Source organism: Semicossyphus pulcher, unplaced genomic scaffold, assembly GCF_022749685.1.
Source record: "Semicossyphus pulcher isolate SPU_LCO1_2020_fin unplaced genomic scaffold, fSemPul1.0.p SCAF_5, whole genome shotgun sequence".
Lineage (NCBI taxonomy): Eukaryota > Metazoa > Chordata > Actinopteri > Labriformes > Labridae > Semicossyphus > Semicossyphus pulcher.
This window is the reverse complement of record NW_027211726.1, coordinates 9,069,513-9,357,870: the sequence shown is the minus strand read 5'-3', so window position 1 is coordinate 9,357,870 and position 288,358 is coordinate 9,069,513. Positions and strand designations below refer to the sequence as shown.

Genomic DNA, 288,358 nt, shown 5'->3' with positions numbered 1-288,358 from the left:
ATTTTAACTTTATTTTAATGAAGCTGGAGCAAATATTTTCTGGTTTTCCACTTTGCTCTGCCCAACTCATTTTTCATTTTCATTTTTGTCATTGACAGATAGCTTTGCCAAAGTAATTGAAGCTAAGCTGTAACTGCCGTTAGCAAGTTAGCCCAGCTAGCTTATAGTAATAGCTCAATAATCTGGGTATTTTCTTTCATCAGGGGAGTCTTGTTGTTGTTAACACCAAACTAGTTTTTTATGTTACAATGGCTCTGACCAAGTTATGACTAAGGAAAGGCATGTCGGGTTGTTATGGACCGGAGAGGTGTGAGGGGGTGGTCAAGCATTAGCCGTTAGGGTGCTGATAAGAGCAAAGAAAAACCACCTTTGTACTTTACTTCCTGTAGTCATACTCGCCTCAAAAATAGCCGGCTTCTTCACCAGTAAGGTACAGCTACCTTTAGTCAGGAGAATGAGTCATATCAAAAATGTCATTTTTTGAGTCGGCCTCAGCCCAGGTGGAACTCTGCTCAAGTATCTCTGTAGTAAACCGTGGATCAGACTGAAAGCAGTGTCTGTCTGCTCTGTGGCCTCTGACACACACGCACATGCAGGGGCCGACCTACGACCTCCTGTCTGTCGCGTGCCTGGAAACTGATAATTAAGAGGTCCTGGACTTGGTAGGCTTGGTGAGCTCTTCACTTGCATTCTGGTACCTGCATCCATTGCTACTCAAGTCCACCCACCATACACACACTTCATCTCCACTGTATTGTGTGTGATAGTTTGGTCCTGTAACCATTACATCATTTATAACAGAAATTACTTCTCCTCCTCTCTAATCAGTGATCTCTGGAGGGAGGGAAATGTGTCTTTAATCAGAATCACAAAGCTAACATACTACAACATTTGATGTGCTGCCTCCTCAAATCCCACAGCTGCTTCCAATTGAAAAGCAAGTGTGAACAAATTGGACCTGCTGACTCTATGTAAACCCACTCCACCACAGAGTTCAAGTTAGCTTGAACTGAAAATAATTTAATTGAAAGTATCTAAACCAAACCTTATCACAAATTATTTTCAAGCTAGCCTGTGCTAACAGAATAGTTTAGAAATGTGATGCGCTCTTGCAGCAGATATATTAAGCTATATTAAGCTAAGGAAGAGCGATGTTAGCTTAGCTTAGCATGAATACTTGAGAAAGGGGGAAACAGCTTGCCTGGCTCTATTCAAGGATAAAAATATTCTGCTGACAATTCTTAAGCTTGCTAGCAAATAAATAATATCTAATTTGTGTATTTTTAAGGCCTTTTTGGGTTTCAGTTTAGCTGTAACCTAAGCGAAGCTACTGGCTCCTAGCTTAAGCTTTATACATCATATTTAGAAACATGACACCTTTCTTGCAGAGAATTTGACGAGAAGATCAAAGCCACTCTTGTATGCTGAATGTGACACTACAGCTAGGAGACATTAGCTTAGCTTAGCATGAAGACCAGATACTGGGGTGAAACAGCTAGCCTGGCTCTGTCCAAGGGTAAATAGAATCTACAGACAACTGTTTAGCTTATAAAAATAAGTGTAACTTTTACTCAAGCTTCTGTTGCTAGTTTTTAAGCTAAGCTAAGCTACTAGCTCCTTACCAACTATGTGTAAGAAAGCACATTAGCGTAATTACCATTATGTCTAACTTTGCATATCAATTTGTCAGTTAAATAATGCCGTATATTTCTTTATCTTACTTTTTAGAAGCAATGAATTAGCAAACATAAGTCAGAAGCGCATTATAATCCTGCCTTTTTAGTATCTTTTCCCTTTACTGAACAGATATGAATTTTCCATACCTGGATAATGGATGTAACAGCCATGTATATGTAACATGTAAACTCAATCTCCAGAGTTGAGGTTGGTCTGGTTCGGTGGTATTTTTGGATGCTGTGTTTTACAGCTGCTATGTTTCTATCGTTGATGACAGAACTTGAGTCTATGATTGAATGAGCATGAAACCTCTCTCGCCTTTTTGAAAGCACACAAGACATGGAACCAAATTTTCCATGTTAATTTAACACAAGTGTTAAAAATCTGCGATATGCCAATGTTTCTGTTAGTTCACACCCATTGAGGGCGATTTAACACAGTTGCTAGTTTTGAACCGCTGCCCAGGACCCCCCTCAGCGATGCAAGTGGACAAACAATCTTCAAGTCAGCACTTGAAATAATTGTCCCTAAAAATCAACACTTATTAAAAGTAGAAAAATTACTGCGCGCGGACTGTTTTACACATGCTTAGACTGCACTTTACAAATCATAATCAGCTGTTGAAATTATTCAGTAATATAGTCAGACACTCAGGTTGGTCAAAGAAGCTTAGACAGCAATTTGCTCAGCCCTATTAAGTCGTGCTGTTCAGTAAAAGGTATCCCTCCTTTGCCCGAGGAAAAATGACTCTCTCTCCATCTTGTTCTTATCGGGACTCTGGGCAGCATTGTCTACAGGTGTGTTATCTTGATGGAGCTATTACAGTGTCAAGTGGTGGCAGAGCTCCTGTAAAGCACACTGTTGATCCATCTTTCTGTCTGCTTCAGCATTCCTGTCACAAAACTGAAAGTGAAGTTTTAGGTTGAATAGAGCTGTGTGCTGTGGGGCTTCCTTCAGTAGTCAACTTGTTTGTGTGAGCTTTTTTTCCAATGTGTTTTTTGATATAACGTGACTAGGTCTTTTGACGTGGTTGCTGATGTTTGGAGAAATGGCCAGGCTATGGAAGTTACTTTTTTTTATGTATATATTGCAGTTCAACTTTTCTTATTATTGACAGCCTTTTCTGCATTAGGTTAGCTGCTCCCTAGCTTAGCTGTTAGCCCTAGTGGCTTCTAGACACTGACAGTAAAGTTGCTTAGCAACCATTTTGCTGTTGCCTCACATCTAAAATCAGTTTGATTTGAAGTATATGTTACAATTTGAAGGTAGCATTTGTTCATACCATTGTTGAATTCTCTTATAGGCCCCTTATAGTGTATGGATTTACACACTTAGAATTTGGACACAGTGGAATTAAAATAGCAGACATGAATGGAATTGCACTACGAGGCAGAGATTGAGGAATTTTGTTCAAAAAGCCTTAGTTTTTCCATCCATCATCTTCCGCTTATCCGGGGCTGGGCCGCGGTAATTTTTCAGCAATCAGTTTTCTGCTAGCCTAGCATGCTATTACACTACCTGTACTGTATGTGCCTAATGTGTTCTCTTTAAGAAGCTGTTGGGCTAATGCTAATTAAATTTGTCATCCGATATTTTTTTTTTCAGTATACTTCATTAAACTCTTCAAATCCTGTTGTCCTTGGAGGTCTGGTTAGCTTGCTGCATAGCAACGCACCCACTGCCACAGTGAGGCCAGATGACAGATAGTGTGCAAACATGCATACACACACAGAACAGCCTCAACAAACAGAAGGTGATGGAGACAAACAGCAGGACTCACAGGACTAAAGCTGCTGGTGCTGACTGCTTTCTTGTTCAATATTTAATCTTGTGTTATATAACAGCGACTGTGGGGCCAGGATCCAGGGAGCTTCAGAGGGCATGTCCTCAACCTTGTGTTCCCACAGAGGGAAACACTGCGTCTTCAGTGACCTTAGAAAACGCTGCTAAAAAGTTTCAATGCAACACAATTTACATTTTTGAAGTCTTAGGGGAGCACTTCAGACTAAACATGAACTCCTCAGCTGCATGTGCAACATAGACAACAGATATTAATTGATAAAAAAAGAATACTACAGTAGAACTCCAGTTCAGATTGTGTCAATTAATTCCTTTTATGATCTGACAGTCATTTACAGTTGTACTATTAGCTCCATGGCCTGTTCCGTACTGACTCTGAGCTCTTTGTTTGGAAGCTTAAATGCAAGTTAAGATGTGCTAATAGGGCTGAAATTGCCGTCAGTTTGGCTGCCAGTGCTGAATTAGAGTATAAGAAAGTTTAATGTCTTGATGAAAGCTGAACATTTCGCTATTAAATGAAGCTGAATTCCCAAAGCGGTGTTATAATATGTAATATAATGAACTCAAGAGGCTCTTTAAGTGACACGCTCCACAAGCTTTGCATTACGGAAAACATTTCTTACTGTTATTATTGCAAACCATCCGATGTAAACCCAAGCGAGCATAATGAAAATGTAATTTCCCCAGTCTTCAGTGCTCACAGCGTGAGTCACAGTGACAATATTTTAAAAACATGATGCCAGAATTTAAAAGTGGCCTTCAAAGGGATGACAAATCACCTACAAGATCTAAGATAGCACACTTTTTCCTCTTTTCCCTCCCACAAGTCTGGAACTCATTTCTGTCCGTTTTCAGATAAGGACATGAGTAGCACTTTTCGTGACACACTGCAGAACGCAGGTTTAAACCGGTCGCACAAAGAGCCCATTCAACGAGCGGGGCAGAAATATCCTTTCAGCGCAGATGCCATCTCTCCAGCTGCGCAGGACACTCAGAGGGACGTGGCAGTAACAAGCGTGGAAACATTTTGGCAGCTCACAGCCAGACATAGCTCAGGTATGTGTGGTTAAACGAAGAGGGAATTAAACAAAACACTGGAATGAAATGAAGCAGCTCTCTGGGCTAAAACCGCTAAATTGAGGTCAGATTTATTAAGGGACACGCTAGGGAGCGTGTCGGTTTGCAGATTAATCACATTCACTCATGGTTACATGCGCCGACACACACCATGTTGGCGGAGTCACGAAACTGTTCCGCAATTAGCGAGAAAATCTTTTTGCTGAACCACTTTTCATCGATCACGGTGACGCTGACCGAGCTTATTGGCGCGAGTTCAGCTTTTCCTGTCACATTAGAGACGTCAAGCAGACAGTTGCGTGCATCCTGATGCCAAATCAAATACATCACTGCATAGGTGGAGTGTGGCATAGTACAGTGGGCTCATATCACGGCTTGTGCAACAGATTGACCGTAATATCAAGCAGCTGTATAAGCAATTAAATAATGACAGATAAACTCTGGATCTCCCAAAGCAACACACCCAGAAGGGTGGACTGTTAGCACGACGTGACTTCCGAGATCAATTATGATACAAATGGTCATTGAGGTCCATAATTTGGGAAATAAAAAGGAAGCCCAACCTAATAAAACATGACGGCTGATGGTGTGATTTTTATTGACTTTATTTTCACTGTAACCACTGAGAAATTAGTTTTAAATCCCTGCAGATCGTTTCAAACTGATGAGGACGTTGTGGAGGAGCTCTCAGTTTTCCACGAAGCATAATACCAGGACTACATCAACATTTGAGAATCAATTAATCCACAGTGGTGGGATCACAGTGGAAAGGGCTCTGGCATCCGGTTGTTTCCAACCTGTCGAAATGGGTTCCATGTGCCCGCTCAGATCTGCTGCACTGTACAGCTGTCAGTAGGTGGTAAAAATAGAGGGTGTAAGACTGTCGTGCTGCTCTGTCCTGACACCTTTCAGCAGATATGAAACAATTATTAGAGCGGTTCTTCCGTACACTCGGAGTGTGTCGGTTTAATCTTCTGTCACCTCCATGACACTAGGCCTACAGAAGGGCCTGACAGTGGAAGAAGCCAAACCCCTTTAACTAGCCAAGTGCATGCATGTACTCACGCACGCATGTTATTTTTACATCTTGCATACAAAAAACTCGATTTACAAAACAATATATCAAGTTGGTCAGCCTTAAAGGGGCCATGTCTTTTGAATGGATATTCTCATATTTTGCATGGGTTTCACGTTTGAGTCTTTTTTGTTCACAGTGAAAAGGTCCAGAATTCCATGTTTAAAAAGGTCGCTTCAGAACAGCTGCAGGTTTCTACGTAGAACCTTGCTTTCACGAAATCGACCAATCGTCATTCGCCCTCATTCACCTCCGCTGCCGTCTTGCACTAGCTTGTAGTCAAGTCGTTGTGAAGATTTCAATTGGCCATTCCGAGACCTCCTGGCGATTCTGGCTCGTACATATATGGCCTAATAACCGATCCAAGAGCGGCCATGTTTTCTACAACTTTGGAGTGACAGTTCGGTGTGGCCACTCCCCCACGTGGGATCGCACACGTGGGGGAGGAGCTAAAGGTCTAACTTTTGAATGGCTAAACGGCTTGTTCGTTTTAGAAGGAAGGAGAGCTCCGAGAAATCATTAGATTTAAATATGTATCCAAATTTTTAACGAAACAAACTTTACCAACATGATTCAGAAACACATTAGAATAATAGAAAATTGACTGCATATCAAAAATATGTCCTCTTTAACTTATTAGCCTCAAACAGCTTCAACACATTGCTCGTGTTTTATATCATTAGTATAATTTTTAATGCAAGACTTTCACTTTTACTCCAGAAAATGTTCTAAGTACTATAAAAAGAATGACCCAGCAAATCATGCTGAGTTGTCCCGTTATCTGAGACGTTTATTTAGCTTCTGAGATAAAGTTAGTTCTCTGAATAATCACACGGTTTGCCCACAGCGCCACAGAGGCTGCATGTTATCACCATCACAAACACTAAATAGCTTGGCAGCAGTGCCAGCGCTGGATCACAGTGCTCAGTTTCCAGGCAGAAGCTGGATTGCATCTGGTCGTCTATGCAGCTCAAAGGTGACAGCGAGGCTGTGGTGAAATCACAAGAGGGTGCTAGTGCCCACACACACCACATCAGTAACACACTGGCCGCCCTTACAGGGAGATTATTTCTACACACACATACTGTTGGACAAAATTCAGTAGCAAGACGAGAATATTTAATGCATCACCATCTACCTTTGTAAATGACACTTTCCGATTGATCCCAGGGTAAACTGTCCTTGACATGATGAAAAGCAGTGCACTTGCTGTTGCTAATCAGTGGTTCTGTAACTATTTCCTGCTGGAACACATCCCATCGGCTGAGAGTCCAGCGCAGCTCGTTTCACAAAGATAAAGATCTTGTTGCGGTTGTTAATGTGAGTCAACATTAGCTTGCGTTAGTCGTTTCTTTGCCAGAAACTTGCTAACATCTGCCAATTTTCTTTACATTATTTGAGGAATATTGTTGTTGTTGTTCTGCAGGAATGACTGGGAATTCATCATTTTCAAACTCAAGATGATTATTTCAACAAACCATGATGCTCTAATGTTTAACTTCAGGTTTACAGGATTATGTAAGTGATGTTTTTAACACATGCAGAATGGGAAATGAATTTCACATCTTTATTTTTAGACTTCTTTCCTCTCCGTGTCATTGATCACCATTTGGGAAAGTATTTTGGATTGGCGTTTCAAGTTCCAACCTGAAAGCTTGCCCTCACACCTCAAGCCTTCTGTTGCACGGCCAAATGTGAGTGCAGATCTAACACACACATAATCCCTTTCCCTTCCTTTACCACTCAATCCTGAAGGCTTGTGTATTTGTTCTCAGTAGCTAACAGCACAATAAGCTAATAAATGTAATTCATTACACTAATCTGCAGATAAAAACAGCAGCAGTATACACAGCCGTCAATTACTGATATTGTTTGCTTTTTGCTAACTTCAGTATGAAAACATTTCCACATCAACAATGCTGACATGTTTACATTTAATGTGTAACTAATGTGTATGTTTAATGTGTAACATGTTAGCTTACTTACATTAGAAAATTAGCACTGATAGCAAACTACAGCTGACACTAATACATATTTTGTCAACAAAGTGTTGGACATAAAAAGTTTGATATGATGATGGCACTTAATAAAGTTACAAGATTACCAAAGTTATTACAATTTAAATTGAGGAAATCATGAATGTGAGTACCAAATTTTATCATTAGTCATTTGTCTAATAGTCGCTGAAAAATGTCACTTAAAACGCGGGATAGACCGATTATCGGCCGGGCCGATTATCGCCTTTTTTTTTTTTTTTTTTAAATTTAAAAAACTTATTATTATTATTATCTTTTTTAATCCGACTGCCGATAATAGTTCATTTCTTTGCAAATTTTATTTAACTTTGTTTTATTTACTTTATAAAACTTCAGGAAGTTATTTATTTATTTATTTAAATTTTCAGTTAACTTTATAAGAAATGCTGCTGACCCTGGGAACTCCCTGCGCTTTTTGTTTGTTTGTTTAATAGACATATGCTTAAAGGCATTTAAACAGAGTTATGTGTTGGAGTTTGTATTATTCAAAATTTTGACGCCAATATTTTCACTTTTACTGCAAATGAATATCGGCTCCAAATATCAGTTATCGGCCTCCTTGACTACTAATAATCGGTATCGGCCCTGAAAAAACCATATCGGTCTATCTCTACTTAAAACCACAAATATAAAGCTAGAGGAAAGTAAGGGGATCACCAAAGTTACAAGGATTCCTCCTCTGGGGACCATGAATATCTTTACCGAATTTCATGGCAATCCATCAAATAATAAATATAATAATAAACCAACTGACCTACGGGCCGACGTTGGGATCCACACCAGTGGCCACGAGACGAGCACGCTAAAGGGTCGTCAGGGGGAAACTTATTCTATCTAGACTCTAATGTTAATGGGTCCCACATGGGATGGACATATGTAAACTTTAACAGCTTAATATACGACAACAATATAACACTCATATTACCTCAGCCACAGGATAAGATTCAATGATGTACCAATTAGAGAAATAGTAGGAAAACATGATGTACTTCCCAATATTTCTTTTTGCATAGTGTTGCGAGCTGCTAGTAGGTATTTGTGGCAGGGAACAGAGGATTTTCCATTAAGGGAAAACCATTTCTAATGAGGTAAAACGCTATAAAATCTGATAGGGAATGGCCAAAGCCACAAAACCGAGACAGATTTATGTTCTCACAAGAGAGGACACTGAACAGAAACAGAACAGTTTGATTGAATAGGATTTAAGGTTGGACCTAAGTAGCAGTAACAGGGAAAGGTGAGCAGTCATTGTTGGTTATGGCTACGATTATAAAATATAACAACCTAAAAATACCAACAAGCAGCACGACATGTGCAGAGAAACCACAGAATTTCCACGGAATATACTAGAAGTCAGACATAGAAATTCCTGTTTTTACACAATATCCGTAGCTTTTCACCTCTTTCTGTGTGAAGAATGTTTTGCCGTTAGTCATTTGAGCTGTTGCTGTAACTCTGACAACAGAAACCAAAGGCCAACTTCCCAGAAACCGACTAAAGCTTTTAGACTGAAAAGTTGCATTCTGAGCTTGAGAAGTGTAAATGGAGAGAGCAAGGGTCTGTTGGGCGTTTATCTTTTCATTTTCTGCAAGTTCATGCTTGTGCTCTTTTTAAATTACACTGACAACCACTGAGTTGCTCAGAGGTCAAGAGCTTCATTGTAAGTACATCTCTATCCATATTTCCCCTGGCCTGCATGATTAAATCTCACAATGGTACACATTCACAAGACAATGAGTCATTTATTCTGACAGTTAGCGCTGCAATAAAATTATTATTGTATGCTTTAATCCCCAGAAGAACATTACACACTATTACTGAAATGAAAGTATATTCTGTATCAAAGGTAGGACGGACGGCTGATTTATGATCGTTGAGATGTTGCTGGTGTGGTTTTGCCAAAGAGCTGGGTCATCATGCTCTCAAATTGGCCCTCCTAGCCGCAGAATGCTATTGAGCATATTCACACAGCAGCCATTTTCCTTTTGAGGTCATGCTCAGTTTGGGAAGCTCAATTGCTGGTATCATATGGTTTTGAGGTTATAAAAGATGCTGTTTTACTTTGCAATATAGCAGGACATCCCTGTGGATCTTCACTGTTCATTGACTCTCCAGTTTCTGGTTAATAAAGAGGCAGTTAAACGATTGTTCTTCAGTTTCCCTAAATGTATACTGTAAGACAACAAAAAACCCTGAGAATTCAATCATCGTGTTACACAATAAAATGTGGCGTCATTTCTTAGCTAATGTATTGCTAGCTCCTTTCCTTCTACCTAACGTCGTCAGGGACATTGTAGTAAAACAACATATTTGATAACCTAAGGCTCGTGTTAGACAACAGTTAATGTTAGCATTTGACCACTTTCTAGCTAACATTATGTTAGCTAGAAAAAAAGTCTTTACTTGCATTACATTAGCTAAGCATGTACTCCTTTCCAGTTTAGGAGTGTAACACTACATAGCAGTAATGTTAGTTTTTAGCCACTTTCTAGCTAACGATAAGATTAGCTAAGTGGTTGAATGCTAGCTTATCAAGATGTTGTTTTCCTTTGAAAAACGACCCAATGTCCCTCTGGATTTTCACTATCAATAATCTCTACAGTAGTTGCTCATTAATCGGGAGGCAGTTGAATGATAACCACAGTCGGACACCCTACGTTTATGACCTGGAACACAGCAGAACTACATCCTACCAGTCACTGTTAAGTCACTATCTATCGCCGGATGAGGTAACACAATGGTGACTGAGCCTATGGCCCACTGATGACAGCCTTTGCATTTGCAGTATGACAGACGAGGTGTCTGTGGCGACTTTTGTGGAAAAAATCACAAGCGGCGCCCAGTTAGTGACACGTTTTCCATCACCCAGCAGTGGTTGGTCTGCCAGAGAGGGTAGGCAGAGCTAGCGCAACAAACACACACATAGGTGCTGCCTCTAAGAACTAAACTGAGATCTTTGAGATTAGCACTTTAAGCTTACCTTAGTTTAAGGTCAGAAGAAAATGGCTGCCATGTAAATATGGTAAATATTCAAAACTAGTTACACCCATCTACCTCCTCCTCATTTGTTTGGACATCCAGCAGAGGGATGTCAGACCTGATGATTGGCATTGGCAGTCCTACTCCGAACTTTCTAATACGACCTGGAAAGGCCATCGTTGTGGGCTGATCTCCATGCGTGGAGAGCTTTTCTGGCAACCAGAACGCAGCATATGAAGGTGTTTAGTACAGAACGTCTCCATCACCGTGGCAGGGGAAGAGGTTTGGAGGAAGAAAGACAAAATGATCTAGCATGTTAAGAGCAGTGATGGTTGGATGTAGTGTTGAAAGAGTGTGTGGCGTCATGTGATAGACAAGTTACGGATGATATAAAAGGTTCTGCCCCCCGACATTCGTTGTTAATCATCTCTTTGGAGGGTCCGGGTGGATGCATTTGCGTTCTCACAGAAATCGTGAACTCTGGCATCATTATTAAGAATTATTACAAACGTTGAATGGCCAAATAACGTGATTCTATAAGTGCAAGTGTTTTTCTGTTTCACAATGTTTTATCAGAAAATGGTGACATCCCAGCTCGTTATAGGTTTTCTTTTTGTTCTTAGGTATCTGACGCTTGTGATGTGAAAAGGAACAGATATTAAATTTTGGACAAAAGGTTGTTAGGCTTTAAAAGAAATATAAGCAGACATAGTGAAGCGTTATGAAAAGAAGTAAGGAACTTTGCATCAGGTAGAACTTTGTGCCGCCAAATCGCAGGCAGAATTTTTAGAACATTTTTACCCCAAACATGACACCAGTTTGTTGATTTATTCTTTAAAATATATAATCCATGCTCGTTTAAAACTGACTCATGTAAGGGAGGAAAAACTCTACGTCTTCAAAGAGACAACGCCGCAATTTTCTTTGAAGAGCAGCAGCACAGAAGAGACACTTTCCCATGCACACCCGAGAACCCGGGGTGTGGTAAGTCAAAGTCTTCTAATGAAACATCTTCAACTCATTTTTACCGCTTTGTATTGAATCATCTTTATCTTTCTACCAAAAGTGATGTTCTTTTGATCATTGTTTTGGCCTCATACCATCGGCCACCTCCCAGCAGAGGTCTGAGAGACCAAATAGACCACACTATTAATCACAAATACATCAGACGTATTTAGAGATTCAACCCATGTCTTAATTGTCCTAGGTCTTTACCAATTTATGTATGCGTTTGTTATAACTTTTTAAAATGTATCTTGTTTTTTGGAATTGTGGACCCTGGTTTTGAAATGGAAAGTCCTTTTATGTTCTGTAAGGAAAGAGAGCAACATGAGGAGTTTAAGAGCCTGGGTTAGTTTGGATAACTATTACAATAAAACAGAAAGCTCGTCAGTCATACATTTATAATGTGTCTGATATTTACGGGAATGTGGTGGGAGGAGAGGACATCAAAAATAATACATGCCCTGGAGGAGCTCTTGGCCGTCAGTTCCGAGGGATGGGTGTGAGAGAAAGGAGAAGAAAACATGACCTAAAATAACACACAAATACTGAGCCGGAGAAGAGGATAGATTCTCTGAAAATCAGCTCAGAATTTCAGAGATTAAAGTCGTAAATTTAGAACAGAAAAATTTTGATGTTCTCTGAGAAAAAACATACAAATCTACAAGAAAATAAGTTAGATTTTCTTTGAGATTATAAAACTGTAAGTCATGAATTTACAAGAAGAAAACTTGAAATACAAAATGTAATTCGCTTCCCTGCTGTGCATTTGCCGGAAAACGAATCGCGTTAAAATAAATTATCTGAATAATATGCTGCGTTTTTCCGACCTCCGACTAGAAAAATTGCTCTGGAACGCCATTCACAGTCAGAGTTCGTACTTGTGAACTCGGAGCAGATTCATCTACCCCGACTTCACGATGCGGCCATTGTTGTGTGACGTCACACAACAATGGCCGCACCCATGGAGAGGCACATCATTAATGATAAACTATCAACTAAAAAGCAACGTAATGTATATTTGGCTGCGTTTAATTGCAATAACTACTACTATCATATGTAGTAACGTGTTCTTCATGAAAATGCTAATGTGATAAGGTAGCTGGTTACTATAAATAATCTCTGAAAGAAAGAAACATCTCTTTGTCAATGTCGGCCATGTTTTTTATTTACGTTTGGCGTTGTGCACCTGGAACGCTCTCAGGTCGGAAGTGTATTTCTAATGGCCTTAATGTGCCATGTTAGTCCAGATATTGTTATTGCTAAACTTTATAAAATCTTTAGAAGTGCAGAACTTGTGACGTCAAAGAAGAACTTCACTCTAACAGGGACACTGTAGTGATACCAGAGAACGTGCCTCGGCTGTCTGCTGATCTGAGAACAGTGTGAAGCTCTGCGCACCTCCAGGCCTCATTTCTGCCAACTGTTGGACCACTAGGAGCAACAAACACAACCAGAGAGATCGGCAACTTGGTCAAACCCCGGGGTCGCGGGGGTCACGTACCATGTGGTGGTGCTTTCGCTCCCCATTTGCTAAATTAGTTTCCATTTATTTTTCCTTGGTAATAGCTGCTTTAGTGCGTGACAAGTTCACAGACACATACTCAAATAAGCGCTCAGGACCCTCGCTGCTGTGTCCTGGAGGCGAGGCGATAGGGCGAAGTCATTGATTGTGTTTAGTGTTGGCCTGCTGACCCGTACAATAAAGTGACGTGATGTAAACCATTGGTGCGCTTCTGGCTTTATTTGATGTGACAGACCTCCAGTAAACATATATATAACAGGGCCAGGTTTACACCACTTCTCCACCTTTGTACTCATTTCCTGACATGAAATTGATCAGGTCAAATTATCAGTCGTGTGAGCACAAATTACTCTGATTTAAAGGGATCAATTCATCAATGGTGACACTTTCATGGGACATTTGTTTCTGATCAAGAGCTGAGGAATTCACCTCCATGAAGCAGCTCAAGTGTTTCCCGGTGCAAAGTGCGTAGGGGGGGGGGCGACGTGAAGGTCTGGTTTGTAGCACAGTCAATGTTTCTGACAGATCACTGAAACAAACCCGCCCAAATCGCCAGGTGAATAACTGCCAGTTTGCAATGAGACATGTTAGACACGCTCTCTTGCTATTTGAGCTCTAATAGGGAGCTAATAGGCCTGCTTTCTGCGAGGTGTTTAAGGTCCGTGCCACACTCTGTCACTCACTCTCTTGACCTCATTGTGTTTCTAATGGTCGAGGCAAGCGTCGCCAGACACTGACGCAATGATGCCTCGCAGGCCGTTTCCAAACTCAGAGAACGTGAAGAAAAAGCTGCTCTGTGTTGAAATTCATATTTCACATGTGTCCTTTTTTTTTGTCCTCCTTGTCTTCATAATTCATGTCTATAAAAGTGTCCCGTTATCAGAGGGTCTTGTCAGACTATTAACAATAGAGATATGTGTTGTCTATTTGTTCATATCCCTTTGACATTACGCACTTGCTAAATCTGCGTAAGATCAAACCTGCGGCAGGAGACTAAAATGAATTGCTTTGGCTCATGGATATTTAACTTTATGAGATGTGGTCATATCTGTTGGGTGCTGTTTCCCATATGGTTGTCATAAAAATATGGTTTTATAAGCTCAAAACATCCTTTCAGATTGTATTAAGTCAAATTTTGGCACAGTAGCGGGTTTGGCAACAGTCAGCAGAAAATCACAGCATGGATGTGTGGTCACCAGCTGATGCTGCAAAAAGAAGATAACAACTCTAAATGGTTAAGGCACTTCATATATATTAGGTTGATGTTTTGGTGTCAAATGTCCCTTTTGAGGTGGATCAGCTTGTGACTTGAGACAGACTATGACGTTTGATGACAGTCCCAAGTTCAGTTGAGATGTGGTTGAATTTAGTTTAGCAGCAATGTACCAAAATTACAAAAAGGAAACTTTCGTGTGGAGTGGCCATCAAAGTGGTGAAAGGCGATGAGAAAACAAAAACAAAACAACCCAGATTCCTGCAGGAATGCACGACTTAATGTGAAAATGAGCAGGAGGTCAAAAGCAGCAATCACTACACTGACAACAGACTGTTTTTAACCCACTTTGTTTTAGCTCCAGTCTGTTTCTGTGTGCCGACATTTCTTCATCCTGTGAACCAAAACATACTCAGAAACTCGAGGAGACTTCCACATATATAAAAATATGAAAATGCATATTTCATATGAAAATATTTTCACAGTGCATTGCATTCATCAAAATCAGTGTAACCTAAGGTAAGTCAATGAGTCTGAGGTGATGACGGTACGTTGTGCAGAAGTTCACCTGGCCAGGTGATGACATATAAGCTTCATTTTGATGAAAAATTGTTGTGCAACAAGTTTCTTTTGTCACGTTAAAGACATTGATAGAAGTTCTCTTATATGAACTCAGTAAAGTAAATATGAAATAATGTGTAGAAAAAATGCAGCGTACATAACTGTTGTCGTTCTCAGTTAGCAAGGCCGCTACATGCTGTACATTTCTTGGCAGCAAAGACCAAGACAATTTTGAAAGCAGTAACTTGACGACCAAAACGTTTCATATTCGATCAAGTAAACTGGTGAACCAAATAGATGACTACACTTGGAACACAACACTGAGTGGTATCGCCATCTACCATCAACACGGAAAAAGCTGCAGATTACTGTCACGGCCGCAAAGGGAAAAACTGAGTCACTTTGTGTTGCCATCAGGTGACTCAGATAAAGATTTGTAGAGGATGAAATTGCAAACAGAATTTGTGGGTTTTTAAAAAAACAGTATAAGAATGAGACAGAAAAAAAAAGAATCAATTGAAATATTTAATATTTCAAAGATGAACTTTTCTCACAGTTAAAATAAGTTAGTGCATCGTGTTTTACCGTACATTAAACAGAAAAACAAACAAAAAGTAGCACTTACAGATTGTTTTGTGCATAATGTCAGCAATGTTTTTTTGTTTCCTGTTTGATTTTATTACACACCCTGTCTTCCTGTTTCTAAAGCTTTACTTCCTGCCATCATGCTTTGTGAATCTGTGCCCCGCCCTAATTATTTTCACCTGTGCCTGATTCGCCTCACCTTCCCTGTGTATTAGGTTCCCTGTGTCTTTCCCTTTCTCATTGCCAGTTTGTCTTCATACCAAGTGCAAAGTGTTCCAGAACAAATGAGTGTTTATTCCAAGTGTTTTTGGACATATTTTCTCCTGGACCTTGCTTGTTGTTGGACTGATGTGTTGCATGCATTGGACCAATTTCCTGGTTTCAAGCCATGCCTTCCTAATTTTCCGTAACTTATTTCTTCTTTTTGTAATAAAATAACTTATGCTGTACCAGCTGCATTGTAGCTCCATTGTTGGGTGTTTCTGTTTTTACTGGCACCATAGGTGATAGCAACCCTAGGCATTCCCATAGTGGTCATTCTAAAGCTGTAAAAAAGCATAATTCACTCTACGGTTAAATACATTTGCAGTAAGATGGCAGCAGATTTCTTCCTGAGGGCCCCAGTATGCTTATAGTCTGGTATGGGGAGGACAACTCTATTGATCCGGGTACTTTTTGGTGATAATGAAGAAAATCTGAAAAATAGATACACGATCTTTTGCTTAAAGCAGCGTTTTATTTACAGATATTTGAGACTGCTACACATTTAACCAAATGGGACTTATCAGTATGGCTGTTGGGATTCACAGAGATGGACATTGCAGTGTCATCAGCGTAACTATGAAATGTAATGACTTGCCAAAGAGAAGCATTAAGAAGAAATGACTGGTCCCAGAATTGTGCCCTGAGGCACTCCGTATTTCACAGGGGACAAGCCATCTGAATGTTGCTTGACCAGAAACAGATGAAGGGAGATGGTAAACAGATGCAGATGCTTCTGTTTGTGTCCAAGACCATGAAATATGATTAACCTCAACATGATGGGTCCCATGGGAGTTGATGGCCATATGCAGTTGATTTTCATATCTTTTTAGTTTTACAGTTTATTTATGAGTCTTTCTTATAGCAGTCAACAAATGTTTCCTACTGCCCCGCTACACCAACTGATAAATCACAATGTTAAAAAACAAAGAAGGCAAAAAGTCAAGCATTTTGATGCTAACAGTGTGTCCTACTCACTAATGCTATGTTAAAAGGTAAAAAGTCCATAGCACGTATTATTTTCTTGAACTGAAGGCCCACTTGCACTTTATGACTTCCTGTAGCATGCTGGCTAACATAAATTTCCCACCATGCATGTTACTTCATGAACGTTCTTTAAACAATTTGTGATTGATTTCGCAGACCTTAAGCTGCATTTAGTCACACAGTTTAAGGAAACCTTTAACCATTTTGCTGGAATCTAATAAATCAATTCTCTGTGTTAGCTGCAAGAAAGCTGCATTAAGTTTTTATCACGTCATCACTCCTAGATAACACCAGTCTGAAGATGGATGTTACATCAAGAACAGTATCGTAGCCATCCATCTTCTCTCAAGAGTCCATACATTATGTATGTCCTGACACTGCAAAGACTTTGTGAACATTCTTTGGTTCTCAGCAAACCAACCTTCTGTCCATTAAAGGATTACCATTGTGACAGAATCGACACAACCCTGCTCTGCCTGGTGTTGGTTGTATCGTACTTCATAATGTTCACAAGCAGAGCTTTGAGAAGGTGTAGGTGGGTGGACAGTGAAGCACACAGACCTACCCTTGTTCAGTAGGCCTTTCATCATTCCTTACCCTCCATCCTTCATACAGTACGTTACAAGTTAGCTGAGGGGAGTGGGCTCTGAATGGTTCGGAGGTTTAAGCAGCCCCTTCCCCATTCATCTTGGTTTGATAGAACGTCATGCATCATCCAAAAAGAAAGAAAGAGGCAAAGACACAGAGGACTATTAAACAAAGGAAGTATATGTGCGGCAAATTGTGTGCGACATCCATTTTCAACACGGCTGTACTTCCTATGTGCATGACTCATTGAATGTGATAGGCAACATGTAATTGAAAAGACCAAAGGCACGGAGTCTTAGGTGGATGTATTTATTGCTCTCACATGTATGATCTCATACAACACACACCTACACACTGACTCAATATGTGTTGTTGATTCCACAGGCAGGTTAAGTCCAGAAAATAACCATGTGCTGATGTCATGCTCTTTTCCCATGTCAGGAGGACCGACCGGCCCCATTACCACAGGAGAAAATACAACATGACAAATGGCAGCAAGCTGGCTGCACGTTAAGATGAAGAGCGCAAACAACGCTTGCCAGCGGGGAAATTAGCAGAGCAAGTAAGAAGATACAGCTCGGCTTACTGTGTCTCCTCTGATGTATGACACTGGACAATGTAAGCTATTTGAGGCCTACAAAAAGGTCCTCCAGCAGCATCGTGATTAATGTCAAACAGTGGTCCAAGTAGTCAGGCTAAATTAGTTATCGCTAATTAATGCTGCGGATCAGGTTCCAATGTTGGATAATGCTACGGAGCGATGACAAACGCCACGGTGGGACAGCTGTAGTGTGATCGCCTTTAAATTCAAAGAACATGTTTCTGTTTATGATCGATATCTGATTGTGAAACGCCACACTAATTGTGAAGGAAACATGGTGATATCAGCAGTCATCGGCTTGTATCAGGTGTCAGCCGCTGTTGTCTACAATACTAAACCTAACTTTATCTGATGTGGCAGAAGGGGATGGAGAATATACGCAGAAAATATTAGCTAAAGGCTGAGGAATGTGATGGGCGAGGGCCCTATAGTTACTGACAAAAGCTGGGAACAGATCGTGAGATTATTAAAACATGCGGACAACCAATACAAAATGATTTATTTCCAAAAAGCGTTAACGGATCGTTAAGTCCAGGGATTTTAGAATGAGCACATTTTGTACAACTAGGTCAATACATACAGTAAGACAGCATACAAAATGGCCTGTAGACGATGATTAGAGTTGCCTTCCTCGGTGTTAATTAAAGTAAAATTCAAGAAAATTTCACCCTAGTGCGTTTCCAATAAATGCTGCCGTTGTGAAAGCTAATGTAGCACTTGTCGTTTTAGAGAGTTGGGAAAATAAGGACTTGTACAAGCCAGTAAGTTGACCTGGATGCCCATTCCATAATACCATAATGACTAACCTTGGAACCAGACAAAACTGCACACTCATGTTTGATGTGCTCGAGCAGAACCCACAGACAGATTCCATCTGACCTTGTCTTTGGTTGGGCCAATTAAAAACCTGCAGTGGGTTTTATACAATGATTATTCACAGTTGAAGAATTTTTGTAAACGACCAAGTTGGTGGCTGATGTAGAATGTGCTGCCTGAATGTCCCGAGGCTGCAAGCTGTTCTGGAGGGTTCAGGTTGGTTCTGTAAACCGCTCGCATTAACGGATAATCTGTCCCGAACACTGGTACCGACCAAGGTCCCAAATGGTTTTTCTCTACCAATAGACCAGAGGGGTGTAAATCGGCCTTCCTGTAGTCTGAGCCTAGCCTTGGGTTTGTTTTCCATAGCTTTCAGTTGCATCTTATGACCTTTCTTCAGCAGGTGGAGCTGTAAGGGTTAGCTGCCATCCCACAACATAAGTTAATTTGATTGATTATTTAACATAATGCCAACAGTGGGCAGCGGCTGAGCAGGAGGCAAAGGATTATAATCATTTAAAGTAACACATCGTTTGATGGCATCTTGCAACTCTGTAAATCTTTGGGTTGGGTTGATCAGCAATAATGTCCATTATTGATATGATATGCTCAACAAACTGTACTTTCTTTCAGAATTGTACCTGACCAATGGGAATGGATGTGTCTATTGTTATGGTGTTTGAGTATCATTTACAAATATTGAACAATAAGTGACCTATAATTGTGAGGTCATGTCTACTGAACCTCTACACGCATTGTGTGTTTGTACAGCACCACAGTGTTTTGATGTCTTTTGACTGTAGTTGTTTTTACATGTCTCTGTTTTTGTGTTCTTCAGACCTACTCTGTTGAGTGTTTACTCAGCTCACTAGATTAGTAGCAGAACAGAGAGAACCATTCCCAGAGTAACATAGCAGATACCTAAAGTCCAGCCAAACCCTTTACTGACCTCTACAACAAGAAAAACATGGCACAAGCGAAGGTCAATTTTGTTTGTGCATCAAAATTACATCAAATTACTTTTGAGAATTGAAAGCTGGGTTCAAGTGACATCATGTAAACTTGATACCTACAAATTTGATCTCAATGATTTGCAGGAAATTATTTAACTGTTCTGAATAGAGACAAAGTGAAGTGCATGATATGTCTTTAATAGCGTGGGGGGCTGAGAAGCTGGAAAAGGCCACATCAGATGGGATCGATTCAGTGCTGTACACAGTAACACACAGGTTGTCTTAAGAAATACACACATCATCCAGAACTTTGAAATTGATTATGATATAATGATAAATAGAATGGAGGCAATACAAATGTGGGGTCTAAACCGCAAAGGTTGTTGGAGGCCTAACCTTATAAAGGACCCAAATCACTCATACGTCTTCTTTATTTCTCTTTCCCTTGGTCTGTTTCTATTGTTTGTGGGTGTGTTGACATTATTTTGTAGTGCAACCATGGTTCCATTCCTCCAACTGTTTGATCAACAAAAGAGCGGTTACCTTGACCATGAACGCCCCCCCTTTTCTCCTTTAACTTCTTGTCCCCTTTCTGTTGCTCACATTGTTGGGCAAGTAGTGCGAACCCTTAGACGTGAGAAGTGGGATAGAAGATTTAACATCATACCGACAGACAGAAACCTCTTTACTTTTCCGTTCACCTCTGCATGAACTTGGCCTCATGAGTCGAGGATGGGAGAGATCGAGTTGGGACGAGGCTTGAGCATGGCTGCTTTGACAGGAGATAGAGGCCATTGCCTGTGGTGAACACAGACTAGGGAGCTTGGAGGGATAATGAGGAATGACAGCCACCTTGTGCTAATGGCTCCGCGGTGTCACTCTTCGAGTGTTCTCACCCTCATGACATCATTGCTCCAGTCAGGCAAGTGTCAGAGTAGGTCGTTAAGAGAATCCATCAAATCATCTGCTGCTGCAGCAAAAATTCAGTCCCAGCCACTATTGGTGGCAATTAAACATACACTGCATTTTGTGCTTTTTGAGCTAACAGAGGCTAACAAGACAAAGAGGCTACAGCAGTTTTACCACGTCTGTAAAGCTTCTCCTTAGGTAGTGTTTCTTTGTGCTCAATGCTAATTCCAGGATTCTAAAATGCTCATGATGACAATGCTAACATGCTGATGCAGCAGGTTAAGTGTTTACAGTGTTAATCATATTAGATGCTAACATTAGGGACTTTGCACTGAGCAATAAGTACATTGGAAACGGATAAGAATTAGTTAGAATTAGAATTATTCGAGCTGAAAAAATTAAAGGTATAAAAAGTAGGATTTTCCTAGAAAAATAAAATGTATAGTTTTACAAATATAATATAAATCATCACTTATGGGCCTCTATACATGTGTGGTGGTGAGTGTGTGTGCAGACCCTTCCCTCTGCATCTATTCTGTTGTTTTGCTTTGCACAGGACTTTTTCAGGAGGGGCGCTGTTGTGGTTCCCTGAGCCAATCACAGCGTATAGGTGAGTGTGGGAGTGGTTCAAATTAGCAACTGGTCCCATTCAGACCGGCGAACATGGCGAAAGAGCGATGCAGAGTTGGCCTTCTTTCAATTAGACAGGTAGGTGCCTCAAACTGGGTAGGACAAGCTAACTGGCGGTAAGCATGCTAGCGCGAAGCTAACTGGCGTTTAACATGCTAGCGCAACGGTAACCGACGGTTAGCGTGCTAGCTTAAAGGTAACCGTGATGCTGTTGGTGTTAGCTCGTCGGGGTGGGCGTGTTCTCGCAAGAGAGTGAGAGTGAGCTTCTAGTGACAAAGAGCCCAGGAGGAGGAGCCAAGTTTAAATGTGTTGTTGACAAAATGCAAGGAAAAATCCTACTTATTATACCTTTAAGGTGTCACAGATTTGATCATAAGGGGGAAATGAATGGGTGTACCAAATTTTGTTACAGTCCATCCAATATTTGTTGATAAAACTCTGGACCAAAGTGGTGAACTGACCAACAGATTAACATTGTTCCTAGAGCCAAGCAAAGCTAGCACAGAACCAAAGCTGCCATTTCAGCTGAATAACTGGAGATACTGTAGGTCTCTGATGAATGGAGTTCGAAGTTAAATCCTTAATTCCTCAGAGGAAGTAGCAAAGCAAAACTTGTGTTCTTAGTGGGCCTCTTTTTTTACTCTATACTCAGCTGAGTGTCCACTTTTCACCCTAATCCTTTAAGTTTGTCTCTACAGGGGAACTCCTTGGAGGTTCAGCCGCACTTTCACTTTCAAAAAGGATTTCTGTAAGCAGGCTTTAAAAATGGCTCTATAGGCTTATTACGAAGTTGTTGAAGTGGCTTCAGAGAGTAGGCCACCTGTGTAACTTTCCTCCCTACACATCCACTCAGTGCTTCACAGATCTGAAATCCACCCAGAGCACATAGAAACGCATAATTCCTCCGCTCTCACCTTTGAGCCGTTGAGTGTGAACAGTGAAGTCATCACTCCACGAAATGCTAACAAGGCTATTGTGCATGAGATTAACGTTCCCTGGAGGCCCCGGCAGACTGGACTGTGGATCTTTCAGAGGGGACTCAGAATATGACAGGTCCACCCTGAACTCAAAACAGGAGAATAATACACTGCAGTGACCTGCATTAACACTTGCAAATAGGTCTCTTCACTGATGACTCAATGGTATAGATGCTGGCAGTGGTTCAGTATTACCATGACACTGTGTTTGAGTGGGTGTGTGTGTGTGCACACTTTAATCACCATCACCATGACAAACAGTGAAGCTCTGGGGCAAAAGAAAAGGTGCCATCAGTGTTTTGGCAAGGTTATGCAACCGTTTAATCAAATTCAAATTTCCCAGTTAAAAGGAACGGACAAACAGCGAGAGTGCTGAAGCTATTCAGACGTGTTTGAATGAGTTGCTGAGGTTTGTCTTTGGAGTCGAACGGAACGCTTTTGCCTTTTACATCCAGTGGCAACTGCATTTTTAAACTAGGGTGTGTTTCTTTGTATACTTGCCAATGATAGAAAATGACTGAGCCAAATTGAAATACTCTTGGTCCTCCTATAAAGTGGGGGAAAATTACACAATGGACAGGCTACTCCAAGGCTGGCTTGGATGTAATCAGTGGTCCTGTGCATTGGGGGTTACAGGCAGTTACTTCAGAAGGTTGGAAGCTAATTAGCTGGACAGGCTAACCTTTGCTGCTGCAACCACATAAACACTATATTTAGTCTATTATTCACACCCATGTGGTTTGGAAAGTACAACGGAGTATTAGGGCCACATTGAGGGGGAAACAAAATCTCTAAGATTACGAGAATTAAACCTGAATATTATGAGAATAAAGTCGTAATTTTATGAGAAAAAAAGTCATAATATTACGAGAATACAGTCGTAATTTTACGAGAAAAAAAGTCATAATATTACGAGAATAAAGTCGTAATTTTACAAGAAACAAAGTCATAATATTACGAGAATAAAGTCGTAATTTTACAAGAAAAAAGTCATATTACGAGAATAAAGTCGTAATTTTACGAGAATAAACTCGTAATTTTACGAGAAAAAAAGTCATAATATTACGAGAATAAACTCGTAATTTTACGAGAATAAAGTCGTAATTTTACAAGAATAAAGTCGTAATTTTACGAGAAAAAAAGTCATAATATTATGAGATTAAAGTCCAGCTTAAATTACTAAAATCACGAGTCATTTTCAAATAAGATCCTGATAGTTATGACAAAGTGGTGCTGATGTTCCAAAAGATTAAGTATTTCATAGTTGTGAAACCTATGCTAATGTATTGATATATAGCCGTTTAGTGTGCTTGTGCAGTACTAGGCAGGAGATCTCGCATGTTCTCGCGAGGTACGTGTATGCTAAGCTTCCATGCTGCCGGGTGTGTTCAATAAATACAGCTCCTGCTCAAGCTGTGTTAAGCAATCATTTACACGCATAACGTCACAAGATGTTCACTAAAATTATGACTTTATTCTAATAAAATAACGACTTTATTCTTGTGATAGTACAACTTTATTCTCGTAATATTACGACTTTATTGTCCCATGACTTTATTCTCGTAATGTTACGTCTTTTTTAGTAGTAGTTTTTGGGAGAGGGTTAAGCAAGCATCAAATCATTGTTCCGGGAAGGCTACCACCTGCTGTTCTGATTTACTTTCTACATTAGTTGTGTTTCTGTGTAGCTGTTCATAGAAATGATGTGTAGTTTTAATTTCGCACACTCAAGGTTTGCCCGGATCGAGGTAGCGTTTATCTCCCGCTTAGTTTCCCTTGGACACAGTAACTGGCGCCCAAATTTTAAGACACCGTCATAGTACGTCAACCAAAGACAAGCGCTCCAAGAGATATTTGCACATGCTTTGTGTCTTGGCCAGTCTGAGTTATTCAAGGGGTTTGTTATCTTGGGTCTCCTTCATGCACTCGTTCACACCGCCCCTCTGCTCCCACACAGAGGGCCCAACTTTTTGTAGCCCCCTGCTATCTTTGAATACACACACTATCACACACACGCATACAGGATCATGCATACATTTACAGTAAAACATGCAGGCATGAGCGGGCCGTTATGGAAAAGCATGTGCAAAATGCTGCTCATGCACACCACGCATAAAGGCAAGGACATGCACTTAAGCACATGCACCATCGCACAGATTTGGATGTTTGGGACTAAAGAGGAATGTTGAAGCCCGGCCAGAATTCAGACAGCTGTGTCTCCCTGAATCAGACATTTTAAAATGGACTGTCCATAACAAGGACTTGACCTCTGACCCAGAGCCTTTCAGCACTGTGTTTCCTCACTCTGCTCTTTCTTCAGGCCTAATGATGAAGACACATTCCTTCTTCCCATGCTCATTCTTGGATATCACTTTTGTTTTCTTGAAGACTTAACAGTACAGGGTGTGTGTGATAGAGACATACTGTACATGTAGTGGAGATGTAGTGCGTGGATGAAAGACGGAAAATAAATCGTACTTTTTGCACCCTTTGCAGAATCACTCAGATCGGTTCTGCTTTTTCTGGGCTGCAGTGATGGAACGTTACTATAAATGTGATTCAGTCCAGCGCGACACTGACGTTTAAAGCCTCAGAGTGAAAAATACTTTCCAACAGTCAAGTTATAATCCTAAATCTGTTCTACATATGTGAAGAATAGATGTGTAACACCGTGTGCGCCTTCAGATGGAGCTGTGTGAAATGACAGTGGCCTTAAGTGATGTCATTTGAGTCATTCATCTCTGATTGAGGTTAGCTTCTCAAGGCAGCACTAGCCGATGCTGCATAACACAACGTAAAATCTAACTGTTGCTAGTTGAGATGCATTATTAGTAAAGCAGGCACTTGTCTCGGTTGGGTCTACGAACTACAAGTTTGCGAATGAATAAAATCTGGATGTGTGCAATTTACTAGAACTTTGTAGCCTGCTCCTAATCTCTGCTTTAGGCTAGCTGCACAAAGCTAAATTAGACTATAGTTGAGATGCATTGTGGACAATCTTGGATCCCATCGGCTATAGTCTGACAACGATATAGCCTCTGGGCACAAAGGTGAACATGCCGGTTAGCCATAAACGACATCTTTTTTTGCTTGCTGCATTGTTTACAGATAAATAACCCGTTTTGATTTACTTTAACGGGTCATACCTTTGCTGAAATTTAAACATCACGATGCATATTAGTAAAAAGCAAAACTGAAGCTTCGTCAAGTCTGTCCTCAAGAGGAGAAGAAAACTACTTTTAAAATGCTCGTTTATTGAACGGAGGTCGGATCGATCGTTTCTGATGCATTCGAGGAAGTCGGGAAATCTAAACGCTGAGCAGCTTTCGTGACAAAGCGTTAAGGGAATTTATGTCAAGTTGAATTTTAGATCTAGAATGGATTGCTAGCTGTTAGCATGCAGATGTCTGTTTATAGAGATTAATAAGAAGCTAAATCGTTGCTGCTGATGGGAGCAGGGATGTCATTACGACAGGATTACGTTCTGCCTGCTTTTGCTCTTCTCACGGACTGTTTTTCCTGCATACGCCACAGCCTGCTGATACGTGATTGGTCAATATTACTCGGACTACAAGCGCGCTACATTTCTATGTAGAATCTGTCAATAGAGATTGCATTGTGGACGATGGCGCTGGATTTCTGGAATAAATAACACGATATTGCTGCTTTTTTTTTTTTTTTAATCAGTCTATTGTGAGTTTAATGTTAATACAATAGTAAATTGGGGCACTGGTTTAGCTCAGTGGGTAGAGCCCATGTATAGAGGCTACAGTCCTCGTCGCACTGATCGCAGGTTACTGGTTTGCGTTGCGTTGCCACGTTTCCTGTCTCTCTTCAGCCGTCCTATAAATAAAGGCAAAAGCAAAAAAATTTAAAAAAATTTAAAAATACAATTCTAAATTGGTGGACTCTTTTGTTAATTGAAATGACAAATGTATCAATCACTGGTACTTGTTCTGTCAGAGATACAGCAAGCAACTTGTGCATTTTCTCAGTTGTGTTCATTATGAAAACATGCATGTAAACTGATGTAGCTCTACTGTATCTGTACGTACTCTAAAAGACAAGAATCCATGAAGGCATCTTTTACTTTGAATCTCATATCGTTTGAATCAAATGGAAGACGCCACCACTGATAATGCACACTGCTGCATGGAGAGGAAACAAATAAATGTTATTATATTCAACAGCTGTAAGAGAAAATAATATCCAACCTTGGGAAAATATGAAGAGGACACTCCAACTGAAAGAGGGTGAAAACAGTACCTCTATAAAGACCTCACTTGCCACAATGATTGTCTTCTATTTATAGACAGAATAAGTTGAGAAATACACTATAACACTTGGAAGTAAACCTCCCTCGTGCCTACTCGTAATATAGCACCTGCCTTAACACGATACAAAAGGGAGTATCTAGAGTAGTATCTGGAACAGCACACACGTTTAGCTTTTTGTGTTGACACACAGGCAGAAAGGCAGGTCAACCACATGATCCTGCAGCCAGAGTGGCTGTAAAACGATCCTCATAGTCTAAGCACATCCTCTGTGCTGGGGTCCCTTTTCTGCCAGGCTCCCACACACAAACACACACACACACACACACACACACTCGTCCGTGCACACATTCCTCTGCAGGCTCTGCGAGGGGCAGGCGCAAGAGTGTGCTGGAAGCTTGGATCTTGTTCTTCAGAGTGAGTGTCTCTCTCTCGCTCTCTCCCAAGTCGTTAAGTCTGAGAGCGGAGGAGGAAAAGAAGGCAGAGAGACCGGGGGAGGTCTGACGACACCATCACAGCTCGCCCGGCTTCACCTATTTTAAATGCAGAGATTGATAAATGCAAGCACACAGTCTGCTCCTGGCTGTGGTCTACTGGAGGGACATCAGCATTTAGAACCCAAGCTGTCACTCTGCAAGGGATGTGTGCAACTTCTCCTGCCAGGACGAGACCTTTGGATACTTTGGAAGCCTTGCATGTGTATCTGTCCATGGTGGGAGTAGATTTCAATGCTGGAGGTCCTCTGTAAGAATGGATTACGCATGCTCCAGGATAACGGTGTCTGATCCAGCTTTAAAGGGAAGAAGAAGCAGCTAAGAATCCAAGACCTAACCAGACTTCACCTGCAGCTTCTACCCCAGGCTGATATGATGCTTTGGTGCAACTTTGGCCACCACTTGCTCTCTTTAGCAGCACTTCTGGTGATTGTGAGCTGCGGAGGAGGGGAGCAGAGGAGAGGGGCTGCGGATAGCAGCAGCACAGGTGGCAGCAGCAGTAGCAGCAGCAGCAGTAGTAGTAGTAGTAGTAGCAATAATTACAGCAGCAGCAGGCGCTTTCACAAGATCCAGCATGGCCAGTGCACCTACACCTTCATCCTACCTGAGGGAGACGGAGGCAGAGGAGGCTCCTGCAGGGAGGCCAAAGCCGGGGGCCCGCAGCAACAGAACTCTCTCCAGAGGGACGCTCCGCCACCTGAGCCGGACTTTCCCAGCCAGAAGATCCAGCAGCTCGAGCACATTATGGAGAATTACACCCAGTGGCTGCAGAAGGTAAGGAGGGGCTCAGGTGGTGTGTGGCGTCAGTGCTTTAAGTGCAGAGTCCTTTAAGAAATCACTACCAAAATATTTCTGCAAGGATTATTTTGGTTGTGACTTTAAGATTTAAACAGGAATACAGCTGATTTGTTCTTCATGAAAACATACTAAATATTCTCTGTTTTAAAATGTTCTTCATGAAGGATTTATCATCATTTATAACGCATCTACAACATCTCTGCATGTGACTGGATCTGTGCCCTTTGAAGCGGTCACGCCGTCTTATATCTGTCGGGGTATTTGTGTTTCCGCGGGTGTGTGTGGTCCCTGCCGAGTGTATGTTTGTGGCTTCGCGAGAGATAACTTGTTTTGGTTTCTGGATGAGGCTCTCAGACTCAAACCGAGGCTGTGTTTGCTGTTTTCCCCGCAGCCCCGACACGTTGTTTGTCACGGTGTTTGTCAGGAGCAGAGTTTGTGTGCTTTAGGAGCTGAGAATGTTCTTCTCTTCTGTGTGGCTGCTTTCAAACTGAAATGTCCCAGAGAAACACAAATGATCACAGGAGAAGTATGTCCTCGATTATCGCAGCGTGCAGCCTTACGAGTCTCGTTTAAATCGCTCAAATTATTGGATTAACTTTGTGGTCAGTTTGAAGCGCAGCTGTACTTCTTGGTTTCTGAGAATTTTGAGTAACAACGCTTCTATGTAGAAGCCTCATTTAGCACCACAATGTATGTTTACCCTGCTCTGCTGTTATGTAACAGTGTACATTTTATTGAACTTTTTGTTCTGGATGTCACACAGCTGTCACATTTTCTAACCCTCATAGATACCTCTGACTAATCAGTCCCTGTTTTTCTATCTGTCCTTTTCTGAGTAAACCACCCTTTGAGTAAATTCCACACATGTCCAGTTGAGCTGCGCGGAGCGTCGGTCATAGAGCAGAGGTAGTTACATGTCAGTCACCCCCTGTTCTCCAGTGGGCTGTCTCTTTAATGGCAGGAAGTCAGAGAGAGCCCCCCAGAGACCCTCAGAGGAGGAACAGACAGAGACGGAGAATGCTCCCTTTATTTATTCTAGTCAAGGACGTGTGAGTTTAAAAATCCAGACTCAAAACAGAGAAATCCTATAACCTGTTGGAGTTCTCTGTTAAGTTAAACAAACATTTTTATTGAGCTGATATAAAATAACTCCCTTTTTAATTGGTCTAGAACAGCAAAATGACAATTTATTTATAGAGCCAGCGAGGTGTTTACTATGTTCAAATATGGTTCCACTGTAGTGTTAATGATGGCTGATATGCTTTGGCAGGCTCTCTGCTTTTCTAAGCTTTGAGACTCCGTGTCTCCACAGTGAGCCAGACTATCTCTCCGAAATGAACACATGAATCAAATAAACAAACGTCCAAATTCGGCTTTGCTGCCCCTCGACTCTCCACAATATTGTGCTTCTAAAATAAGATTAGCAGCTCCGATCTGTGATGGATCGGTCAAAGCTTGTGGTTTGTTTTCGTCTGCATGTAAAATGCGTGTACAGATAACACCTGAGGGATTTGATGGATTACAGTGGAACCGGGGGGATTAATCAACCTGAACTTCATCAATACCCCCTGAGTCTATTCATTAGCGTGTCTCCCCAAACCGCCTGGGCTGCACCGCCGCGTGCCTGCTTCTCATTTACAGCCCGAAAGTAAACGTTTCACTCCTCAGGTTGGAGGAAATGGTCATTCCTCATCATTTAAGCAGGCGTTGGTCACAGTGTGTTACAGCGAGATGTTGATTGAGTTTGTAATTAGGGAGGTGTAGGGTTCAGGACCACTCCACCCTGCTGCAGATTCAGATTCTCTGTCTTAACCAATGTTTAGATACAGCAATGTACGAAACAGGGCTGTGACTAACGATTCATTTTGCTTAGCGTTTAATCTTTGAGCCTATAAAATGTCAAAATAAAAGCTCATCACAACTTCTGAGATCCCAAAATGACCGTTTTCTGTCCAACATACATATACAACCTACAATTGTTTCATTTACTGTCATAAATGACAAAGAAAAGCGGCAATTCTCGCATATCTTGAACCACAATCTGTTTCTGCTCTAAAAATGAGAGGTTTAAATTGATTCTTTTCCTTCCATCGGTTAATCGTTGCAGCTTACTGGACAGAATCTGTGAAATATCAGTTTACCCATAGACTGTACGTGTATCACTAAATCTTTAGAGGAGGAATTTACCGTACATGGTGTACACCAAGGATTAGGACGAGGTCCACTACACATTTTATATTGGTATGTGTAGATTCACCTTTAAACTGCATAAAACATAAATGAGCCAGCAAAAAAAACAGCACCTTTTCACCTTAGATGAAATACATTAATGTAATTAAAGAAAGATGGACCTTAAATCTTTATTGATGAGCTTCTTTCACTGCCAGTTCAATATTTAAGTCACAAGTCTGTAAACCTGCGAGTGTTTCTGTTAGCCTCCCAAAAGCGATCCGTGTGTCAAGAAAGGCCAGGGGTGAAATAACACCGGCTTTATCTTTGCTCAGTGGACCTCATCCGTCTGTGATAGTACAAGTGATACTATGAAAACAGTGCGGCAGCGTCCGCAGACTGAAGGTTTGACTAATGAGAGCTCTAGAATAACTTTCTCCTCAGATGTAGAACGGGGAACTCGTGCAAACGTCTGCCATCACCACTGATAGTATCGGGGTTTTCTTCTGGCATGTTTTACATTTTCAGTTCAAATAGAAAGGATCCAAAACCCAATATCAACAAGATCATTTATGTGAGGGTCAGTGGATGATTTTCTAACAAGGTTGTGAAAAAATTAAGTCCAATTGGACACAGGCCATTGAAAATTAGACGACAGAAAAATGGAGGAAGGAGGAGGAGGAAGAAAAAGATCAGCACAAGAAAGGAATTGGTGTAGTCATTTCAGAGGGGACACTTAAACACACAGTGGTAATTCAGCCTAATTACACAGCATGGGGGGGAACATCAGGATGCAGTTAACATTTTTCATTGGACAGAAGATTAAGTGTTCTGGCGAGTCTATCTATCTTAATCACGCCAGCGTTTTTTACTGCTTGTCTAAGCGAGCGCTCGCTCTGATGAAAGAGACGCACGGAGCAGACTGAACCAGATAGCAGAACGGTGCTTTAGAGCTCGGCCTACTGTGGGGGGTGGACAGAGAGTGATGCAGCAAACAGCTGTTGGGGAAGAATTTCAAGTCGGAGATCTTTCCTTGCTCGACCCAGGGTAGAGTATATGGACCCTGATAACATTCCTGACCAGTCAAAGGTGGCTTGTGTTTGTCCAAGGATTACTTCCGTGGCCTGCATGCAAGGCCAGGAGCCTCGGAAGAGCTTGTCTCTGATCTCAATGCAGCCGGAAGCAAGCTAATTTACACATAAAACATTATCAACAATTTACCTCACCTTTAGCTGAAAACAGGAAGAGGAGAAGCAGAAAAATCACCAATACTGTCTGAGTTTGGGCTGTCCCTGAAAAACTTGTCAACCATCTGAGAAAAAGATTGGTGTCCATTGGACGGTCTTAGTTGATCAATGTTCTGGCAGTGTCAAAACTGCAATGTGACTTCTGCTACAACCCACATTTACAAACCAATCAATCCAAATACGGCATGAAATGACCAAGAATCCACTAGCTAGCTTTAGCAACAACTCACAAGGCATTTAATGCCTTGTCTCTGGCTCCCTGTTGTATGTGAGTTCCAAAATTCCTTCTCTGTTGGCTCTGTTTTTGGTCTCCTCCAACTCCAGAGGGAAATATCTGCCTCTTATGTCGCTATTTGCCTCGTTCAGCATCTAGTTGCTAACTTTGTCTGCCAACTGTTTCTGGAAGTTAGTAGCCTTTTCTAATTGAAGCAACACTATTGATGATCCATAACCTTTAAAGTTGTGGGTTGTAAAACCACAACAATCACCATCTGAAAAGTCTCAAAATCCACACTGAACAGCCTGGAGCAGATTGTAACCACAGCTCTATTAGACCCATTAAGCTCAGTGTGACATGCAATAAACTTGGAAGGTTGTTGTTGGCTCCCAGTCCAAATGGGACTGTAGGTAGGTTCTTCCAAAGCCCTCATGGAAGGATCTGAACGGTTGGGTCATCTTTGGTCTTTCAGACAAACCAGAATAGTTTTATCTCAACTATCGAGGGGAGCTGTCTCCTGCTTTGGTATTCCCATGAATGTCAAACAGTTCCTTTTAAGGCCTTATATCTTAAAATGATAATTTTAAAACTCAGTGGTTGGGAACCTAATTGATCAGAGTTTTTCTATTCCATTTCCACCATTCAGAATTGTCACCAATTCTGACACCAGAACCAGGTCCATTGGCTGTTGGACTTTTGGTAAGCTGCAGGCCAATGAAGATTAGTCTCTCATTGGAAATATATGAATGGGTTGGTCATTTAAGAAAAAGATAAGGTTGCATTAAGTAAAAAGCAGATGAAGTATGTATCTGAGAATATTCCTTCTACTTTTCTAATATTTCAAGGACAATAAAAATTTGGCACAGACCGACGTTTAGCAAGCCAAATTGTATTTCTGCTCTTGGGAGTGAAAGTAATAGATCTCAGTTCCTTCTTGGTGGAGACAGTGGAGAGTGGTTTAGAGCAGTGTTCCCTGAGAAGGATGGCCTGTGCCAAACTAAGCTGTTGAACAAAGGGGAGGAGGAGAAATTATCCGCGTTTTCTTATCCCTGTGAAATTCCCATCATTCTGCCTCTCTCTGAACATTACTGCGCTGCGTAAACAGTGGTATAAAGGGATACACGGACATGTGGGTAGCAGCTTGTTTCCTTTACATTCTGGGAGTTCATACGAGAGGGCAGAATATGTTTCTCTACTTAATGCTATCAGAGGGCCACACAGCATGCATGCAGATCCAAGGAAACCTATCTATTTTAGGGGTGACCGCCTCTATGAGAGTTTATTTTCACTGATAACGTGGGCCAAAACTAACAATCGGATGATGCAGAAAGGCTAAGAAATGCTCAGAGGAATAAAAAGCGCTTCCTTCCTGACCCCAGAACTTGTAAAAAGGAAACCATGGAAATTACTAAAGGACGCTACAATAACAGCTTCCAGAAGGGTTGTCTTGGTAGCACTTTCACTCCGGCTGAAGTGAAAAGGAAACAGAGCTTTCTACGTAGCATGTCATGGGAATAAAGCAAAACATTACAGCTGTGCCACAATATTTCCACATGGATGTGAAAAAAAAATGGATCCCAACGTTGTAAATGTTTCTGATTTTCAGGAAATGGGGCATTTAGTAGTTTTGTCACACTCAATATGGAAAGCCACTTTGTTGGAGACCGCCCTTTTTCCAGAACTCATATTTCAGTGCAGCCAGTGGCCCCAACTGTGTTTGAAGTTTTGATATTGGCCAGACAGATCTTGTACACCTTTGTATCTTTTATAGCTCAATAAATTGAGATGTAGGTCTTGGTTATTTCAGTGTGTGTCTTGAATCCATCTAGTTTACCTTATTCAGCTATAACGCAAGTATCTGTTTCCTTTTCCATCACTCATTTAAGTAAATCACTCTCTGGTGGGCACTGTAAAGTGGATTTATTTTGTTTTAATTACAAAGTTATTCACTTGGCTAAATGCATCAGGATTTATGATATTCCTTATGAAAACATCGTAGCTTGGCACCACCTGATGCATCTGTGGAACAAATTGAGAGCTTCCTATGATGTTTGTGTTTCCATGTGCCCTTAAGTATATTCACTCACATAATGGTGCAAATTTTTCTTCATTTGGTTGTCGGAGGTTTTATGAATGAGTGCTCTGCAACGTGTCACTCGGGCAGGGAAGTAATCTGTTAAAACCAACGTAAATGGTTTTATTTGAGCTACTTGGAGGCAAAGAAACGAGCAAAATTTACATCATAGTTTCCCAATTATCATATAAAACAGGGGTTCCCAACCCCTGGTCCGCGGACCGGTACCGGGCCGTACGTCGTTTAGTACCGGGCGAAACCCAACAGATGTGACATTCCAAACACGCAAAGTCAGAACTGTCGCATGGGCTGTGTGAAGTGTGCAACTGCACAGGGCCTTGCGCCTCTAAAGACAAAAGTAGCCCAACTCAGCTGGAAAAAGTGCGGACCTGGCAACCCTGACGCATCCCATCAAACTTTGATCATGAAGCCTGATGCCCCTCTGAAGCTCTGTGTTTATCAGTGAAATATATGAACTACACAGCATATGGGCATATGACAGCCTGTGACTGCGACGTTTATACTTTAATTGTGTGCAGAAATACGGACAGATCACAAACGTTATTGATTCAGGTATGAGCATCAAAACACACACAGGTCTGCGTCATATCTGCTCCTCTCCGCGCGGCATGATAACTCTGATAAACTACGCGTGGATCACCCTCGGCTCATCTCAATCACAGCGTGTGAAGACGTATTTTATGCTTTATAGAGGGTTGTCACGGAAATACGGGACTGATAGCAACCCTAACCCCTGTGCGTGTGACCGTGATTTATGCGCATGCATGTCACACACACACACACACACCCCCGGTCCGTCAAAAATATTATTGCGACTGTCTGGTCCGTGTAGTCAAAAAGGTTGGGAACCCCTGATATTAAAAAGACCAAAATTCACTCTTTTTCGCTCTTTTTTTGGTCTCCACCATCTCCAGAATTACTCTTTTGCTGCTTTGGACCATTTTCTCTTTTCTTTGTTGTTTTAATCAGACGGCTGGTCAGCACCACAGTCATAAGAACAGTGACATTTAAGTTGCAGGTTGTAAAACCAAAACAATCACCTGAAAGAGGCTAAAATGCTCAGTCGAGCTGAGGGTCCCTGCAGAGTTAGCTTATGTGTTTTTGTGGGCTCATCGTTGGAGCCACTCCGTTCACCCTTATATGGTCATTTGATCCATTGTTATTATAAAAATATTGATTATAGCAGCTTTAATGTATTATGAACATGAGTGGCCCGCAGTGTGTTACTCAGGTGCTGAGGTGTAATTTAAATATGTTTTTCTACTGTGGATTTAAACATGTTCCATTTATAATGGCTGAAACAAGAGCTTAAGCTGCTTAAAGAAATAAGAAGTATAAATATTACTTTGGGCAATGCGTGTGGAAGTCATTAGTATTCAAGAGTGTAAGTTATGGTCATGAGAGTTGCCAAAAGCCCAAGGTTCAGGGCTGTATCTCTGCCACTGTTAAGGCTGAGTGATTATGAGCCAAATATGAGATAGTAATAGCTTAGATAGAGCCAAACATTGGACATTACAGTCACTCCGACTGCGCGGTTAACAGGAAAGTAATGTACTGTTATCATAGCCCGCAGCAGATCACCACTGTGTTTGAACAGTCGTAGAATCGGCTGTTATCTCTGCTGTATTTTTGTTTTATAATGACTCTTGATAAACAGAGCAGATGATAATATTACTCACCCGTATCTGCCGCTATTTATTTTCCTGCAGATTTCAGGTTCACGTAGGCTGTGTGCTGTAAATCAACATTTGATGGAGGTCAAGGGAACTGAAACCGTACAAAACACAACTGTGTTAAAGCAGCTTGAAGAGGACACCGCAGGACGTCCACACAGTGCGAATTTACAATAATGTGTCAGTCACTCTTTTACAACTGCTTTATTTCCAGGAAAAGATAACAGTGAGGAAACATGCATGTCTTGTAGTGCTGATTCTGGCAGGGCACGGGAGAATGAAAAATCGGAATACAAAGCAGGTTTTACAGCTCTTGCTACACCTCATTTTACGTTCCTCCGATTAAGATTAGTTGTTTGATCCCCTCACATCTGACAAGTATTAATCCCAAAGTTAATTCTGTAAAGTGTGAGAGATGGGGCTTAAAATGCCTGAAGCCCGACATCCCCACATGCCGCCTCGGAGGCCGACTCTCCCCTGCAGATGTTGCTCTCTGGGAGGATGTCTTTATTCTGTCAACGCCGGATAGCCTTCCAGAGGTTCAGGAGGACAGAGCTGTTTCACCTTTTCTAGAGTTCAGCCCGGCGGATTGAGTGTTCCTATGGTTTCAGATTGAAGAAACACAGAGAATCAAAGTCAGATGGTTAGATGGATTTATAAAGGAAGGCTTGTATAGTCATTAAAATGTGGAAAAAAGAGAGACAGGAGATAAAGACAGAGCGCTTTTCTAGTCTTCGGACCACTCAAAGTGCTTTTACACTACATGTCACATTCACCCTTTTACACACTGACAGTGAAGGCTTCTATGCTAAGTGCCAATCTCCAATCAGGAACTCGCGACATTCAATTGGGCTTCGGTGTCTTGCCCGAGGACACTTCAACATGTAGACTGTAGCAGTCAGGGACCGACCCGCCAACCTTCTTATTGGGAGACAACTGGCTCTCCCGACCTGAGCCACAGCCTCACAGGAAGATGCAGGGCGGAAGATAAACCGTTTCAAGCCCTCGCAGTGTGGGCCAAATAGAGCTTCAGATGAGTAATAGTTGGCTCCATTGTTTTTGTTTTGCTTTCGTGGCGGCGTTATGGGAGCCACTTGCTCTTAAAACCTCCGCAGCACGTCCAGGAATTACCTCACTTATTTATTCAATCTTTTTTTTTCATCAGTTAGTGTGGGCGCATATCGTGTGATGCATTAACTTTCAATTAAAATCCACCCACAACTTAGTGGTAGGCAGGCTGATAATATCCTGTCTCTGATTTATGTGGGTGTGGGAGTGTGTAGGTCTCAGTTAAGTGCTGTGACTGGTGTGGTGTGATCAAATTCACACACACAAAGAAAAAAAGATATAGATACACCTTCATACACATATACGGTACACTCACAAATCTGCATTCATGTTTTAAAAAACAATAGTGGCCAGAGCTGTGTTCGCCTGGTCTGGGATCAGAGCCAGGCTTCTCACATCCCACATAATACCCGGCCTGGACTTGGCACGCGGACTACAGACGTGATGGGGACATACAGTGAGGTGATAAAAACTATAACACCAATAAAACATGGTACAGTAAAGGTCAAACGTGCTCATAAAATCATTCATGCTGTTGACCTTTCACCACTTTTATATTTGCAGTTGGTAACACCTGTCAGTGATGTCAGAGCAGCTGATGGGTAACACCTGCTGTACACAGCTTGTTTATCGTGGCGCAACATGGAATGTATGGAGGAGGACCTAAAGAGTTTATTATAATGAAACAAAAGCACAATGATGATTTTCTTTTTGAAAGATGTTACAATCCGATAAAAAACTCTACACATAGGTATTAAGTATTGTTTAAGAAGATGTACTCTACGGCAAGATCGCATTTCTTATTATGACTGACATTTCATCAACTTTGACAAGAAAGTTGGAGAATATATTAGCAACTGTTGCTTATTTAGACATCCTACATTTAATGTTGCAGCAACACTTTATTTGTGCCTCCTGTTGAATGTAAATCCAGTAGCTTTGCTCTGTTTTGGTCTCCACCACCTCCAGGGAAACATGCCCGTCCCTTTAAATGCTGAACACTGCATTATGTTCTTTAACTTGTTCTATCCTCTGTTGGTTTCTGGACAAGTAACGTATGTCGGTTTATTCGACTGCTTTTGCTGAAATAAGCCGCTGCCCTCGGGATGCTGAAAACAGCTAATGAGAGCCGTAAAGTTGAGGACTCTTAAACCAAAACAGTGATCCAAAGATGCTCCATACAGCTGAGGGTTAACTGTGGGTTGAGTAATAATTGTGATAAGTTTGTCATAAACAACCCATTTCAACACCTGATCATTGGATCCATAGGGTCAGTATTGGAGCCGAATCTGTTCTCTGTATTGGACCAGTATATCACCAACTTGAACTGCAAATGTGACTTTGAATATAAAAACTGTAAGAACATTAGTTTCCTTGATATAGCGTCAGATTTCTGTTTCACATGCCTACATTTAAACTTGTTTTTTAACCATTTGGTTATAAGGTTTAGCAATAAATGTTGATATTATTGTGGTTGGCCTTCATGGCTGTTCTCTGTAGGGGCACACTGCGCACTATAAATGACAGAACCAGTTACACGTGACTGCTGCAGATATTCTTTGGCAAATATAAGTATTTTTTTTACTGTTATTTCACCCTTATGGGAGTAATCTGTGTGACCTTGACTAACACACAAGTGAGACCAACAAAGAAAGACATCCGAAGTTGTGAGAGCAATTCTTATGTCAGGCTGTTAAGTGTAATGTAAGATGAGTTCTCACTACTGTAGGTTCAAAGTTTGGCTTTAAAATGTGTTTGTTTTGGGAATTGATCTTCAAGGTGTCTGGGCTCAGCCTTAGAGATAGGGTAAGGAGCTCAGACATCCAGAGGGAGCTCGGAGTAGAGCCGCTACTCTTTCGCATCAAAAGGAGACAGTTGAGGTGGTTCGGGCATGTGACGAGGATGCCTCCTGGGCGCCTCCCTGTTGTGTGCCAAGCACGTCCAACTAGGACCCAGAACCCGCTGGAGGGATTATAGTACAAGCCTCTGGTCTCAGCCTTAGAGATAGGGTAAGGAGCTCAGACGACCAGAGGGAGCTTGGAGTAGAGCCGCTACTCTTTCGCATCAAAAGGAGACAGTTGAGGTGGTTCGGGCATGTGATGAGGATGCCTCCTGGGCGCCTCCCTGTTGTGTTCCAGGCACGTCCAACTGGGACCCAGAACCCGTTTGAGGGATTGTAGTATATCCCACCTGGCCTTGGAACGCCTCGGGATCTCTCAGGAGGCGCTGGAAAATGTTGCTAGGGTGAGGAACGTCTGGGCTAACTTGCTTAGCCTGCTGCGACCGCGACACAACCCTGGATAAGTGGAGGAAAATGGATGGATGGATGGATCTTCACTGATCTGAGGTCACCATGCTTTTGAAAATGAGAGTATTGCATTCTTACAGCTCTTTCACAACATAAGCATTTCACAGTCTAGACCTAAAATGTCCTGCTGTACTGTGACCTAACAGGACCTCACTCATAAATCTGTCATTGTCAAACAGATGGATGTGCTTCTTGGTCTGGGTTTACAACCAAAGTACAAATGGTTCTTGATGTTTATTTAAAATGATGTGTTTGCAGCGGTCCTCAGACAGAAGGGTAATCCTTCAGAGAGGCGAGCGTGTGAATCTGTGTCACACTAATGTCCATTTCTGTCTATGGTTTTGTGTATGACATTGTTTGACGTACACGAGTCTGTGTTTGGATGAAATGACCTCCAGCCTAACTGACGGCCTGTAAAGGATCAGATGGGATGGACAGGAAAGAGACTCTCGCGTATTTCCAGAGACTGTCAAACAGCACCACTAAAGAGGGCTGCAGAATGATGTATTTTGTGGGCGACCCAGACGTTGGCACCATCCCGGTTCCCTCAGCAAAAATCCAATGGGAATTTTCAGTTGGATTTTGGATTGTTGCAGAAAATAAGCCACTTTTATGAGTTTAGAAGTGTAAATGGTGCCACCAGAAGTGAAAAGGCAACATAAGGCAAAAACACCACGATCAAATATCTTCGCAACCACTCAGCTTCCAACTTGTCCGTGTATGTGATGACCTCTGGAGTCTCATGTAGCCACTTGTTAGCAACCGCTACTCTTTTAAGACCAGAGAAAGCTTTAAAATTCCAATTTATTTAATGTCCTTGAACAAAAAGTTAAAAAGCTCGACAGGTTTTGTTAACCAGACCTTTTTCAAAGCATCAAACACGATTGAACCATTGAAAAAAACCCACTGCGTTCAAGACGAGGGAACTGGGAATGCAAAAATGCTGACTAATTTCCGGGTTTTGGGACTCTTACCTGCAGAACTCTATTATAAACCCAGAAAGGGTAATACGTGATATATAGAATAGAACAAGACGTACCATCAATTATATCAACCCAGAGAAACCCTCTTTGTACAATGTCCAGCTAAATGTTGGACAAAGACGTCCCTCCTTAAACGGCTGAAGTAATCTTATGTTGGATAAAGCAGTGTCCCTTACATATCAGAGTAAACAGTTGAAGTCCCTGCAGTGTGAGGAACTGTTGACTAGTTAATTAAACAGTCTCGTCTGAAGGTCCGTTTAGAAGCTGTCATTGAAGTGCAAATATTCACATCTCCATGTTTCTGGGCGTTTTGAGCACTTTTTGTTCATATTGGCGCAACGGTTGTCTCTCAACACTCATTCTTATTCTTGGAAGCAGCTGTTGCCTAATAAAAAAAATCTCACCCCAAGGTCCATTTGTACATAACTTTTAAGCTTACAAAGCAGACAATGAAAGACGAGGAAAATAACTTTATTTAACCAAAGTGTGCTTAATGAAATGAATGAAAGAATGGAAATGATTATAATGATCTCATACTACTTGCCGTACTCTCACAGTGTTCTACCCCCTGACGTGCACTGGACTACAGGATGACACTGTGAGGCTGTTTGTCTTCGGTGGAGACGACTTTGATCTTAAGTGTGTTGGATCTTGCGGTTGAAATTCCTGCGTAATGTGCTAAGATGTTTTGCTTTGTCGTCTGAACATAATGATCCCAGTTTACTTGCACTGGTTTTGATTTTTTTGATCCATCCTCCCTCCCCTTTGACTGTGTTTATACACACATCTTGTGCACTTCAGCCTAAATGATGCAAAAATAAACAGAAACCTGGGCACATGAAAGGAGACAGTGTAGTGTACGTACAGTTCACTGTGTGTCCTCCACGGTTGTCTAAATGATTCTCCTCCTTCCTTGTGTCTCATTGGTGGAAATCGGATGCTATATACTACATACTGTGTTCGCGGTAGTATGTAGTACGGAGCAATTTATTTTGCAGTATGCCAGGTGCCAGTTTCCAGTTTTGGAAAGCGTAAGCAAACAATAGCCCGCCAATAGCAAAAAGCTGCTTCTTTGGCTATAGCGCCCCCTTCTGCTGCCGTCTGCCATTTCAATTGCCGTTGTGACGCTCCAGCGCTTTGCATTGTGGGATACAGTAGGCGAGGCAGACTGGTCCGATACATACTGGAGATGTTTTCCAAATCACTACGACATCCGGGTATTTTTGGCAAACTGCACATTTTGCTTTTGTTTGCATACTACATATTACATTTTGGCCAAATCAGTACATACTGCTAGTGTAGTATAGCAGCAATATTCTTTACTCAAGTAGAAGTACACATACGTCTGTTAAAGACTAAGTAGAGGCGCTGATTCAACTTTTTGGAAGTAAAAGTAAAAAACTACAGGCAAAAAATTTACTCCCTGAGGGACATTTTTACCGGCTGTTTCTGCGCAAAACTAATTAATCTCACATAAAATGGGTCAATTGAACTTAAATCATTCCATCCTCGAATAAATAATATCAATATAATGAAGCTAATGAACATTAACTTTGCTCCAATGTGCAAAGCAGATGGATGGGGAATGTCTTGTTGCTCTGAATGTGCTTCAACAAATTTGCTGGTTCTCTTTTTTTAAATGTTGCTCCAAGTTCTCCCTGCCGGTCGAGGTCTTTACATTTACGAGATTTAAGTGTTTTTGTTTTTCCACCTCTGAATATTTGGCATCGTGTCCCAAAAGAAATATGATATAAATGAGCTAAAAAAATTAGCCGTCTGTCACATTGCAACTAATTTCAGACTCACAGCAAGCAACAAAACAGACACAAACATGCACATTATAAGAAAATGTTTCTACTGTTGCAGCAGAAAAGTGATATAATAAATTAGATTTAATGAACACAAACCTCTCTCCTCCTCTCCAACAGCCACAGTAAGCTGCAGGTCAAACTTAAACAGCTTCTTGTTGGGATGTTAGTCAGGCTACTGCACCTCGTCTTCCTGCCCATCTCCTGTGTTTAGATTAAGTGCCTGTTAAGGATCACTCAGGGGAAATTTAGGCCCACATGCATACACTCCATACTGCCTTAATATATCACCGCACTTAAAAGTGCCTCACACAGTCAACTGTTTTGATAAATGGCTAACTTTGTGTTAGCCACTAGCAAAAGCAACAGTGGGAGAGCTGAAAAAGGACTCAGTAACATAATCCGGACCTGATGCGATAGCGCCAGTCCGTCTTTGGTGATAGAAGCAAAGCAAAGCAGAGATTGTCGGAAAGAAGGGGGGGAGAGAAAAAACACAGCGAGATATAGAGATAAAAAGGGCGGCAAGTGGGAAAAACTACGCCGTGTGGTGATAGTAACCCAGGACGACTACAGCGATGGTTTATAAACTCTGGAGCCCTCGCTTAATGGGATGTTAGGATGAAAGATAAACACCAACGTGACGTTGAGGGAAACAGCCTCTGTCATTAAATGCCCATTCATTTTGATTAGAAGAGACACCCGGCCTGAGAGATAGTGGAGCTGGCACACCAACGGGAACACTGGAGCCGTTTTCTTTCTCTGCTCGGAGGTTTAACATACAACGGTCATGGCTGAGCTTAAAACAACACACGTCCTGTTGCATCTATTTCTCCAGCTTTCTGGTAGAGGCGTCCTCCTGCTGTGAGGTTTAAAGGGCACACTGGAGTGGTATCTGAAATATTTAAATGTAAACGCCTCCTTCGTGGTGTGCTGGGTTTGCGGTGTCCCTGTTTGCCTCCATAAAAGGGGCGCACTGACATCACTTTTAACATCGACATAAAAAAAGCCATCATAAGGGACAGTTCAGCCTTTCTGTGTCCTCACATTGGACAGGTTTATTACTACAGACTGCCCCTCTGCTGGTACTCGCAGTATAAGGCCTCTTCATGAACAAGCAGGTCCGAGTTTGTTTGGTTGTTTGGTTTTCGTTACGCATTCCCATGTCTTGGGTGAATGCAAGTACTTCCTCTCCCACACGACCAGATACGCATAATTAATTGGTAATTTTTGGGCTCATTTTGGCATTAGAGAACAGGGTTGTAACCGGAGGACTTGTGAAAATATACATTCATGAGTAAGTTGTACTTTACTGTATTTATTTTCATTTTACATGGAAGGAAACCACACGAGGTTGTGACTGTTGAAGCTGCTCGAGGTAGGAGTCAAACTTGAAGTAAAGTGTTCGAGCCAGGACTGTCTGGGACGGGGTCAAACGGGTTCTTTAATATGTTTGTAGAGGGGTACTGCTCCATCCAAGGAGGAAAGGTGACAATACAGTGAAAGCTGTACATCGTACAAAACAATATTAAAATAATCCAAGCTCATGTTGGTCATATACCTGTATATTACACTAATACTAAGGCAATACTCCCTTTTTATCAAGACTAACTACTGACTAATAACTCATCAGCACTTAACTTGAAGTCCAATATAAAGTGTCTGTATTTTGAAACCAAAGCAATGTATGTAGTCCACATTTAGCTATGATACAACCTACTGGAAAAACTTAAATGACTTTTTTGTTATTCAAATCATTACAAAAGAGCTGTTATATTTAGTGATGACTGCAATGAAGCTTTCTACATGTAGGCATTAAAAGCTGAATATGTTTTAAATTGATCCAGCGAGCAGCTCTCAGTCTCACCTTTAGCTTGCGCGTCACTAGCTAACGGAAGTTAGCCGACAGATCAAGCTGCTTCTAAATGAAGACCCAGGTTAAGGTAATTTACATATATTTATGTACATAGAGTTTTAATTGTACTAGATTAAAGTGATAAAACATTAAAGTTCTGTCAAGTAGAGTAAAGCAGTTGGTACACTAATGTAATTATTATCTACTAGCATTAGCTGCTTGTTAGCGCAGTCAGTGTTTCACTGCTATCTAGCTACAACATACAGGGCAGGAAAATAGTGTGTGCAGGTAGCTAAAGCAAGATTATTGACCCACAGACTTGTCACTTTGGTGGTCTTTGTGAACAGCAACATGCAGTCCTTGCTTAATTATCAAAACACTACAGATTTTTTTTTTTACCACTTTCACATGTTTCAAAACAGTAACTAGAAAAAAGACCTTCCACATGCATGCAGTCATTGACTGGAGCGGTAAGTGGTGCTTCTGTAATATGGTACAGGGAAAGCCGAATTCTCCCCGTCTAGACAAAACTCTGAAAATTAATTTCCGGAATGAATTTTGATCGTAAAAACAAACAAGTGCCCGCACCACTGTACCAACATCTATTAAAGAAAAGCAAACATTTCTTTTGGACTTGCTCGCTCCAGAGTGCTTAAGAACTCGAACTCTAGGCAAAACATTTTTTGTCCATATCTTTTTAATACTAAGCGAACCTTTACGACCGTTACCATGTCATAACTTCTGAATATGCCCTTTAAATTTTGAGAGGAATTGCCTTTTATCTTACATATTACAGATAACCAGAAAACGTTCTCTCGTATATCATGCTCTGAGGCTTGAGGATCATTTCTTGTAGACATAACACTGTCAAACTGTTGATTTAAAAGTCTTATGACGTTAGAAGCTACGTTTATATAGTGGGATATTACTGGTGATGGTACGTTAGTCACGTACGTTAGAAAAGGAATCATTATAACAGTGAAAGTTAATTGCCATATCAATGTTTTCTAATAGGGTATTTATATTCCCAAAGGAAAGTAGGAAAAACATTACATCCAGTCTCATTTTAATTCTCAGGGCTTTTGGATTTCTGGATATTTGACCTCTTCATGAAATCTCTTTTTTTTGCCCCAACTAAAGCCACACTTCTGCCAATTTGTGTTTCAAAATCATGAACCAGGCCTTGTTATTTCAGTGTGGTTTACTATTGTTGTACCCTGGAGTAAATTGGCCAGCTACAAAGCTCATTAGTCATTTGAAAATTCAACACATCAGAATATTATCATCACATTTTCCACTCTGTTTTCACAATTTGTGGTTTATTTTACTACTTCACACTGAATAACGATTTACCGGTCGCACGTATTTGACAGAAGGAATACGGAAAATCAATTTAGGTTTAAATATATCGCACGAAGGTTAGACGTTCTGATTTGTTTTTCCAAAGAAACAACCAACATATCAACCAAGTTTAAACTCAACCATCAGTGAAATATTCTCACTTTGTCTTTGTCTGCCTTGTTAACAACCATTTTGAAAGATAGCCTTTGAAGGGTTTTAAATGTTATGCCTCAGAACCTGCCAAAACGATTTTGGACACCTTCAAGTGAGCACAATGATTTTTCCAGTGATTTATTCAGAGGAACGGCTGGTTTGTTTTCAGATAGAGAGATAATGGCATCTTGACAAAGAGATTAAGGGGGTGAAAAGGAGAGTGTGATGCAAAAGAAGAGAAAAAAACTGGTGCTAGCAGTAGCTGGGTTGTTTTAGTATTCGAGATTTGACCAATTGCAACGCTAACTGTCAAACGGTGATAAAAAAAATTGGTTCCTTGAATTTCAGACAGCTTCACAAGATCTTTCTTTTCATTCTAGCTGGCAACCATTGCCTTACTTAACTTAATCAGCTAGCTAGATCGCTAGTTTGGCTAACGGTTTCTTCATGATTAGCTGTAAACACTGAATACTTGACTTCGTAGGCTACTGTGTAGGCTATAAGGTACAATGTGAGATCAAACAGTTTTGTCATTCCCTTGCTTTGCTGTTTACATACTTCGTATTTCAGCTGAGTATGTTTAGTGTTCCACAAATCCAGTAAACAGGCTAACGTTAGCTATAACTCTGATAGCAGGAGGTGTTTCCTCACAGTGGGTCAATGCTACACAGTAAATGATTAACCCTTCAAACTAATGTTATATAGTTAGTTTTCCTTTAAAGAGCCATTTAGTTGACGTAGGGATAGGCTAGTTAGCTATTAAGCTAAACGTGCTCATGATGGCAGCTTACATGAGACCAGATAAACACATTGTTTAATCTGTGCCTTACAATTTGCCTCCTGCACTACCGGTTTTGGAAACTTGTTAATGGCAGGTCACCCCTGAAGTGCTTCATTACGACAGCTAAGCTATGATTAGAAAATTCATGTTTGGGGGTGTTTGTCACTTGATCATATGCTAACATTTCAGACTCAAGTGTACGTGCTATTTTGTCTTCGAAGGCATTGGGGGCTCTTTTTTTTTTTTGTATCTGTCTTTTACTTTCTCTGTTTTGACATTCAGTGAGAAGAAAGAAATGTGGCAGCAATTGAGTAAACGCCTGGATGTTGGCCACCGGGGCTAAGGTCACAGAGGTCAACTGTGGGTTCAGCCTGAGTTGTTACTCACCTCATCTTGACAGAGGGCTTTAAAACTGTTTCAAGGTGGATTTAAAAACAAACAAGCCAGTGACTGAGTAAGACAGCCTTCTAACATACAGAGATTCCTCATCTCTATCTTACACAATGCTGGAGAGTGACGGGGCAGTGAGTCTGGATAACACCTCCTAAAGCCCTACTAGAGGGATTTATAGGAACAGGTTTCAAAGAGGGGGTGTCAAATTCACCTTTCATTGTTGGTGGGCGATAAGAAGGTGTAAGTGTATTAGCTGGTGTCGGTCCCAAGGCTTTTTATACACCAGGAGGTGCTGATATCAGGGGGTGGGTCACGGTGGGTAACAGCCTCCCGTGCTCTAGTCCATTAAAGTGGACTGAAATGGATCCTGAGCGTAAGGGATGCATCCCAGAAGCCAGACTGCCCTGCAATACCTTCACCATCGCCTCCCCACAGACACACACAGTAAGAGATAAGCAGAGATGTGACAGAGCTTCAGCAGTAAGCGTTTTATACAGTCCAGACCCACCGTTTTCTAACCCTAACCGTGTCTCTTAGCGGAGCTACTGCTGCTGTTTGGAAAAGATCAAGACCCCCCTTTGGAATGGCTAAAAGGGAAATGTCAGAAAAGTGGTAAACATTTTCAGTAATCTGTAACAATGATAGCAGGGAGTATCATTTTGAAGGATTATCCTGTTTCTGGCTCTCAAGTGATGGCGATTTAGCAGCTTCAGCATGAGAATGTACAGGATCGTTCTCGGCTGATGGATTTTGGGCCTTTTGGGATGCTTTCCATGAATAGGAGTTCATTCAGTAACACTCCCCCCTTACAGTCTGCTTTATGTTGTCCAGCTTGTCACTAGACAACACTTGTTCTCTAGACAGCCTAAAGCAGTCGTGATTATTAGCCAATTGTACCTCATAAACAGTCTCATCTGACAAGTCTGTACATGCAGTGTGCTGCCTTTTGGGTGTGCAGCTAAGGTTATAATGTCGGCATCATTCGGCTGTCCACATGAAGCCATACTGTGCTAAAAGCACCACCTTTTAAAACCTTTACGTCTCGGTGTAAAGTGGCACGTAGGGCAACATAAACTTGTGTTTATGTGATTCTCACATTGCAAACAGTGATTTTGTCAAACCAGAGGCAACGTTTAGCACGTTCTGAGAGCAGGTATAATTGCACTTTCTGGAATGTCCCTGAAAAGAGATACAAGGTAAATGTTTGAAAAGGCATGACACACTTTCTTTTTCAAATGAAAAGTCAAATTTAGAAGCAATAAAACTCAGCATCCCTCTCTGGTACACTCTCAGGGTTTTGCAACTGTACAGCCTTAAATGGTCTGGTATGACTCGTGGCTAATGGTGGCTAATGTTAGCAAACTTCCGGTAAATACTGTAAAAGACATAATGATTCTTTCTCTTTAGTATTTTAATGATTTTCACTTTTGTCTGCAGTAGCTACACTTCAGCGTAGTTACATACTCTCACTTTAAAGATGCCATGTGACCCCTTTAAGTCTGAAACCAGGTTTATCGAGTTTACTCTGTATTGTTTGAATTGTTGAAAAATATCCCTTGTGCTTAGATGGTTACACATTACCATACTCATGGGTGACCCCCATTCTTTTGGTTTAACCCTGAGTTGGTGGGCTCCACGCAGAGGCCCACCCAAGCATTTTTTAAGCCAAGTTTACTGGTCTGAAACCTGTTTCTCATCAAATTCCCATTGGAGAGAGGGTTTTACAAGTATCAGACAAATGACCACTTGGTTCTGTCATTTCATTGGCTCTGTGACTATCTGTTGATGAAAGTGAAAACAGCCTCGTGAACTGAAGCTTCAGGTCAGCTAAAAATGTAGGAAATAAGACCCTCACATCTTAGCAGAGAACAAAGCCCCATAGCCTTTGCATTCTCATTATGCACTTAAATTTATTTCAACATCCCGATCCCACTCCCAAGTGACACACATTTACATTTCTGGCATCGAAACAGAGTATTTGTTTTCATTGCTGACAATAGTTACCGACTGCAGCATTTAGCTGGAGTCGAGGTTAGAAACCATCGAAATAACCCGACACCCACGTAGACCTATTTTACTGCTTCCCGAGTGGTGATTTTACATGATTGGGCGTGTTTGTGTAATCTTGTTTCTCCTTGGTACTTTCCGTTTATGACCCCCACCAGATCCAGGTCTGAGTCAGCCACATTCCCTAAGAGACGAACCATGGAGTGATTGCTGGGCTTGGGTTTCCTTCAGCCATCTGTCCCTTTGCTCTCAAGGTGACTTACACCTTACAAAACGCTGGCCAATATTCAAAGCGGAGATATCTGAAGTTTTCTACCAACACCTCAATGGATGTAAAAACCGCATACACCACCCGCAGAGTTGATAGATTTCATATTTCTAGATGGACTGAAACACATTAATATTCTATGCTTCATTATCAGGCAGAGTAATCCATCATTATTGAGCTCTTTGGATTCCAGAGTCGCTGTTTTCTTTCCAATTCTTCGGGCCAGACCATTGGAGGTTGTGTGGAAAGTGACACTTATATCAGCCTTATGTAGTTCGCAGTCAGGGGAAGCTGTATTATGCCTGAAATGCCGCCCAAAGAAATGATGAATTTCACTTTAATATTGTTGCCAAGAAAGGATATTGCAATAAAAAACTAATTGAACTTGGCAGACCTGCGCAGATGGCTGAAAACGGGCTGTTTCTGCTGAAGAGCAAAACAGTCCATCTACGCTCTGAGTTTTCATTATCTGTCACTGTTGGATCAATTGAAGTCTTGATTTTCACTTAATCTTTACAGAAGCAAGAGTTTTGAAGGTAATGTATCCAGTATACATATTTAAACATGCCAACAGACACAGATAGATCATTCTGAAACTCTATGGTTGCAAATACAAGTCCAAGACCAATATATCGGCTGAACAGAGTCGGCAGGAGGTCTTAGACAGCGATAACTGGCCTGTGGCGGCCAAATGATCAATCTTTCTGCAATTTTGAAACAGCATTCCTAAAGCCTTGGGATTGGTCACTTACATGTAACAGTAACAATAACAATAACTTTATTGGTCCCCAAAGGGAAATTCACTAAAATCCTTAGCATCTCTGTCAGACCGTACGAGAGTGAAGCCAGGTAGATCCACGCTGGAGTCTGAGATGTTCCAACATCCAACCAGGTTTCAGCAAAACACAGAAAACTGCCCTCACGGTATACGGTATTGACACCTCCCATGATGACTGATGGCAGAAAGGGCTTACATCTCCATTTCCAAGCCTTCACCTCTACACCAGCACGGCAACCACGAAAACACCTCTCAGCTTGAATAGGGCGGTATCCTCCAGATTTGCTGCTCTCTTGAAGAAGCTCTTCTCCCCACAGAAACATCCATCAGTAGTTGACAAAACATGATAAAAATACAACAAAAATAAAGTAAAGATTCAGAGAAATCCGTAGGTACCAGACTTTGCTGCTACTAGTTGAAGCGCATGTTCTAGAAGGACTATAAGGAGAACTGATTAATTTTCTGATCTAATTGATGAAAAGTGAATGGAAGCACTCCAATATACAACTTTCAAGACTGAGCCATAATGGAAACCCTGAAAACCGTACCAACCCTTTACTGACCTGTGGAAATTGATCAAATAAAAAAATATTGAAACCATATAAAAACGATCTAGGTTATGGCTAGTGGTAATAGTCCTGCCTATAATTTGTCCTTGCATTTTTTTCAAAGTCTTGTTCTATAAACAGCCTGAAGCAATTAATTTCCACTGTTTCCGCAAGTTTGAGACTCACAGTCCAAGTCTGCTTTCATACAAATATGTATAATATTGTCCCTTTGTCTGGACCCTCAGTGGGAGAAAGTAACCGTGCAATGGGGCTCAGAGTCCTGCACCGGATCGGGTACCTACAGGAGACCATAACCCAATTAGCGTTGGAATTTGTACGCTAAAACGTTTCCGAACCTGGCACGGATTGCACGGAATCTGGTCGCCATCCCGGCATCAAGCGAAGCAAGTGAAAGAGACCTTTCCTCCGCTGCATTTGAGATTCAGGAACGGAGAACCCAGCTCAAACCAGGGACTGTGGACGATATTCTTTTTTTTGCACAGCAACCTCCAAGGCAATTAAATGTCCAGCACAGTGCGTAGCAACATGTAGTTGGTGATCGTTTCTGGCAAATGATTTGCCTATGATTTGTTTAATGTTTCTACGTGTACCAATTGTGCACGCACTTGAAAGTGAGTGACTGTAGCCTGTGTGTTTAAATTAATCACGTGTCGGGTTGCGGGTCTTATATTAACGGGTCCGGTCGGGTACAGATTTGAATCGGAGATAAATGCGGGTAACAGGTCGGTTCCGTTGTTATACTTTGCCTGTATGGGTGGATGCGGGTTTGCAGAACTGGACCCGTGCAGGACTCTGGTGGGGCTAACAAGATAATGGCAGCAATTTGTCACTAAAGACTAAAGGACAGATGCATTGAGACAACAAGTGCACTGTCTTGTTACTCACAACAAAGTATTTTCCTCAACAAGCTCAGTCTGTCTTAGCGTCTTAGTAGGATTCTGCCCCTCAGTTTCAGTTCGGGACGAGAACCGTTGCCAAGGACACCAACACATGTGATGTTGTGCTGTTTGACACGGATTTGTCTTGGCGGATCGGTTCCTGAAACATGGCTGTCACAGTCCATTGATGAGCCAAAGCGAAACTCAAACAAACTCTTTTAAAGATCAAGTGGATGGAAACCTCCCCAATGGCCGATTATTGAATCATCTCAGTGTGTGTTCAGACTGACAACAACCAGATGAACAAGTGGACTCTTCAAATCCAATTGAGTCGGATTTATTTATAAAATAAAAGCATGTCTGTGACAATACACAGACAAGCCCTTCTACATGTAATAAGTCAACGAGCAAGGGGACAGAAATGACAGAAAGGAAACAGCACAGGAACCCGCCTGAGCCTCAGTAAGGAAATGGAAAAAGCTCCTAAATTGACATTTTACTTGGGAGGGAAAATGAAAGCACAATACACACATGTTCCATATAGTTAATCCATAAGATGTTATCTTATCAGACATACGCCTCTATCTGCATCTTGTCATTTGTTTGTAGATTAGAATGAAAGAGTTCTTTCCGGACAAGCTTCAGTGAATATCTGTCCATCTCTGCCTCTTCCATCCCAAGCTAACCACCTACATCTGGCTCTGCCTACGTTGACTGAACCCATTCTTCACTTGAGTGCCACTCAAATGATGTTTTTTTATGCTTTTCCTCTGCTGTTACATATGAACCCCCTTTACAGCGTGTGGTCAAAGAAATGTTACTATGAATCTTTAATATTATGGGATATCCTTAAACTCTACTTTTACCATGAATGTGTAAGAGAATAGTTTTCTTAAAAAGTATGTTGCCCCCAAATAAGTTCAAAACTCATCTGGAACTTTTAAACCAAATCCAATGTTTTACCATTCAGTGATTGCAGAAAGAAGGTTTAATATCTGTTTAATGCAGTACCAGATTTTTACATTAGCATCAGATGCTATAAATGAATGAATGTTATCTCATAGTTTGATGTTAACTAAGGCTGCAACAACCAATCGTTTAAATTGATTAATTTCATCATCGATTAGTTGGGTCTGTGTTATGATGCACAGTATGCGCTGTGAAAACGTCACTGGGGGCAGCCAGCCAATGCCGCGGCTTGTGTAGCTCATGTGATGAATTACAGGAAGTTACAACATCTCCGGGCTCCTTTGGGATAAACATTAATTATTTTTCAATGAGTAGTGTCAGTTTGTTGTGCAGTGCTGATGATGTGTCCGCCTCCGGTAGATTAGCATCTGTTAACACGGAGAAACGCACGATTACGGCTTCTCACGTTCATTTCAAAACAAACGTAACGGACTTAAATTCCGTCTATTTTCTCTTCTCTCTGTTTTGTGATGGGCCCATAGCCGGGCCGCTGACAAAGCAGCGGAGGACAGTGTACCGTGGTAGTAAAGCTGTTGATAAGCTAATGCCACTGGTAAAGCTAGTTTAACGGTAATTCTTGATAAAGCTAATGTCTGGCTTCATTAAACCATCACAAAATGGAGAGAAAACTGATGGAAAGTATTTCTGTCCGTCACGTTGTGTTTAAATTAACTTGTAATCGTGCGTTTGTCCGTCAGAACGGACACTAATCTGCCGGAGACAGCAGATTTAGCTAATGCTAATTAGCTAAACTTCAGTCGGAGAGACACTGGAGTAAAACATAACGTTATGGTTATGGTAATATTTCATGCCATTAGTCAGAGACAGACCAAAGTAAATCTTTTATTTGTTCACATCAGAAACTTGAGCAATATCTGATTAATCTTGGTTGCTTTCCCTATAAAATTGTACATTGTACAAGAACAGAAGATATAATCATTTTTGTGTTTTGAATAATATGCTGGAAATACTAAAATTGAGCTTTTTTTGTTTTTATCCCAATATTAATCGATTAATCGAATTAATAATTGACAGATTAGTCGATTATCAAAATAGTTCTCCTCTTGGTTCTAACCCCTGTCTACTGCATCATTTAGAGTCGGCATTTTCTAATCATTTCTCTGTAACCTTGTTTTTGCAGATTGAGAACTACATCAAAGAGAGCATGAAGACAGAGATGGCTCAACTGCAGCAGAGCGCAGTCCACAACCACACGGCAGCCATGTTGGAAATGGGCACCAACCTTCTCTCTCAGACGGCTGCACAGACGCGCAAGCTAACGGACGTCGAGACACAGGTAACACCTCATTAAACATGAACAACGAAAGCTGCGTCCCATTCACTTCTCAAGCACACACACTCGCTCTGAGAGGATCCATCCAATGGGCCGTTAACCAAACTATTCCACCTTCAACTTCCCCTAAAAGGTTCTGGACAACTTGCCAAAGACAATACGGATGCTATATAAATGCCTGTCCCTTCTTTGAGTTTTTTGGCTCAGCTCCCTTTTAGTGTTTATATGGCGATGTTTGAGGAGGAGGTGATGGAAGTTAGTGGTGGGTAATTTTTGCTAAAGCAGTATAAAGATAAGTGTTTGCAAAGTTAAAAAAAGATAATCATAGCAGAGATTAATATCTCCTAAGTATTAACATGTGTTGGGTGTACACTTGACGAAATGAAAACAAAGTTGATGGTTTATATATGCTTCCAATGTTCCCCGTGTTACTTCCTCTTTGAGTCTAGAAAGGCCTAAATGCAGCTCTGTGTTTTTGGCTTCCCAACAGGGTTGGGTGCACATGTTCATGATATTAGATGTATTGTACGCATGTGTGTATGTACCAAAGCTAAAATAGAGACATAATATCATCTTTACTATTCTTGTTCTCTGTTTATTTCTTCCGATGACAGGTTCTAAATCAGACATCCCGGCTGGAGATCCAGCTGCTGGAAAATTCTCTTTCCACTAACAAGTTGGAGAAGGAGTTAATGGTCCAGACCAATGAGATCAGCAAGCTGCATGACAAGAACAGGTAAACAGACAACACTTGAAGCAAACAAAACCAGAAACACACTCGACAGTAAACATACTGGGGAATATCGCACAAAGAGAAGAAGAAGGAAATAAAGATGATTCCAATCTTTGCAAACAATAGTTTTCACTCTAAGTACTGCTAATCTCTGTGGGAATGCGTAAACAAAACACAAACTCGCTACCAGCTTTCATTGACTACTATGTAGTTTGTCCATTTTCCAAAACAAGAATTAGTTGTGTACACAACAGCATAAAAGGAAGCTCGTATTTTCTTTCACGTTCATGAATCAGTCAGAAAATACATGAGATTATGTTTCCCTGTTGGACCACGCTGCATTGGTTGCAACATCAGTGAATTAAAATGTGGCTTTTGATTACATTTTCATGTCTCCAAATAATGTAATTAACTGTGATTGGTCCGGTGGGGTTGAATTAGATGATGTAGTGTTTAAAATTGTTTGGTCTCTCATTGCAGTTTCCATCGGGACGCCGTGCAATCACTGAAAAAATGACCATTTGAAAGCGTAATCTCTTCTTAGAAATTCATCAGGCTCATGAAGAGGGAAGAGAGTTTTCCCTACTGAATCTGTAATAGGGGGAATCACACGATTAGTTAATGAATTTGATGTCAGCTCATTTTTCATGACATTGAACAGTCTAAATGTTTATATAAGGAAAGGGTTGTGATATAGTTGTGAAGGTAAGAATATTACCACTTATAAATTCTTTGCAGTGTCCATCTCCAAGTAACAGCAAGGAGTATTTGTAAACTAGATTTAATAATCGCAACCCTAACCGTGATGCCAGTACAAAAATGAGAAAGATAAACATCATATAACCAGTAAATCATGTGTAACTTTATTACTAACATTTCTGAGAATATTAAACAATATTCAATCCATTCAAATCCATGAAAACAAGTCTTCTTCCAACGGATTTGGATGCCCTGTAGGAAGATAAAGCAATAAGTATAAACTTCTCCATCTTCCATAACAAACTTTTTTGACCTTCTTCCCCTCAGCCTCCTGGAGCAGAAGATGTTAGAAATGGAGATGCGGCACCGTGAGGAGCTGGAGACTCTAAAGCAGGAGAAGGGGAGTCTGCAGGCCCTGGTGGGGAGCCAGAGCGGGGTTATCAGGGAGCTGGAGACTCAGCTAAGCCGAGCTACGGGAAACAGCACGGCCCTGCAGAGACAGCAGCAGGAGATGATGGATACCGTCCATAACCTGTTAAACCTCTGCTCCAAAGATGGAGGTCAGTTACCAGAATAAAAGTCTGACATGCGGGGAGATTTGGACGATTCTAACTGTAAACATGGTCTTACACAACAGCCTAGGAGCACTTTCTGGCAGTTGTTTGGTGCTTATGATGGAAGAAGTCCCAACATATTAGAAGAGTGAGCAAATGTATAACCACGAAAACAAGTTTAATTACCTATTAAAGCCGCTGAGAAATGATAGAGTTGGACCAATCAGTGAAAAACTAGGAACTGTTTAGATGATGGCAAAGATAAGCAACACAGTGTTTGTGTTAACAGGAAGTACATAAAGCATGACTTACCAACTGCATGTTACCTAACCTAATCTGTGTTTGATCACAGTGGATAATTTAGTTGTAACTTGACATTGCCAAATTATTGGTTGTTTGTAGCCTTGCTAGCGACACGGCTCGTTGGTCCATTGGTTTGGCCTTTGAAAGTCTGTGCAGACATTCGTGGTCCCCAGTGGATTCAGGATTCTGCCTTTCGTGATGCGTGACTTTTCCTCTCAAGCCAGTGTAGTGTTTCATCATGTTGTAGCTAGTTGAGATATAATGACATTTGGAAGAAATTTTTGAGCCCCATCAGGGTGAATTTCTTAATCTCCTGACTTATGACTTAGTCCCATTATTACGTGAAAATGACATCAGCCTCAGCTGTGCTTTGTGCAAAGTGCAAATTTGCTAACATAAGCATGCTAACGTTTGCTAAAGTAAGATAAAAATAGGTGGTGAACGTGATAAGCATTATACTTTTCCAAGCATTATCAGAGGGGCAGTGGTAGAGCTGTTGTCTCTCAATCGGAAGGTTGGGGGTTCGATCCCTGACTGCTACAGTCACATGCCGAAGTATCCTTGGGCAAGACACTGAACCCCAAATTCTAGCATAGCCATCGGATATGAATGCATAGACCATTAACTTTCAGGACAAAAGCGTCTGCTAAATCATGCTTGTAACATTGTAACATTACCATGTTAGCATTGCCACCGTGAGCCGGCTGTTTAGCCTTGTATAATGCTGAACAGCCTCTCAGAGCTGCTAGCATAGCCTTAACTCTTAGCCTGGTTTCATATTGAAACTCAAGATCATATACCGTGTGCTGGCTTGGCTCATCCATGCGGGTTGGAGGGTTTTGTTTATGTGTCAGTGGAGGAGAGCACACGCTATAGACTGATCCAAATTTTGTCGACCCCCACTGGTGATGAACCTTACCCAAGAAAAAAGCCCACTGACCCTCGCCAGACCACAACGTGCAAAAGAGAGTTTGTGGATTGGCTGTGCGCGGTTTGAACCATGAGGCAGCACTCAACTTGGATTACCTGCTTCCTGTGGTCTATTGTTACAGATACAAAATCTTTTATTTTACAATCCTCATGAAATTATGATGACACCAGTTCTATAAACTTTACCCCATGCTGAGAGACACGGGGATGCACTGGCTATTCAGCTCTGCATCAATGAGAGCAGCATGAAGAAGGAAACATGGTTCTTATTGTAACCCGGTGTGCTCTTGTTAAAGACGTTTGGTGCCTCATAAACCAGCATGGTGCTCTTCTTTCAGCAACAACTGTTTTTCATATTTTGACGTTTCATCGAAGCTGTGTGCTCTGGCTATGAAGTTATAGGCTTATTTTATTCCCCGGAGTCTACCCCTTAGGGGGGAGGGATTTTACTTCTGGCCCTACCTTTGACCCGACAGCAATGCAACAGAGTGAACTTATTTACCCCCTTCTGCACCAAATGCACTTTCCTTCCTTTCATTTGCCTTCAATCCCATTGGTCACAGTAGATTTGCAACCTCACATTTCCATTTGTGGATTTCCTGCAGAGATGTTTAGAGACCCCACAGGGGTTCCCTGAGGTTTCCCATCAGGCAGGAAACAACAAGGATATGACAGGATGTAGGAGTCACGAGTGAAAAACGGCTGCACATGATTAACACAAGCTCAGTATTTATCATGCTGCTCTCTTTTGTATTTTTAATGTTGCATGCAGTGAAGGTCACGGGCGGCCTCTGCTTGCACTCTGTCTGTTTAGTCTAGATTTGTGTGTGTTGCATTTAATTACCGGAGGTCTTTCGAGACCATTTTGGCCTGACTGGTCATTGTGTATCATCTTTGCGTTCTTCACGTTGAGATGTAAGTGTGTCCTGATGTAACATTTCTGGCTCTCTCTTTCATTGGATTTGTAATTTGCCAGGTTTGATTAAGTTCCCTGTATATTATACTTTTCTCGGCTTTATTTTGCCACCATTTCGGCTGTTTTCAGTGTCAGTAAGGTCAGCGGATCAGGGTACAAAACCCCCATACTCCCAATCCGTGATTGGTGGCTGCCTTAATGAGAGGTGATAGAAATGGAACGTGGCCGCTTCTGCTCTGTGGTTGGTCCTTTCCTCTTCCACGGTGGCTCCGAAGGTTGAGGCTGGCGTGCGGGTCAAGAGGTCAGCCCTTTTCTTCACCCCAGCCTGAATAAGTCAAACTGTAATAGCTCCTGGGGGAGACCCCGTCCAGAGGAGGTGAGGGAGTGTGTAGATCTCACTGATCATGTGACGCACTTCCCCCTTGTTTTCAACAAGATTTAAAAAAAACAAGGAGAAGCACTAGAGCCTTTTTCGGGGGAGGACTTTTGTTTGTTTGAGATTATTTTTTTATTTTAGCAAGCACTTCATGCCAAGTGGTGTCTGCTTACGTTTTTGAAATGTGAGCATTTCCTTTTAAAGCGTGGACTCAAACCACCTTTGGCGTTGCTTTGGAGAAAATGACGGATACTTAGAAAAGGGAGTTTTAACACTAAATCTCCCCTAAGATACATTTTTTCCCATTTGTCCATGTATGGCTTTTCCTCAAATTAAGGTTTCCAGTGTGTCTTCAAGTACACTGGGGGGATTGTTTTGATGTGGCCAGATGCAGCAGTGGAGCCCTTGTTTAGCTTGTAATCATTACCCAATCCTCATTAGGGTGCAATGAGCCACGCACTGTTATTACGGTAATTGACCTCAGCTTTGGATGACTGTTAAAAAATTTCTGGCTGTAAAATATGATTTTCTTTTTGTATTTACAGTCTTTTATTATCTCACTAAATCAATGACATTCATCATTATTACAGCTGCTGCTTACTCCGAGACAAAGAGAGAGGAATTATATGAAGGTTACATGCGAAGCTGCAAAAATAAAGTCATTAGTAGGTTGTACTGCCCCGACAAGAAGAAAGGTAAACCACTTCATTAGACATTAATACACGATCCAGACCCAATTCTTAAGTGCTGCACACGATTATTTTTACGCTTCACCGACCTGGGGAATGAGTCGACACCTATTGTTGCAGCGACCCTGTGAAGTTTGCAGTTATTGCGAGTCACCCCAGTGACCCTCCCGAAACTATGGGTACCCCTCCCCTTTATTTTCACAGAGGGAACATGACTATTTGATAATACGAAGCTTTGCACACAGCTGTTTAATGGAGCAATATGTTTTAGAGGCTTTAACTAGGGCAAGCTGTTAGTTAATTAATTGCAGTCACTTTGCCTTACAGGCCTAAATCAATCCATGAAGACTTATGAGGCTGTAGACTGTAGAGAGTGTGATAGCTCTGGTGAACTACAACAACATGTGTATTCAAACTTCCTTTAAATGCTATCTAAATTATGTCTTACTTTCTTTTAACACACAGAAGTCATAGGATTAAGGTTGGGATGTACGGTTGGGTGTAAAAAGCACCAGATTATATGTTTAACAATTCTTCAGCTTGGTTAAGTAAAGGGAAAGCTCATGGCTCTAGCTGATAAAATCTGTGCACCCCTTTTCAAGGGCGCACATTTCTCTTTCTGTATCATTATTGTGTTTTAAATTCATGCTTATTCCAGCTCTGCTTACAAACTCTTACAAACCCACATCATTACAAGTAGTGTTTACTTCCAATGTGAACCAAAGCTATTCACTTAAAGTTATCATGAGTAGGATTTTTAGGCTCTTCGTCGCCAGAAGCTCACTCTCACTCTCTCGTGCGAGAACACGCTAACACCGACAGCATCACGGCTACCTTTGCGCTAGCATGCTAACTGGCGGTTAGCTTGTCCTACCAGGTTTGAGGCACCTACCTGTCCAACAGAAAGAAGGCCAACTCTGCATCGCTCTTTCAGCATGTTCGCCGGTCTGAATGGGGCCCAGTTGCTAATTTGAACCACTCCCACACTCACCTATACGCTGTGATTGGCTCAGGGAACCAGAATGGCGCCCCTTCTCAGAACGTCCCATGCAAAGCAAAACAACAGAATAGATGCAGAGGGAAGGGTCTCAGTAGGGTCTGCACACACACTCACCACCATCACATGTATAGAGGCCCATAAGTGATGATTTGTATTATATTTGTGAAAGTCTATATATTTTATTTTTCTGCTTTTATACCTTTAACATTAATCTTGTTGCCTGAACATGACAATAAAAATTTTACAAGGAGCAGTCACTGTCATACAGTGCAGTGAGGGTTTCACAGATGTTTTTAACTAGAGATAGACCGATATGGTTTTTTCAGGGCCGATACCGATACCGATAAATAGTAGTCAAGGAGGCCGATAACCGATATTTGGAGCCGATATTCATTTGCAGTAAAAGTTAAAATATTGGCATCAAAATTTTGAATAATACAAACTCCAACACTTAACTTTGTTTAAATGCCTTTAAGCATATGTTTATTAAACAAACAAACCAGGGTCAGCAGCATCTCTTATAAAGTTAACTGAAAATTTAAATAAATAAATAAATAACTTCCTGAAGTTTTATTAAGTAAATAAAACGCAGTTAAATAAAATTTGCAAAGAAATTAACTTTTTCTCCTCTCCGCCGTGTGTGTGAGCACTCCGCACTCTTATCGGCCGTCGGATTAAAAAAAATAATAAATAAATAAAAATAATAGGCCCGGCCGATAATCGGTCGATCCCTATTTTTAACACACATGTTTCGTATGCTAATAAAAATAAAGAATCAGGCGGACGTGTGATTCCTAAATAATGTTTAAAATATCCGTTCTTTACTCAGCAGTATATAACAGACATTGGCTTTCAATAATCTTGGGACACATAACTCTGAAATTTTCACACAACCCTAATCCTCTTCACATGTTAAGCACGGCCTTCACATCACTGTGGTAAAATATACTGTGGGAATGATTGTATGGAGCTTTGCATCCTTCATAAATGAAAAGAGCAGAGAAATTCATTGGATCTTGTATGGAATCACTTAAACTCTCAGCGGCATTTACACAGCGATTATAGTCACATGGGAGCAGTGATGTCTATGGCAGTCCATTTAGGTCCATTACTCACTCTCTGTAGTTCCACTATTTGGGCTCATTTGGCAAGGGTACTGATTTATGCAAACACCCAGGCCCTGCTGATCTTTTCACATGAACCCCCTACTGAATACGAGTCCCCGCTGAACCACAAAATATTTTTCTGTAAATAAATATTGGGACATAAATAATATTTGTAGAGCTGGGCAGCAAGCTGTTCGAGAGAGCCGCTCCTACACTGGAGTCTCTCGGCAGATCGTCTTCTTCCACCAGTAGGGATCCTACGGGCGATTGTGAAATAATCCTCCACACTTTTTACAGATTGAATACCAGAAGGTTCCCCTCTGACAATGATCTCCTTGGCCTCTAAAATGTGCCCCGCTGTCTGCCGGCTTGGGGTAAATTACCGCCTGACAGGCCCGCTCTTTGTTGCATTAGAGTCTGGAGTGCGAGGGCCCACTCTGTCAACCTGTCACAGCAGGAGATTCTTGTCGCTGACACTCAATACTTTGTCAAAATGCTCAGAAAGTACACCCAAATAAGCAGCCTGCTTCCACCGGGAAGTCCTGCGCTCACGGAGGAGGGGATCAAAGCGAAGGGCTAAGGATCGCTGACACATTTCACTTCTCCCTGACATCTTCTTTGACTCAACAATTCCAACAATAAAAACAATGGTGTGAAAACCGAGATGAAGCTCTCGGGAAAGGGAGGACGAAAAAAAAGAGAGAGGGGAAAAAAACGGAAGGAATTTCCATCAATATAACAAGGGCATGGAAGGTAAATAAAACCACTTGTTATAACAGGAACTTGAAATTTATAGCTTGTAGTATTTTGTCCTTAGCCCCTTGCTTGGTTTCAAAATAGTGCCGCCATAATTATCTACAGATGGAGATGGATGCAGCTGGTCCGTCAAAGTCTGAAAGCTGTGTGTCTCAGAGCGAGAGATCATCCAGTCCGTGAACTGCTTCTCTCCTGATAATAAGTTAGTCGCCCTCAGATCTGTATCTGGCCGTTACAAGATACTCGCAGTGAGACCTCACCGATCAGCTTCTGCCTCAGAGTCCTTTCATATTTTCCCCTCGGAGATGTTCAGATCTGAAATATGATAAATTGACGGACTGATGGAATGGTTATTTCCATATATGTCCGACACTAGAGGTTGCACGAGGGGTAACACTTTATTATAGCATGGAGGTTTTTTTTACAGTTATACTCTTGTGACTATCTGGTGTATCAAGTGTTTATTTGATCTCATCCTTCATCAGGAAATATTGTAGCTTCCACACCTGGGCTTTGGCATCCTCAGCCAAAATTGTCAGTTGCATATGTATGTGTCAACGCAACCTAGGGTGTGTGTGTAGAGCAGGCACGTGCACAGATAGGACCCAAGGTGGGCTTGAGCCCCTGCCCTTGTGCCTGTCGAAAAGTACCCTTAAAAAAAAAAAGATAAATTTAGGATGTACTCCGTATCACAATCCATCCAAATGATTTTGTCTCAATCAATTAACTTTTCAACGTGTCTTGACTTATGAAAAGCATGCATCACTCCAGCTCCACCTCAGTTCAGTTACAGTCAATGACATCACTTAGGTAGGCACTGATTAAATAATGACCAAAACAACACTTTTAATGTTATCCATTAAAAATTAAACAATTAAGAAGGTCAGGGTGACAAGGCTGTAGTTTCCTCATTATTAGCCTCTGTAGTCTGTACTAGCTAGCAATCAAGCTAGTCTAATCTTCATTAAAGCGCTGTTCTCTGCGTCATGCAGGGCAACAAATATCTAAATAATAATAAAATACAAATATGCAGTTCATTTCTGAGGCAGGTTGTTTCATTTTGCATGCTTTTGATAGTTTTAGTCACCCCCTCTCTTTATAGCCAGTTTTTAAATAGTTGCAGTTGCACTGCAGTGTGTTTTTCCTGTTTAAATAAACGTTTCAGTCAGTAAATACATTTTGATTGGGGAATAAGAAGCAGCATGAACACTGCTGGAAGAGGCAAATACACCTTTATCCAATAAAACACAATCCTTCTCACCTCCCTGACCCTGGATTAGTAAAACATATGCACAGATGTAACAAAAGTTCCCATGTTATCAACAGAAGGTGCCTTTCACAGGAACCATTTAGTTCCCTTCGAGGAACTAAATGGTTCCTGTCGCCCATTGTTGTCTGCGTTTCCACAGCGGCCTAAAGTCCCGGGAAGATCAGGCCAATGACGTATGAAGAAACTGTAAAAGTAACTTACACCGCCAGTCCAGTAGGTGGCAGTAATGCACCTTTAAGCTGGTTTGCCAACCGCCGTTAAATCTCAAAGAAGAAGAAGGTATTATCATTTGTGCGACTCTACAGTTAGCCTGTTAGCATGGAGGAGATTCAAGTTGTGCTGTGGTTGATCAAGCTTTATTGCATTGCGAATGGATTGAGCACGACAGCTCGCGTCTCCAACTTCCTGTCGGCACACAACCTCACGACGTGCGTGTGCGCGGGAGTAAACACTCTGCGGCACGTCCACTCCGTGAACTACATAATCGGTTCACGGAGAGGACGTGCCGCAGAGTGTTCACAGTTACGTCCGCAGCACACACACGGCGGGAGGTTGTGTGCCGACAGGAAGTAAGAGACGTGAGTTTTCTTTTCAGAAAGTTATTGTCAAAGTGCAGATCACGAGTTCCTGAAAAGGTTCCTAGTTCCGGGGTAAAGTTCCACACTGTTGTGATGTGTGACAACATCAGGGTGGGAATTAGTGCATGTTGGTGGGGCAAGTGCCCTTTTTTTTGCTTGAGCCCCTGCCTCAAAAAATGTCTGTGCACGTTTGTGGTGTAGAATTTCAAATCTAGAAAAATGGCAGCTCGGCATATATTTGAGCTTTGGAGAGAGCAACACTAGCTGTTTCCACATACTTCAAGTCTTTATGCTAAGCTATGCTAATCCCCTGCTGGACCTTAAAACAACTCAGTCGCTCAATGGCTGTACATGTGTGTACTTGTGCCTGATTGGTCTTGTTAAACTTTATTCTAAAATAGCGTTGTAAAGTTTCCATTATGTCTTTTGTACCCACAGTTGTGCCGAACAGTACAAAGGTCGTCGACGAAGAGAAGAAGTTCCGTGACTGTGCCGACCTCTACCAGGCCGGCATCCAAAAGAACGGAGTCTACACCATCCAGATCAACCCGCAGGAGACCAAAAAGGTGAGAAGCCGCAACATCATATGTCAAAATATGTGCGTTTTCATCACTTCCATGCGGCTCTTTATAGAGTTTCTACAAGGAATCTTTCAGTGAACGCGAGACTTGCCAAGTGTGCTCAAAGGCCCTGACCCGCCGCTGGACGTTACACAGTGATGAGTGTGAATGACGGGTGCTAGCTGCTGCTGGAATATTGATAGCTGAAAATACACTTGGCAGCTTTGTGAGTGCTTTAGTTTAGCAGGGGGGATTATGTGTGAAACAGGACGCTGAGCCGAACAGGATGGCGACAAAGTGTGTTTGAGTGTGTGGATGTGTGTTCCTAACCTCTGCACTACATATACAACTCTTGATTCATGATGAGTGTGATGATTTTAGAAGTTAGGACGTCAGCAGGTTTGTGTGTGTTGATTTGTTACATTATATTTTATTAGCAGGAATTATGTTTAATGTCACATTAACCTCAAAGGTCAGTGTGGGTCTGTGTGTGTGTGTGTGTGTGTGTCTGTGCGTGTACACCATGAGTGATGAGCTGGTCTTGGGGAGAACGATTCTGTCAGGGGGTGCTTCCTTAATCATACCCAGGTTGCGCTCGTGTGTGTTCAGCTGTGTGGGCTCGCTGAGGTGAGAGACCTTCCCCGCTCCACCCTGGGGTCTCCTCCTCAAAACAAAGACATGCAGATAGAACACCAGCCTCGCGTTATCAGCTTACGCACACTGAGGTCCAAGGTTAAGGGCCACATTACACCCAGGGCCTCCACTTTGATCGTGCAGAATCGAGGGGCGTCTGACGAGGGACATCTCCCGGGAGTTGTTGAGGGATAAGGAGACGCTGATTAAGTTCGAAGAGGACGCAGATATGTCGCATTCCGAGCGATGATTCATCATAAAAGCTGGGAAAAGGAGTGTCTGAAACTGAACAATTGTCCGAATGACCTTTCATTGTTTCTTAATGCCTTGAGAGTCGCAATGAATCTTGGAATCTTTTTGTCTTCTAGTTAAATTACATCTACTGAATCCTTCAAAAATGTACAAAGACCTGTGGGTGCTATCAGTATTCCATTACCTTCACACATGTGTTCTCCCACCCTCCTTTCGCTCTCTTGTTACAATCGTGTAGGTGTATTGCAACATGGAAACAGCCGGCGGCGGGTGGACAGTGATTCAGCGCAGAGAGGACGGCAGCGTGGACTTCCAGAGAACATGGAAGGAGTACAAGATGGTGAGACACTAAATATGTGTGCTCAGACACTTGCCCGGCATGCAGACACTCATCTGTCTTCATTAAAAGAAAGGAGATAATGCTGGTCGACACAGAGACAGAAAGGGAGGGAATACACTCATCTGTATCCATTAAGCATCAATTACAAAACAGTGCAGTGAGTGAAACATGCTGTTTTAAAAATACACTTCCGTCTGGGAATCTTGACTAACGACTTGCACTTTTTGGCCTTCACTGAACATCCTGAAAACTAAGAGGCAGGATCCACTGATCCAAAAACCATTTGGAACACTTCAGCCAAATATTATTCCTCCTGTGCTACAGCTCCTCTGTCGTTTGTATTAGTACTATCGTCAAGGGTGTGCGAGACCTTCTCCGCTCCTCAGCTGAGCCTTTGTGACATGCAGTTCTAGTTACTTCTTGTTTCCTACAGGAAATGATTACCTAAATGTAACACAACACGTTTGTTTAGTCTCTTCTGCACTGTGCCAGGTGCTGCATCTGTTTGACATCAAGGAGAGATCTATGCATATTTGCGTTGGGAGTGTTAACATTTTCAGCCTGAGCTGTGTTTAGGCCGTAAATTGGATGTATTATTGCTGGCAGTTGCACTGCGTGCGTTTGCTGTGAAAGTCACCTGTGTGTACCTTTCCACTGCTGTCAGTTTATTGTCAAATGGACTCTGTTTGTGTGTAATCTGCTTTCTGTTACCAGTTTAATTATTTCCCCTCTTTCCGCTGCTCTTGATGTGTCAATGGGAAAGGATGTAAAAGACAACTCCCAAGACAGAATAAATAAAAGCACAAACAAAAAAGAAGCATAAAAAGTTACCACCAATGAGACAGCTTTGAACAGGTGTTCTAGAGAGCATGGAGTACATTACAGTACATGAGGGCACACTTGGACCTTGGCCGACCTTTACTCTGCTGCTGAACAGCTTAGTGTTACTGTTCCTCTCCTTGGAAAGACTAGAGATCAATTGCTTTATTAGTTAGCTGACTCTTGGTCTTCAGAGGCTCGTGCTGACAGATTTAAAACACTTATAAATCTTTCAGTGTAAATTAAGATGCGGCATCTATGAAAGACAATATTGTAATCTTAAGACCATGTAAAAATGGCACTTGTAGATTGGTTTGGAAATGACTTACAGTTTGCATTTGCAGGGGGGTTAGTGGAAAGTCACTGTAACACATGAACATCACATGTTGCGGTGCTTGGAAACAAGTTAGCTAAATATGTTAAAATAGTTGGCTTAAAGTAGTTGCCAGAGTAATACTTAAATATTCCATATGTATTTGAAAAATAGTCAGATCTGCTGAAATAATATGTAAAAAATGAAAGAACAGTAAAAACTCAAATTTGACCTAATTTTGAGCTAGCTTGTGATCGTTAGCTAAAGGTAATGAAAAAACGTATTAAAAGTTTTCATAGTTACGAAAACTAAATCTCAGTTAACCTTTGTTGAAAGTAATGAACAATATGTCCAAATAGTTAGTTAAAAGTAATACGTAAACAGTTTACATGGCAAGCTAAAAGTAAAGAACAGGAGTTGAAAAGTTATCTTAAAGTAACGGACACACTTTGTAATTGTTAGCTTGTGTTAAGAAGTTAGCTCAAAGTAATTGGTTGTAACAGTTGAATTAGCTGGATAAAAGTACAATAAAAGTTGACATAGCCATCTAGAAAACAGTTAAAATAGTCGGCTAAAGGTAACAACATAAATAGTTAGCTTGAGCTAGGTAGTTAGCTCAAAGTACAAATTGATAAACAGTTGAAATTGTTAGCTTGAGTTAAGATAGTTAGCTCAAAGTACAAATTGATAAACAGTTGAAGTTGTTAGCTTGAGCTAAGTAGTTAGCTGAGAGTAATTGGAAATGGTTCAATGAATTAAACTAATTAGCTCAGAGTAATGGATAAACAGTTGAATTAGTTGGATTAAAGTATAAAAAATAGCCATCTAGCAAACAGTTGAAATAATTGGCTAAAGGTAACAGCATAAATAGTTAGCTAAACGTTTTTGATAAACTGTTGAAATAGTTAGCTTGTAGTAGAATGGTTGAAACCACCAGTTCTGCCACGTCAAGGTATATGATTGCAACCTTGACCAAAACTGACAATTCAATCAATTATAAATAAATTACTAGGATTAGCTTTTTTACAATTCATTTTGCGGCGGCTTGAGTTGTGATGAAGGATGCTGATTAGTTCATCTGATATGGCTGTGACGGTTTAGACAGAACCACTTTTGTAGTTTATCTTTGTATGTGCAACAGTTTGTTATGTACCACTTCAGGTTTACTATTACTTTATTTTATCAGACAAAGTGGTTTAAGCAAGTGTAACTGAAAAGCAAACCAAGTGGTCCTTCCAGAAATATGACTAACAATCTCCTCATCTCTTCTGAGCTTAGATGTAGATCAGGTTTGCGTGTGAAGCATCGCGAAGAACCGGAACTATACAAAGAAAACCCGTCAACAGAGTTCGACTCCAAGCTTTTTTAATCCAGCCGCAGTGCATGAGATAAACTGCGGTCACAGTAGGAGGCAGTGGACTAAGCTGAAAGTTAGTCAGAGGGGAACATCTCATCGGGAGAGAGATCGATTGTAGGGAAAGAGAGAAATAAGGAGAGAAAGCGGTAAAGGGGCCACAGTCACTTTCTCTTCCACCCACTCAGCAGGACATGCCTCAGGCCCGAGGAATGCCCCATATTTACTTTCCCTCCTTCCCATTTCTCATCACCACACACGCTCAGCCCAAACACAGACTTCTCCCTAGCCCCCTCCTCCCCCGTCTTCCCCGATGTTTAATGGACCGATGCAGACTATCCTGTCAGAGCTGTAATGTCATCCCGCTTTGTGATATTACCCTCTCCAGTCCGCTGCTCTTGCCGCTGTCAGAAGCACTTTGCCTGTGACCGGGAGCCACTCTGATCAAATGCAAACTTTTGCAGTTGTTTGAAGGAGTGTCCGTGCGTGCAGTGCTTATTTTGGAAAAGAAGTCTTTAAGTAATAATGAGTTTAACATGTGGGATTTCTGAGGTTTAAGGTGTGTGACTCTTTCAGCTGGTACCAATTGAAGCACTTTTATAGATAGGTAAGTTTATCCGTGTGGAGGATCAAGCCACACAAATGCTTTAAAAAGTGTTTATTTATTATCGGGAACTGTGTGTCCTGATCTTTTTTCTGATAGACAAAAAATAAATCAATAAATAAATTAGAAAATTCTTTCCAGTTCATTCCACAATCCTCTAGTGTTGAGATTTTATCATTCTATGAAAAAAGAGAAGATAGCCATGAATAATCTGCAGTTTATTAATACCAACAATGATTTTCAGGGCTGTTTCCACACTGTTTATTGTGTTGTCTCTCTTCCTCGCAGGGTTTTGGGAGCGTGTCTGCAGAGCACTGGCTGGGGAACGAGTATGTTTACCAGCTGACCAGCCAGAGGCATTACGCCCTCCGTGTCGTGCTGACAGATTGGGACGGACACCAGGCCTTCTCACTGTATGACCGCTTCCAGATTGGCAGTGAGAAACAAAACTACAGGTACGAATGCTCATTTTGGTACAAAAGAGGGGGATAATTGTTTTTTCAGGCCAAGGAACATACTGACAGCTTTTCATATTGGCAGGAGTGCATCTGCTTTTGCAGAATACAATGGAAAAGTTTAATTACATTAGCATATCTCCAAGGCAAGGCTGCTTTAGTATAAAACATTTCAAACACAGAGGCAATTCAAAGTGCTTTACGGAGACATTCAAAACAATGAGTAACAAAAAAACTGGATAAAATCATTTACGTGGCAATATTCTGTCACCTACTGTCGTCAGAGGCTACCCGATAAATTAGCCACTCAAGCCTCAATCAACAAGAATTACACTAACCCTGTTGAAAAATACAACATTCCCATCACGCTAATACACTAATAAGCTTCTTTATTAATCACCGTGCCCAATTCCGCTTGCTAACATTTTCATTGTGCCCTGATAAACAAGATACCATTTACTCTTCACTCCAGCTCTAACACATTGCTTCACATTGCCAATAGTAAGCTGTAGTATTTTACACATTATCAAAACAGCATGTGCAGTGAAAGCAGCAGAAGATTCAGGCCATGTCTACACGTACACGGGTATTATTGAAAACAGAGTTTTTGCCTCCTCCGTTTCCAGGGGCGGATCCAGACTTTTATGAACGGGGTGGCCCAGCTGGGGCACTGACTTCCACACACACACACACACACACACACACACACAGACGCGAATGAATAACATTTAATTAAACCTTTCTTCGAAGCTTAATTCTTTAAGGATGAAGGAAGATGTATGACCAGAGTAACAATTTAAAGCACTAAAGGAAACGTGCCACATTGAAATACAAAGAAAGCTACACAGCCCACATAGTTGATTTTTTTTTTCTTTTTAGATTATTTTTGTGGCATTTTGCCTTTTTTTATATAGGAAAGCTGAAGAGAGACAGGAAATGTGGGGAGTAGAGAGTGGGGGAAGACATGCACCAAATGGATCGGCAAACCGGGAGTCGAACCTACGATCGGTGCGTCGAGGACTGTAGCCTCTAGACATTGGGGGCCCGCTCTACCAACTAAGCTATACTAGCGCCCCCAAATATTTGATTTTAACAGAAGTCCTGCCTCTGACCAGGCAAATAGCTAATCATAGTTTAGGATTTTGGGGTGGCCAATCACCTCTGGATACACCCATGTTCGTTTCCCCCCAAAAAAAACATCCACGCAAGCACGGTTATAAAAAATCCCCGTCCAAATGAAAATGCAAAAAACACAACAGAAACGCTGTCCTGAGAATGCCACACCAACAGGCGGAAATATAACCCAGTCATGCAAAGAAGAAGAAGAATCCCAGCCACACGTCTCCATGGAAACAGAGTTTATAAAAGTCTTTACCCTGGTTGGAGTTTTAAAAAAGATCTGTTTTCAGTGACCTAAAACACCGTTTGTGTGTGGACGAAAGGCCAAAACGCAGAGACAAAGCTACGTTTTGAAAAAATACCTGTGTTCGTGTAGACATGGCCTCAGTCCTCAGTCTGCGGAGGACGGGATGTTTCCAGACCAAGTATCAAGTTTGGGTCACGTTTTGGCAGCTGTCAGAGCGCACGAGACAATCACTGAAGTTACATGCGTGAAACAGAAGAAAATTGAGATGAATATAAATATGCTTCAGGTTGTGGTGACATGCGTTTTACACATTATATTACATGAACTGTTAAGCAGCCTTTGTGGAAAGCTGTATCGATTACAGTAGAAGCACATTTGTTCCATCAGACGTGCTGGAGATGTAGGGAACGAGGCTGAAATACCTTTTGTCTCTCTCTCATCCTTATTGTTAAACATCAGAACATTCTGTAACTGTCTCTGAAGCATATTGATGGGAAGGAAGGAGGAAAGAGAGTGCGTAAGGAAATAAATCTTCTATCGAAAGACAAAATGTTTAAAAGAGTGAGTCACAAACACGACCGTGACTGAGAACCTTCCAGACGCATCAATCCTGTCTATCTGGTCTATCTGCAAGTCTGTGGCGAGGTTTGGCTCATTACAAATTCCTTCCAAACCGAACGCATCGCTTGTCATCGTCTCCTCTCTGCCTTGATCGACACTTTGTCCTTGTGTCTTGCGGGGGCGAAGGTTTCTATTTTCTTTTTTGAGGGGGTTAATGATAACAGGCTTCAAACTATGGCAGATGCTTGGCCCTCTCAGATGTGGAAACTACTGCAAATTCCACAGACTTCCAAGCAATCGCTGGCTTCAGAGGAGAAGGTCTGACATCTCCAATTCCGCAGTTTTCACTTGATGACTGGTTCTTTCTGATAAGGGGTCCCTGCAGTTGCGAAACGTCTTGTGTTTAGCTTTGAATGACGAAATAAGGAAGGAGAATCTGAGGCTTAAAAGCATTTATCTCAACCTTTCCATTCCTTACACCAAAGTCCAGAGGAGAAACACAAGTGTCAAGTGTTCCCCTGCAGCGGGGGGGCATTAGGCTTGTTGCCATATCTCATTTTCAGAATTGTCTTGCGATGACAGAGGTTTCACTTTACAGGTTTTTAAGTCTTGGGGCGCTTTGTACCTGGAGTGGGCTTTTGTGGTTTCCTCAGAGGACTTGAGAAATGGATTTCAATCAAGCGGGATCAAGCTGGATTTTGTTGAAGACAGATTGAACCTCCTTCTCTGGTTACCTTTCCTCTTTACTTCTGGCTCTGGTTTTAATGCAAAGGCACTGACTCTTTTGGCCACAAACTCTCTTTCACACATGCACTTATAATCGCTTTTATATCATCTCCATCTCACATATTTCGACCATCCCACGCCTGACTTTTTGTTCTTCTGAATTAGAGAAACAATAACAGTTTTTGTCCCGCTGAGGCAGACAAAAGGGCATCCCCGACCACTCCAGCCTGCGTCTGATGCATGCTCGTACCGTTTCAGCCTCCAGTCGAAGCACTGATCTCTATAAATAGATTTGTTCTTGAAAAATAGTTGTGGTATGATAATCACACGCTGCTCCTCTGACTCACGAGCCAGAACAAACCAGATGGCCGGGCCTCGAACAAACCGACACTGCCACGTTCTCTGCTGTTTCTGCTTTGGCACCTCCCGGCTTTTAAATGTCAAACAATCTGAGATAAGTTCTGCAAATCGCACATATTGCACTGCAAACACAAGAGATACGGCTTGTCTTTGAGTTGGTTTTGGATTGTTTTTTGTGGTTTCCTGCATTTCAGCCTGCGTCAGAGTGAGTCAAACATTTTTAAAGACCTCATATGGTATAGTCGATGTTCTCTCACACACACGCTGTAAAACAACAAGGCCTCAAACAGAAAAGAACCGCTTGGACACCGGGTCGAATGAGTCCAATAATGCACACGGCTCGCCATTTATCATAAACAACACTGAGCATTACAAGCCAGAAAATGTTTGTCCTGCTGCCAGGTTCTCGGTTTCATATACACCGTGAAGCGGAAATTACTCAACTTGCAGAGAGGGAGGGAGGTGTGCAATTATTCCTGTGTGAAATATAGAGTCCTAATCCTGCAGAAATGAAATCCTGCAGACAGAATAAAGTCATATTTATTACCAGCACTCCAAGAGTTTGGACCTACCATTCATCTTCAGTCATTTGGTCGTCCAAGTCTTGTTGGCTTCGTCCGACATAATAACGCTGTTGTATCAGAACATTCATCAGACGATTAAATCGTTAAACTTATATTTTGAAAGTAAGGTGACATGTCGGTACTCAGGTTACATTTGGTTGATGTTTTAACAAAAAATATTAGAATGGAAACATTTTGAGGCTATAGCTGTGCGGTGGTGTCTGACAGTGTAAAAAAGAAGAATAAGAAGAATAATGTAAATTGTAATGCACCTTTATTTCTGTTTTTACGGTATGTGAAACATTATTATCAATGGATGGAATTACTGTGGATCCATTTGGGGCAAAACTCTATTCTTGATAACTGAAGTCAATGTGGTAATGTTTGGGTTTTGGACAGTTGGTCAAAACAGCCATTTGCCAGTTGAATGTCTCAGCTTGGGCTTTGTAAAATAGTGATGGCATTTTTTAATACATCCATCCATCTATTATCTATCGCTTATCATGTTCAGGGTTGCAGGAGGGCTGGAGCCAATCCCAGCTGTCATTGGGCGGTAAACCCTGAACTGATCGCCAGTCAATCAGAGTCACAAACGCGCCGGAGACAGGGTTAGTAAACAGTGAAGATGTTACGCTGGTTAGGTCTTCATTGTATCTATTACTCATTCAGTCTGTGTGTCAAACTCGGCGCCGACAAATTTGGAATGATGTTCGAGCGCTGCTCAGACAGGGACGGCAGAATTTGTAGCTGAGATGACAAGGAGTCACGCCTTCGTCGGAGTTGATGGCGATTGACCTCTTTTGTTGTTTTGGTAGTTGGATGTGTTGACTTATCACAGAGGAACCCCGGGATGATTCTTTCAAATCAAACTAAAAGCTAAATAATTACATGATCACTGAAATTCAATATGGCAAACATTTTAACTCTCTTATACCCCTTATACCACACCAAAATTAGCATCCTGTCGGTCTCTTTTCTTCTGCGTCACCGTCTGACGTCACAAATGCGCCTGAGACAGGGTTAGTAAACAGTGAAGATGTTACGGTGCTTAGCTCTTTATTGTATCTATTACTCATTCAGTCTGTTTATCAAACTTGGCGCCGACAAATTTGGAATGATGTTCGAGCGCTGCTCAGACAGGGACGGCAGAATTTGTAGCGTGTCGACCCAAGTTTTGTGTTCGGAGCCGAGGCGATAATTACCCGGGTTTACTGCAGAGTCATTTGACCCGGGTCTGAATGCCGATTGTAAACTTTCCCATTTAGCAAAAAAAAGTCGGGTGTTTGCAGGTTTTTTGAGAGTGTGTAGAACCATACCTCTGTCATGCACGGTATCTACCATGCATTGGTCTTGAACTTACAGTGAAAAACTCCTAGAAAGAGCACCGAAGCAGATCAGACGGCCTGCAGCAATGCAATGCAGCCAAATAAACAGTGAAATCTACACTGGCTGCATCTGCACAGTGTAAGCCGACATCACAAATGTTGTTTTAGTGTAGAATCTTGTGGACAACACTTTGAGGGATAAATGTGGATTGACCAGAGCTGCAAAACTCCCTCTGAGCCACAACCTCATAATGTTGTGAAATGTGCTTTTTTTTTTTTCTTCATTGTGAGTGAGGTCACCATAATTGCAGAGGTTACTGTCTTTGTAAACAGCAGAAAAAGTCCCCTATCATCAGAGCTAATTTGCTTGCTGGGATTCAGAAAGAAAAATAATAGAATCAAATATAATTGGTTGACCTGCACATATTATTGTAATGATAGCCATCAGATCAACACATTCAGTTAATCACCATCATTTATCAAAGTTTCTTTGCTCTGACAATGGGCGTTTTACCACACATCACTATGAACAAAGTAAAAATATAACTGTTGAGTACAGAAAGCAAAATAGTAAGGAGACACAAAAAAGCTAAGAGGTTGATTAGCTGAAATACAGATGGAATGAAGAGAGTGAAATAATGCTGAGTCAGGGTAAATCATGCTTCAGAAAGAAGAAAATTGCATGATGTACATAACTCAATTATGTAACAAGAACAAACAGAGCCACAAACTAAAATGGATCGACAATGGGGGCTCGGGTAAACAGTGTTAGGCAGATAAACAGTCATGATTGAGTATGCTCTTGAGGTTTGTATTAGTATATCAACTTATACTGTGGCTGCCTTTGTTCAATTTTAGTGAGTATAGTGAAAGAGAGGACAACAAGGCATTCCACTAAGGCAGAGTTGTAACTTTTCATTGGCTTATTGGACAGACTTATGGTTAGTCTAAGGTATTAAACAGTATCGTCTGCATATTGTCGTATTTTACATTCATGGAGGAAAAAGAAACTGTTTAATAAAACATCACAGGCAGGTTGTTAATGGCCAGGATGCTTCAAGTAGGAGGCATTTAAAGTAACTGAATGTTGGCAAGCCTCCAGGGGGTTACTTACTGTGACTGGACGAGAACCCCTGTCCTCCACCCCTCTTAAGAGCAATAGAATAAATGTGTGTAATCATTTTTTAATGGCAGACTGGGGCATAGAGGGGGGGAAAACTAAAGTGGCATTTAGTGAAATTACGCTCCTTAATAATGTTCCTGGTTGTTGAGTTGAAGTAGCTTTGAAATATAACATTAGTATTATTGCAGTCCTGGGATTATAAAACCTAAGAGGTTTCTTTGTCTCATGAGAGAGAAATAAAACAAAAGGTGAAAGAGACATTGTAAGTTAAAATTTCAATATACACAAGATTATTTGAAGCCGGCAGATATTCTGGACTTAATTCACAATGAAATATTAAAGCCATGGCCAAGTAGACGGTGATTAATACATTTTATTTATTTTAATTATTCTCTGTAATGCGGGATGCCATGTCCAATTAATTTTGCAACCAATGGAATCTAACGTTCATCTAATATCATATTTACCATTGATTTTCAATATTTTTTTTACATTTAAGATAGTATACAATCTGAGTTTTAATCTGAAGTGATCATCTCGAAGATCACTATCTATCGCTGAATGAGGTAACACAATGGTGATTGAGCCGATGGCCCAATGATAAAAGTCTTTGTATTATAAAGTATTATTATGGACTGGGTCTCTGGTCCGACTTTCACAGAAAAAAATCACAAGCGGCGCCCAGTTAGTGACACGTTTTCCATCACCCAGCAGTGGTTGGTCTGCCAGAGAGGGTAGGCGGAGTTAAACGGCTGCTTCTCCGGTCTCTGCAAGTGTTGCGAGTAAACAGTAATCTACTATGGCTGAACAAACAAAGAAAAGATGGATGACTACAGATACAACTTCAAAAATAAGTGAAAATCCAAAGAAAAATAAACAAATTGGACGCTCAGATGAAGGCAAACAGTTTAAAAAGGAAAGCGACCGTCAGGGAGGAAAATCAAGAGTTACAACCGGAGCCAACCGTGGACGTCACACATGCGACACTGTCTGGATATCTGGGAAGTGTGCTCCCGCAATTACCTACGTGCAACGACTTCAGATAAAAGAAACGTGGGTCACTGAATGTCTGAGTATGTTTAATCCACTTTAAAATGCTAGCGTTCAAAAGAAGATGTATTCTAAAGTAAATAATCTAAACACCAAAGAGAAACACTATTTCCAAAGTTTTCTGTAGCACAGCTGTTAAATCTCTGCACAAAAAACAATATGAACCTTACAGGAAAAATGTTTTCATATTTTCATAGCTTCAAACTGGAAGCAAAATACTTACATGTTTATTTTTGAACGAGCCATTACATCTTTGTTCAATATTCATCCTTGTTCGCACAGCCAAGCTCTTAAACCCAGTGATTTCTCTTTATGCTAATGGCCCGAGGTTCCCCAGGGAAAGCTCTTGTTTGAATGTTTTTCATGTGAGGATTTTGGAAAGTAAGATTGGGCCTTTTAAAAACATTGTGACCTTCTCTTTCCAAGAATTACACTGGGATAATCGTAGATATCTCGAGTTATGTCTTGAGCCCCGGCCCTGGAAGCGTCGTGTTCCACAGTTTCAAATGATACGGAGATGAAACATCAGAGCTGCAGATCTCAACACTTATGTTGGACAGAAAAACAGGATCAGCAGAAGGATTTGTTGGAAATCTGTTGCATATTCAAACTTTATCCGTAATCAAAGTTGAGTTGTGTTATGGGATGTTTCTTTCTGACAGTGTCAAATTGATTTTTTCGGCTATCCATGGCCACTTCCACGTTAAGTGCTTAACATCCCAAAGGTTTGACTTAAATCAAGATAAGTTACTGATCACGCAAACGTATCTGAACACCAGGTCCAACAACTATCTTTTTCCAGAGCTTTTAACCTTATTACACGGTGCTGATCTGTGAATGGAGTTTACTCCATTGAAGATCCATTTGTGGACTAATAGGGGTTTTCAACAGCTACATCCATGGCAATCTCGGATCCCATCAGCTATAGTCTGACAACGATACAGCCTCCGGGGACAACGGTGGTGTAGCCAGCAGTTAGCGATAAACAACTTCCAGTCAAGACTTCCTTTTTCTTTTGATTGACTTTAATTAACGGGTCTGACCTTTGCTGAAGTTTCAACATCTTTGCCAGGTCTGTCCTCAAGAGGAGAAGAAAACTACTTTTAAAGGCTTGTTTGTTGAACAGAGGTCGGATCATTTCTGATGCATTCGAGGAAGTCGGGAAATCTGAAAGGTGAACAGCTTTCATGACACAGCGCCAAGGGAATTTATCTCAAGTTAAATTTTAGATCTAGAAGGGATTGTTAGCATGCAGATGTCTGTTTATAGAGATTAATAAGAATCATCGTCAGATAGCCGCTGATTGGAGCCGGGAATCTGATCAGTGATTGGTCAATATTAGAAATGTAGAATCTGTAGGCATGGACGTGGATTTTAAAAGAAAATAGAATAGAGATTGTATCCACGGCAACTTCAGAACATCATCTGCTAATGAAGTCCTGCAATATGATTGAAGACTTGGGAAAACGGCCAAATCCGAAACTAAAAACAATGTACAGATTAACATTTGAACATTGCAATAAGAGCTGTTGCTCTTTTTCTGCTAGTAAATTGACTTCTTAATGTACATGAGGCATACAGGAGACGGCTGTGCTGTTGGAAACCTTATTCCCATGCCAGAAACTTTACTGCAGAGAGCATTAAGAATATATTATGTGCACTATAGCTAACCTATATGTATCTGCACATAATGTTCACATCAGTGTACTCGTGTCTCTATGGAGCTATATGACACCCGGTGGCAAGAGAGCAGCCAAGCAGGTCTCAGCCAGCCAGACACCTCTGCAGACCTTCAGTAGGAAGCGAACCACCGGTCAGGGTGATTAACCTCTGCAATGGGCCAATCAGACGGCGGTTCAGGAGGCTAATGACTGCCAGGTGTGACACAGCACGTGCTGGACCCTCTGCTGGTTCGGTTGTCGCCCCTTCGTGTATGAAGATGAAAGAAAACAAGCAGCCGACGCTTTGGTGTGTCAGTCACAAGATGAAAAGTGACAGATTTTTTAAAAAGCGCTTCAACCACTTTCAGCTGAAGCTCAAGGAGCATTTTGCGAACATAATTGTGATCGTTCACAACATTTCAGTATTTCATTTCCACTGTATTCAGCAAAGAATCACTTGAACTTTGTACAGGATAACATACATTCCTTTAGACACTTTGTTTCAGGGCTTTTCCCCCCAAACCTCTCCGGGGAAGTTCTTTCATAAAGTTATTGTATGACAGCAATATCCTCCGTTCGGAGGAACGTAGTGTGATGTGAAATGGGAAGTGTCGGTTAAAAGACTGCAAACAGGCGACATTATTACTAGATCCAGGGCCCAACGCCGGTCCCAGCGTGCTAATCCAACACTTCTCTCCTCTGTGTGGGGACGAAGGGACACATCACCTCTGTCTTTTAATTAACCACATTTCTGCATACATGAAGGCAGATTTATGCCTGCTTGGCTTTTTAACATGCTTTAATAGCATGATTTGGCAGGCCCAACAAGATTGAACCTTTTTAATTCATTTTTCTAAGACCATGATACGTAAGTAAATATGTGCTTTAACATTAACAAACGTCCTCTTTGACATTGTGAGCAAGGTGTAAGTCTGATGCCTCATCTGACCCTGCTACAACTCGTTTCTCACGTCCACAGTTTGCAGCTGTAATCCTCCAGAGCTCATTCTAACTGAAACCGAAGCCGCATCAAACCTTTAAGGCGTCCATCCATAAATTCTCACTTACCTTTGATGGTGTTTGCTCAGGCAAATACTTTGACTTTTATTCAGCCAAGTTTTGATCTTTCTCCATTCAAGGTATTTGTGTCCTTCCCGTCAGTCAGTACGGCTGTGCGGTGCTAAACGCGTTGGATGATTACCTTTGAAAGACTCAACAGCAGAAACATTGTCCAAGCTATTTACCATCAAATGAACTGTGTGAATCAGTGTATGTCTTTTTTGCCTTGAACACAGTTTCTTTAAAAATATGCGTTTGCTGAATTTGGACTTTTCCTCTCCCGCTGTGAAACCACAACCTCTCTGGCTTATTTGACACCACCATGAATAAATGGAAATGCGCTCTCGCTGCCTTGACTTTCTAAATAGCTTGAAACATCAAAAACAAGGCCGCATCCCTGGTGGATATTAGAAGAATTAGATGGAAGGACACCAACCTCCCTCCCCTGAGGTGTCATCGAGTCCAATGATTCCTCTCACAGCTCAATGTTTTGATTACAAATGAGCCTTGACCGATCGCATGACTAAGTCACTCTAACGGGAACAATCAGATTAGCATACATTACCGGTTAAATCCCCGATCTGGCTGATGAGCAGATGTCTGTCCCCTGATGCATTTCATTAACATCCATTACTAGACGCCATCTTTCTGTCAATCTGTCTGTTTTTTTCCCAGCCTCTAATTCTTTGAAAACAGGCCTCTCTTACTTTGGTCTGTCTTTGGATTACCGCACTTATTATTTGAGTGCATAATGGATCCTAACAGGGAAAAGTGCATGTCGCTTGAGTTTGGAATTACACTGGTAAATAAACACAGACGCAGGCTACTTTGGACAATTCGTCAGCGCAGCAGAGAAGCTTCGGAGAGTGGATGTGCGGCGGAGTCTGTTGTTTGTCAGAAGAGTAGCAGACCTCTTCCCTGACACTGCATGTTTTATTTCCCAGAATTAGGAATAAGCTGATAGAAGTCAAGCTTGCCGGTAAGCGGAGCAGGATGTGAGCTGCTTTTTGCTGGAAAATATCAGAAGACAGTGGACTTAAACGCTACATTTATACGCAAGCAAGTGCTCAAAATATACTCAGAAGTGTTCGTCCCAACTCGCCGGGTCCAGTGCTCATTAGGAGACCTCGCACAGCTGTCCAAATACAGAAGTCTTTCACGTTAAATTACCTTCTTTCCCGGGGAGTCTTTCTCTTTGAGGTATTCAACCTGGTGCTTCACAGCTACAAGCTCGCCGTTCAACATCGCCTAAAATATTGTATCATTTGTAACTTTCTCATCGGAAAACTCCAACTAGGTGCAAGGTTCACGACACGCCCATGGTCCCCTGTTGTCGAGAACTTAACTCAGGAAATTGCTTCCACTGAGAGCGGACTGTGTGTACACACAAAAAAAAGCGACCTGATTGGCTCGGTGCTCGAGTCCTGCTCTTTGAATATGCGATCTCTTCTATTGGGAGAAAGTGAAAGTGAGGGAGCGTGAGAGAAACAGAGACATAAAGAGAAGGGAGGCGTGTGATCAGAAGATGAGAGGAAGGTGTGTTCAGCTGCTTTTGATAGAGCTGTCAGAGAGATGAAGGGATTGTCAGATCCGCCGTGCAGCTCTTCCCCAGGACACCGTGAGCGAGTTCACTGTGGGAGCCAACCCGGAGAAATCTGCGTCCAAGATGCATATCGGTTTTAAATTGTATGTAAAGTGTGGGAAGGAATTCAGCTTGAGAGTGACAGCTCATCAGACACACAGACGTGCTGTCCTCTGAGGCTGAGTGTAAGTGTAACACTATCCTCCTGTTGCTTCTTTTAAATTGTGCCATGAATTACAAGGATGATTAGCGTCAGTTGACTGCAACTATTGTCTAGATGCTGACATTTTAACCCATGCTTTTATTACTCTCCGTATAGAGTATCTATTTTACCGGACTACCCAAAAAGTCTGAGGAAACTGCAGCTCGTTCAGAATGCTGCTGCCGGGGTCTTAATGCGAAAACACATAACCCTGCTGCTTCAGACGCTGCTCTGGCTCCCTGTTTCTTTTAGAATCGATTTTATAGTACTTGTTTATAAAGCTTTAAATCACCTCCCTACATCAGAGATCTTTTTCTGTGCCAGCCAGATCACTGAGGTCCTCCAATGCTTCTCTTTTAAACGTCCCTAATGTGTCTCACACAAGCACTGACGAGAGAGCTTTTTGTTTTCACGCCCCCTGAAGTCACTGCCTCTCGAAACAAAACGGCAAGCTCTGTGCCTGTTTTTAAAAGCAAATTAAAGACCGTTCTTTTTAATCTGGCTTTTAATTTCATAGTTTTATACAAAGTTTTATCTCTGGTATTTATTTTGTCCTAAACTTTTTACTGTTTTTAATCTGTTTTGATAGTTTTTACTTTCTACTTCCTTTTCCTCTTTTAGAATTTGTTGTGTTCTATTTTTTCTGTCTGTTCTTTTCGGAAGCACTTTGGGTTGCATCTTTGTTTGTATGAAAGGTGCTATATAAATAAAGTTGAGTTGAGTCTCTTGCAAAATATAAACCACCAACATGACTGTAAGCTAAGGAAATTTGAGAAAGTTGTTCCACATTGAGGAGCTGCAGCTCTGCAGAGGGAAGATCTGTCAGATCTAGCACGTGAGACCGGCTGTACACGTTTTCAGGGGTGTTAAACTTGCGTCACTCGCACAGTATCCTCTCTAATTAAATGTTCTCTAGGTCTTGTGCTTGGTATAAATGGTAATGGTATGAAAACAGCAATGTGACAGCCTGGTGGAGATTAAAAAACTGGTTATTCCACCACATACTGATTTGTGAACTCTTCCTAAGTTAAAACATTATTATTCTGTTGTTTAAACATGAACATGAACGTGTTTTATTGGCTTTATTCCAGTTCTAAAAAAACATTAACTTAACCAGTCGTCATGTAAAAGACCTAAATAAGAATATTTGATTTGGAAGTAGTCAGAAATGTAGTTTACAATAAAACTAGCACCAGAGAGAACATATTTTGCAGTGGTCTCTTCATTTTTTCAGAAGCTGTGTGTTCTATTAACGGCTAAAATCAAACATTGACTACAGTGCGTATTTAAAATAAAATAAGGACCCACAGTGGTCGATGGGACAGCAGCAGGAAGTGAGTACTTATTACAATAAGACAGAGAAATATCGCATACTTCCTTACTAAAGACCTGAGTATATATCCTACCCGTCGAGCTATGGATGGCTAATAGGTTAAACAGGTTGCTTATTGCTCTTTTACTGTATATAACTGGTACATCGTCGGTATTTAATGATTTAGCCTGTTGATGTTGTGTAAATTACTGCGGCCCTGCAGATGGAAATGTGATTCACAGACATTCCTTACACTCCTGCTCCTTCCTCCCTCTCTCGCTTCCATCTGTAATACCTTCATATTCTCCCCTCTTCTCTCCTTTAATGTTGTTCCAGGTGTCTTACGTGCACTCAATCAAAACAAAAATAAATCCCCGGAGACGTTTCTTGCGGCTTGTTATGTCTTCTTTCTGTCTTTATTGCTTACACTGCTCACTCCACCACACGCCTCTCTCTGTTTCCTCCTCCTGATGTGTTTCCCTGTCCTGACTCCCCTCCTCTCTCTGCTGCTGATGTCTTTCAGGCTGTTCCTGAAAAGCCACAGTGGGACCGCAGGCAGACAGAGCAGTCTGGTAATCCACGGAGCAGACTTCAGCACCAAGGACATGGACAATGACAACTGCATGTGCAAGTGTGCCTTAATGCTCACTGGCGGTAAGTGCAGCCAAATGGAGCATTTCAGAAAGGATCATACATTCATTGTAAAAGAGAAGACCTGTAAGACCAGCGTCTCCATATTTAAGACGCGCTCTTGTTTGTAAGAACTTTAGTAAAAGTTTAGACGACGTTTCTAGCATCGTTATCAGGGATCATGGCAAGATGGCTACATTGAAGTTCATCGGGTTTGTTGACGTTTAGACAATCAGAGCAGTTGTAAACGAGCTAACAATTTAGCTAGTTTATCTGAAACACATTATAGGGGGTAAAGCTAAACTATAGCTGATCACCCCACATTGCACAGGATCACTATGGGAAGTAGAGTAGATGAAATTTGAGACATTAAACTGATACTGGTGTTTCATGTCAGTTTAAAGCTGCTTTCTATAGTTTTTGGCCACTTGGGGGCAGCACCACTAACCATAAACACAAAATTAACATATTAAAGAGCTCGCACATATTTCAGACATAACGACATATGCAACAAGCAAATACAAATAACCAGTAGCATCCATTTGCAGTAGTGTTTTTTGGTCATCTGATATATGTAAGCCCCACTTTTATCCTGCTTTTGGTCTCCTCCAACTCTGAGGGAAAGATCAGGCTCTGTTGCTGCTAAATGCTCCACTTATTTCACCATCAGCTCACTTACTCCGTCCATCTGCGTCTGAGTGAAGTATATTTAGTCTCAGTTTGGTGAAATATAGCTTTCAACACTGACAAGAGAATAGTTAAGTTATTAAATGACTACAGATACATCTTAAAAAATAAGTGAAAATCCAAAGAAAAAGAAACAAATTCGACGCTCAGATGAAAGCAAACAGTCTAAAAGGAAAGCGACCGTCAGTGGACGTCACACATGCAACACTGTCTGGAGATGTAGGAAGTGTGCGCACACAATTGCCGCCAAAGAGAATGAAAGTGAGATCTTCGAGATTACAACTTTAACATATTATCACATATTAAGTGTTCAAACATATTTCCAACATAACATCTTACACAACAACCAAACACGAAGTAGCATTTCTGGTCAACTGATATGTGTAAGGCCCACTTTTATCTCTGCGTTTGGTCTCCTCCACCTCCTAAGGGCACTTTTAGGCCTTTGAGCTGCTAAATGGTAGATTGAGCTATTCAATGTGATATAACCATTAAAAAGGTAAAAGTACCAAAAGAAGAGCCAAAATGTTATAAAACTATACTGACCCTTCCAAGCATTGTGTCTGTATGGCAACAGCCAGGCAACACAGTAATGTACATAAAATTGCCTTTATGAGAAAACAACGGCATGATGTCACCAGTCCAACATCAATTTTCTCTGATTGGCCTTGTGTCCAACCCCACCATGTTCATTGCCCAGTCGTTAGTTCAGGTCATTATGATCACAGCCTGCTCTTGCGAGACATGCAATGGGGCTAACGTGGCCGCTTATACATCTATCTGCACCTATTAGGGCATATTCTGAATCCCCTCCCAGTTGCACTGTGGTTGGGAACTGGCACATTGTAAAATTCCCTGGGCGCGGCACCAAGTGTCAGAGAGATTTAAAATGACTCTGCTTCTCCTGCTGTGTAAGTGGAGCCCGGTGACCCTCGCTGTCACCTTGTGGCAGCTCGATCGCTGCCGAGGCCTGACCTGGTACTAATCAAGCATCGCTAAGTGCAGATTTAAGATCAGCATTACCTCTGAGGTCATTGTGAATGCAGATGGGTTAAAGGGAACTGGCATCCAATCACTGATCAACAGCCCCTTTCTCTTGATTCATAGCCTGCCTATGGCCAGCAACAAAGTGCAGGCATGACAATATGTTGCCTAAATCGAGGCTGGTCCGAACCCAGCATTGTGCAGCTATAATGTATACAGTATATCATTTGATTTATTCCAAGCAGGGCTAACATCAAATGATGTAAGTGTCTGGAATATACAAGAGCGAAATACTTCTCTGCTACATTTATGAGGACGACTGCAGCATGCCGTGTAAGGAGTATGGAGGAGGACACACACATCCTGTAATGTATATATTTACCCAGCAACAGAACATACGGTAGGGATGAGGCACTGACAGCAGCAGGTAAGGGGAGGGATTCCTCTATCATGAGAACAAACTGCACTGGCAGAGACCGATTTAAAGGAAGACATCCCCGCTGTTTTTACAAGTCACGTTAAAATCTCTGGCCTGGAAACAGAGAGTATAGCGGTCGTAAATCCCAAAGGATAGCTGCTGTGCACTCTGAATGTTTATGTGTGTTTCAGCGGTTGTGTGGTCTGCAGTTTATCAACAAGTAAGAGATGGGGGATCGGACACATTCGCTGAATTCTGCCACGTGGTTGAAGAGAAAGTACTGTCTCTATTTACTAAAACAGCAGGTTGTACTTAGATGCTTTCAGCAGACCATATCCCATAAAATTATCAACTACGGCACCTTACAACCAGCCATCTGTATCATTCTAATTGTGGCTGGTAATGTAAACTGCCTGCTTAATACAGAGTGTGAACCTTGTGTCATTTCCACTCCTGTTTTAGCTCTGATTTGCTCTCTACGGATGCTTGAGGGTAAAGTCAGACGCTTCTAAATTCACGATTGTGAACAGCTGCTAGCTGCTAACTGTCTGTCCTTTGATGCTGGAAAACTCATGAAAAATAGTTGTTTTTTTTAAAGTAGAGTGGTTCCGATACGATACCAGTACTGGAAACCTGACATACAGCCTTAGATGCAGCATCAGTAGCCAATGCGGCAGCTAATCGCAACTTAAGTTGTTTTAGAGCAGCAAAGATTTCAGTTGAATTATCATGTGGCAGTAGCAAACAGCAACAGTGCTTTGCTAGTGGAGAGGGCAAAATTAGGCTAAGCTAGCTAATGTGAGCAACAATGATAGCAATCAAATCTATACAGGGTCAGTAGTATACAGCTGTTAGAATACAATAATAATATGCATTCTTTTTTATTGGACTAACATCAGAGGGGTACTTGGTATTGGCCAGAACCCCAAAAAATCTCAATTTACCCGTCGATTTACCTTCCAACCCTGACCTGTGGTCATGACCTTTGGGTCGTGACCGAAAGAATGATAGGAGGAGCTGGAAAATGTTGCTGGACTAACTTGTTTCTTCAAATTTTGCACAACTGTTCACTTGGACTCAAGGATGAACTGCATAGATTTTGGTGGTTGAAGGTCAAAGGTCAAGGTCACTGTGACCTCAGATACATTGTTTTGAGTATAACTCAAGAATTCCTACGCTAATTATAATACAAGTTGGCACAAATGTCCTCTTAGACTCAAGAATGATCTGACTGAATTTTAGTTGGCAAAGGTCAAGGTCACTGTGACCTCAGGCCCATTCGATTCTTGTGAATGCGATATCTTGGGAGCGCCTTGAAGGAATTTCTTCAAATTTGCCACAAACGTCCATATCGACTCAAGGATGAACTGATTAGAATTTGATGGTCAAAGGTCAAAGGTCACTGTGACTACACATAACATGTTTTTGGCTGTAAGAATTCATACGCTAGTTACTGTATGACAAAATAGGATAAGATGATAAAGTGATGACATTTTATACCCAAAAGGTCAAAGGTCAACTTCACTGTGACAACATAATGTTCTGCTAAAACACTTTTCTGGCCATTATTCAACACCATAACTCAGGAACAGAAGGGGACATTGTGACCATATTTCATATTCGGTCAGATACTGAATTAGTGACACTAATCTTTGTTACCCGCCTTGAAACTGGGGTGATTGTATAGATCTGATGTGTGAAGATGTGTGTACGGCATCCACGTTTCGCCTAGAAATATACTTAATACCTTTTATTAGATTTCTTCAGAGTCTTCACTACATGAGTCTGGACAGACATGGTTGTAAACTGCAACTTGACTGGTTGGCGGAGGTATACAACGCGAGGCGGCAATTGTCATTATTTTAGAATTATTGAGTAAAGCAGCTTTAACCTTTGGTCCATCTCAATAGAGGGGCAGGTGCAGAGCTCCCCAGATTAAGGACCCTCTCTTAATGAATTTCACGCCAAAAAATGCACATTAAAAAGTGGGCCAAGTGCAATATCAAATTCGATTTCCACTGGCGCCAGCATCCTGAAATTATATTATGGATTGGTGGGAACGCAAAGAGGTCAGCTTCCATGCCATGTTGCGTATGTGACTTATGATGAAGCAGCAATCAATGTGAAATACATACATGTGATCCATGCCAGCAACAAGGGCAGAACATCGCTCCTGATTACTGACGGGTCTCGTGAAATGTCATACGGTACGACTCGGCGGTGTTCCGGTGGAGGAGCGAGCGAGAGGAGAGCTGCCATGTGTCACTGTGAGAGTGACACATGCCATGCCTCGCATATGTTCTATATCGGAGTGTATCGGCAAGGCCGTGTTTACTCGTTCAGATATGAGACTTGACACATTACGAGGATGAAGCAGATGTTATGCTAAGTACACCGTGGTCATTTGAAAGTATTTAGTACTAATATTAATTCTAAAAATAAAAGCACTATATTTGTACTGCAGCTCAAAGTGCTTCTATGGAAGCCAATTGCTGCCATCCTAGTAAAAAAAAGAATCATGTTATAAAACATCTTGATACTGATTTTTTTCTGGGTGTGGCAGATATATGCTTCTGTACTTTACATTAAATAGTATACATTTTAAAAACATTGTTAAAGTGGCAAACAAAACATTTTTCAATATTCGATAAAACAAAGTAAAACTTTACATTTGAAATAAAAACCTGTTGTAAACTTTCATTTAGGTTCAATAACGGTGCGATCAGACTGCTGTCTGAATGTACAGAAGTTTCATTGTGGATATTTATGGACAACTTGTTCCACAGTGTTTCCACACTGCTTGTACCTTTAACGTTATAGTCAACGATGACATAGGGCAGCAGGTTAGAAGTAAAGGGGAAAAAACTCAGTATAAAGGTGCTAAAGACCCTTTTAAACTGGCAAAACCATTTTAAAATCGATCGATGACAAATACATTACAATACACTTTACGTTACATGTACTTAAAAACTTGTAGAATCCTTTTTTAATGACACCAGGGTTGGAAATTAAGTACCTGCCAGTCCGAAGTATAACTATGACTATGAGCGGACAGCCGTACTTCCGTATGACGACGACATCACTGTCTAATCCTTTAGCAGATGCCTGCTGCTGCGGACAGCTCGCGAGTTTACTTCACGGAGGAACACTCACTCAAGATGATTTCTAGTGAATAAGCCAACGCAACCAACCCCTACTAAGTTCACTATAATCAGTGTAGTCTGCAAGCACCAGTTAGCAACTTATCAACAGCTAGCCACAGAACATAGATTAAGCTACATTCATGAAACACCCATCATTTCTTTCTGGGAGTGATGGAGAGAAACACACAGGAGAAGGGCTTAGTAATATTGAGGCCTGCATATATCTGTCTTGGTTTGCAAAGATGTTGAATGAGATTTCTGGAATATTGTTACGGTTAGAAAAGATCTTTTAAAAATAAGTGAAAGTTAGCCAGTTTGGAGAATGCATGGTAAGATTTTGGAACAGAGAATTTAATTTAATTGGAATATGATTTCTGAATGTCTTCGTCTTATCTTGTGTTACGTGTTTTTTACTTTCTTCTTCTTCTTTCTTCTTCTTAATGAAGTAGTTATTTCTATAGCTACTTTTACTCCTACTTGAGTAAATATAATTATAAAGTAACAGTGCTTTTACTTGAGTACCGTTTTTTGGTTACTCTACCCACCACTGCTCTGATTCCAAGTACATCTCCCTTTCTCTAAACACTAGCTATATGTCAGGGAAGTTATGCAATGTGTCACCTTGAGAGGAGAATAAAAGTTTCCCATGCCATTCAAAGTTCTCGTTAAAGCTTGTGCGCATGCACACTTTGCTTTAAATAGAAAGAGGTATTGAAAGTGTTCAGCAACAGGTACCGGCATGCCAATGAACCCAGTGACTGTAACACATTGAGCAGATAGCAGAGAAATGGTGTCTGAACCGGTGCCACGGCCCTGTTGGAGAGGCCATGGGAAACTTTCAACCTTTACCAAAGGACAAAACGTGTCATCGAGGTTACCTTAACAAAAAACAAACTCAAAAAAAAATCCTTCCTGCTAAAATGATTTCACCTTTTAATCTTAATATTTCATCTGTGTTTATTCTCTTTTCAGGTTGGTGGTTTGATGCCTGCGGCCCGTCCAACCTCAACGGCATGTACTTCACTCAAGGACAACACGTAGGGAAGTTGAACGGTATCAAGTGGCACTACTTCAAGGGTCCGAGCTACTCGCTACGAGCCACCGTCATGATGATCCGCCCCTTGGACTTCTCCTAGTCCTTTTGAACCTGTGAACTGCTTTGGCTTCCAAAGGGCTATCTAGCACATTAGAGGGACGCTTCCCATTTTATCCTCGTGTCTCATCTCATTTCGCTGGCCACGGGAGTCGACCTATAAATCATTTGTTCAACGTTGTTCTTCCCCAGAGCAACTGCTTCTGCCTCATAACCTTTCCCCTCGATATACTGAATATCACTCAGGAGGGGGAGGGGGGGAGAGGGAGCAGGGACGTGATTCAAATGAGCTGACTTTTGTCGACAAGCAGATTCACAAGCTTGACCTTGTTTGAGGACAAATGTGTTCAGGTGTGTTTTCTCACACCTGGGATTTGATCATGTTAAGCTTCCTATGAGGTCAAACAACATATTTCCATTTTCCTGGGGACCTGCGCTGTGATATATGGAGGACTTGAACTCTTCTGAGAGGACAGCAGCTACCACAGGGCAGCACTGACTCTGAAACTGCAGGACAGAACTGATCTGGAACGCTCTTAGAAGAAGACATGTTGCTTTTTTAAATACATTTCTGCTCGCAGAACGCAGCCCATAAATATTCTGGTGTATTAAATGTGTTTTTAGTATTATTTTCGTTATCCAAACTGTATATCCAAAGTGATTTGAATGTGTCTTTTGTACTGTACAGCGTGTACTGAATTTGTCTCTGCATTATGTTTGAAACACACACTCTGTTTAAAGGTGACCTTCTAACGGCAGTGATTTGTTATAGTTTAAGGGTCACTTGCAGTATTTGCTGGCAATTACACACTAGCTGTCTTGACAGAGTGTGATTATATTTAGAGTTCAAGATGTGAGGTTGTTATTGGATTAGAAGTCTTTTTGCCTTTGTTGTTGGCTGACGAACGGCTCACACCTGCCAAGGTTCCGTTTGTGAGTGATCACCTTACTTCTGCTGAGTATGAAAAACAAGGACATTAATTCAGATGCAATTAGTGATACATCACAGTTACAGTTGTGCGCACATGGGGGAAGAGTATGCATATTTTCAACTACATACATATACAATATAATCCTGAGTGTGGTGATAAAGTACAATGTCATGATCCTTCCATATTCAGAAAGATGTTTATTTCTATTTGCAGATTCTACACAGAAATGTAGAATTTTCCGTTTGTAGTACGCTTGTAGTCAGAGTAGTGTTGACCAATCAGAAGGCTGCGGCGTATGCAGGAAAAACAGTCCGTGTGGAGAGCAAAAGCAGGCGGAACGCTCCCATCAGCATGATCCGACAATGATTACCGTTCTTCTTATTAATCTCTATAAACAGACATCTGCATGCTAACAGCTAACGATCCATTCTAGATCTAACATTCAACTTGAGATAAATTCCCTTCACGATGTGTCAAGAAAGCTGATTTCCCGACTTCCTCGAATGCGTCAGAAACGATCGATCCGACCTCCGTTCAACAAACGAGCATTTTAAAAGTTTTCTTCTCCTCTCGAGGACAGACCTGACAAAGCTTCATTTTGACTTTTCTACAAATCTGCATCATGATGTTGGAATTTTGGCAAAGGTAAGACTTGCAGCAACAATGCAGCATGCGGAAAAGGAAGTCTTGACTGGAAGTCGTTTATCGTTAACTGCTGGCTCCACGCCCGCCGGCATGTTCACCGTCCTCCCCAGAGGCTATATCGTCGTCAGACTATAGCCGATGGGATCCGAGATTGGAAAGATGTAAATGCTCATGTTAAGCTGGTGTCCCACGTGTACAAATCTACAGTGGCCAGCAAGGGCAAATGCACTGCAACGGCCAAAAAGATTTTCCTTTAGAGAAACGGACTGCAAATTCAAAAACACATACAAACATCCTAAACAGGCGCCCCCTACAGGCCTGGGGTGCTTCTGTTGTGCTGACTGGATATGCAGCGTTTTTCTGTTGCATTTGTTTTCTGGGTTTTTGTGTTTCTGATTATCTGTTTGCTGTTCATGTGTTTGTGTTGGCTTTCTGCATCATGTTTTTTTTCCACATTGTTTCTGTTTTATTTGTTTTGAAATTTGAATCTTTTCTGAATTTGCAGCCCTGTTTCTCCAAAAAAAAAAAAATCTTTTGGGCCATTGCAGCGCATTTGGCCTTCTAGGGCCTCCGTACAAAACTCACAAAGAACAGGGTTAAAGTTAGTATTTCTGAATCTTATCTGTACCTTTTATAAAACCCCTCCCTGTGAGTTTTGATCACATTCTGACCTCTTGCCTTCGTACAAAGAGCAGATCATTAAGACGGATTTCTTCCAAACTATTTTTCACAGACATCAACATGACACAGCGTAAGAACCCAGCCAGTTTCTGTTTCCCATCACTGCAGCTTTGAGTAAAAAAAAAATGGAGCTGGGATTTGATATGAAGCATGAAATTAATGATTCTTCAAGTGATCCGTGTGAACACATATTTCATAACTTCCAGCTTACAACAACAGAATCTACAGTGGAGTATTTACTGAGGGTACACGAAGCAGGAAGATAAAGTGTATCTGGAACTTGTAAAACTGCAACTGACATGTTTATTAGCATACTAAAAATGTATAATTTAAATTGTGTGCATGTAACGCAGCTTTCCTGAGGAAGGCTCTTCTGTTTTTACTCTGCCAGAAGTACAGTGGTGTTTGAAGTTGAGCATAAAACATGGATGTTAAGATAATAACCCTGGAGAAATGTGCCTTTGATAACTCTGCTTTTACCTCATTAAATTCCAGATTTGCAGATTTATTTAAACATCATTTTGTAACATGTGGTCAGTGTTGTGTTGCTAGATTAAATAAAGGAGCATGTGATGCACTAATGTTTTCAGTCTGCGTTTAGGCTGCACTTTTTGGGCCAAATCTATGTGATGATAGATGAAGGTTTAAAGTCAGGCTTTACGTCTTTCTATAAGCTGACATGCTTAAACTATAAAACGCTTCCTTTCGTGATCGTATCTCCAACATTGTATGTAGTGTATGTCATGCAAAGCAGCTTATAGCACAGAAAGACATGAGATAAAACCGACAGATAAACAGCTTTCTTCTGCCTTCTTTACGACCAAACCAGATGGTGCAAACATAAAAACTCCCTCCCCGTCCAGGCAGTGGAGTGGCCATTGTCTCGAGTGGTGACTCTCTTGCTTGCTTGCTTGTGGCAATGACAGATTGCTAAAGTGTCAAACGATGCTGTCGGGACCCGTAGTGTCTCTCCATAGTTGACATTCCTGGGCCTAATCAGAGGTTAAACAAATTACTGCAGCCTGCAAACCGCTGCGCGTCCTTCAGCGCCCGCACTGACCCGACACCCCGGCTGGAATGTGTTCTTTAGAGAGTCTGAAGCAGCCGAGTGTGAAGACAGTCTGCACAAACTGGCAAACACCTATGTGGGTCTTAAGAGTTGTCCTTTGTTGGTGTGAGGACAGGATGTGCCGAGAACCACTTCTAAACTCGGGGGTAAGTTTTGTCTCCAGTGGACGTTCAGGATGTCGAGCAAAGTGGCGTTTCACTTGTCGTCTCCACATGTGCACGTACGCACACATGCCACGAGCTCTTCTCATCCACAGCCAGGCCTCTGTGCTGAAAACAGATCCTTTCCTGTTAAGTGAGGAAGAGCTGAGGGAAGGCACGATGATGAAACCCCCTGCCCCCAGACAGATACTGTTGGACTCCAACCAGATCAGATAATTCAGAGTACAGGACCTGCAGTATGAACACTCAGGGCCATTGAATCCCCTGAAGAGACCACCTGCTCACACTGAAATGAATAAAAACATAGAGAGAGGAAGTCAAAGTAAAAATAGAACATCTAGCTCTCGTCTTGACTCGTTTGATTTAAATCTGGTTGCTTTTTTCAGAAAAGAAAAATACATTTCCAGTATTTTCAATTCAATACAAAGAGATTTGCAATGGCACAAGCCATTATTACATTTTATCTTACTCATTACTTTTACTCCACTACATTTGAAAGACAAATATTGACCTAACTTTTGAATCAACATTATTAAAACTAACTGTTTGTCATATTTGTTCAAACTGTCACTTTAAACCAAGCGGCAACCTCTGGTGTTGAAAAATGAAGCCAATGCGGAAGTGCAAAAAACTGCAGTTCCTCGAGTGGCCACTTGAGGCTGGCTCCAGAAAACAAGAAATAACATTACAGCAGGTGGGAAAATGCTGATTTTTACAGCAGAAATAAACATGTTTACAGCCTGTTTTGTTGTAAATAGCTCATTTTATCGTTCAAGATAACTGTACAGGGGGTGAATTTTTTTTATAACACACCCGTTTTAATTATATTAAGCCTTAAATCATAGGGGCCGGATCACTTGATTGACAGGTGGATCCTGATGGCTGTCTGCTAGACGTCAACACAGACACAGACACTGAGCTAAACTTCACCTGTTAGTGTTGTTGGTGTCTTTTGGGGATTTTTTCATTCAAAGTTTGGACAAATAATCTCTCTCTGTGGGATTTATGGAATTTTATGGCTGTGCAAGAAGTCTGAGCTCCTGCTTTTCGGTGAGTTAAATGTTAATCATCGGCCAGTAAATGGGAGTCAGGAGTTGTTGGCTTTTCCCCGGAGAGATTACAGCGGTCTGTAGTGTTGAGCAGAGCAGTTATTTAAAGTTTCCCGTTACATGTCGTGCCGCTCACTCACCAGGCGAGCGAGTCACCGACAGAACCTCCTCCTGGCAAAGTCAAACTAGCTCATTCATTATTTATACAGTCTATGGCTAATAACCGCTAGCTACGCTGAGGAGCATATAGCCTAACTTCATAGCTGTAGCTGGCTGATTCATGCGGCCCGCCCATAGAGCTCAGCCATAGGCTTCAGCTCGGTTGTGCTCCGCTTCTTTGCCCATCTCTGGATTAGCCGGTTCTAGCATTTCCAATATGGCGACCCCCAGCGGCGTGGCGCAATTTGGGCTTCAAAACGCTTCTTCAGAAACCAATGGGTGTCGCCACTGAGACTACGGCCATAATTTATACAGTCTATGCTTTAAACATGCAGTGGTGCCTGAGAGAGATGTTCCTCTGGCTCCTCCTACTGCACCTAATGGCATTTGCAAGAATCCACCGCTCCCCGAACCAAATCAACCAATCAGAGCCGAGCAGTCTCTCAGGCTGCTGTCAATCACACGCTGCGCAGCGCCACTCTTCTGCGCATGCTCACACGGTCAAGCTCAATTTCTTTGGTGTGCGCAGCCTCAGTCGGTTTGTATCCACAACGGCTAAAAAACAACCACCGAATCAAAAAAAACTGCCCGTCCATCCAGTGCCAGCTATGGCTTACACTACAGGACCGTTAATCTGAAGAAGACAAATGAGGAAAAGCAAGCTGAAAAGAAAGAGTTGGACCGAGACAGAAACAAAACCAGAGTACATCAGAGCGGCATGTGCGAGGTGGAGAGAGCTACGGGAGCGATGCTGAGTCAGACAGTTCTGCTTGACAGGTAATTCCCCTAGCTTAATTTCTGCTGTTTTTGCTTTCAGAAAATGTTTCCACATTGCTAAAATGTCTGCGCTTACTGTGACATTGTGTTACATTGGTGTTGCAGTCGGGCTAACGTTAGCTTGCTCCCGCTGCGGCTGCTGTTGAGCGTTGTTTCATGGCGGAGTGGCTGAAAATATCTTTGAAATGTCCAGGCAGTGTTACCGTTTCGGACTCTCTCCTGATAGTTGTGTGCCTGTGCTTTCACGGCTAAATGTTCACAACATCAGTGTGTTACTGCTTAGTTGGCTCTGTTTTTTCCACAGTCTCCGTTAGCCAACTAACTGGTGGTTTCGTCAAGTAGAATTTGCTGTAGATTACCGTTAACAGCTGGTTTGATGTTTATCTGCTTAGATTTTGTTGGTGGTGCGGCTGCGGTTGTGGTAATTTCACGTTTCTACCGGCGTGTCCGCCATATCTGGCTTCTTCAGTTGCTGTAGTTACTAGCCTGCGCGCGCTTGACAGACTCCTCTGCGGGGAGGACTGAGCGCCGCGGAGAGAGAGGGGAAGGGACCTGGAGGTTGTAAGCTTTCAAATTTTGAAGCCAAGACCACTCTCTTCTCCGTCTTACCTACTGCAGCATGTTTGAGGTTTTTGAAATTAATGATTCATATCGTTTAATGTTCGCTCTCTTTACCGAGCATAAACGTCACGGCCTATTATTTTAGAGCTTCAAATCAGGAATTCTGTTGCATGTGAGTTTAAAGATGTAAATAATGTTTTCTAAATAAACATAACGTAGCTGCATGTACGCCCATTTATTCTTGGCTGCTCCCATGCATTGTGAAAATACAACTATGTTTTGAGATTTTTTTTAAAAAGTACTTTGAATACTTAAGTATTTTTAAAAGCAAGTTCTCCAGTACTTTAACTCAAGTAATAATTTGACTGAGCAACTCTCACTTTTATTGGAGTAATATTTGACCAGGAGTATCTATACTTTGACTCAAGTCAAATGAGTCGTGCATTTATTTGTGTATATATTAGTTGTGTATGTTTTGCTTGTACTACTTTCAACTTACCTCTCAGCTAACTTATGTCTTTTATATTTTACACTTGTGGACACAATGAGTAAGTTTATTAGTTTAAAGTCTTTCACCAATAATAAGTGCCTGTTTCATTGCTAACCAACCTGCCAGAATAACCAAGGCAGCCAAAGTAAAGTTAAATAGCGTGTCTACAAAGCTAGCAGAAACAACCTTAAAAGTACTGCATTCAGAATAACAGGATGTTTTCTGTGCTCTCTCATTCTGCTAACATTTCCTATAGCTTACTTTTGTTAATCTAGTTTTTGTCTTGTTGGGTATCTTGTGTTTTTTTTTAACTTTGTAACCACCCACCCATTCATTATCTTAACCGCTTATCACGTTCAGGGTTGAGGGGGAGGGGGGCTGGAGCCTATTCCAGCTGTCATTGGGCGAGAGGCGGGGTACATCCTGGACCAGTCAATCACAGAGCTGACACATAGAGACAGACAACTTTTCATGCTAACATTCACACCTACACGCAATTTAGAGTCACCAATGAACCTAACGAGCATGTCTTTGGACTGTGGGAGGAAGCTGTAGTACCTGGAGGGAACCCATGCATGCACGGGGAGAACATGCAAACATTTCCAGTCATTGAAATTGTACTATTGAACTATTTTCAGTCTGAAAATTGTCCCAACAGTAAAGACAAAGGTCAACTGCCCTGTTCAACACTTATTGAAGGGGCGTTTCGCTAGCTGCATTGAGTGACATCATTTTGCTTGTGTTTAAATTAATTACTTGGTTTTGATGGTATTTATATTACAAAGGAGACTCACCAAATCCAGCATCCATTCAGCAACAAAACTGGCACAAAGTCGACCACTGATGAAGCAAACAAAGGACGTGGCACTAAAAGGGGCACAGGGGAATTAACTCATACATTTTATTACAGTAAATGATGAAATCAGTACTTTCAACTTTAAGTCATTCTTTCTTCCTGCAGTGTACTCTGTAATCCCAGAACAACTGTGTGGTCTCTGCAGAATTGTTGAGGCTTTGTCCGTCATTTTTCTTATTCATATTCACAGCATTGGATCAAACTGAGACAATATCCCATTCCAGGGTAGACTTTCAAATCTAAAGCAACAATTTATCCAATGTCTGATTTTTGAAGACAACTAAAATCCATCTTCTCTGTGTTGTTGTCTTCACTCTGCACCAAGAATCGCTGCTGTTGGTGCATATCGGTTTTCAAAGAAACCAATATTATGTCCAACTGTTGAGAGAAAAGCTGCAAGATTTTCAGGGTGGTAATTATAAAGCAATTCAGGATTGTGTAATGCTGGTTTTAAACAGACAGGTCTGTGGTGTAGGAAAACAAATGCACGAATAAGAATGTAAACGTGACTTTAGACGAGGGACTCCCTCATCTCCAGAAATTGAAAAGCAGCTTGATGTGATTGATGGTCTGTGGGAGTAAGAATGACACTCAGTGTACACAGAGGGTGTGAAGCAAAGACAGGCTGCAGGTCCCGGCAGGAGCCATTCAAGCTGATTTGAACATGAAGGCTTCTAAGTTGGATGCAAAGGGTTTAAACGTGTCAGCTGAAAATTTACCGTCTCCATCGGATGTTAGAAAGAGCCCAAATTTGCTAATATGGATCCCAGAGAGACTTTAAATCACGTTTAGACGTCCTGGGAAGAGAGCTTTTATTTGTTTAATACATACAATGAAGTGTTATTTTATTGGTCGATTCCAGTGACATTTTCTCGATTGGAAAAATCACCAAAAAAAATGCCCTGATAGGTTGGATGAAAAATGAATGGAAGAATTAAAACACTGGTCTTATTTTGGGCTCTTGATTTCAGTGTCTGTAACTTTATAAAAGCTGATGTAACAAGTGAGAAGTGTGTGGCCAATTATTGCTCCAGAGGCTGCAGCGGTCAGAAGTAATGAAGTGTGATTTCTGACTGACGCCGTGCGAGCCAAAAGCAACATGTTTTTATAAAATCTCTGGTAACAAGATCAGGTCTCAAAACAGACGGTCCAAGTGTTTCACTAACACATTTAATATCACTACAACACAGGCGATAAAGCATGTAAATCATGAAGAATGCTATGGAAATTAACTTCCTTTAATTTACTCATTTTATAAAAGTGAAAGTCATCCAATCAGAAACATTGTTTATTCTGTTCTTTGTTCTGTTTCTGCTCTATTTAGAGTTTTATTTTCCTGTGTATTGTTTTGCATGTTGGCCATACCACCCTGGAGGTGAGCAGGGTCGAGCCGGGTTAGTACTTGGATTAGAGACTGCCTGGGAAAACAAGGTGCTATAAGCTTGAAAGAGTACCTGGTGGTGCAGTGGTTTGCCCCAGTGCCTCACAGCAAGAAGGATCTGAGTCTGAACCTGCCGTCTGGTTTGTACTTTCTCCCTGCTCCTGCGTTGGGTTTTCAGCAGGTACTCTGGCATCCTCCCACAGACCAAAGACATTTAGACTCTGAACTACTCATAGGTATGACTGTGGGTGTCAATGACTGTCTGTCTCTTTTAATTGACTTGCAACCCATCAACGGTGTACCCAGCCTTTCGCCCAATGAGTGTTCCCTATAACAAAAATCAATATCAAACCGTTGTCTATTACTTGTTCAAAAACTACGACTACTTTCATATTCATCGGACGAACAGAAGCAAACTTGGCTTTAACGACATTGTTAACGATTCACACTAAAATACTTGTTGTCAAGTTACTTTCAGAATGCTAGCAACACTACAGAGAGCAAAGATTGAGCATATCACATAATCAAATCATCTTAGCATGACTGCTAGCTAGCTAGTTTGCCAGTATTTCACATTGTATGACCAAATTAAGCCCCATAAAATATGTAGCATTTCAGTCAAGTCACCTATGATTCAAAATCATAGATCATAGCCATGATTGAGTGCTGAAAATACCCTACTGTGGTATCTTTCCTGAGCTGTTAAAAGTACAGGGCTAACAACAGAGCTACTGAAAGAGGGTACCCATGAGCCACTCTTTACACAAATAAGTGCCAAACTAATGCCCAAATGTGTCATTTTTGTCAAAGGAGCAATTCGCCCTGGAAAAAGCCACTGTCACTCAAAGCTGCCGCCATAGCTGTGGAAAAAGTTGTACAAACAGCTCGTGGTTTCAGTCATTCTACATTCCTACAACACCCAGCGTACATTGCGCCTCTCCCTCTGAAAGTAGCAGCCCAGCGAGAGATGCTGGAGTGAAATACTACAGTGGCTCAGAGCGGTACAGAATCCGAAATACGACGAGAGTATACCGGTGGATCGTCTTATAAATCTACCTTTCAAACCTGGCGATTTTGAACGAGACATTACATCGGAGGCGGGCGTCCTAGATTGAGGAAGTGTAGTTTAGCAAGCTCCCTGGGCCCACTGGAGAAGTGGATAGTGTCCTCCAAAGGCACAGAGCGAAATTGCATTTTATTTCCCTTCCATAATGGCATCAGCTCCCCATAACAGCATGACCGGACTGAGGTTGAAAATTGGCAAACTGACCCTTTAAGTACTTCTTAGAAAGTGTATGCATGCTAACACATGAAACTAACATGGTCCACATTAAACGTACTAAAGATTAGCATTGCTTTTGTGAGCATGTTAGCAGTAGCTAATGTTTGCATTTAGCAGAAAGCACAGCTGTGCCTCAGTACAGCCCCACAGATCCTGTAGCATACTGCAGACTCTTGAGGTCACTTAAAGCCATTAGCAGTTATCTGTGACAGAACAAAAAAACATGTTTAACATTAAACAGTCACGTTTGAAGCTTCTACATCTGTAAACACATGCCACTCCAAAGATGCTCTGCTTTATCTTTTATCATATTCCTTCCTCTTCTGCTTCCATCCTCTTCATCATGTTAAACATTGTCATGAGACCTGTCACATAAATCCAAACCAGGGACCTTCGGTTCTCCCTTTAGCCTGAGTCTGTCTGGCCTCAGCAGTGCTCTCCTTCATCCTGTCGGTTCCTCTGCAGGGGACGGAGCTTCCTCTCCGGCCTTCCCTGACCCCTGTATTGAGCTCGCTTTAATTTACTGTCTTTCACGTCTTTATTTATCAGGGCCAAGTAGCACGACAAAACAATAACATACAGCCTCCTCGGAAGGAAGTATTAGTGGCTTACATCGTGGTTTACTCTTCCCAGGCCAGGACAGATTTGTGCGGCTGGCTTCTTTGTCGAGGTCAGCGTTGTTTAAAAGAAATTGGATCAAAAGTGCGTTTTTCTGTAGTTATTTTAGATGACTTGTCAAGAGCCATATGCTTGGCAGTTACTGATGTTGTTGTAAATTAGTGTGGAAATGAACAGACACTAAATCCATCAAACTCCAGAGACAAGAAGTGAAAAACATCCTCTGAATCCTGGTCACAGATGTTTCATTTAATCTGTTTTATTGTCCTGCAAATAAACTTTGACCGAATTTAAGCTACTGCTGCGCTCAAGATGTTACTTATGAACATCTCTTACATGCCGCGATCTTGATCTCATCAGCGCGACAACAGAATTCCAATTATGCGCAGGATCACCCCAAGCGTAACACAAGTCAGCGTGACATACAGAGAGGTCAGAGACACAGCTCGAGAGATCCTCACTGATGCATTCCTGCACAATTAATGTGCAATAATACGAGAGGCCAAATAAAACAATGTTAGGGGAAGCGGTGGAAGGTAAACAGAGCCGCAGTAACAGCAGATGATGATAAGCAGCAGGACACACAGGTGCATTGTCTCCAGATCTGGACCTCCTCTGACTTAAGTGGGCTCGACCACACGCTCTATTTAGCTCGAATCACAAGAGCAACCTCTAAATTAGGAAATGCACAGATTCCCACCTGCAGTATGCACACTTATAGAAGCCAAAATTGTTCCATTGCAATCATGACTGCTTTGGTAATAGAAAGAAGCAGATGGTTAACGGCATTTTTATGGATGTAATCATCACTTTTAGCATCTATGGATCCAGTTTTATCTGTTTATTTTTGGATGATTGTTGGTATTTTGTGCCATTTCTTATTCTGTGTACCATAAAATGCATCTCCGAGCCCAGTAATCGCTCTGTTTTTGACTCTATAAGATGCATTTTAAATGACATGGGGTATATATTAAAGTTCTTTATTTATATAAATGTTAAAAAAACTGTAGTTCCAGTGGGTTGTAAGTTAAAGAAACATATCTGTGTCCTTGTGGGAGTAGCTATGGTTCAACAATGAAATTACAGCAGCCTCTGCTGGTAGACTGTCACCCTCACACTTACCATACCAATCTCTATAAATACAATCTGACTCTTTTATTGGCTCAGTGTATTTAGCGGAGTGCATAAAGACATATAGTGGGAAGATCCAGATTTACATGAACCAGACCCATTAAAACTCATTAAAACAAAACATAAACATTAATACTTTTATAAAAAATCACCATATATGGTTTCATACTAAAATAACATAAATAGAAAGAGAGAATATGACGAAGACTGCATAACACCGAATTAAACCCTGATATAATAACACACCACATATAACGAGAACACAACAAAGAAACAAACTTTTTTGCTACTTAAATAGTTTAAGGGAAAGCGTGTGGGTATGCATGAAAACAAAAACTCTCTAGCTGTGACATTATTCTGTGAAGGAAAGATAAATGATCCTTCTTTTGCTAAAGTCCTAAGTGATAAGAACTGCCATCAAAGTAGTCCCAAGTGTTTCCAGTTCTGCTGTCACATGAATCTACAATCAGCCTCTGAGGTTATATCGTTGCTTGGAAAAGCCAAATTTATGAACAGCCCCAGGTCACGCCGCACAAAGGAAACAAGGTACGAGGGTGACAGATGGAAAGTGTCCATAACAAACCACAAACTAAAACTATATTTAACCCAGATCATTAAAAAAGTCAGTTTCCTAAAAAGAAATTACCAGAACCTCAATTAATGAAGTAATAATCAAAGATTTTCATGTAAATAAATGTCTGTTAAGTCACTATTCATCGTCGAATGAGGTAACACAATGGTGACTGAGCCGATGGCCCACTGATGAAAGCCTTTGCATTTGCAGTATTACAGACTGGGCGTCTGTGGCGACTTTCACAGAAAAAATCACAAGCAGCGCCCAGTTAGTGACGCGTTTTCCATCACCCAGCAGTGGTTGGTCTGCCAGAGAGGGTAGGCGGAGCTAAGCGGCTGCTTTTTCGGTCTCTGCAAGTGTTGTTAGTAAACAGTAATCTACTATGGCTGAACAAACAGAAGAAAAAGATCGATGACTACAGATACAACTTCAAAAATAAGTGAAAATCCAAAGAAAAGGAAACAAACTCGACGCTCAGATGAAGCAAACAGTCTAAAAAGGAAAGCGACCGTCAGCGAAGAAAATCAAGAGTTACAACCGTGACAAAGGGAGCCATCCATAGACGTCTGGTTAAATGGGGAAGTGCTCAGTGAGCGTACATGCCATTAGGGGACGCCCAAGAGAACGAGATTGTCAACAATGAAATCAACAGAGGCTACATTTTAGATTCTTCAGGTGCATTATATGTGCGTGGGAAACTTAATCCTACATCTTCAAACGTTGTGCTGACACTGAATGGGAGAGGTTTGTTTTTGTAACCCTCACTGACACACTAACAATGAGACCCGTTCAACAAAAACAAAACTAAAGATTCTTTGCAGTTTCTTGTTTGTTATGAGCAATATTTTTCTTAACTGGTCTGACATGGTTGTCATTGCTTAAGCTAACGAAGACAGATGATGGGCATTTATTTAGTTTGGCAGCAGTGGCAACATGCTTTAACAACAAGGAGTATCTATCCATATTATCAATATTTATCAAATATATCCCCGTCTAATTTTTTATTTAACAAACTGAACATGGGCCTGCATCAGAAAAAAAAACAGCTTTATCCATGTATTATATTTTCATGCTGAACTGAAAGCGTAATGTGCCTGTTTGACCTTGTGGGGGCGGCTTCACTGACTCCGTCTGAAGACGCGTCCTGCGCTGATGCCTGATGAGTCACTTCCTCCCTCTCTGACAGACAGCCAACAGCTGCAACTTCATGTGTGTGTGCCAAGTTCTATTTATAACTACCCTCCTCTGCTAACACTGACATGAAAAATCAACACACATAAAACTACATTAGGGAAATTCAAATAAAACACAGCTGTTAAAACTGCAGTAAACACCTCCATCAGAGGTCAGTTTTGGCAAAGCATGAAGTCTTGATGTTTATAGTGATAATGTCAGGAGAGCATGCTGCTCTCTGCTCTCTGAGTGAGTGGGTGAAGTGTGATCTCACTAGCAGCTGCATTGCAAGGCTAACACTCTTGATGCATAAGCAGTAGATCCGCGTCTCCTGCAGGTATCGCATACTCTTCTGGAGCTCCCCGTTTCCCCTCTCACCTCAGATTAAGTGTCTCCTTGCATATGTGAAACTCTCTGTGCAATCTGTCCAAGATCATTCAAGCTGATGGCAACAGTCACACTAGAGTTCTCACTTTTCTTGTTTTGGTGTAAATTGTAAAATTATGTACGTTTTTTTTGTCTCTTTAAAATATCTGTAGGTGCATTTTCATTGAGCGTTGTTTGGAAATATCACCCGAGGTTGTCCTACTTTTCTGTCACCTCACACAACACCTAATGTTATGACAGCAAAGTGTACCTACCTCACACAACACTTGGCGCGTTGTAAGAGGTAGGTACATTTTTAAATGTCATATTGTTGCTTGGAAAGTATCTGAGGTCGCCCTACTTTTCTTTTGTGAGGTGACAGAAAAGTATTACGACAAGCGTTGCATGAGGTGAGGTGAGGTTGCAGATCGCAATCAACTGATCACTTCTCCGCTCGCCTGTTTTCAAGCATGTAGAGAAACTACAGAGAAACTCAAAAATCTTGATCGGCGCTCTCTAGAGCCAGTGTTTGGTCCGTCTGTAATGGTTTACTGTTCAAACATGGCAATGAAACAAGTGCGTGGAAGTGGACCTGCTCCTTTTGTAGAAATAAAGAGCGAGGAAGGAAGATGAGGAAATGCAAACAATAATTCTATACACAAATGAAAAGATACGTGTGAAAATTATATTCCTGCAGCTCACACATGGGCTCTCTAAGTAAGGACCCGAATGGGAAGTTAATCAGGGATATCATGTATCAAGTGGAATGTCTTTGATGGTCTTTAATTCTCCACACTTGCTAATTGAGCTTAGCACTGGCTGCTCTAGCGCCCTGTTTACCTCCAGTTACAAGCTCCACAGTCTGTGATGAAACACGAGTCCAGAAGGGTGACCAGTGTCAGGGAAAGACGATCAGCCCGGGATGACTCGAATACTTTCCAAGTCATGTTAGGGTTTGCTCTCTTTATTTTAGGGGTGCAGCAGCAGCTAGCGGGAGGGCAGGAAGCAGTAGAAGGAAAAAAAGATACTGAAAACAAAGATTTGTTTTGGGAGAAGCTCAATATGTTCAAGCTGATGTGATAGCTGTGGAGGAAGATCACTGAGCGGGATTAATCGTGGAAAAATTGAGACATCAATACTTGGCAAAATGTCTGACAAACAGTCTAGCCAAGCGTCCCAAAGGAAACCATCAACCAATAAGAACATCAAGAAGCTTCGTACCATTAGCATGGTGTGCAGCCTGACAAGTGGTTGGCAGCAGTGGGTGACAGAGAATGAGAAGAAGCAGGCCAGTGAACCAAGCGGCTGGGCTCCATCTTCACAGGGAGGTCCGACAGAGGCACCCAGAAAGACGTGGGTCCCAAAAAAACCTCCGACCCAGCCAACAGAAACCTCTCAAAATCAAGTCATCAGTCCTGGGGAGGCTCAAAAGACAGTTATTCCCCAGAAGGAGAGACAGGTTGCATCCAAATCTGAGGAGAGTTCTGCTGAGCTCCCAGTTGCACCCTGCATCAAGGTAAAGCAAGTGGTAAAGACGGTGACCAGCGGGGTGCAGGAGAAAAGCGCGGGCATTGGGCTCTTAACTGAGAAGATCACAAAGGAGTCCCTGCCGTCAGATGAGGAGATCGATAGACTTCTGAAGAAGAAAAACTCACCAACACGCCACAGAAAATGCTCAAACATGGTATCATCCCTGACTAAAAGCTGGAAGCAGGTGGAGAAAGAGCAAAAGACTGGTGGTAAAGACGACATTGGAGAACCTGAGGCAGAGAAGGACAGACTGGACGTAGAGGATGATCAAACACACAGGACAAGCTTTTTGAAAGAAGATTCGGAGGACGAGTCTGAATCAGCCGTTAAGATTAAAAGACCGTCAGCCCCAACGTAAGTACGATCTGTCTGCTAAATTTTGTATATCGTTATAGACTTATTTCTGAACAAAGGTGGATTTAAATGGCTCCTAAAGCAGGTAAACATACTGTTCAGATGTTAATGGTATAACTTTAGCCATGTTTGTCAGCCCTAGCTAGCTAACAGTGCTAGGAACTTTTTGTCTGAGTGTAAACGCATCCTCTCTGTAGAGCCTTTAGATTCAACAAACCATACTCTTTTCCGAAGACAACCAACATTTGCAACTCCCCTGACCAGTTCAAAGAGATCGCCAGTGTATTGTACATTTGTGTCGATTTGTTGATTTATCTGGTATCCATCCCAGGTACAAGAAGGAAGCTGAGGACGCCAACAAGATCAACACGCTCTCCAAGAAACACAGCGCTGTAGGAAACCTCAAAAGCCGCTGGCAGACCTGGGCCTCAGAGCACACCGTCAACCAGAAACTAAACCCCTTCAGTGAATATTTCGACTACGACTACTCCATGTCGCTCCGCCTCCAGAAGGGTCAAGAGGGTTACGGGCGGCCCAAGGAGGGAACCCAAACAGCGGAGAGAGCCAAACGAGCTGAACAGCACATCCACCGGGAGATAGACGACATGTGTTATGTGATCAGGACGATGGCTGATCCGGGCCGAGATGGAAAGACCCGCATCACATTCGGACAGCTGTTTGACAGATATGTTCGGATCTCTGATAAGGTGGTGGGGATCCTGATGAGAGCCAGGAAACACGGGAAGGTGGCATTTGAAGGAGAGATGCTGTGGCAAGGCCAGGATGATGGAGTGATCATTACTCTGCTGGTGTGATGTTAACACCTGGGTCAAAGCTGCTCAGGAAATCCTCGTACAGCTACTTTGCTGGCACAATGGAACTTGAGAGATAACCTCAGTGATTATCCAGCAGGGCTAACAGGGGGATTTAAAATACAGCTTGACCTGGGTCTCTCAGTGGACACCTGCAGAATGATATCAAAGGAATATGGATACCATGGAAGAGTCAGTGTGGGTTATCCAAAGAGTATTTTGTGGAGGAAAAGATGGTCCGATTTTTTTATTGTATTTATTGGAAATGCTAAAAACATACTAAGAGCTGCATACAAAACAAACAAAAATAATTAAGCATAACTAGCGTACTCAATTAAACTTGGTTAGCAGAAGTTATATTTTTTTTATACTTTTAGGGGAATTTAATATTGCCAGACACTAAGTATGACAACCTGAACCCGTAAGTGGCAAAAACAAGCACTTATGGAGTTGTGTTGCTCGCCTGTAATTGCCCCAAAGGATTACATTGTAACCATTACAGCCAAGTCAGGCCTTCTTGCTGAAGCAATCTACAATAGTTTCAAACAGTTTGAAGTTGACCCGCTATCATTTACATGCTTTAATGTATAAAAATAGGACCCAGGTAAAAAACAAAACAAAGTAATTAACCTTTAAGACTAAAACAATGACGATATATAACAATATCCCTGCCAAAATAACCTTGTGACTCTTTGGGAGGTGCTAATACATAAAGCACTACACTCCTTGAGTCATGGGCTTGGTTGTCATTTCTCTGTTCATCCTTGCTGATGTTAAGATCAATTGGAACCCATCGTACGAGGTTCATTTCAAAATAAAAGCCTCTCCGATTAAAAGAGGAAATTACTATGACTGCTTATAGTGGTGAAAAAAGAAAAATGAAAGCATCAAGAATAATACTTTTTGGGACTATTTCTTCTCTATGGCTCAAACGTGAATTTAGCTTTTCTATTTTTATAGATACTTTAAATTATTTTCTGTCAGCGTTGTGGATATCTTAGTCCTAGCTGCCATGCACATGTTTTAAGAAATCTGCCAAAGTTTTAATTCAGTAGATCTGAAATGAAGATCAATGAGTTTATAGCTTTTGGCTGCCTGCGTTTTCATTCAGAGTTGCTGATTCTCATACATCTTTTGCACTTTCTTTATGGCTTATATTAATGAGATACTTGATTATGTGTTAATGTAGCAAATAACCACCAGCTATGCAGTAAAGTTGAGCACAGCAATTCTAATACGGATCGGGTTTCATTGCCTGAATACCTGCAGCTCAGCACTCATTATACTGTAGCCGGCACAATGCAGAGGAACAGAGCAGACCACAGCACTTTTAACTCTCACGGCCTTTTATGATTCATGTGAAGAGTGAGTATGACTGTCTCGGGACAAAGAAAACTTTCCCTTCTCACACACAGTTTTTGTGCGTTGGTACAATTTATCTGGGTTGTAACAATAATACAGAAGCAATGCTAGCAGATTTTTTTAGTGTTTAGTCACAAATAGGGCAAACTGAAGATGCCAGTCATCTTGAGGCATGCACTGTACATGCTAGCAGTCATTAACATGCAGTAAAGCTCTTATGTATGTACAGTATAAATTGTAATATAGCATTCACTTAATCAAAACACAATTACAGAGTCAAACTTCAGACATCTGCTGATAGTGCAGATAACAAATGACTCATGTCTCCGCTCCAACGTCAGACTGTAAACAATACCAGCAAGGAAAAGGAAGCTTTCTTTTATTGCAAGGCGAAATAAAATACGCTTTATCTTCATTCAAAGAAAGCTAATGCTTGAGATGTGCATGAGATTGTTATAGCCCTGGCCATATGATGATTCCTTGCATTCTGTTTTTGTACTTTTGCCGACATTAATAAACAAGGATGTTCTGGCTGCTTTTTGCAGGTCACAGTGGGTTTAAGAAAAAGATGCAGGGTGTAGTTTCCCTTTCTACTTAAAACAACAAAGCATTCTTCCCCTGGGGCTCCAGTCCTCGAACGCACTGATCGCAGGTTCGACTACCGGTCTGCCGATCCATTTGGTGCATGTCTTCCACCACTCTCTACTCCCCACATTTTCGGTCTCTCTTCAGCTTTCCTATATAATGAAGGCAAAAAAAAGCAACAATTTACAATCAGTTTACTGCACTGTTGAGTACAGAATACGTCAGATCAGCAATTATAAGGAGCAATATGCTGTTTGATGTCCGTGTATTGTTGTCACTGCTATATTTGTCTGAAGTGCTACTGACCCAAAGGAATCTCCATAAACTAACGCTGAAGGTTCACGAATTAAGCACAAACTTTGATTATCAAGTAGGTGCATTTTTAATTGTTTTATTGAACGTGTGCAAATCTAATGTTGACAATCTCAGTGCAGACAAAGCCTCGCGCACCCCCAGCGATCTTTGGTCGCTGATCTATTAGAACTGTGTAATTTGCCCAATGCAGCATCAGCGAATGCTCTGGTGCCAGGGGAAAATAGAGCAGATTCTTTTAGACCAGTCAGACTGGTACAACTGGAGTGAACAATGAGGTCATTTCCCGAGATTGCTGCTGTGTGTTTACATTTACAGTAAGTGACTGATCCCATTTTCCAATTTGACAACCTTTTATTTCCTTGTTTCTTCCGTGTTTTTCATCATATTTTTACCGCGGAGAGTTTCAGATTGAAGAGTTGAACTCATAATTTTGTATTGTATAAATGTGTTTTTTGTATAACAGCTGGTTAAAAATGCATTTGATGAGTTTCCCTCTTAAGAATTGGTTAAGGGATGGAATATTTCACATGCTAAACAATATCAGAGATGACACGAATCTATCACTGAAGAATTTATGAGAATTTTCTTCCTTAATTAGACACATCTTGTTTCATGATGATGACCCTCCCACTGATCAGTAAACACCAAAAACAAATTATATAAGCAATTTGCATGTACTTTAATTACTATTACTAACTATAATTTGCACTAATTATAACCTTGGTGGAGACAAAAACTTGTTTACCGTTTCACAACTCATCAGTTTAACACAAAGTCGGATCATAAAATTGGAGTGACACAAAATTTGAATTACATATTTTTTGTTATTAGAGGGGACATATTTTAGCTGTGCAATTAATTTTCACGTTGGTCAGGTTTGTTTCGTTTTAAAAAATTGTAAACATATTTTAATTTAATTATTTTTCAGAGCCTCTCCTTCCTCCTGAAACAAACAAGCCGTTTTGCCATTCAAAGGTTAGACCTTAGTCACGATTGGCTGACAGTATTTGGAGTGACCGTGTAGCCCCTCCCCCACACGTGCGATCCCACGTGGGGTAGCGGCTGCACTGCACTCCAAAGTTGTAGAAAACATGGCCGCTCTAGTTCAGTTATTCGGCCTTATATGTACGAGCCCCCGGCCCCGTCTCTGAGAGGGAGTCTGTCAAACCATGCTCATTTTCAGATATATCCTGATTGAGTCACATCATTCACTAGAGTTTACACTATTTTTGCTAGCACATTGTACATTAGCCTTCTAGCTAACATTACGTTACCACTCTAGACTATAGACTGCGTCCGTTCTCGGTTCCGAAAGCTCTGGCTTCAGGCATTAGTGGGGCTGGAGCCCACGGCTTGTACTGATACGGCTCGGGACCACTCTGGGTGCTCTTCAGGGGACTCGGGCATGTGTGCCTTGTGACTCTGTTTCGCTCTCCATTTTTCTGTGGCCAGGGGAGGGGACGTCACTGAACTGCCGGAAACACCCACCCCCCTCCACCCCTCTCTCAGCCCCTTGTCCACTTTGAGCATTTTTCAAAATTGTGCAGTGGGTGGAGTTATGGTCAGACCTGTGGGTGCAGTTACACTTTAAAAAGAATTTCCCAATGGTTTAAGATGTAGGCAATGCATTTTACATGCACACATTTTGGGTTTTCAAAAGTTCAAAGAATAAGCCATGAGATATACTTACCAAGACTAGCCTTGTTTTTTGCTGTCATAGAAGCATGATTGCCTGATGGTGTCACGCCCTTTAACCTCTTCATTAAACACATTCTCTGGCATCATAGGAAATTACCACAGTAATTGTTGACGGTATGTCCTAGACTTATCCAACAGGTAAATCTGCGTGCGGGAAACACACAAGGAAATATACCTGCGCACCATGAATGTGCTCAGGAATGCGCGGCGGTGCTATAAAGACACCTGCTGTTTAAGGTCAAACAGAGAGCTGAAGCGGCACACAGCGATAGAGAAGCTTGGAGAGCATCACTGCACACTTTGTAACTTGATCTGAAAGTAAATGTGTTTATTTTGATGTTGTCACTGCTGTGATTTAATAGATATTTTTATTGGCTGTTGAATAATTACCTGCAATATATGAAAAGCATTAATATTAGATTTTCTATATGTCAGACAAAAGTAGATTAGATATTGTTGTTGTTGATACACTTTTTTACTCTTATCAAATAATACATATTAATAGAAAATAATGATAATTCTTATAATAATACATATACTATTACTACTACTACAACTACTAGCAATAATAATTACACATTTAAATTGCTACATTCATATATTAATAAATACTTCTCATCCTATTACTACTACTGCAATAAAAATAAAAAATTATGTCGCATTAAAAACACTTTCTTTCGTCCACAGGTGTCTCTTGATCAGTGTACAACACAAAAAAAACAAGTAAGCATGCATCCTCTTTATCACTCCATGATCCATTCTGCCTGCAGGAATAACTCACTAAATTATTGCTGGGAAAAATAATAATTCTTCTTGCTTATCTTATTTGTTTCACAGAATGCATTACGTCGTCCTTGTCGCTCTGCTCTCAGCCTGCGTCCTGGCTGATGGTAAGTACGATTTATGAGTCGAATGTGTGTTAAAGGCTTACGTGTGTTGGAAAACCATAAAAAATAATTAATTGTTATTAAAAGTAAATATTGTTTATGAATTTCTGTATCAGTCAAAGATACAGTTTCCTTTAAGTGTGTCAACGTGATCATGCTGACTCATGTTTACCTCTCTTGTGTTTGCAGTGCAGCCTCAGTATTACTCCTTCTCTCCGGCCGTGGGTTCAGGAAGTGGCACCTCGTACAGTCTGACTGGAGAGGGCAGAATCACCGCTGTCAGAGTGTGGGAGCTCAACAGCAACTATATCTATGGGTAAATATCAAACATATTAAATATATATATATATATATACATATATAAATATTATATCCCCTAATAGTAACCAGACTATTTCAATACTATTTATAGTAATGTTGAGGCGATGGCAGCTCTTGGTTAAGGCTTTTTTTATTATAATAACAAGTATTAAAGTGACACACACTGTGTTTGAATGTTAAATGTGTCACATGAAAAAAACGTTTCCTACCAAACACAAAGATGAAATGAGTCATAAATACCTCCCTGTGTTTATAGTGTATATCTTCATGTATTATTTTATTATAGTTTAGTAGGCTGTAGTATCTGAGGTAAATGTTTAATATAGTAGAATTTCTTATGTACAATTTTATCTTCTAGTGTCAGGGTAAATTTAAGATAAAAGTACAAGTATCTTTACTTTATATTTCTATTTGTTTTCTTGGCACTATATTTCTTCTTTGATAGCTTGCTGCTGTGACAACACAATTTTTAAGGTTGGGATCAATAAAGTACATCTTTCTATCTGGAGTATTTTTAGTTGCGGATTTAAATGCTCTTGTATGTTTTCACTCTAGCGGTCGTGTTTATGTTGCATTGACTTTAAATCAACTACAGTACCCATGATGACAGTGATTCAGTGATCTAGTCTGACTCACTGGTGTGATTTTAATATGTTTGGGACAACAATAAAGCTTCTTGTATAGAGGAAAACATAATTGGCTTTGGCCACATACGTGTAAGTAAATCAATATTGGTTTTGGCTTTTTATTAGAATTTATACATAATTAGAAAAATAAAGAATCATCTAACTCATCTAAATTTAGAGATGATGTCTATCTTAAAAAATAATGTTTCATTTTACACAATAAGATATTTCTTTTCTTTCTCCTGTTTTAAAAATGCACCTGCAGTTTTTAATAACCTGACTTCCCTTCTCTTCCTCAGCGTTCAGTTCAGGTACGGCAACATCTGGTCTCCTATTGTCGGTCGCCAATCAGGCATTCCCCAGGAGATAGAGTTGCATGAGGATGAAGCCATCGTCCAGATCTCTGGGAAGTATGCCTCCTACATACAGTCGGTGGTGTTCACCACCAACGAGGGCCGCACGCTGCAAGCAGGCCAACCTTCAGGCAGATCCTTCAACATGTATCCCGACAACAGCAAGGCCGAGCTGCGCTTCATCAGCGGGCGCTACAACAGAGCCTTCACCTCCCTCGGAGCTCACTGGGCCGTCGTTAATCAGCCCTACGTTAATCAGCAGTCCAACCACACAGCCTTGGCCTGAGGAGGAGAGGAGAGTTTTAGCCTCAGAAATTGTACGAGAATCAGAGAATTATTGTTAATTTAAAGTTATTTTCTCTATTTTCTGAATTTTTACTGGACATTTTTCTGACCTTTAATGCAATTTGTTGAAATCCTCTTTCTTTGTGAAATTATTCTTCTTTCTTCTAGGTTCTATTTTATGTATGAGTTGGGAGAACTATAGAACCCTTTGTTACTTCCTGAGGAAAAATGTTAAACTACTTATTTGATTGACCAAATGAAGGCATTAATTACTTTCTGATTTAACATTCAAACATCAGCCGACCTTACTCCTGTCCTGTTGATGTTAATGTATGTTTGAGCATTAACAAACAAATGCACCATATTATTGTTTATGATATAAACTTTGAACCAAACCTTTTTTTATCCCATGCTCTTATATTTCTTTAAAATGTGTAAGAGCTAAGAAGTGAAATAAAAAAAATCATCTTTTGCACATCAAACCTGCTCAAGTTCTCAATGTGTTTTATAGTAATCATTATTTTCACTTTGGATACATGCAGACCTTTTCCCCTACACTTAATCCTGCTGTCACACATTATCAACTCTTCACTGTCAACGGTTGTGTTCCCCACTGCATTTAAGCAAGCTCAGGTCACCCCACTGCTCAAAAAACCCACCCTCTACCACACCCAGGTTGAAAACTACACAACAGTTTCACTTCTACCCTTCCTGTCAAAAATACTTGAGTGCACAGTCTTAACTCAAATCTCTGAATTCCTGTCCAAGAACAATCTGTTCGACCCAAATCAGTCTGGTTTTAAACAGGGCCACTCTACCGAAACTGCACTACTGTCGGTAACAGAATCACTGCCTCTTGCTAAAGCTGCTGGACAGTCCTCAGCTCTATTGCTGCTAGATCTCTGACACAGTGAACCACCAAGTCCTCCTCTCTCTCTGAGCTTGGTATCTCAGGATCTGGTTCCACTGGTCATGAACCTGGATCTCCTCTCAGGGAGATCTTTTAGAATATCTTGGAAGGGGGCAGTTTCCAAACCCCACAGCTTATCCACAGGGGTGCCTCAAGAGTCAGTGCTCGGTCCCCTTCTCTTCTCAATATAAAACACTTCACTTGGTGCAATCATTACTCCCATGGTTTCTCATACCATTGCTATGAGGACGATGCCCAGCTCTTCCTGTCATTCCCACCATATGACACTCTCAGCACGGATCTCGTCATGCCTTGCCGATATCTCAAAATGTTTGAAATGTCTTGAAGAGGAAAGTTAATTTCCCAGACACAATGGTTGTTTTCGTTTAGCACTAATGACAAAAGATAAGGGATTTAAATAAAAACACGTAATACATAATTAAAAAAACATGAAAGGGAATAAAAACAGTCGATAAAAAAGGATTACCCAATGGTTTATGATGTAGGCAATGCATTTTACATGCTTGTAGGACACACATTTTGAGTTTTCAAAAGTTCAAAGAATAAGCCACAAGGTATGTCAGGGCTGGACAAGCACTGGCCCAGTGGCCCAACGGTATGTTTGTAACCCCCCGGGCCAGTAGATAAAGCATTTAACTGGCCCAGTGTGCCAGTAGGATCCACAAGCCCACAATGTACACAATATAGTAGCCCTCCCGAGATTCACAGTCCCGATGAACTGGACTGATTACTTTCTACACAGAATCCCGCTGTAATCTCCGTTCGATGTCAGCATCACTGCAGGCACTTTGGCTACTGCTGTCAACAACACATTACACGCTAGTTGCTGTACCTGCGACAGAGCAACTGTCTTTCTAGAACACACTAATGGACGTTAGCAAGCTACCTCTGTCCAATTTTATCAGTTTATAATAGTTCCACAATTGAACACATATTCAGTAATAAGAACCCTGACATAAGGAGAAACAAAACATGACGTTAAAATAATACCAAAATTATTTATTAAATTATTAATTATTCAAGTTACTGGCCGGAGTGCCAGTGGAAAATTGTGCTCATTGTCAACCCCTGTATACTTAAGACTGCCCTTGTTTTTTGCTTTCACGTTGTGCCTGATGGTGTCACGCCTTTTAACCTCTTAATTAATTACATTCTCTGGCACAACAGCAAAGTGCCACGGTAATTGTTGTCGGTATTTCCCGAACTCATCCAGCAGGTAAATCTAGGTGCGGCGAACACTCAAAATGTGCTCAGGAATGCCCTGTGGTGCTATAAAGACATCTGCGGCTGCTTAAGGTCAAACAGAGCTGGAGAGAGGAGAAGCTGCACGCAGCGAGAGAGAAGCCCGAAGAGCATCACGGCACACTTTGAAACTTGATCTGTGAGTATTTCTGCTTATTTTGATATTGTCATTGCTGTGATTTAAAAGATAATTTATTGGTATTTAAATAATTACCTGCAATTTATGGAAAACATTAATAGATTTTTTAAATGATTAGATATTGATGTTTTTATTGATCAAACACTTTTTTACAGTTAATAATAATAAAAATAATAATGTCACATTAAAAGCTCATTTTCTTTCGTCCACAGGTGTCTCTTGATCATTGTACAACACAAAAAAAACAAGTAAGCATGCATCCTCTTTATCGCTCCATGATCCATTCTGCCTGCAGGAATAACTCACTAAATTATTGCTGGGAAAAATAATAATTGTTCCCTCTTATCTTATTTGTTTCACAGAATGCATTACGTCGTCCTTGTCGCTCTGCTCTCAGCCTGCGTCCTGGCTGATGGTAAGTACGATTTATGAGTCGAATGTGTGTTAAAGGCTTACGTGTGTTGGAAAACCATCCAAAATAATTAATTGTTATTAAAAGTAAATATTGTTTATGAATTTCTGTATCAGTCAAAGATACAGTTTCCTTTAAGTGTGTCAGCGTGATCATGCTGACTCATGTTTACCTCTCTTGTGTTTGCAGTGCAGCCTCAGTATTACTCCTTCTCCCCGGCCGTGGGTTCAGGAAGTGGCACCTCGTACGTTCTGAGTGGAGAGGGCAGAATCACTACTGTCAGAGTGTGGGAGGCCAACGGCAACTTTATCTATGGGTAAATATCAAACATATTAAATATATAAATATCATATCCCCTAATAGTAACCAGACTATTTTAATACTATTTATAGTAATGTTGAGGCGATGGCAGCTCTTGGTTAAGGCTTTTTTTATTATAATAACAAGTATTAAAGTGACACACACTGTGTTTGAATGTTAAATGTGTCACATGAAAAAAACGTTTCCTACCAAACACAAAGATGAAATGAGTCATAAATACCTCCCTGTGTTTATAGTGTATATCTTCATGTATTATTTTATTATAGCTTAGTAGGCTATAGTATCTGAGGTAAATGTTTTTTTTGCATAGAGGAAGCCTATTTGTCCATTCCCATGTTGATAAGACGTTTAAACACACAAATATCTCTCTAGGGTACATTTACAACAGGTAAAGAATGTGCGATTAATCACGAGTTAACTATGGACAACAATGCCATTAATCGCGATTAAAGTATGACGGAGAGCGTGCATCAGAATGAGCGTGCATGACTAAGAGCAAAAAATTATATTTAATACCTATCAGTTAACGGTTAATGACTGTTGAACAGGGGTCGGTTATCGGTCACAAAAACAATTCTAAATTAGCATCCCTAGTCACGAACATTCATGCTGTATGTTTATGACATTTTTTGAAATGTATTCAAACTAAGTTTTAAGTGAGAACGAGGCTGTTATTATAACTGAGCTATCTGTACTTACGTTCGAGGGAGAGGCACAGTGGAGGCGCGTCGCAAAGTGATTGGCAGGCAGAACATTATGATGCATTGTGACTGACGGGGCCCGCTTTTAGCCTTGCATTGGGGCCCGGAGCTGACACGTTACGCCACTGTTTAAGGGTATATTTACAATAAAAGTTTATTTATCTTTATTGTATATTTCTATTTTTCTGGATCAATAAAGTACATCTATCTCTCTCTATCTTTCTATCTGTACTATTTTTAGTTACAGTGTATTATGGGCTTGTATGTTTTCACTGTAGCCGTCGGGTTTATGTGGCATTGACTCAAAATAAACTACAGTACCCATGATCACAGTGATCCAGTGTGACAGTCTGACTCACTGGTGTGATTTTGATATGTTTGACGTATTTATGCCTACATTTAGAGATGATGTCTATATTAAAATGAATGTTTACTTTTACGCTCCTTTGTCTTAACAATGCACCTGCAGTTATAATAACCTGACTTCCCTTCCTTCCACAGCTTCCAGTTCAAGTACGGCAACATCTGGTCTCCTATTGTCGGTCACCGAATTGGATTACTCCAGGAGATGGTGTTGCATGAGAATGAAGCCATCGTCCAGATCTCTGGGAAGTTTGCCCACTACATACAGTCGGTGGTGTTCACCACTAACAAGGGCCGCACACTGCGAGCAGGCCAACCTTCAGGCAGATCCTTCAACATGTATCCCGACAACAGAGAGGCCGAGCTGCGCTTCATCAGCGGACGCTACAGTGGAGGCATCACCTCCCTCGGAGCTCACTGGGCCTGCCTTAATCAGCCCTACGTTAATCAGCAGTCCAACCACACAGCTTTGCTCTGAGGAGGAGAGGAGAGTTTAAGCCTCAGCAATTGTACGAGAATCAGAGAATTATTGTTGTTTTAAAGTTCTTTTCTGTATTTTCTGAATTTTTAAGCATGTTCACGTCACAAACTGAACATTTTCCTGACCTTTAATGCAATTCGTTGAAAACCTCTTTCTTTGCGAAATTATGGTTCTTTGTTCTAAGCTCCAGTGTTTGTATGAGTTGGGAGAACTATTGAAACCTCTGTTACTTTCTGAGGAAAAATGAAAAACTACTTATTTGATGGACCAAATGAAGTAACAGATTATTTACTTTCTTATAAAATATTCAAACATCAGCCGACCTTAATCCTGTCCTGTTGGTGTGAATGTATGTTTGAGCATTAACGAACAAATGCACCATATTATTGTTTATGATATAAACTTTGAACCAAACCTTTTTTTATCCCATGCTCTTGTATTTCTTTAAAACATGTAAGGAATAAGAAGTGAAATAAAAAAAGCATCTTGTGCACATCAAACCTGCTTCTGCTGAAATAAGAAGTGCTTTACACAGTTAAAAACTGAGCATTATGACAGGCCTGAAATACAGAATACAAAATACAGTAAAATATAAAAACAGGTATATGCCTCTACTTAATTATGACTCATCAGTTATATTATATTATATATGTTTTTCTCATGGGTCCAAAACCCTGGAGTCCCAGATCCCTACTGCTGCAATGTTTGATCTTCCATTATATTTTAAAAATGTTCAAATAAGAAATAAGATGTAGAAATAAAAAGACTGACTCGACTATTAAGTATGGAGGTGGAGCCAGGAGATGATAAGCCTAGCTTAGCATGGTAAGACGCCTGGTAACAAGTCGTAGTTTTGAGGGGAATCATGGGCAGAATTACAGAATTATTTCCAGGTTCAGGAAGTCTTGTTGTCGTACTAAAAGCTTCAGCAGAAACTGCAGGAAGTCACTGCAAACATAAAGAGCAGGCAAAGCAATAAACTCCATTGGTGTTGGCAAAACTTGTAGTTTTACAATTCATGAAACAGCATATGCATCATCATTTTAACACAAAGTCATGAATAAAATTGGATAGACACAAAATTAAGCCTGGAAAATGGCTGAAAAATAGAATGAGATATTGTGTCGTAATGAGAAATGACAAAAGAACACATTCCAAGCTTCACAGACGAAAGAAAAGGGATTTTTAAAAGCACCTATGTGATGGTGTAATGGTAAGACAACAACAAAAAGTGAAAACAGTATTTTCCAATGGGTTATAACACAGGTAAGGCATTTTACATGCTTGAAAGACACAAATTTCGGGTTTTTCTTACTCAATAAAAAAGCCACAAGGTCCTTAACATAAATGTCCACATCTACTTCATTTTAGCTTAAAATAAAAACACACTTGAGAAAATGTTGGACAGCGAGACATGCACACAGGAGGACAATGGCAGACTGGTCATATCTCATGTTCAACTGATTCACAGATTAAAAGAAGTTTGAAACCTGAAATGTGTCCAACACTTAAACTTTCCGTCTGATACCATCAATAACAATCAGCTACAACATCGGCTTTTAGGAAAGAAAAAAGAAATATAGTTCTCTTGTTTTCTTATAAACAAACTAAAAGGAGAGTGTAGCTACACACACTGATTTCAATGGATCATTACATTTTAAGTTTAAAGTGATAATCTTGAAGATCTCAGTTTCGTTCTCTTTGGCGGCACCTGTGGCGATAAACGGTAATTGCGGGAGCACACTTCCCAGATATCCAGACAGTGTCGCATGTGTGACGTCCACGGTTGGCTCCGGTTGTAACTCTTGATTTTCCTCGGTCGCTTTCCTTTTCAGACTGTTTGCTTCATCTGAGCGTCAAATTTGTTTCTTTTTCTTTGGATTTTCACTTATTTTTGAAGTTGTATCTGTAATCATCCATCTTTTCTTTGTTTGTTCAGCCATAGTAGATTACTGTTTACTTGCAACGCTTGCAGAGAGCGGAAAAGCAGCCGCTTAGCTCAGCCTACCCTCTCTGGCAGACCAACCACTGCTGGGTGATGGAAAACGCGTCACTAACTGGGCGCCACTTGGGATTTTTTTCTGCCAAAGTCACACCAGACAGCCAGTCTGTAATACTGCAAATGCAAAGGCTTTCATCACCATTGTGTTACCTCATTTGGCGATAGATAGTGACCTAACAGACATTTATTTAAGTGAAAATCTTCCAGATTATTACTTTAATTTTGTTTACACTGATTTGTCAGGCTGCCCGTTGTTGGACGTCAGCTTGTGTAAAAGACGCGGTGTACTGGCCCGTACATATATGGCCGAATAACCGATCCTAGAGCAGCCATGTTTTCTACAACTTTAGAGTGACAGCGCAGTGCGGCCGCTACCCCACGTGGGATCGCACACGTGGGGGAGGGGCTATGTGGTCACTCCAAATACTGTCAAATAAGATCTAACCTTTGAACGGCAAAACGGCTTGTCGGTTTCAGGAGGAAGGAGAGCCTCTGGAAAACAATTAGATTAAAATATGTATAATATAGTTTTATAATATAGTTTTAAAATGAAACAAACTTTAACAACGTGATTCAAAAACACATTAGAATAATAGAAAATTGATTGCGTAGCGGAAATATGTCTTCTTTAAGAGTAGTTTTCTTCTCCTCTTGAGGACAGACCTGACGAAGCTTCATTTTTACTTTTTACTAATCTGCATCATGATGTTGAAATTTCAAAGACAAGACCTTTTAATTAAAGTCAATCACAAGAAAAAACAGGTTCTTTTTCTGTCAGCAAAGCAGCACGCGGAAAAGGAAGTCTTGACTGGAAGTCATTTCTCGTTAACCGCTGGCTACACGCCCGGCATGTTCACCGTTGTCCCCTGAGGCTGTATTCTTGTCAGACTATAGCTGATGGGATCTGTACGGAAGAGGATTAGGGCAACTGGAAAAAAAAAAATTAAAGTCCAATAATTTTATTTTTTTTTTATTCGGAGAAAAAAAGTCAGAATTTTGAGAAAAAGGTCAGAATTCTGGCTTTAATCTCAGAATTCTGACTTTTTTTCTAAGGTCCAATTAAATTTTTTTTTTTTTTTATTCGGAGAAAAAAAGTCAGAATTCTGGCTTTAATCTCAGAATTCTGACTTTTTTTCTAAGGTCCAATTAAATTTTTTTTTTTTTTTTATTCGGAGAAAAAAAGTCTGAATTCTGACTTTAATCTCAGAATTCTGACTTTTTTCTCCCAATAAAAACAAAAATATTTTTTTATTGGACCTTATTTTTTATTTTTTTTCAGTGGCCCTAATCCTCTTCCGTAGATCTGAGATTGATTCAATGTTAACTTTCTCAAAATATCCTTATAGAGAAGACATTTTTCCAACACAGATTGTTTTTTAACAACAGTATTACAAACCTGTTGTGTGATTCATCTTAGCTTGTTTAACTGCATTTTTCTTTCAATTTTGTGCTTTTGCGCAGGTAATATGGTGCTGAGAGCTTCATTTGTACCAAAAGTTTAACTCTGATGAAATTGCATTTGTCATAAATCTATAACTCTACTTTTATTATATATAAAAATATTCTTCTGTTTCCTTCTCAAGACCGTTTTAAGAACATTCTTTACTCCTATTGTCGTCTCAGTGTGATTGACTGATAGTGTCTTACATGTCATGAAACACATTCTCTGACATAAAAGGAAAGTACGACAATTACGTATTACAGTAATTCCCGATCCCACCTCATCCAGCAGGTAAATCTGCTTGCGGGAAACACTCAAAAATGTGCTCAGGAATCCACGGTGGTGCTATAAAGACACCTGCTGCTGCTCAATGCAAACAGAGCTGGAGAGAGGAGAAGCTGCACGCAGCGAGAGAGAAGCCCGGAGAGCATCACTGCACACTTTGAAACTTCATCTGTGAGTAAATGTGTTTATTTTGATATTGCTATGATTTAATAGAATATTTATTGGTTGTCAAATTATAACCTGTAATATATATGGAAAGAAATATAATATTTTAAACAATTAAAGATGAACACAACATAAATATATTATCATAATTAATACAATTTTTGTTGCATTAATATAGTAACAAATACTCTTCCTACTACTACTACTGCAGTGATAATAATATTAATAGATATAAAAAATAAATATTGATGTTATTATTGATAAAATGCTTTTTTACAGTTAATAATAACGATAATTAAAATAATAATGTCACATTAAAAACACTACTTCTTTCGTCCACAGGTGTCTCTTGATTATTATATAACACACAAAAAAACCAAGTAAGCATGCATCCTCTTTATCGCTCCATGATCCATTCTGCCTGCAGGAATAACTCACTAAATTATTGCTGGAAAAAAAAAAAAAATTGTTCCCTCTTATCTTATTTGTTTCACAGAATGCATTACGTCGTCCTTGTCGCTCTGCTCTCAGCCTGCGTCCTGGCTGATGGTAAGTACGATTTATAAGTCGTATGTGTGTTAAAGGCTTACGTGTGTTGGAAAATGAATTGTCACTCATGTGAACACCATACAAAATAATTAATTGTGATTAAAAGTAAATATTGTTTATGAATTTCTGTGTCAGACAAAAATACAGACAGTTTCCTTTAAGTGTGTCAACGTGACCATGTTTACCTCTTGTGTTTGCAGTGCAGCCTCCGTATTACTCCTACTCCCCGTCCGTGGGTTCAGGAGGTGGTTCCTCGTACAGTCTGACTGGAGAGGGCAGGATCACCGCTGTCAGAGTGTGGGAGCTCACCAGCAAATATATCTATGGGTAAATATCAAACATTTGGCATCTTGTCTTAAACTTTTTATCACACATATATTGAACAGAACCATGTCTCCCAGAAATTACATTTATATATTTTTCTGGTGCAAACATTTTTATTTGATAACTTGCTCCTGTAACAGCACAAAATCCCAGTTTGGGATCAATACATCAATACATATCTCTCTCTCTCTGTTTAAACAATGCACCTGCAGTTTTTATTAACATGACTTCCCTTCCTTCCACAGCATCCAGCTGCGGTATGGATCCAATTGGTCTCGCATTGTTGGTATCAAATACGGAATTCCCCAGGAGATAGAGTTGTATGAGGATGAAGCCATCATCCAGATCTCTGGAAAGTATGCCACCTACATACAGTCGGTGGTGTTCACCACTAACAGGGGCCGCACGCTGCAAGCGGGCCAGCCTTTAGGCAGATCCTTCAACATGTATCCCGACAACAGCAAGGCCGAGCTGATCATCATCAGCGGACGCTACAGCAAAATCATCACCTCCATCGGAGCTCACTGGGCCGCCGTTTATCAGCCCTACAACAGCACAGCTTTGGTCTGAGGAGGAGAGGAGAGTTTCAGCCTCAGAAATTGTACGAGAATCAGAGAATTGTTGTTGTTTTAAAGTTCTTTTCTGTATTTTCTAAATTTTTAACATTTTCACGTCACAAACGGAACATTTTCCTGACCTTTAATGCAATTTGTTGAAAACCTCTTTCTTTGTTAAATTGTTCTTCGTTCTAAGCTCCAGTGTGTGTATAAGTTGGGAGAACTATTGAACCCTTTGTTACTTCCTGAGGAAAAATGAAAAACTACTTAATTGATGGACCAAATAAAGTAACAGATTATTTACTTTCTTATAAAATATTCAAACATCAGCCGACCTTACTCCTGTCCTGTTGGTGTGAATGTATGTTTGAGCATTAACAAACAAATGCACCATATTATTGTTTATGATATAAACTTTGAACCAAACCTTTTTTTTCCCATGCTCTTGTAGATCTTTAAAACATGTAAGGAATAAGAAGTGAAATAAAAAAAGCATCTTTTGCACATCAAACCTGCTAAAGTTCTCAATGTGTTTTATAATAATCATTATTTTCACTTTGGATACATGCAGACCTTTTCCCCTACACTTAATCCTGCTGTCACACATTATCAACTCTTCACTGTCAACAGGTGTGTTCCCCACTGCATTTAAGCAAGCTCAGGTCACCCCACTGCTCAAAAAACCCACCCTCTACCCAATCCAGGATGAAAGCTCACACCAGTGTCACTTCTACCCTTCCTGTCAATTTCCCAATGGTTTAAGATGTAGGCAATGCATTTTACATGCTTGTAGGACACATTTGGGGTTTTCAAAAGTTCAAAGAATAAGCCATGAGGTATACTTACCAAGGCTGCCTTTGTTTTTTGCTGTCAAGTTTTGCTGTTACATAAGTATGACTGACTGATGGTGTCGCCCCTCTTGATTACATACATTCTCAATGTAGACAGAATTTACCGAAGTCATCCAGCAGGTAAATCTACTTGCGGGGAACACTCAAAAATGTGCTCAGGAATGCCTGGTGGTTCTATAAAGACACCTGCTGATACTCAAGGTCAAACAGAGCTGGAGACAGCTGGAGCCCGGGGAGCTTCACTGCACACTTTAACACTTGATCTGTGAGTATTTCTCCTTATTTTGATTGTGTGATTAAGTAGATCATTTATTGTTTTGTTGGCTGACCGCCGGAGTCAGCCCTGCACATGGGTCTGTATGTGACTGAGTGAGTGAGTGAGGGACGGTACTTTCACAGGTGTAGAGAGAGAGAGTTGCGACATCGCAATGGTGGATCATGGAGCATGTTGGACCTCCACTGACGCGACTCTCTGTCTATACGGCTCTGGATACTTTTTTCGGGGGAAGTAAGCATGACTGCTCATCTGCTGTCCTGACCTACGTTTGCAGCGTGCACCTGTGTTCAAACAAGTTGTCATCGGCCTCATAAGGACAGTCTTTGTAACACATTGCCCATAAAAGCGGACATTGACCTGATGCGGTCAGCCATCTAGTCTAGTTAAATTCTTACCTGCAATAAATGGAAAGCATTCATATTATATTTTTGAAAATGTTATTTTTTCTATTTTTTACAGTTAGCAAATATTAATAGATAGGCCTTATAATAATTATAATAATAATAATAATAATACGTATACTAATAATGAATATAATAATACTAAAACTTCTAATACTACTGCTAATAATAATCAGAATAATTATTATGATTAATATTATACATTTTATTTGCTTCATTCATATAGTAATAAATACTCCTTCTCCTGCTACTGCAATAATAATAATAATAATGTCACATTAAAAACTCTTAAAATTTCTTTCGTCCACAGGTGTCTCTTGGTCATTGGGCAACTAATAAAAAAAAGTAGTAGGCATGCATCCTCTTTATCTCTCCATGATCCATTCTGTCAGCAGGAATATCTCACTAAATTATTGCTGGGAAAAATAATAATTCTTCCCTCTTATCTTATTTGTTTCACAGAATGCATTACATCGTCCTTGTCGCTCTGCTCTCAGCCTGCTTTCTGGCTGTTGGTAAGTACGATATATGAGTCAAATGTGTGTTCAAGGCTTACGTGTGTTGGAAAATCAATTGTCACTCAAGTGAACACCATACAAAATAATTTCTTGTGGATAAAAGTAAATTTTGTTTATGAATATCTGTATCAGAAAAAAAGTTTCCTCTAAGTGTCTCAGCGTGATCATGTTTGCCTCTCTTGTGTTTGCAGTGCAGCCTCAGTATTACTCCTTCTCCCCGTCCGTGGGTTCAGGAAGTGGTTCCTCGTACGTTCTGAGTGGAGAGGGCAGAATCACCGCCGTCAGAGTGTGGGAGGCCAACAACAACTATATCTATGGGTAAATATCAAACATTTGGCATCTGGTTCGAAAGTTTTTATTATAGACAATTAATGTGCAACAGCAAATACTTTGAGGGAAATGCGATGCAGATAGTTTGAACCACATTAGGAAAATGTTAAGTATTATGATTATTATTATTACATTTCTTGCAATTATATCCCCTCATAGTAACCACACCATTTTTAAACTTTTAACAGGAATGTTGATGCACTGGTAGCTCTTTTTGAGGCTGGGGAAAGAGCCTGGTCTTTATTTGATACAATAAAAAGGATTAAAGGACACACACTGTGTCCATCCATCCATCCATTATCTTCCGAATATCCGGAGCCGGGTCACGGTGACAGCCTACTCAGCAAGGTGACCAAAGCGTCCCTTTCCCCAGCAACATTTTCCAGTTCCTCCTGGGGGATTCCGAGGTGTTCCCAGGCCAGACAGGATATATAATCCCTCCAGCGAGCTCTGGGTCTGCCCCGGGGTCTCCTCCCAGTTGGACGTGCCACGAAAACCTCCAAAGGGAGGCGCCCAGGAGGCATCCTAACCATATGCCGGAACCACCTCAACTGGCTCCTTTCGACGCGAAGGAGAAGCGGCTCTACTCCGAGCTCCCCCCGGATCTCCGAGCTCCTGACCCTATCTCTAAGGCTGAGCCCAGACACCCTCCGAAGGAAACTCATTTTGGCCGCTTGTATCCGCGATCTCATTCTTTCGGTCACTACCCAAAGCTTGTGACCATAGGTGAGGGTTGGAACGTAGATCCACTGGTAAATCGAAAGCTTTGCCTTCAGGCTCAGCTCCCTCTTCACCACCACAGTCCGGTACAACGCCTGCATTACTGCTGATGCTGCACCGATCCGCCTGTCAATCTCACGATCCATTTTACCCTCACTTGTGAACAAGACCCCGAGATACTTGAACTCCTTCGCTTGAGGCAAAGACTCACTCCCCACCCGGAGGGGGCAATCTACCGGTTTCCGGCAGAGAACCATGGACTCAGACTTGGAGGTGCTGACTCTCATCCCAACCGGGTCACACTCGGCTGCAAACCGCCCCAACGCCTGCTGGAAGTCCCAGCTTGATGAAGCCAACAGGACAACATCATCTGCAAAAAGCAGAGATGAAATCCTGAGGTCCCTAAACTGGAAACCCTCCCCCCACCGGCTGCGCCTTGAGATCCTGTCCATGAAAATCATAAACAGCATCGGTGACAAGGGACAGCCCTGGCGGAGGCCAACCCGCACTGGGAACGTGTTTGACTTTGTGCCGAGGATGCGGACACAGCTCTTACTTTGGTTATACAGCGACCGGATGGCTTGTATCAACGGCCCCGGTACCCCATACTCCCGCAGTACCCCCCACAGGACACACGGGGGACACGATCATGAGCCTTTTCCAAGTCCACAAAGCACATGTAGACTGGATGAGCAAACTCCCATGCCCCCCTAAGCAGCCCTGCCAGGGTAAAGAGTTGGTCCACTGTTCCACGGCCAGGTCGGAATCCGCATTGTTCCTCCTGTATCCGAGGTTCGACAATTGGCCGGAGCCTCCTTTCAAGCACCCTGGAATAAACTTTACCCGGGAGGCTGAGTAGTGTTATACCCCGATAGTTGGGACACACCCTCCGGTCCCCCTTTTTAAAATTGGGAACCACCACCCCAGTCGGCCATTCCACAGGTACTGTCCCAGACCTCCACGCGACATTCAAGAGGCGTGCCAGCCACGACAGCCCAACAATGTCCAGAGCCTTTAGCATCTCAGGGCGAATCTCATCTACACCTGGCGCCTTGCCACTGAGGAGCTTCTTGACTACCTCAGCGACCTCTGCCTCAGATATAGATAAGGCTTCCCCTGGAACTTCAGACTCTGCCTCCTCATCAGAGGACGTTTTGGCTGGGTTCAGGAGTTCCTCAAAGTGTTCCTTCCACCGCTCGACAATATCCTTAGTCCGGGTAAGCAGTTCTCCACCCCTGCTAAAAACAGCTTGAGCCAATCCCTGCTTCCCCTTCCTGAGTCGTCTAACGGTTTGCCAAAACTTCTTTGAGGTCAACCGAAAGTCCTTCTCCATAGCCTCCCCGAACTCCTCCCACACCTGGGTTTTTGCTTCCGCAACCACAGAAGCTGCAGCCCTTCTGGCCACTCGGTACCCATCTGCTGCCTCTGGAGACCCCTGGGCTAACCAAGTCCGAAAGGCCTCCTTCTTCAGCCTGACGGCTTCCCTCACCGTCAGTGTCCACCAACGGGTTCTCAGGTTGCCACCACAACAGGCACCGACAGCCTTCTGGTCACAACTCCTTGTAGCCGCTTCCACAATGGAGGCTTTGAACACGGCCCATTTGGATTCCATGTCCCCAACCTCCCCCAGGATGCTAGAGAAATTCTCCGGAGGTGGGAGTTGAAGACCGCGCGAACAGGGGCCTCCGCCAGACGTTCCCAGTTCACCCTCACTACACGTTTAGGTTTACCAGGTCTGTCCCGCAGCCTCCCCTGCCATCTGATCCAACTCACCACCAGGTGGTGATCAGTTGACAGCTCTGCTCCTCTCTTCACCCAAGTGAGGCCGCAGATCTGATGAAATGACCACATAGTCGATCATTGATCTACGGCCTAGGGTGTTCTGGTTCCAGGTACACTTATGAGCAACCCTATGTTCAAACATGGTGTTTGTTATGGCCAATCCCTGACGAGCACAGAAGTCCAATAACAAGACACCACTCGAGTTCAGATCGGGGAGGCCGTTTCTCCCAATCACCCCCTTCCAGGTTTCTCCATCATTGCCCACATGAGCGTTAAAGTCCCCCAGTAAAACTATGGAGTCCCCAGATGGGATCCCTTCCAGGACCCCATCCAGTGACTCCAAGAAGGCCGCGTACTCCGAATTGCTGTTCGGTGCCCACAAGGCGGCGGCTTCACGTTGCTCGTTCAGGCTGAGCCCGGCCGGGCCCCATGGACAAAAGCCCGGCCACCAGACGCTCGCCAACGAGCATCCCCCCCAGGTCTGGCTCCAGGAGGTATCCCCGGTCTCCCTGATCCGGGCGAGGTAGCTTTTTTATGTCGTCGCCTCTTCATAGGGGTTTTTGAACACTGTGTTTGAATGTTAAATGTGTCACATGAAAAAAACGTTTCCTACCAAACACAAAGATGAAAATTATTCATAAAGACCTCCCTGTGTAGTATGTTCATATATTTTTATGTATTATCTTATTATAGTTTAGTAGGTTATAGTAGCTGAGGTAAATGTTTAGTATAGTAGAATTTCTTATGTACAATTTTATCGTCTAGTGTCAGGGTATATTTACAATAAAAGTACATGTATATTTTTCTGGTGCGATATTTCTTCAGTAGCAGTCGGGTTAATGTGGCATTGACTCAAAATAAACTACAGTACCCATGATCACAGTGATCCAGTGCAACAGTCCGACTCACTGGTTTTGATGTGTTTATGCCTACATTTAGAGATTATGTCTATATTTAAATGAATGTTTCATTTTACACAATTAGACACTTCTTTCTTTCTCCTGTTTTAACAATGCACCTGCAGTTTTTAATAACATGACTTCCCTTCCTTCCACAGCTTCCAGTTCAAGTACGGCGCACTCTGGTCTTCTGTTGTTGGTATCAAATCCGGAATTCCCCAGGAGATAGAGTTGTATGAGGATGAAGCCATCGTCCAGATCTCCGGGAAGTATGCGCACTATGTGCAGTCGGTGGTGTTCACCACTAACAGGGGCCGCACGCTGCAGGTGGGCCAACCTTCAGGCAGATCCTTCAACATGTATCCCATCAACAGCAAGGCCGAGCTGATCATCATCAGCGGACGCTACAGCGGAGGCATCACCTCCATCGGAGCTCACTGGGCCGTCGTTAATCAGCCCTCCAACTGGGCAGGTTTAGCGTGAGGGGGAGAGGAGGGCTTTAGCCTCAGAAATTGTACGAGAATCTGAGAATTATTGTTGTTTAAAAATGTTTTGTGTATTTTCAAAATCTGTAACCATTTTGACCTCACAGACAGAACATTTTTCTAACCTTTGATGCAATTTGTTGAAAACCTCTTTTGTAACTGCATCCACAGGTCTGCCCACCTTGTGATTGACAGGCGTCAACATTTTTTTTTTTTTTTTTTCAAATAAATTTCATGATGTAATTTTGTCCCAAATGGTCGTCTCTATGTCACCATCGGCTGGCAAGGTCCAGGGCTGATTTAAAACTGTAGATGGCATGTTGAGCCATCTCCAACCCATGAAAGGCCGATTTTTATAAAGTTGGTAAGAATTGTCAGTACACGCACTGATGCATTTCATCACAGCACAGCGATGTGATTTAGATTACAGCTCAAAAAACATGTTTAAGTGTGCAGTTACTCTTTTAATTATCGTTCTTTGTTCTAAGCTCTATGTCATGTGTGAGTTGGGAGAACTATTCAACCCTGTGTTACTTCCTGAGAAAAATTAGTGATGGACCAAATAAAGTGCCAGAGGGCATTATTTACTTTCTTTTTTAATATTCAAACATCAGCCGACCTTACTCCTGTCCTGTTGATGTTCATGTATGTTTGAGCATTAACAAACAAATGCACCATTTTATTGTTTATGATATAAACTTTGAACCAAAACTTTTTTATTCCATGCTCTTGTAGTTCTTTAAAATATGTAAGGGCTAAGAAGTGAAATATACAAAAATATATATAACATATATAACATTTTCCCCGCAGATTGTTTTTTAAGCACAGTATTACAGAACTGCTGTGTTGTTCATCTGAACATGTTTCAGAGCATTTAAACTTTCAGCTATGTGCAGGTAATATCGTGCTGAGAGCTTCATTTGTACCAAAAGTTTTTCTCATGTCTCATAATTCTGTAACTCTACTTTCATTGTATATAAAAATAATCCCCAGTTTCCTTCTTTGAAATTACTCAAGGTGTTTTTTAAGGACATTCTTTAAACCTGTTGTCGTCTCAGTGTGATTAACTGATAGTGTTGCAAGTATTACATTTCATTAGGCACATTCTCTGACCAAACAGGAAAGTACTTTTTACAGTATTTACTGAACCCACATCATCCAGGTAAATGCAAGCAGGAAACACTCAGGAATGTGCTCAGGAATGCAAAGTGGTGCTATAAAGACACCTGCGGCTGCTTACAGTCAAACAGAGCTGGAGAGAGGAGAGGCTGCACGCAGCGAGAGAGAAGCCCGGAGAGCATCACTGCACACTTTGAAACTTGATCTGTGAGTAAATGTGTTTATTTTGATGTTACCTGTAACATATATGGAAAGTAATATTATATTTTAATCAATTAAAGATGAAGATGAGAATTTAATTAATATAACTGTTGCTACATTAATATAGTAATGAACACTCCAACTACTACTACTGCAGTGATGATAATAATAATTATGTCACATTAAAAACACTTGCTTTGGTCCACAGGTGTCTCTTGGTCATTGTGTAACACATTAAAAAAAGCAAGGTAAGCATGCATCCTCTTTATCTCTCCATGATCCATTCTGCCTGCAGGAATAACTCACTAAATTATTGCTGGGAAAAAAAATAATTGTTTCCTGTTATCATTTGTTTCACAGAATGCATTACGTCGTCCTTGTCGCTCTGCTCTCAGCCTGCGTCCTGGCTGATGGTAAGTACGATTTATGAGTCGAATGTGTGTTAAAGGCTTACGTGTGTTGGAAAATCAATTGTCACTCAAGTGAACACCATACAAAATAATTCATTGTTGTTAAAGTAAATATTGTTTATGTATTTCTGTATCAGAAGAAAAGTTTCCTTTAAGTGTCTCAGCGTGATCATGTTTGCCTCTCTTGTGTTTGCAGTGCAGCCTCAGTATTACTCCTTCTCTCCAGCCGTGGGTTCAGGAAGTGGCACCTCGTACAGTCTGAGTGGAGAGGGCAGAATCACCGCCGTCAGAGTGTGGGAGGCCAACAACAACTATATCTATGGGTAAATATCAAACATATTCAATCTGGTTTTACATTATACTTGTTTATCATTTCTCATAGAAATTCCACTTATAGACAACTCGACTGCAAATACTGTTTTGAGGGAAATGCGATGCAGATAGTTTAAAGCACATGAGGAAAATGTTAAATAACATTTCTGGCATGCTGCTGTGGAAACAGAATTTATGGCTTTAATTCTGTATTTGTTAACATCTTAAATAATTATGGTTTTCTTCACAATTCGTTCCACCTTTCTACTTTTAGTTAAATTGTCTCAACAAATTGTAATTTCAGAGCTGAACAACATCAGAGTGTATTCTTTTTTCTTTCCTGCTATCACATCAGTGTTAATCAAGGTTTTGATGTTTCCAAAGGAACCCCTGTGATTAAATTCCTTCTATACATTTGTTTAGCCATCAGGCTGTGAGTTGTTCACCCCTAAGGCCACTGTATGAGCCTCGAGAAGCTAGCTTGAACCCTCTTGTTAGTTTGGTCCCCCAGACACCCCCCTCTGAGAATGACACCGTAGCTTCTTTCATCTTGGTTGTGTATTGCCCTTTGTTGCTCGATCTCAATAAGCATAGCCCTTTTGGTTAGCCCTTTGTTTACTGTGACCCAAGATGTATAATCTGGCTAGAGTGGACTCTAGTCAGACAGGTTTTCTACAACTTGCTGTTGATCATGGTCTCAATTTGATACGATAAAAAGTACCAAAATGATTTGAGACATGTCTTTGAATGTTCAATGTGTTATCCCAAAAGCATGTTTCCTACCAAACACAAAGAGCGTTAGAAATGTGTCACAAATGTTTATCTTAAATTATGAAAAACAAGTGTGAGAAAATAGCTGGGAGTATTTTGTTTCTTTCCTGGTAAAGGTTACTGAAAGGAGGAAATGCTGGACTACTTGCAGGTGTGGATGGTATGCTTTCACTTTAGCAGTAGCTACAGTTTGTGGTATGACTCAAAATAAACTACAGTACCCATGATCACAGTGATCCAGTGCAACAGTCTGACTCACTGGTGTGATTTTAATATGTTTTGGACAACAATAGAGCGTATTAAAGAGCTTTGACTTAACCAGTGATGTTTTTATTCATAAAAATGTTATTTATATATTATTTTTATTTATAAATAATTAGAAAAATCTAAAATCACCCAACTCAAAGTTTGTTGTTTATTTAAACTAAGAGTCAGTAAGTAAGACAGTAAGTATGCCGCCATTTCTTTCTCTCGCTTCACAATGCACCAACAGTTTTTATCAAACAAACGTTTTATAATTTAAACTACGTTAATACTTACTGTTGGCTTCTCTTCCTCAGCTTTCAGTTCAGGTACGGCAACATCTGGTCTGCTGTTGTTGGTATCCAATCAGGCATTCCCCAGGAGATAGAGTTGTATGAGGATGAAGCAATCATCCAGATCTCTGGGAAGTATGCGCACTACGTGCAGTCGGTGGTGTTCACCACTAATAGGGGCCGCACGCTGCAAGCGGGCCAACCTTCAGGGCAATCCTTCAACATGTATCCCAACAACACAGAGGCCGAGCTGCGCTTCATCAGCGGACGCTACCACGGAGGCATCACCTCCATCGGAGCTCACTGGGCCGCCGTTTATCAGCCCTCCGTTAATCATCACTCCAAACACCCAGCCTTGGCCTGAGGAGGAGAGGAGAGTTTTAGCCTCAGCAATTGTACGAGAATCAGAGAATTGTTGTTGTTTTAAAGTTCTTTTCTGTATTTTCTAAATTTTTAACATTTTCACGTCACAAACTGAACATTTTCCTGACCTTTAATGCAATTTGTTGAAAACCTCTTTCTTTGTTAAATTGTTCTTTGTTCTAAGCTCCAATGTGTGTATGAATTGGGTGAACTACAGAACCCTCTGTTACTTCCTGAGGAAAGATTTTAAACTACTTAATTGATGGACCAAATAAAGTGTATTATTGTTTATGATACAAACTTTGAATCAAACCTTTTTTTTCCCATGCTCTTGTAGATCTTTAAAATATGTAAGGAATAAGAAGTGAAATAAAAAAAGCATCTTTTGAACATCAAACCTGCTCAAGTTCTCAATGTGTTTTATAATAATCATTATTTTCACTTTGGATACATGCAGACCTTTTCCCCTACACTTAATCCTGCTGTCAAACATTATCAGCCCTTCACTGTCAACAGGTGTGTTCCCCACTGCATTTAAGCAAGCTCAGGTCACCCCACTGCTCAAAAAACCCACCCTCTACCCAACCCAGGATGAAAGCTCACACCAGTGTCACTTCTACCCTTCCTGTCAATTTCCCAATGGTTTAAGATGTAGGCAATGCATTTTACACGCTTGTAGGACACATTTGGGGTTTTCAAAAGTTCAAAGAATAAGCCATGAGGTATACTTACCAAGGCTGCCTTTGTTTTTTTCCTGTCAAGTTTTGCTGTTACATAAGTATGACTGACTGATGGTGTCGCCCCTCTTGATTACATACATTCTCAATGTAGACAGAATTTACCGAAGTCATCCAGCAGGTAAATCTACTTGCGGGGAACACTCAAAAATGTGCTCAGGAATGCCTGGTGGTTCTATAAAGACACCTGCTGATACTCAAGGTCAAACAGAGCTGGAGACAGCTGGAGCCCGGGGAGCTTCACTGCACACTTTAACACTTGATCTGTGAGTATTTCTCCTTATTTTGATTGTGTGATTAAGTAGATCATTTATTGTTTTGTTGGCTGACTGCCGGAGTCAGCCCTGCACATGGGTCTGTATGTGACTGAGTGAGTGAGTGAGGGACGGTACTTTCACAGGTGTAGAGAGAGAGAGTTGCGACATCGCAATGGTGGATCATGGAGCATGTTGGACCTCCACTGACGCGACTCTCTGTCTATACGGCTCTGGATACTTTGTTCGGGAGTAAGCATGACTGCTCATCTGCTGTCCTGACCTACGTTTGCAGCGTGCACCTGTGTTCAAACAAATTGTCATCGGCCTCATAAGGACAGTCTTTGTAACACATTGCCCATAAAAGCGCACATTGACCCGATGCGGTCAGCCATCTAGTCTTGTTAAATTCTTACCTGCAATATATGGAAAGCATTCATATTATATTTTTGAAAATGTCAGATAAATATATATCGTTGTCAATGATACACTTTTTTTTCTTTCTTTTTTTTTACAGTTAACAAATATTAATAGATAGGCCTTATAATAATGATAATAATAATAATAATACGTATAATAATAATAAATATAATAATACTAAAACTACTACTACTACTGCTAAGAATAATCAGAATAATTATTATGATTAATATTAAACATTTTATTTGCTTCATTCATATAGTAATAAATATTCCTTCTCCTGCTACTGCAATAATAACAAAAATAATAATGTCACATTAAAAACTCAATTTCTTTCGTCCACAGGTGTCTCTTGGTCATTATGTAACACATTCAAAAAATCCACCGGTTTCCGGCAGAGAACCATGGCCTCACACTTGGAGGTGCTGACTCTCATCCCAACCTTGTCACACTCGGCTGCAAACCGCCCCAATGCCTGCTGGAGGTCCCAGGTTGATGAAGCCAACAGGATAACATCATCTGCAAAAAGCAGAGATGAAATCTTGAGGTCCCCAAACTGGAAACCCTCCTCCCCCCAGCTGCACCTTGAGATCCTGTCCATAAAAAATCACAAACAGCATCGGTGACAAGGGACAGCCCTGGCTGAGGCCAACACGTACTGGGAACGTGTTTGACTTTGTGCCGAGGATGCGGACACAGCTCTCACTTTGGTTATACAGCGACCGGATGGCTTGTATCAACGGCCCCGGTACCCCATACTCCTGCAGTACCCCCCACAGGACCACCCAGGGGACACGATCATAAGCCTTTTCCAAGTCCACAAAGCACATGTAGACTGGATGAGCAAACTCCCATGCCCCCCTATGCAGCCCTGCCAGGGTAAAGAGTTGGTTCACTGTTCCACGGCCAGGTCGGAATCCGCATTGTTCCTCCTGTATCCGAGGTTCGACAATCGGCCGGAGCCTCCTTTCAAGCACCCTGGAATAAACTTTACCCGGGAGGCTGAGTAGTGTTATACCCCGATAGTTGGGACACACCCTCCGGTCCCCCTTTTTAAAAATGGGAACCACCACCCCGGTGTCCCATTCCACAGGTACTGTCCCAGACCTCCACGCGACATTGAAGAGGTGTGCCAGCCACGACAGCCCAACAATGTCCAGAGCCTTTACCATCTCAGGGCGAATCTCATCTACACCTGGCGCCTTGCCACTGAGGAGCTTCTTGACTACCTCAGCGACCTCTGCCTCGGATATAGATAAGGCTTCCCCTGGAACTTCAGACTCTGCCTCCTCATCAGAGGACGTTTTGGCTGGGTTCAGGAGTTCCTCAAAGTGTTCCTTCTACCGCTCAACAATATCCTCAGTCCGGGTCAGCAGTTCTCCACTCCTGCTAAAAACAACCAACGGGTTCTCAGGTTGCCGCCACGACAGGCACCGACAGCCTTCTGGCCACAACTCCTTGTAGCCGCTTCCACAATGGAGGCTTTGAACACGGCCCATTCGGATTCCATGTCCCCAACCTCCCCCAGGATGCAAGAGAAATTCTTCCGGAGGTGGGAGTGGAAGACCGCGTGGGCAGGGGCCTCCGCCAGACGTTCCCAGTTCACTCTCACTACACGTTTAGGTTTACCAGGTCTGTCCCGCAGCCTCCCCCGCAATCTGATCCAACTCACCACCAGGTGGTGATCAGTTGACAGCTCTGCTCCTTTCTTCACCCTAGTGTCCAAAACATGCGGCCGCAGATCTGATGAAATGACCACAAAGTTGATCATTGATCTACGGCCTAGGGTGCTCTGGTACCAGGTACACTTATGAGCAACCCTATGTTCGAACATGGTGTTTGTTATGGCCAATCCCTGACGAGCACTGAAGTCCAATAACAAGACGCCCACAAGGCGGCGGCTCCATGTTGCTCGTTCAGGCTGAGCCCGGCCGGGCCCCATGGACAAAAGCCCAGCCACCAGAAATAAACTACAGTACCCATGAACCCCAACAGTCCGACTCACTGGTTTGATGTATTTATGCCTACATTTAGAGATTATGTCTATATTTAAATGAATGTTTCATTTTACACAATTAGACCCTTCTTTCTTTCTCCTGTTTTAACAATGCACCTGCAGTTTTTAATAACATGACTTCCCTTCCTTCCACAGCTTCCAGTTCAAGTACGGCGCACTCTGGTCTTCTGTTGTTGGTATCAAATCCGGAATTCCCCAGGAGATAGAGTTGTATGAGGATGAAGCCATCGTCCAGATCTCTGGGAAGTATGCGCACTACATGCAGTCGGTGATGTTCACTACTAACAGGGGCCGCACGCTGCAAGTGGGCCAACCTTCAGGCAGATCCTTCAACATGTATCAGCGGAGGCATCACCTCCATCGGAGATCACTGGGCCGTCGTTAATCAGCCCTCCAACTGGGCAGGTTTGGCGTGAGGAGGAGAGGAGGGCTTCAGCCTCAGAAATTGTACGAGAATCTGAGAATTATTGTTGTTTAAAAATGTTTTCTGTATTTTCAAAATCTGTAACCATTTTGACCTCACAGACAGAACATTTTTCTAACCTTTGATGCAATTTGTTGAAAACCTCTTTGTAACTGCATCCACAGGTCCGCCCACCTTGTGATTGACAGGCGTCAACATCCTTCCTTCCATCCATCCTTTTTTTTTTTTTCAAATAAATTTCATGATCCAAATGGTCGTCTCTATGTCACCATCGGCTGGCAGTAGATGGCATGTTGAGCCATCTCCAACATTTTATTGTTAATGATATAAACTTTGAACCAAACCTTTTTTATCCCATGCTCTTGTAGTTCTTTAAAATATGTAACGGCTAAGAAGTGAAATATACAAAAATATATATAACATATATAACATTTTCCCCGCCGATTGTTTTTTAACCACAGTATTACAGAACTGCTCTGTTGTTCATCTTAACATGTTTCAGAGCATTTAACTTTCAGCTATGTGCAGGTAATATCGTGCTGAGAGCTTCATTTGTACCAAAAGTTTTTCTCATGTCTCATAAATCTGTAACTCTACTTTCATTGTATATAAAAATAATCCTCAGTTTCCTTCTTTGAAATTACTCAAGGTGTTTTTTAAGGACATTCTTTACACCTGTTGTCGTCTCAGTGTGATTTACTGATAGTGTCACAAGTATTACATTTCATGAAGCACATTCTCTGACCAAACAGGAAAGTACAACAGTACTTTTTACATTATTTCCTGAACCCACATCATCCAGGTAAATGCAAGCAGGAAACACTCAGGAATGCAAAGTGGTGCTATAAAGACACCTGCGGCTGCTTAAGGTCCAACAGAGCTGGAGAGAGGAGAAGCTGCACGCAGCGAGAGAGAAGCCCGGAGAGCATCACTGCACACTTTGAAACTTGATCTGTGAGTAAATGTGTTTATTTTGATATTACCTGTAACATATACGGAAAGTAATATTATATTTTAATCAATTAAAGATGAAGATGAGAATTTAATTAATATAACTGTTGCTACATTAATATAGTAATAAACACTCCAACTACTACTACTGCAGCGATGATAATAATAATTATGTCACATTAAAAACACTTGCTTTGGTCCACAGGTGTCTCTTGGTCATTGTGTAACACATTAAAAAAAGCAAGGTAAGCATGCATCCTCTTTATCTCTCCATGATCCATTCTGCCTGCAGGAATAACTCACTAAATTATTGCTGGGAAAAAAAATAATTGTTTCCTGTTATCATTTGTTTCACAGAATGCATTACGTCGTCCTTGTCGCTCTGCTCTCAGCCTGCGTCCTGGCTGATGGTAAGTACGATTTATGAGTCGAATGTGTGTTCAAGGCTTACGTGTGTTGGAAAATCAATTGTCACTCAAGTGAACACCATACAAAATAATTCATTGTTGTTAAAGTAAATATTGTTTATGTATTTCTGTATCAGAAAAAAAGTTTCCTTTAAGTGTCTCAGCGTGATCATGTTTGCCTCTCTTGCGTTTGCAGTGCAGCCTCAGTATTACTCCTTCTCTCCGGCCGTGGGTTCAGGAAGTGGCACCTCGTACAATCTGAGTGGAGAGGGCAGAATCACCGCTGTCAGAGTGTGGGAGGCCAACAACAACTATATCTATGGGTAAATATCAAACATATTCAATCTGGTTTTACATTATACTTTACTATAGACAACTCGACTGCAAATACTGTTTTGTGGGAAATGCGATGCAGATAGTTTAAAGCACATGAGGAAAATGTTTAATAACATTTCTGGGATGCTGCAAAGAAGTTGATCATGGTCTTAATTTGATACGATAAAAAGTACCAAAATGATTTGAGACATGTCTTTGAAAGTTCAATGGCAATCCCAAAAGCATGTTTCCTACCAAACACAAAGAGCGTTAGAAATGTGTCACAAATGTTTCACAAAATCTTAAATTATGAAAAACAAGTGTGAGAAAATAGCTGGGAGTATTTTGTTTCTTTCCTGGTAAAGGTTACTGAAAGGAGGAAATGCTGGACTACTTGCAGGTGCGGATGGTATGCTTTCACTTGAGCAGTAGCTACAGTTTGTGGCATTGACTCAAAATAAACTACACTACCCATGATCACAGGGATCTAGTGCAACAGTCTGACTCACTGGTGTGATTTTAATATGTTTTGGACAACAATAGAGCGTATTAAAAGGCTTTGACTTAACCAGTGATGTTTTTATTCATAAAAATGTTATTTATATATTATTTTTATTTATAAATAATTAGAAAAATCTAAAATCACCCAACTCAAAGTTTGTTGTTTATTTAAACTAAGAGTCAGTAAGTAAGACAGTAAGTATGCCGCCATTTCTTTCTCTCGCTTCACAATGCACCAACAGTTTTTATCAAACAGACGTGTTATAATTTAAACTACGTTAATACTTACTGTTGGCTTCTCTTCCTCAGCTTTCAGTTCAGGTACGGCAACATCTGGTCTGCTGTTGTTGGTATCCAATCAGGCATTCCCCAGGAGATAGAGTTGTATGAGGATGAAGCCATCATCCAGATCTCTGGGAAGTATGGCCACGAGGTGCAGTCGGTGGTGTTCACCACTAACAGGGGCCGCACATTGCGAGCGGGCCAACCTTCAGGCAGATCCTTCAACATGTATCCCAACAACACAGAGGCCGAGCTGCGCTTCATCAGCGGGCGCTTCAGCGGACGCATCACCTCCCTCGGAGCTCACTGGGCCGCCGTTTATCAGCCCTCCGTTAATCATCACTCCAAACACCCAGCCTTGGCCTGAGGAGGAGAGGAGAGTTTTAGCCTCAGCAATTGTACGAGAATCAGAGAATTGTTGTTGTTTTAAAGTTCTTTTCTGTATTTTCTGAATTTTTAACATTTTCACGTCACAAACTGAACATTTTCCTGACCTTTAATGCAATTTGTTGAAAACCTCTTTCTTTGTTAAATTGTTCTTTGTTCTAAGCTCAAGTGTGTGTATAAGTTGGGAGAACTACAGAACCCTCTGTTACTTCCTGAGGAAAGATTTTAAACTACTTAATTGATGGACCAAATAAAGTGTATTATTGTTTATGATACAAACTTTGAATCAAACCTTTTTTTTCCCATGCTCTTGTAGATCTTTAAAATATGTAAGGAATAAGAAGTGAAATTAAAAAAGCATCTTTTGAACATCAAACCTGCTCAAGTTCTCAATGTGTTTTATAATAATCATTATTTTCACTTTGGATACATGCAGACCTTTTCCCCTACACTTAATCCTGCTGTCAAACATTATCAGCCCTTCACTGTCAACAGGTGTGTTCCCCACTGCATTTAAGCAAGCTCAGGTCACCCCACTGCTCAAAAAACCCACCCTCTACCCAACCCAGGATGAAAGCTCACACCAGTGTCACTTCTACCCTTCCTGTCAATTTCCCAATGGTTTAAGATGTAGGCAATGCATTTTACACGCTTGTAGGACACATTTGGGGTTTTCAAAAGTTCAAAGAATAAGCCATGAGGTATACTTACCAAGGCTGCCTTTGTTTTTTGCTGTCAAGTTTTGCTGTTACATAAGTATGACTGACTGATGGTGTCGCCCCTCTTGATTACATACATTCTCAATGTAGACAGAATTTACCGAAGTCATCCAGCAGGTAAATCTACTTGTGGGGAACACTCAAAAATGTGCTCAGGAATGCCTGGTGGTGCTATAAAGACACCTGCTGATACTCAAAGGCGTGTTAAAGGCTTACGTGTGTTGGAAAACCATACAAAATAATTAATTGTTATTAAAAGTAAGATACAGTTTCCTTTAAGTGTGTCAACGTGATCATGCTGACTCATGTTTACCTCTCTTGTGTTTGTAGTGCAGCCTCAGTATTACTCCTTCTCCCCGGCCGTGGGTTCAGGAAGTGGCACCAATTTATGAGTCAAATGTGTGTTCAAGGCTTACGTGTGTTGGAAAATCAATTGTCACTCAAGTGAACGCCATACAAAATAATTCTCTATTTGAGGCTGGGGAAAGAGCCTGGTCTTTATTTGATACAATAAAAAGTATTAAAGGACACACACTGTGTCCATCCATCCATCCATCATCTTCCACTTATCCGGAGCCGGGTCGCGGTGGCAGCCTACTCAGCAAGGTGACCCAAGCGTCCCTTTTCCCAGCAACATTTTCCAGTTCCTCCTGGGGGATTCCGAGGCGTTCCCAGGCCAGACACCCTAGTGTCCAAAACATGCGGCCGCAGATCTGATGAAACAACCACAAAGTCGATCATTGATCTACGGCCTAGGGTGCTCTGGTACCAGGTACACTTATGAGCAACCCTATGTTCGAACATGGTGTTTGTTATGGCCAATCCCTGACGAGCACAGAAGTCCAATAACAAGACACCACTCGAGTTCAGATCGGGGAGGCCGTTCCTCCCAATAACCCCCCTTCAGGTTTCTCCATCATTGCCCACATGAGCGTTAAAGTCCCCCAGTAAAACTATGGAGTCCCCAGATGGGATCCCTTCCAGGACCCCACCCAGTGACTCCAAGAAGGCCGCGTACTCCGAACTGCTGTTCGGTGCATAGGCACAAACAACAATCCGAGCCTTCCTCTCCGCAACTTGCAGTCGCAGAGAGGCGACCCTCTCATTCACCAGGGAAAAGTCCAACACAGCGGAGCTCAGCCGGGGGCTTGCTCCTGTAACAGCCCAATTTTCCAGTTTGGGATCAATGAAGTGCATCTATCTCTATCTATGTGGACTATCTTTAGTTACAGCTTAATATGGGCTTGTATGTTTTCACAGTAGAAGTCGGATTCATGTGGCATTGACTAAAAATAAACTACAGTACCCATGATCACAGTGATCCAATGCAACAGTCCGACTCACTGGTTTGACGTATTTTTGCCTACATTTAGAGATGATGTCTATATAATAACATGACTTCCCTTCCTTCCACAGCTTCCAGTTCAAGTACGACGCACTCTGGTCTTCTGTTGCTGGTATCAAATCCGGAATTCCCCAGGAGATAGAGTTGTATGAGGATGAAGCCATCGTCCAGATCTCTGGGAAGTATGCGCACTACGTGCAGTCGGTGGTGTTCACTACTAACAGGGGCCGCACGCTGCAAGTGGGCCAACCTTCAGGCAGATCCTTCAACATGTATCCCGACAACAGCAAGGCCGAGCTGCGCTTCATCAGCGGACGCTACAGCGGAGGCATCACCTCCATCGGAGCTCACTGGGCCGTCGTTAATCAGCCCTCCAACTGGGCAGGTTTAGCGTGAGGAGGAGAGGAGGGCTTTAGCCTCAGAAATTGTACGAGAATCTGAGAATTATTGTTGTTTAAAAATGTTTTGTGTATTTTCAAAATCTGTAACCATTTTGACCTCACAGACAGAACATTTTTCTAACCTTTGATGCAATTTGTTGAAAACCTCTTTTGTAACTGCATCCACAGGTCCGCCCACCTTGTGATTGACAGGCGTCAACATTTTTTTTTTTTTTTCAAATAAATGTCATGATGTCATTTTGTCCCAAATGGTCGTCTCTATGTCACCATCGGCTGGCAAGGTCCAGGGCTGATTTAAAACTGTAGATGGCATGTTGAGCCATCTCCAACATTTTATTGTTAATGATATAAACTTTGAACCAAACCTTTTTTATCCCATGCTCTTGTAGTTCTTTAAAATATGTAACGGCTAAGAAGTGAAATATACAACAATATATATAATATATATAACATTTTCCCCGCAGATTGTTTTTTAACCACAGTATTACAGAACTGCTGTGTTGTTCATCTTAACATGTTTCAGAGCATTTAACTTTCAGCTATGTGCAGGTAATATCGTGCTGAGAGCTTCATTTGTACCAAAAGTTTTTCTCATGTCTCATAAATCTGTAACTCTACTTTCATTGTATATAAAAATAATCCTCAGTTTCCTTCTTTGAAATTACTCAAGGTGTTTTTTAAGGACATTCTTTACACCTGTTGTCGTCTCAGTGTGATTTACTGATAGTGTCACAAGTATTACATTTCATGAAGCACATTCTCTGACCAAACAGGAAAGTACAACAGTACTTTTTACATTATTTCCTGAACCCACATCATCCAGGTAAATGCAAGCAGGAAACACTCAGGAATGCAAAGTGGTGCTATAAAGACACCTGCAGCTGCTTAAGGTCCAACAGAGCTGGAGAGAGGAGAGGCTGCACGCAGCGAGAGAGAAGCCCGGAGAGCATCACTGCACACTTTGAAACTTGATCTGTGAGTAAATGTGTTTATTTTGATATTACCTGTAACATATATGGAAAGTAATATTATATTTTAATCAATTAAAGATGAAGATGAGAATTTAATTAATATAACTGTTGCTACATTAATATAGTAATAAACACTCCAACTACTACTACTGCAGCGATGATAATAATAATTATGTCACATTAAAAACACTTTCTTTGGTCCACAGGTGTCTCTTGGTCATCGTGTAACACATTAAAAAAAACAAGTAAGCATGCATCCTCTTTATCTCTCCATGATCCATTCTGCCTGCAGGAATAACTCACTAAATTATTGCTGGGAAAAATAATAATTGTTTCCTGTTATCATTTGTTTCACAGAATGCATTACGTCGTCCTTGTCGCTCTGCTCTCAGCCTGCGTCCTGGCTGATGGTAAGTACGATTTATGAGTCGAATGTGTGTTCAAGGCTTACGTGTGTTGGAAAATGAATCGTCACTCAAGTGAACACCATACAAAATAATTAATTGTTGTTAAAGTAAATATTGTTTATGTATTTCTGTATCAGAAGAAAAGTTTCCTTTAAGTGTCTCAGCGTGATCATGTTTGCCTCTCTTGCGTTTGCAGTGCAGCCTCAGTATTACTCCTTCTCTCCGGCCGTGGGTTCAGGAAGTGGCACCTCGTACAATCTGAGTGGAGAGGGCAGAATCACCGCTGTCAGAGTGTGGGAGCTCAAAAACAACTATATCTATGGGTACATATCAAACATATTCAATCTGGTTTTACATTATACTTACAGTTGCAAGAAAAAGTATGTGAACCCTTGGATTTAATAACTGGTTGACCCTCCTTTGGCAGCAATAACCTCAACCAAACGTTTCCTATAGTTGCATATCAGACCTGCACAATGGTCAGGAGGAATTTGAGAACATTCCTCTTTACAAACCTGTTTCAGTTCAGCAATATTCTTGGGATGTCTGGTGTGAATCGCTCTCTTGAGGTCATGCCACAGTGCAGGGTGGAAAAAGTCATTAGTCTAGGGGTTCACATACTTTTTCCACCCTGCACTGTGAATGTTTACATGGTGTGTTCAATAAAAACATGAAAACATATAATTGTTTGTGTGGTGTAAGTTTAAGCAGACTGTGTTTGTCTATTGTTGTGACTTAGATGAAGATCAGAACACATTTTATGACCAATTTATGCAGAAATCCAGGTAATTCCAAAGGGTTCACATACTTTTTCTTGCAACTGTATAGATCATTCCTCATAGAAATTCCACTTATAGACAACTCGACTGCAAATACTGTTTTGTGGGAAATGCGATGCAGATAGTTTAAAGCACATGAGGAAAATGTTTAATAACATTTCTGGGATGCTGCAAAGAAGTTGATCATGGTCTTAATTTGATACGATAAAAAGAACCAAAATGATTTGAGACATGTCTTTGAATGTTCAATGGCAATCCCAAAAGCATGTTTACTACCAAACACAAAGAGCGTTAGAAATGTGTCACAAATGTTTCACAAAATCTTAAATTATGAAAAACAAGTGTGAGAAAATAGCTGGGAGTATTTTGTTTCTTTCCTGGTAAAGGTTACTGAAAGGAGGAAATGCTGGACTACTTGCAAGTGCAGATGGTATGCTTTCACTTGAGCAGTAGCTACAGTTTGTGGCATTGACTCAAAATAAACTACACTACCCATGATCACAGGGATCCAGTGCAACAGTCTGACTCACTGGTGTGATTTGTTTTGGACAACAATAGAGCATATTAAAAGGCTTTGACTTAACCAGTGATGTTTTTATTCATAAAAATTTTATTTATATATTATTTCTATTTATAAATAATTAGAAAAATCTAAAATCACCCAACTCAAAGTTTGTTGTTTATTTAAACTAAGAGTCAGTAAGTAAGACAGTAAGTATGCCGCCATTTCTTTCTCCTTTAGCTTCACAATGCACCAACAGTTTTTATCAAACAGACGTGTTATAATTTAAACTACGTTAATACTTACTGTTGGCTTCTCTTCCTCAGCTTTCAGTTCAGGTACGGCAACATCTGGTCTTCTGTTGTTGGTATCGAATCCGGAATTCCCCAGGAGATAGAGTTGTATGAGGATGAAGCCATCATCCAGATCTCTGGGAAGTATGCCACCTACATACAGTCGGTGGTGTTCACCACTAACAGGGGCCGCACATTGCGAGCGGGCCAACCTTCAGGGCAATCCTTCAACATGTATCCCGACAACAGAGAGGCCGAGCTGCGCTTCATCAGCGGGCGCTTCAGCGGACGCATCACCTCCCTCGGAGCTCACTGGGCCGTCGTTTATCAGCCCTCCGTTAATCATCACTCCAAACACCCAGCCTTGGCCTGAGGAGGAGAGGAGAGTTTTAGCCTCAGCAATTGTACAAGAATCAGAGAATTGTTGTTGTTTTAAAGTTCTTTTCTGTATTTTCTAAATTTTTAACATTTTCACGTCACAAACTGAACATTTTCCTGACCTTTAATGCAATTTGTTGAAAACCTATTTCTTTGGTAAATTGTTCTTTGTTCTAAGCTCAAGTGTGTGTATAAGTTGGGAGAACTATAGAACCCTCTGTTACTTCCTGAGGAAAGATTTTAAACTACTTAATTGATGGACCAAATAAAGTGTATTATTGTTTATGATACAAACATTGAATCAAACCTTTTTTATCCCATGCTCTTGTAGTTCTTTAAAATATGTAAGGAATAAGAAGTGAAATTAAAAAATCATCTTTTGCATCTCAAACCTGCTCAAGTTCTCAATGTGTTTTATAATACTCACTGTGGACACGTGCAGTTAGAGCACCCTCAGTCTGCCTGCTTCAGACAAGGAAACACTTCTGATGTCTCTTAGAGGCATTAACTGGAAGTCTATACTGGTTAAAGGAAATGTGTAACATTAAGGGAAACAGGCTTACTAACCTCATTGTCATGTGGAAGAAAGAAATAAAAAGATTGATTCTACTATTATGTCAGTATGGAGGTGGAGAAAGGAGACAAGATTAGCATAGCAAGACTGAAGGAACAGGGAAACTATAATTATAGACATTTTTTCAGGTTCAGGAAGTCTTGCCGTCATATTACAAGCTTCAGCAGACACTACAGGAAGTCACTGCAAACATACATAAGCTGTCAAATTAATTAATTAATTTAAAAAATTATCTTTTGGGCATTATTAATGGGACAGTTGAATAGAGACAGCAGCAAGAGAGTGAGGGGTGTCATGCAGCAAAGGGCAGAGGGCAAGCTTCTTTAACTGTTGCCACTTATTTGTAAAAGTGTTCCTCATTCCCTTTCCACCCCTTGTTTTGTTGGGTGTAAAGTGCTTGAACTTATGACTCTTCCCGATTTCCCCCTTCAAAGGCTCATTATGACAAGCAGGAAGTTCAACCACACACACATTCTTAGTGTATGTACTCATTCAACTTACGGGGCGGTAAGTCAGAGAAACTCCACGGACAGGCTGAACAGAGCTTGGAGCAAAAAAGAACAAGGAACCAGACAGAGAAACTACTGAAAGGTTCACACCGTCAGCCACACCTGTGTTAGCTGATACTTAGCTGGGAATGAAAACACCACGCGCAAATACCTTACGCACATTTATAATTCTTCTCTACATGCGATACCTGTGCTGCATGTCTTTCTTTAAAGATGGTGTTGGCAACTAGCTTCTTTCCTCATTCCTTCCTTTTGTTCAGCTTCTCTTTCATGCAATGACATCATGCGAGATAAGTTGTTTCATATTTTTGTTCACTTCCAACTTACAGACTGAGTTGCTCGTTCATTTAACACATTTAATAAGTCATAAAATGCTGTATAAAACACAGTATTTGTCCTTTCTAGGGAGTAGTGGTGACGAGTTGAATTCCATCTGTTAGCATGCCAAAGAGGATTAACAAGTCTTTACTGTAACTGTCAGTTTAAAGACTTGATAGTTATGGCACGCACATTTAGACTCAGAGATTCTAAAAACAAGCCTTTGTGTTATTGCTCGCACCAGTGAAGCGCAGAAAGAATTAACACGCACAAACCTGACGTTTGCATGTGAGGAATCTCAAGTTGTTGGAAGACTTACAGCTTCGCATTCTGCCCCGTGGACACAGACAGAGCAGCAACTAGCATTGATTTCACCTTGTCTTTAACTCAGTGACGAGTGAGTAGCTTGTTAAAATGATAAGTGCTTGATAGCTTGCTAGGCTATCACAGCACCGCCAGCGGGCCAACATAGTTTTTGCCTTGGTTATAACCCAGTGAGGAGTGAGACGCCTGTTAATGTACCCCGTATGTGCGTTTTGTTTTGGTAGTGAATGATGGTTCAGGAGACGGTATGTGGGTTCTGGTTCTCTTTCCTTTCAGCTGTGTAACAGACAGAAATACAGTCAGTCATGAGCTGTGTGTGTCGTGACTCTCCCCTCCGGCCATGTTGAAATTGGCTTGTTTTCCGTCTTATTAACTTCAATTTACAAAATGAATCAAAACTTAGCAATAAAATAAACAATATTTAACAATAGCCACAATTATATATAAATAAAATGCACTGGTCCTTTAAAACAGAAAACTAAATAAAACAAATACAGCTTGGAAATTTTTTTTTTTTAAAAAATAAATGATTAAATCAGGCATTCAGACAGCAAATACTACAATTTAAAGCCAAAAAATTTGTAATCTCTTCTTAACAAGATTAAAACACAGTTTAACATAAAATGTATAAAATGCAACTATCAATATAACCATTTATAAAACACAGCTGCCAACTTTACACGGTAAAACTCAACAATTAACACTTGAATATAAGTATATATATAATATATACGGACGGAAATACAGTCAGTCATGAGCTGTGTGTGTCGTGAGTCTGCAACAAAAAAACAAACGCGCACCATTAACGAGGGATGACAGAGCGTGCTGCCTAGCAGTTAAGCTAACTAAGTGCGCTAGCATTAGCTTTTTTATCTTCGAAACTCATTAAAAACTTAAATCAGCTAACTCAAATCTCTGCAGCACTGACACAGGACGTGTCCAAATCACAAATAACAACTTTTATACACATTAACCAGCGGAGTCTCGCTTAATGGTTACCTACCTCCGCACATCGTGCACGCACGTAGCTGCACTTTCACGCCTGCGCACACACAGACTCCAAAACACAGACAGGAGAGATATAAAAAAGAAAGAAAGGAAGAATTATAATGAAAAAACAAGTGTTTTGGTGAAATTCATAAGATGTGTCTATTTCAAACTACTACATTTAGCTAATAACAGCTTGCTAGCTTGCTAGGCTATCAAAACACCACCAGCTAGCTAGCAGCCTACCAAACAGTGACACCTGTGGGTAATTCATCTCCAACTCACCTTAAATATGCCTCTACTTTGCTCTCATACTTAATGCTTGGGTTCAGCTAACACAAAAAGGGGAATTAGAAAGATGTATGCTGCATTAAATCCTGGAAAATGAGACGCTCTGTTACTGCTGCCCTTGCTAGCTTTAATATGAAAAGATGTGGCAGGAGAGCAGACTAATAACAAAGGAACACTGGTCTGAACTTTAAAAGTTAGGTTTCTCTTCCTGAAAAAAACCAAAACAAATAACTGAAAGCAAATAAATTAAGAGAGTTCTGGAGCCATTAAAAGGGGTCAAAGAAACATAACGACTGAAAAGTGAGATTAACAAAAGGAGATGTTAACTCAACTAACAGACCTTACAGACTACGACATGGGGGAAACATATATACTGGCTGGTCAAACCATTAAACACACAAAGGAAGACAGGCTCAATATTCATGAAAACTCAACAAAAAAGAGACCCTGGATCCCCTGCAGCTGTCCGAGCTCTTGGTACAGTCCATAGCTTGGCCCTCTGCATAATGACAGGCTCCACCCTCACCACCATGTTTGTCGGACCAGGAAGAAGAACCCAGCAGCCAGGTAACTGAAAGGCAAAAGAGAAATCGACTACTAAAACTAAATTAACCGAACTAGCATTATTACATGTCAGTGTAAGCTAAATGTGAGTGCTTCTACAGAAAACAGCTCATCGTCTAAGCTCCTAAAACACAAGTTTAAAGCCAAACGAACGGATTGCATTTTAAGTAATTTTAAGTGACCGTAAATTAAAGGCCTACCTGGAAATAAACTGTGGCCATTGCCACTAAAGGTGGCGTCATAGTTTTAAATGAAGCAAATGACACTACAACTGTATTGCAGTTACATTAACGCACACTGGACTCTTATATTGTCTGCTGCTATTGTTAACTTTAACTTTATACTGTAAGCTTTTAGCACTTACCAATATATAGGGTTTTTATTTACACCTGTTGTACATATTTTGTATTATACTTACTAACTTATTGCCTATTTTTTCATCTTATTCTATTTAAGTCTTTTACTTATTTTCATTCTAGTTCTGTGTTAATTGTTCTGCGCCAAAATCACCAAAACAAATCCCTTGTATGTGTAAACCTACGTGGCAATAAACCCAGATTCTGAGTCTAATAGACTCCCTTTAGCTCATCCTTGTGCTATTAAGCTCCCTCACTTAAATGTTCTTTATGACTTTATTTAATAATAATAATTATGGGTGACTTGAACTTAAGTTAGCTTACTGATTTATCTAACCCTAAGTAAATGATGTGTAAGTAGCTCAGCTTGTTTCAGCTAACCACTGATTCTTTTTGGCAAAACATTAAAAAAACACCCTCATAAATTTGATTCTGTCCAGTAGAAATTATTCATTTCCCTGGAGTATTTGACCGGGTTATTACTGATCTTTGTCCAGTATCTTGAACAAACTGAATGATCTGTGCTATGATCTGTGCATAGATTTGGCTTTAAGACATTTCCAAGGCCGTCTTTGCCATAGCAAATAAACATCTACCTGTGTGAAAGCTCTGAAGCAAACATGGACCCCTCTTATACTCCTGACTGGGAAGCTCTTTTATAGGGAGAGAATTTCTGTCTGCAAGCCAGACCCACACACAGGACCATAGCTTTTAGGAAGAAATGCTGCTGTCGGATTGATCCTGATAGTAGACCTTCTTGCTAACTCTTATTCCTTACCCCGGCAAGATTATGAAATGCATTCAATTTCATTTAAAAAAATGTCACACATTAATATTGATGTTCATGTACCATTAAGTCACAGTGATTTATGTTCAGCGCTGCTCTGTCGGTGGCTTTTTAAAGGGACATAGCAGCCGCACAGAGATGCTGTTCTGAAGGCCTTACCCGCTCTAGATTTTAGGAGGTCTACGGTTAAGGTCCTTCCTTTCTTTACCTGTCTGCATGAATCATTGCAGCACACAATCAGTACCATAGCTTTGACTTCTGTGTTTTGTCATGCACAGTCCGTCACGTCTGGTCATTGGCTCGTGTCATTGCATAAAGGAGGAGAAGGAATTTACCATCTTTTCATTCCTTAGTTGTCTTGCATTTCAATTATGTGATTACAGGTTTTTACAACAGGAAACACTGCACTTTCTTTGCTTGAAAAAGGTTATCCAATGTCGGTGTATTATTTTGTTTCCTGTTTTTTCTAACACATAATTGTGTCATGGAATGCCTGGATCCGAATTCCTGTCTGGTAACAAAGGGTGTGCCACAGGGGTCAATTTTGGGTCCTGTCTTATTTGCCATCATTTATGAGATTATCTCTACTCTGTCTGACTGACACCCTTTTATTCTGTGTTGCGACCTCTGTTCTTTCAGTTTAAAGCTAAAAATTAAATTTCTGCAAAATATTATCAGTTTTTAATGACTAATTCATCTTAATAAAACTAAATCTGGGCCATTTTTCTGTTTTTCGGTTGTAGAAAACATGTGTCTTCGCATCTATCTTGAAGAGAAACTGGCTGCTTTAATATCACATAAAAATTCTTGAAAATTAACTATGACAACCTTTTAGAGTTTTCTCTCATATGTACATCAAGAAGATTGCTGAAGCAGTTTTCCACTCGTTTCTAGATTACAGAGAAACCATATCTAAGCTGCATCCTCTACTCTCGGTGCATTAGACTCCATCTATCATTTTTTCGTCACGTTTATTACACGAGATCATAACACTCACCATTGCATTATGTAGGATGCTTGGACTTCCCTATTGGAGCGACGTTATCACCATTGGTATTTATTTACAACGTCCTTATTGGTAAATTGCCATCCTCTATCTCATCTCTGCTGCTCTGGCACTGCAGCCCGTAATAAACACGCTCCAGTGATTGGTTGATGCTCCAGAACCCCCGAGCCAGAACTGAGTTAGGAAATACTGCCTTGGCTTTTTAGTGCAGCGATCTCATGGAATAGTCTGCAATGTCAAATAAAACTCCAAACACTTGTACCTCTCTCTAACTTCAAGGAGGCGATCATGAACTGCTCTCTACCTTCTTAGAACTGCTTACGCTGCGCCCGGGCGTTGCTCACAGTCTGGTTACTATTATTGTGTCTGACCGGCTGTACTTTTAATTAAAGGGAAACAGTGAGTTGCTGCAAAAGGGCACATATCTTCAGCCTGCCAGCCTGTATAAATGAAAGTTATCGGATAAATAATAGATCACAACTCATTACACACATACATTATTGATACTACCCAATACTACTGGTACAATATACGGTTCATACACTCAATGTGGGCTAGTTGGGGGGCCAGTTTTGGCTGTTCGTCTTCTGTCAGTCTGTCATTATAATACGCTTCCTTTGTGCACTTTATTGGTTGCTGTGTGTATTTTAAAGGAATAGTTTGACATTTTGGAAAATATACCAACTTGCTTTCCTGACAAAAGTTTGATGCCAATATTGAAACCACTCTTGTGTCTATTTGATGGAGTCTCTGCTGGTTGCCCTTTTGCAGCCGTATGGTGACGCAACGACTCCAGGAAGTAACCGCTTGTAACGACGGTGCGCCGTTACCATACTGTGTAGCAAATTATACGAGAACGCGGTAAAGATATACACAATGTTTAACTGAGGTACAGTCATTATGTACGTGTAGATATTAAAGTGAGTACACGGCAAAGGAATGAGCACACGGATTGTGAGCATTTAAAATGTTTATTTGATTAATTGTTTATGATAATATGTTGACAGAGTCGGGTGGTTCGCAGCGGGATGCGGGGCTGTCCACCTTGTCGTCCGCTGCAAACAGATGAGTATCGATGCACATTGATTAATGATTCAATTGTAGCATAGGGTAATTGTGCAGAATATATTTTCCGACTCACAAATAATGAATTGTAAGTGTGTATATATTTATATAGTATTTATTTAAGGAACTGAGGTGTGTCAATATATAGGGGTATATTTTTAGAGGTATTTTGATTTAGGTCGGTAATTGGGTGAATGGTATGATCCAGCCAATGAGAGGGTGTATATAAGTCAGACATTTTGGGTTGATGCGTTTGTTGACTGGAGGAAGATAAATAAAAGTTTCCCATGATGAAACTGCCAACAGGACTGTGCTTCTCCTCATTTTCCTCCTAGACCGTTCGGGCATTTGTAACACCGCTCCTGGCCAAGACATATGCTGTGTTTGAAATCAGATATTACATACTGCATACTGCGTCCGGCTGTAGCACAGAGCTGTTCTAATTTATTTTGCAGTATGCAACGACAGGCGCCAGTTTTGGAAAGCGGAAGTGAACAATAGCCCACCAAAGTCCAACCGCCGCTTCTTTAGCTATAGCGCCCCCTTCTGCTGGAGTGCTGCCGCTGTCCGCTCTTTTCACTGGTGTTGTGACGTTCCAGCACTTTGCATTGTGGGATACAGTAGGCGAGGCAGACTGGTCCGATGCATTCTGGAGATTTTTTTCAAATCAGATTGACATCCGGGTATTTTTGGCAAACTGCACATTTTGCTTTTGTTTACATACTGCATACTACATTTAGGCCAAATCAGTACGTACTGCTAGTGTAGTACTAAACACTTCCATAGTCCCTTTAAGACCACTACTTTCAAATGGTATACTTTAATTACATATATCATGCAAAAGAGTTGGTATAAGAGATGTTGGTTGGTACATTTTGCTACCTTAGAACTGAGCTGGGAAAGCTGTTTCTCTCTGCTCAAGTGTGTCGTGCAAAGCTAAGCTAATTAGCTGTGAGCTCCTGGTTCACACTGAAAAAAGAGCAAAAAACTGTTTATTAAACATGTCCTCCCAGTAGTTGTTTCTTACTTTACCTTGAATTTGTTCTATACTTTAGGCGACTTTGCCCTGCTTCCCTTTACATTTCTGTCTTCTCTGTTTGTTGCATATTTACTGTCATTCATTACTTTCCTCTGCAGGCTACGGGGCGCTCTCAAACTGCCTTTTCTGCAAAACTGATGAACCTCGCCTTCTGCCTTCCTTCATGTTCCAGAAAGCGCTGAGCCTACACTTCCCAGCATCCTTTGAGGCTCGGCAGCAGCTGTGCGCTCCGGCTTGCCCGCAGCAAAGTGATGATAACACGCCAAACAAGGTACAATGAGAGCGCGTTGAGTTTTTACATTTCGCCTGCTCCCTTTCGCGAGTGATGCCCAAATCTGAGGAGTAGCACGATGGCTGTCGAAGGTAAGACGCTTCATTTCCCCCTGACCTGTTTGCGATGCCATTTCCGTTTATGTCTCAATGTAAGGTAACAGACCATGTACTTATATGATGTAAGGAGGTGTTTGGTGTGCATGGCTCAACCCAGACACAGTCGGGTCAGATGTGAGTGCCTGTGATTGGGTGATGTTGCAGCCTGTGCTCTCTCCGCATTACGTGCACTGTCCTGGTCATCTCCTATTATGGCACTTGACAATTGAAATGGCACACCGCTGCCTTGGTAGCCTACAAGCTCACACACCATAAAGAGTCGTGTTAACGCGCAGCCTCTCTCTGTATATTTATTGTTTCCGTGCGCGCGCGCGGGCGCTTGGTCGTGAGCTCTGCGCTTGGAGACAAGACTGGTTAACAGGTCTGCGACTTCTTTTGCATAATCATCTCCGGTATGTCAGACTCTTTGTGTTCTCTAGAGGAAGCTGGAGCTCTTAGGCACTGAGATTTACATCAGGGACTATTGTCTGAGACATTAATTAATCTTTTGGCGATTTTGCGCCTGGTTCTTTTGTTTTGTGGCGCAACAGTGCGCCGTTTGTGCGCACAGCTTGTTCCGTCAGACCTGCCTGGTTTTGGCTGCTCATCTGGCAGCAGGTGTTGTGACATGTGGACCGGAGAAGTCACCCACATCTCCCCGTGATTGTCAGTAAACAGTCAGTTAAGTAGCTCCCTCCGGACGTGTCAGTGGCAGGCAGTGACTCGGGATGCTCGGCCAATCTCCTCACCTTATCGGAGGCATCCTGTGGATCCAGAACCCAATGAGAGGTATGTTTAAGGAAGAGGAGTACAAGGAGGAGGGGGCGTCACATCATGCGTGCAGTGGCACTTGCTGTCTTTCTCCTTCAAAGGTTTTTCCAGTTCAGTCCAGTTCAATGTGTGTTTGGCCGTGCAGGTATGACTGGTATGACGCTGTGGCGCTCCTTCATACCGACCTTAGATCAGCTGATTTATCTCTGACAGCCTTTACACGACTGTTTTCTGCCATTGAGCTGCTCTTTGACCTCCCCTGTTCCTCCTCTGAGATTTGAAGTGGGCGTTTATTGTGGAGGGCATCATCATCATTGTGTTTGCAATTCAATAAGTTGTGTCATTGATAGCACTGATTAAATGACAGGAAGAGCTGCACACAGAGCGGTTGTTCTGCAGCATGACTTCTCATATTTTCCCATGTTACAGACCCAAAAATAGACTCGTGTGAAACTGCATTCTCCTGGTTTGCAAAAATTCTTCCCAGGGTCCCCTCTCTTGGTATTTTACTGAGAATAGTGTCACAACAGCTGAGGCTTGAACCATTTGTTGTAGCTGTTATTCCTCCTCTCAGCAGGTTAGAAGTCATCAGTAAAGTAAGGTAAGAAAAACCACAAAATTGAAGTCTCCAGCCCCTGCTCTGACATCAGATGCTCCATTTCTGCTGTTTGAGCTCTAGAGGTGTCTTGTACAAGTTGTTCCCTTCTTTATGTCAGCTGACCTACAGGTGTTAAAATGTAACGGCACCTGTTTCCAAAGCTTCTGAACACGTATTAAATGATATACATCCTCCAGCCTCCCAGCACGGCCGCCTGTGTAGTTTCATTCATGCATCTCTTGAGATTCGTCTCTCAGAGCAGTAAATTTGAAGGCGAGTGCTGACGCTGCATGCAGATGCACACTTTGTCCCAGAGCTGAATGCTTTTTACCCTTTTCCCAGTTTGATTCATTTTCTTCTTCCCTTCTTTCTGCCTTTTTGCACAAGAATTAAAAAACGGGGGGTCATTATTTTATCAGCATCTCTTTGTTAGATATAATAGTTTTGTGTCCTCATCACAAAAAAAGCCTAATTATGACACTTCATCATTTTTATCTGACAGTTTTATTGAGATACAGAACGATCGCCTCCCACAACTATAGATATAAGATACTACAGAGAGTGTGATGCATCTTTGTGTCATTGTGTCATTTTTTAAAAACATGTGTTTGTTTGTTTTGTAGGGACAGAGCACGCTAATGATCATCAGTATAAAAATAGCCAGGATGTAAACATGGCGAGTTAGCAAGAATGCTAGTTTACAGCTGTATTCCCTAAGCAAGTAAGCTAACTAACTAAGCAAGACCCCTCCAGTGAAGATCCAGTGTTTAACCTTGTAAACATCTCCATGTGGTGTTCTTCATGTGCTACAAGACATATCAGGGACAACATCAGCAGTCATCTCCATGGCTGGGCTTGTCTGCTTTTAAACTGCAGTGTACCAAGGACAGGCTGAACACGTTTTCAGATTGGCAGGTTTGTGATGTCACAAACCTAAGGAGCCAATCCCGTTAATGGACGAGGTGACGCTATGCATATCATTATGTGTAACCTATGGCAACCACTCGGGCGATGAGTGAGCCAGCTGTAAGCGTCATTGTAATGTTTGCAAACTCACTACTGACGACTAACGTTAACGTTACTACTAATTACTACATTTCAAGCTAGCTAAGTTTCAACAAGTTGCCACGAAACGACGGCAGAGACCTGTTTTGTTTGGCGGCAAGACATTTGCATAGTGGGCGGGGCCTATGCACATTCTGAATTTTTTAATGAGGAAGAAGAAGGAGATGCCTTTGGAGGATTTTTAGGTAATCACATGTATTTTGCAGAAAAAAACTCAGACAATTTATTACTTCAAGCAGATCATTTTATATGTCTTAAAACGTGACTGGAGCTGGTCTTTAAACAGAAATACCACAGATAACACTAAACAAATACAAATATACAATAAACTAGTAGAAAAAACAAAATAACTGCAGAATTTAGCCTTAAAATGATGCTGCAAAAAAACCAGCATGAGTATAATCTGAGAGTTGAGCGGCTCGAGCAGCTATAAGACTGCTCAGCGCACTCGATCGTGATTCACTGACTTGTGTCATTGAGAGACATGAGTTATGAGTCACGGCCCTCTCCACTGAAGCCGCTATAACTAATACGTCTGCCAGAATTAAGGAGAAAACTTAAAAAGAACCTGCAAGTCGAACACTCAAGGTCAGATGAGGTTTTGCCGGAGCAGCCGAAACATCCTGTACAGCTTGATACTGTGAGTGAAATACAATATTTGAAATAGTGTCTCCTTGAAGAGAGCGATGATAGCGCTCTGTGTCTGGGAGAAAAGTAGAATGAAGTCAGATGAGATTCAGTGATAGAAAGTTACTGAATTCATTTACTGAAGGACTGTAGAAACACGGTTCTGGTCCTTGGACTGAACTTAAGTGTTTCCCTTTCTGCTACTGGAAAAGTTTATTTTTAGATTCTGGGATGAAAAAACAACAATGAGCTTATTACATTTACTACACGAGCATGTTTTCTTACCCTTAAAGTGATAATCTCAAAGATTGTCATGTAATTAATTCTCTTGATAAGTCACTTTCTATCGCCGAATGAGGTAACACAACGGTGATTGAGCCTATGGCCCACTGATGAAAGCCTTTGTATTTGCAGTATCACAGACGGGGTGTCTGTGGCGACTTTCACGGGAAAAAAATCCCAAGCAGTCAGTGACGTGTTTTCCATCACCCAGCAGTGGTTGGTCTGCCAGAGAGGGTAGGCGGAGCTAAGCAGCTGCTTTTCCGGTCTCTGCAAGTGTTGCGACTAAACAGTAATCTACTATGGCTGAACAAACAAAGAAAAGATCGATGACTACAGATACAGCTTCAACAATAAGTGAAAATCCAAAGAAAAAGAAACAAACTCGACGCTCAGATGAAGCAAACAGTCTAAAAAGGAAAGCGACCGTCAGCGAGGAAAATCAAGAGTTACAACCGGAGCCAACCCTGGACGTCACACAATTACCCGGGTCTTCTTTAGTCATTTGCCCCGGGTCTGAGTGCCGATTGTAACCTTTCCCATTAAGCGGGTGTTATCTGGTTTTTTGACCAGTGAGAAAGCGTCTTTAGAAGCAGCTTCACCAAAGAAACAGTTCCACTCTAAACTTCTCAGATTCAGACCCAAAATAAAAAATAATAAATAATAAAATAGATAAAAAATCAGTGTAAACTTGTAGCAGAACTTTGTTTTATCCGTTCTATCCCATCAGTCGTCTCACGACCTCTTAGATGTAGCAACACTTAACTCTATGTTAGACTGGTCACACTGATGCAGGACATTTCTTCACAGAATAGATATTGTTACTTTTTATACATGAAATCAATTTTACTTCAAATGTTTTTACTTTAATGGAATTTTGAAGACTTTTAATAGTAATGACTGATATGGTTACTATGGTTACTTTTACTTGGGTAATGTCATTTTATTTTGGAACAGCTTCTCAGATGCAAACATGACATTCATCATGATACAGTTTCTCATTATAAGCCGAACACTCGAATGGTTTCTGATGTTTTTATGAACATAAAGCTCTAATATTTGTTAGTTTTAGACGTGTTAGAAATAAAAAAAACAGACTAAATAAAAGTAACAGTTACATGCAGCTCTGTTAATTTGCCATGTAAGCATGTCAAATATCCTTTTTCTGCTTTGTTTCCATCAGCTTGCCTCGAAGATATCACCCTCTAATTGCTTTGCATGCTGCATGTTATCACCATTCTTAACTTTGCCACAGTTAGCTAAAAAGTCCTGCATCTAATTAAGTCTGCTGTTGTTTATTCTCCCCGCGGCTCAGGCGAAGCTGTCCCCCCGCGGCTCGGACGAAGCTCTCCGCAGCTCCTTCGCGTCTTGTTTTCAGATGTGACGTTTGAAAGGAATCACAACAGCCCTGCAGTGTCACTGTTTTCTGTTCCACTGCTCCGGCAACCCCTCTAAGACACAGAATATAGGTCAAGTATTTAAGAATTTATAACACATGAGAAGACAATAAGCTCTTTGAGAAAGTAGCACTTTGGAGTGTGCCTCGCTGCAGTTGAGCTGTCTTTTTGGAAGGCACTCTCTTTAAGCCGTGTTTGGCAAAAGCACTCAACACATCTCTGCAACTTATACCTGGCAAGTGGTTTAATATATACTGTAGAGAATCAGCTTCTATCGCTGCTTATAGTTTAAATTCTACAACATGATGTGATTGTTTGTGCAAGCATCAAAACTTCTGTACCTGCGAGAGGAAGAAGGGAGGATAGTTACATCATGAGCATGTCGGACAGTAAACCTGGCGCCCTCTTAGAGCCAGAAACCCCCTTAAAACTCATGTGCACGTTAGTTGTTCACATGCACTAATGCTTAGAAATCACAACTAATCACAGATACAATTACAGATTCATATCGCCTTTAATGGTGCTAATTAGGCACAGTGGTTGCACTCGGTGCTTGACAAAGACTCCTGTTGATGAAGCCTTACATCACTCTGCCTTAAGGCTTAAGCGCGGTTGGAGACGTTGTTGTTTTCTCTTAAGAGCTCATGTGGACAAAATAATGTCAAGGATCATACTAGAAAAGAAACTGGTTTCATGAAGTCAAAAGAGAAGGTGAAGCAAAGAGCCAGCGTTCATAGAGGGAGGCTGCAAAATCATTTAATAATGGGGATCAGCTCAGTTTTGTAGAGCAGGCGCCCTGTGTACAGAGGCTACAGTCCTCGACGCACTGATCGCAGGCTCGACTCTCGGTCTGCCGATCATTTGGTGCACGTCATCCCCTCACTCTCTCCTCCCCATGTTTCGCTGTCCTATAAAATAAAGCCAAAAATTCATAATAAAATAATAATGGGGATAAGGGAGGGCACTTTCAGACATCATTTATGGAGCAGAATTTAAGCTTTTATACATCTGAATGTGAAGATGGACCGAATGCCACAAATGCTTCATCCTGGTCAACATACTGAAAGTTGTAACCTTGAAGATCTCAGTTTCGTTCTCTTTGGCGGCACCTATAGCAATAAACGGTAATTGTGGGAGCACACTTCCCAGATATCGAGACAGTGTTGCATGTGTGACGTCCACGGATGGCTCCAGATTTTCCTCGCTGACGGTGGCTTTCCTTTTTAGACTGCTTGCCTTCATCTGAGCGTCCAATTGCTTCTTTTTCTTTGGATTTTCACTTATTTTTGAAGTTGTATCTGTAGTCATCGATCTTTTCTTTGTTTGTTCAGCCATAGTAGATTACTGTTTACTCGCAACACTTGCAGAGATCGGAAAAGCAGCCGCTTAGCTCCGCCTAAGGCAGACCAACCACTGCTGGCTGATGGAAGACACGTCACTAGCTGGGCGCCGCTTGGGATTTTTTCCACAGACACCCTGTGTGTAATTCTGCAAATGCCAAGGCTTTCATCAGTGGGCCATAGGCTCATTCACCATCGTGTTACCTCATTGGGCGACAGTTAGTGACTTAACAGACATTTATTTAAATGAAAATCTTCAAGATTATTACTTCAACATGCACTCTGATACACCAGTGTAGGTTACTAACTTCATGGGTATCATATAGAGCATTTAACATGGCCACTAAGTAAACGAACACGGTGTCTATGAAGAAAAGTGTTTTCAGTTGCACTTCCGTCTGAAACAAGAGGTGGTACAGTGTCCAAAAGATGTTGCTGCGTATGAACCGGAGCTTTGTCGTACTCGTTGCTATCGTTGTTTTGTGCAGAAGTGAATCCAAAAGGAAGTGGTCACCTTTTCTCTTTGTTTAATGCGATAATGCTCAGACCACTGCTGACACTCGTGTGAGGATTTTTTGGTTACATACTCGAACATGTATCAACATGTGAAATGAAATCCGTAGCGTGAAGTACCTGATGACCTGTGTGGACCTACTGAGGTAGGAAAGGTGCGACAAGAGGGGAGGTTTAGGGCCCACTTTAGCCTGCATTCAGACCAACAAGCTTCCTCATCAGCTTAAATATGTACCATCACGTTGGCACTACATGGATTCTGACATGGGTGGAATGTTCACGAGGCCTTGTTTAATTTCTCCCAACGGCACAATCCAGAGTCATCCGTCAGCGCGCTGCAAGGGAACACAATGCAAGCGGATAACCTTGCTGCATAAAGAGTGTAGCATTATGTTAATTCTTGTGTTTACTCTGAAAATGTCAGGACGCAGGGAGCACATTATTCCTGCTGTGATAACTTCCCAGAGTTGCCTCACAGGCAAATTAACTGTGGTGCTTTATTTTTGCACCTGAGCCACCTTCAAACCGGACTAATCCGTTCATTTTTCACCCGCCTATTGGTACTTGTAGCAACATACCCCCTATAACAGGCCCCCTTTTTTTATAACACAGTCCTTTTGTAGATTCTGTCTTGGATGGACAGTTGAAGAGAGAAACTAAAGAGAGATGCAACAAAGATCTCTTATGGAGTCAGACAGGACAGTTGTGGCTATATGGCGTCTTAGCCACCGGTCACCAGCTCTAAGTCGTGTCATATTAGGCTGAATATGGAAGGCCACATGACTTCAGGACAATAAAGACGAGCTAGCTTTCATAAAAGCCCTCATAAACATTGTGTATATGCGTGTAGCCATGTGGACGCCGCGTCCACCACAGCAGTGTTTACCCCCGTGGCAGAGGTTGTTCATTTCACTCCTCCTCTCCTTCCTCCGCACGTCGAGCCTCCTTGATGTGTCCTGCCCTCCTCGGCCTCCCTGCGCAACCATTCAGAAAACTCGCTTCGTATCCGTCCCCGGGATCCAGCCCAGGAATTAGTAGAATAAACATGTTTGTTTTAGGAGGTGGAACAGGATTACGTCTGTAGTGAGGTAAATCGGGAGTAGCTACCGTGAAGGAGCATCTTCTTCCCCAAGCCTCACTCAGCGGGATGTGGGATTAAGACGGCTGACGATTGAGCAAATGTCAGAGGAGAGCGTTGTTGTGTAATCGTCCCTTGGGTGGACCTATAGCCATCTTTGATGTACCACACTAAAGTGCTGCTGCCAGGAATATAGAATGAGAGCTAAGCAGAAAATGAAAATGGGGGGGAAAGTAGCGGGGAACACAGAGTTGTCCAGCGTTCACATTTTAGACTCTTGCCAAAGGATTTGGAGAAACTTTCATCATCTTCCTCGTACCTGGAGAGAATCTGTCCAACAAAGGTCAGGAGGTTAGTCATTACAGCTCTATTGGATCCGTCTCCGGCCTGAGAGCGGCAGCTGGCTCAGCTTGCATCACCCTGTCTGACTGTCAGCGTTAGAGGAAAGAGTCCACAGGAAGGACCAGCCAATAGATCAGCTGCTCTGGTGGATAAACCTGACAGGCACTTTGTTCTCAAGCGACTCTGTGGGAAGTGTGTGGGGATGGAGTTCTACAGTTCCACTAAAATACCAAAGAGGTGGAAACAGAGGCAACTAATCAAAACCATAGAGCCGCACATCCAATGTTAAGCATATCACATAAATCATAACCTTTGTCACGTCGGCTATTCCTCTCGTTTGACATGGTACTATATAAAATAAGTCAATCTCAAACAAATAGATTCTCTCACAGCTAACATTTTGCTGGTTTTTCATGTCTTCTGTGATTGTAAACTGAACACCGCTTTGTTTTTTGTTCAAATGAAGACAATCTCTTCCCCTTTGGCTCATGGAAAAAGTATTTTTTCACTATTTCACAACATTTTCGACACTAAATTTGCTCAATCAAGAAGGAATATGTTGATATTTGACTCGAGTCAGACTCAAGTGGCAAGTTTGAGGACTTGAGACTTGCTTGACTAACATTGACAAAAGACTCGACTTGACTTTGACTTGGCATTAATGACTGGAGACACATGACTCGTAAGGGGACTTGACTTACCTTAACTAAGGACTCGACTTGACTTGACGTAACCTGTGACTTGACTTGCCCAAGAACAAAATGACTCGAGACTCGCTTGAGACTCGAGCAAAGATAACTCGGTCACAACACTGCTTATAGATATGACTCGACTTGCTTGATTCTCACCACAGTGCCTTAGGACTTGCTTGTGACTTGCACATGTGTGACTTACTCCCACCTCTGGCTAGTAGACAGTTAGCCTAGCATATTGCAAAGCAATGAAATGGGGAACTGCTTAAAAATAAACCCTAAACCCGGCTTATTTTGTTACCTTATGGCAGAGCGTGGCTAGCTGTTTCCCAGGGTCTAGTCTTTATGCTAGCTAGCTAGCTAAGCTCACTGCCTGCGTGCTTTAGCTTCATATTTAGCACACAAACATGATGGTGGTGTCTAACTACTCATCTTATTTTCAACAAGAAAGTTAATAATCATATTTCCTAAAATGCCTTGGGAAATTACTCCTCATTCATCAGTGGAGAAAGATAGTAGCCTGCTGCTAACGCTCACAGAAGGGTCGGTAAAAGCTGGTTTCATGTAATTGTTACAAATTCAACCTCATGTAGTTCAAAGCAGAAATACATAATTCAGATGTTCATAAAGTTAGATTACATAACCACAGATCAGAATGTTGAGCACAGCCCAGTGGAGAAGATGTTGGGAATTGTAGTTATTTCCATATTCATGTCACACCTGCTCACGCCGTGTGAAAGTGTCACCTGTAGCCTCGGGATGCTAATGCTACGTTTCAATCCACTTGAAATGTAAGCCGAGCGCTTTCGAGGATGAAAAGCTGTAGATTAGATCTGATGAATATGCAGTTTGGTGAAGGCTTTACGGTGAGGAAAGTGCAGATTTACAGTGTCTTTGTTTTATGCTAATTCCCAGCGGTACCTGACCTCTGTTTCTGACTTTTTTTTTAATGCACTGCAACATTAACTCAGTTGACAGCGCGGGTCCTTGTCTGTGTCATCAAACAGGGCAGAACAAAATCTACTGTACACAGTGGCTTTATCGACCTTCCTGAAAAGTATGAGCATCAGGCAGATTGAACTCAAGGGAAGAGATAAATACTGCTGAATGTTCCCGTCATTCATCGACCGTTTCACCATTGTATACCACTTCCTGCCTTTTGTGCAGCTCGCTTCTCTCGCTAATGACGACCTTTGTGCCTTTTTGTGAATATTCTGCAGCATTTGGCACCCTGTTGTGCGCAGAAACTTGGCTGCGTGTCAGCCCCGGCTCCCTGATGACCGTGAGGTTCTCCGGGGCTCCGTTCTGCTGACTGATTGAAGCTGCAGATCTGAGGCGGGTTGTGTGTCACTGAGTGGGCACAGATGGAGGGAGTCGATGTCAGGTGGAGACGCTCATTATGTGGCTTGGTGAAGCAGAGTCTTTTTGGCATCTCGTTTGGAAAACAAACAGGATTTATATTTAGTCAGCAATTATGCTTATACAATCTGTATATTGGTCCTATGAGGGGCTTACAGTTGTGAAGCCAGGCCTTCAAAGGAAGCCATTTTTTAATCGTCTAACTTTAAGAAGTGCTATATATAGAAAACAAGCAAAACTCCACACACACAAAAACCAACCCAACTGTGATTGGTTGCACCATAAACGTGTTATTAGAAGTGGTGGCAGCAGAGCAAATTACAATGCTGCTAATTTAATTAGGCACTTAGGAAGAAAAACAATGCAGGAGGTTTGATGAGCTCTCAGCGGCTCAGATGATATCTGCACAGAGGCAGCAAACACGAGCCGATGTTTGTTTTCCCGGTTAGTAAGATCGCATGTCAGATTGGAGCTTTAACATCAGAGCATTAGTCCCCATATTGTCCGTGTACTGAGTATATTCTCTGTGAAACAGAGTCATCGAGGACCTTAATAGCAAATGCATAACTCAGAGGCCAAAAGTTACCTCAAAAGCAGAGTTTACTGTGTCAAATAAAATCTGACAGGCCCTCAGCAGAGGCAGCCAGAACAAAAAGGGCAAGGCAGGCGGGCAGGCAGGAAGTCCTCAACGACACGCAAAAGGTCACGACAAGTCAGGCAGCCAGGTACAAGACAAGCCGCACTGCTAACGCTGAGTGGCCTATCGACAATCTGGCAGAAAAAGGAGCTGGTTCATTTAGACACAATCCAAATGGTGGTGCAGACTCAGACTCAGGGAGAGTTCACTTGGAAGTTTCCCCTTTCTTCACAGCAAAATGGATGTTTGTGATTTTTAACATATTTTTTTGTTTAATGAGGTTTAATGTTGCACAAACAGCAAATACACATGCTGATAATTTGGATTTGATGGTGATAACTTGCAAAGCTTTTCATTCACCTGTAAAACATTGTTTAATGTATGTTATAGGCCTGATATTAGCAGTGTTAAGCAGCTCATGGAGAGTAAACACTCCATCTCTTATAGTTCCACTACCAACTAAATTTCGGCATGAATAATAAAAGATTTAAAACTACTTTTTAGACCTTTTAGTTATTTCACAATTCCACCTGTTCTGCTTAAATCAGCTGCTGAAGAGTCCAAATCCGACTGCTGTTCGCTAACGTTCCCATTACATGTTATGTCTGACATCATCTCAGGTAAACCCTACATTTCAAAGTAGCTTAGCATAATTTACAGTTAAAAAAACTCCTCGTTTTTCTCACACTGGTGCTCTTTGCCGGAACCAACTCAGTCAGCTCTGTCCCTTTACGAAACCCCGCCCCTACAAGCCTGCTTTCTTCTGATTGGCCAGCTCTCTGAAGCCTGCTGAGGCTGCACTTTGTGACGTCACAAAGTGCAGCGTGTAGAAAAAAACTGTGTGAAACCTGGCGTTCACAGCAGCCTGCAGACTGAGCTGAGAAGCCTGGGGATTACTCCAACATACTTTCACCTACAGATTTGAAACTTCACCCACGTTTAGTTTGGACATCCAACACTGTAACATTATATCTATGTCTTAAAATGTTAAACGGCATAATACCCGTTCTTTAAAAATTGCCATTGACATCAAAGTCTGAAGGGTGGGCAGTCGGATTCAACCGTACTGTACTTAGGAGGAGAAGAGGGGTCAGGTGATTGTGGTAAGAAGAGGCATTGCAGGGTAGGGGGTGTAAAAGCAGGCTGTGGATTGACAGCAGAGTTGGTGGTAGACGGACAAACACGGAACTGATTATCTGTTATCATTGCTGGCTTTGAGATACTAGACCTGATCCTGTTTATTGAACTTACATTGTAAATCCATAAGTGTGACTGCTAGCTGAGAATATAACAAATACTGGTGTGATGCGAGGTGATGCGAGGTGATGCATGGTTGTTGTTGCAGCTGACGTGGCTGATGCAAACTCTGCAGCAGCTTCAAAGGACTTATCAAACTATCGTACTCATCCCAGAGAAATCCTAAACTTTTCACTTCACCTGCAGAAGCTCCTTTTGTGGTCGTCAAGTCGAGGAAGTTTGCGTCTCTTATCAAATATTTATAGTAGATACTCGGCTCTAAATTAAGACTATCTATTTTTGTCGTCCCTTTCTGCTGTCTGCCTTTGAAGCAGGGAACAGCTTTGTGCCTGAGATACATGCTTCACGGCAAGCCAAAGTGAACAGCAGTTATATTTAGCTCATATGTGTTTGTGCCGTAAAGTGGGTCATTTCACTCGTTTTCTTCCTGGCTCTGTCTCTCCGACTCATTTTTTTTCTGCCTTTCCCATTCTCACTTTTTATCCCTCTCTACAACTTTTCCTTTTCATCCTTTCCTACTTCATCTCTCACCCTTCTTTTTTTTTTTATCCTCCCTTTGCTCTCCTCTGCTGAGAAATGTTCAAAGCTGAGCCCATCTGTGCCTGCTTGACACAGGAAGGACCAACCAATCACGACTGAGCCAGCCCCCGGGGTTGGAGTAGGGCAGGCTGTGAAGTTTGAGCACTGTTAACTTCTGATAGGATGTCAGGGTGAATTAAGAGTTCTACAGAGAGTCTAGCTAGCAGGAAAACTTGTTACATGACTTCACTGTGATAGTTAGCCACGCAGTCAATCCTCTTTGTCTCAGCAGCAGACACACAGGCTAAGCGAGTGAGCGTACAAGAGGTACATAATGAATAAACAACAAAGCCAAAAGTAGTACCGTTCAATAACAATACTGTAAATCGTTGAGTCAGTCTACGGATTCGCTTTTGTGTTAGCGCCGCAAAAAATAGACCTGTTTGTTTCTCTCCAAAACAGTAACCCACACAGCAGGCATGATATATTTCAAATAGCTTGATTATTTATATTTACTACTACTACTTTGAAACTCATTACTGCTACTGCTTAAGAGCGACCTAGAAGGAAGGTAAAATATAATGTGCCACCAGGAAACAGAAAAGGAAGGGGCAACAGGAAAGTGCTAGCGGAGATTTGACTTTAAAAGCTAGCTAGCTAAGTGTTTCCCAACCAACATTTTAGGGCTGTATTTTTTATATTTAAGGTTAATATAGTAAAAAAAAACAACAGTAAAAATACAAAAAATACTACAACACTCATCAGCGATCATTCAGGAAGTGTATCGAGTGGAGGCACTAATATTAGCCTAGCTTGTTTTTAGCAGCTCTGCTTGTTATTATCTTAGGCTTTACTGCAGTGTATTAAGCAAGGCCATATCCATACGTACAGTGGTGTGCTCAGCCGGGACACAACACTAATTGGAAAATTAGTTGGCCTCCGCACACTTCCAAGTTGCCCCATGACACACAGCGTTAAATAATAATACTAACATTTTTTCCACTGGCATTGGAAGTGATACTTGGTATCGACCAGCAATCAAGTCTAGGGTATTGGTATTGGAATTGGTATTGGGAAGGAAAAAATGGATCATATCACACATTATCAAACGCATTAATAAAATGCCACACTTTTTTTTCCTTTTCTTTATTCGCAGTCAGTTCAGAGCGCTGAAGTTCTTATGTGAGCAGTGTTTCCACTACATACATTTTGCAGCAAAATTATTGCCACCGCTGCTTCAGATTTCTATAACGTGTCCTGAAGTTGCATTAAACGACTGCGCGGAGATTTCCGCTCAAAATAAACGGTCGTTCCTCGTTGAGGAAGAGCACTGAAGCAGTGACAGGAGTCACAGGACGTCAATGACAAGTGAAGTCGTGGCAACCAAATAAACAACAGCAGGACCAGTTTACTCCTCACAGTGTTCTAACGGCAAAAGAAGTCCGACATCGGACGCTCTCTGTCCGCACACAATCATATGCAGTTCTGTTACGCAATGTAAACAATCCTATTGTGTATCTCCGTATGTCCCTGTTGTAAATACATTGATTGTTACTGTTTATAAAGCTTATAAAAGGTGCAGATGTTATTTGGTAGCGATCGATCGATCGTTTTGATCGCTACGTCATTATTAACATCCCCGTGCACGCGCGACTCACAAGCTGTTTTGAATTGTGAGACAAGATACTGGAACGTTTGTAACTTAATAAAACAGACTGCTGATGAAGACAGTCAACAGAGCAGACAGAGAGACGGATAGAGGGGGGCGGGGCCAGCAGCTGTGCAGAGAGCAGAGGTACAGGTGTGTTGGGAGACTGAAGCAAAGCAAAGTGAACAGATTAAAGTAGATTGTAACCATCTAGAAAGAGGGTAATCCAGACTGAGTAAGTCTACCTGTAATTAGCCTGTAATTAATTTTAGTAGTTTGGGCAAGGTGGGCCTTTCTGTGTGGAGTTCACATGTTCTCCTCGTGCATGTGTGGGTTCCCTCCGGGGTCTCCGGCTTCCTCCCACAGTCCAAAGACATGCTTGTAAGGTTTATGGTGACTCTAAATTGCCCATAGGTGTGGGTGTGAGTGCGAAATGTTGTCTGTCTCTATGTGTCGGCCCTGTGATTGACTGGCGACCAGTCCAGGGTGTAACCCCACCCTTCGCCCAATGACAGCTGGGATAGGCTCCAGCCCCCCGCGACCCTGAACAGGATGAGCGGTATAGACAATGGATGGATGGATGTTCAGTCATAAGAGTTTTCATATTGGTTTATATCAGAAAAGATATATGCCGATACAGATATATCTTTGACAGACCCTTAATAGTTTGATAATATCGGCCCACAGATATATCGGTCTAATATAATCACTGAATATTAGCTCAGCCCGATCATTTGTGTTTCACTCCGAGCTGTTTGAACTTTTAGCCCACTAATTAAGTCAACGCACTCATTCAAATTTCTGCTTTTAAATCCAAAAACAACAGAGTTGACCCACTGAATGTTGTGTTTATTAAACGTTACCCGAGATCACCCGTGCAGAGCCACCTCATACATTTTAATGTGGCAGGAAAAGCCTTAAACTGCAGGTCTATTAATTACTCACGGATCCTTTGGGGTAACAGGCCGATGCCCTACTTACTTCAGCGTTTGAAACAGAAGCACCTAAAGCGTGAGCAGCGTGAAGTGGAATACCTGCTTAGCTTACATAACTACTGTATGTGCGATTATTCCTCTGAAAGCAGCAACACAATTTCTGTCCAACACTTCAAATCTGTAGACTGCTGCAGAGCAGGAAGCACTCACATTTTTACACAGGCTTTCTGTCTGATCAGAGCAGACCATTAACGTGTTTAATTCTGCCCGTTTTATGCAGCTCAGCTTAATCTCAAGGACGATTGCTGAGGTGCCATTGAGCAGCACAATTAACTCTTCATCGCTCCTATGAAGCTGCTCAATAGCCCACACAAGAAGAATGTAATGGTTGCTTCAGGCTAGGGAAAAGGGAACAGCATGGATGTAATAATGCAGAAAGGGATTATAACCTCTACCAAGACAATTATGTTTTTATTAGGGATGCACGATATTATTGGCGCGTTATTGGTATCTGCAGACAATGGTTTGAAAATGAGTCGTATCTGCCGATATTTTCTGCCGATATTTTCCGCTGATAAAACATTTTACCTAAATGCTCGATGATTCCCCAAAAAAAGAAAAGAAAATGTTAAAAACAAATAACAAATAAACATTTTGTACATAACTTAAGTTTAAGTACTTTTCTTATATTTCCCAGTGAATGTGTACATTTTAAAAAGCACTGTATTATGTTATTTCTCAAATTATGTTATTTTATCAAAATCGGCAATCTGCAAAAAGAGTTGGAAAATATCGGTATATCAGATATCGGCAAAAAATCCAATATCTTGCATCCCTACTTTTTATGTTGTTTGCATGTGTATGTGTTAGGCAGGATTACAGAAAAACCATCGGCTATATTTGCATGAAACTCAGTGGAAGCAGGTAGAATGGTCCAAGAAAAAATCCATTAAAATTTGGAGCTGATCTGACTCACAAATAAGCAGCAACACCAACCACATTGTAGCACTGGTGTCTCAATTCTGAGGCACAAAATGTTCTTGTGAACCTACAGTTGTTTTTTTTTACCAACTCTTGTATTAAGCATAATTGCTCATTTTATTTTAGAGTAATGTTTTTTTGTTTTTGTTTATATTAATTAAATATTTACATTCTGGTAGTCAAAGATGGCCGTCATGATGATGCGTTAGCTAGGCACGTATTTTGAAAAAAGAAATACCCCAAATTCTCAAATAACAGCAGGTAGTCAAATAAAAGCCGGCTCTCTATAAATACCGACGTGGTCGGCACGAACAAATAAAGGCCATCCCCAAACACAGGCCGGTAAAATAACTAAAAAAAGAGAGAAGAGAACATTACTATCGAACACTTTAACATTAATGTAAATAAACAGCCAACAATAGAAAGCAAGTACAATTTCAAGCGCATTTATTGAACAACCTTAACAGGCCCTTCAATTAATGTTTTAACATTCCGTTGTCAAACGTCACAGCGGTAGCGGACTGTATGGACTTCTGTTCTGTGTTGCTTGACACGTAACTCACATGTTTTCCACTCTTGTAGCTGCTGTCCGCCGTGATGGTGGCTTGTACTCCGGCTCAACAAATGCCATCAGCTCACAGAAGCCTTCTCCTTCCACAGCACTTAATGGGAGCAAATCTCCAGTCACCATGTTCGATATTAACAGGCTAATCTTCTCCGCTCTGGAGAAGAACGACGTGTGCTAACAGGGCTAGCAAATGTTTGCTAGCACAAGTTTAACACCACATATCTTGCACAGTATCCAGGCATCACTTTTCCGGTCAAGGCTGACATGGTGCATGCAACTGAGATAAACTACTTAAGCCGAAAACAACGCATGAGCAGGTGCGCGAGTAGTATAACGTTGCTCGAATAATGACGTCAACAACAAGTACTCGAGTATTCGTTCCCATCCCTGGTTGAGGCTGCACGCTATGTTCTTCATTCTTAATTTGAAGAATAAAATGTCACAAAATCAAATTTTTGTTTCCAGCAAAAGAAGCCAACCTTCAAATGTTCTCTCACAGAAACAGCCTTGTAAGAACTTGGCCTGTAAAACAAGGTTAAAGCAATCGTTTTGATTCAAATTAGCAATGATCATTAAAACATAATTAAAACAAGATTACAGATCTTTACAGCCATTAGGTGCTGACTTTCAGCACTTACGGCACACAGTTTTTGAGACTCGTTTCTGTCCAAGTATAATAGATCACACCCAAACCACATTGAGATTAAATACCCGGACAGTGTACTCGACTCAATTTAAGACTCCATGAGAGACTTTTGTTCTGAAGAGCTTATAAAAGGCAAATTTAATCTGACTGAGCAGCGAGCTCTTCCTACAGGCTCCTGTCCAAAACATCCTCTACTGCCGGCACTTCTCTCTCTCTCTCTCTCTGTCTCGATCTGCCCTTCAAAGATATTCTAATTAGTACTTTTGTAAGCGTTTAACAGCGATCTGACTGAGTCCTCTGTCCCCCACTCATGGAGACACCCTCTCCAGGGTCCTCGGGGTAGAGAGATGAGCAGACGCACTCTCCTCCTCACACATTCACACACTCTTCACACATTTAGCCTAATTTGGAGCGCAGTGGAATGACTCAATCGACACCCCATGTAGACCTGGAAGGTTTTTGTCACTTTGTCAGAGGAGTCGGGGTGAGAATCAGCAATGCATGCGGCGTTAGGAAGGCGTTTTTGTGTTCATGGATGGTTGTGTAAATGGTTGTGGATGCATGCAAATGTGTGCATATGTGTAATCATGAGTGTGTGCGACCTGATTGGAGAGGGATGACAGATGGAGGAAGCTGACCAGCTTTGTGAAAAATATGTGCAATCATTCCTGCGCTGCCTGGTTATTTTCAGTGCCGGGACTGATTTGTGATTCAGCTCCGAGCCGCTGTTAACATATAAAAAGAGTAGCAGCTGCGTGCATGACTGAAATGTCATTTCGCTGAGATCCTTCCAGTTTCTGTGCCAGACCACCTCTTCAAACTCCCGAGAGCGTCTGTTGGCACGGCTCGGTTTTTTGGAATAAACGCGCCCACGTCCTTCCTGTCCCGTGTACATGCCTATTAACCAACTGTGATTAGCTTTATTTTGCTAAACATCCCGGAGGCTAAATGCAAAAAAAAAAAAGAGCAGAGGTCTCATAGCTGCAGTGCAGAGTTGCTCTAATCTCCTCAGTCATCTGGCCTGGCTTACCCCGGCCCCTGTCTCCAGGCTTTGTTTCTGGGTCATACAGTTGATTCTGTTCACAAACAATTCATTCTGCTCCACTTTGAGAGTCGGCCAAAGAGAAGGAGATCGCTGTGAGCCTGAGCGCCCACACAGAACAAACTTCACTTTTGATTATGGACCCACTACTGGTTTCACTTTGAACCGCCTCGGCCTGTGAAACGCGAAGGCTTCACCCACTGCCCCAGTTTAAACCATGAATTATCTTTTGGTCTCATGGCTTTCTGCCGAAGGTGCATCAACTAATCCCTCCCCTTTAAAAACTTGGTTAAGCATTCAGTTAAAAGAATCCACTTGGCCAACACTCGGCTGCAACAGAGTCACTCAACTAAAATAGAAAGAGGGGAACTTAACTGAACCACTAATGTCCTAATATCGGCATAAGCCTTAAAGTTCTGTCTCCGGCGCTGATGAGCCACCAGTAAGAAGAAAGCGGACCAAAGAGGTATTTTCTGAGTCTGCACCATGTACACATGCGAGCAAAGGTGTTTGAAGTAAACTAGTTGGCGTACGACCAAAGTCTTGATAAATCTCGATTGGGGAAAGTGAAAGAGCGGCATTCTCAACTTTCCCGCCAACAGTGAGGCATCCTGGAGCAAGACATCTAACCCCGACGTACGCGAATGGATCCGCTCTGTGTGCAACAAATATGACTGTGGCCCTAATTGAGGCTTTTAGGTGGAAGTTAAAGTGATAATCTTGAAGATCTCCGCTTCGTTCTCTTTGGCGGCACCTATGGCGATAAACAGTAATTATGGGAGCACACTTCCCAGATATCAAGACAGTGTTGCATGTGTGACGTCCACGGTTGGCTCCGGTTGTAACTCTTGATTTTCCTCGCTGACGGTCGCTTTCCTTTTTAGAATGTTTGCCTTCATCTGAGCGTCGAGTTTGTTTCTTTTTCTTTGGATTTTCACTTATTTTTGAAGTTGTATCTGAAGTCATCCATCTTTTCTTGTTCAGCCATAGTAGATTACTGTTTACTCACAACACTTGCAGAGACTGGAAAAGCAGCCGCTTAGCTCCGCCTACCCTCTCTGGCAGACCAAGCACTGCTGGGTGATTGAAAACGCGTCACTAACCGGGCGCTGCTTGTGATTTTTTTTCAACGAAAGTCGCCTCAGACACTTCCGTTGTGGGGACTGGAATTGGAGCGTTTTTCTTTTGCTTGTGTTTTCTGGGTTCCCATGTGTTCTGACTTTTTGCAGCACGTTTTTTCATTTGCAGCACGTTTCCGTTGTTGCATTTGTGTTGGACTTTTGCATTTGTTTTTGAATTTGAAGTCCGTTTCTTTTAATGGAAGCTGTTTTGCTTTTAGCAGTTTGTTTGCCCTTGTCAGCCACCGTAATAAACAGTCCTGATAGCTGGTTCAGAGGCAGTATTAGTACAAAGAAAAGCTGAACGTGTCTGGGTATCAAAACATGTATTTTATATGCCAGTGTGATATTTTCTTCATATTTTATGCTCCTGCACACACAGACATATTGCACACAGTGCTCTCGTCATCTGTAATGTTTTAATTCAACTGGTTGGTAATGGCTCCATGTTGAAAAGCATGTACAGTCATTAAGAGAGTTATGTAACACTAATCCAATTCTTCATTAATCTCCCTCTCAGTAATAGAAAGGCATCGGGCCGTGCAGGGATGGCGTTGTTCTTTATCATATCCACGTGAGCTCCATTCATTCCCTCCCGTCGCTCCCCTTTGTTTCAATGGATCTCATTGAGAGAAAGAAAACGGAGAAAGGAGGCAGACCTCCTCCCTGTTCTCTCTCTCCCCACACACGGCGCATGTCAGGAAGGAGAGAGGGAAGAATGTAACGGTGCTATTTATAGTAGCTGTTGCCGTAAAAAAAAAAGGCACTTCTGTATCTTGCCCCTTTTTTCTGCCTACCCTTTAGATGAAAGAGAGAAGCATATAGTCCTTCCTGTGTGTGCTATGTTCATCCACTTTCCTAACCGCTCTTATCATCTTGTCATCCATCTATCCTTTCATCCCTTTAGCTTGTGTGTGCCATTGTTTAGATGCTTTTAGCGGACGATGTATAATTCATTTCTCCTCCAGTAGCTGTTGCACAGCAGACATGAATCGAGTCAGGGCAGAGAGGAAAAGGAGGAGGAGGAGGAGGTGGGGAAGGAGTGAGCTGGGAGGAGAGGAAGGAGGAATAAAGAGGCAGTGAGAGGGAGCGATGCTTCGTGCTGTGCATCTCAAGTCAGCTTTGTTTTAAACACGGACCACTCATGTGTATTCTGTGTGTTTTAAATGGAGCATCTCAGCATCACTGTTTATAATCAGGGGTTTAATTAAAGCAGGTCTGTAACAGTGCGGTGTGTGTGATGTTTCTTTATACATTAATAGTGTGTTTGATCCGTCCTTCCTCGTTTAAACCTGTTGGTCGGTCTTATTCTCTTTTAACGTCTTCTGACTCCCGAAAACAAACTTTCCCTTTAATTATTTAAACTCCCTCCACCTCTCAGAGAGAAGTACATCAGTTAGAACATTTTGTACAGAGGTGGAAAAGTATTCACATCATTTATTTAGGTACAAGTGCCAGTTAGACACTCAATTACATGCAAAATCCTGCAGTGAAGGAGAAGCGCAGATGTTTTATCAGCAAAATGTACTCGATATTTCAAAATAAAAGTCACTTTGATAGATATTGTATATGTCACTTGTATATTATTATTGTTAATGCTGATGTATCAGTGCTTGAGAGGGCCTTATTGTTGTAGCTGGCCGACCACTCTATGTGCTGTGATGATGTTTAATGATTTGGGGCCTGTGTCCACCAACGGCATTTTTTGCACACAAAACCGGCGCAGTTCACTCGGCACCCTCAGCTGAAAATAGTTCAGCTTTTGAAACACCGCCGTGCTCGTCAGTGTCACTTCTCCCTCACCGACCAATAAAAATCAAGAAGGGGCGGGGCCTCAGATATCACCTTTGTCAACAACAATGGTGGAGGAGAAGGGTATCGTTTCGTTTTTTTCAAGGGTACAGTTTTCAGGTGTAGAGCTGCTGCTAACACCAGGACACGATTCCTTTACATTGTATTTGTTTTCTTTTCGATTTAAAACAGACTTAACAACACATCAAGTGAGGCTGAAGTACCGCCAGCCAACATTTGTAACCTAGTATAGAAAGTTGTCGCCGTCAGTGGACACAGGCCCTTAATCAAGTCGTTCCCAACCTACGATTTGGGGCTCTTCAATCAGACACAACATAAAACCGGGGGGTCATGAGATGTTCAGTGTGCAAGGAAAGAGTAAAAGTTCTGCTCCACTTAATTCATTCTATTTCTTCCTCTATTTTTTTTTGTGAATTATTGGCAAAGCTCTCCTCTTGAAGCTTTAAACAGAATTTAAATGAAAGCGTGTGAGAAGTTCAGAAGGGAAATCTGTCTTTCTGATGGAGCTGCCTACGTTTTCCCGACGTCTAAAAGTAACTCCATCTGATGTTGCTTTTTCTGTGATGACTCACCATCCAATAAAGGTTGAAAACAGGTTCAATATTTTACAATCTTTTAGTGTACCATATATCTTTTAGGTAATATCTATATAAACCAAGATAAAGGAGAAACACTAAACTACCTCGTGGATGTATTTCACTGTATTTTTTTTCTTCCTGAAAACCGTGTGACTTGCAATCAATTCAGAAACATAATTTCCTACAACTCTTATTTGAGTTATCTTTGACAGTATGACAGAATAATCAATGAAAGTGCAGAGACGTGATATTAAAGTGGGCCTGAAAAATTTTCAATACAATCCTGAGATTGCATGTGTGACTGGTGAGGGTGTGATTTACAGTCATGAGGGAGAGGACGCTTTGCTTTGAGGAAAAGCTGTCTGAACTAAATCATGTTGAGTTCCTACATTTGTTTCATGACAGGTACTGCATGTCACCGGAGGAGGACGGGACCACCTACTGCAACTTTCACTGCTCTGCACTGTTATAAGGAGTGACAGTTGAAACGTAGTTGTTGTCTTGTTCTTATCATTCTGAGCTGTGTCACAGTTGTTGTAATTGCGCGCCGACAGCGGCCTGATGCTGGCTGTTTTCCTGGGTTTGCTGGGCCTGCCAACAAAAACAGGCAGACATTTTTGTTTGGCCGATGTTTCATATTTTTTATCTCTGCCAACACCAATTTGTCCATCAGGGATATCAGGGACATTCAAACACTTATTTATCCAGCACGATATATTATGTGTGCTAACTAGAAACCAGTTCCAGTACACTTATATCAGAGTACTCCTCTGGTATAAGTGTGATAAATATTATTATTATTGTTGAACAGCTGTATACTGCTGTTGTTTATGAATGTGATATGCTAGCTATTATTGTTATATAGCCTGGCTCAGTACACTGAAAGAATCCTAACCTCAAAACTAGCTGAACCTAGCACCTAGAAACAAGCTAGCAAGCCGAGCTAACGTTAGCAGTAGCTCAGCTCGTGGCTTTATCTAAAGATCTGTGTACATCAAAGAATGTTGGGAGAAAAGATTTTAAATTTATTTTGTGTTTTTAATGGTGAAAACTTAAAAAAAAAAAGGACAAACAGCCTTAAAATGTGTCATGGGAAAGTACTGAATGCTAACATTCTGCTAGCTCTGACTAACTTAACTCTCTCCGCTAGCACTTCACTGTTTGCTGTCTTTACATGATAAGTTACCTGACATTAGTTGTTCTTTGCGTCTCTTAAACCAGGGGTTCCCAAACTTTTCCATGCCAAGGCCCCCCAAACAGCATTAGCTTCTGGCCGGGGACCCCCAAACCCACAGACAACAGAGAGTGGGACAGCGTTGATTTTTTTGGCAGCATCCTCACCAAGCAATTCTCAGACAATGTCTTTGGTAGCTGGTAGAATCAAATCCTCTCCAATTGTGTGAGGTTTTTTAGCACGAGCAATGTGGTATGAGGCTAAAAATTATGCCTTCAGGGCCCGCTCGGGCATGGTAGCTTGCTGTGTGAATGCAGCAGATTGCCTGACCAAATGCTCTTCTTTACGTCTGAAGAAGTCTACTGTTTTATCGGCAGAGGACGCATTTCGGGCAATCATGGCCATTTTTCTGTATTTCTGAATTTGAGAATCCAAGATTACGGCAGTTTACGTGTTGTTAGGTTCAGGACAAATGGTTATTAAAAATAAAAAATAAAAAATAAAAAATATATATATATTTTTTTTCCCTCCAATTTTCTGAGGCCCCCTAGCGCCCCCTGGCGGCCCCCACTTTGAAAACCACTGTCTTAAACAATAGTAGAAAGTGGCAGCCATAATATACATTATTAATGTCAAGACTAGTTTTTGTAGAAGAAGAAACACTAAGAAATTATGCTAACAGTAAGGTCCATTGACTAGCAAATTTGCTAATACCTGATTGCATTTTATTGGGGGGAAACTGTACCTCTAACACCTTCCGCCTCACTTTAAAGTGTTTTTTTTTAGCCCACTAACGTCTGTCAGTGTATCTTAAGCTAAGTGTGTTTTCTCTGCAGGTCTTCTGTTCTGTTTACAAGTTCACTCTCGCTCTCTGTAGACCGTTAAGCAACACAGGATTTGTAGCCTTTTGAAAACAGTCGCTCTGACCTTTTAAAGCCGCAGCTGCAGCAGAAGTCGAAGCAGCCTTCAGGTGTGATGAAAAGGGACTTTGGCCTCCATTCACCAAACCTGAGCCGCCTGTGTTTTTGGAACAAGCGGGCAGATTGCATGATGACAAGCGGCCTATTTTAGTGACACCTCACAACTCACTGCTGGCTGTCGCTTCTGTGCTGCATCACTGAGGCTGATGAGACTAAAATAGTGCCTGAGCTCGACTCTTCCTTTGAAAAACAAACCTAAAAATAATCACTTTGCAGAGGAATTAGAAAAGTAGTACCATGCACTTTTTTATGAGGAGGAATTTAAGCCTTTTGCTGATATGAGACTTTTGTCCTTCATCTCCTGAAGGCTGCAGTCAGCCTGCACTGAAACATAATAACTCGCACTTGAATAGGAATTGATTCAGTGGATTTAAGGCCTAATTTCATATTCAAGTCGTCTGCCTGGGATTTGAACTTGACTGCCGTATTTGTCAGAACGCACAACTTTTCTTTGGATTTAAAATTGTTGATCCCTCATCAGTTTTTTTGCTTGTTTGCTGCAACATTTTCATTCTAACAAACGCAACAAAAAACCCTGAAAGATTCTTTCTTCTGGCTGAGGATGAAACCGGCTTGGCCTCTAGAATCAAAGTATTAAACATACTGTATTTAATTTGCTTTTGTCATTCTGAATTTGATATTCATGCATGTTGTCGTAAAGTAAATCAGTGTCCCGATTCCTAACTGCATTGCATGCTGATTGTGTATCTTGGAAAAACGATATTGTTGCTGGAAAAGTGTCAAAATCCTCGTAAGCATTGATAGTATGTATATTGAATTCACTTGTTTTGTAAGTGTGGAGGAACTCCCTCACAACCAAAAGAAAACATAGGCAGTGGTGAGACAGCTCCATAAATATCACTGCACTGAGAGTTTGGAAAAACCTCCTGCTTTCTCTTTGTTCAAGCGAGCCGATGTAATTTTTCTGGAGTGCTGGTCAAAATGGAAGAATAAAGGTAAACGGTAAAAGTGAAGCTGAGGCGAATAGAGCCATAAAGCCATGAATCTCACACTGTGATATCAGTCCAAAGTTTTCTAATAACAACTAACATAAGCTATCAGCAGTTGTTTACACCAGACCGGACCAGACCGAGGCAGCATTACACCTGAGTGTATTGAGTAACAAGGGTTTTTTATTGCACTTAAATTAAACTTTTAATTTGCATGTTTCATTAAAGTTGCTACATTTTGAATTAGTCAGCAGCAGGGCATCTCTCAGCAGCCGCTTGTGTCTTTATTAACTTTACTAATATTTGCTGACATCATTTAATCTACTAATAAAATCAGTTCTTGTATGTGATCTACAAAGAATTGTATCGTTTTTATAGACTGTATGTCATGAGTGTGTGGTGTAGAATGAAGACGTCATTGGTTTCTCTCACCAACGATGTATCACAATCTGGCGCCATCTAGTGACAGTTTTGCAGAACTTCATTCAGTGTCGGATGACTGTGGATGATTCACATGGACATGTCTTGAAGATCATGTTACATGAAGTTATTAAGCAGTTGGAAATCGCTTAAATAAGAGGTAGAGGATAATCTATGGAAGATCAAATAGGGCTAATTTTAAGCAGCTCAATGTACTGAGAAGCATTTATATTTAATTAATTCTACAGTAAAGTGCAAAATTGATCCATGAAGAAAACTAAAACCAAAAACATTTGGGTTTAAATACTTAAAACAGTATATTCATTGAGTCCTACCATTATCATACAGATACTTGAATGAACTTGTCCGCCCCTCTGTCGCACACTCATCCATTCCTTTGCCTTCTCCTCCCTGCAGCTGTTCACTGCAACCTGAGCCAGAATGGCATCGACCACCAGATGTGCCCGGAGGACCTGACGTCACAGCTGGAGGAGGAGGAGGAGTGCGTGGACGCGGGGGCTGTGCTGCTGGACGACGACAGCCCCACCTACCAGGACATCAGCCCCCCCATGTACCAGCGCCGCTCGCCTCCACACCGCTCCGTCTCCGAGTCCGAGCTGACACGGGTGAGAGTTGACTTCAGAGCGCCGCATGCAGACAAAGTGCAAGTGTCAGCTTACGCCACACTCATCGCAAATATTTTAACAGCTTCCGTTTTTTAGTGAAGACAGATCAACACTAAATAACTGTCATAAAAAGGTGCTTTACTTTGGGCAAGTGCATGTTTAAGGCTTTGATGTATGAAGTCTTATTTGACTGAAATAATACAGATTTACAGGAAGCCATTAAGTACCAGGTTAATCTTGGGTTTAAATATTCTTTAGTCTGGTTAAAGCACTAAACAGTTTGCTGTGTGTCTGAAAAAACAACCTCAGGCATTAAACATGATGCATCTGCAATTATAAATCCACAGAGTTGGGAATGTATTTTAATTTAATCTTAACAGTAAGTATCCGTAAACAGCTAATAACTCTATGCAGCGTGGCTGGTGTAGGTGGAGAGTGCTAGCAGTATGTAGTGGTTAGCAGAAGCCCTGGGATAGCTTGTTAACTCAGAGAGTTGACAGACAGCAGTACGTAACATGGACCATACAAAAGCCAGGTCTCCATGGCGATACATTCACTAATCATACATGAGCAGTAGTACATAGGCACTTAAGCTGCACCAATTTGTCACTGATGAGAGTTTTCACTCAGAGTCGGTGCAGGTAACACGGCTCTCTGACAGTGACACGCTTCACTAGCACAAGACCAAAACAAAAGAAGACGCCACCTTGTGGCGCTATTAAGTACTGTAGTAATACTACAAATAATAGACTCTAACTTTTACAAGTAAAAACATCATGTGACTTTCTGAACTTTGGTTATTTGTGTTGTAATGTTATATGAGAGGTATTTTTAGAGCATTGATCAACTCAGTGTATTAGTATGATGGCTCTAAAGGTCTTTTTCACTGCAGAAATTTTTACATCCAACAGGAGGAATTTAAGCACAGGTGATTATAGTAGCATTAATGATGGCTGTATTCCATTTAGCTGCTTCAATTTCATGTTCCTGGTTGTGTGCATGCTGACTGCCTGTCTTTCTCAGACACCTGAACCTTTGTTGAAGTTATTATTAACACCTGTGCTTTTCCTCCTGTTGGATGTAAAAATGTCCACTGTGAAAAAAGTACATTCGAAGCAGGACGAGCAGTAAACTAAAAAGGTATAGGTATATATAAGGTAGGGAAATGTACGTGTTACAACAGATCCAAAGAAAAGAAAAATCAGTGATGGATAGAAGATCCATCCATCCATTATCTATACTACTTATTCTGTTCAGGGTCGCGGGGGGCTGGAGTCGATCACAGCTGTCATTGGGCAAGAGGCGGGGTTACACCCTGGACTGTCCGCCCGTCAATCACAGGGCTTCCGTAGAAGATACAAAAACAATAATATTAATAATAAAAGTAATACAATTATAGTATGACGGTAAAAAAATAGTTGTAATAGCTAGAGTGTTAGCAAACAGTTGGCTCGTACATCCAGCAGACAAGGAGCAACATTAGCGTACATTTTGAGGCCTGTGTCTGTCCATCTAACAAATTTAATTTAAATATTAACTGTACTTTAAATTCAGGTTTAGTCTTCCCCAGCTCTTGTGGAAAATATCTGGCTTTTAGCTCCGGAAAGCTCCACGTTGTTCACCTGCTCATTGCTACCTTTGTCATGTTGTCGTTTTGTGCCGGTCAGGTCGTATTAAAAGGGTTTAGTATCATATTGGAGAATGATACCAAACAGAAACAGTGACTTTGCTGCTTCTAACAGAAAAACAATCCACTGAAAGACAATAAATACCATCAGGTCTTTGGTTTATTACCTAACACCTGCGAAACTACTCCTCATCCCGAGTTGCACTTTTTGTTCTGTGTTAACTAGCAAAGTTAGCATGCTAAACATACTGTATGAAACAAGTGGAAGTAACCACTGTGTTAGGTCATCCATTGGCTTGTGGACTTATGTTTTGAAGCCTTGATGTTAGCATCTTATCCACTACAATAGTTATTTGTCATTATGAGCATATTAGCATGCTTGTGTTAGCATTGTTGTTCAACACTGCTAAGTACACCTAAGCAGAGGTGCTAGCATGGTCTTAGACACTAAATCAAGTTACCATTTTAATCACACTCGGAAAAGAAATCCATATTGAGAGCCTGTGGTGTTTTTAATGCTCATATAGGACTCTTACTTGGTACAAATTCATAGTAACTGCGGTCAAATTACAGCCTTTGTACATAAGCGTCTTCTAATGTAATGTAATTTGAATGCCTGCCGTGAACAAAACAAATCAACCACCCACTTCAATAAAATAATCCTGCATGTTCCACACGTCTACATCCTACGTACAAACACAGAAGTTAAGAGGGAACAAACAGGCGACGACAAGCTGTTGTTTCAGGCTGTTTCAACTCTTCTTCTGTGTTTCTGATAATAGATCAAAGGAGCCGTCATCAGCAATGCAGAACACACTCTTTACTTCCTCTACAGAAATAGGCCGCGGTCGGGACAGTGGGAGGAGATGGGAGATAGACGCACACATGTATACAGAACACACACACACATTCTCTTCTCTATGTGTACAATCTGTGGTAATCAGCTGTCAATCAAAGCAAGTAGAAGTACTTTGAGACTGACATAGTCCTCTGTGGAAACCCTGGATGAGCTTCTGAAATACCAGACAGACAGGCCGGGGTTCAATTAGTGCAATCACACACACACACACACACACAGTACACGTACACACAGTAAGAGAAAGTGGAGATGCTCTATTGTTTTTATAATATGTGGAAATACTGTGGTGTCAAATACCCCACAGTATCAGTAACATAGCCTCCTATCCGTGCTATATGTGGTTTCTGCAGCATCATCGTGTTATTTTACACCGCATCATCGTTCTGTCTGAAGCAGCACTGAAGTAAGAATTGCGTTAGAGACCTGGAGGACGTTCTGTATTAACTGAAATAATTGAACTGAGTAAGCTTTCAGTCGGTGTTGTGTCTCTGGATTGCAATTTAGAATGAGTTTTTCTCTTTGGGGGAAAATTCAAAAGATCAAGTGCATGAAGACTATAATTACATAAAACTGCAAGCTATCCTAGCACGCAACACAGGCCAGAAAGTGTATAGGGTCTGAGCTTAGTTAGGAGGTAGATGGGAGGGTTGCAGCATTAGACATTTGACACATTAAAGGTATAATAAGTAGGATTTTTCCTTGCATTTTGTCAACAACACATTCAAGCTGGCCCCCTCCTCCTGGGTTCTTCGTCACCAGAAGCTCACTCAAGAACACGCCCACCCCGCCGAGCTAACACCGACCGCATCACGGTTACCTTTGCGCTAGCGTGCTAACCGCCGGTTAGCTTGTCCTACCTGGTTTGAGGCACCTACCTGTCCAACAGAAAGAAGGCCAACTCTGCATCGCTCTTGCGCCATGGTTACCTGTCTGAATGGGACCCATTTGCTAAATTTAACCACTCCCACACTCACCTATACGCTGTGATTGGCTCAGGTAACTCAGGGGAAAATCCTACTTATTATACCTTTAAGATACACAGAATAGCAGAATAGTTGTTAGTCTTTTATCAGATTAATCATTATTAGTATACATTAGACGTAGGTGAAGTGGTGAGTGTTGATACATTATTCTAAATGTTCCCAACAGTGTTCATCCATCCATCCTTTATCTATACCGCTTATCCTGTTCAGGGTCACAGGCAGACTGGAGCCTATCACAGCTGTCATTGGGCGAGAGGCGGGGTACACCCCGGACTGATCGCCTGTCAATCACAGGGCGGAAACAAATGACTGTATATATAGATGGACGAAGCGTCTCCATCTGCTCTCATTGTATGAAATTGATGCCAAATGAGTAGCCCATGAGTGATGTCAGTATGGGGCCAGAGTTGCCGAAGCCACTTCAGCTAACCAAAACACACTTAAATTACCGGAAAAAACCCAGCAAAGATCCCACACGTCAGCGTGTTTAACAGCAGAACAGCTTTTTTGTGTTGGTCTGAAGCAGACGTTCACAGATATGGAAGCTTCAATGTAGTGATTGTTTTACGTTTCCTCTCGCCGTTCCTCCTCTGCTAATCTGGAATAGATTGGCTGCATGTCGTCGATCCTTTTTTCAGTGTATGGCTGAAACATAGAGACTGACAACCTTTTACGCTCTCAATCACACCTACGGGCAATTTTAGTGTCACCAGTTAACCTAACGAACATGTCTCTGGACTGTGGGAGGAAGCCGGAGAACCCGGAGGGAACCAGCGGGGAGAACATGCAAACTCTGCACAGAAAGGCCCGCATGGCCCGAAGCGGGATTTTAATCAGTAACCTTTTAGTAGAGTCTACAGCTTTTGTCTGTGTAGTGGAAAATCCAGGAAACACCAGATGAGATGTCACAGAGTGAGGAAGGAAGTGAGCGAACCGTTTACGTTAGCGAGTGTTACGTTAATGAAATGACATAACATGAACAAAAAGAGAGAAAGCTTTATGTTAATAAAACTTTAAAACATCTTTTGTTATTGTTTTGATTGAAACGCAGACTGTGCCTTTAACGATCCCTCAACGAGCTTGTTCTCAATCCTCCGTCTGGCTGCATTCGTTATCAGGCCGAGGCTCAGCAATATATCTAACAGGAGGCATAAAACAGCCGCTTAGACTCAGTGGATTGCTCTAACAACCATAGCAAATCATCTCATTTCAGCCGTAGTCAATACGAAGCCCGGGGTGAATATTTCTTGTTTAGTGTTAACGCACCCTGCAGAGCGTTATGGACCCGGCACAATCCCAAGGTCAGGCTCTGTGAGAGGCTCTGAACTTTCTTTGATGTGCTTCACTAAAGTTAACAGAGGCCCCTTAATGTGAAGGCTTATTAATTTATCCAGCATAGCGTGTTATTCTCTGTCAGAAGATCCACAGCTCTCTGGACACACACACGCGCACACACACACACACACACACACACACACACACACACACACACAGACTCACACACACACTTACACGCAGATATCTCTGTTTCATCCCTATTCCTGTATGTAACAGATTAATTAATACAGGGAATTTTCATCTCCTGCCAGACTGGTCGAGAGAAATGGAGAGAGGAAAGAGGAAGAGAGAGAGGCAGGGAGGAAGGAGACGGGGGAAGAGAGAGAGCGAAGGAAGGAGAGAGGAGAGGGAGAGAGAGAGAGAGTGAGGCAGGGAGGAAGGAAGGAAAGAGAGAGGGAGTGAGGAAGGAGAGAGGGAGGAGAGAGAGAGCTAGGCAGGGAAGAAGGAGAGAGAGAAGAAAGAGGCAGGGAGGAAGGAGAGAGGGAGGGGAAGAGAGAGGGAGCAAGGAGAGAGGAGAGGGAGAGAGTGAGGCAGGGAGGAAGAAGAGAGGGAGGAGAGAGAGAGCAAGGCAGGAAGGAAGTAAAGAGAGAGAGAGAAAGCAAGGCAGGGAGGAAGGAGAGAGAGAGGGGGGAAGAGAGAGGGAGCAATGAGAGAGGAGAGGGAGAGAGTGAGGCAGGGAGGAAGAAGAGAGGGAGAAGAGAGAGAGTGAGGCAGGGAGGAAGGAAGGAAAGAGAGAGGGAGTGAGGAAGGAGAGAGGGAGGAGAGAGAGAGCTAGGCAGGGAAGAAGGAGAGAGAGAAGAGAGAGGCAGGGAGGAAGGAGAGAGGGAGGGGAAGAGAGAGGGAGCAAGGAGAGAGGAGAGGGAGAGAGTGAGGCAGGGAGGAAGAAGAGAGGGAGAAGAGAGAGAGAGAGCAAGGCAGGAAGGAAGTAAAGAGAGAGAGAGAAAGCAAGGCAGGGAGGAAGGAGAGATAGAGAGGGGAAGAGAGAGGGAGCAATGAGAGAGGAGAGGGAGAGAGTGAGGCAGGGAGGAAGAAGAGAGGGAGAAGAGAGAGAGTGAGGCAGGGAGGAAGGAAGGAAAGAGAGAGGGAGTGAGGAAGGAGAGAGGGAGGAGAGAGAGAGCTAGGCAGGGAAGAAGGAGAGAGAGAAGAGAGAGGCAGGGAGGGGAAGAGAGAGGGAGCAAGGAGAGAGGAGAGGGAGAGAGTGAGGCAAGGAGGAAGAAGAGAGGGAGAAGAGAGAGAGAGAGCAAGGCAGGAAGGAAGTAAAGAGAGAGAGAGAAAGCAAGGCAGGGAGGAAGGAGAGATAGAGAGGGGAAGAGAGAGGGAGCAATGAGAGAGGAGAGGGAGAGAGTGAGGCAGGGAGGAAGAAGAGAGGCAGAAGAGAGAGAGAGAGAGTGAGGCAGGGAGGAAGAAGAGAGGGAGAAGAGAGAGAGAGAGCAAGGCAGGAAGGAAGTAAAGAGAGAGAGAGAAAGCAAGGCAGGGAGGAAGGAGAGAGAGGCAGGAAGAAAGTGTAATGAGAGAGAGAGAGGGGGAGAGAGAGCGTGGCGGAGCTGTTAATTAGCTGTGCGGTGCAGATAAGGCCGGCGACACCGAGCTCCGTGTCTCAAACAGCCATTCACTCCGTCAACATGACACTAATGGCCGTCACCCTCCTCCTCTCCTCCTCTCCTCCTCTCAGCGCTTTTTTCTGTCCAGTCACACTCTTGAAAGAAAAGTGGCTGCAGTGTGAAGTTGTGTCACTAGAGGTCAGTGTGTAACAGTGAATGTTACCGGTGTAATGTGAGCGAGTTCAATGTAAAGGGAGAGGACCAACATTTAGCATTGATAACCAGTCAGTGGTAAATATGGGGGCAGTTAGAGGTGTTATAATACCATACATGATTAAACACTTCTTATCCTCCTGTAACAACATTATAAGGTCAAATGGAGAAAAATGTAATGTCTTTATTCTGCTTAAAGTGGGTTACAATGAAGTGGTGCCACTGTTTGCACTGTATTCATTAAGTATTACTCTGTTATAGTAGAAGCGTGCTCTGTTTGGGGATAGCTCAGTGTGTGAGAGTGGGTGGTAGCGCGAGCGAGAGAGAGAGAGAGAGAGAAAGGAAGTGTATGAGTTACGTGAGTTGTCAGGGACCGGAGCAGCGGGAGAGAAGACAATGGTAGTTATATGAAACAACAACATGAATGTACAGTTAGGCTGTGTGGAAATAATAAAGCCCACGACTCCTCGAGACTCAAGCCACGCTCCCTAGTCTTGCATGCTGCTTGCTGCTGGTGTGTTAAAGTAAAGGGAGTTAGCCCTGAAGCTAGCTACGGCAACGATAAGTGTCCCCTGTGCTTCCTGACTACGATCAGGATGCTAAAGCAGGAAAGGTTTTAGTCATTGCAGCAGTCTCCTTCTCTCCTAGCTTGTATTTAAAGCACTGGTTCATATTTAGGTGGATCTATTGGCGGAAACGGAACATGTGTACGTGTATGATCACCTGAAAAAAAAAGATACAATGTCGAAGATTTACATTTAACGCGCGTTTTCCATCAGCCAGCAGTGGTTGGTCTGCCAGAGAGGGTAGGCGGAGCTAAGCGGCTGCTTTTCCGGTCTCTGCAAGTGTTGCGAGTAAACAGTAATCTACTATGGCTGAACAAACAAAGAAAAGATCGATGACTTCAGATACAACTTCAAAAATAAGTGAAAATCCAAAGAAAAAGAAACGAACTCGACGCTCAGATGAAGGCAAACAGTCTGAAAAGGAAAGCGACCGTCAGCGAGGAAAATCAAGAGTTACAACCAGAGGCAACCGTGGACGTCACACATGCGACACTGTCTGGATATCTGGGAAGTGTGCTCCCGCAATTATCGTTTATCGCTAAAGGTGCTGTCAAAGAGAAGGAACTGAGATCTTCGAGATTAACACTTTAAATGGAGGTTTAGTCCAGGTGTTATATCAGGGAGTAATGCATAAAAAGAGCAGCTAAATAGTTTCCCACTTTAAATGAAAATTTGGGTTTGAGTTGAAACCTCGAGTCTCTTTAACATTGAAATAACATCTCATATCGAGCTGGTCCCCTTTATCTGAGACAGTTCGCTCATATTGTCTGGTTTTTCAAAACATCATTGAACAATGAACCCAGATTGTTTTCGAACGCAGCCGTGTTTCATTCGACAAACAATACTGCTGCTAATGAAGGCTGCTCGACAGCTGTAATGGGTCTGAACAAAAGCTACATCTCTTTGTCAAAGAGCTATTGAATATTTGCTTCCCACCCGTGTATGCATTTTCTTTGCTCCATGAACGAACTCTGCACACTTCTTTTGTCCTCGGAAACATCCGGGTTGAGGTTCAATTTCTTATATTTCTGTGAAGTAAGCAGAACACTGAAATCTATGTTACATTAAAGGGTCTTTGTGGCCACTTTAGTGATTAATACAGGAAATTATCCACAAAACAATGTCTTTATACGTGCTAATTGCTGCTGTAGTTAACATTTTTAATTGAGTGTGAAGCCATTTGACCTGCAATCAGCCTCGCAATCTCCGAGCCAGAATGAAATCACGACACATTTCTCCGTCTCCGCGCTGCCAAATCTGCTCTCTCCGTCACGTGGCGTTTGCTCTCGAACGCCTCTCAGCGCTTTTAATTCCCAGCTCTTTTTGTATTCCAATATTGTCTCCACAAAGGGGCCATGTGATTGCCTCTTGATTAATTTAGCTGAGTGCATTCATATTGGATCTTTAAATGCTTATCAGTGTTGGCACGATTACATGCTTCATTATGTAAGTAATAGTTTTCCACTGCGAGTCGTTAATGCGCGTGTGGATGTTTATTCCCCTCCCTGGTTCATGCCCCCCCCCCCCCCCCCACAGGCTTTATTCTCATCGTTTTAATTTTTGAGGTCGCCCTTGCTCTGTTGCTAAGGTAACATGGAGAATACTAGGCTTTCAGTTATCAATTAAAGCCAAGGACAGTGGCGCTACACGTGGTGATTGGATGGTTTGTGTGTGTATATGTTGCATTCACTTCTTGATTCAACGTGGGTGTTTCTGTGCTGCACATGTGGGAATACGTACGTGTGTATGAGCCTCCTTCCAGACGTATCCCACTTAGAAACAACGCAGCTTTCTCCTCTCACCCCTCTGCTGTCACTCAAATCTCTAATTGGCCCGGAGCCTCTTGAAACGCAGCTCTTTGAGCGTGATTCCTCTCCTGTTTTCTTCTCTCTGCTGTTTTCTCTCCTTCGCCCTTTGGCTCCGTCAGCAGGAAGGCACTGGCTCACCTATGGTGCCGGATCCGGGGAACGCGGCTCTGGGCTAAATCAGGGCAGAATGTAAAACACAGATGGCCATTGACTCACAAATGGGTTCATGGAAAATGAGAATCCACTCTGGGTCGTATTCTTCCTCCTCTCCTTGTTATTTCTCTGCCTTGTCTGTCCGTCCAGCGTCCTCTTCTGCTACTGCTCCGCTCCCAAACTCCTCTTCCTCGCACTCTCTCTCCATCCAGGCCTCTCTCTCTCTCTGTCATCGCCTCAGGCTCCTCGTCAGGGTTAATTAGCATTGAGCCGAGCTGTGTTTAATGGTTAATGTGGTTTTTGTCCTGAGATACCTTTTCCCTCCTCTCCCTGCAGATTCTGGCTGCCAAGCCATCGCATTAAGAGCCTCGCCTTCCTGCCTACCTGCTCGCTTTGGCCGTCTGTCACTTCGCCTACCTGCAGAGAAAGTAGACCACATGCCAAAAAACCAGCGTGAACATCTCCCCCAATTTCTTATTTCTCTCCAGGATGGTAGATGTGGAGCGAGTGGGCAGGAGGGAGCGAGCGAGTGCCATATAATAAGAAACAGGTGATGGAGAGAGAGGGGGGGGAGATGGTGAAGATGAGATGTGAAGAGAGGAAGTGAGAAAGACAATGTGATAGATCTGACAGGGACCGGGCGAGATTGAATACGGGGGAGAGATGAGAGATGATGTTGGGGGGGGGGGAGGAAGGAGAGAGAAGACAAAGCAGAAAGGGAACATTCTGCCAGTACCTGTTATTCTGCTCTCTCTCTGTGGTTGGAGAGGAGGAAGAGGAGGCCTCCATTGCTATGCCACACCACACGGCAGCCAGAGAGCACAGGCTGGAGTGGAGGGGAGTGGATGTGAAATTTTAATCACCTCTCTCTGTTTGTAATTTTAGTAGCCCCTCAATCAAAATCAAAAGCACTGCCAGCACTTTCAAGAGGGATCCTTTGGCAGGCGACTGCGCTGCCTGCTGCTCAAGGATTGAAAGCAGAATAGTATCTTACAACCGGAGCAAGTGCAATGCAGAGATGTTGTTATGATATTACGTGTATTAAAGGTAGGGCAGCACTTATTTAAATTAATTTGGCAGTTTATATATGTTCCTTTTTTCCTTTCCATTTGAAACTCCTGTCTCAGCCCACACGAGTCTCCTGTTTTACATTTAAGATGCACGTTAATCCCAGTTTCCATTAGTGCTGACTGTCAGACTAATATGTAGCAATCCTAACAACTGTGTTCTTAGTGTTTCAATACATGTCATCGTGTTTTTTAACTGTCAGGATTTGACAGGATTAAGTATTTATGTCAGCTAATGAGCTAAAGTTAGCAGCAGCTCCGCTCGCAGCCCCCAAAGCCCCGCCAAAGAGCTGCGGAGAAACACTGATTTTAAACTTCAAACATTTCTGTCAGTGTTTTTGCAGGTTTTTATACCAGGAGACCTTTCTGGATAATTCGGCTTCTGGTAGAAACTTTGAAGTGAAGGAAATCTAACCTAAAAACAAGCAAAGCGTCTAGTAGCAAGCTAGCGAGCTCAGCTAGTAGCCTCTCTTGACTGCTAAGTCCAGCCAAAGAAGAGCTTTGGAGAAACACTGTTTTTTACCGTCAGTGTTTTTTTGTTCTTGTTTTAGAGCGGAGGAGACTTTTGTGGATAAATGGGCTCCTGGTAGAAGCTTTCAAGTGAAGTAATCCTAACCTTGAAGCAAGCAAAGCGTCTAGTCACAAGCTAGCTAGCTCAGCCAGTAGCCTCTCCTGACTGCTAAGTCCAGCCAAAGAAGAGCTTTGGAGAAACACTGATTTTGTGTTTTTACTGAAACTCCCTTTTCTGTTTTCACCTGATTTAGTCGCTGGGTTTGTTTCGGGCAGGAGGAGGAGATGTCTGTGGATAATTTTGGCTTGGGGTAAAAACCTTGTGCGCAATAAGCATTGTCCGGTCACTGTGGTTCAGTCTGTGTTTGAATCCACGTGAATGCAGCATCTCTCTCAGCCAGACTATGGCATGTTTGGTTCAGCCCAAGGCAAGACGACATATTAGTCATGTTAAGTAATCATGATCTCTCTATGGACCCAAATTGTGGTAATGATTTTTGCGAGCAATTGGTTGGACAAAGCAAATTTAATTTAAGGTGCCTTTTCATGCTCTGAAACATTGCCATTTTTTATTATTAGGGTTGTTTTTTTTTAAACGATTTTCTGACAACAAGAGAAAACATAACACCAGCAAGCAAATGTGTGAAATGCAGCTGTCCACTGGCCCCCAGTAAAGGCAGAACTTTACTGTTGTCTTGTTTTTATGTTTTGTTGTTTTGCACTTCTGGCTATGCTGTGTTAAAGATGAGCAACCTGTCAACAAAAGCTGCTGTAAATAAAATTCAAGATACTTCACCGAGAGGAAATTCCATTCAACATGCTTATCAGACCTGTTAATTAAAAAAACACATCGTTAGAGAATTTACACATGACATTTTCACAAGCCCGCTTTAGAAGCAAAAACAGACACGAACATACGAACGTGTCCCAGCCACTTAGGGCTCCATATGTTTTCTAATTCTTCTTCTTTCTATTATTGTTAACATTTATTTTAGAGCTGACGTCGTGCTTATTGACAGATATGTTGAATAAATGGAATACTGTGTGACTTATTTATGAAAACGTGCAGTGTCCGTGCAGCAGTGTCCTTTTTACTCTAAAAGATTAATACTTTATCGACCCTTGAGGGAAAATGTCAAACAGCCGCCTGTAAATATGACATGACAAAGCCAGTCAGGTGGAAGGTGTCACATGAACGCACCGTGAACAGTAGAAGTGTCCTCTGACCAGTATGTGAAATCTGTTCTCTACAGCACAGTTCAAGTATTGTTTCTTCTTAAATGATATAAAAAGGAGTGTTAACCGTTTGAAATGTCTCTTCATCTGAATGTTTTTGGTTTCTCTCAGCCAGGATATGTGAAGCTGTCTAAACCCGTGGCCCTGTGGACCCAGCAGGACGTGTGCAAGTGGCTGAAGAAACACTGTCCCAACCAGCACCAGATCTACAGCGACTCCTTCAAACAGCACGACATCACAGGTACCGCTCTGCACCTTCACTGGAAAATGGTCATCCAACATTTAGAAACACTGTCTTTGTGTTGTAGCTCTTTCTCGGAGAATAGTGGCTGATGCTTACGTTTATATCTGACAATCCGATCATTTGTGACGGCTCAAGGTGAGGGTGGAGATCACTCGATGTTTTGATGCAGTACTTTGCGTTGTCAAGTGTTTATTTAGTCTACAGACTTTATAAAAAACCTAGTCATCCTTTGGTTTGTGGACCAATGTTTTAGGGCTCAAGTTGGGCATTTTGGTGGCTGCCATCTTGTGTTTTTTTGGAACCAGAAGCAACCATATTTGGACGACGGGTTCGATACGCTTTGTTTCAACTCTATCATGATTGACAGGCTGCAGTGGTAGTGTCTTGCCAGTCACAGGGTAGCCACACTCTAAAGCACACTCTGCTTTATAGACTGTTTCACCCTAACCCTGTGATTCCACAGGATCCGTCTGCAGCACGTTCCGTCTGCGCCGCGTTTCTGATCCGTCAATGGCGCAAGACCTCGCAAACAGGAAGCGTGTCTGGTCTGCAGCGCAGCGGAGTGCTGGCCCAAGCAGCTGGATTCGCGAGATCCAGGAGAACTACATTATTGCGCGATAATTGAGAAATCAAATCATTGAGAAATGACGAAGCGGCCTCCGTCAAAAATAGACCCGGCGCGTACCTTTAGCGGAGTAGAGTGGAGACACGCTTCTGGGACGCGCCGGAGACGGACCGCAGCGCGTGCTGTGGAATCACAAGCACTGACTTGAATGGGCGCAATCGACTCCGGAGGTCGCGGCGCAGACGGAACACGCCGGAGACGGATCCTGTGGGTTCGAGGGGTAAGAGGAACCATAAAATACAAACTGAACGTCATGCTGTTAAAAAACAATCTTCAAATTAGAGATCAAGAAACTAATTCTGAGATAATGTGTCGACTGAGAAGTAGGCTCATTTTTTCGTTAACTTCTGTTCAAGCTGACTTCTTTTTTCCAACCAATAGAGTCGCCCCCTGCTGGACATTAGGAAGAATGCAGGGTTACGTTACGTGTGCATAACATATCGGCTAATTCCACTAATTATATACAGTCTTTGGTCCGGTAACATTCATATTCCTCACATTGCTACAGAAACATGGACAACTTGAAATGTAGAAAATCTAAGTGAAGCGCTTAATTTCAGTAGAAAAAATGTTTTTAGATCAAGTTTACAGTTAACCGTGGAGCTTCGTCTCTTCCTCAGAACTCTGCAGCATCTGTCATTTCTCATCCTGACGAAGCCAGATCTCATCCATAACATCCCAGGTTCTCTCTGCACCCACTGCCTGCCACCTGCAGCCCTGCCACCCGGCCTACCCGTCTGTCCATCCCTCCCTCCCTTGCCACTGTCAGCCGCTACCCCTGACAACAGTTGCCGCGTCAATCACTCCCCTAACGAGGCTCCTCAAGGTCACCCCGGCGCTAACGACACTCCGGTCCGCATAGTAACAGACGAGCGTTAATTGCGGCGCACTCTGCCTCTCGGAGCACGACTGATCACATTAATATGTTTGTTTGTTGTCTGTGGAGGGCCTCCTCGACTCGGCGGCTGGCTGGCGGGATGAATCGCTCGGCGGTCATGATGAGCGGCGCGATGAGTCACGCTCCGGTTTTACCCTTTGATGTATTTTGACTGTTATATGTTTGCAGGAAGAGTTTTTCAGATTTAGCATCCTCTGTTTAATGGCCTGAAAATATGAATCTTCAAGCTGCACATATCTCTCATATCTCATCTATCAGCAGCAGCATAGAGGTCGAGGAGATTACCCACAGTTCATTGCGTAGTCTCTGAACTGTGCCACATTTAAGATCCATCTTGTCTTTGATGATTTTTATCTTCTTATATAATTAAGTAATAATAATAAGAAAATATATTACAAAATATAAAAATACAAATATAAAATAAAGGAGAAAAAAGAGCAAAATTTACAAAAATGCACACCAAAGGCTCTGAGGGTTGAAAACATATATATACAGTTGTCTATAATGATATATAAGGGTTGTCACAATACCAGAATATCAAACCTTTAAACTTCAATACGATGACATGTCTGGACGTCAGTCGCCGGGCAGTGGTCTGGAGCATAAAACGTAGCACCGCGGTGACATGGCCGTCTCTCCGCTCTGCTCTCTGTCTGAAACAGGCGCCTACTTAACTTTTGCATCTTTATGAGACGTGAAAGGGACTTCACAAAATGTCTTCATTTGCGTTCTGTGAATGAGAACAGTCCACCGTGTCGCTGTATAAGAGCTCCGGGTGTGACGGAGGGCGGAGTTGCACACACACACACACAGTCAGCAGGATAAAGCAGCCTGTTAAAACAAAACCCTGTACCTTCCTGCGAGGTTGTACGGAGGTGTGTCAGCTTTATTGGCCAGGTATGTGCACACACAAGGAATGTGACTCCGGTTTAACTCAGCATTTAAACATTAAATATTAAACTAATACGAACAAGCTACGTGAGACCATCGTGAAACAATCGGAAAATCAAGTCATATTTCTCTGTTTCACTGCTTTATTAACACTGAAAACACTGTTTCACTATTTATTTAGCTGGAGGCAGCTTTGGGTTAAAAATCTGACAGTAGATCTGTTGTTTTTTTCAAAGCTTCGGTACCATCGAACGTAAAGGTAGATATTGACCGATATTGTTTTTTCAGATACCGATTATAAGTAGTCAAGGAGGCCGATAACCGATATTTGGAGCCGATATTCATTTGCAGTAAAAGTGAAAATATTGGTGTCAAAATTTTGAATAATACAAACTCCAACACTTAACTTTGTTTAAATGCCTTTGAGCATATGTTTATTAAACAAACAAACAAAAAGCGCAGGGAGTTCCCAGGGTCAGCAGCATCTCTTATAAAGTTAACTGAACATTTAAATAAATAAATAAATAACTTCCTGAAGTTTTATTAAGTAAATAAAACAAAGGTAAATAAAATTAGCAAAGAAATGAACTTTTTCTCCTCTCCGCCGTGTGTGTGAGCACTCTGCATGCACAGCTTTCACTGCTGATTGGCTGTTACCTGTGCCATGGCTCTGCGTGTAACCAATCAGTGCTGTGGGTGGGACAATGCTGGAGGCAGAGTAGTGACTGCAGACAGAGAGGCGCGGCTGCATCAGAGCCAAAATAACCCAGTTTTAAATTGATCTCTTATCGGCCGTCGGATTAAAAAAAAAAAGGCCGATGCCGATTTGCCTCAAAATGCCGAATATCGGCGCCGTCTATCCCTAATATAAGGTAAACATATAGATATTGAGTATCAGATTATCTATACTAAGAAGTTGTCGATTCCATCATCATGTAAAAGCATTTTGAAACATTTTCATTTATCTCTTTTCTGCTGCAAAAGCTCTCCTGCAATGACTAATAACATGAAACAGAAGTTTTCATTTGAATCAGAATATAGAAAACATTTGCAGTAATAATGTGGCTTGATAACACACACAGTGGTCTTACACTCCTTATGCGCTCTGTGCAGGTCTAACATAAAGGAGAAACCATGTCGGGTGCATCCATCCAGTCATCCATTTGGTCTTAATTTCTCGTGAGGTCCAAATCTAATAAACGAAAATTAATCTACTTTTAAGATGCTTCCTAACAAGCTTAATGCCTTTAGTTAAACCTGTGAATAAATTATATTTCCTCTTGTTAGTCTGTGATTAAAACATTAGAACTTAGCTTCCTAATGGTGTATTAACGTAATGACCTGTGTTTGTTATAAGGCTGTAATTACTTCTACAGGATCATACGAGAGAGGGAAGGGTTAACCAAATATGCATGCATCCCACACACACACTCTCAAACACACATTGCTTTCCTACCGGCTCAATTAGGAGATAATGACATGCACAAAACCTGCACGTAATTCAGTTTGTCTTCACATCGAGCATTAATTAACAGAAGCCAATTAAAACGGGCCGAGCCGCACCGATTGGGCTCGCAAGGCAATTTGCATCCCAATCAATCTTTGAAATATTATGCAGATATTTCTCTGTTCCTACAGCCTATTAGAATAAACAAGCAGGGAAACAAATGATGAATGGAATATAGTAGTGAAACAATCATGCGTAGACAAACAAACAGTGAGTGTGAATACATCTATAAGTGCATGCATGAGAATATCTATTTGTTCAGTGTGCTTGTCATACGCTGGCGTTGACCCTTAAAGACTGGGAGTGTGTGCGTGTGTGTGTATCTGCATATAAAGGCCTTATTTTAATTCTCCAGACCATAGCGTGTCTTTGCTGTATTTTCCGTCCGATCCATCCATTACACAAAATACTCCAGCCTCTTTTTCGCCTGCCAGCGGTACTCAATCTCACTTGTCTCGCCGATGTAGTCATCCCTTCATAAAGTAGCAAATCAATAAACGGTCTCTATTCCCGATCATAATTCAAGCAGGCGTTTGTGTCCTCCCTCCTTTGACATAAAACAGCAGCGAGGGAAATGCATTTTACTGCATATCAGGGCCAGTGCAACGTTTTTAATGGCGGATGACTTCAGTATGCAGCAGCTGCCTCCCTGCGAGGCTCCTGAAGCCTCAGCCAAAGAAATCAATGTTTCCCATCCTCCCTTTCAGCCGATACTGCCAAGAAAGCCTTACGCTCCCTCAATCTTCACCTCCCACCCCCAGCAGAGACGGCGGCGAATTTGACTTGAACACCCAGATGCCATTAAAAATGCATTAAAGCATATTAGGGCATAATTAGATATTAGTCCCTAATCCGTTGTAATTACAAGGACGGAGCTCTTTTGGTGGGAGAATAGCTCTGGAGATAAATTAGTTAAACACACAATTTCCGATACCTTAGATGTAATCAGCGCAAGGTGTGATGACATAGGTAATCAAACGCAAGAGGTGGAAAAAGGGTGAGTCACTATTAAGTTGTATTTTCTGTCAGACAAGGCCATTACATCACATTGTGTGCCTTCAGAGAGACTCTGCATTTCCACAAAGAGTGAATTAGAGGCAGCTGTAGAGGCGGGAGGCTGCCGGAGCGGCTTACAAACTGTTGAACTGATAATATGAGATGTTTTAAGATTCACATTTAAACTGAACATTATTAATAGCTACATTATTGATTCATTATTCCTTTTAACAAATGAACGCCAATTTAAGAACTCTAATTATTCTTATGTCTAAAAATATCAACAGATAGCTGCTATTTTTAAAGCAACCTCAGAGCTTGACAGATATCACATACCTGAGGCCGACACAGATTTTAGAGGAAAAACATTACTGATATGGTATACATATCTATATCTATATAGATATAGATATGTATACAAAATGTTTGAGTTGTAATTAAAAAAGCTGTTTTGTGTGTGGATTATGCACCAATACATTGATATAATGCATGCAAATGTACTCAGAAGGCTGTTCTGTTAAACAAATGACTTAAATTATATAGCCTTTTACAAATATAATATAATGTAAATCCTCACTTATGGGCCTCTATACATGTGTGTTAGTGAGAGTGTGTGCAGACCCTTGTGAGACCCTTCCCTCTGCATCTATTATGTTATTTTGCTGTGCACATGTTGTTGTTCCCTGAGCCAATCACAGCGTACAGGTGAGTGTGGGAGTGGTTCAATTTAGCAACTTGGCCCCATTCAGACCGGCCAACATGCTGAAAGAGCGATGCAGAGTTGGCCTTCTTTCTGTTGGACAGGTAGGTGCCTCAAACTGGGTAGGACTAGCTAAACTGCGGTTAGCATGCTAGCGTAACAGTATCCAGCGGTTAGCATGCTAGCACAAAGATAACTGGCAGTTAGCATCCGAGCGCAACGGTAACCGGCGGTTAGCATGCTAGCGCAAAGGTGACCGTGATGCTGTCAGTGTTAGCTCGGCGGGGTGGGTGTGTTCTCGCACGAGAGAGTGAGAGTGAGCTTCTGGTGATGAAGAGCCCAGGAGGAGGGGCCCAGTTTGAAAAAATCCTACTTATGATACTATAATTAACTAAAGAATATAAAATATTATAATGCATTATCAACCAATTCTAGTGCACCCGCTTTTAAATAAACCTAAGCATTGTTTTCTGCATTATATGTTCTGTTAAAAAACATTAAATATCGGTATATATCCGAACGCATGCTGATACCGGATTTCTGTGATAGGCCGATATCAGGTCAATATCGACCTGTAATATTGGCCGACCAACGTATCAGTCAAGTTCTACTTGAAATAGTCCACAGCCTTCGACAGATTGAAACAAGTCCCTGGACACCTTACAAAGCCCCCCCACCCTTCCTCCATAGGGGAGAACATCCAAACTGAAAGAGACACGAAACAGAATTTGGAAATGATGTGACTTTGAAAAATCAAGGACATCAGTGCAGTGTGAATTGGGACCTGAGCATGAAGAACACCCCTGCTATCATCCATCGATTCGACCGTTTTCCCTCACACAGGAATACTCAGATGAATGGATAACCAGCCTCGTAATATCTATTGATGTACGGTGTCATAAGACCCGACTCTGAATAATTAATAGCCTGTAATATTAGCGGTTTAATGAGGGGTGGCCTGTAATCGAGCAGCCTACTATACTTCTCACAGTCTTTTAAAGGTCTGTGTTAAGCCCCCTCTGGTCGTTGAATCCATCATCTCTCCACTTTGAAAATAACAGCAGCCTGTGTCGCTCCTCCTCGTCCACTCAACGGTCTCACGCTGCGGACAAAATGTAGATTTGATGAGCCGCACAATCGCATGAAAGGTGACAAACGCTATTTTAAAACCAGACGAGGACACGCAGCAACAGGCCTAAACAGCAGTTGAGTGATGAGACGATGAATTCTGCAGGCGGCACAGACTGGTGTCATAAAAGCGCTGCTGTGTGATCGAGGAACAGGCGTGCAGTAAACGAGTCAAAGGGACCAACATGGCTGCAGATCAACTCGCGAGGAACTAAACGGCTCCACTGGCGGCCATTGTTTTGTGTAATTTCCAGAAAGAAAATTTCGAACAGCTCGCTGCTGATGAGAGTTGGATGTTTTGGGGACGATTTTGATCCAGAGACAGAAGGAATCGTGGGTAATGATGCCATTGGCAAGATGATTATATAGCAGTGGGTAATAAAAAATTAATTACTGTCCTGCCAGTTCCATGTTTTGAAAATGTCGTCCTTGCTTTTCCATATGGAGGCTTTGGAAATTAATCTTCAGAGACATGCTGTAACGCAACTGCAGTAAAGAAAAGTGTAGTTTGGCTCATTATAAAGTAAATATAAATTATTTCTTATACTTTAATGCTTCATTATAATCCTTGTTACAAATTCCCGCCTTCCTAATTGAAATAAGAAAGCAGAAAATTGACCTCCAGAAAAGAGAAAAATGGACTCCTGATATCCAAGTCATTACAGCCCATGTCCCCTGTGAGCCTCTTGTAATGATCGTAGCAACAAAATTAGAGATTCAGCCAAAGACGACCCATCTCATCGCCACTCTGAGGCCATGTGATTACAGCCGTGATCATAGTAATCTTCTCACATCGTGCTGAGCACGTCCCACTCGCCGGCCGTCCACCAGTTCCAGTTCAGCTGTGGCTCTCCAGCTAAGACAGGCTGAGACCAGACCTGGAAGTAAACCCAGTTTTACTCTGTGCTGCTCGTTACAACACGGACTCTTGGTGTATCTTTCAAAACGTATCAGGATGTGAATATCTCCGACTATTATCTGAGTTCTAGCTGTATGTTTTTATTAAGTTTATATGTTGGCTGACCCAAAAAGTGTCACTTTATTCATGTGTACTTGAGTTTGGGGACTCACAGAAGGCAAGGAGGGTCCAGACTTTCATTATTGGAAGTATTAGACAGTTTTTAAGATTTCTCTGAGGCCACGTACACGGGTATTTTTCAAAACATAGCTTTTTCTCTGACCTTTCGTCCACTCCAAACACTTTTAAAGTCACTCGATAACTACTTTATTGGCAACCGCAATGTTCGAACACGAACACCTCCAGCAGGACAAAATAACTTCAGCTGAGACTTCAAAATAAGAGTTAAAAGTTGTACTCTTGCATATCTGATAACATGTATGATATAACACAAGATCAACGGAATACATGGCAAACAGTCTAATATGTAGATGCCTGTGACTTATCATTTCCACAGAGACGTGTAGACAGGGTAAACGGCCTTTTTGGCTTGTGATGTCAGGCTGTGCGCCGTTATCTCCTTTGAGAGGCGTCACAAAAGAGGCGGCAAAATGACATACGTGACTTAAACAGGACTTTTTACATGTTTACACATACAGTATATGTACAGTTCCTCGTCCACTATATCGATGTATCGTCCCCCTTCCTCAATGCGCCATCGCAGCCCGTCAGGTAGTCTTTCAGACTTTTGATTGGCCGCAATTTTTTTTTCTTCTTCGCATGACTGGGTTATATCACTGCCTGTTGGTGTGGCATTCTCATGACAGCGTTTCTCTTGTGTTGACAGGTTTTTGGGGGGGAAACGAAGGAGGGAAAAACTCTGTTTGAAAACTACCTGTGTACATGTAGACATGGCCTGAGACATGAAACTAAAAGACTGATGTTCTTAGAGAAAAAATGTGCTCCATTGTTATTTAATGCGTGAGTCAAAGACATGCGATAGAACAACAAATAAATTAAATAAAACGAGAATAAAGTGAGATCCATCCATCCGTGATCCGTACCACTTATCCTGTTCAGTGTCGCGGGTGCCTGGAGCCTATCCCAGCTGTCATTGGGCGAGAGGCGGGAGAACAAACAGACGCCACACAGAAAGGCCCCCTGCTGGGATTTGAATCAGGATCCTTCTAGCTGTGAGTGCGGACCACTGCACCACTGTGCCACCCAGATAGAAGACAAGTCATAATAATTATAACATGAGATGATCATACCAGCCTTAAAATCTGCTTAAAGTTGTTAAATAATACTGAATAAACTCTCAGCCATATTTTCTTCTCCTTTAATAGCACTAGTGAGAGCCGCGATGTGAGATGTATTAGCTGACTGTGAACACAGTTTGAGGTCATGGCAGGTTGCTGAAATCACAACCCAAGTCATCACAAAGTGTGAGAGTACAACATGTGTGCACATTAATTCTTTGTGATCTCCTTCCTCTGTGACAGGAAGTCAACGCGGCCAGGAGTCCCTCCATAATGACCTCCCAAAGTCACTTTGTCTGATTAACTCAGGAAAGTTAGTTAGCTCTATAATAATCCTAACAGTGATTTCACTCATTAATACCGAATCCACAGCGCCAGAGTCCCAGCGAGCTGTCGGCAGGTTGTTAGCTGCGGCTAACCAACAGCGGTGCGAGATAATGATCAGCAAACTGAAATAGATCAGTAGTGGTGAAATCAGCATGAGGCTACCGCTGCTGTGACAAGTACAGGAGTGAGGCGGCTTATTATCTGTGTGTGGGTGAGTGTGTTTGTGTGCCTCTCTCCCCCTCTGGCTGGCTGGACTAGTTTGATTACTGAGACTGAACCCTGTTCTCTGTAGGATCATAACTGGCCTCCTTTGCTACAGTCCGGAATAGCATTAGCATCGGATCACAGGTGCTTAGCGGCTGCAGTAGCCCTTTAGCTGCAGGGCTACAAGCATCTCTGTGACTGTGACAATCAGTTACAATTTACTTTAAGGACTTTAAGCTGCATGATATCACTGTGAAGACTCTGCCCAGTGCCGCCTCAATCTATGATTTACTGTCGTTAGCTAGTTGAATCCAAAGATGTTAGCCCTATTTCACTCTTGAGGGGATCCTAGAGCACATGGCCACAAAAAGTACTACCCAGCGCTCGACACTCACTTGTTATTCTGTGCCTGACAGAGTGTAGTGCAGCTTTGGAGAGCAGTTGTCCAGATGCAGCTCGGTGACATTCATCCCCAGAGGACACACATATGGGTGCACAGCTGCATGGGAGATTTGAGAAATATGTGTGACTGGTGTGTGGGAGATTTACCTGAGGAGAAGTAGTCGTAGAATACGTTCCTGCACTGTCGCGCCGGCTTTCAGCACAGCTGCCAAAACATGTCAGGGCCGAAATGTGAGATTTTTTGGAAGTAAGAGGGAGAGGAAGGTTAATTTGCAGCCATTGTGTTCCTGTCTTTACCCCTAATTAGCATTGCATTTGAGCTCCGTGGGGAAACAAAGTGGACTCCTGCAGGATAAGGGACATTTTCTGCATGTGCAAATGCGACCAGTTGGCAAATACAATCCAGTTTGCACATGCATTTTATGTGACAGCTCTGTATATGATTGTGTGTGTGTACAAATGCACCTTAAGCTCCCATTCATCAAAGCCGTGGTTGACGAGCCGGCCTATAGCTGTAGATTAATCTGCTTCAGCTCAACACTGCTGCTCACCCTGCACTCATTAATCTAATATCCAGGGACAACGTGTTTGTGTGTGTACTCACATCAGTGCATGTGTGTGTACATGTGGGCTAATACTTGGTTGGTGTCCATATAGCTTTTTAGTATAGCTACAATATGCAGAATCAGCCACAACAACATTAAACACAAACAAACAAATACAGTATGCTGTAGGCCCCCCTTGTGTCGTCACAACAACCCCACCAAACCTCTGAAGGTGTCTGGTTGTATCTGGAACTAAAAACCTTTAAGTTGTGAGATGGGGCCTCCAGATTGAGATCTTGGACAGCCTTGGATCCCCAAAATATCAATGAGCCTCGGACTTACATAACCCCGTTGCCGGTTCCTTCTTTGGACAACCTTTGGTAGATACTTACCACTGAATACTTGGAACATCCCACAAGACTTGCCAGTTATAACCCTGCAAGTGTCTCAGAATAGCTGCCAGAGAGTTCCTCAAGGAAAGCTTTTCAAAAAGAAACAAAAGAGAAGTCAGGTGAATCAAAGACCAAAAGGAAGGCTGCAGATGGTACCCAATTTATGGAACAAACAGATCAAAGCCTATCCCTAAACCCACAGCTCTCCCACTGACTCACTGTAGCTGAATATCACTAAACAAGGGAAATAAAACCTACCTGGCTTCTTTGTCCTTACATGTCAAATAAAGCGCACACTTGCAGCTGCCCCCAAATCCTGGTGTACAAAATCAATCAACTCGGTGCAAGTGGAGTTTTGGGTTACCCCAGCACAATGTGACTTTTATCAGCTGGAGTTGGGGAAACAGACAGCTGGTGATTGGTGGTGGCAACTCATTGTAAAAACATGGGAGGACAAGGGAGAACCGAGAAAGACTGGAGCCCAACAACAGGTGGGTAGTCTGAAGGAGCTTCAAGGGCAACTTTATCCTTCCAGAGAATTGGATTGGGCAGCCCTAATTGACTAAAGGACGAAAGACTGAACCACAGCATAATAAAGCAACATGACAAGTTGGCACCCAAAGTTCTGACTATGTCCTCAAGCCACTACTGTTTCGGGCCCTTGTCAAAGTTGTTCAAGTCTTGACCATGGTCCATTTTTCCACATCACCTTCAATAACTGACTTCCCTTGCCATCTATCAAACTCCATGACAGGTGCCATTGTAACAAGTTGATCATTGTTATTTTCTTCACCTGTCATTGGTTTAATGTTGTGGCTGATTGGTTGACTCTTGAGATCTTTGGATAGAAGAGTAGAGAGAGATGTTTTGGATAACAGCAAGTATTTTTGAAAATAGAGTAGGTGAAGGAGAGGAAATTCCAATGTTCAGTGAAAGCTGTTCCACCTCATCTTTCTGGAACGTAGAAACCCATTATAGGAAGAGGGAAATAAATTATTTTCCTCATTCCAGGGGCCAGAAAAGTATGGTTATCAAGGAGCTATCAAAACAGATAAGGGACAGCAGAGAAGCTTTGAGATAGGGAAGGTAGAGGGAAGCTGGGCAGGCTTTAGAAAAGGGTTTGAGAGATGGAAAAGAGGACGTAATAAAATGAGAGAAGATGCGATTAGGCTGATGGAATACACCTTGACAATGCAGTACCAGCTCTCTTCTTATTCTGCTGTAGAAAAGCACGTAGCTGCTTCTACTGTTGCATGCCATCACTCCAGAAAGCCCAGAGCAGGTTCTCTTGGACGTACATAAGTGCAATATTCCCAGTTTGAGTAGCGTAGGAATGCAGAATCTGTAGGCGCATGACCGGATTTTGGTATGGGCGGTGTTCTGGTTTCTGTTTGTAGCACGTTTGTTGTCCAAGTAGTATTGACCAGTTGTGTATCAGCTGGCTTTGGTTGCATGTAGGACAAACGGCCCATCTCCCATCAGCTGTCACCTGACATGATTTACATCTCTACAAACTGATATCTGCATGTAAGTGCGGTGAATCATCTGCTCTTCCTTGTCTATCAAGTCCAACTGCATTCTCGCTTCTCAAGTTGGTAGTCGGACTCTAAACAATGACAATGCACTGATAAGGAAATCTTGGCCGAAGTCCTTTATTGCTAACCCCTGGCTTCACAGGATGCCCTGAAAAGTTGGCCGTCGCTCCAAGACACTATATCGCCAATGGGTTCAATGGAGCCAATGACATTGCAGTTTAAGACCAGAGGTCCCTGATTAAAACACTACAGGGTATACATTTATCAGAGAGTAAAAATATTGTTTTATGATAATGTATCAGAGGTAATGGTTCTCATTTAATAAGTAGACTAGGGTAGAATAGAGTAAAGCATCCCCAAGGGTCAAATTGGGGAACAGATGGCCGTCAAGAATACTCAAAAATACGGCTAATAATGGATAAAACAGCAATTAATTACTGTTGGTGCCACGTCAGGAGAAACTTTAACTTCCTGTGTGGAGGGTGCACGAAGTCTTTACTTCATACAAGTGGCAAAGAATGTAACCAGAAACTTTTGTGACTCACAGTAGCAAATTTTTCCCTGAAGGTTTTTTGTTTTTCAAGGAGAGATGATAAAACCAACAAATCATTTCAAATGGAAGATCTGACTCAGTTCTGTAAAATGTCAGAAGCTGCAATTCTTCAATAATGGTAAAATGTGCCACAAAATAAAAGCACTATAATGAAACACTTTAATGCTGCAGATACCACGGCCTACAAATTTCTTCTTTGGTATTGATCTCAACAACTATCACATCATCAGGAATTTAAAAGTTTAACTTAAGAATAAAAATCGTGATGCCAAAGTGTCATAAGTTTCTAGTTTAGTTCTGGTTTTGTCTTGTATTTCGGTGTTCAGTTATTATTGTTTTACATTGTCACTTTGTCTATTGTCATGAGTTCTCATCGTTTAGTTTTGTATTTAGTTTATTCTGTGTTCTTGTCAGTAGTTAGTTGTTTTGTTAACTTGTTTAGTTAAGTATTTCACTCTTTGGTTAGATCATTTCCTGTTTTACTTTGTCACCTCGTCTCTCGTGTTGATCCACTTCCTGCCTTTGTGTTTCCCGCTTGTTTGATTGTGTGACCTGCCCTGATTGTTTTCACCTGCCCCTTGATTGTCTCACCTGTGTCTGATTAGCCTCACCTCCTAAGTTTATTTAGTCTTTGTGCTCCCCTGTCTCTGTGCTGGTTCATTGTCTTGGTCGTGTTACCTGTGGACTTTTGTCATCCTTGTGGATTTTCCCTGTTCCCTTGTGGCTCCCCGTTGTTGTGTGTGTTTCCAATTTTTCCTTTGGATTATTCTTTTATCTGACTATGAGACTTTTTGTTCTACCATTTGGTTTTCCGTTTTGTCTTTTGTTGGATTCTGGATTTTGTTTTTGCATTTTTAGCCTTTTGTTAATTAAATCATATAACTAAGTCTGCACCTGGGTCCTTTACCATTTTATTTTTACCCACTATGTTCCCACTAATCCTGAATATCACAACTGAAATATTGTTCAAAATAGCTTCAATATGATCTTGTTTCCATATCATACAGTTGTATTGACAGTAACAGACTGCAGTCAAGGGTTCCCCCTTTAATGATGTTATGAGCAAGAGAACCATGTTTTGGTTAATAATTCACACGGAGGTTTCCCTGCTTATTTTGCCCAAATTAAAAACAGTTCAGTAAAGAATTTCAATACGAATAGTGGGAAAGTGGAAGCACTAAGAATCCAATCAATTCTCCATCATAAAAGAAGCTTTAGTAACAGAAGCACTGATGGAGTAATTGGAGTATAAACAGCCTTTGTTGCCTTCAAAGACGGTGATTGTATGCACATTAAGAACTAGACTCTTGCCTCAACATCCCCGCTGTGTCACAGTGTGAGTGTGTTAAATATATGTTTTAGGTCAAGAGTTAATGATTCCCTGCCATGTCCTTTTTTGCCTCCGGCTTTTATGTTGACCTAGCAAATTAACTGCTCTACCATAGTGCTGGAATTTACCACATAGCACAACACTAAGCTGACATTACATTGTGATGCATTTTACAGCTGATTCAGAATTTCCTTTTCACTGCAATCATCTTTTCCTCCAGCACCCCTCCCTCCTTACTTCATTTATTTCCTCCAAATTTCCTCCTCTGTCCTCGTCCTCCCCCGCCTCTCCTCATGGCCATGCTACACTGCTCAGTGTATTAATTGTGGTTTGAAAAATCCCCAGCTGAGGCATGGTGGGATTGTTGAAGCCAATGGCTCAGAACTGCAGGGCAGGGGAGTGAAAGCTTGGATTTCTCTCAGAAGCCGTTCCGCCCCGCTGATACTGCCTGGCCGACCGGAAGAAGCAGCGTGCTGGCATCCAACGGCGTGAACTGGCAGTTTGTTTGCAGTCGTCGGCGTGCTAATATTCCAGGCATCGCCAGTACTGCACCTGCCCACATTAATACATTTCGTGTTTGAAGCTGTGAGAGGAAATCAGGCCCATTGTATCAAGAACTCCACAGGAAGACCAACTTTCACACTAAATTATTTCAATTACCCCTTCTGAATCATAACTGAAATGTTTCATTGACCCAAAGCCTTAATATTATGGCAAATTACTTTATAATTTATACTGCCCAAATGACTGGTCCTCCTTACATCTCTTTGGGGTTCCAGAGATCCAAGCTGTAACACAACTTAAAAGAAATAAGCTTATTTAAATTCTTTCTGAGGCTAAGACAATATAAAGATTAGTAATGGTCAAATGTCTGTACGCTAAGTGTGAAGCTATTGCTAGCAACCAGCTAACTTAGCTAGCTTAGAAATGGAAATACGATAAATAAGCTAGCTTTGTTTTGTCCAAAGATAGTACAACCTTCCTAGTAGCACTTACTAAAGCTTACTAATAAGCATGTTTCTGTTGAAATTGTACATTAATTGTAAAAATGTAACTACCAGTAACTTCCTGGAGTCTCCGCTGGTTGCCTGGCAACTGGTCCTGGTTATTCAGCGAACTTTAGATTTGGTAGGTGGATTTTCTTTTGTCTTTGTCTTTTAGACAGAACTACACTAACTGTTTCCATCTGATTACAATATTTATCTTAAGCTAAGCTAACAGGCTGCTGTTAGCTTTTGGTGTTATTGACAATTCTGTAGCTCTGTCGAGGTTATTCAAGCTAAGTCTTTTGGCTAAAAGAAGCGCTATCACTTTAAAATGCTTGCATATCTGGTTTTAATAAGGCAGACAATGAACAATGGTGTCATTCTGTACACATCAGCATGTGAATGCCTTTAGGATGCTGTGTGAACCGTCTGTATATCTCCTGGTCAGATAGCTGTGTTGGATGTCTTCTATCTGCCGTTATTTAAGACAGACACTACTGAAGCAGAGACAAAGTGAACCTCTGTTGCCATGCTGATCTATCTTTGGTTACAGAACGAGGTGCCAAGTGATGGTTGGTCAATATTTATAGACTCATAACAGCGTGTTTTATGTGCACAGAGTTTCTTCTGCCAATTTATACGTCTCCCTCTTCTCCCTAAATTCCCGCCCTCCGCCCCGCCTTTGATTCATCAGTCCACTTTCTCTTTCCACCTCACTAATCTTTGTCTTCCCATCTCCACATTTAATACGCTCCTCTCACTTCCAAGCCTTTATGACTCTACTAAGCTCCCCAGTGTTTATGTAATGGGTACTTCCAGTAGCCATTTTGAGATGAGGCATCTTAACTATGTTTGGCATTTTACCCCCATCTGGCCAAAGCGCAGAGCGAAGAGCTACTTTTGTTAAGACAGAGAGAAAATTGGCCCAACACAGTCAACGTTTTACCACTAACACTTAAGGGTACTTAGCTTTCACAACTAATGTCTTCTGTGCTGTGGTGGCAAAGTGGCAGCACGGGGCTTCGCTAACAATCTACAATACATCCTCCAAACAAGTCAAGAGACATGAAGGTATAAAGTCTGCCTTTAACTCTGTTGTTGTTTTCAAAAGAGGATATAAACAATGGAACTCAAATGTGTAAATTGGTGTTCTTACAATACACTGAAGTCTGCCATTTTGCTAACTTTGTCTAATACTCCTCTCCAACCTAAATTTAGCGTGTTGACGTGGGTTTTTCAGACCCGGAAGACCCATTTATAAATGCAGATTGGCTCTGTTCCCATTGCCAGTGAAGTATACTCCTTTCTGTCTCTTTTCTGCTGCGTCACCGCCTGACGTCACAAACGTGCCGGAAACAGGGTTAGTTAACAGTGAAGGTGTTACGGTGGTTAGGTCTTTATTGTATCTATTACTCATTCAGTCTGTTCATCAAACTCGGCGCAGACAACTTTGGAACGATGTTGTAGTATGTTTGTAACTTCTGCGACTCCTTGTCATCTCAGCGACAGACGGAGCATAGCATCGCGCCAGAAAGGGGGCGGAGAATAAGCGTGTCGACACAGGTTTTGTGTTCCCATCAGTGCCGATTGGAGCTGAGGCGATAATTACCCGGGTCTACTGGAGGGTCATTTGACCCGGGTCTGAATGCCGACTGTAGCCTTTCCCATTAAGCCAAAAAGCCACGTGTAAGTGGGTTTTTTGACCAGTGGGAAAGCACTAACATTACACTGCTAGCACTAAACTGTTGTTATTGTCACATGATAATTTACTAGAAACTCGTTAATTTTTTGGGACTTATTGGTTATGGTATCGGATAGACCTGCATACTCAATACAGTGTGCCACATTTTAGGCAATACCGGAATATTGACTGTTATTGATATTGGTCAAAGTTACAGGTATTGGTGTAGATATTGGTCGAGAGAGTTACCAGTATTGATATTGATATCTGTCGATAAGATACTTAACACTAGATTACGTAAAAACTCCAGTGTAAATTTTATTGTTTTTATTTGTTATCTGAAATGATTTGACAATTATCACAAATACGAAGGGGATGTTAAGAGGCTAGGTTAAACCAGGGAGTGGACTGTGACAGACTAGCAGTACCGATAGCGATACCGATATCAGAAAATCAATGTGTAGATTCTATTTAAACCATGCAGTTAATCATATTTGTTAACTTTAATGATCAATGGCAATTAACAGAAATATATGTGATGAGAAGAGGAGCAATAAAAGAAGGGTTTAGATTGTGACGCACTAACCATACTGATACCGATACTGATATCTGTATCAGTAAAACTCCAGTTTAAATTTTTGTTCAAATTTGAAGTAAATCATATTTGTAACTTTAATTATCTGACAATAAACAGAAATACAAGGAATCAAAAGAGGAGAAATATAACTTCTATAAGCCTATCAGGATTGATCTTTCCCCTGACTCTCAACCAATCAGAGCCGGTTTCTTGTCCAGGCAGCCATCGGGGCAGAGGAGCAAAAAGAGGCTCTCAGGGTTCGACCTAATGCCGAGTAATTACCCTGAATTATCGTCCTATCTGCTTACCGCCTCTCATGTTACAAAAGCGCTCATAACAAGCGTTAATAATTACACCGCACTCTACTCTTGTTGTACCAGAAGCCCAAATCCCTCCTCATAGAAACTGATTGGATGATTAAATTATGGATTTTATACAAGGATTTGCAATTAGGGAAGGAGCTGTGAGGGATCCTTTCAAATGGGAGATACAGTTCTCCTATTTATGTAAAACATTCTCAGCGTTTGAGAAGAATATGCTTCACATTGAGTTGGCTCAGTAGAATATTTCAGACTAATTGACATTCACATAATAGGCAAAGACTCTTGAAACAATTTGTTTTTATGTCAATCAGTGTTGCAACCTTGAAAAGCTCTCTTGGCACATAATGAATGATTTGTGCAGCGGCCATATTTGTTTGTGTGCGCTTCCTCCTCTGGCATAAATGCTTAATCTGTTCCCTTTTAGAGTGTCTCCAGCTGTGCATATTCAATTCCCTCTGGATACCCACGCCTTCTGGCCCTTAACCTTTGGCCTTGTTTTTTTTTTCTCTGTACAGGGCGGGCTCTGATGAGATTGACAGACAGAAAGCTGGAACGAATGGGTATCATGCAGGAAGCCCAGAGGCAGCACATCCTGCAGCAGGTCCTGCAGCTCCGCGTCCGGGAGGAAGTCAGGACCCTTCAACTTCTCACACAAGGTAGACTTTTCAAGGCCCAATTTCCACCCTTTTATAGTTAAAACATATAAAACACATTGTTCCCATCTCAACATGACGATATTTGTGTCATTATTCATAGAATTTAATACAGTGCAGGTTTTTAGAGCACACTCTGTATCTGTATCTCTCCCGGGATAAAGATTATTCACACGTCTCGCATTCTGTTAAATATTCAAATCATTTACTGTGCAGCATTTATGTTCCTGCCATCTGTAGCCATGGCAATCACTGCATGTTTTAAAGCTCGCAGGAAGTGATGAATCAAAAATGATTATGCAACAACAAGAGTCATGCACACATTTGCTTCTCTGGTGTATTTTGGTGTAAAGTGATCTCAGGCAGCTTTATGGCCTGGACACAACAGGGTCTAAATGGCTGAAATTTTGCAGTGAAATGAATTCCGATGGAGTTAGCCGCAATCACAGCATCCACACATTTGCACTAATTTTACCCGCTTTGACAAACTCTGACACCATCCAATTTGCTCCATTAACCGATGCAAGACATCTTAATCGTGCTGACCTTTGAGAGGTCAGAGAGTTCACGATAGAGGAAGCTACCTTTTTACTGTCAGGGGAAAAAAACTGTTCCTCATAAAGGGCAGACAGATATAAGAGACGAGCCAATGCTGCAAATATGTCTTCTGATACTGTGTGAATTTGTTGTGCCGCTAGCGACCGAGCTAACAAGCTGACGAGTTTGTAGTCTGAATGAATGTTAGTCGGCGTGTTAGCTTTGTTAAATGATGACACTAAATAATTTGACTTTAGTTGAGAAATTCTTGTTTGATCTCATAAAAATGAATGTGCTCAATCCAATAAAGTACAATATAATAAGCAGTGGGGAAAGGATGTATGCAGCTCCTTCACTTAGGTAAAGGTAGCGAAACTTGTGCTAGTGGGTTAAGTAAGTAAAAGTAACAGCCCCTCTTAGTGTTATATTATTGGATCATTCATTTTAATCCATAAACATGTAAGCAAGTCTTTAATGTTGTTTCTTTAAACTGCTCATCACTTTTTTGTATTTTACTTTGTTATCATATTTTGGAAACTGATCATATGTTCAGTTTGAGCGACTTGACTTTGAGAAGTAAGAATGTAGTGAATTAAAAGTACGTTATCTTTTTTAAGTGGTGGAGTCGAAAGCTGAGTCTCAATCCAGAGCTCATCCTTCGAAGGACGCAGTGAGTCATTCGTAGCGTGTGTAGACCGCTAAGGCCGAACTGAAATGAGTCAGTCTGGTCTACGGAGGATTTCCTGTTTGCATAACCCGCTGATCCCGCCCCCTACCCTTGTGTCACCAAATGCCACTCCTGTCGCTTAGCAAAAGGTAACGTCATGCGTGTAACTTAACCTATTATTTTAAAGATAATTTGTAGGCCCCTTTCTTTTTTTTTATAACATTTGTATCTCTAGCTGTTCGAATGAGTTGAAACCAAAAACATTGACATTTAAAAGTGTATTCCTCGGCCGCTTGAGGGTCAGCCATCTTGTTTGAATTGGCGCGCAATGAATCGTGGGATACGTAAGGCTGCGGAGGATTCATTTGGACACATTTGTCGGCAGCAACTGAAGGAATTACATGCGTTGTATATTCATACAAAGCAGATTTACACTATTACCTCTAATGAATTTGACCTTTTGCGGAAGACACTTGTAGTGGATTCAAATAACTTTCACTTTCGTACTCTTAACTTTGCTATATAATTAACAGCCTTTGCATTTCTTTATGACACACTGTCCTCATCTCTCTTCTGCAACACGCTTTATAACAACATCCAGACGCTGTTGTTGTCCCTCCTCTCCTCTCCTCTCCTCTCCTCTCCTCCTCACTCTGCGATTCTCAGCCTTCCTCGTCTCTTCCTCAGCAGCTCTCGCGACCGCCCTTCTCCTCCATCACATCCACCAGGCCGCGCTCCGCATCAGCACCACCACCTCCATCAGCACCCGTCTGCCCACAGACTCTCAAGCAGGGCTTTTTGCCGCAGGGGCCGAGAAACAAATTCCGGGGATGTTTGTCACTCCGGGAAGTTCTTGGAAAACATTTGGAGAGTAATAAAGCTGCTGTTTTCGGTCCCCCAGCAAGCGGAAAATAGAAAGAGAAAGAGAGAGTGTAAAGGAGAGAGTTTAGCTGAGTGATGACACTTTGCTGAAGGCTACTCTCTGCCTCCCATCGTCTTCCTCCTCATGCTTTCTGTCTCATCTTCACCACTCTCTGCTTTCCTCTCCCATCTCCTCTCCTCTATATTGATGATATGCGAAGCGACAGTCAGACAGTTTTAGCTGTGACTGGCCACTGGCTGTCTGTGGTGCCTCTGCGGGCCTCAGGGAGGACGGACAGAGGGACAGACGGAGGAGGAGAAACCTAGAAATATATGTTTTTGTTTATATTTTAGGAACCGGACGTACATTCATACAGTCATAAGACATTTTTAGTCGTGAGGATAAGGCCTTCTAAACATAATTCAATGATTGTCTTAAAATGTAACCAATTTTTATTTGATACTGGCAGTTGTTTTTTGATTTATCAAACAGGGGCGTATCCAGACTTTTTTGACTTAGGGGGCCCAGCTTGGGCACCGACTTACGCAGGGGGGGCATCAAGGATGTGTGAGCAAACACATGTCCAAATACCATTTATTTACCATTTCTGTCTGCAATTATGAGGGAGACATTGAGGACGTTCTCTTTGGCGATAAACGGTCATTGCCGGAGCACACTTCCCAGATATCCAGACAGTGTTGCATGTGTGACGTCCACGGTTGGCTCCGGTTGTAACTCTTGATTTTCCTCGCTGACGGTCGCTTTCCTTTTTAGACTGTTTGCTTCATCTGAGCGTCGAATTTGTTTCTTCTTCTTTGGATTTTCACTTCTTTTTGAAGTTGTATCTGTAGTCATCCATCTTTTCTTTGTTTGTTCAGCCATAGTAGATTACTGTTTACTCGCAACACTTGCAGGGACTGGAAAAGCAGCCGCTTAGCTCCGCCTACCCTCTCTGGCAGACCAACCACTGCTGGCTGATGGAAAACACGTCACTAACTGGGCGCGTTTGTGATTTTTTCTGCGAAAATGGCCCCGCAGACACCCAGTTTGTAGGTCAGAGACTCAATCACCATTGTGTTACCTCATTTGGCGATAGATAGTTACTTAACAGACATTTATTTACATGAAAATCGTCGAGTTATTACTTTAAGTCCTGCCTCTCACAGGGCGGATAGCCAATCACAGTTTAAGTGAAGATTAGTGAAGATAAGTTAAGATAAGACAAGATAGAACTTCCTTAATCCCAGATTGCGCCAAAATGAGAGTAAAACAAACATTCCAACTCAAATACAAATAAAATTTAAAGTTTATGTTGATTAAATTTAAAGACACCTTGCTTAATAGAAAAACAATAGTAAAAAAAGTTATTGACAAAAGGAGACTGAGAAGAAAGTAGTAATGTCAAGGACTATTGGGTGACATTAGATTTCAGGGGGGGGCATGCCACCCCAGGCCACTTCCTGGACACACCCCTGTTATCAAACCATCATAATAAAAGTTTCTTGTTTTTATCAGCTGTATCAACAAAAGTAATCTATATGATTGAATGGGGGGAAAGTGGAGCGGTGAAAAATGAGGAGAAGGTACCAGGAGTTTTTAAAGTCCCCTGAGCTGTCGCTTCTGGAGACGCTTTTGGCGGGGAGGGAAAATTGGAAAGAGAAGAGATGGCGGAGTATTTCTAGGCCCAGGGCGCAATTCCTCGAGCGAATGCTAGAGGGAAAAACAGCTGTAACCAGGGAGAAGCCGAGTCAGAGAAAGGGAGAGAAAGGAAGTGAGAAGTTGGCAGGGCGCGCTGATGAGACGATGAAGAGAAATAAAGGAAGAGGAGGATGAATGGTGATAAGAGTGTAGAGACAGAGAGAGAGAGACAGGTGGTGAGAAGAGTGAGAAAAAGAGGAGGTGAGAAAAGGAAACCCTTCGCCTGTGAGATCTGTAAGAAGACAAATACATCCCTCACAATGAATTATCTATATGTGTATCTAAACATACGGCACATTAAATAATAGTCTGGATACAGATAATGGATGAGTTTAAGTTAAAGGTCAAATAAAAGCATTGGGAGGAAAGTTGCTCATCAATATGCTGATTTCAGTTTTTAAATAAATTACAGTTTTTAAAAGGTTTTCAGGCCAGCTTTTATGCAAAGCTGCTCAAAGGCTTTGATTATTAAAAATTAGGGCAGGAATAGTTGCGTTTTATTGTCAGTAATTTAAAGTGGCAGTGAGCAACATGAACAATGTAAAAAACCTTCTCCCTCTCTGTATCACTCCGCGACAACAAACATGCACGTGCAGTTTGCAACTGGTGTGTGCCGCGCAGCCGCTGTGTGGTGCGTCTCTCTGCAGCACCGAGGCACAAAGAGAGAGGAGAGATGCTGTTCATTCCAAAAAGTTCTCTTTATTGCTGCAAAATGTTCAGTTACTACTAAAGTTATCATTACAGTTATGATTCTTGGTGTTGACCACCTTTTTACCTCTAGGTGTTGGAGCTTAGTGCTACTGCTAGTTGTTACCGTAAGAGCTACCGTTACCTGTCAAGAAGGAACAGGGCGACCTCTTACACTCCCTCTCGTCTGATCCCTCTTTGTAGCTTTTTCCTACCTTCTTTCTGCTTCTTTAGCCGTATACGCCGCTGTTGGCAAAGGAGGTACAGGAAATTTACCGCAAGCTGCCACTGCTCCTGACTGACACAACCTCTGCGAGCGCGCTGCAGACACAACGAAGAAGCCGGATGATGCTAGTTTCGACAGAGTTGCTGTGATTGGCTCCTTACGTGGAAAGCTAACCCTGATTGGTTGTTTGATTCAGACTGGACACATTTTTAAACAAACTAAATACAAAGGGGCGGGCGCTCACAGTCACAGATCAGCCATCAACATCATTTCAGTTCATCAAAATGTGTTACTTTAACCTCATGAAATAATGTTGCTACTGTAGCTTTAACAGTGTCTAGACCTCTGAATTGCTCCTCACACCTCTGATTTGTGTTTAAGAAACGACCAACAGGAGCTTTATCGGATTTAGAATGTCTTCCCTCACAAGTGTGCAGCCATCTTGCTATGTCTACATGTTAAGGACAGACACACGTACAGTCTGAACGAGTTCGCTGATGTATCGCTGAGGATCAGTGCGGGGTCAAGTTGCTTGGATGAGAAATGTTAAAGATATTTGTCATTTGTCTGCGACCCAAGTGAGATCAGTGTCCACTGTAAAGTGGATTGTACGGGCGATTTGTCTAGAATGCTTATTCAACAGTTACCCGCTCCAGCTGGGCATGCGCCCCGCTAATGCTGCTAATAGTAATAGCGGGAGCCAAGCAAATGTCCCATTTAGAAGAAGCATGCACACGCCTTTCCTTTCAGGGTGTATGCAGGTTTGGCAAACTAACAGCAAAAAAGCACCGAAGCGATTTTAAGTGTCAGGAGATTGAAAGCACGGAGAGAGTTCTTTGTACAATATGAAAATATGTAACTGTGTGATATTTAGCAACAGAAGAAGGGAGCAGGGAAAGGTGCACCGTATATATTGAAGGAAGAACATGATTAAACATGAGACAGACAGAGAAAGAGAGACATCTATAAAGAGAGGGAGAGGTTGCAGGGGAGAGTGCTGGAGCGAGCAAGGTACACAATAGAGAAAAGGAGAGCGAGGTGTTGTAATTACTGCAGTGTACCCAGACAGAATTAGCTCGACGGACAGTGATTAACCTTTAAGGCTTGCTGGGCCATGGGAGGGAAATAATTAGATTCTCTCTCTCTCTCTTTGCCACGGGGACGGTGAGAGAGGAGGCTCATCACTTATTGCTTACAGTCAACAGAGACGGAGCGAGGCTCTCCAAATAGAAAGTGATATTCAAACAGCAGCAGCAGAGTGTGGAGTGGACGGCCTGATAGCAGCACTTTGGAGTCAGTGCAGGGTGCAGAGCGCGGGTGCTTAGTTCAGCCGTTCTCCTCACTACCACGACGCTCCTGCTCTGTTCGTAACATGAAGTGACACAAGTGCTGTAGCCGTACTCCGCATACCTCACTCAGCTGCTACGTTAAGTGTGCATGCTCTCAGTTTATTCCTGTTTAGCAAGCATAGTAAAAAAAATGAAGGATGCATTATGTATGATAATTTAAATCAGATACAAATTTGGGTTCTGATATGACAGAACATCTAAAGATGTTTTATGTCATAATAATATTTCACTTTGCTAGTTTTGTTAGGAGCTTCTCTGATATAACTTTTAGATGTATTACTTTTATAGAGGCTTACTCAGGCGTGATACTTTTCATTATCTGAAATACATATTAATATGTTACACTGTTGAAAATAAGTAGTTGTTTGAACTAAAAGAAGTTAATGTCCAGGCTGCCTTAAAAGTTTAAGTTGACGGAGTTTGAGAAGATAAGTTGAGATCAATTTGTATTAATTCAAAACAACTTTTCAAGTTAAACTTGTAATTGTGATCCTTTAGTTAACTTAAAGTGATAATCTGTCTGTTAAGACTGTTAAGTCCCTATCTATCGCAGAATGAGGTAGCACAATGGTGATTGAGCCCATGGCCCACTGATGAAAGCCTGTGTATTTGCAGTATTACAGACTGGGTGTCTGTGGCGACATTCATGGAAAAAATCCCAAGCGGCGCCCAGTGAGTGACGCGTTTTCCATCAGCCAGCAGTGGTTGGTCTGCCAGAGAGGGTAGGCGGAGCTAAGCGGCTGCTTTGCAAGTGTTGTTAGTAAACAGTAATCTACTATGGCTGAACAAACAAAGAAAAGATGGATGACTACAGATACAAGTTCAAAAATAAGTGAAAATCCAAAGAAAAAGAAACAAACTCGACGCTCAGATGAAAGAAAACAGTCTGTACAGGATAGCAACCGTCAGCGAGGAAAATCAAGAGTTACAGCCGTGACAAAGGGAGCCAACCGTGGACATCTGATTTGGAGGGACGAGGTTTCTGCCCGACAGCAGCAATACTTACATTTGGGTCAGCTCTATTAAAGGTGATATCTTTTTGACTCACATTCTTCAATTGAATTGAATCATTTTTGTAAGTAGAAAATCCTTACATTAGTTAAGATGACAAACACAAAATATTGAGTTATCACAACATTTACACGAACTTAAACTGACAGTGAATTATACGTTACCATGACATGAAAGTGTATTTATGTTGCAGAACACAAACATATCCAATGAAGGCATTTTCATTTACTTTCCATCCAACTTTCCATCCCCAACTTTCCGATTTCTGAGGAAAATACGCACACAAAAAGGGTCCTTATGTGCTTGATCACCATTTCTACAACAAACTAACATCTTAAATGTCACATTGTCTGACTCATCATGAAGGAGAATCAACAAATTTGGAGGTAGAACTCTGACTTCTTTGGAAAGTTTTTCACATTTTGTTATGTTTCAGACTAATTTACCTTTAAATTAACCTGAGTACTCCACCATGACAGAGCAGAAACAGGGTTTGGGGATGTTTTGTATATTTATTGACAATAAAAGACTAGAATAGGCCGTTTACAGTACTCAGACCTTTCGTCATGACACATGTATTCATAAAACCACAAATGAAATTCTTAATGCGTTTTATAATGAAACATAAAGTCTTGTTTTTGACAGCTAATGGTTTAAAAGATGTTATTGAACAGCTCGTCTTGTGCTTTGCTTCAAATGGTCGGAAATGAAAGCAAGATAAAAATCAAACAAAAAAAACCTTTTTATGAAATGTCGACACGTATAAAATAAAGCAGGAAAAATATGAAAAGGGAGGACATTTAATAAAAGATCAATACATGGGAGAAAACCAATAAAGCAGAGTTTTATGAGGTGATTTCAAACATGATACAGGTTTCCAGCTCCGGCAGTGTGGGACCAGTGTTGTTCTTGCAAATGCCTGCTTCTTGTACGTTTATATTTAGCCTTAATATGTGTATCCATAGAAACAAACGGAGGTCTGCACCTGAGACAAAATGTGGAGAGGAAGGGTGTCACACAAAAGCAACTGGAGAATTAAAGCGAGCTCTGGCTTCATTTGAACCCTTTGGCGGCTCACAAGGTCAGATTCAAAGAGGGGAATGAGACTGTTACGATTAATTAGGTTGTTTTCTTGATAACGGCATTTCAGTGTTATAAATAGTGACTGCACTGAATCTCTCTAAATTAACTCTAATACAAAGATTCGAAGCCGTAAAGCCGTCCCGTTCCTCCCCTCCTCTCTTTCGACTCTTCTTCTGTATTCAATTTCATGCTTAGAACCATTTCAGAGTTTTCAATAACAGCCCCCCGTGCCAGTAAATATGCTATTACTGGCTTGTGAAATCATCACTCTTAAAAAGAAAGTTGAATTACACAGCTGACAGAGCTCTATGAAAGTGGATTTCTGAGTACATAGTGCTAATCTGCGAGTGTAGACACAGGCTCGCTGTTTATGCTTCATTTACTGTAACAGATTCTCATTTAGGAGAGAAGATAAAGTCAACTTTGAGAGAAAGTAGACGTAGGTGCTTCATTTTTTTCTGTCCTTTTGAAAAGTACACTTTAAACTGTTCAGTTAACTTTTGTTTATGATACTGCCCCCTCCTGGTTTTTTGTTAGCATTAGCTTCTGAGGAGTGAATTTAGCTCAGAGCTAAAGTTAAGTGTGGTCGAGGACAGACAGTGCCAGTTCCTTGGACACTATTTGTCCGTAAGTACCATGTTTTTTGAACTCTTTAATGTTAAAGGCAGAATATAACCACTTGAGTTTGTAATGGAACATTTAAAAGTAGTCAATTGGTAGCTAGCAGAGCAGTAAGCTAGCAGTATGACTCAGCATTTTCAGTTATGTAGCTTTGTGGCTTTATTTGTGCCTTATTGTTTGTATTTGTTACTTTCTAACTGGGTACAGAATTTGTGCTTTGTTGCAGTTTTAAATGTGTGAAATTCTTCAATAAATATCAAGGAGAGTTACTTCTTGTGCTTATTTGAGGGCCTACCACTGTTAGCTAACTGTCTGGCTTTGAATATCAGCAACTCATAGCAAGGACAGTTTACAGTTTCACTCTTTCTTCACTTTGTGCATTTGTGCCTGTCACCAATGTATTCGTATGTTATAAATTGGTGAGAGTTTGTTTCCTATGTCCATGATTTACATTTTTGTTTGTTACTTTGAAAATCTTAACAGCTCATTTTCATGTACTTGTACCACATGGCTAATGGTAAATGGCCTGTACTTATATAGCGCCTTTCTAGTCTTGCAACCACTCAGCGCCTTACCTAAAGAAAAAACTCATTAAAACTAAACTTGTCAGAAAAATGAACATTTGGACGTAAATCAGCATGATAAGAACTAGCTATAATGACAGAAACCATGTTTGAGAAACATGTATTTGATGTGTATTTTGATTTTATAGTTTGACTCATGTCCCATCTGTTAACATGGAGGAGGCGGGCTTTATGACCTATACTGCAGCCAGTCAGCGATAGAGATGTTTTGGCTTCACTTTTAGGGAGCTGTTATGTCGTCCATCTTTTTTACATGTTTCACTGATGGCAGAGGCTGCTAGGTTAAGTGTCAATCAGTCATCACATTCACACACAAATAGCTATTCCACAGGGAGCAATTTGGGGTTCAGCGTCTTGCCCAAGGACACATCAACATGTAGACTGAGGGAGCTTGGGATTGTACCTCCGACCTTTCCAATTGAAAGACAAACGACTCTACAACTGAGCCACAGCCGCAGGTCTCTTTAACCTTTTATCTTACTTTTTTTGACCAATCTAGTCCCAGCATTTTTCCTTGCTCAACACTTGCTCATTGGTGGATTAATGTTGGGTCCCTGTAGGGTATGGTCGAGACCTGCTCTATATGTTAAGTGTATGGAGATACATTATGGCGTTTTATGGCGCTAAAATTAAAGGATTGATCCTGAATCAATTTCTGAAATATGAAAGCAAACATTCAATAGAATCCAAAAAAATACCAAAACTAAGCACTTTGTATTTTTGCCGTAGTGTAGATGTCGATTGTGAAAATATAAGACAATTAGCCTCTTCTCTGAGCCTGAATCTCATACATTTCTTATTCAGGTCCCTGTTTGAAAAGTTAGAAACAGCTTTCGTGGCCTCGGGGCTGTCAATGAGGGAAGCTTTCCTGTTGTGCTTTAGCAGAGCTCGGTTCCTCTGCTCCAGGCACCCTAATGAATTATCTCTCTGCGCTTCGTGGCTTCATAAAGGAAATCTCTTCAGTCAGAGAGCTTCACTGAACAGGATGTCCTCCTCCTGTCTGTTTTCTATGGTTTTAAGTGCTTCAACGTGTAAAAGTTTGCTGACATGGAGTGACTCAAGGAAGTTTACTGAGCTAAGCGCGAATAAAAGCAAGAAGTGCACATTGGATGGGTCCATGTTTTCCCCAGCTGGTAGATTAACACCTCATTTTACAGTCCAGTGGTTGTGGGATAACCAGCAGCCAAATCAATAACTTTTAACTGGGCTGAGGAGATTGACAGTGTTAGCTTTCCTCAGACATTTCAAGGCGCCCCGTGAGAATGCAGGATTTGTTGAGACATCCCACCATGTTTGCCGAGTGATCCTTTAGTTCCCCTAGCTTTTTTTGGCATTGCAGAAGTCTTCGGTGAAGGCCTGATTTTTCACCGCTCAATTTCTGAGCAAGCTAGGAAATGTGTGTCCTGTTAGCGGTCATGATTGAAAAGAGTATCTTTACTCCAAAGTCTTTATTGAAACCGTTCCCTCTGAAGACTCGAGGAGCTCGGGGTGACGACTGCTGCCCTTCCTGTGGGCTTTTCATTGAATCAGATGTCTTGCTCCGGTCCGCGCGTGGAGAGCTGAGAACTCTCATTATCCGAGTTCTCTCCTCAGGATCGCGCCCTCTGCGGAGGCCCTTCCTTCATAAACCTCCCTTGACTCCCTCCCCTCTATCTCCTCTCTTCTTCTCCCTCTCGTTTCCTTGCTTCGAGCGAAGGTCAAATTAATTCTTTTTCATAATTTCCTGTCAGCGAGATTCCTCCCTCAGAGACCCCCCCCGGTCTGTGGCTCGTTGCCTGAATGATGTGATTAAGGTGGAGACAAAGTGAATACCTGTGTCTGACAAAGTGAATAATGTTTCTTTTTCCCTTATCTATATCGATATAGAAAGTGTATGGTAATATCACACTTAATAAAGCCTCCCAAAGTTTCATTTTCTACCCTTCCTTCGTTGAATTTGAATGCGGCGCGGATGCCTTCGGGTGACTCTTCGCATTAGGAGCTAATATGCGCTCACATCCACAAAGGAAATGTAATTTAGGAGCAAATGGCTTCACTGCTCAGACGACACAGCGAGGCCTAACCTTACTCATTAACGCCACGGGTCTGCGAGGGTCTCAGAGCCTAAACGCAGACATCCACAATGCAGCTACACACCTCACATGGTAATAATGTTATGAAATACGAGTAATTGCGTCTCCTGTTGTGAAAGCAAAGGCTCCTTTCATTAAGGCCTGAATTGAAACTTGTGTCGGTAATGAAGGTGGAGCAGACTCCCCACGTAGCTGTCGTGGCATTCATTCAATCAGTAAGTGGAGTCCGGTTGTATTTTGAAGGAAGAAACGAAGGAAGGGAGAAGAAAATGAGCATAACTAATGCAGAATATTGAAAAGAATCCCCCCTCCCCTGTTAAAAATGCTACTTTATAACCTCAAGCTATAATTCTCCTTGACACGCAGTGAAGACTCCCTGCTCAGGGCCCCCAATTACAGACTCCAAAGAGCTTCACACTGGACTGCCGGGCGGCCATTTTCTTTTAGTTGGGGGGGAAAAAAGCAGAGAGGGAGTTGAGGAACGTCAAGGTTAGGCGGAGTACATTTCATCTAGTTTCATCCAGGGAAGCAGGAGTACAACAAACCCACTCCTCTCAAGGACAGGAAAGCGGGATGCGGTCGAGCATGTGCAACACGTGCAGATGTCTCAATGACGCCGAAGCAAAGAGGGCTCAGCCGGAATTCCAAACGGAAAGTAATAAAGAGAGATAATCAAGAAAGATAAACAAGAAGAAGAAGAAGGTGGAATCGCTGGAGGCACAGCACCAGCACTGGAGTCACATACGGTGTGTTTTGTGTGTGTGTGCGCTCGGTTCTCCGGCCTCTGACCCGTTGCAGAGGAAAACAGATTGCTTTGACAGGTCCACTGACATCGCATGAGATGCTCTTGCTCTTTTGCCAGCCTCTGCGGAGAGTCCTTGGATGCCAGATGTCCACTAGGGTTTGAAGCATTACTGTAGTTTTTTGCACCATAATGCTGCTGCTCTAAAGGGAAATTTGCAGAGAGCTTAGTCGTCGATATATTGTTTGTATAGACGTGATCTCGCGCCATGAAAGGGCAAGTCTCTGCAGAGCGTGGATCCCTCCAGTCATGTAAACTTAATGGAGTTCATGAATCTTGCAGAAGTGAACTCTAAATGGTACGTTGGTTTGAAATCACAACCTGGATTTCGTGTCAGGAAAACGACCCCACCGGTCGATGAAACCCAAGCGCTCGATAGTTTTGCTCTTTTATGCCTTTTTAAACAAGAAGCAGCAGGTTGGGTTTCACCGCGCAGAGCCACATTCATTAGTTTATAGTGAAATGAGAAGCCAGTAAAAAGTCATTGTATCGGTGGCCCGGCGAAGCGGCTGGTTCCACTCAGTCTGCTGCCGTCTGACCACCTCCGGACATCCAGGAGCCGAGACGGCACGGACACACCAGACTCCCGAGCACTCGCCTTCAGCTTCCCAGCACTCGCTCGTGATCTTACCAACCTGGATCAATAGCTGGAGGACACTTACTGTACTCTGAGACCGGCTATTACCCCATAAACATGCCTGAGCACCGGCTCCAGACTTACTGAGCGGACGAGTAATGGAGAAGAGAGAAATGGCCGTTTTGTCCGCTGTTGGTTTGCAGGGCGACTGTGTCGTTTTGAGGTATCGGTGGTGGTGAGCTTATCAGTTAATGCATCATCGGAGCAGACACCATGATGTGTCGATATGTTGCTGTTGTCTGGTTCTTTTTCTTGTGATATTACTAAGATAAAACCACCGTTTTCACAGGTTCACAGTGTACTAGGAAAGCGATGAGTTTCATTCATGCAGGGATTTTGGGAATGTGGGGTTCCAGATGTGACAGCGTACTTTCAAAACAGAGCAGGCCTACAGTGTGTCTCAGCCAAAGAGTACAACAACACACAATGAAACACCTGATTTAATGGACTTCAAAGAGGCCTTTGCGACTGTGGCTCAATGGTAGAGCCGTTCTTCTCAATTATAAGGTTGGCGGTTCGATACCCGGCTGCTGCAGTCTACATGTTAAGTGTCCATGGGCAAGACACTGAATCCCAAATTGCTCCTGAAGGTATCGCCATCAGTGCGTGACTATGCGTAAATGTGGTTAGTTAGTTCCTGGTGGGCAGATTTGTATAGCAGCCTCTGCCATCAGTGTGTGAATGTGAGTGTGAAAGGGTGAATGTGACATGAAGTATAAAAAGAAAAGAGCTCTATATGTGCAGTCCAGTCACCAAGTGCACCTTTTTAAGACAATCGGCTTACGTCCGAGTCACGTCAGGTAGATTTTCAATGCTAGCGATGGTTGTTTATCACTGAAGACAACAACTCCCATGATCCCACAGTACTAAATGCCATCAAACTGTATTTATAGTTTACACCATGACTGTCAGTTCTGTTTTGTTGCTCATTTGACATTTTAGCATCCATATGAACTTGACACTAGCCTATCTGTTGAACACAGCTAGGCTAGTTTTGAGACTTTCTCTTGAAATACTGGGTGTTATAACTATTTACACTTCAGTATTCTGTTCTTTCTTAGGCTGCTTTCACACCTAAAGTCTGTTTGTTTGGTCCGAATCAAAGACCAAATTGTTACAATGTTGCATTTTGCCTAAAGTTTGGTTTGTGTTCACACGGCAGCTTTTGATGCGTGAGGAAACTGCTTTCTGATTGGTCAGAATTTCCACGTGGGTGAACTTCCTGAACTAAACAAGAGGGAGAGCAGACTCCTCAATCGCTCTCAACACGATCGCGGGCTGTTTTTTTTAACCAACATTGTTCCACAGATCGATCAGTTCCACTCTCCTTTAGTTTATCACTGAGCAGTTTGAATACCTCCGTGTTTTTGAACGTTTCCACGAGCATTTGTGAAATTGTTTGGTGAGCCCATATTTCAATTTCCTTTGCTCCCCCATGTCCGTCCTCTACTCGTCTTGCTGCCTGGCTGCGTGTCTGTCTCTGCAAGTGTCGGCACCCGTTAACAACCCACAATGCAGTGTTTTGGTTTGCTTCCTCTATTTGGTCCTACTTTAAGCCCCATTATGTTCACACCTGAATCGCACAGGACCATGGTTAGTTTGGAAACGGGCAAAGTTCCGTCTTTCCTGGCGGACCATGGTTCGGTTGTTTGGTCCACACCAGAGTTCGATTGCGTGTCCAAATGAACTGGACTGTCAGAGTAAAGTCCGAGAGTTTGGACCAAAACTGTCAGGTGTGAAAGCACCCTTAAAGTCTTCCCCGAACAGTAGTCCATCAACAAGACCACCTCTTTACTTCTGAAATATCTTAATCACACTGAAAATGTTACCAAGAGTCTACAGGCATATTCACAATGCAGACGCTGTAATTACTAACATTACCAGACCTGTTCCCTTGAAAGTTATTGCTGTGTGTTAATGTGAGCAGACACAGCCAGCTAATCCAGGAGCAGAGTGACAGACATAAAAAGAATATTTATTCACCGAATCGCCTCGGAAACGCCCGGCACCACAGAAGCACGGAGACGAGCGTGAAGGAGAGCGAGAGGAAGGTGCCGAGTGAAAAAAAGAGAGACGGATACCAAGGACATTTTGAGGGAAATGGGGTGCAACGAGTAGGTACATAAAAGGAAATGATGTATATTATGCTCGTGCGGGATCACCGTTTGTGTATCCAGGATTTATGATGGTGTACATAGAAAGAGTGCGGCACCGCACCTGATCATCCATTATTATTGTAACATCTCTCACTGTGGGGGCAGCCATGACTGATGGGGAGCTGTTAATGACTTTGGGTCGAAATGATCATTACTGCAAAAGTGATGCCGAGTATTTAGAAAGGGTTTGCAATTGGACATTGGCATTTGTGGACTGTTTCAAATGGTTGAAACGAACAAAGACAATTATAATATCTTTATCTTTCCTTGTTGCCATTATTAAGTTACATTTAACACTTGCTTGCATGTCTTGGATACAGGCTTTAGTGCCTTTATCTGTTGCACACATGGAGTTTTACATTCTCATTAAAGCCATTGTTCTCCTCACTCTCGTATCCCTCCCCTCTCACAGTCACTGATAATGCAAACATGGCAGTGACTCACTGTAAAACACAATTAGAAAAAAGATATTAAAAATCAAAAGCAAGCCGTGCATAAAAAACGCGGATCAAACCCGCCCTCACATCCGTTGTAATTGGTGCCATTAGTCTTTTCATGCTTGATTGCCTGCCAAAATGTCAGCCTATCTATTTCCCCCTCGTCACATTTCTCCTTTTCTTTTTTCTGTCAGTGATTAAAGTTATTGTCTGCTTGTCTCCGTGCCATGTGGGAGACTTAGACAGATAAAAAGTGAAAATTGAAGTAAAATAAAGTTTTTTAGAAATTGTTTGTATTTAACGAGAGGTGGAAAGTTCCAGAAGAGCCGTGCTTGTTAGCGTAAAGCACAGGTACTCATTCCTGCACATTGCACAGCGCTGTGCCCGCTGTGTGTCGGGTCACGATGAAAGCAATTAAACATGGCAGAGAAGTAACACAGAGTCCTTGATGACTCATGCCCAACATTTTATGTTGACCCTGGTGGAAAATTAACTTCTCTGCAAACTATACAGAGTGGTTTGAATCAATTTGAAGCAATTCCTTGACAATTGACAAGTTACGAATGAAATAAAAATGATGTTAACTTGTTTTATCAACGTCCTTGGACTCTCTATCAACAGAACCTTTTGTACTTGTACCTAATCTTTGACTGCGGTTTACCACAGTTTACAATACCTACCATGCGTACAAATCAATGACTGTATATAAAGATGGACGACGCGTCTCCATCTGCTCTCATTGTACAAAATTGAAGCCAGAAATAGCCCCGTGATAGGCGCTGTCATCTTGCGCTGGGCAAGTCATTTGGAAAACTAACTATAATGACATGTATTTGACGTGTATTTTGATTTTATAGTTTGACTCATGTCCCATCTGTTAACATGGAGGAGGCAGGCTTTATGACCTGTACTGCAGCCAGTCAGCAGGGGGCAATAGAGTCATGTCGTCCATCTTTTTATACAGTCTATGGTATGCTTTTATCATCTCAGCCATGTGGCTCCAGGGATGCTAATGTTGCCCCTTGGATTTATTAAGAACAACCAGACATTGTCTTCAAAGATTTTGTCCCAGCCTGTCCCATACGCTGAAAAATCCTCCCCATGCGTCCTCTTGCTTCTGCATTTTTAGGCCCTGAGAGAACTGGCACTGGAGTCTCTCTCTGAACAGTTGACAGGATGCACGTTTGGGATTTCCTGACCTAGCCAGCTGACTTCATGTTGGCTCCCTGCACACATGAATGGGACAATATCGCTGAATCATGCAGCTCCTCTGGATTTGATTACTGAATGGAAAAAATCTGGTAATAAAAGTCAGATAGAGTCATTCCAGGTTGTTCGTGATTTGCTATACTGACTTTGGCCACGAACAGCTGAGCACTGTTCCAGGGGTTTGTGTCTGTCTGTAAAGCCGCTTTCCCACTGGTCAAAAAACCCGCTAACATCCGGCTTTTTTGCTTAATGTAAATGGCTGACTCTGCAGTAGACCCGGGTAATTATCACCTCGGCTCCAATCGGCATTGATGGGAACACAAAACCTGTGTCAACACGCATCATCTCCGCCCCCTTTCCGGCGCGATGCTATGCTCCGTCAGTAACTTCTGCGACTCCTCATCATCTCAGCTACAAATTCCGCCCGTCTCTGTCCGAGCAGCGCTCGAACATCGTTCTAAATTTGTTGCTCTGAGTTTATTAATCAGACTGAATGAGTAATAGCTACAATAAAGACCTAACCACTGTAACATCTTCACTGTTTACTAACCCTGTCCCGGCACATTTGTGATGTCAGATGGTGACACAGCAGAAAAGAGACCAAAAGGAGTATACTTCACTGACAATGGGAAGAGGGACAATCAGCATCTATAAGCAGGTCTTCCTGGGTATGAAAAACCCGCGTCAACACGATAAGTGTCGGTGGGAAAGGGGTATAAGTCAGTTGTTTCAACACTTTGGTACAGATATAAATGTTTTCTACAGTCCCTTCAGCCTCAACTGTTCTTTGTGCTAAGCGCTAATAAGCAAAAGTTAGCATCCTCAATAAACGATTGCAAACCTGGTATTCAATTTACCCAATCATTATTAGTATGTTAGTATAGCTAGCTATTGTTAGCATCCTAGAATACCAGCATTAGCATTTAGCTCAAAACAAATCTCAGAGCTATTTAAACCATCCATTAAACTGATTTTACAATCCCTCGTACAAAGTGAATGGAGAAGGTAATTTGTCTGAAATATTTCCTGCTCTCGACTTTTTACTGACGAGCTTGCATCGAATTGTAATGGCGGACAGGTCCAAGGACACATCATCAGTACGGACGTGTCCTCCTCCTCCAGGTCTACCTGAGAACATGTCTGACTCAGCAATCTTCCGTTGAGTCGTACTCGTGTGAAAGAAACCTGATTCTCCAGCGTTCAAACTACAAAACAGCTTTGTTTTTTGTTTACTTGGCTTCAAAGCTTGACATCTATAAAAAAAGAAAGCGGAGAAACATTTGTTCTCTACTTCACAGGTTAGGATATCAGAGGTTATTTATTCATATACGTTGCCCTCTGGTAGCAGCATTAGCAGCTAGTTAGCATTCAACGCCCCTGTGATAGCTAGCTTAGACAGTATTGGTTTAAGCTCTGGACTTTAAACAGAATTAATTGTAAGTGAACTCTGCTTTTTATCCACAACTCCACCGCAGGACCTCGAGCTTCAGAGGCTCTCTAACTTTTATTTTAATTACTTAATAAATATTTAGAGGCGAGGGTTGCCAGAGGGATGAAATATAAATGAGGGATCTTTTTCTTAAGTAGCTCATGATATAATTATTTGCACATATCCATTTTTTTCACCCCGCTGATGACACATGTGGGTGTTTGCATTTGTGTAGGTGGGTGTTATACATGTAGAGGTGTGAAGAATATGTACAGAACAATACCTGGAATCACACGTCTTCCTGCTCAGTATTCATCAGAGCAGGTAGCATTTTCTCTTAGCTTTCCCATGCTAATATGTGCGTGCTACAGCGGAGCACTTTTGGGCTGAACTTGCCCTCCATTAAAGATTTAGCTTGTTCACAGAGGGGAGTTATTAGAGGCAGGGGCCCCTTGCTCCTCAGGAAGAAGTTCCACATCAGGACTAGTTTGTTGCATTGTCAGGAGATTAAAGCCCGTTTGTTGAAAGGTCTTTTTGCTATTCCACATGATTGATCTCCCTCCGCCCCCCTCCGCCCCCACCCCTCTTTCATACGCCGGCTACGAATGCCAAGCTGCTCTCCTTGTCTCTCCTTCCCTCTCTTGACTTTCTTTTCACAGCCAGTTTGTGCCTGTTTTATCTATTTACATGCCATTGTCTCTCCACTTTTGTCCTTGTATTCCTCCCACATTGCTCTTTCATTTTTACAAGAACAGTGTTTGTCTCAAGCAGCAGCACAAGAATAGTTTTCCTCTTTCATCTCTCCTTTCTCCCGTTTTTGACTTTCTTTTTTTCCCCTGTCGTTCTCATCGTCTCTCTCTGTGACTCGTCCTTGTTCCGCGTCTGATAACAGTCAGAGATCCTTTGCCCCTGCCAGTTGCTGTGCTTGAGGGACATTCCTGATATAATTACAGCTTTTGATTATCCTCCAGACTGACCCCGGGATGGCCCGGCCCTGCTGCAGCACCGGTCTGCCAGCCGCTCACGCTGCTGCAGCTAATGAGGGACGCCCAGTGTTCCCCACTGCTGGCTGGCTGCTTGATTTATCGTCTCTCTCGGCTTATACCTGCGGCTGCATTCCTGTATATTAGAAACAGTAAATAATGAAGTTTGCTCCACGACTCATGTACCTTACTTGTGGTCCTTTTGCAGACAAGCATGCCGATGCTAAGCAGCAGCACGTATCTGGCGGTAGGTGCATAATTCCTCATGTGGAAATTAGTTTCACAGCAGCCGCACATGTGGCATCACACTCTGGCACGACATTACAGCGTGACATATCGCACATTCTGAAAATAAAAACTGCGAACATACAGCACATCAGAGGTAAACTTAATGATGAGATGCACAGATGGTAACAAACACTCCAGAGGGCTGCGGTGGGGTGGGAGGGGCAGATGTACCCTACTTATACTCCTGTCTTACTGCTCTGTAGCTGCAACGACTGTCACTAAGAGGGGTTATTTGTAGTATTCTAGCTGTCACTTTTGGCTTATTTAAAAAGGTACTGCAACCGCCAAAGTAAATGTTGAGCTGAGAATGAAATCTTAAATAAACAATGATGTGTCACAACAGGTTAAAATAGAGAGTGTTTTTAAAGTGGTAATCTCAAAGATCTCAGTTTCGTTCTCTTTGGTGGCACCTGTGGCGATTTCTAGGTAATTGCAGGAGCACACTTCCCAGATATCCAGACAGTGTCGCATGTGTGACGTCCACGGTTGGCTCCGGTTGTAACTCTTGATTTTCCTGGCTGACGGTCGCTTTCCTTTTTAGACTGTTTGCTTCATCTGAGCGTCGAGTTTGTTTCTTTTTCTTTGGATTTTCACTTATTGTTGAAGTTGTATCTGTAGTCATCCATCTTTTCTTTGTTTGTTCAGCCATAGTAGATTACTGTTTACTCGCAACACTTGCAGAGGCCGGAAAAGCAGCTGCTTAGCTCCGCCTACCCTCTCTGGCAGACCAACCACTGCTGGGTGATGGAGAACGCTTGCGATTTTTTCAAGTCGCCACAGACACCCAGTCTGTAATACTGCAAATGCAAAGGCTTTCATCAGTGGGCCATAGGCTCAATCACCATTGTGTTACCTTATTCGGTGATAGATAGAGACTTAACAGACATTTATTTAAATGAAAATATTCGAGATTATTACTGTAACGTTGATACTTTTAAAATAAGTTCATGCTTATACCTCTGTATAACTCAAACCGCCAATGCAGGACTTTTTCTTATAACACTGCTAGTTCTACTGAGGAAAAAAATCTTCTTCCATTGCCAAAAAAAGATCTGAAACCTGTAATTATTCATCTTACAGTAAATTGATACAGAACAGAGAAAGAGAGCAAATCCCTGAAATTGCCAAGCTGATTTTGGACGAACCCAAAACATTCGTCATCCCACAGTCAGCTGAGCCAACAGCCTCTGGATGCACCAATCCATTGCTGTCAATCAAAACATTTCCATTGGAGTGATTGGCTTTGGTTGTCAAACCAGCGGGCCGTAAACTTGTCAGTTCAGCGGAAGCAAAGAATAATATATGATCCCTCCAGTGTAGAGTGCTATTGATATACAGTGTACTTCTCTTTTCCTCCTCTCCCGAGCCTGCGCTGCAAACTCTGCAGCTTTGAATGAATCCTGTGTGTGTGTGTGCATGGATTATATGTGTAGAGACAGGCATGCTATCGTCTCTGTGTATACATATTTCTCAACCTGTATTTAATCAGAGCACTTGTGTGAGCATTATTCGTCACATTCCCTACAGAAAGTGGATGCATACATTCCCAAGGCTATAGCTGCCATTCCTTAAAGAACCTAAGTATGTGCATTGTATTCAGCCTGCTAATATCACACATTTTGCAGATGAGGTTTTGCATGAGGTTTCCTTTTGATCAGCGTTTTAGAAATATAGGTGAGAGGTTATCTGCAGAAGCAAGAAAGAAATGCATTTGATTAACGTGGCCACACCCATGCATGCACACACTGCAGACCTGTGCACACACAGCAATACAGCACACATAACCAGTGACTCTTTAATGAGCCACCACCTAATGATACAGCCACCTGTGACACTTTTAGTACAGTTGTAATTTTCAGCTTAAATACGGTCACTGCTTTTAGTTATGTTGCTCAGAATCTCTGAGTGTGTGTGTGTGTGTGTGTGTGTGTGTGTGTGTGTGAACGAGGCACTAAACAGTGCGGCCTGGCTTGTGTAGACACAGCAGCTCCCTTTGCTCATCTGTCATGTACACACGCTCTTTGTAATTAAAACAGCTCGTTGTGTGTGTGCTGATTATAGGGGGAAACACGGCTTGTGTTTATAACCTTGGTGAATCAAAGGAAACCTTTTTGACCTCTGATATTCGGTCGGATGTACACACACACACACACACACACCCACATCCATAAACACACACACACACACGACTTGGTCTAACCATAATTATGCGGATAGAGAGAAAGTAAGTGGCTAGCGAGCAACACTTTAATTTGAATTCCTCCTTTCGCCCTCCATGTTTCACTAATAGTTCCATCTACAGTAATTTGTTCCGCCTCGAGGGATGACTCATAACAAAGGCATTTGGATGTTAAACAAATGTACAACACACGTGTATGTACACACCCCTTTTTGTCACCTCCATGATTCTTTACGCATTTCACCTCCCCTCCCTGCACCTTTCCTCCCTTCCATCCCCACCTCCACCTTCTCTTGACAATCAGTGTTACAGCTTTTGGCTGCAGAAAGTGCAGAATTATTGCACGTCTGTGTTTTAAGTGCTGCCGCTATAAAATGGGTGCAGAGAAACCATAAGAAGTAGAATGAGGCACGCAGGCGGGCCGTGCTCTGCCATGCCAGTCATTTACTACCCTGGCACAGCAATAACATGATACAGTGCACACTTGGGGCACATGACACCAAATCTACCCGGCGGATATTTATGAGGGACGTATTATTTTTCATTATGCACACATTAAATCATCATGTGAAATACAAGGCGAGCGCTCGCTCTTTTTTTCATCAGTCTGATTCCACCCAAGAGCCTGAACACATGCACATGAACTCCTGTTTTCGCTTTAGAGTTTTATTTGGCCATTACCACAGTGACTTGGAAGTAGTTCACTTTTGAGTGCCTTTAACTCTAACACTATCTCTGTGACTGTGACACTCACAGTACAGATTGCTACTAAACCGGGTCCCCGGGGAGAGCAGGACGGTCTTTTGAGGATATTGCCACTAAAGCCATGTTTCCACCAAAAGTACCCAGAACTTTTAATTCCCAGGAGCTTTTTGGTTTCTCCAGCCCATTGGTGTCTGTGTTTCCACTGAAGACCCATTAGGATTAGGCAAATAAGTAGACATGTGAAAAACCTGCACATGCTCAACTAATCAGAAATGTTCAGTGCTGCAAGGCCTAACCAAAAGTCCCTGTTCTTCAAGAAAGTACTACCCCCAGTGCACGGACATTTTGGTTGGAGTAAAGTTCCTGGGACTTTATCTACACCCTGTCTCTCTCAGGTTCTTGTGTTTAATGAGAGCCTTAACACCTGAGAACAGGAACTACCTTAAAGCCCCTGTACGTTGAGAAAGTACTACCTCTAGCGCTTTAAGAAAGTACTACCCCCAGTGCAGGGACATTTTGGTTAGAGTAAAGTTCCTGGGACTTTATCTACACCCTGTCTCCATCTGTAGGGAAATTCAGGTTCTTGTGTTTAATGAGAGCCTTAATACCTGAGAACAGGAACTACCTTAAAGTCCCTGTACGTTGAGAAAGTACTACCTGTAGCGCTTTAAGAAAGTACCATCCCCAGTGCAGGGACATTTTGGGAATAAAGTCTCTGGTCCTCTTGGTAGAAACGCGCTGATTTCCTTCAAAAGTCCCTCATTCTTTGGTAAAGGTTCCTGCGGTGGAAGCTTAGCTTATGTGATCTTTTATGGGAAATTCAGGTTCTTGTGTTTAATGAGAGCTATAATACCTGAGAAGGAAGTGCGAACGGGAACCACGTAAAAGTCCCTGTACTTTGTGAAAGTACTTCCCACAGTGTAGGGATATTTTGGGGGTTGAAATAGTCCCTGGTCCCTTTGATAAAAACGCACTGATTCCTTTGTCTCTGGTAAAGGTTCCTGCGGTGAAAACTCAGCTTATGTGATCTTTTATGGGAAATTCTGGTTCTTGTGTTTGACGACAGCAATAATACCTGAGAACGAAATGGGAACAGGAACAGCTTCCCCACCATCAAAGTACCCGTAATCACAGTAAAGCACATCCAGACGGATATCGTGGCTTTAGTCCAATAGTTACCACATCACACACTGGCTTCTAGGTTCCCACAAGCTCTTTGGGAATTAACAACACAGGTTGAGTGTTTCTCTGCGGGTCTGATTGTATAAATATCTCTCGACAAGACTTTGACCTGTGCAAGTTTCTTATTGATTTGGATACAAGATGCACTGCTTGCTAAATGTTATACACAAACTTCACTGCTTCATCTCATCCGTGTTACGCCTACATGGCACTTGCTAACCCTCTTAGAGTTAAAGGTGGTTCTATAGCAACAGCACCTTGCTTCCCTGTCACAAATCAACAGCACAAACGTGTCTGAACGAAGATAACTGACATGTAGGAGTGTGTGAGTCACTGTTTGCTCTGTTGAGCACATTGTTGATCCGTGCATACTCATTTGGACTGTGGACCCAAAGGACTATGCATCGAGTTTCCCAGAATAAGGATGTTAATCTTGGATCGCTGGCCTGGTTTCCTTCATGCAGTGATATCAAGCCTCCCAGAGGAGGAAGAACGATTTACATTTTGTCTAGATTTAGTTGAAAGACCCCAAAAGCATTTGACCAAAAACATTACAGCTATGATCTACAACATAATTTAGCATAAAGGCTTTTTAAACAGCATTTTTTACACACCAGAAAACACAATAAAATGGGCTGACGTTGTTTGATGATAGCACTTACACAACATTTGACATATTAGAACCTTACAGACCTAAAATCGCTAACATGTTTGCAAAGAACGCCGGATTCAGCAAGAATAAAGGAACATTAGCTAGCATTAATTTTGGGCCATGTTTCTCGCCGTCTAGCGAGTGCAAATGTAGTATCTAATGTTCTTTTTGCTCAGTTTGACCCTCCACCAACTCCTGAGGGAAATATCGAGCTCTTTAGCTGCTAAATGCTCAATTTTGTGTACTAGCTAGTGGCTAGATGTGTCGATTGTTTGGTACAATACCCTCTTAATATGACTCTTTTCAAATGTTTCTCCGCGGTCAAATGTTCAGTTTAAGTTTCCCTGGCGCTAAAATTTGTTGGTAAGATAGTTTTCTTGACTGAAGACGTTCATATTTTTACAATTCATACTGCATTGGAATCATCCAACCAATTTAAACTACTAAAGAAGCCCTTAACGATTTCTTTCAGTGTTAGTGAACAAAGGACCCTGGGAGCATGAAAGGTCGCAGTATGCACCTTGGATTCAAGGTGGTTAGGATTGATTGGAAGTTGAAACTTTTAACAGCTTTTTGAGAATACTCCAAAGTCAACTTGCGTGGTCATTCGATATACAAAGCTTCTATGTTTCACTAGCAGGGTTAGCGGTTAGTAGAAGAGTGTGTTCTGTTTCCTCTGTCTGTTCCCCATGTACCAAGACGTTTCTAAAGGTACAGAAAGATGACAGAACCTTGTGTACTTGTAAAGGATTAATGAGCAGGGAAAGATAAAACTCATTTGGTTGGACCGCACAATAGAAATATATTTTACGGGTCTCCTTTTCTCTTACATTGCCAAATTGAGACGTTGCATGATTTATATCAGCACATTGCCTCTGGTTTGTGATGAAGTTGCTTCTTTGGAGAATACCTCGTGCATTTTATGTTTCTGACAGCAGGCTGTAAATTTATGTGTGTGAATACTTAAATTTAATGACATTCACATCTGGTAAACAGGGGGGCTGTAATCCGACATATTTCACATCACTGCTGCTATTCTTAGACGCTTCAAACCAGCTGAGTCCCGTCTTGTCATAGGCTTTATTTTGCCCCTGACGTGCGTGTCCTCTGGGAGTTTCTCACAAAAGATGAAAAAGCCAGGCTGTTGTAATTAAGGTCTTGGAATGAGGAGCTGGTTATGACGCTCTCAGTCATAATTTGCCAGGTTATTAAAAGGTGAGACTTACAGGGAGGTTTATTGTTATTCAAAATTAAAATGTGCAGTGTCAGTTCCTGACAATCCAATTCCAATTCCTTATCTAATGACAGCACCTGCATGAGATATTAGCATTGCTCTGCTGTACACGCTCTGCTGAGATACTGCAGCTGATGAAGGAGTGTAAGAAGATCAAATGTTGATTTTTAATGTAGTTTTCTTCTCATAATTGTGGACATTCTGACTTCAGGCCTTAGTTACTATGCACATGTCTCCATTGGAGTGGAAATCCGGAAACACAGATCACAGCTTAGAGTCCAAATAAAAGTAAACAAATTGCATAGTGAGAATTAGCTCGCTAACCAAGCTAGCTTTTTGGTTATATACTAGCAAACAACCCATTTCATCTACAGAAACTTCAATAACCTCATTGTGTTAAAATGATTCAACTTTAAAGCTCCTGTCAGGAGTTTTTATCTGGTTATGAAACAGACTGAAATGAATTCTGATGACTCTATATGAGCTACAAAAGCAAACCAGACTATCAGCGGCAAGATTGATTATTTCTATATAGTTATTTGTAATGCCTGAGACTGCTGGCGGGGGGGTAGGTGTCAGACGAAGCAATTAACTGCACGCTGCCTTTGTTTACATTTTCCATGGAAAAAATTCAAAGTGAGTGATACATGTGACTATTAAAGAAAGCAGAATGAGATTTTTGGTTAAAAACCACCACTTAAGCATGTACAGGACAAAATCAGCAAAGAGATAAGAACTACGGCTTTGTCCACAGGGGGCGCCAAAATCAACACAAACCGAAAGTTCCTCACAGCAGCTTTAAAAGAGGGAAAAAAAGGACAAAAGTACAAAAATATCTAATAATATTTCTTGGAATAGGTATCACTGTTGATTAGCACATGGTGATATGACTGTCCAACCGGCTTCACTGTTTTATTTCAGGATGGTTTTGGGAAGGTGAAACTAAGGGCCTGTGTCCACTAACCGCCAATTTTCTGTTCAGCGTCCTCAGCGCAAAAACGCCCTTGACATCAGCTGTTTTTCGTCGCTGCGCTCACAGCGCTCGCAGTTGAAAATAGTTCAACTTTCACTTCTCCTTTGCTGGCCAATCAAAATCAAGAAGGGGCTGGTCTTCCGATATCACCTTTGTCAACAACAATAGCGGAGGAGAAGCTAATCCTTTTGTTTTTTCAAAGGTACGATTTCGAGGTCCTGAGCTGCTGCTAACGCCAGGACACCATTCCTTTACATTATTATGTTTTCTTTGTAAAATTTCCTTCAGGAAAAGCAAATATTTAGCATACAGAGCAATTTAAAACACACTCATCAGTCACTACGGGGGGGGGAGTGCCTCTAGACACTTTTCAGAACTGTTGAGAAGCGCTGCCAGCGCAAAAAATGGCATTAATGGACACAGGTCCTAAATCTTAAGCATATCCAACCCAAGGCAAACTATAGGTGTATAGGTGTAAAGACTCTTGTCTTTTTCCCTGACATCTGTTGTTTTGCTGAACTCATTTTACCCTCATTTCTAATCGCTTAATTTACCCTCATTTCTAATCGCTTAATTTACCCTAATAATGTTAGTAAGATCAAAGTTAGCGCAGCTCATCAGTCAGAATCAGAGCGAGAAAAATCAACAGGACAGACATACTGATATGTTGACTTTTTATTGGCTTATTACAGACATAACACATTATTTTTACTTGTTGGCCTATAATTATAACAAGAAGCAGCAGTACAGAAAGGTTCAATTAGGTTAGAGGTCACTTTGTAACAATGTGTCCCATACTTAGCATGTCCACCAGAGAGACATTGATTTTTTTCAACTGTAGACCTAAAAATTTCAGTTCAATCCAGATCAAGAATGGATGTCCACTTTTTCCACCATATCTCATCTTCCCGTCCCACCTTCCTTTCAGGACTTAGTTACATCCCACCAGAAATCCTCAATGATGAGTTGCAAGAATTTGAAGAATAGTAATGATTGCTGAGAGGCAGGTAATTGTTTCTTATTTATTTTCCATCTGGGTGATTGAATCGCTGGTTAGAAAAAACAAAACAATTATTGTTTTGATCGTTTCTTCTCTCATCTTTATTTTGATGTAGCTTCTTCTGAAGACAGTTTATTATCTCATTTTTGATAGTGTTCTCATCATTGAGGAGTTAGTCTAAACTCATTTCCGTGCCCTTCCCCGGAAAGGCAACACAAAAGTATGACAAATAACGCAACAGGAAGACACATCTTTCACCAAGAAAGATGGTCGTCATCAGCTGTTATTTTGTTCGGCTCTCCGGATGCGATCCATCGTTGTTTACCATCACATGGGAACTCTGGGCAAATGTCAGACAGATGCTTCAAAGTTCATCACAATGGGCCATTTTATGACAGGAGGTCATCATTTATACCTCCATATACACACACACCGCATTGTGTGCAAAGGCCCATAACTGCAGGCATCATCCACAACCTTTTATAGATGCTGTAAAGATGCATTAGCGAGATTTCCCTTACTGGCAGCGCTTTGTAAATTAGCCCTTTGTCAGCTGAGGTTCATCAACAAGTGACCTTTTCAAACATCCAGCCCCTGTCAGAATAAAAGCATGCAGCTGCATACTTTAATTCTGACTAGCGGCCAACCTCACTGACTTATTCATCACCTCCGTATTTACAGCCTGAGTCGTATACAGAGGAGGCACTTAAAGCCAATCTGTTTGACTCTCCATCTTTGCACAATATTTTTCAGCCTTTGCAGAAGAACACAAGATGACGTGTCAGACTCCTTCCCACACATTCCAGCTCTTTTTCGTAATCCCTCTTGCTGTGCTTTCTCCCGCTCGCTGTCACTTGCTGTCTCACTCCTCTCCTGTACTTTTGAACTTTTTCCCCCTTAATCCTATTTCCTAAAATGGCCCCGTGTCTCCAGCGCAGAATTAAGGCCCCAGCCGTTCGCTTTCCAGCCAAGTGTAAATGAAGAGACGGGCAGGGAGCGAGGAGAGGCAGAGAGAGGTGGAGAGAAGCAAACAGACAAAGAAAGTGAGACAGGATGAGTATGATTAAAGTGGTTACGGTGCTGACATTATTATTCCTGAACCAGATTACCACTGTGTGCTTCGCACCTTTCACACACTGAATATTTCACTCTTTTCTTCTTTGTTGATCTCTGCCACAGCTGTATCTACTCCTCCATTTTCCACAGGGCCTCATTTATTGGTTTAATCTTAATATTTCTGAAAAGAAACCTCTCACTGCAGTTTGAATAATGCCAGTCCTCATAAGACAAAAGTAGTGCGACGTTGTAATACGGCACTAGAACCTTCTTTGAGATGTGATCAGGTAATTGTTAGACCTTTGATGTCTCACTACACGCAGTCAAAGCTAGTTTGTTTTAACAGTGAACATAATCTTTTAGCAAACAAGCTTATTGGAAATTAGATAAGCAGATTGATACCTCTCCCTTATAAATGAGGTAAATAAGAAGCCAACAGATGATAGCTTAGCTTAGCATAACTGCTAGAAATTTAACATAAAGGTAGCTTGGATCCTTCTGAATACACCAATATCCACCTACTAGCATTATTAAAAATGACTATTGACATTTCATCTATTTCTGTTCAGCAGTAAAAGTGAAACAAACTATAATAAATAAGTAGATTGTTTTCCAGGTGGGTGTCTTTTATAAGCCTGGCAATCCCTGATTGCTAAACTGAAAAGCTAGCACTGTGAGGTTGCTAGGTAACCTTGTAGTTTTTCTATGTTTAAAATAAACACAGTATAACATTTTGATTAGTGAACCTCAGAGGTCCAGGTGGGCACATTCTGTAAGGCCCTGTGTCTACAAAGCTCCTTTTTCTGAGCGTGTTTTTTCAATTGTTCCCAGTGAGGACAGAGCGTATGCGTTCCGCCGAGAGAAGAAGTGCTGCAACCAGCGTCTTTTCAGAGCGCTCCGTCTTTTTTGTGCGGCCGCTCCGAGCTATTCAAGTTGAAAATATCTGAACTTTTCAGAAAGGCGCTGGTGTAGTCACAGCAGCTTTTTTTCAGGCAACCAATCAGACGGGGCGCCACTCATCACCATGGTAACCATTTGGTATCACAATAGAGAGCGAAAAGCCTGTTTGTTGGAGCAGATCGGCCGGACACTAGATGTTGCTGGTACATGTTGTGCTTTTAGCGCCCAACGCGTTGTGAGCTTGTTGTTAGCTGTGTATTAAGTTAAACCTTTTGTTGTCATAGAAACAAAACCTGCGTGCAGCGTGCAAATGCTTCATCCCAGCGCTCCCCAGCGCACTGCCAGTGCTTTTCTGCAAGAAAAAGGCGCTATGTGGACACGGGGCCTAACCAGCTTTGAGTAGAGCCAGGCTAGCTTTTTCCCACTGTTGCTAGTCGTTATGCTAAGCTAAGCTAACCACCAGCTTCCTGTAGCTTAATATTTTGCATGTACTCACATCCGAGTTGTATCAATCTTCTTATGTTACTCTTGATAATTAACTATTATGCTCAGCTAGTGTTTTTCTTTCCAAGTACTTTTAGTCGCCATAACTCTACTGTAGTTGGGAGATGAGTAAATGGTCATAGGTGTCTTTTTGAAACACTATTGACAGCTTATTGTGTAGTTTCTGAACGGGGAAAGAGTTGATTATGCCTGCACATGTTTGTCTTGCAGCAACTAAACGAGTAACTATGTTTTCTGTATGTAAATGCCTCCTCAAAAGTGGGTGCATAGATTAATTTTCTTGTGTTTCTGCCAGTGAGACAGCAAGAAATCGCCAGAGAGACGTATGATGAGCGAGGAGGGGACAGACAGATGTGAGAGAGAGAGACCTTGAGAGACGACTTACACTGCATCAGGCTCAGGGGAAATCTAACCAGGCAATATCCAAACCAAGGCGCTCAGCTCCTGCCACCTTAGCCCCACACAATTACAATACTATCTGACATAGATATTGAGCGCAGATCCCCTGCTACTTCTGTGGATGCGTGTACCGGCCCAGAACCTGATTTTATATCAAAGTACCAAAAGTGGCATTAACACTGACTTATTGAAAAGAGAGGCCGTGCAGCCTGGCAGAGCGGGCAAACACAGAAGGAATATGTTGACTCTCAGGAGTCCTGAAGAGACAACACAGAATATGACTTCTCGTCTGAGGTGGTGGGTGTGTTTTTGAAAAGGTGACCTTTAGTTTCACACCATGTCTTCAAAGGCTCATCGGTGACCTTATGCTGCATGGGGTCTAAGAGAAGAGCTCTGATGTGGGCTGAATGAGGAGAAGACGCTGATAAATTGCTGTGTTGTCTTTGCATTGAGAAACAAAAGATTCAGGGTGACCTTTTAAGTCAGCTGACCTCAAAACAGGAAGGAAAATGCTACTTTAGAAGATTTAATGAAGATTGCATTCATACTTGAGCCCGGAAAGAGACTGTTCTTTCTGTTTGAAGTGACGTACTGACTCCCATTAGCAGGCCTACTCGCTGTAAACCGATCACAATCTGTCCTCATAAAAATGTCTTTATAGGTCATCAGTGAATCCGTTTACTGTATAACATGCACATTTTAGTTTCTAATTAGGTGGCGACCTTTACTGGCCCTGGATATTTCAATGGTAGCAAAGCAGTAAGTCAGGGAGTGAAGTATTAATAGCGAGAAAACCAGCGTAAGGAGGGGGTCGGGGTAGACTGACAAAGAGACTTTATTGCAGGAGATCGGTGTTCTTGTCCCGTGTGTTGAGAAGAAACATTATAATTTATAACTTTTCCTGAACCTAACAAAAAATGCCAAAACTTGGCCAAACAGTCACCCTATCCCAACGTAAACCACTTTTACCACGTGTTGGTCTGTAAACGGTCATATGAGGTTTTGAAGAACGGTCAAGCCTTCGTCGGAGTTGATGGCGATTGACCTCTTCTGTTGTTTTGGTAGTAGGATGTGTTGACTTATCACAGAGGAACCCCGGATGATTCTTTCAAATTGAACTAAAAGCTAAATAATTACATGATCACTGAATTTCAATATGGCAAACATTTTAACTCTCTTATACCCCTTATACCACACCAAAATTAGCATCCCGTCGGTCTCTTTTCTGCTGTGTCACCGTCTGACGTCACAAATGCGCCTGAGACGGGGTTAGTAAACAGTGAAGATGTTACGGCGCTTAGCTCTTTATTGTATCTATTACTCATTCAGTCTGTTTATCAAACTTGGCGCCGACAAATTTGGAACCATGTTCGAGCGCTGCTCAGACGGAGGCGGGTGGAATTTGTAGCTGAGATGACAAGGAGTCATAGAAGTTACCGACAGAGCATAGCATCGCTCCAGAGAGGGGGCGGAGATTAGCGTGTCAACACAGGTTTTGTGTTCCCATCAATACAGATCGGAGCTGAGGCGATAATCAGCCGGGTCTACTGCAGAGTCATCTGACCTGGGTCTGAATGCCGATAGTAGCCTTTCCGACTAAGCAAAAAAGCCGGGTGTTAGCGGGGTTTTTGACCAGTGGGAAGGCGGCTTCAGGAAGGCATTAGGAAAAAGCCAGTCAATAAACTTTTAGATCAGTTCTTAATTTTTACATGTAGCCTACAGTAAAAGTTTTGTGTAACTTCCCATGTATGCTAATTGGTTAAAAGGGAAAAATTAGGCCTGTTGACATGTTAATGCCTCTGATTGATGATGACTTACAAAGAAAACTGTTAAAAAAAACTGTTAAAGTAAACCAACTCTTCTTGTGTAGAAAGCAGCAGCTTTCAGAGGGAAAAAAGGGGTTTCTATAGCTATCTAATCATAAAAACGTGTTTACAAGTTCAATTTCTTTTCATTTGAAACACATTCAAAACACACACAAATTACAGCCTACCATCTGTTTTTGCCATGTTGAGTTTGCAATCCTGATAGCTACTGGTGCGGTAGTTGAGCTCAGCCTACGGTAACGTTTGTTGTGACGGTGGCGGCTGCACTGGCTACATGACGCTGTGTGTCCGTGACGAAGCGCTAAGTAGATTATAGCGCTATCATCTGGGTAAAATACTGTAACACAATAAAATACCTCTCTACATTTTATACTGGTATATTGGTCACACCGTTAGACAGGACGCAGCCCACTTTTTAGATGGAAAAAAAAATATTCAAAGTGTGTCTTGCATTTGTCAGACCAAGATGGAGGAAGTTAAATATCCTCCTTTACGACTGACAAGAACCAATGACAGATTTGGCAGTAATTTAAAAAGATATTTTTGTATCTCAGCTCTACGCTTGTCATGAAGGAGTTTCTTTCACAGATGAAGTATCTGTGGGTGGTTTCACAAAGTCTTCTGGGAAATAAGACGCTCAAGTACTTCAGTGCACCTTAAGTGCTTCACAAAAACACAGTGAGAAGAAGATAGTGAAGAAGATGAATCAGGCTCATGAAGCACCGGGGAGATTACCGGCTGGATTTAGGTGGTGTCAGCACTCTTGCTAGCATTAAGTAAGAATGAAATGCTCCATATGGGGAGTTCAGTTTTTAAATATCATGCCCTACATCTGACGCCTGCTCTTTTCTCTTAGTGTGCAGGCCGCTGTTATCAGGGAAATATGTTTTTTTCTGTGTTTCTGGGGAGAGGAGAGTTTTCCTGATGGTTTATCAAGCTTTTTTTCTGTAATAGTCTGTTGATAAAACCCTCTCTTTGAACCTTTTACTAAATATATCTCCCTTTGAAGCCAACCTGATGCTTTGAAAACAGCCCTTTCTGCCATGACTCAAATCAATTAGCTTGTTCTTTTGACATTGCTCCCGTTTTAATGAGTGTCCACATCACATGTTATATTAAACAGTCTTAGCCCAGTGTTCTCTCACACTCACCTCAGGGGTTCCTTAAGGATGTGAAGCGTAGTGTCGTCCTTACTTTACCTTTCCATGGTCGTAGCAATCAACGGCCAGCGGACATCAGCAGAGTGAATCTTTTTTCCTTATTACAGGTTTTCGGTGTTCTCTCTGTCTCCTAATGAGACTCACCTAAATTACCAAGAAAAGAACCTAAATGTAAAAAGGGCACTGGTGCAAAGACATTTTTACTTTACAGCCTTAATAGAATCTGTTACTATCTCTTTTCTTACCCTCAATCCTCCACCTAAAATTATTGCCAAATACTCTTCAACCTTGCCCTTGTTACTGTTGCTAATCCTGTAAAGCTGCAGTGTTTTCATAACAGGAGCGGATTCACATCTTCAAATCTCTTTTGAAACAACAGGTCCCTTGTTTTGGGTGAGAATGTACTAAAGATTCATTTGTAGCTAGTGACAGTTAATTTTGCCAACCGAAATGACTCCTGTGAAAGTGGAGTCATTTGGCTAGCTAGCTAGCAAAGTAAGCTAATGTTAGCTCCTTGAGCTGATTAGAAATGCTTTATTCGGCTGGCTTTTTGATGTCCTAGCTAATTTGTTTTTTAAAAAGGACTTGTGTCAATTGGATTTTTTTAAATGAACTTGATAGCTACATAATTTCTATCATGCTAAAAGATTCAAACGCTGGGGCGCTGGTTTAGCTAAGTCGGTAGAGCCGGTAGAGCCGGCGCCTCATGCAGAGTACTTGACGCATCGGCCGACGGCTTGACTATCCTTTTGCTTGTTTTTTTTTAAGATAGCTTTCTGTGACTTTTGTCTTCATTCGACAGGACAGCTGAAGAGTGACAGGAAACGTGTTGTGTACAGAGTGGGGGATGACATGCACCAAATGATCGGCGGACCGGGAGTCGAGCTTGCGATAAGTGCATCTAAGACTGTAGCCTCTGTACACGGGGTGCCTGCTCTACCAACTGAGCTAAACCAGCGCCACAGTCTCAACTATCCCATCTATCTATAGGCTGAAAGAATAATCAAAAATAAAATAATATCAAAAAATAATCTAAAAATATGTCTTATTAGAAACATTTCTCCCAAAATAACAGTCGGGACACATAAGAAAAAATGGAATGACCTACATAAAACGTTAAATTGCCTTTGATCTCGCCTAACATTTAATCCACTTATTTACATGATATTTTACAGCCCCCCAATAATAACCGCCTCAATGAGACTTAAAAAATCTCTACTCCATTGGAAACACAAACTCCCTGTCTGTAAGAACAGCAATAATATAGATTTCAGGGCGTTGGCATCAGTGATAGCACTGGAACTTGATGGCCTCCTGTAATATTCTTTATCTCGGCCTCATTGCTGCACGGCGAGCCTCAGGTGAAATCTTATCCCACTCGATGAATTCATAATGTAAATCTACTGCGGTAAATGGAAATGCAAATGAAGGACCAATATATGATTTAGGGGGGAGGATGTTCCATACATTCTTAATCAATAATTTACACATGGACATGTAGTAGCGTGGAGCTTTATTTGAATACATCTTGGTTTAAGTCTCTGGAGAGGAAACGTTTTGACAGTTAACATATATTAGAGAAGATAGTGCATGTGTGTTATTTTTGAATTAGACCTGTATAACTGTAATTGGTGTATTTCTCCTCCGGGTACAACTTAGCGAAATGTTCACATTGTGACATTCCTGCTGCCCAATGCATGCTGGGAGAAGTTCTATAGGTCACTGCAGATATGGACAGCATAGTCAATGTAGAAAATGGATGGGGGGATGGATGACTAATTGATGTATACCACAGAGTGTGAATGCAGTAAATTAATGGAGGTTCAACCAAGGAGCATATGTGAGCACGGGTCAGAGAAGTAGATCCTTCATTAAATAAAGGCAACACCACGATGTAGAAATAATGTTACAAGCGAGGGTCAGGCACTCAAAACTTTTGCATTTAAATAGTTTAATTGGGAAATTCTTAATTTACAGATGTGTATTATATATAGACACCATTGGTTAGATTAACGGGAAAGGGTTAGGTTAGTTAATGGTTTGTTTTAAAGGAAATATTTTGTTAAGGTGAGCCAATGACAACATCCATCCATTATCTATGCCTCTTATCCTGTTCAGGGTCGCGGGGGGCTTGAGCCAATCCCAGCTGTCACTTTGCGAGAGGTCTGGTACACCCTGGATTGATCACCATTCATTCATAGGGCTGACACATAAAGGCAGACAACCTTTCACACCTTCCTACCTCCCCTGTTCTACGGGTGCATGCAAAGGTCCGTCCGAACCGGGATTTGAACTAGGAACCTTTCAGCTGTGAGGTGACAGCGCTAACCACTGCACCAACGTACAGCCCCCATGACAGCATTCATGCAAGGTCAGCTTCAGTCATATATATAAAGACATATAAAATGCTCTGCTTGAAATAATTAATTGTGTCTGATATATTTTTTCTGCAAAATACGTTTAATTCACTTGTAAAAATCCTCCCAAGGCATCTCCTTCTTCCCCCTCACTAAAAATTCCAGAATCTGCATAGGCCCCTCCCACTATGCAAGTTTCCAACCGCCCCCTCCGTCACAAAAACAAAACACGTCTCTGCCATCTTTTAGTGGCAACTTGTTGAAACTTAGCTAGCTTGAAATGTAATAATTAGTAGTAGTAACGTTAACGTTAGTAGTCAGTAGTGAGTTTGCAAAAATTACGATGACGGTTACAGCTGGCTCACACATCACCAAAGTGGTTGCCATAGGTTACACATAATGATATGCATAGCGTCACCCCGTCCACTAACGAGATTGGCTCCTTAGGTTTGTGACGTCTCAAACCTGCCAATCTGAAAACGTGTTGTTCAGCCTGTCCTTGGTACACTGCAGTTTAAAAGCAGACAGGCCCAGCCATGGAGATGACTGCTGATGTTGTCCCTGATGTGTCTTGTAGCACATGAAAAACACCACATGGAGACGTTTACAAGGTTAAACACTTGATGATTGCTGGCTGTCAGAGCGAAACAGGAAGTGAACAGTGGTCTCCACTGTCGGTGTCTGTCATTTCTTTGACCAACCTGTCCAACCAAACCTCGCCCTGCTTATTTTGTAGCTGTATAGCAAAGTCAAATATTGTCCTCCTTTGCTCCCAGTGGAACCAATTCATAATTCAGTTTCTCAAGAGCTTTTCACTGAAATGTAAACAGACAATTTTTGGGCATTTCTTTTCGGCTGGGGCTCAGTGGTAGGGTCGGTCGTCTTTCAATCGGAAGGTCAGATGTTCGATCCCCAGCTCCCTCAGGTTACGTCGAAGTGTCCAAGACATTGAACCCCAAATTGCTCCCGGGGGGGCGTAGCCAACGGGAATTAATGTGATTACTGATTGACAGTTGGACACTTTACGTAGCAGCCTCTGCCATCAGTGTATGAATGTGTGTGTGAATGTGTGAATGTGACATGTAGTGTAAAAGCAGCTTTGAGTGGTCGCGAAGACTATAAAAGCGCTATGTAAGTACAGTCCATTTAACATGCTGTTTTTCTTGGAGCGACAGCCTCAATCATACTTCTCTGATTTAATTATGTGGTACTTGTCGTTTGATGTAATGTAAATACTTTCCACAACTGCAACTGAGTAAGAGAGTTGTATGGATGTGTGTGTTAAGTGTGTGTATATCCTCTCGTGTCTTTTACAGAAGTGTTATACTATTACATAGCTTACTGTGACAACAGGTGCCCTCTCACCACCACTGCAACTTCACTTACTCCCATGCCTCCCCTCCTCTGCTCACCCACCCCCACCTTCATAATCCCATCACAGAGCCAAGGCAGTCCTGGGTGAGCAGGTTGATTGGGGGGGTTTGTACCTGGAGGCGCACCTTCCTCTGGCCCCTTAGAAACGCAGTGAGAGCCGGGAGCTCAGCGTGTGTTTAAGTGAAAGTCCTGTTAACCCCCATTACCCTCTGCAGCACTGTACTGCAGGATTAGCGGAATACAAATAGCCCCTCTTGCCCCCCTGTCCTCCACACCGTAACTCCCCCCACACCATCCACTGAAAGATTTGCTGACGACGAGAAAGAGTGAAATATGATTTGGGGCCAAGCAGGTGTTTACTGCATGCTAAACAGAGCCCTGCTGCTCATTATGCAGGCCCTAATGGTGGGAATACATTAGCCAACCATGTGAAAGTTTTTAAATTGCAGGGGGGGAGGGTGATGAAACACTCCATCGAAATGTTACTACCGCTTGATACCATGTGACCTTGGCTTGCAGAGGCTCAGATCATGGTGTGAAACAAGGGAAATGCCAGAGGGTTCGGAGGCTAATTAATAATTAATAGTTCAATGCTTCTTTGTATTGCATTTGGTTGTGTGGAATCAAAAGGCATTACAAATCAAGCAGAGCTGGTCTGCTGCGAGCCAGAAACTGCCCACACTGTTCAACCTCCTGAAACTTCTCCAGATATTCACAACGTTAGAGAGAATAACAGTGAAGAGGGCTCTGATTCGTCCAACAAAGGAAAGATTTACTGCAAATGAATCATCCACGATATTTCCATCAAATCAAGGAACATGATCAAGGGCAACAAATTCAATCCATTTAATAGCATTTATTTTAGATGTTATAAAATGCTCATTACAATTTCCCAAGCCCATCGAAGAGTCTTCAAATTTAAACTGCTTGTTTTGTGAAACCAACACTCTTTGCCGTGTGTTGTGGTGTAAATGTTTTATTGTAGTCAAGACTACCTTAACCGAGACCTGCCTACCTGGACGCCCTCATCCAGGTCTACACTCCCTCTCGCCCACTATGCTCTGCCAGCTAGCTAGACTCTTCTCCTCTGTAGTGCCCCGCTGGTGGAACGAGCTACCAATCTCCATTCGGTCTGCATAGTCCCTTTCACCTTTAAGAAGAAGCTAAAAACCCAGCTCTTTCATAAACACCTCTGACCTTAATGAAACTGATGCTATTGAGGGTGTTTTTGGTGTTGATTAGAATATTCATGATGATGATGATGTTGACCTTGTTGATGTCAAGACCAGAGCATATTGAGACCTAGACAAGAGGACAAGGAAGGGTACGAAGACTAACCCTAACCCAAGTCCCACACTGCATGACGTGCCATAAAATATGGAACATGCAAACTCTCGCATTGATAAGATCACCCTCCGAAAGATTCCTCTTCGTGACCAGTCCTGAAATAAAATCTTGAGTCCACTCCGTCTGCAATGCGACCGAGTAAAATGTGATTGGTTCCAAGATGAGTTTGAGACCTTCCAAGTGGTCTTCAGAACGATCTGGACACTGAGATGAAAGTCGACCCAGAGAACTGCAACACAAATGTTTTCTAGTGTCACGGTCACCGGCCAACACGAATTCCGTTTCATTTAACATATAGAACCTGGTTCGGTAACCAGTGTAGGGGTGTCCAGAGCGCGGCACCATGCATATAATAACCAAGAGATGCAACAAGTTTGGCCGCTCGCCAAATACAAGGGAGTGGACTTATCTGTCCAACCAGTCGCCTGTGGACCACCGCTCCACGTGCGACATTCCCTGATGGCCGTTGCTTTCACTTCTACCAGCCTGGTAGATGGCGTTCCTCTATTCCGCCTCCTCACTTCCATTACGACAGGTATTCATCTGAACTACTAACCAATCACAGGCCGTCACCCTGCATAACGGCCAAATCATAGCGTGGGCGGTACCGTGACATTGGGCCCAACGATTTTTTTAAAATGTGATTGCGATTATTTTGACTTATATTGCGATTTCAATGTGATTTGCGATATTGAAGGGAATGATCATTTTTACATCATTATTCTCAAGTAGTGATTATGGTGTGATTTTTGCAGGGATCTGTACCAAGCAAAGATATTGGATACTTTTGTCTGTGTATGATGTGTAGGCCAGAGAATCTCTGCAACACAATATTTGAATTAAAATGGTATTTTAACACATTTCACCCTTAAAAAATATTGCGCCACCTGCGATTTAAAAATTGCAGTAGCCCCTATTGCGATTTCGATTGATTGTTCAGCCCTACAGTGACACTAGATAAACGAGTGTGGGGTCTGTATGTTGATCTGTAACCTAGGCCACTTTGTCTGTTCCCTGCACTTGTATAAAAACAAGTTTTCTATATTCTACATTCAGATTAACTCTGGTAATCTCCTCTGGTTTCTGGTTTGTCATCACTGTCATCGGATAAGTACTGTTGTTTCAGTTTCACAATTGCTTCCAGTAAAAACTTTAACGGATGACTGCTGTCGTCATAGTTTTTCGGAGGTCTGTTTATGTTGCAGCATAGTTTTGCAACTACAAACATGCTGAAGCTGATTGATATATGTTTTTTTTCGGGGTCCTGTCTGTACAAGACATTAGGGATTTATGATTCATACTAGGAGTAGGCTGGTTTATTTATTTAATTACTCACACAGTGTATATAACCATGTTATGCCATGCTGCCATTGTTAACAAACTTTAACAATGTTAAGCTCTTAACCTTCAGCCTCAACACAGCTATTAATTTTCTGTCCACACACCCGCCCTCTGCTCCCGTCCTCTTCATCCTCTCCTCGTCTTCTCCAAAACTCCTTTTTTTTCTCTCCTCTCCTGTTTTCATCACTCACTCTCCTTCCATTGATCCTCCCATTTTCCACCGTCTCCTGCTCTCAGGTCTTTCTCTCTCTCTCTCTCGCAGTATCTCACACCAATATAAAGCAGACCAATATGAGATTTCTTGGTTGATGGAGAGCCGCAGCCACTCTATCACACCGTCTGTGTGTGTGTGTGTGCGTGTGAGTGAGTGTGTTTTTTAGTTTGAAATAGAGTGTTTGCGTGTGTGCATCTTTTCGCTCTGCAGGCCGGCGGCTGAGCCAGAGATGCTGTGGGATAACAGTGTGTGTGTGTGTGTGTGTGTGAGCTACTGAACTGCCCGGGCTTGTGTTTCAGCGGAGCTTCAATTAAAGTGAACCGACTCCTGGGAGTGGAGCGGTGGCCGTCCGCCATGCTGCGGACACACACTCTATTCCCTGTGACTGATCGAATGGCTCCTCGCTGTACAACACCGCTTGACAGCACACAGCCTGATGGGAAATAGTGAAGGAGGCACAAACACACACACTTACAGAGCGGAGATACATGCGCACACACACAATAACAGTCACTCGCACACATTTCTGCATCCACTCTGACTGCAGTTGTGTTTTGGAAGAGTCTGCCTGATTACTTTGACTCTATTTATACCTACACACTGAATTCTCCTGCTGGAAATTACATTTTATAGCAATTTTCTGGCGTCCGATTTGCATGGCTGCACCTCCGGAACAGAAATTGCCAAACTTCGTCGTTGTTCGCTTCACAGCGTCCATACTGTCGCCACCTCAAGTCGAACGTGTGCATATATTTTTATGGTTATTAATCATAGTGGCATCTCATTTTTAGCGGGCTTATTCCTCAGAGAGCGAACAGAATGTCAGCTCGCCTCCTCCCGGGGAATAAATGTACTTAGGCTGAGAGCTTCTATGACTCTTACATGGCAGCTGCACCGAGGCTCCTTCTCTCCCGAGGTCGTAAACTGAATCTAAATGTTTACAGCCGGACACGCACACATCAGGGGAGCGAGTCCCAGTCGGCCGCAGCTTTGACCCTGGTTTGGAGGGTTTTATTTAAAGGGGATGAGATCATCAGCTTTTTTTGGGGTTAATTAAAGGGATTAGACTGAGTAACAATTCATGCAACGTTTGTCTGTTTTAGTTTTGATACATTTTTTCATCATACAAAAACAATGACTATGAGATTTTCTGGTTATAATATAATTCTAGAATAAAATTGCTATACAAATTGAACTTCGATGTGATGTGAAAGGCTAATAGTGAGTAGAATAGTTTTTTGAACATATATTTTTGGCCTTTTATGCCTTTATGTAGAGAGAGAGAGGACAGTGGATAGTGTTGGGAACAGGGGGAGAGAGTGGGGATGACACGCGGCAGAGGGCCGAGGGTGGGAGTCGAACCCGGGGCAGCCGCATCAAGGACTGTGGCCTCTGTATGTGGGACACGTGAGAGTTTTTGAGCATCTTTCAGCACATTGTTTAAATGTTTTCTTTGCTGGTTTGAGTCGTTCTCACCGCTCTCATCACTGTCTTTCACACACAGACAGCTGTGAACTCTAAACACCTTTACACTGTCTGCCCATCACCAAGAAAACAGTTGGGCTAAAGTAGGGACTAGCTGGCGAACACAGTGGAGCATTTAGAAGCTCAAGAGCCGCATATTAACCTCCAGGTTGGAGGAGACCAAAAACAGAGCTAAAAGTTGAGAGAATATTGCTTCTACAGTCTTCAGTTTGTGTTTCTGTGTTTCTCTAGGATGTGTATTTACTTAGAATAGAATGTGGTGAACTTCTACATTTCTGTAACAACTTAGGATGCAATGCGATCCAATCAAAAGCTCCTGACGGCCTTTGTGGAGGGATGTTTTGTCAGCTGATGATTGAGAGGTCAAGAATGAGCATTAATGTGATGAAATGACACTGCAGTTATACAGTACATACAGAAGAATAATTACTGTTAATACAGTATACGAGGCTACACACAGGGAGAATAAAGTGTTTTCAGGAATGAGAGGGAGTGCTGTTTGTTGTGACTCTCAGGTGATGTACAGCTGAACATACAATAATCCACAGTCTGTCTGCTCCAGTTTTCCACGCTGCTGCACTGAGAGGAAGTTCCTAATTAGCTTCCCCCTTCCATCCACTCTTTGCTGAGCTGTGATGTAAAACAAACTCAAACCCCATCGCTTGCTCTTTAGCAGACAGCTTCTGAGTGTTCCTCCACTTCACTTGTTTACACACGATAACACGCCTTGAGTAAACCTGAAGAAAGGCTCCATCAGTATCACATGAAAAGACAGGGTTTACTCAAGTCAGCGCTCCTTAATCTCGACATGTGACGAACGACACTAATTTCCTCTCGTCTTTTCTCCTCGCGAGTGCAGCGCCGTTTTTGATGATGTAAACACCTCCGTTTATCGAGTCGGCTTCCAAATTGCCTGAAGTGGCTGCTTCTGTAATTGCGGTTTGGAGCAGAGCGCACGCTACTGTGTGGAAAAAAGTGCACACAAATTTGTGTAAATAATCTTACAAGTACTCGCTGCAGTAAGAAGGGTGCCGTAAATGATCCTTAAACGGTCACCCGGGCCTGTGACTCTATCACATCCCTGCACCTTGATTAAGATCTTTAGGCTGTGACAGTAATTACCTGCCAGCTACTCGTCCTTAAACACACCGCAGACCCCAGGGGAGGAGGAGGGAGGGAGCTCGAGGAGGGAACAAGAGGCAACCGAGAGAGGAGGAGAGGAAATAAGATGATGATAGAGCAGTTGGAGTGTGGGTAAAAACAAGAGCTGTGGGAAATAGGATTTTTATTTTAAGTGGAGTGTTTAGTGAAGGAAAAAGGACAAAGCGTAAACAGAATTAAAGCGGATGAGGATAAAAGAGGACGGAGGAAGAGGGACGGCAACTGACGAGATCGAAAAGGTAGTTGTAAGCAGTGTTGTGCAACTTCGAACTTAAGAGCTAGCTCATGTTCAATTTGTACGTCATAGTTCACTATTTTAAACTTTGAACAAAGTTCACAGTCTTAAAACTGAACAACTCTTTTTCAGTAGTAGTGATAATTTCTTGTTTTCATCATTCATAAGTCTCCCCTGACACGTTAATTCCCTCATTTTAGAAATGCTACGACTTTTATTTCCTACAGTCATGAGATTTGATCCTTCTGTTGCAGGGTAAACTTTCTTAAAATGCCTCAAAAGGAAATAGAAAATATAATCCCAAGCTTGTTCCCAACTCAGCATTTTGTCTGTCCAACTGGAATTCAATACAAAGCTTTGACAATTTTAGCTCCTTTATCAGTCTCATGTTTTACCTGTAAGATAAATGTTTATCAGGTTTTATCATGATTAAATAATTTCCTGTCGACTTCTTTATTGCTGTTAAATGTCCAGATACTGTCTATTTAACTTCATCATTTCAGTGGATGAAGGATTTTGGTTAGCTGTAAAGCTAGCTGTGATAGCAACAGCTCAGCTAGCCCACAAAGCCTGGCTAAAGAGAGCTTAAAAGAGTCACAGTTGATGCGAAACTGCTTTATTTACTGGTTTAATTACCTTGACCATGTGTTTTGAAGAGGAGTTCTCTCGGGAAAGTCCTGTTCTATGTAAAAACAAGGAAGGTATCGTTACAGCTAAGCACCTCAAAACAAGCTAGCTGCTGCTTCGCTCACAGGCTGTTGGCTAGCAAACAGCTTCAGAGAAACACTGATTTTGACCAATGAACTGCTTTACTCATTGTTTTTTTTCCCTCGTTAAGTCACTGCAAAGAAGAGGAGACCTCCACTTGTAAATTGAAACATATTTAGAGACTCTTTTTGGCAACTTTACAGCCTGACATGCTGCTGTTCTTGTGTATCTGTGTGCAATGTTGCTGCTTACAAAACAAAGTGTACAGATTTGACTGAGAAAATGTGAGTCCTCCTTTTTACAGATGATGTTAATCTTTAAATTGTTCGAGGGCAGCCATAAATTATTCCTCTTCTTCTTACATTACATTTTTTTGCATAAACGCTATGCACACATGGACTTGATAAATGCCCGCTAGCTCGGCCAGCACTATCTGCATACGTGAAAGCAAGTCTTTTATTGTGAAGACAAAAAGTCCAGCAGCCAGACAAAATCTTGAACAATAAAAGGGAACATTTGCCTGCAGATTTCAGCATTGATTACTATGGCAACAAACGAAACTTCAAAGCATCTGAACATTTGGGTCAGCCCTAACTCTGAGCTGTATTCATTTTAAATATCAGCTGCTTTTGACAGATGGTAAAATGGTAGAAACGAGTTGGAAGAACGCCACGGACTAAGCTGTACAAAGACCATATATGTACTGTAGTATTCAGTGTTAATGCCTTCCTGCTGCACCAACAAATGTCAGCCCATCTCTGCCGAGGCTTAACAAAGGATCTCCCCATCTCCTCTTCCATCTCCTCTTCCCTCCCGTCTTCCATCTCCTCTTCCCTCCCGTCTTCCATCTACATCTCCTCCTCCTCCTTTGGTCCTGTATTGTCAGCCATTGTAACTCCCGTCTATTTTCACCTCCTACAAATCAAGGCCCGCATTGAGCCATCAATCAGACGAGTGCAGCTCTAAACGGAACAAGGAGATAAAGAGGCGAGGGCTGTAATGCCTATTTGTCCATCAACTCCCTCCAAGTGACTAACAGGCTGAGTCACCGTTAGCTTGCGTGGATCGGTGCGTTATTTGGTTTGATTTCTGAAGCGCTTATTTGGTTGTCAGAGTGAGGTGCGAGGGGGATTTGCACGTTACCTGCTCGTCTTGTGACCACTGATCCGTAAAGACAAACTAATTTCCTCCTCCGACGGTAATGAAGAATGAAATCTTTTATTGTTAAACAGCGTTAGCTCGCAGCGAGCAAATGTCTTTACTTCTGTCTGTGCCAAGACGATTCTGCTGTAGTGCCCTCTCACTGAGACAGATGATTCATTTAAAGACGCGTTCAAGCACATGTCGTCAGCCGTCTGCCTTTCATACAATGCCTCGTATGGATCCCAGTCTAACGCACACATACATTAACACACATAGCTGCATGTATCCGCCCGGGTCCCCTACCTAAAAGCAACATTTCTCTGCTCCCAGTAATTACCAATGCAAATTACAAGCTGTAATTATATACCACCCTGGCGTTAAAGCACCTTATAACATTCAAATTAGATTAGCTTGTTTATGCTTTTTGAATTAAACCATAATTCCTGAACCCCGAGGTATTTCATTCGGTTTGCACTCTCTCCCTGCTCACCTTAGTGCTGATACTTAAGAGGCAGCGACTTACATTCGTCTTACTTTGTGCGTGAGATATGTTTATTGAGTTATTTTGAATTCAAAAATGGCTTCTTTGCTCGGTATTACATATTTACATTTTGCCATCTTAACATAATACCAAATGGAAAAAGAAATACAAATTAAAGCTGCACTTATGAATACATTTATGTCAGCAAAAGGGTCAAATTATGGGTTTCTTCATAGCTGCTTAACAACACTTCCCCCCAGGAGAACTCCGTGCTACCTACTCAGCACCAAAGACCATGCAGACAAAGTAGCTAGCTGGCTAACACGTGAAAGCAATGAGCTGCTTTGATATTTTGAAGTGGGGCTGTATGAGGTACTTCATCATCAATAGTCAGTGTGTAACCTACAGTATGCCAGTCAGCACAGCCCTTGTTTAGAGAAGGCACCAAACAAGCAGCGGACACAGATGCTAAGCTATATTCTTCACGTCACTTCCGAACTATCCCCTTAAAAAACAAAAATCTCTCAGGATTGGTAGAGACCAAAACGGAGCTAAAAGTAGAGCACATATTGCAGTTACATTCATCGGGAGGTCAAAGGCACAATCATACGCAACTGTTTGCTAACACTGTCACAAATTCTACTTTACAGGGTGATTGAATGTCAATGTTGACTTCACAGCTCGTTCCATGTTCCAAAAAAGCATCGTTAAGGGCCTGTGTCTACTAACAGCGTTTTTTGCGCCGGCAGTGCCCACAACCTTGTCTGCAGGCACTTCCACTTCCCTTTGTAATGACTGTTAGGTCTGTTTAAAATTGCTCTGTATGCTTAATATTTGGTTTTATTCAAGGACATTTAACAAAGTCAACGTAAAAACGATGGAAAGGAATCGTGTCCTGGCGTTAGCAGCAGCTCTACAGCTGGAAATTGTACCCAAGAAAAAAAGAAAGTATTAGCTTCTCCATTGTGACAAAGTTGATACCTCTGGATGCTTAATTGCTAACCTTCTTGATTTTGATTGGTCGGTGAGGAAGAAGTGACATTGACGAGCGCGGCGGTGTTCCAAAAGTTTTTCCCATTGAGGACGCTAAGCGCTGAAAACGCTGAACTGCACTGGTTTTGTATAAGAAAACACCGTTAGTGGACACAGGCCCTAAATGCTTTAACGTTTCTACCAATACAACTGAATTACCAATCCTCCTGTTACCTGTCTCATTTCCGTGTCTTCACCCTCTCACGCTCCTGGCCTCTGTAATTCAGTTACCTTCCTCATCAGGTTAGCAATTAAGCATCCTCAGGTTTTCTAAAATGACCTCATTCCTTGCAGAGGGAGCGATTATCATACAGTGCTTGAGAAGGAAAATTGATTTGCATTTCTGTCAGTGCTTCAGTCAGCTATCCCCGGACTCTCTTCGAGAAGCAGACGCGGGAAAGCCGGGCTTGTTAACAGAAGGATATATAATAGCTCTTCATTAGAGTACTGGCTCATATCCTGCATACCTGAAATTCATCCGAGACAATTGATACGGCTCCCTCTTATGCAAACGTGGGTTAAATAGAACTTGTAAATTATTCACTGTTTATTTTAGCCTGCATGTTGTCCTAAAGGAGTGAGGATCTAATGCAGCAAGACACTGAAGGAGGCTCTAAATAGACTCTACAACACTTTTCTTTGATTCCCTTCTTCTTTGGTGTTCCGATTGTAGTTTAATTTTACCCTAACCATCTGGCACACGTATTAGCTCAACTAATTTCAAACACTACACCGAGTCTTTGTACGCCTCCCACTTTGCTTCAAACCCTTAATACTTCTTTCCAGCCTTACTTTCTTTCACATTCGCACCTTTCCCGTGTTTCCGTGTCTCTTCTTTCCTTCCGTCCTCCATCTGTTGCTCTGTTTTTTTTGTCCTGATGTTGTTTTTCCCTCCAAAGCAGCCTCCTCTCTCTCTCTCTCGTTTTTTTCCTCCTCCTCTCTCTACTTGGCAAACATTTAGTACATTATTTGTGCCTGTAGCAGGTGTTCTCCTCTACGGCTGCCCGGACCTATTCCTGACATTTTACTACAATAACAACCAGAGCGAAGAGGAAGAAGAATATTCGGGGTAATGGTGCTTTTGTGCTAACTAAGAGCAGTGAAATAAGGAGGGATGAATCAGTGACATTTCCAGAATCTGCTGCTCGAGCTGTTTTAATTGTTTGCACAAAAAGCTTCCTTGCAACATCTGATGCCTCCCGTGGTGTTAAAGGGGTCACTCCGAATCCTTCCTTACATCCTTCGACGCTCACTTCCTTCCTTCCAATTGGCTGGGATGGATGTAGGAGGCATCACCGGCGTCCACTAACATGGCAGATGTCTCTCACTGTGCAATTACTCAGCGTCAAGTAGGCGGTGAAAACAGGTGACACGTTTATTTGCGGGGCGTGCGAGAAGAAGGCTTTGACGATTAGTCATCATTTGTGCAAATGTTCCCTCTCTTCACTTTCTCTTCCCCGAAGAGAGCGTTCTTGGATTAAAATAAAAATTGTTGCCGCACGTTGCATTCAAGTACTTTGGCAAATGCCGTCGTCTTTTTTTTTTTTTACTCCTACACAAGTAAACCGCACAACTTGACTGCAGTTATCTATTCACATAAAGGAGCCTACCTGCAGCACGGAGGACGGATGACTTTAATAACCGTCTCGCTCCTCTTCAATGCAAAGGCGGGAAGAATAATGCAGGAGCCCTTCACACCAGTCTGTGTGTGCAACACTACAGTGAACTTTCATCTGTAGAGGACAACTCCTGCAGCCGTCTTCCAACCCCATTTAAAGCAAAGCTGTCTCCTCTAATAGGCTTTCTTTTCTTTTGAAAGGGAGGGTCAGAGGTCCATCCTGGATATGTGAGCATGTGCAGCTCTTCACATGCACTACAAAGCTAACTTTAACTTTAACAGTAGTTATAGTTGACAAGTAAACGTGCCTGTAAATGAGCTGAAGACTTCCTGAATTCCAATAGATCGGTGAAAGTTATCTTCCATTCACAGCTATCCTGGTGGTTTCATCCCCGTCTTTCTTTCCGTGTATGCAGAGTTATATGTATGATATACAGTATGTCGATACACGGATTGATGTTAATGCCACTGAAGCGATCTCACTGCCCAGCAGAAACGCAAATTAAGAGGCACGTTGTGTACATTTACACACGAGGCACAGCAGCGTAACTCTCCAGACACGCCGTCAGAATTGGACAGGACTTATGCTTATTAAAGCTCTGTGTGCTTCATCAAAGAAAGGTCGCCTGTAAATGTTTGTCTACTTATTGTTGCTGCTGGATCACATGGCGTATTGTAGGTATGTCTGTGGTTTATTACACTTCATAACTGACATTAAAACGACGTTAAAGATTTATGCTAATGTCAATAATTTCACCAGCAGGCCTCTGTCTGAAGGCAAGAAAAGATCCGTGATGAGAGATTAAGATCCAGGAATAACTCCTCTCTGCTTCCATCCAAACAGATCGCATCTTAAGTGTGTCAGATGTCTAAAAACGATCTTCAAATGCACTTCTTTCAGCGTGCGTCGTTCACCGACTGTGTGCCTAATGTATCTGGCAAACAATGCTGCTGCTCGCCGGCAGTGCTGCAGTCTCACTATCTGCCGAACATTAGCCTCCCTCTGTGCTCCCGATGGCTGTTGACCCAGTCGTATTGTTAAGCTACAGGTAGGCACTCGAGAGAGTGTTACCCAGAGACGAGGCACAAAGAGCATCGCTATCCTGTCGCCTGGTAGGAACACTCTTTTCACATGTGAATGTGGGTAGAATTTGAACACATATAAAGCTCTGACTGCAGAGCATGCTGGGACATGGAGCCCTCATATAGCAGCATTGATATCTAATGAATGTATATAGTAGTAGATTCCCTTATATATAATAATATTTCACTACAATCTCCAGAGAGTTCCCCCAGAACTACAGCACATATGATAATAAATATTCATCATATGGCTCCTCCATCGCCTGCAGATGCCCCCTCTGTGTCCACTGGGACCCACACACCCTGACTCTAACATTATATTCATTTACACACAGCCGGTTTGATGCGATGCGTGCTCGGCTGTGTGCAGCGCTAAGGTTAAGGTGTCTAGCTCAAGGGCGATGTGCTGTAGCGATGGCAGGTATCGTCCTGCTGGGAATCCACGAAGCCTCGTCATGTATTCAGACCCCCAGCTGGTAAATACACGTTTAATACTACAGAGTCAGCAGGGGCCGGCGGTGCGTACTGAATGCATGAACACTTCAGGTGATTTACTCTAAAGCTGCAAGGCTGTGAGGGACCGAGAGGGAGATATTCAGTGTCAGCACATGAAGATTTTACACCGCCTTACTCTATGAAAGTTAGCTCACAGCTCCTGGGAGGAGGAGAGAGTTAGCTTTGAGTTTGCAAGGTTTTCTGTCAAATACAGCAATATGAATTTAAACATACAGAATGTGTTAAAGGTTGTTGTTCATCACGATTTTATTACTTAACTTTAAGACTTTTAAGAGCAAAGTAATGAGAAACCGTTGAAAAATAACAAACATGGTGTTCATTTCATCAGACTAGGTTTTAACTTACACTTACATTTAATTTTTTGTAATAATGGTTTTCTTTTCATTATAAATGTGTTTAATTTGCTACACAATTTAGTTAAAGGAGCAGTTCTCTCCTGGCAAAAGCCACTGTCATTAAAAGCTGGTGTTCTCTGTAATCGATAGAAGCAATGATATTTGAAATTGGCGCCATAGTTGTGGAGAAAGTTGTACAAACAGCTTTTGGTTTCGCCCATTCTACATTCCTACAACACCCAGCGTGCATTGCGCCCCTCCATCTGAAAGGAACGGCCCAGCGAGAGACGCTGGAGTGAAATAGTGCCGTTTCGCTGCAGGCAACGGCTCAGAGCGGTACAGAATCCAAAATATGACGAGAATATACCGGTGGATCGTTTAAAAAATCTGCAGGTCTGCAGTCTACATTTCAAACCTGACGATTTTGAAGGAGACATGACATCAGAGGTGGGCGTCCTGGATTGAGGACGTGTAGTTAAGCAAGCTTTGTGTAGTCTGGAGGAGGTTTTCCAGGGCCCACTGGAGAAGCGGATAGCGTCCTCTTGCATTTTTTTCCTACCATAATGGCGTTAGCTACTCATAATAGCATGTTAGGACTGAGGTTGAAAATCTGCAAACTGGCCCTTTAAACAATAAATAATAAATGAGAAACTTTTAATAACTGGTTTGGCCACTTGGGGGCAGTCTAACAAGTTAAAATAGCAACTCCAAAATAGTACACCTTATAAAGTTGGCTAATGTTTTAGCTAACAGTCGGCTGTTAGCTAGCAGTGCAGCATTTGTTTTTGGAGATTTGTTATTGGATGGTTGGCAAATGTCTGTTCAACCTTTCATTCTCCTTTTGGCTCTGTTTTAGGCTCCACCAGCTCATGAGAAACCGATCAAGCTCTCTATCTGCTACATGCTACATTTGTTCACCTGCTAATTTCTGACTTTGCTGCGAGGTACCCGACACAAAGTGTACAATAGGTATTTAGGGCTTATCACGCTGAATGACAGAGGGGAGAGTTAACCAAAACAAGTAGCTGAAAGCTTAAACTGCAGAGTCAGATGATCATTCTCTGTTGGTTAGTTACTATAAATGACACCTTTTACATAACGCAGTGATGTCTCATTAACCATCTAAATAAAAATATTGATTAGTGCAGCTTTAAGGGCGAAAACATTCAACACTCATACACAGGGCTCTCTTTAATAGAGCGCAGATATATACGTTTCAGCATCGACACCAGACATCATGTCTCGTGGCACTGCAGACACAGAACATCATGTCCGCTGAGTAATGGAACTAATGTTCCCTCTTTGCCTGGAGATACTCACTCGATTTGCAGTTACTATGCTGTTTCTATCATTATCTGTTTTACACTCTCCTCCTACACTAGACTGAATGCAAGTTCACTGCTGTTCTCTTGGAGATGTTCAAATGCATTGTGGGAAATCTATGGGAAAGCCAAAGAGTGACACTGAAATTAACTCTGCACAAAATAACTGATAAAATAGGTGAGTTCATTTAAGGTTTGAGCCTTCGATAAATATTTAATACAACAGTTAATATCCAATGAGTTTTATCTGTTTCCGATGACCAAATGCACCTTTGCCTTAAGAAAAAAAAAACAATTTCCTCCCTGCAAACGTAATTTCCCCCTCCTTACGTCCACAAATATTTAAGTTAGAGAGCAACTCGGGACACTTTGCTCGATGACCCTGCAGGTTCAGGTCCTCTGCTCTCTTGCTTTGTGCGATGTGCGTGGAAGTTTCTTGTAAGCGACGTTAAAGCAGCAGCAGAAAGTGTGAAAAAATCTGTTTGTATGTGTTGTAATAATCAGTCCATGTTTGTGTATTATTTATTATGTCATAATATTGCACTGTAATGTCTTTAAACATGGACCATAATGTGATAAATTATGCCTACATGCTCTGCTTTTCTGATTCCCTGTAAAGACAAACTTTTACATTGAATCTCTTCCTCACAACACCCACGAAACAAACACACTCCTGAACACATGCACATGCTGCTACATACACAGGAGCACGTACACACCCAGAGTCTCTCTCACTAAACACTTGAACAACCAGCTCGCATGCGCCGGCGGAACCAATTGTTTGTAAAATTGACTTCTTATTTAATTACCCGACGAGCAAATGAGTTTAAACTTGAAATCCCGGAGCCACTCAAGGGGAATTAAAGTGCTTCCAAAAGTTTTCAGCAGAGAGGAAAATGAAATTTTCTTTTCATGATGATTGGTTATGTCACTGAGAGGAAGGCTTTGCACTTCCCACACAGTTTTATTTACTGAGTAAACAAAATGTCTCCCTACAGAGGACTGTGACGGCTTCATCGCTTCTTTAATGTATCTCTCCCACTGGTTAGATTGAAGAGAGAATATATGTTTTCAATACTTCACCTTTGGCAACAGCACCCTGATGGTGAAGCAGCTTCTTTAAGTTGTCACTGTGTGAAGAGGACAACGATGCCATCAGTGGAAGTGCTGCCTTTAGGGACAGAACGGAGGCTGGAGTCAGATTAAATGGAGATTGAGGGAAACATGAAGAAAATTCTGTTTCAGCACTTTGTTGATTATAAATCAACATGAGTCATGTGACTGTTTTATAAAAGCGAGACAGTGCTGCAACTCTAGAGGCCTGCAATCGCATTAAATACACATGGTTAAACTACAAAATACATATTAAAGTTGCAGTAGGCCTAAGCGATTTTCCAAGTGGTACTTATAGCTGCCTTTAAAAAACCTAAATTCTATGATGGACATAATCATTTTTAAGAAGCTTCATTATTTTAAAATGAGTAGTTCTGTTGTCAGGGGCGAGTAGTCGTAAAGTGTAGGCTACATGCTGGAAATCTTTTAATCAAATCTATTTCAACAGAACAAAAAACTGAAATAAAAAAGGGGCTCATTCATAACACGAATGTATATTTGACTTAAACAAGTAGCCGACTCTCAGAAGCTGGCTATAGCAGGTTAACAGAGGATGCCTTTTTTGGTAATTTTGCTTACAAGAGGGACAGAATCCCACCTCATTCCCCCTTAAATCGCCTACAGCATGTATTAAGTCATCAAGTGCGTATTTACTACCTTTTTTACAAGAGTCTCCTTTTAAAACAAGTCATCTTAAAACCTTAGAATCAATCCCAGGCAGCTTTTTCAACCAAATCATGAAGCTAACGTTGGCTGGATAAGCTAACTAGGTACAGCTCATGTCGCTCTAGCTCCACAGGACTGTACTAAGCATTAGCAACACTTACAACCTTTTTATAAGGTCCCCCTTTTAAAACAAGTCAGCTAGAAATGTTAGAATCAGTATTGGGTTTGCCTTTTCAACCACATCTTGGAGCTAACGTTAACTGGATAAGCTAGCTAGCTATAGTGGGCTGTGTCGGTTTCAGCTCTACAGGACTGTATTCAAATTAACAACACTCACAACCGTTTTTATAAGGCTCTTCGCCAGGTGGAAACATTACAGTCAGTCACAGACTCGATTTTTTTAGCCGACTCACAAAGCAAACATTAGCTTGATTAGCTAGCTAGCTACTGCTGATTAAACTAGCTGATGACAGTCATTTCAGCTAATTGTTACAATGCTTTTTTTAATCTTCCCATGAAGTTAAGGGCCTATTGCTTAAATACTTACTTTGAATTTTAAGCGCTGAATCTGCTACAGGTTTTATCGTGAACTGATTGTGTGCCCTGGAAGAATGGAAAGCTTGACAGGCTTAGCAGCAGTAAGGGAGGCAGGGTTTAGACAAGAGTGTATACAATATTTAAAAGATAAAAGTCATAAAAATGTAACTTTTTTTGGTCTTACAAGTCACGTAGTCCCTCTACAAGCATCTGTGTTTGTCTGCCTCTGACTTTGTGATGGATGACTTCAGAGTCTGGACTGAAGGCCTCCTGCAGTGCTGCCCTCTCACCAGAGAGCTGCTCACAGTTGGCAGACGAGTAGAAACTTGATAGAGAGAAAAAAGATCCCATTACTACACTCACAAAGGGAAGTAAGAGTTTGTCAGTGTGTGTGAGACTTGGCGCCATGTGAGGTCATCGTTATTCACCAGCGGATCCCAGGGTTTCTGTTGTGTGAGACACCGAAAGTGAGACGGAGAGCTGGACAGAAAGCAGATAACTCTGAGCTGAGTACATTGCTTTACCTTCCTTATTTCTAACCCCTCTTCCCTGGCTCCCACCGTCTACATCACTGCTGTCCTTCCTGCTGTCGAGTCATCACATTTCCGCGGAAAATGAGATTCGCTGTGCCACGAAGACTGATGATCCCCTTTAACCTCGGCTACTGAAGCACTCGGCTCCAAAATAGCAACCGAGCCCCTTTTGTCTCTGCTCTTTGAAGGCCCCCTCGTATCTTATGTTTAAGTGCTGTTGACTTTGAACGTGCCCCGTTCCCTTCTTGATAGACCCCCATATCAGCTGAGCGACTTGAGGGAGAATCGTTTACTTCAAGTGCGCTCAAAGTACGCTCAACAAGAATATCCCAAGGGCAAATTGGAGAGCATATTTGTGGTAATAGAGCAGCTTTCCTCACTTCAGCGGGATATCATTGGCTTAGGAGCTCGCCCTAGAATCAGCAGGGTTGTGGTAATGCTAATTTTACTCATATCTGGTGGCAGGGGTAACTCTGCAAGGGGAATTTTCAAGTAGCTACACATCTATATGTTATAACATGGTTAAATAAGTGGGTTAATTATATACTGTGGCACTGAGAAACCCTTAATGTGTAAAGCCATGTACGTTTTTATTCACACAAAAACAGGCAGAATGTGCACGTCTCACACTATACTTCAGACTATTTCTGCTGTGAACTAAGTACATAGTGGAGACGAGATGTTTGTGAAAGTAGGAATCTAATAATCTAACGTTATTTATTAGTAAATGATTGAATGTAATTGTCTTTGCAGCCCACACAGCAATTAAAATGCGAATAAAAGGCACATTTAAGAATTGACATTTACATTGGAGACATGAAAAAGTGTGCCATGCCTATATTCATCTTTAAAATCCCAGAGCGTTACTTTTGCCCGGTTCAACAGTGGTTTACCGGACTCCTCTGACAGACGTAACCGGAGCAGAGAGCGCCGTAGCGGCCAGCAGACTGGAGTCGCACTGCCCACTGCTTCAATCACAGCTAGTTTAGTGGTTTTGGGACATTTTGAGACTTAAAGTTCAAAACTATTAGAGCCGTGCTGTGGCTTCTGAATATAATATGTGTATGATAGCGCTAAAAACTAAGTGGCTTCCACTGACTGCATTTATTAACTCAGGACACGATAAGGTTTTAAACATTTTTGTTCCCAAATAGATCTCAGTCGGCAGCAGCCATAGCTTTCATTAAAGCTCCTGTGACGAGATTTTCACTGGTTATGAAACAGACTGAAATTAATTCTGATGACTCTATATGAGCTACGAAAGCAAACCAGACCATCATCGACAAGATTGATTATTTCTATATAGTTATTTTTAATGCCTGCAACACCTGGCGGGGGGTAGGTGTCAGACGAAGTGATTAACTGTACGCTGCCTTTGTTTACATTTTCCAAACATTAAAGTGAGTGATACATGATACATAACAATGATTGTTAAAGAGAGAAGGATGTGTGATCTATTGTTAAAAACCGCCACTTAAAGCTGCTGTGAGGAACTTTCAGTTTGTGTTGATTTTGGTGCCCCCTGTGGACAAAGCCGTACCTCTTCTCTCTTCGCTGATTTTGTCCAGCACATCTTTAAGTGGTGTTTTTTTAACAAAAAATCACCTCCTGCTTTCTTTAACAGTCATACGTATCACTTAGTTTACATTTCTTTAAATGTAAACAAAGGCAGCGTGCAGTTAGTCAAGTCTCCATCCACAGTTGGTAAACGTATTGAATAACCATGAAAAATTTAAACAAACTTCATCGTGCATTTATGCAGTGTATAAATATGCCTGATGAAAGTGGCTTATCCATAATGTAATCTGGCTGAATGGAAATCAGGCTCATGCCTATAGTTTCACATTTATATTCATGTATATTGATGACAGAGTCGTGCATACAAACAGGCTTATATCGATGAACTGAATTGGAGCATATTTCTGCCATTTAGTTGTGAAGATATGCAGAGTTTTTTCTGCGTATGGTCCCAGATTAGGATCACCGGTTTCTTTGAATAAGCAGATTACAATTGCATGTCAACATCCTGCTCCAACTTCAACGCTCAAATCCTCATGGATCCACGAGTATGTAAAGAACAAGTGTTGTGTTACGGACGTTTGGAACAAGGTTATTAGGCGTTAATGTCACAAATTAAGCAGAAAAATAAGACTAAAAAAAGTTTGTGCAGGTTAACTTAGCCACTTATTTATGTAAGATTTAAAGGGAGAAGGCGAGTCTGTTAGGGGAGAAAGAGATATATCACAGCTTAAATATCAGGAGAGAAAGTGAGAGAGGAAGAATGTTATAGAAGGAAAAACTATTCTCTGGGAACACAATGGCGGATGGCGTGCTCCAGCTAAATAAATTATCACGGGGCTATTTTTAAGCTGAAGTGTAAATGCAGTAATCCTTGGAGCCGGAGCTGCGAAGAGCCGACACACAGCAGCCACATCAGGGAATACAGCTCTGCCTTTATCTCCCCCTCCCGCCCCACACACACACACACACATCCTCCGCCCTGTCCCAGCACCTCTGTCTTCTCTCGCTTTATCCGTTTCCAGTTCCCCTCTTCTTCGTTTTTCTCTTTCCTTTCATATGGTAAAAGCCTCCTTTCTGTGCCGGAGTATTTTGCTTATCTCCGAGCCCTCTGTGGGGACTCCGCCGAGTTCTATTGTAATAAACAATAACAGACTTTTGAACAAGACAGGGAGGGGAAACATGCAAGTGGCACGCAAAGAAGCAGCAGTCAGAGGATATTAGGCTACAGCGGGTCATCCTGCGACTTGCAAACAAATCGTTCTTAGCGGATGTTTCATCTTAAAGGAGATTCTTTCTCACTCCGCTCCCTGGAGGAGAACGTCTTCAGGCCCGGGGAAGGTTTCGTTTTGTATCGAGGAGAAGACCCTCCCCGGATTCTGTTTTACGGCACATAATGGGATGTCGTTAATCACCGGAGCAGGCCGAGGTTTCACAAGGTTAATGACGGCGTAGTCGAGCTCTCAACTGCGTCCCGTTCCTCAGGTATTTATCAGCGTCAGCAGCGGGAACGCGAGAGCCGGAGGGAGTTCATGGTTCACTCACTCACCGTGTTCTGTTCTCTTTACCTCTTCTTCTCTTTTACGTCTCTGTCTTACTCCACGCCTTTACATTTGTCTGTTCACTCCTCAGTTGGGTTTTTTTTTTATGTTATACACTCAACAAAACGCCGATAAAGTAGATCCTGAATGTGCAGCCTAGAATTGGCAGTATGTCATCCCCTGTTTTCACCACTATCCGTTGTCCTCTCTCTTGATAAAGGTATAAAAAGCCGAAACACAATCTTAAAAAAATTAATAGATAATGAGTTGAAAAAAGTTCAATTTTAAAACTTTTACTTCAAAATGATGCAACATTTCTGTGAATCCAAGTCTCTGTAACACAGCCTGCTATGCCCTGATACAACTGCACATAGGAGAGGGATAGATAGGGATGGGCAGTATGATTCCAGATCTCTCGCTGTATTTGTCCTCATATAAAGCAAAAGGAGTACTGCATATGGAGAATCCAGCAATCTCTGTAATGCCTGGTCCACACTACAAGATGTTGAAAATCTGAACAGATGTTGAAAATGTCAGAGAGCCCACATATGACGATGTATAACCATAGATTTAACAGTTTTGCTCCTGTAGTGTGTGGAGAGCAGTGATTAAGCCAAGACAGCACACCACACACTCACAGATTCATTCACCAACAAACAGAGTCCGACTCTCACAACTGGGAATCTCGTAAAACTCTCGCTGTCAAACGAGACCCTAGAGTAAACAAACTATAAACAAACAACTGTAAACAAAAATAATTTATGCTCTCCGTTTGCCTTTGCCGCCATGGCGGCGGTTGTTGTGCTTCCTTTCTCAGTCAGCTTGCTTCCCCATTGTCCATTGTTTTGTTCCACTTGACAATCCACAGACTGCGTGCTCGGCTGTCCTCGGGGTTCCCCCCACACAACAGGACAACACCCTTAACATCCCTCACACCACAGGAACATCCAGAGAGATAATCCTTAGACGCATAAAAAAATCAGGATTGTGGGAGGGGGGAATCAGGCCCAAAATCACCCTTGTAGTGTGAACCCCGTTTAAGCAAAAGTTCAAAAGTTTGTGACAAACATTTGTCTGCTTTCTTGTAGCGAATAAGATGATTGATACCCATCTCATATCTGTGCGGTAAATAGCTAGCTCATAGTTAGCTTAGCTTAGCAGAGAGGCTGGAAACAAGGGGAAACAGCTAGCCTAGCTCCGTCTAAAAGCAATGAAATCAATCCACCAACACCTCATAAGCTCACTAATAAACTGGTTAAATCTTGTTTGTGCAAACACCACAGAAACAAAAGTGTTAGACAAGTTGTGGTAGAACTATTAGCATTACTGCAACAGGTAAAAAGCTGTTGTACCATATTCAGCATACATAAAGCATCCTAAAAGCTGGATTATAAGAGGCCGTATCATAGCTATACTGTGTGATTAAACATGATGGAATACCCTAACCCCCTGTCATGTTTCAAAACAAGTAGCTCCCAAAGATGTGCTAATGTTGCTGTAATGTTATCAGAGTAAAACTTGGGTACACTGCTTTTCTTTTGCACATCATTAATCATATATAGACACATCTACTGATACTTTCCCCCCATGTAGACGTGCATACAAATATAGACACATGCAGACACCAGCATACATGCTCTGGAATAAATGAGCGGCTTGTTTTCAGTGTTCCACTTTTTGCTCTTTTGCATTGCGATCTTTAAACCCTGAAGGCCGTGACAGCTCCGTGTCAGGAGAGAGATCCCGCATGATAGAGCAGCACGGCGAAGAAATGCGACTGAGCTCGGTTTGACAGTCCCACGCTGAGATACTGAAGGAAGCAGGAGCACGGAGGCAAAGTGTGTGTGTGTGTGTGTGTGTGTGTGTGTGTTGGCAGGTGGCGCTGGAAAAGGCACAGCAACAAACAAATCCAACTTGACACAAGTTACCAAAATACAAGCACTTTGAGAACAACCATTCCTGCATAAAATAGACTTATTTATTTAACCTCACTGGGTTTGGCTGATGAGGAGCTGCGCTTTAAAGGGAGAGAGGAAGAGGGGGAGAACTTCCCGTCAGTTGTTTATGTTGTTGAAATCAGGGCAGGGAGAGAAGCAGGCGTGCATGGAGTCGCAGAATAAGATGACCTATTTTGAACACACGCTGGGAGACAAGGCTCTCTAAACCTGATCCCAGCACCACAGAGGCTCAAACCTCTACATAGATAAATATAATACCGGCGTGTGTGCAGAGCCAGACTGGGATAATAATAATTCAGTCTGGAAATCCGACATATTAGCCCGAGCCAATCTCTAACAGTCTTTACTGTTTATACCCGTACCATTTTAAGTTTACTCGACACAAAAACTGGTTTAACAACATCCGTACCAGCTCGAATCAGTAAACTGTCTTTAACTGGGTTAGTTAATCAGCCGGGGTCGGGGTCAGCCCTACACACGGGTCTGTATGTGACTGACTGACTGACTGACTGACTGAGTGACGGTACTTTCAGAGCCGTAGAGAGAGAGAGAGAGAGAGAGAGAGTTGCGACATCGCAATGGCGGATCATGGAGCATATTGGACCTCCACTGACGCGACTCTCTGTCTATACGGCTCTGGATACTTTGTTCGGGGAGTAGGCGGGGCTGCTCCTCCGCTGTCCTCACCTACATCCGCAGCGAGCACCTGCTATTGGCATCGGCCTCATAACGACAGTCCTTGTAACACATTTCCCACAAAAGCGCACATTGACCTGATGCGGTCAGCCACATACAAGGTTTTGACCTGGTCTTGTTGCACCAGGTGTTTCCTCAGAGCTCTGACTGCCTTTTGTTGGTCGACATGAAGCACTAGAGCTTGATGATGGTGCGTCCGAGTAGCTGGATGCTAAATGGTAAATGGAATGTACTTACATAGCGCTTTTCTAGTCTTCTTACCACTCAAAGCTGCTTTTACACTACTTGTCATATGCACCCATTCACACACATATTCACACACTGATGGCAAACACCTAAGTGCCAATTTCCAATCAGGATCTATGCCCATTCTGGTGGAGCAATTTGGGGTTCAGTGTCTTGCCCAAGCACTTGGTGACATGTGATTGTAGCAGTCAGGGATCCCCCCAACCTTTCCGATTGAGAGGCGACCGACTCTACCACTGAGCCACAATTCCCCAATGGATGCAGGTGTCCAATATAAGCGTACAATGGTTCAATATAAGCATATTATTTTCAAGCTTCTCTCAACACACAGACATCTCTTTCCCGTCCTTTCCTACATATCTTCATATGTATGTGTAAAAATATACTCAGGAAGTGTCTCTTGCTCCTCAGCACATGTAGTTTTTCTATACTTCCCTCCATGGCTCTCGCTCTCATTATTTCTTTCGACTGCACTGTCCATTTCTTCTCCACACTTCGCAGACGTGCACACTCTATGCACACACTGAGCGATGTGTTGATGTCTACGTGCATGCAGAGATCATATCATTAGGTTAAAAACAGGCGGAGGGTCGATGGTCTACAGTTGTCAGTTACCGTAGCCACCACATGTTGTTTTCAGTGTTGGCTGCAGATTTTATGTTGTTAACAGTGACCAATCACAGGCCACCAGGAAGTCTTCTGCTGCTCCAGATGGACAGTCTGGACATACATGTGTGTATATATGTATCAATGTCTGAGATTCCACTTCATCTAATTATCTAACTCAGCGGCAGCTGTAATGTGTCTGGACTCAATGACCCCTCTGTTTGAACAACTTTAACTTCTGCCTTTGAGTCAGACGGAAGGTAGATTGAGCACAACAAGAATTTTCCGACCAGTTCAAACAAACCTGTCGCCCTCTTCATTGCGGTCTGTCGGCAAGTCATCACGGTCGAGACTACAGCCGTGTTTACGTAGCTTTGATGTGAGTCAGAGCACGTGATGATTGGATGGAAGTTTAACCTTCAGCAATCATTCATGAGTCATCGACTCCTGGAGGTTAAGTCTTGAGGGTCATCGGGCTGAGTGTTGGGCTGAGTGTTGGGTTGTATGTACGTCGGCTGCAACCCTCTATTTCGCCTGATTGCAAGCTGCTCTATTAACATAATATTTAGTGGAGGAAGTTTTTCTTCTTTTACCGCACTGCAGTTAGCGTTAGTGTTTTTACTAACCGTAGTTCCTAACCCTCAACGTACCATCCATCCATCCATTATCTATACCGCTTACCCAGGATCTGGAGCCCATCCCAACTGTCATTGGAGGAGAGGCCGGGTACACCCTGGACTGATCGCCAGTCAATCACAGGGCTGACACATAGAGACAGACAACCTTTCACGCTCACACTCAGACCTACGGGCAATTTTAGAGTCAATGAACCTAACGAGCATGTCTTTGGACTGTGGGAGGAAGGCGGAGTAAACCAGACAAAAGCCATGCATGGACGATGAGAACATGCAAACTCCAGACAGAAAGGCGAATTGTGTCCGGGATTTGAACCAGGAACCTTCTAGCTCTGAGGCGACAGTACTAAGCACTGCAGCACTATGTTCCCCCCTGGACATTTTAAGGGGCAAAAACTAAATAAAGTTGTCACTAAAATGTAGTCAGGGGTTTTGCGTCTTTATGTAAAAAGACACCCATTAAATGCTTTGACATTTTCAAATACAATCACACAAAACAAAACAAAAATCTTCAGGCTCCTGAAAGTCGTTCAAATGAACAATCTGAGAGGTAAAAAAATCAATCTTTCTCTGCTCACAGCTCGAGCCGACACCGAGGCCGCAACCTGTGATAAGCAGAGACATGTTTCATTTTAAAGGGTCACAAGCCCAAAAAGTTCAGGAGCGTTAGCTGAGTTAGTTTGTTTCTGGTCATTGATTTTGTACATCGATGATTTATTGGGGTGCAGCTTCTCAGATTTCGAGAGTGTTCAGACTCGATCCATAACAGGACTTCACTTCCTGCTGCATTAAATGACGGACTTCCTCACAATAAGAGTGATCGTTGTTCAGCCACACTGTACTTTGATAATGATCGACATCAGGACGTCTTGAACTTTATGTTTTCCTTTTGTATCTGTCGCTGTTCCGCAAGGCCAGGACTCTTATTGTGACAACAGAACACAATGTTTCCAATGTGCCTTTATTGTGGTCCTTCAATACATGAAGGAATTCAATCCAACAAATAGTTCTTATTGTTAAGAAATCCTATGAAAAGTCGAAAACCAATTATGTGTTTGAGCGTCTCACAATAGTTTCCAACATCAATACTTGTACTGTAGCGCTCAGGCCCGAGCTTATTGTAAAATGAAGATGGAAAGAAATGTATTGACTCAATCATTCTCAGTGACTCAAACTGTAGTTGTCGGACTTATTGTCATAAAGCTCAACAGCCTTGTATAGGGCTTTTCACCACTCATATAGCTTTAACACTACATGTCACATTCACCCTTTTACACACTGATGGCAGAGGCTGCTACGGAAAGTGCCCAACTGTCATTTTGTCGGATTTGCAACCAGGAGCAATTTAGGGTTCAGTGTTTTGCCCAAGGACACTTTAGCCGACTGGTGAAAAACCCCACTAACAACCCGGCTTTTTTTGCTTAATGGGAAAAGCTACAATCGACATTCACACCCGGGTCAAACAACTCTGCAGTAGACCCGGGTAATTAAAACCTGTGTCGACACGCTAATCTCCGCCCCCTTTCCGGCGCGATGCTATGCTCCGTCAGTAACTTCTGCGACTCCTCGTCATCTCAGCTACAAATTCCGCCTGTCTTTGTCCGAGCAGCGCTCGAACATCGTTCCAAATTTGTCGCCGCCGAGTTTGATAAACAGACTGAATGAGTAATAGATACAATAAAGACCTAACCACCGTAACATCTTCACTGTTTACTAACCTTGTCTGCGTTCGTGACGTCAGCAGAGAAGAGGCCGACAGGAGTATACTCCACTGGCAATGGGAACAGAGACAATCGGCATCTATAAGCGGGTCTTCCCGGGTCTAAAAAACCTGCGTCAACAAGCTAAATTTAGGTGGGAAAGGGATATTTGACACGTAGACTGAGGGAGCTGGGGATCAAACCACCAACCTCCCGATTGAAGGACGACCGACTCTACCACTGACCCACCCCAGTGTCTATAATCTATAAATACAGGAATGGTCTCATACATTCTGACCTTCTGAGTAACCTGCACACTTAGTGTTATCTTTCTCTGTTTTCACTGCTTTCTGATAGCCTTAAACCTACATGATTTGTATATAAATACTGTCTGTCAACCTTTTCATCAAGTTCCACCATCAACTCAAAGAATTTATTTGCCCAATTCTATGTTAACAAGAAATTAGGGGACAGAATTGGCGCTCTATGGCACATAAGAATATAACTATTTTGGCTTTGGAAATGCAACACTTGCTTCCAGTATGTAGTTTACTTTGTATTATTTTTATGCCATTTGCTGACCATGAGAAAAATATAGAACATCACCAGCTCATCTTATGAAAAAGCATTTAATGGTTTCCAGCCCGGCGGGGAAACACCAGCAGGTAAAGCCTGAAACCAGCCTATAGAACTGATGGTTCAAAGCTAAGAGGACAGATTCAGTTCAAATCACCTTCATACATGTTCCTATTACAAGACATAGAGAGGTGGCAGATGCGGCTGCACGCTGAGGTGTGCTGAGATTAAACAAGCAAGACTGCTCTGATTACAAATGCAGCGGGGGGGAGACGTGTAGAGAGAGAGAGATTCTGATGATCCAGACATTTTACTACCTGTCTCTGAAAAGCTGCACGTCTGTTAATTCAGGGAAATAACATTCATCATTCGTACAGGAGGCGTACAGGCTGAGATACCGCAGGATACAGGACCATTATTTGTGTGTATGCATGTGTGCAAGCATTCATGTGTGAGCGTACGGGTGAAATGGAATCGGTGTGTGAATTACATTCAGAACAGAACATTAATAATAGATCAACCCTGCCTTTGTTTGGGATGTAAACGTGATGACTGGGCTTTGTAATTGGTTAGTTTTCTGCTTCTTATTCACACACACACACACACACACACACACACACACACGCAATTACATACCACAGAAACATGTCGAAATCGTAATTCTCTGTCAGACGCTGGAGCTCACACACGCATCGCTACACACACACACTCTGCACTCATGTCAGCGAGGCATTCACACGCTGGTCTGTTTAATTTAGGTTTGGCAGATTATAGTAATTATGTTAAAGAAAAGATTTTCCAGAGTAATTTGCCCTTTTCTGTCCTTGAAGAGTGAAACAGCAGCAGCTGAAGGATGAACACACTCCTTGAGTTTACACTCGCACTCAGCTGCACAACCAGACGGGGAAATATGCCGGTATAAAGGTTATGAAAGCATGCAGAGTCTGATGGTTTTGCAGGCTTTTAGTGCTACAATGATCTTTTTAATCATCTGAAAATGGTTTCCTATGGATGTAACGCACACATAACAGCTACTATCCTTCATATTAAGATGCAGAATGCGCGTATAATGTGTTTTAAATGTGTTTGTGTGTGCGTGTGCGAAAAGGACAAAGGGTTTGTGTGTGTGTGCGTCTAAAGTGGCAGCTAAGAGAAACGACATAAATTGGAAATGTGTCATTAAACTGCACCTCAAGGCTCTCTCTCGCATACCTAATTAACAGTGGACTTCGGCGTCTTTACACATTCACCAACAGGGGACTTAACGTCCAACAGGGGACATTTTTGACATCCCCTCCTGGCCAGTGTAGCATTATAGTCCCCTCCTGATAATAAAGACGTGTATGTGTGTGTGTAGTAGATAAAGAGGTATACCAATTAAATCAGGACTATATTTACACCTTCATACAACACAGAAACTTTCTTTTATCTGTGCAAACTATGCTTTAACTGAAGGCGTTCCCATGTGTGTGTTTGCATAAATGTGTTTGTGTGCACGGAAAGGAGAAAGGGTTTCTGTGTGTCTAAAATGGCAGCAAAGAGAAGCGCAGAGACGGCAACATAAATTGGAAATATCATTAAACTACACCTGTAGGCCTGCTCTCCAAAAAAAGTAATGTGTGTTCATGTGTGTGTGTGAACTCGCATACCTATTTAACAGGGGACTTAACGACCAGGAGGGGACATTTTTGAGGGGACCTCTTGGTCAGTGTTGCCTAATCGTCCCCTGTCGGCAATAAAGACGTGTATGTGTGTGTGTATCAAATAAAGACAGTCAATGTAAACTACCAATTAAATTAGGACTCAGAAGAAAGTTTTGCGTTTGTTTGAAGGTGTAAAAGTAACTATTTGTGCAAACTGTCCTTGAGATTACGGAGTTCCCATTCCGTGTGTGTGTGTGTGTGTGTGTGTGTTAGAGAAGAGATGTCGGAGCTCGGAGTATTCTCACCATTGTCCGGAGACAGAAGCAGGAGGGGGATTTGAAGAGTCTTCCGAACATGCTGACAGCTTGTCAAGGCTCCTCCCACGTCTGTAATGAATTTCAGCCTTTTGTGGAGTGTGTGGTCCCGCTGCACTGATAAGCCCTGGCACTAATACAGTTAACAAGGAGCGAGTGTTAGTGTGTAAAAAAATGTGTGTTTGTGTGTGGGCTGACATGGTGTTTACATGCTTTTGAGCAGAAATAGCTTGATGTATTGCAGTGTTTGCCAATAATGATGTTGAATACGATATGGCTGAATTTGCACGCCTGTTAGTGTGTCTAATAATAGCCGAGCCGAGGTGGAAATACTACTTTAATATGGGGACTACACTTGAGCTTCATTAGAGGTACTACTATCTTCCTATTTAATGCGACTTTTCTAACAAATACAGCTCTTCACACATTTTTATGTCCAAGTGACAAAGACCTCTCACAACCGTATTAATCATGACTGGAGCAAAGGAGGAAATGAGGTGACAAAGTCTCAACAGGGAGGAGTCAGGTTGGAACGATAGGTCAACACAGTATTGGACAGTGCTGCGATCCTTTTCCGTAAGCTTTACCACAATCGTTATGAAAACTTCAAACTAATATGAACTGAAAAATATCTTTAAAGCCTTTAACGATCACATTCCTGGTCACACAGTGCTCCAGCAAGTGGGCCACATAGGATGATCACAGTGGGTTCGCGGGCAACACAGAATAGTTTATCAAGAAATTGCTTCAAATAGCTCCTGCATTTACAGTATAATGTTTCTAGATGTCAATAATAATAACTAGTGATGCTACAGTATATTCCTTCTCCATTTAATTATAACTAAACAATAATTATCTGCGTTTATTACTTGTTAGAGCAGACTTGATCAGCTTTGGTCCATTTAGAGCCATTTTGAAGCTGCTTGTTTGCTTTAAGTTGCCTAATGGGGCTTTTTCTTGAATTTGCCTTTGAGGAATTCGTATTAAAAGGTGCAGCAGGTCAAATTTATGTTACCGCAGAAAATGCAACCTAGTGTCCAACTGCTGTAGTTTTACAAATCCACTCGACGTCCGTTGTAGAGTTGAGAAAAAGCAAACAACTTTAATCACAGGTGTCACAAGTCGGTTAATCCACTGAATTTTCTTTGCTGGATAACATAAAACTTATCAGGACAGGACACGGTATAAAAACCGTGTGACTCCACAGCTAGTCCGGCCTCCACTCGATGCCACAGTTCAACAGCTTCACAGAAGTACGTGCGCCAGGGTGCGCTCTCTTAAAGCAACAGTACGTATTTATCAAAAATGTATGACATAGGCTATTCTGCACCTAAACATGAAATATTTAACTTAAAGTCAAGTATAATAAAAACATACTGATTCGTTATTATTACTTAACTCTATAAATCTATATAAATGTACACATTCTAGGAACAGGACATAAGAAAACTATAAGGAAAATTAACAATATAATCCTAGCCTCCAACAAGATATATGTTAAAAATATTTTAAAGAATGCACAAACTTGTTTCCTGTAGATTATCTGTTCTATCACAGTATTAAACCTTCTTAATTATTGACTATATTTTTGTTCGTTCCTGACAAAACTTTAATCTGCCAACTTTTCTCCAGCTCTCTGCCCCCCAACCACACACACACACACACACACACACACACACACACCTCTCCTGTCTTCACACACACACAGTGCGCCCTGCCTCTCTCTTTTTCTCCCCGTGTGTCTGCCCAATGACTGTATATACAGATGGACGACGCGTCTCCATCTGCTCCCATTGTACAAAATTGATGCCAAAATAGCCCCTGTGATAGGCGCTGCCATCTTGCGATGGTGATGTCATATGAAGCCAGAGTCTGCGCAGTAGAGATCGGCGGGTGGCGCCGCTGAAGCCACTTCCGCTAACCAAACACACACTTAACTTACCAAAAAAACAGCAAGGATCTCGCTCGCCGGCGTGTTTAACAGCAGAACATCTTCTTGTGTTGGTCTGAGGTTAACGTTCACAGATATGGAAACTTCAGTGACTGTTGTGATTGTTTTTGTAACGTCTCCTCTCACCGTTCGTCCTCTACTCTGCTAATCAGGAACAGATCGGCTGCAGGAGCTGTATTTGTCAACAGAGCCGTCAATCATCATTTTGACAGCATCAAATAACTAATTATAAAATAAACTTGTCAGAAAAATGAACACTTAGACGTAAATCAGCATGATAAGAACTAACTATAATGACAGAAACCATGTTTGAGAAACATTTATCTGGCGTGTATTTTGATTTTATAGTTTGACTCATGTCCCATCTGTTAACATGGAGGAGGCGGTCTTTATGACCTATACTGCAGCCAGTCAGCAGGGGGCGATAGAGAGGGTTTGGCTTCACTTTAAGGGAGCTGTCATGTCGTCCATCTTTTATACAGTCTATGGTCGGCTCTGACGACTTTCTCCATCAGCTGTACGTTTCATAAAGTCGCCTATAAACACTACTCCAGTCTTTTTTCTGCCCACAGTCTGTTTCACAACAGCAGGTGACATGTGGAGGATGTTTGTTGATTCTTTCCTGCCTGGCGTATTGAAACAAGCGGAACCAACGTGTTCATCAGATACAACCAGCTGCACTGAGAAAACAACAGCATTAGTAGGCATGACAAAGGAGAGGTCCCACAACAATCCTCTACCGTGTGTGCGTAATAAGAGCGTTCGCAGCAGAGCGTGTGTGTCGGTCACAATGAACAGGAGCAGGAGGGGCAGCGTGAGCGGAGAGTGTCGGCTATAATTCGATCGCGGGTGGCGTCTTCTCTCAGAAAAAAAAACAACTAAACGAAATTGATCAAATGCTAAAATGGGTCGCCAATGATACTTGGCAGCTGTTAACGTACCTGGGTGGACCAGCTATGTAAAGACTGCGTGGGAAACACTGAATGTTCATCACCTTAGTAATATTTATCATATTGCAGACACCAGCTGGATGTGTAGGCAGCTTCTTGCAGGCCAGAGAAAAATTTAAAAGGGCCGGATCTGGCCCGCGGGCCGCCAGTTGAATACCCCTGCTCTAGATGGACTGTGGCTCAGAGGTAGAGCGGGCCATCCTCTGATTGATAGATTGGCTGTTCAATCCCAAGTTCCTGCATGTTTTCCTTGGGCAAGACACTGAAGTCCAAAGTGCACCCAAAGGCCATCAGTGTGTGAATCTGTGTGACAGAGACTTTGATTGGTCGGTAGCCTAGAAAAGCGCTACGTAAGTGCAAAGTAGTCTGACATTATAAGAGGTCGGTAAGTGCGGACAAAAGCTTCAACCAACACATTTCAATCAATAATTTTATGACATCCACCAATCAGTCAATCTTAAACCGTTAGCGGCACAGAGCTCAGATCCTTTCGTTAGCTAACGAGCAACTGGATGTGTATCTGTGTGTTTTCGTGCGCTTGCCCACTTTTCAACGCTCAAATCACTTCCCAACGCAACCGGCTCAAGGCACAGGCGATACAGCCGGTCGCCCTGTGTAATGAAGCTCTTGTGGTTAGGAATTCTAGTCAGCGATATGGGATGTCTATTCAGGACACGGGAGGCTGGAGCGTTTATTGTGAACTAAATTATAGGAACACAGAAGCAAAAGACATCCACGTTAGCGACTTAGACCTCTACAATTAACATAAACCTCACAATAACAACTTTAAACACTTATAATAAAGAAACAGTGCTAAGCAGGTACTAGAGACTTTAATCTATAACAGAAATGCTTCTAAATAGGCTACATACAGAACGGATAAAAAGTCTACTTAATACAAACTAGCTTGTTAATTGCTTCATAAACAGCTGATAAACTTACAATATTACAGCATACACAAATTAGCACTTAGTTGTGGTCACGGACGCACACAAACTGGAAACAACGGAAACGTAGCATAGCTATGGGCTAACCGTCGCTGTCCGTTCGTCTCCCTGCAACTCCCCGTTCCCTGAGCCTTTTGCACACCGAGGACCCCACGTTCTGGGGGGCGCTGGCTTGAGCCTCAAACATTTTGACATGCAGCCCCACGTAACGATGTTAAATATAAACCTACTGCCAAAATTAACACCTTTATTCCCAACCTGTGCGTGCAAGCGATGTAGAGAGAGAGAGAGAGAGGAGCAAATGATGAGAGGTGCAGCACTACAATCCATAAACTCTACGACGTACCATTTGCGGTGCGGGACGCCAAATCCTAAACTCGCCTAGGGCACCAAAACGGCCCGTTCCAACGTTATGTCTGTCGCGTGTGACATGCAGTTTCAGCTCAACTTTAACTGCACACTGATGACGTGAATATTTCTCCACCGTGTGAAAAGTTTTTCTTACTTTTCTTTCCACAAGTTTCTAGATATTAAAATGAATTCTTACCTCTGCGTTGGCTCTGTGCCCCGAGTTTCAGCTCCTGCAGTTGAATAAAGTAACATATAAAATCACAAATCTGTTTCCTTGCACCAGGCTCCATCCCCACACACACACACATGCTCTCTTACACACACACACACACAAGCTGTTGTCAGAATGGGGGCTGGCATGTATCTTTGTGCCTTGTCATCACATGCTCCGACTGAGCTCTAAATGTCACTTGTCTCTCTCCGCTTCATCTGCCTGACTCATCCTCCCTGTCTTCACTCTGCATTTCAAATGCTCCTGTGTGTGTGTGTGTGTGTGTGTGTGTGTGTGCGTGCACGCGTGTGCGAGCGACACTGACGTGCTTATGTGTACGCGTTTGATGGACACACCGCCGCTCTCCACCTCTCTTTGAACGTCGCCTGCAAGCACAATGATGCTCGCTGCATTGATTTTCTCGTGCCATTCTATAATTATGTCTCCACTTTTTATTCGTCCTCCCCCCTCTCTCTCTCTCTCTCTCTCTCTCCCTCTGTCTCTCTTTTATCCCGTCTCTCTTATCTCCCCCCTTCTCTCTTCTATTTTTCTAATTCCATCCCCCTGATCCATTTTTATGCCTCAGTGTGCCCATGCTTGTTATCTCGGCCCTTTCTCTTTTTTTTGCTGTTTGATCTCAACTTCTTAATTTCCTCTCTCATCTACGTCACTCCGCTCCGTTTCATTTTGCAACCCCTCCCTCTCCTCCTCCTCCTCCCTGCTCTTACTGTCATTGTTTTTCTTTTTGCTCCTCTGTTGTCGTCTGATTTTTGTCGATTTCAATTTTTCTCAACCTGTTTGTTTTTTGTCCACTGGAGCGATTGTTCTGTCTCCGGCCTGTAACTCCCAAGTCATTAAAAACCACAGCTCAGTTTTTGGCCCTCAGCTTCACAATATGACGATCTAGGTACCACTCTGCCATCACTCCTCAGTGTTGTCCTCTAGCCTCAATGTTTTCATGTGCCATGGAAGTCATGTGACGAAGTATTAACGCAGCTAAAGTCGCTTAGGGTGGCAGTCGTGAGCGAAGGACGAGTCAAATTACCACGGGACGTTCAATTCCTGCGTGTTACAAATAGTGAAAACCAGGCGATATAGGCGGTTGTTTTGAACGCAGCACCAATGTTAAATTGAAGCCTACTGCAAGATCAACACCTTCGCTCCCAACCTTTCTCCCTGCTCCGCTCGCATGTACCGTCACTCTGCTGCACTCTCTCTCTCTCTTACTTTCTATGTGTAAACAACATAAGCTAATGGTTTCTTGTTTCTATCCAAGTTTATTTATATAGCACATTTCAGCAACAAGACAATTCAAAGTGCTTTACACAGAACAAAAGCAAAGAAACAAGACATTCAAAAGTAAAGTGAAGATAAACTGAAAACAGCTAAAACAGAAGCCACAATATAAAAAGAGTTAAAGCTACAGTGCAGATATAAATAATTAGAACAGTTATTAAAATAAATGTATTAAAATAGTTAAATAAAAAGCAGCCGTGAACAGGTGAGTCTTCAGTCTTGATTTAAAAGAAGTGTTTCAGCAGTGCCTTGTCATCAAGCTCCGACTGAGCAAGCTAATCCATGTCATCAGCGTGGTTAGGGGAGTGGCTATGTTGGCCGGCCGCCCCACCTTTATCCATATTTCTAAATAACCAGGGGAAGCTTTGCCATTTAATTTTCATCTTCTTTATCAAAAAACGAAAAACAAATAAAACTTAAATTTTACCGCTAAGTTACTTTTGTTAGAAACATATTTTATGCAACTTGCACATTTTTTATGTTGGATGCAATCACTTTAATACATGTTATATGGCCATCTCTTTACAGTTACATGGATTAGGACGTGCATTTAACACGTGTTTTCATGAATTGGATAATTATCCTAATTATTTGTCCGTTACTGAATGTGTTTGATACTGCATTTAATAAACGCATTTTTGTAAGGCTATCTATTGTCAGATTTATATCTGGGATATTTGAGGGGATTTTATTTTGAAATAAAGATCATGTTTTACAGTAATAAACTGTGTATGGAGATCACAGCAGGAAAAATAAAACAGTATAACAGCAACTAAACGGTAATAAAGTGGACAGCAAAGTACTGTAATGTTTTTTACAGGAGTAAACTGTTTTTGTAGTATACAGCAGGTACACTGTAAAATAAGAGTTAACTGCTGGTAACTGTAGCTGCCAGTAGTTTACTGTTACCAACATTAACCGCCTGTTGGACATCCAAAACTTGGCATGCTTTATTTTGAAAATCTAGCTGGATGTTGCTATTTATTTTTGCTTTATTTTGAAATTGTGACCGTATGTTGACCGTGGAGCCGTGTCGGTGCCAAACTTACACTACAGTTGTACCTAGATCTTCATATTTTGAAGCTTCGGGCCAGGGATCGCGCTGCTGTATTTAATGAGCTGGGAGTGACAACATGCTTTCTCTCTCACCATCCTCCCTGTAATTTTCTTATATTAACTTTTTCCAATCTGTTCTGTCTTGTATTTTTCTCTGCAGCTTCTCTGGAGTGTACCCCATCTTCACCGTAGCCCTGACGGAGACGCCTGCCGCTTTGATGACATCCACCTAACATGTGAACCCCAGACTTCTCCGTGGAACAGTCGCAGCTCTCCGTCTCACACCTCTGCTCTCCGTCCTCTCCGAAGACTGATCTGGGAAAAAAAACAACCTCCTGTCTTCTTCCCAGCCACTCCTGAGAAGCTCCCACGAGTTGTGACTTGCTGTTTCCTCGCAGTCCAAACAATTCCTCACAGCTTCCTGGAATATGACCAACAGTTTCCATTACAGGCGTCCCATCTCCGCTCGGCTCTGACCTTTGCAGCCAAACCTCCACCAGACCTCTCATGCTAAAACTCCTACACTCCTCTCAGACATACAGTAACTACACTCCCTCTAGAGACGTGCCGACAGCCAAGCCCTCTTAATGATCCTCTGCCCACAACTCAACACTTGAAAAGAATTTTAACACAAAGAAAATCTCTGCAGCTTTGCCTTCTGATTGGACGATATTTATACTGCTTTACTTTTAGGCAACTTATCCCAAAACAAATCAGCCTTCATCACAGTAAAGCAGACCTATTTAAATGGCGGCCTGTGAGCCAAATCAGGCACTTAAAAAACAGCCATCTAACCATCATTAGAATATTTTAAATATGTAAAATACCCTCAAACTGTAGTATACACAACAAGGTAATCTTTTTGTCTGTCTTTAAACAATTTTTTTTGTAGTTAAGCACAGAAATACGTATTTAAGAGAAAAACAAGCTGTTTAAAGTTATAATCTCGAAGATCTCAGTTTCATTCTCTTTGGCGGCACCTGTGGCGATAAACGGTAATTGCCGGAGCACACTTCCCAGATATCCAGACAGTGTCGCATGTGTGACGTCCACGGTTGGCTCCGGTTGTAACTCTTGATTTTCCTCGCTGACGGTCGCTTTCCTTTTTAGACTGTTTGCTTCATCTGAGCGTCGAGTTTGTTTCTTTTTCTTTGGATTTTCACTTATTTTTGAAGTTGTATCTGTAGTCATCGATCTTTTCTTTGTCTGTTCAGCCATAGTAGATTACTGTTTACTCGCAACACTTGCAGAGACCGGAAAAGCAGCTGCTTAGCTCCGCCTACCCTCTCTGGCAGACCAACCAGTGCTGGGTGATGGAAAACGCGTCACTAACTGGGCGCGTTCGTGAGAGTCGCCACAAACACCCAGTCTGTAATACTGCAAATGCAAAGGATTTCATCAGTGGGCCATAGGCTCAATTCCAATTGTGTTACCTTGGCGATAGATAGTGACTTAACATACATTTGGATGAAAATCTTTGAGATTATTACTTTAAGCATTGGTTTATTAAAACATCAATCTATTTCCCCTTTAGGATTAAAAATGTGCTTTTTTAACACTATAAACTCCTAGCATAACAGATCTGACCTTTGGCACTATATTTCGTTCAAATCTAGTCCTTCTAAAAGTATAACCTATAACCACTTCTTCATTCAAACACAGTCTCTTGGTCTGTTAGCATGTTAGCTCCTCCATAGTAGCATTTTAATGTGTAGTTTCCCCCCACGAGTCCTCTCGTGCTGAGCTCCTCTGCTACAGACTTCTAACAGTGGCAACACAAAGACTTTCCCCTGTCACTATACCCCTCTACTTCCTTATTCCCACAACTGCAAAGGACTTTTTACACAAATATACGTGTTTTCGTGCTCTTTCTCTCTCATTCTGTGCATAGGTCTCGTAAACAGTGTGCAAAAACGCCTGGTGAAGTAGCCATATCCCTTCTCACTTCCTCCTCTCATATTGTGGATCACTCTCTCAGGATGTAGACGGTAAACCTGAGAGAACTTCACTGTGAAAACAACCAACAGTTTGTGTGCGAAATAAACACTGAACCTGGCATCACATTAGGTACGGTTAAGTTGGCTCCCCGCGAAATGAAGGACATCGTTGCGAAAAGCAATCTGAAGGAGATGAAGCAGAACCTGGAGGAAAGAGAAAAAAAAGACAAGACAGGATGAACTGCATGAGGAAATTCCCTGGGTGTCTCTAAAAGCACCGTGCCAGCAGGTAAACTGAAACAAAAGAGAAAGGGAGTGGCTGTAAGAAAGAAGAAAGAAAAAAACGGAGCGGGCAAAGCAAAAGGGCTCCGAGATGCTTCGACTGGAAACTCTTTACCGCTAATGAGCGGAGAAAAAGAAGAAAAGACATCACAGATAACAAAAGAAGAGGCTTTTTTCATTTCCCTCCGTAACGCCGACTCCTTATTGCTTTCCATCTCACTGCTTTGAGACTATTTTTAGAAGTATTGAAAATAGTGTAGAAAGGAGACGTGGAGATGTTGACTGTCAGTCTGTTAGGAAGAAACACTGTATTCTATTTATCTCTGTTAATGTGAAAAATGGCCACTCACTGTTGATAATTTTGGTATTTTATCTGCACTTAAAAGCACACGTGTCCGTCACAAAAGCATCTGTTACTCTGGATCATCTTCCTCACTTCGTCTGTGAGTGTAAATACATTATTGTAGCCAGTATAACGACCTCCTCTATCAATGTAAGCAGCTGGTTCTAAATGTACCGGAGTGATATTCATCAAAAGCTTGATTCAACGCCGATGTAGCATGAGCTGTTGTCATGGTAACAACATCTTTTTTCTCTCCTGGATGGGTGCCGTCAATCAAAGGGGGATAAAATAGCTGCAGCAGTTGGAGCGTAGGGGAGGGTGGGGGGACGGGGGAACGGGGTCAAAGTCGGCCCCCCGAGAGCCATCGCGTTTTAATGGGATTCCATTTGTACACGGGTCCCTGTGTGTCCGGCCATTCATTGTTTGGATAGCAGCTGTAGCCCTAATGCAGCACAGACCTGCGAGTAGATTGAATAATATTGATCAGATCGTCAGGACATACAGTCGGTCCACCAGGATTACAAAAGCCTCCAGGAGTGTGTGTGTTGTAGCGTGTGTGTGTGTGTGTGTGTGTGTGTGTGTGTGTGTGTGCTGACAGTCACATAGGAATGGAGTTGTTCGGGCTAAAACACAAGTGGCTATTTCACGGTCGGGTGGAGATGCCGTGTCCATGTCTGTCAGGGCCACAGGAGGAAGGGGAGCACTGAAGCTTCCGTTAAGTTTCAAAATTCTCCATTCCTCCATTTCAGGCTGGAAAAGTGTCGATATGTGGACTGGGAGGAGTGGTCTGCAGTGGTAAGGGGCTGGTGAGTTTGAGATCTGGATTTATTTCAGCAAACAACTCGTCAGGCAGGAGTTCCCGTCTCTCTAATATAACTGTTTTCATCAGTATAATGGATTCATATTGATAATTATATTCTAAAAGTTCCTGTTCAGGCATTAATCAACCTCTAGAAATTAATTTCTGCTGAAATAAATTACATATTTACAGTTTTTTTCTGTGAAAAAATCCCCTAAAGACTAAAATGCATAGATATAACTCCACACATTTGCCTTTGTTTAGTAGGCGCCATAGTGTGTATATATAAATAGTCACCTGCAGCTCAAGTCAAACCTGCTAAATGATAATATGTAGCTACACCTGGCTGCTCCTCTGGTGCTCCATGTTTAACAGTAGCAACACTCCGCAACTCGACGGGTTCGTTAGTTAGAAATCTGTCGTATGAAACGTGTCTGTCTACATCAGTGTCTTTGGGACCGTATGTCTGCTTATTTCTTCCACATGGACATGCTAACACAGTAAAACACCTAGGATTCATTGGAGCAGGTCATTAAAACCACCAAGAAAACCTCCTATTGGCATTAAAGAAGGGTTCTGCATATTGGGAAATACATTAGTTCTTCTCAATGAGAAGAAAGATCTGTAATCTGTAGCTTACAGCCAGCAGCAAACTAGCCTAGGTTAGCATACAGACTGGTTTCAGGGCAAAACAGAGCTAGCTTGACTCGAAAGGCAACAAAATATGCTAACCAAATATCTCTAACAATATACGGACTAAACTTATTTAACTAAATAAATGCGTATTCCTATCTTAACAACAGTTAGACGTAAGATCATAACCACTCTTATACCCCTTCCCCCCGCGATGATGAAGGTTTTTCAGATGCTGATTGCTGATTGTTTTCCCATTGCCAGTGAAGTATACTCCTGTCGGCCTCTTTTCTGCTGTGTCTGACGTCACAAACGTGCCCGAAACAGGAAGATGTTACGGTGGTTAGGTCTTTATTGTATATTTAACTCATTCAGTCTGTTTATCAAACTCGGCGCTGACAAATTTGGAACGATGTTCGAGCGCCGCTCGGACGGAGACGGGCGGAATTTGTAGCTGAGATGACAAGGAGACGCAGAAGTTACCAACAGAGCATAGCATCACGCCGGAAAGGGGGCGGAGATTAATGTGTTGACACAGGTTTTGTGTTCCCATCAATGCCGATCGGAGCCGAGGCGATAATTACCCGGGTCTGAATGCCGATTGTAGCCTTCCCCACTAAGCAAAAAAGCCGGGTGTTAGCAGGTTTTTTGACCAGTGGGGAAGTGGCTTTATATTAACGGTCCAGCAGGCAGGTAGCTAAGCTAAGCAGGATACCTGGCTCTTTCCTAAGGTGACCAAATCCATCCACTAGCTCCTCTAAAACTCTTTATTCCATCAGAAATGTAAATGGAAAAATGGGATATGACATTAGAGATGGTGGACGGTGGGTTTTGTCACCTTAAGACAATGTTAGCTACTTCCCTGTTTCCAGTCTTTAAGCTAGGCTAAGCTAACCTGCTGCTGACTGTGGCTTCATATTTATCAGACAAACATAAACGCGTGTTAATGTTTTCTAACTCTTGGCAAGGAAAATACAAAAAATAAGCTTATTTCCCAGATGTTATTAACTTCAATTTGGAGTGAACTTTTGCTCTGATATGATCAGACCCATTAGAAGTTGCACATAGAAAACTGGCAAAACCAATGTCCAATTCTTCCCTGATCTAATCCGGTGGGAAAAACACACCAGGCAGAGTTCCTGTGATCATCCAGTATATGAACCACTTGCATTGAATTTCATCATATTTTTGATTGTGGGCCTGTAAAGGAAAGAAAAGCAGTGTGTCTGTATTCCAGCTTCAATGTGGCTGTAATGGATTATTGAAAGCCTTTGTATCAAATCGTGTTTCTTTTCTCTCAAAATCTCTTTGAAACTTATTTTTGCATTTCCAAGCCAACAGTCTAAACTTTGGGTCACGACCAAGATTCGCTCGTAGGCTCCTTACGATACAACAAATGTAGCAGCGTGTTTTAGTGATGCATACGCCAGGCTGCAGTACTGTAATAACCCTGGATGTAGGCAGTAAGATATTGATTCTTTATTGTTCCTCTCCAGAGTGTGTGCTCGCTCCCTACACGCAGGGAGGAATAGATTCCTCTCCAGAGGCATGAGGGAAACTTTCCACAGCGTTTCTGGCACCGATATCCAGGTATAACCAGCTCCAGATCTGGCAACTGTGCCAAAATGTCCGCAGACTTGCCTGAACTAGCTCAGCTCGTAGTCTCCCAAGCACCTGAGAGAGGTTTGGCACGTACTCACAGACGCTGATCAACGGTGCAATGTTACACAAGACCACGTCAGACTGAAGCTCACACGTTATTGCACAAGAACTCTCACACATGCTGGCATGCACCTAAAACGCACACAGAACACATCGACAAGCACACACACACACATAATTCTCAACAGATTAGCATTACAGACAGAACGGCGGGTTACACGAAAAGTTATGCATAAACAGCCGTAGAAGCAAACACGTCAGATACGCCTCGATCACAATCCGAACAGACAAACCGACGATGTTTCTTTTCTGCCGCGTTGACAGCATGTTTCAGAGTGTTTTTGTAGGCGACAGGCATGCAGACCAACTCTCCTCTCCCAATCTATCTACTTATAAGGTGCCTAATGATGGATATTAATGATGATATTGATACCATGATGAGTATATATAATAAACAGATTAATCTTCATGTAAGATGTGTTCTCTGTTTATTCTGTCTCCTAAATCTCTTCACACCGTGCAGGACCGCATGTGTGTATGTGTGGACATGTACTCACCTCCTGCAGCAGATGTACCCTGAGTTTGCAGAAAAGATCACCTGACATGTGTGACAGATGTTGTTGTTGTAGAGGTGTGACGCTGCAGCTCGGGAAGGTAAACAGAGCAGCACACAGCGGTCCTCTGGACCCTGCGGGAGACGATCGCATCCAGAAGTGACTGCAGGTACTCACACATTTCTGCTTTATGAATACTCAATACATGAACCCCTTAGTGACGTGACAAATGCTTTAATAAAGCTTCAATTACTCTGTCTACTATATTTCTCATGGACAGCACAAGTAGCAAACGCAGCACACACCCCATGCTCACTGATGTCCGTATGTTTTACCCTGGTCATAATCTCTATTTACAGACTCTAGTATCAAGGTGCATTGCACTCCTGACATTATCCAGGCCAGCTGAAATTTTTCAACCCGATTTTATGCAGACTTTTCCCTGCCAGGCTTTGAGTAAAATGTACGTAAGAAGTCAGGGTGACCTGATGTGTGAACACAGCAATAGGTAGTCAAAGGTAATAGTCAATGCACATTCACCACGAGCGAGCGAGTGGGTGGAGTGATGTTTATTGAAGTCTATATCATGCAACTGGTGAGATACCGGTTGAGCGACACATAAAAGGGTGAATAAAAATCTCCAAGGTTGAAGAAGAAGACGGATCATTTCAAGACGACAATAGCAAAGATGTAAGAAAAAGCAGAAGCGCTGTGTCTGTGAGGGCAGACGCTGAAATTCGTCACCTCGCTAGTCGCAGGGTTTTGCACAGCGTACTTTTTCCGTCCTGACCCCTCCCCCGTTCTGATAGAGAAAAAATGGAATATATCAACGGGCAGACTGTCTTTAAATTTTCTACAAATGGTCATTGTTTGAAAAAGGCTCTGGTTTCCGTTTGTTGTACGTTTTTAGTCTAAGTAGCGACACGTATCAGCAGGCCTTGGTGCATGCAGGACTTGTATCCTTGGTTTATCCGTCTCCGGCGCGCTCCTTGTGCGCCACGACCTCCGGAGTTGATCGCGCCATTCAAGTCTATGCTTGTGATTCCACAGCATGCGTATGACATCACCTCCCAGAAGCGTCTCTCTGCTCTGCTCCACTAAAGATAGGCCCCGGGTCTATTTTTGATGGAGGCCGCTTCAAGCTGAACAGAGCAGATCATTCCAAACAGGAAGTCACACACGAAAGTAGCATACAGCATCCGGTCATGTACAGACCGGTACAGACTCCCGTTTTTTTCCGTTTTACAACACACTGAAAATCTTGATATCCAAATGAGCAGATAATCAACCTCGGAGGTGCAAACTGAACTGTTGTTGCGCTGTCTGTCGGACCAGAATCGCAGCTAGGAACGCTCCGGACACGGATCCTGTGGGATCGAGGCGAAACAGTCCGTGTGGAGAGCAAAAGGGGCGCACAATCAGCAGCCGTAGTGCCATTCTGGCTTGCATCAGCACTCATCTGACGACTCATCTGAGCATTTTATTTAACTCTATAAACAGATATCTGCATGCAACTGCAGCTAACAATCTGTTCTTAGAAGTTGTATCTCAACCCCAACGCCATCCTCTATTCTCAAGCAGCTATTTGAACGAGGCAGCGCACGGAAAATGACGTCTTGGCTAGAATTCCTTTATCGCCAACCGCCGGCTGCACCAGAGGCCCTGAGACGTTGGCCGTCGCTCCCAGAGGCTAAATCGCTGTCAAGCGTTAGCCAATGGGCTTAGAGATCGCTCTGGTATAGACAGCACTTGACGCTGATTGGCTGTGTGTGTGTTTTGCCTGCCGTTCTTTACCACTTATTAGCATTAGCACACCTAAGCAGACTTACACATTATATTCAACTGAATTGTAAATACGTTCTTCTGACTTCTCATACCAAAGCTCATCCACCAAATGGGGAATTACTGACTTACAAAAAGCTTAATTATAAACCTTTTTAATAACATGACTGTCCTCAATGTTAAATTTGGAGGAAAATCTGCCTGTAAAAATGTTTTACACGGAGCTGAAAGATGCGAGGATGCGGCCTTCAGTCTCTTCTTACTTATGAAAGGTAAAAAACAGGTTGAATAAAAAACATGTTTAATTTTGAGAAACCAAGGTATCACCATTAATCCCACACTGAGATCCATATTTTAACAAATTGAAATTAATATCTACAAATGCTCAGCTAGTTCTCCTCCTGATGCTGCAGAGGAAAGGGTGCAGTGAGGGAGGAGGAGGATAACCAGCGTGAGGGATGAAGAGAAAGTAAGATATGACAGAAAATCGCTCGCACTCAGTCCCCTGCCGCCTCTCCTGAGACCTGCAACACACACCCTCAGCACTCCGGGCTCCCACCGCCTGCCTGGATGAGACCTCCACCGTTTTCTTTTGGTCTCT

The 288,358-nt window shown here is 42.0% G+C and overlaps 10 protein-coding genes across 12 annotated transcripts; all 10 read left to right on the top strand.

The window, feature by feature from the left end:
- Window positions 1–27,392: 27,392 nt before the first annotated feature.
- On the top strand, window positions 27,393–90,582 carry angpt1 (angiopoietin 1). Its single transcript, XM_069681148.1, has 9 exons — window positions 27,393–27,794; window positions 52,517–52,672; window positions 53,284–53,405; window positions 54,429–54,661; window positions 63,018–63,145; window positions 64,263–64,364; window positions 67,743–67,909; window positions 81,323–81,453; window positions 87,634–90,582. The coding sequence occupies exons 1-9, from the start codon at window positions 27,393–27,395 to the stop codon at window positions 87,795–87,797; spliced, it is 1,605 nt and encodes a 534-aa protein (XP_069537249.1). The 3' UTR covers window positions 87,798–90,582.
- Window positions 90,583–102,796: 12,214 nt separating this feature from the next.
- Window positions 102,797–104,358, top strand: abrab (actin binding Rho activating protein b). The gene is made up of 2 exons (XM_069682157.1): window positions 102,797–103,543; window positions 103,875–104,358. Exons 1-2 carry the CDS (start codon window positions 102,807–102,809, stop codon window positions 104,356–104,358), a joined length of 1,221 nt encoding a protein of 406 aa, XP_069538258.1. The 5' UTR covers window positions 102,797–102,806.
- A 4,220-nt stretch (window positions 104,359–108,578) lies between these two features.
- Window positions 108,579–111,189, top strand: LOC138609363 (zymogen granule membrane protein 16-like). 2 transcript variants are annotated; one of them, XM_069682010.1, is made up of 5 exons: window positions 108,579–108,633; window positions 109,003–109,038; window positions 109,153–109,205; window positions 109,392–109,518; window positions 110,449–111,189. In XM_069682010.1, exons 3-5 carry the CDS (start codon window positions 109,154–109,156, stop codon window positions 110,786–110,788), a joined length of 519 nt encoding a protein of 172 aa, XP_069538111.1. In that variant the 5' UTR covers window positions 108,579–108,633; window positions 109,003–109,038; window position 109,153; the 3' UTR covers window positions 110,789–111,189. The 2 variants fall into 2 exon arrangements, with proteins under 2 accessions (XP_069538111.1, XP_069538112.1); XM_069682011.1 differs by lacking the exon at window positions 108,579–108,633 and having other exon boundaries at window positions 108,959–109,038.
- A 1,831-nt stretch (window positions 111,190–113,020) lies between these two features.
- LOC138608914 (zymogen granule membrane protein 16-like) lies at window positions 113,021–115,877 on the top strand. The gene is made up of 5 exons (XM_069681500.1): window positions 113,021–113,099; window positions 113,312–113,347; window positions 113,462–113,514; window positions 113,701–113,827; window positions 115,035–115,877. The coding sequence occupies exons 3-5, from the start codon at window positions 113,463–113,465 to the stop codon at window positions 115,372–115,374; spliced, it is 519 nt and encodes a 172-aa protein (XP_069537601.1). The 5' UTR covers window positions 113,021–113,099; window positions 113,312–113,347; window position 113,462; the 3' UTR covers window positions 115,375–115,877.
- Window positions 115,878–119,767: 3,890 nt separating this feature from the next.
- Window positions 119,768–120,713, top strand: LOC138608696 (zymogen granule membrane protein 16-like). The gene is made up of 3 exons (XM_069681255.1): window positions 119,768–119,819; window positions 120,020–120,146; window positions 120,389–120,713. Exons 1-3 carry the CDS (start codon window positions 119,768–119,770, stop codon window positions 120,711–120,713), a joined length of 504 nt encoding a protein of 167 aa, XP_069537356.1.
- A 1,979-nt stretch (window positions 120,714–122,692) lies between these two features.
- LOC138608695 (zymogen granule membrane protein 16-like) lies at window positions 122,693–126,961 on the top strand. Its single transcript, XM_069681254.1, has 3 exons — window positions 122,693–122,744; window positions 122,939–123,065; window positions 126,637–126,961. The coding sequence occupies exons 1-3, from the start codon at window positions 122,693–122,695 to the stop codon at window positions 126,959–126,961; spliced, it is 504 nt and encodes a 167-aa protein (XP_069537355.1).
- A 1,247-nt stretch (window positions 126,962–128,208) lies between these two features.
- On the top strand, window positions 128,209–131,072 carry LOC138608992 (zymogen granule membrane protein 16-like). Its single transcript, XM_069681595.1, has 5 exons — window positions 128,209–128,289; window positions 128,492–128,531; window positions 128,644–128,696; window positions 128,890–129,016; window positions 130,337–131,072. Exons 3-5 carry the CDS (start codon window positions 128,645–128,647, stop codon window positions 130,674–130,676), a joined length of 519 nt encoding a protein of 172 aa, XP_069537696.1. The 5' UTR covers window positions 128,209–128,289; window positions 128,492–128,531; window position 128,644; the 3' UTR covers window positions 130,677–131,072.
- A 4,338-nt stretch (window positions 131,073–135,410) lies between these two features.
- LOC138609235 (zymogen granule membrane protein 16-like) lies at window positions 135,411–137,714 on the top strand. The gene is made up of 5 exons (XM_069681869.1): window positions 135,411–135,481; window positions 135,684–135,723; window positions 135,836–135,888; window positions 136,082–136,208; window positions 137,011–137,714. Exons 3-5 carry the CDS (start codon window positions 135,837–135,839, stop codon window positions 137,348–137,350), a joined length of 519 nt encoding a protein of 172 aa, XP_069537970.1. The 5' UTR covers window positions 135,411–135,481; window positions 135,684–135,723; window position 135,836; the 3' UTR covers window positions 137,351–137,714.
- Window positions 137,715–140,735: 3,021 nt separating this feature from the next.
- On the top strand, window positions 140,736–143,541 carry LOC138609244 (zymogen granule membrane protein 16-like). Its single transcript, XM_069681877.1, has 5 exons — window positions 140,736–140,810; window positions 141,013–141,051; window positions 141,164–141,216; window positions 141,410–141,536; window positions 142,821–143,541. Exons 3-5 carry the CDS (start codon window positions 141,165–141,167, stop codon window positions 143,158–143,160), a joined length of 519 nt encoding a protein of 172 aa, XP_069537978.1. The 5' UTR covers window positions 140,736–140,810; window positions 141,013–141,051; window position 141,164; the 3' UTR covers window positions 143,161–143,541.
- Window positions 143,542–151,262: 7,721 nt separating this feature from the next.
- Window positions 151,263–280,824, top strand: samd12 (sterile alpha motif domain containing 12). Of its 2 annotated transcripts, none has more exons than XM_069681655.1 (5): window positions 151,263–151,348; window positions 177,098–177,306; window positions 189,319–189,448; window positions 207,724–207,864; window positions 279,926–280,824. In XM_069681655.1, the coding sequence occupies exons 1-5, from the start codon at window positions 151,336–151,338 to the stop codon at window positions 279,955–279,957; spliced, it is 525 nt and encodes a 174-aa protein (XP_069537756.1). In that variant the 5' UTR covers window positions 151,263–151,335; the 3' UTR covers window positions 279,958–280,824. The 2 variants fall into 2 exon arrangements, with proteins under 2 accessions (XP_069537756.1, XP_069537755.1); XM_069681654.1 differs by lacking the exon at window positions 151,263–151,348 and adding an exon at window positions 152,059–152,143.
- Window positions 280,825–288,358: the final 7,534 nt, after the last annotated feature.

Excerpts from the sequence above, each read along its gene's own strand:
- angpt1 (XM_069681148.1), top strand. The coding sequence starts at position 27,393 with ATGATGCTTTGGTGCAACTTTGGCCACCACTTGCTCTCTTTAGCAGCA. Across the intron at positions 27,795-52,516 it reads ACACCCAGTGGCTGCAGAAG|ATTGAGAACTACATCAAAGA; the intron begins GTAAGGAGGGGC and ends TTGTTTTTGCAG. Across the intron at positions 81,454-87,633 it reads TGCCTTAATGCTCACTGGCG|GTTGGTGGTTTGATGCCTGC; the intron begins GTAAGTGCAGCC and ends TTCTCTTTTCAG.
- abrab (XM_069682157.1), top strand. The coding sequence starts at position 102,807 with ATGTCTGACAAACAGTCTAGCCAAGCGTCCCAAAGGAAACCATCAACC. Across the intron at positions 103,544-103,874 it reads AAAAGACCGTCAGCCCCAAC|GTACAAGAAGGAAGCTGAGG; the intron begins GTAAGTACGATC and ends TATCCATCCCAG.
- LOC138609363 (XM_069682010.1), top strand. The coding sequence starts at position 109,154 with ATGCATTACGTCGTCCTTGTCGCTCTGCTCTCAGCCTGCGTCCTGGCT. Across the intron at positions 109,206-109,391 it reads AGCCTGCGTCCTGGCTGATG|TGCAGCCTCAGTATTACTCC; the intron begins GTAAGTACGATT and ends TTGTGTTTGCAG. Across the intron at positions 109,519-110,448 it reads AACAGCAACTATATCTATGG|CGTTCAGTTCAGGTACGGCA; the intron begins GTAAATATCAAA and ends TCTCTTCCTCAG.
- LOC138608914 (XM_069681500.1), top strand. The coding sequence starts at position 113,463 with ATGCATTACGTCGTCCTTGTCGCTCTGCTCTCAGCCTGCGTCCTGGCT. Across the intron at positions 113,515-113,700 it reads AGCCTGCGTCCTGGCTGATG|TGCAGCCTCAGTATTACTCC; the intron begins GTAAGTACGATT and ends TTGTGTTTGCAG. Across the intron at positions 113,828-115,034 it reads AACGGCAACTTTATCTATGG|CTTCCAGTTCAAGTACGGCA; the intron begins GTAAATATCAAA and ends TTCCTTCCACAG.
- LOC138608696 (XM_069681255.1), top strand. The coding sequence starts at position 119,768 with ATGCATTACGTCGTCCTTGTCGCTCTGCTCTCAGCCTGCGTCCTGGCT. Across the intron at positions 119,820-120,019 it reads AGCCTGCGTCCTGGCTGATG|TGCAGCCTCCGTATTACTCC; the intron begins GTAAGTACGATT and ends TTGTGTTTGCAG. Across the intron at positions 120,147-120,388 it reads ACCAGCAAATATATCTATGG|CATCCAGCTGCGGTATGGAT; the intron begins GTAAATATCAAA and ends TTCCTTCCACAG.
- LOC138608695 (XM_069681254.1), top strand. The coding sequence starts at position 122,693 with ATGCATTACATCGTCCTTGTCGCTCTGCTCTCAGCCTGCTTTCTGGCT. Across the intron at positions 122,745-122,938 it reads AGCCTGCTTTCTGGCTGTTG|TGCAGCCTCAGTATTACTCC; the intron begins GTAAGTACGATA and ends TTGTGTTTGCAG. Across the intron at positions 123,066-126,636 it reads AACAACAACTATATCTATGG|CTTCCAGTTCAAGTACGGCG; the intron begins GTAAATATCAAA and ends TTCCTTCCACAG.
- LOC138608992 (XM_069681595.1), top strand. The coding sequence starts at position 128,645 with ATGCATTACGTCGTCCTTGTCGCTCTGCTCTCAGCCTGCGTCCTGGCT. Across the intron at positions 128,697-128,889 it reads AGCCTGCGTCCTGGCTGATG|TGCAGCCTCAGTATTACTCC; the intron begins GTAAGTACGATT and ends TTGTGTTTGCAG. Across the intron at positions 129,017-130,336 it reads AACAACAACTATATCTATGG|CTTTCAGTTCAGGTACGGCA; the intron begins GTAAATATCAAA and ends TCTCTTCCTCAG.
- LOC138609235 (XM_069681869.1), top strand. The coding sequence starts at position 135,837 with ATGCATTACGTCGTCCTTGTCGCTCTGCTCTCAGCCTGCGTCCTGGCT. Across the intron at positions 135,889-136,081 it reads AGCCTGCGTCCTGGCTGATG|TGCAGCCTCAGTATTACTCC; the intron begins GTAAGTACGATT and ends TTGCGTTTGCAG. Across the intron at positions 136,209-137,010 it reads AACAACAACTATATCTATGG|CTTTCAGTTCAGGTACGGCA; the intron begins GTAAATATCAAA and ends TCTCTTCCTCAG.
- LOC138609244 (XM_069681877.1), top strand. The coding sequence starts at position 141,165 with ATGCATTACGTCGTCCTTGTCGCTCTGCTCTCAGCCTGCGTCCTGGCT. Across the intron at positions 141,217-141,409 it reads AGCCTGCGTCCTGGCTGATG|TGCAGCCTCAGTATTACTCC; the intron begins GTAAGTACGATT and ends TTGCGTTTGCAG. Across the intron at positions 141,537-142,820 it reads AAAAACAACTATATCTATGG|CTTTCAGTTCAGGTACGGCA; the intron begins GTACATATCAAA and ends TCTCTTCCTCAG.
- samd12 (XM_069681654.1), top strand. The coding sequence starts at position 152,083 with ATGCTCGGCCAATCTCCTCACCTTATCGGAGGCATCCTGTGGATCCAG. Across the intron at positions 177,307-189,318 it reads CCGAGTCCGAGCTGACACGG|CCAGGATATGTGAAGCTGTC; the intron begins GTGAGAGTTGAC and ends GGTTTCTCTCAG. Across the intron at positions 189,449-207,723 it reads CAAACAGCACGACATCACAG|GGCGGGCTCTGATGAGATTG; the intron begins GTACCGCTCTGC and ends TTCTCTGTACAG.